Below are 288358 nucleotides of genomic sequence, written 5' to 3' on the forward strand. Positions count from 1 at the left end.
ACTTAGGACTGCAAGTCATGTGCACAGCCAAACTAGTTTAATTGTACATGTAGTCATGGTGAGTGACCCCTTGGGAATGATCTGCTGGCAGTACAAGTGACCTTTAAAAATGAGGTCTTTTTTCTCAACTTGTATCACCTAACAGCTACAAGTATATGAGGCATTAGAACAACGTAGATATGTGGTACTTTTATAGATGATGGTGTTTGTGTGGAAATTTAAAAAAAAAAAAGTCTGTAATATGTAATTAAACACCATGTCATTATATACAGGATAAAAGAGGTCAAATTAACATTGGATAAGAAATCAACCTTAAGGATGGTCACAGAATTATTCCTAACTCCCACTGGTATCCTGTTCAGCCTCAGGTCCACCTCGCATCTCCTTTCTGCTGTCTAATGATACCTAAGTCTGTTTTCTGGATCAGCTGTAGTGAGAGGCTGCTCACAGACCTTATCCCTCCTGCTTTGACTTCCATTATCCCTGCTTGTTCTCTTCCATGCACTTCTGTGTATATCAGGTTTATTTTGTTTCAGGGTCATGTACTTACAGACGTCATTCTTCCATAAGTAAGGACCTGTCCTACATGCTTGCTTGTCCAACAGATGATTGTAATGCGTCAGTTATGCATGTATCCTCTGTTATTAGAAAGCTGCATTCTCTGCAGTGTCAGTCTCCCTTTCTTGGTTTTGGCTTATTGGTTGTTATGAGACAGAATACACAGAGTAGATGTCCTGCTGAGAACTGTCTGGAATCATCTACTCTATCTTTTACTTAGTCTTTGAGTTTAATGTCAGTTTTTAATCTACTTTCCCTCCCATGGTAGATCTCAAGTCCTTACAGAATTAGAAAATACCATTGGGTTTTGGCATTGCATCCATTGCTAAGGACTCACTGACAAGCATCAAAGAGGAAAAGAAAATAATCTGGAAGCTCAGGTCTAACATGCTGCACTGTGGTGTTTCAGAATATCCTTGCTCTTCTACTAGTAGACACAGATCAACCCATGGATTAGTGGGGTTTATGGTGTTACGTAACCCTCCTTTTTGTTGCAGTCCATGGCGTGTGGTGAAGGACCCTTTACAAGGACTTCAAGTACAGAGGGACAGCCCTCTGCAGGAGGACAGCGCTGTATTCCTGGAGGAAAGTGCTCTTCAAGAGTCACTAGTAGTTACTGATGGCTAGAAAAGAATTCAAGGAAGGATCTGGGTATGATGACCTGATTTTATTTAAAAAAAAAGGGTAGGATTAAAACATGATTTTTAGGAGTAGCTCTGTAAATCTAAGGTGGAGAAGAGCTGAGTTTCACCTGGTGATTTTTTTTAGGACAAATAAATTGAGGGATCAAGATTCTCTTGCAACATCCTGTCTAAGTAAATGAACGTGGGACTGTACTTGATACCAATAATGTATTTCTCTCTAAAAGCTCTTTCACTATTAGCTTATTATAATATCAAAATAAACTATTTCTTCTAACAATGTGTTCAATTTCTCTTACATGAATATGGTTTATTAGACCATTTCAAAGAGTCTTAAATTCTGTAAGGTTGGGCATGGGAAAATCTGTTCACAGATTTTTTCCAAACTGTAAATACAAAGACCATGGCTTTTTTGGAGTATTTGCACTTCTCAACAGGAGGTACATATATTTCAGTAAAACAAAGAACTTACAAGTTTCAGAGGAACAGATCCTCCTCTTCCTGTGAAGAGCATTTATGCTCAGGGGATAGGACTGTACCAGTTACACAGTCCAGTGCAAAGTCACATACTTTCCTTCTACTAGTGGCTTGCTGCATTCTACTAGTGTCTTGTCTCACTGATTTCTGTTTGTGGCATAGTGTTGTAAAACAATGCTCGTCTTTTCTAGGTCCCACAGTTACGGATGCACTGTGAGGTTGAAAACAACTGGAACTGTCATCCAAGGGAAAACAAAGCTGAACATCAAAGTAAAGTCAAACAAAAGTGAAGAAAGAGAGGAAGAAACTGAGCACACAGAAGGCAGCTCTCTTTTAGAATTAATTATAATGGACTGGAACTCATTTCTTACAAGCCACTTGAAAGCTGTTTGATAATTATAAAAATATTTATAGGACAAGTTGACTTCCTTTGCTTATTCCTGGGAGGCTGTAGATGGTGTATTCTTTAAGCAGCTTTGCCTCCTTGCTAGAAACTTCATTATGTTTTGCATGTTTTCTAGTTTCTCTAGTAAAGGACCTAAACCTGATCAAGAGCCTGTTTCTGCAAGTACTACCAAGAAGTTGAAAGGGAGTAGTCGCAGTATTATATTGTTTCTGACTAAATTTCTCAGTAAGATGGAAGCATTGTAGATTATTATTTTTCTACTTGCAAGCAGAATTGCTAAGTGTTGCAGCAGGTGCTTGCATCAAATTCAGACGATGCTGTAAGTATCCTTTTACAGTACATGGTATTTGCTGTGTTGTTCATTCTGGATGCACAAAATTGCCACTGCATGAAATATTAAGTATATTTGCATACATTAAACGTATTCAGCTAAGCAAGTCAAGGTGGATAAAACTAGATTATGAAATCCACAATGTCTGCAGTCCTAAATCCTTGTCAGTCTTACTGACTTGGAGATTTGTGCGTGGTCTAGTCCTACTAAGAGCGCAGCATTTTATATCTCAGTCAGTTTTTCTGTTGATTTCAGCTGAACATGTTTTTATGGCACACTTTTAGTGGCCAGATTTATTCCACCTGTCTTTGGTCACTTAGCGGAGATACATCAGCAAGGAGCATAGATGTTTAAGGTCCCTGGGTAGTCAACAGGAAGGAATTGTTACCTCTGTATGGCAATTAATATCTTAGCTGTTGTAAAATTGCTCTGGGGAAGTAGTAACTCTGGTAACTACAGAGTGTGCTTATGGTGCATAAGCTTCTGACTTAGATGCTACGGTGAGATTTGAAAGATGGTATGAAATGCTTAAATATTCTTTTACTTGAAACATCTTGGTACGTGCATCTGCTTTGATTTAGGCATGAAATACTTGCCTCTTGATTTTTTTATATTTGAATAACTTGAAATATCACAGTCCTCTGTAAATGCCTCATGCTTTTAAGGTATTTAATTAAGAACTAAGAATTATGGCTACAACACCTGAAATTGCTGGAGGGAAGCTAATTCATTGCCAAAATTATTGCCCGTCTATCTGGCATTTTTACTAAATTTCTGCTTTTCTTCCATAATTATTTGGTTTCAGTTCCAAACCTCTTCCTACTTATTTAACTTTGCCTTATGAACAAAACATCATTAATATACTTCACATCAATTATACATGAGGCTAATGAAGCATGAGATACTACTTAGACTTTTGTTCAAGTTGTAACGTAGAGGCCAGGGTGAAAAGTTAATTTATTTTTTACAAGATGATTCCTTTCAGTAAGAGTTAACATGAAGTAAGAAAAGAGTATGTAGGTAGGAATTACAGAACCATTTCATAACTTTCTAGAGAAAAAAAATACATGTACCATCTGTGCAGTGAGAACCCCAGATGAAAGTACTTGAGAAAGGCAAATATTTTGTGCCAGACTTGTCATTGCCAGTCGTGATTCAGCATTTATTTCTAAAGTTCAGTGGTCATTGCTCCAGACGCAGGTGGTGTTCATCTTTGAGAAAGTAAGCAAGTACTAGTCACTCTTACCATGGAGGTTGTCACTGTCTAAGAAAACTGTCTTTCTACAGTGAAGTATCACACACAATCATTGCCACAAACCCTCCTCTGCAGCAGTATGTAGCAAGGCAATCAGTCAGCTGAGTCCCAAAGCCTTAACAGTCCCTTAAAGCATAGTCTGAAATATGCAACTGCTGCAGTCATCAAGATTTCTGTACACTTCATCCATACTTTTGAAGTACTGTAAGGATTAACTAGTTTTATTGTCTTTTACTGTAGGCTTATGGTTTTGTTAATCAAGGTTGTAATACAACAGCATGTATACTTAATGTGATTCAGAATTAAGTTTATTTTGTTCTCGACTGTACTTTTTGAAGAGAAACAGACAGTCTCATAAAGGCGAATGAAGTTCTTTGCAGCACTTTCTGTCTATACTTACCACTTCCAGTATTAGGAAATGTGTGTCTTCTTGCACAAAACAAAAGATGTCACAAAGGCCAGACATCAATATGTGGGAGTGATCTCATGAATCTTTCAGGAAAAACAGCTGGTTCATATTATTCCACAAGGATAAATCACTCTCAGACCATAAAAAGATTGAGCGCTCTACAAAAGGAAGCCCTAATTTTCTTCTTGGTGGATGAGAAAGCATTTATTCAGTAAATTCTAATTAGTTCATAGAGAGACTTGGAAGACCAATATCAAAATAATGAGTTATTAATAAACTGGATATGTTAAATGCATTGTAACAGCCAGTATTTAAAGTAAATGACTTATTTTATATATGGAACATGTTGTAACATCCTCCTCCTCCAGCTAACAAATCTATTAAACTCCTCAGTGTATAGTCAATTGGATCACTTCCTTACCAAGACATTCATATGTCTAATAAAGAACGACTGGCCAATGTAATAGGATAGAAATGTAAAAATATTTTTTCTTTTTATACCATCAAATTAATTTATTAAAATTATTTTACAGACATGCAATTTCTTAAAGCATTATTTAACTTTAAAAGCTTCGAGCATGCCTATAATTAAGTGATGAAAAGTTCTTTTGCAGCATCAAACTACAAAAGGACCCCTCAGCTACATCTGTAATGCAGCTGCTGTAATGAAAACAGGAAACAATGAGTGAAGTACTGGAGAGACAGGCTGAAAGCCACAATCAGTAAGGGCTTTGGGAATTAAAAAAAAAAAAAAAACAAAAAAACCCCCCAAACAACTTTGAAACCATTAGAACCAAGACCAAAAATAGTGTAGAAGTGAGAAGGAAAGTGGTCAAGAAGGACGGTGGGAACAGCGCAGACAGGGAGCCCACAAGCTTACTTTTGTGTTTTACATAAAGTAAAGCTGGTAATTTGGAACTGAATGATGACAGAACTTTTGCTTTAAGTAATCATCGTATGTCCTGAGGAGAGCCACAGGCTCAAAGGTCTGTGTTTATCTTTCCGTATATAATGTCTACCTTAGCACAATACCTCATGTATTGTCAGTGCTTTATGAGACCTTGTGTGTAAATGGCAATTAAGATAAACAGATAAGGGATAATTATAAACAGATATGTGTCACATGGAGGTTTGCACCCACAGTGGTTTTCACAGGTCTAAATAAATTGATTTAAAACTGGTTTTAATTACACTGGTAGGACTGCTGTGTGCTGATAGGACATCAGTTAGGCCTCAGTTTCTGTGTTTTGACATAGCCAAGGGCCTTTTAGTGTGTATGATCTACTCATGTATTATGCAATGTATAGGTGTGTTAACATACATTATTGACTGAGTAAGGTAGTGAGGCAAGTCAAAAAAAGAAAACAAAATCATATAAAGAGCCAGATTCTCTTCCCATTTACACTTACATAACTGAAATTAATGTAATTTAGGACTCACACTGCTGTTGAAAAAATTTGGCCAACAAACCAGTTTTATGAGAAATACTATTTTTTTAACAACAGCACAGTATTAAGTAGAAATTATTCAGTAAAAAATCAGAGCATTGATATCAGATTATGTCTCATAATTACAGAAACTAGACTGTTAATTGTGCTGTCTTAAATAAAGTTAATTCTCTTGTGTCTCCATTTCTGTAACACAAATAGAGCTGTCTCTAGCTTTGATTTGTTTTAGGGTTTTTTTTGTTTTGTTTTAAGTTAGTGTTATAAGGATTTGTAGCAGGTATAGGTGAAGATAATGTAATTTTAAAGGTCTAAATGATATCTTTATTTGCATATCCACTCTTTCGTTTACCCTTCCAGTTTCTTAAGTCACAGTATGATCCGTATGAATTGTCTTGGATTCCACACCATAATTTAGAAAGAACAGAAACTTCTACTCAGCAGACTTCATATCAGGACCAGATGTAACACCAGTGAGTTCACCTTTTCTCTGAGGAAGAAATTTTCCAAATGTATACAAATCCTAAATGGTAATTTTGCTAATATTTGTTTATATTTTGTTCTACTCCATTGTGATGTGAAAAGGAGTTGTAATTTCAGCAACAGAAGCTGACTAACAAGCACTGCCTGTCTGAAAAAGCAAATGTCATCTGCTTTATAGTGGACCCTGCTGTTTACAAACACAAATGGCAATGTAATCCAGTTCTGCTCTAAATCACATTTGCAATAATTTCCCTGTTCAGAACGCATTTCTTCAGAGCACAGCATAAGGCTTCTGCACAGTCAATTGTTGAATTAATGCACAAACTTTATACTGAAAGCTTAAAAAGTTATTAAAAAGTGATACTTATTTTTAGCATTTATCACCTGGGATTTGGATCTTTAACTTGTCTTGAAAACATTTACTTAAATACCTTTTTCAGTCCATCTGTAAATTGTGCTTATTCTAGCTCTTGGTCCAAAGCCATTTGCTTTACTTCTGGCAGCTGACCAAGCTGACCAACCCAGGAGCCCTGCTCAGGAAAGGATGTTATAAGGGGATATTTTGATGCAGTCAGTGTCGCTTTGAGGGAAGATGGAGCCTAACCACAGGGCCTGTCTGAAACATTGGCTCTAAGCCCTGAGGAACCATGTAATTCACCTTAAATTTGGCTTAAATAAAATCTTTGTCGATACTGCTAAATAAGAAAGGGAGTAGGAAGTATGCTCAAGGGCCAAGGCTCAAGCAAGCTGGATCCCTGATTCTCCATGCTGCTTAATAATCTAATTTCTGAGCTCTGCTTTGGAGAGCACCAGTTGGCTCTTTCTGAGGAATACTTGGCTTTAGTTTGGCAGACAGTTCATTCCAGGAACAGGGGACAAAAGGGACAGTGGGTGCACACTGGCCCAACAGGCTTTATGTCCTCAAACGCTCCCAGGTACACTCACGTTATACCCCATTCATGCAACACAGGATTCAACATCATCCTAAAACAACTGCAGATTGGTCTGCAACAGAGCGGTATGTCAGGAGCTAACCAAATATCTCCTCCTAAGGCAATCAGTGTACATGGTACCCAAGAGGGCCCTAAATGGGGATCCGTCCTTGGACTTGGTCTGTGGGTGCAGTCAGATAGTCTGCTGGAAAAAGAAAACACAAACCAATATGAAGACAAGCAGAGTGAGAGACATGGATTAGGTTGGTTATTGCTTTAGTTTTTTAAGTCTTATTAATTGACTTAATTTAAAAATTTTAATTGAATAAGCTGATGTTACTTTCAAATTAAAGATTTGCATATAATGTGAGAGTTATTTCAGACACCTTGGCAAACTTCACAGAATGAAAATCTTAAAAGAGCAGTACTGGTCTAGCCCTGAAGTGCCAACCACTTGAACACGGGTCAGGAGCACTCCAAGAATCTCTTCTTCAGGAAAGAATTTGATTTGGAAACTGCCCATGGGAAGTACTCATTTGAGCAAAGACTCTCCTGTTGACAAGGGTTATCTACAACTTCCATGGCATGTTAGGGGACTGGAAGCAGGGCTGGAGACTTGAGAGCTGGAACTGTAACTCTCTATTTGAACAGTGACTGTGCTGATAAAATTTATGGTGTATGACCTTGCTGGTAGGAAGTCAAATTCCCTTAAAGAACAAGACAGTGGGGGTGGAGGGTATGCTGTGCAACATGCATACTGCAAGCTTCAGTTGTTGTACAACTATGTAATTTCAAACTGTCTTTGGCTGATGACTGTACCCACATTTAGTTGTTGATGGGCCAAAATCCAACAGTAGTGTTCAGTCAAAGGCAAGCTCAGGGGCACAATGACTGGAACGTTTCTGGAAATTCCAGGTAAGTCATGAGAGATGAAGTACAACTACCTTATAATTATTATTATTTTTTTTTACTCTAGTCTAAACTCTGTATGCAGCACTTCTGGATAGTTTCCAAAGCCATCATTCTCTCTTCAGTGGCTGTAGAGACCCAAGAAACATGTACAACTAAATGTGTTGTCTTCTAGAAATAAAATCTCTCCTTATGGGAAATCTGAAGAACTCTATCACAGGTGCAGGTAGTTTGGGGAAAGTATATGTGGAGGCAAAGCTGGTTTTCATATGGAAGTTTTAACACCTTTGGTGAGAATCTAACAGATCCTTATCTAGATGGAAAAAAGTCACATAAATGCAGGAATCTACTCGTTCTTTATTGAGGTTATATACTGTACAAAAATACTACAACCATTAATAAAAAGTGGGAAGCATAATGCTATGTGTTCCTGGGAGGGACTGGTGAGAACTGTAAAGATTAAAATTTCTTGGTGGAATTAGATTTTTTTTCAGATGGAAATATTTTATGTAGGTACTTCAATAAAATATATATGCTTATATAATGGATGTGGAAAAACTACTTAACCATCCCTTGTTAAATGGAGGATACCAAAATCACAACTGTAGACTTCACTCAGTATAAGGAACTGCCATTTTGGCACTAGGTGCTGACATCTCACACAGCATAAAGGAATTTTTCCAAATACTAAGAAATTAATCCTGCCCACGAGAAAAATCTACTTCATAATGTCGATCAAGGCATCACAGGCTGAAGAACTTTGTTCTATATATGTTCCTATAAAACAAGTTCTAGATGTGATGCAGAAGCGAAACTACATTTTAGGAAATGGCTTCATTCCTGCTATGCCATTTGTTTAATTTCCAGAACACAAAACTGCAAATCCATAAACTCAATTTCCTCTGCTTTTGTGAAAGCAAACATGGGGGGGGGGTGAGGGTGGTGCAAAACAGGGGCTTCGGGTGACCAGATGAAGATATGAAAAAATTCCTGCAGGACAAATACATGCTCCCTTTGTCAAGATTTTCCTGCACCTGTAGAACAGTACTCTGGGAACAGTGAGGTGACTTAGCCATAACTAGCATTGAAGATTATATTAAAGAAAATATTAAGAATGCTAGTTATAAGCCAGAGGCACAGTCAAACAGCACATGCCCTGTGAGTGGAGACTTGAAAACTACTTTGCAGTAGTTAGAAAAGCATGCAGTCTCTCTTCTTCTCTCCCTCCACCCCTTCCTTCTCACATTCTTGCATTCTTGAAGCGTGAGCATATTGAGGAGTATGCCCAGCACCATTTAAGCTCCATTTTAACTACAGAAAAAAAAAATGCTGCTCTGAAGAAAAATAGTACTTGGTCAAATTCTGCTAGTTAAAAGACAGCCTTCAAGAAGCAACCACAGCTGAGCATCTGCATTGTATCAGTGCTTCATGCTAGAAGCTGCAGGGAAGATTTGGTGCAACATAGCCAAGGAATTTTTAAGAGTGGAGGACTTATTCACAATCTGAGAAGTCCCTTCAGAAGGGGGTTCTTCTATATGTAGTTGCATTTTCTTATAATCCTTTCTGCTTTGCACCCACAATAAGTGGTATACAGCAACTGAAGCGACCAACTCAGCTCAAGTCTGTTTTATGTTGTGTGTTGTTTGGCAAAAGGGGTGTGGGGAGAAGAACAGCCAGCTAGGGATGCTGCAGCGGGAACTCTCCAGGGCAGGCAAGGGTGTAGTCACTTTGGACCACATTTTTGTCGACACGGGTAGTGAGGAAAAGAATGAGGGAGTGGGGAGAGCAGCTGTGTGTGCCCTTAACGATACTGCTGACATTATTCACTACGCAGCTCTGAAAGCTGAAGTACAGATGTGCTTACAGTGTTAATGCACAGGACGGATGACAGCACGCGTTACCTGAACACCACATTAGTCTTCTCATACAATCAGCATACAGGTAGGACTTTGAAATGTGGTGGGAAGAGAGCCTAAACCCTTCCTTGCACACTTCCCAGCTTTCTTGCTGTGGTTTCACTCTTCAACCTACCTGCTGAAATAAACGATTTTATTTAATGCTAATATTTAATGTCATCACTAAGTGCTAGGATGAGGTAATCTCTCCCTCAGAGCTGTTTCAGACTATCTACAGGTTCCCCGAGACAACACAACAGGGATGAAAGTAGCAGTAAAAACATATAGTGCCATCACTTACCAATCACACAACCAAATTCCCCAGGCAGATTTTGGAATCACCCGTTTACAAAGTTATCTTTATTGACCCTTTGTCACTGAGGCATTACCGCTTGTGCAGGTATGGAATAACAGTATTCACGAAGAGTTTAATTAGTAATAATGTATAGTAGAGTGCATTATCCCCTGAAGATATGAAGCCTAACATTTTAGTGCATTCAAAAACATTTAGTAGTAGCGAATACTTTTTATAAGCTCAAGAATTATTTAGTAACACAGAACAGTGACCCAAATAATTCATAGTTACTGAGAAAATTATTTTCAGGTGGTTTTATCTCTAAGAACAACAGAAGTTTTCATATCAGCACTCATGAAGACCGACATCCTTGTTTTACTCAAATTGGATGTACCTCACCAGGTGGCCTGTTTAATCTGATGCCTAGTCATGGAACAGAGTTCCTTGCTGATGGAAAAAGTTCAGTCAAGGTATACAATTCAAACTGGTTTACCTGCTAATACTTAACTTATTTAGTTTATACTCCTAATGTCATTTGTCCAACAGACATTTCACCGGAAACACCTAATTTCAAATAAATATGTTGCTGTTTAAAAACTCTTCTCCATCATACTAGATCACAAGCTCATTTTTCTTAGAAATTATCTTTTCTAAATGTAAATGTTTAAAATTACTAAGATGCATTCCAAGAAAAAAAATAATGCTAAAGAGGCACATTGACTGGCCTCACATATTACTAGCTTACTAATACAGTAAATATTGAGGCTCTCAAATACTACTCCATCTTCCCATCTAACGGCAGCATTTGTGACAAAACCATTGTTCAGAATTAAACAGCATTTCCATCCCGGTTTTATGTTTCTATTCTTACAAAAGGAAAATGTGTATCTATAGATGCCACATTTTTGTAAACTTTCTAATTTCGACTTTTAAATATTAAGGCATTACTGGAACAAAAAGAAAGCAGAGTCTGATGGTTACTATTTGGCTGCATGAGGCTTTTTACTGATGACAATTATCTCAGGAATATTAGATCAGTTGCACTGAGATCTCATAGTAACAGGATTGTGTCACATTGATTTTGGCAGTGTTTTGGAGATTAATGTTTGTTAATAATTCAAACTGGTTTCATGTTTGACAGGTAACGGGTGTTTCCGTGTTACAGGAGCTTACAAATAACGTAAGCAGGTTGCAATTATATTTACATGCATTTTTATTTGCGTTTCATTCAGCCTGAACGATGAAAATGTGTGGACATTCAAAATCTAGGCACTAAACACCAAATTAACAGCACTGCAGAGGAGTAATTAAATTATTTCCTCAGAAGTTAGACTTTCCTGACACAATTGTATTAATGTTAATGCTTCACTGTTTGCTGTAAGTAAAAAACCTAAACTGCAGCCCAGCATGGTGAAAATATTCAAGTGGTGCATCAGTAGGACACGAAGAAAGGACAGGATCTGCCAAGTGCTTTTATGCAACATTCATGTATATGATAGCTAGAGGTTTAGTATTAAATAACCCCCCAAATGCCTAAGGAACTTCCTCTATAAGAAGTATGAGAAAAATTTCCAGAAATACTACCAGATTTTTAAAAGTATGTGCTTAAAAATAGAAATTCTTTAAGTGCTTTGTTTAGTCCTTTCCTACCTGCCGTTCTGTAAGTGCTTGGTAGGACTTCTCTCCCTTCCTAAGTGTCATTTAAAACTCACATACAGAGTGTGTGCGCTGTCAGTTAAGTTTCATTTTCAGAGAACAAATCACAGTATACCTGGATGAGAGTTCTTCCCCACAGAAAAGGCAGGATGCACTTTTGGTTGCAATGATCAACAGAAATTTATGTCAGCTTCATGAAAAAATAATACAAAAGACTCATCTTGCCATGTTGACATTAACTTATAAAACAAAGCTAAAGTATAAAAATTGAGGGAAAACTGTACAAATAAAAATCAGTGAAATGATAATTAGAACAGAAATTCTTCATTTGTACTGCTGTAAAAATGCCTGAAGTGTAAACTAAGATAATGTGAAGAGTATGCCAAATTTTATTCATATTTTTAAATATGAAGATGGTTTGGGAAGATTTATTGAATATACCAGTGAGACTGTTATTTGAGTGAATTCTACTATTATCCATATTCATTAACTATCCAATTGCAGTAGGTCTTTTTACTTAAGAAGGAGCAATGTCTTCTGGAAAACTGCGCACAACCAGAATGAGATTTTTGTGCTCAAAATACAACTTCAATGTTTCCGACAGGTGTTTATTCCAGATACAGAATGACTCTGCTTCAGAGGCATATCTGGTATGCTAAGCTTCACTGTATAGTCAAGTCTATTTTATCAAGGAAGTCTGAGCTACAAAAGCTAAATGATTTTTATTGTTTTATACTATTATAGTAAAGTTATAATGATTTTTATTGTTTTATACTATCAAAATAATGGTATAAAAAAGACCAACATAAATTCATTTACAACAGGAAAAAAAGCAGTCATATTATACTTGGCTCAAACTTCATGTCTGTATAAAGAAGTGTCCATTTAACTAAACTAAAAAAACCAACCGCAAGAACCCTCAGTTCATTAAACATAAGGTTCTTTGTTTTCTTTTATATTCACTGTAGCATTAAAGTATAATCCCCCTTTTGAAAATGCACTTTAGCTAGTTATTTCATGACTTCTGGTTTTTAGATCATCCATTCTGGGTGGTCCTGTTACCATATGGAATTATTTTATGCAAGACTCCAGCTATTTAATATATAGACAAAAGTGATGAATGTCAGGCTTTAAGAATACAACACATCCAGTATGCCCAAGCAAAGTCCCTGCAGGTCACAAGGAACATCAAAGCACTGGCTAGTGTTTTATACTGTATGGTGAACATAAGTGGACAAAAAATGTTTTCTCGGTAACAGGTTATTGAAAAAAAAACCCCCATCACCAAATACTAATATATATAAGCTTTCATGGTTGCTCCTAATATAGATTTTAATTGTGAAATACCAATGTGAAATGTTAAGACACTTGCTGCATAAAAATAGGTTTCTTCTAAAAACGTGCTGGATCCTTCCAAGTCAGACCCAGGGTTTCCATCCAGGAAAGAGCCGGCTCAGATTTTTAGGGTCCATGGCCTGCTGTATGAGCAGGTTCACCTGCCCTCCCACGCTGAGCACTGTTCCCTCCTCAACGCCTTTCAGCTTCTCCTGAAGTCTCATCAGAACACGCTCAGCCACTTTGTTGAAACTCTGGTCATCGCTGCTGGCAGAATAAAAACACAGAAATATGGGTGCATTAGATACGGATTCTGAACAACAGGAGCAACGTTCAGTAAGAAAACCGTAAAGTAGGGCAACAGTGCAGTAGGCAGACAGCAAGAAAAAAATCTTGCACCTGGCTTTTCTTTTACATTCTTGTGGATCAGAAGTAAGCGTAGAGCTCATGTCAGTCTCATCCTCTGGTCTCTGCTGCAAATACAAAGCTTTCAAGGGGTTCATGGTCCAGTCGAAAAGAGGATCATAGAGCAGCACCTACACAGTAAATAAACCTCCATTTAATTTAAACTGTTAATTACAGCTAGTTCAGTGCCCTAACAGGAAGAGAAACACTCAGCTAGTAACGCTCACACTAACCACAGTATTTGGAGGGGTTTTGTTGGGTTTAAATCCAATAGAATTGGGCTAAATTGCTTAACAGACAATCCAACAGTAAAACTGCATCTGATCATTTGCAGATATTTGTGTTGCTCATACCTGACTCTGTTTTGCTACTCAGTCCCATCTCAGCAATGAGGAAGTAATTTTTTAATAAACTTCTAGGCACTAAATATCATAATTATTTTTTAATATATAGTATAAGCTGCTTTTAAAAGTCAGTTTCATTCTCATCTTTGTGACTTATGCAAAGCAGATTTAATTCGATCGGCACTACTCATGCTAGGAATGCTGCACTATGGCTAAAAGTGTTTAGATACTGAAGAGGGAAAACTGCACCTGCTTGAAATGAATAGTTCCCATACAAAATGCAAAGTGGTCTGGATTTTATTGAAGGTTACATGAATTAACAAATCTGACTAACAGTATGAATTAAAATTGAACAAAAAACCTCTGCACGTATATTTGGTATAGTAATGCATATGAAGACAAAGACAAGAAACTGAAGATATTCTGGCAGGTTACTATCAAAAAGAATGAAAAAAAGCTTACCTCTACAATAGTCAGCAAAGCTTCTTGAGAATTTCTCATAACAGCCATTGTTTTCTCACAGCATCTAGAAAATATTTTACTGTATTAGGTTCTTTTAGGTAAAATGGAATGGCATTTTCATCATTTAAATAATGGGCATTTGTACCCTTCTTAACGGTTAAAATCTAGCATATGAGTAACCTCTTTGGTATTTTCATTTTGGAAAAAAGAGAAATTTAGAAATGTAAGACCAGAAGGAGACTGGGTAGTTCACTGATTATATTCCCTATGGGAAAGAGATTACCTGATGCACCATCTGAGATGTTTCTATATGCAGAATTAAGCACTGAGTTAACACTGATTGTTAAGGTACACCATGATGGCAGAACTGCTTGGCTGGATGAAAAAGTGTGCGCCAGAGGAGCTCAGCAACACGTCGGAGACTCTTAGTAGGGTTCCTTTATGTGAAATGAGCAGATCCAGTAGCCAGACATGAAGCTATTTCTGAAATCTCTCCAGTGAGTTTAGACACAGAAGTGGTTACCTACATTCACTGCCAAGCAAACTAAGCTTGTGGAAGGAATATGAAACTTTCCTTATGGGACAGTGAAAAAGGGATCAGGCTTCCTGTCTACTTCAGGATGAGAACACAGTCAACAACGTTAACTGACGATGTTCACACCCAGCTTTGAGAAGACTTGTCTATGCACTTACACCTATACCATTAATTACAAGTCAGTCTGGCTGAGGCAAAACCAGTATCTGCACCAGTGCCTTTTATACTGTATTTCCTTTAGCTGGAGCCAAACAATTCATGTTTTTCTGTATCATGGGACAAAAGTTTCAGAAATAACATGAAACTGAATTTGACAGCATCATGTTTAGAAGTGGCTGTGACAGTTCCTTGACAGGTCAAAGGTATATTAAGAACTACTTATTAATGCTGATTCCTACCTTACAAAGACAACACCTACAACTATGTACTTTTTTAAGACTCAAAATTTGGGGTTTGCAAGCACTACATTCATGAACATCAAGAGAAATGTCCTGCTTTTTAGGGCTCTCTTGGGTCATTCACAAGGAGATGGGATGGAGTATGACAGAAACTCAGCCCTTTTGGGATTTTTCTGTTTTGCAGTTCAAACCTATTGTGGGATTTATATTTTGCACTTGCAAAGTGATATCAAATGTATGATCCAAAAGAGAGAAAAGACTGCAAATTACTTACACAAAACTGAACAGAAATAAGAGACAGAACAAAACAGTTCAAAAAAACTTAACAGCTCCACATATATAGTATAGGTCTGAAAGAAAGACATAGTTCTAAAGGCAAGAAAATCCAGCAGTCTAAATCAAGGGGTGAAATTTAGCTGTGGGTCCTTTGAAAGCACTGAGCCATCCTGGAATTCCACAGGAGGGTGACAATAACGCATTAGTTAGTAAAGAATACAAAAAGCTGAGCAACAATAATGAACTTGTAATTGGCTATATAAATAAGAGTGTATGAGTTAGAGGACAGCACTTAGGTTTGAATATTATCAGCAGAAATCTGAGTCCCTTCTCAAGCATCAGAACATTTAACATACAACAATCATAATGCTGCAAGTACTCTGCTGCCTCCATACCCCTATGCAATACAGGAGCACTTACCTTCTGAAGACTCCTTCCACGCCACTAATACCCATTCCATCCACAATGTCCCTGGTTAATCTAAATGGAACAGTCTCTGGTGTGGGAAGGATTTTACCTTGCTCAAAAGCAACCCCTAAATGAAAGGATAATAAATGTTTTAAAAAATGTTAAAGTAAAGAAAAATTAAAGTTCTCTTGCCTGTCCCACTTACCCAGATCTATATGCACTAGTTCTGCTGTTTGTTCATCTATCAAGATATTCTGAACGTGTCTGTCTCCAAGTCCAAGAATGTATCCAACTAAAACAAAAAGGTTAAGTGCTGAAACCATATTTACACGCCATAAAAACCAGGGAAAATTCAACAAATCAGAATTAGTGTAATGCGCAAACAAATTAAAAGTGAGAATATTTCTTCCCCCATGTATACATATTGCTCCAATAAAGAGAAAATGCCATTCCACAAATCCAAAAAGAAAAGGTTAACTGAATGCAAATGCAAAAAGGTTTTCATACAGAAGTGTATTGTTTTATCTACTCCACACACTTGCCATTTCTCTCTGTAGATAGCTTAAGCAAACAATTCCACAGCTTTAAAAAAAAAAAAAAAAAGATAAAAGCAAGTGCATAATAAAAGAAGGGTTTGTTCTTATTACTGTTTTTAAGAAAACCTTTTAACTCACAGTGTCATGAAATCCAGAAAATAGGACTTGACATAATTCAGTCCATAGTTCAGTTGGGCAGCTCAACTATACCTAAATAGCTCCTGAGTGATTCTTGTCTAAGTTCTAAAAACCTACAGTGATACAAATTATGAGACCTTTCACCTAAGCCTTTTTCAGGGCTCTGCTGTACTTGAATGTAGAAAACCTCCAAACTAGATCTCCCTTGCTGCTATTTACACCTGTTACTCTGTTCCTATTAGCTGACGGACATGGATAGCAGTAGTATTTCCTACAAAAAAATCTTTCATCTGAATTCTGGTAAACTGTAGATTTACTTCATTTTCTTTTTCAGAAAAAAAGGGGGGTTGTATAAACAACACGCTAACATCTAAAACAGGATCTACTGTAATGTCTTCCAGAGACTCAATACAGAACTGAGTCATCCGAAGGAAATCCACAATCCAAGTACATACATTTCCTTATGAAGACAAAAAATCAAAGGAAAAATGATAAAGCTTAAAAAAACATTTCAGCCATGGCTGATGATGTCAGTACAACGAAAGTAAAAGATCAAGCTTTTCAACTCAGTCAAAACATGTCAGGCTCCAGAGGAAATGAATAAATGTTAAATTGAAACAACAAAATTTTTCAGGTAGAAACTTTAAAAAAACCTATCAGAACCTAACAATAGAAACCACTATAGAAAACAAAGAAACACACACTTTCATTCTGTCTTTCTGCTCCAGAAAGGTGTGGGGACAGGGGGAATGAATCTGAAATCTTAATTACAAAAATAATGCTGGTGTTCTTGCTGGCATTTTTTGTCGCCTACTTACGCTTTTCTGATATGTGACAAAAGCACAATAGCCATTATCTCTGAAAGGGTATAAACTCTTTGTTTAATCTAAAAGGTCAATGTTAATAATCCAATATAATACCTATAGAAGATGTAGCCACACTGCGAGTGTATGCCAATCGTTTTTCAAACCACACAGCTGGATCCAGGAATTTTTCCATGCAGAAATAACGAAACACAGGCTGAAAGTTCTCGCAGACTTTCATGAAGATGTTGTATTTCTCTTCAGAATGTTTCTTTTGTGCATCCTTTAAACAAGTAAGAAATGTTTTCCCCATGACTGACTACTTTCTAGGAAATTACTTCTTCCTTTGAAAGAAATACATTCCTCCTTTCCACCCCTCTCCCCTCCATCAAATGCTGTTCTCACTCCTTTCTCTCTGAGTTATGTCTTTTTTACAGCAATCATTAATGCACCTATCTGTTTTACTAAACAATTATGTTTTCATACACAGCTCATGGGCTACATGTGAAAAACACACTCCCATTTCTCTGGCTCAGCAAATGCATCTACTTTATATGCACGTACATATACATGTATATGCATCTTGTTGGGAGATAACTTCCCCTTGCACTCTGTTCTGGTACCTTTGCCTATCTGATAGCTCATGTCACTGTGAGACAGTCATTCTCACTTATTCACATACAAAAGCTGCACAAAGCCAAAATTAAATATACTTTAATCCTGTTAATACTATACAGATTTAAAAGGAAGTAATTTCTTGCAAAATCATGGTGATATAAAGTAAAATCTGCAATTTTCTAAACATATGGTGAGGTGGTTTGTGGAACTAAACTAAACCAGCTGAATCCATCTACGAGCTACCTCCTCAGAAGAAAGAACCTTCCCCCACTCATGTCTACTGAACCAGGTATTTTTGTGCCCGTTTACATAAGGGTAGTCTTCTTTTGGCTTCGCTCTCTGAACTGACTCACTGTGGGGGGCAGAAGGTACATGGCTGTCATGGTGGAGGAGAAGCCAGACCTCTTCACACTGTCTAACAGCAATTAAGACATTAATCTCAGTTGCATTCTAAAACTGTATTTTTATTTTCATGGACTAGACTTAATTTTGGTTTATTCATGAAAATAAAATGATTTTTCAATGCAATGAGAAACATGATCAATATCAATAAAATCTGTAAGATAATTTTATATTGACACTGCTGGGTCTCTGTAATGATCATTTTGGAATTCCGGTAGATTTATATCCTAGAAAAAGAGTTCACAGGCTTCTTGGAGATTCGGCTGTATTCAAATCTTTCCTGCAACAGTCATTCATTTAGAAATTTTTGATTTTGTAAAAACTGTTCCCAGGCTGCATTCAGATTAGTCTGAAGAACAATGAATTCCATGCCACTGGTCATATTCATTATTATAAACTAGAAGCATAGTATCTAATTCTCCATAAACATGTAAAAAACCCCAACCCTCTGTGTAAAAGAATAAAAGCCAGATATTTTTCTTTAATTATTTTGACTCACCATCATTATTTTCTGACATTGATTACTGGAGTAATCTTTTGGCCTGTATCTCTTGTGAGCTCCCTCTTCGACATTCACAAGAAACTCCCCGATGGGAGTTGTTCCCGAGCACCACTCAAGAACTCCGCTTCTCTGAGAAAGGGGAACCACCTGGAAAAACAAAACTGCTGCTGCATGGGGGAGGGTTATACATAACTATGAATATGCATGCTTATTTGTGTTTGTTTAAAAAGACAAAAGACCAAACCATACCATACAGCTGACCACAACTTATGTTCTAAATACATGTGTATACATCTATAAAACACACACAAGGTTTTTCTATCAAATACTTGCAGTTTTCTACCTAGCCCAGAGAACCTTACATTAGGTACTTCAGTACAACTTAATTATTATACTCAATTTGCACATCCACATTAGTATTCTGGATGATCTGTGATTGCCAACAGCTTGCTATGCTTGAATGGGATAATGGAACACTCTGTAAATCACACATAAAAAGTAAAATCTGGAACAAACACATGGTAGCTGCGTGAACATATTAGGCTTGTCTTAGTCTGCTTACCATCCTAAGGAACAGTTTCTCTCTTCGTAACTGATTGTAAGTTACCTCAATTGCTGTAGCAGACAGAGCTGGCCAGAATGAACAATCTCCTGTGCTCAGATAAATAGCTACTGCCTGGTTTGTTCAATGTTCTTTTCTTATGAAAGTCTCTTTATCTCATAATGCATCCCCCATTCTCTCTTTCCCTGCTCTCATTCATTTTTACACACATAAAAACCTGAGTCTTCACTGAAAATTATTCAAAAATTGGCTCTTAACTCCACCTGTGAATCCTTAACACCATGCTACCAATTCAGGTAAGCTCCTTTAGAGATTCTGGAGTGCACATTTCTCATTTGCAAAGGCAAGAACTTTTACTTAGGGAGTACTTATTCAGAGGTCACCTTCACAGCTATTACTATAAACCCAAGCACATAAAAAGGAAGGAGGAAGGTAAAGTTCCTGTTCAAATACATTTTTTGCATTCACACAAAAAAATTTATTGCTGTATTCCCAATTCCAACAAGAACAGTTCTGTAATTCAAATTCTGCACAAACAGACTCTAGATGGTACTTCTGGATTCAGTTTTAAGGAATACTGCAAGACTAAAATTATTAATTAAGGAATATTGCAAGACTAAAATTAATGAGAATTTATAAACAAACTTGTATGCGCAAGTTTAATGACTAGCAACTCACAATTCAAGGACAATGCATGACTTAATTTCTTTTCATTTATAAATTCATATAACAAAAGCTTTAAAGAGTATTTGAATATATATTGGGCATCAGAATATGTTTTAAGGATTTGGAAAAAAATAAATTGTAATAATTGTTGTAATTGTAATAATTAAATTGTATTAATTGTTTATTCCATACCTTACAGAGCAGTGACTATTTTAATAACACATAAATAAATACACTTTCACATTGTCTTTGGGTTAAAAAGAGGAGAATGGGGAAATATGCTTTATCAGTAGGATCTATTCCTCTGCTGCAGCAGCTGTTGAGGGTTACCTTGTATCTTCGGATAGTTAATTTTCTCTTTCGTGTTTCAGTGTTTTGCTGGAGCAATGTATTGCACATCTGGAAAACCTGTTGCATAACAGCATCTTGTCTCAGGTCATCACGCCCCTTCAGCATGAACAGAAAAGCAGTTAAAGAAGATTTTTCAGCATCCAACTTCTTGTTCAGCAACTTAAAAAAATTATTTTAAAAAATTCCACAAAATGTTACCTTTCCACAATAATCACCTGTAATTAAATGTAACAAACAATTGTTTTTTCTATGTATTTGCTTTTCTAGTAGTACTCAGCTGCTTACGCAGAGCCGTCATTAACTTAAATCATCACCTTTTTCTTCTTTTTATTGACAAATGTTACTTGATTAAGGTTTCATTCAACCTACATGCCTTATGGTACCCTTTTTATAAACAGATGTTTCATTCACCATATTTAGCAATCCAGGACACAGCTGAAGCAGCATCAGTTGGTACTGCAGTTCTGATTACTGGATGCAGATCTAGTGATTCATGCTTCTCTTTAAAACTTTCAGAACTAACCCATACTCAACAACAAAACAGAATTCTCCCATCAGCTGCTGAATGTTTACATTCAAAGACAGAATGAAATCAACTGAGTTAAAATACAAATACTTTTTTTTTTTTAGAGATTTGTGTTTCAATGTGCATGTTTTTGATTGTCTCTGAACTGTAATTACTTTTATATGGGGAAGAAAGAAAAAATGAGGTATTTAACACAAAATGCTGATGGCTTTTATTTGCTGTACACTCCACTAGTTGAGACATGATCATGCAAATTGCAGGTCTGGTAGTTGTCAGGTAAGCTATTATATGTTACATGCATTGTTGAAAAATAATTACAAAAATTATTACTTATTAGATTATTAATTATATTAGTTATATTGTATTTTTTTAATATTACTTACTGTCACTTTGTAATTTCCTTTATTAAATTTCCTGAACTGAGAAAAGTCTGCTTGTGGTACAGAAGTGATATATAAGAAAATTGACAAGGGAACTTAAAAAAAATTCCAACATGCCAAGTCCCTGAGATGTCATTACAAGTGGCAGAACCTACCTTAACCAGCTGCCTCCTTTCTTTACCATCTGATCCTACACAATCTATTATTTTAGGCAGATTCAGACCTCCTGCTAAGCGAAATTCTGGCTTAAAAGACATTATTGTCACCAAATTTTCATAGCATCCTGTGGGATCCACCTGAAATTATAAATTAGTTTAATATAAATATTACTTCCATTTCACTTGGAGAAAGTGGTAGATTTGTTTGCAAAGCATGTTAGCAGATTATATGCTAAATATTAATATAAGTAATAGTGCTAACAGTGGCAGCGGCAAAGCCATCTTCATACAATAAGCCACAATAAGCCACTATCCAGGGAATAAAAGACTTGGGATCAAAGTCTTCTAAAGCCTAAGGAAACCATCTCACCCTGCATGTCCCATCTGACAGGAAAGTACCCCTGATAGACTGAACTGTAAAGTATATGGGCATTTGATGAAGAGATATATGCCAACTGCCATTATAAAAATTCAAAGTTGATTCTATGGTTTGATATTACAGTGTGTATTTATTTCAACTTCAGTCACCTTAACTTCCATGGTAGGAACAACAACATCCTTCAAATTCTTCAGTTTAATAATTGGCTGGTCAGCTGGAATACTTATTCCTTCTGTAATTAAAAGGAATTAATATTTTAAAAATCAGAACTATGAACATACATCAAAGTTCACAAAAAACAGCTTACATTGTGTTTGGGATCCAAAAACTCACTACATACTTCTGTCGAGCTGATGAAGAACACCACAGAACAACTGGAGTTTTCTACTCAGAAAATCTGAACCTTACAGTGCAAGTAATTACTACAATTTTTAATCCAGACTAAATTCTACATTTAGCAAAAACAGGACACAGTGCTAGCACAGTATCTCCTTTAACTAAATATCAATATTTAGAAAGATAATTTTTAATCCAAGAAAACAAATCTTTACTATTAAAGACAAAAAATCATTTTTTCAAGACTTACTACTTTGAGATTTCCATGGAGTAGCATCTACATTTGCTAATGTGATGTAAGCATCACAAAGTGCTTCAATGTCTCTAACCATATGTGCTCTCCTTTTCCTTACGACATTGATTATATTGCTAGCAGCCTCCATTCTGTCCTAAAAAACCCCAGCGGAAAACAAATATCAGACCTTGCAAACTACACCTTGTAAGATTAAAGATGCATCGTAACATACAGTCAAATAAGTACAATTAAGATACATTCTATGAAAATTGAGAAAATTGCAATAATGAACAGCCCTTTGTGATATGAACAGAAATAATTTGAAGAAAAGTTCTGTGTTATCATATCTGAGATAATGAGTAAAGTAAAATATTATTTGGTATGGAGAAGGCGCAAATCTGTACAGGCAAAGTGCAAAACACCTGCAAAAATTTTTTAGAAAAAGGGACAGGCAGTTTTGCATGTTCTTCCACCACCTTCTTGCTTCCATTATTCCCTCCCAACTGAAGAAAAAAAATGTATTCAAAAGGCAACAATCTGACCATTTGTCCCTTCTGTGCCTAACTCTGAGAGACTTAGTTGTGCTTAGCATAATCCTACTAAGGGTGGGGCCACAAAAGAAATCTGAGAGAAAGGCAGAAAAACACCACACAAAAATGTGCTAAAAAATTATATCAGTAAGGGGAGGAAGAGGGTAATGACAAAACAACCATGCTAGGCCTACAGTGATGGGGCAAAGAAGGGGCATTAATCTAGATAGGAGATGATTCCAAAGACAGGTTCCAACAAAAATTAAGCAATAACGACATTAATATGAAGCCACAGTTCAGTATTACCCACCATCGTGGCTTTTAACACATAAAGGTCATATAAAGGAACAAAAGATATACTGCATAAAGCTAAATACTTAGAACAGATGTTATCGTTCCAAGCAGAAAAAATACTCAATTCAGTATGTACTTTTTACAATAAACCCACTCAAGTCTTTGTCGACTCTAAAATGACTTTTACAGAATCACACATCAAGGACATTTATCACAAAACTCTTCACAATAATTGGGGCTATTTGTTGCAGGAATGTTAACCATGTTTTCTTGAAACCCTTAATTACTTCTTTCAATAATAATTACCAATGTATGCACAAAAGGAGGGTTTTTTTAATTATTAAAAACACTTTTTTCCTCTTACTCTTTCTTAACAAAAGTCAGCTGATGAGCTCTACACTAAAGTACCCCGTGACATTTTAAAAAAAATTTTTTAACAAAATGAAAGGACTGAATGTGATTAATAGAACAGAATTTTTTGTAGTTACCACATCAAGCTGGGAGATTTCTTTTGGTGCATTTTTAATTAACTTATTTCTTCTTATTGCATCTGGTTTTGTGAGAAGTTCATCTTTGTTAGCATTCACCAAAGCTAATATTATAAACAAAGTATGATGTGGATGATCCAGTGAAATTCTAGACATTAGCTGTGAAGAAAAACAAAAAGATCTCATCACTGAAAACTGTACAGAAGAAAAAAATTACTTAATTAACATCATTAATTCTTTTGAACTTCTAAGATTCCTAATAAGGAATAAAAAGTAATATTTAGATGGTATTTCCATAACTAAAATTTAGTTATTTAAAGTATACATTTAAACTATATTCCTATACCTGCATAAGACTATTCTTATACAACAAGAAAATCAATTAAGTAGCAAGGAAAAAAGTCCCCAGTCCTCTCCCCCTCTGCCCACACTGTACTGATTTTGCATCACACAAACTCACTTAGCTATAACTGCACAAAGGAAGATACATATTGTTTAGAAGTATGCACTACTAAGCCAATCAAGATATCTTTAGATACGAAAGGCATAAATTACATTATTCAGAACTTCATGAAATCCTAAACCACCCATCATCTTGGTTCCCATCCGAGCAGCCAACTGGTACATCAGAGGCAAAAACTTGTATGAAGGAATCTTCTCTGCGTTTTTCTGTAGTACAGAAAATTCAGTTAGAAAGCTGTACTAAACATAAAACCCCCCCCCAAACAATAAACCAATCATAAAATACCAGGTAAGGGCTAGAAATTTTGGGTTTGCATTTTTTTTAAACTAAGAGTAATCATTGCTGTGTGATCAAATGCCAATCCAATGAGTATCACGTCATCTTGGCCCATGTCTCCTAAATGCTACAAGTCCTTCACAAGAAAACTACTATTTACTATTCTATTAGAGCAGAGCTTAGATTTATTCATTCAAAATTCATTTCTAGATTCTTTGTGGTAAGAGACAATCCTAACTGGAAAAAACCCTACAATCTAGTTTAAGACAAGAAGCAATTGTGTGTTAAAAATATGAGTAAAGAAACGTCTATTTTTCAAGGTTGATTATAACACAAGGCAAAGAATTAAATCATACAGCTGTCTCTTATAAACAGATCATTCAGGTAAGAATTAACAGATTTCCTGCACAATTCTAGAAATGACAGAACCAGCCTGAGAATGAGAACTCTACTGGTTCCTAGGTACTGTGTTATACAATCTAAAAGAACATCCTTTCATTTAAAAGTATATATAATATGACTTAGAATAACGTACTAAAGGATGCTGAAGACAGGTAGTATCCAAGGTATGTAAAGAACAAGGTGACAACATTGAAAGATCACAAGATATGCTCAATCATACAGACTTGTCAAATTAAAATGCTAAATTAAATTAAATTAAAATGCATTGAGAATTACAGCTCTTGCTGATGTAAAACTAACTGATGAGCAATGATGACTGGAACAAACAAGTTCTGAGGGAAAAGTTATGGAGATACATAGGAAAGCATACTGCACAGCACTATAATTCATCTTCTAGAAACAGAAGGAAAAGAAAAATGGATAATTTAATGTCAAAGCATTAGGAAAAGCAACAGCAGACATATACCTTCATCATTTCATTAACTCTATTAACTCCAGAATTTTCAAGCCACAGGGAACAGAGTCGGAAGATCCACATATCATGTTCTTCTCCACTTAGTAAACAGTTGATATAGTTCTCCATTGCTTTACATAAGAAACGTTTACGATCCTCAGTTAGGGCACGTATGGCACATTCATCCAGTTCAAGTTCTCGCTGAACCTTCACTGTATATCTATGTGAACAGACATTATTTTTAAACAACAAATCATCTCTTAATGAACTTACAGCAAGGCTGCCCCTAGTTCTCTTACTTCTTAGTTTAACATTTTAAAAATTTGCTTTGTATGTACAAGCACAGTAAAATAAACAACCGAGAAACCAAATTGTGGGAGATATTCCTTTGGTGAATGTCCACACAGATCCACCACTCTAAGTAAACTTTTAGTCAGTGTCTTTTTTCTTTTTAATGATTTAATTTCAATACTGGTATAAATGTGAATATCCAATACAGATCATTTGTGTAAAGGCTCCAGTTTCCAACAGCTGAAGTTCAAATTTTTCTGCTCACTTGCAATTACTAATGCTCTTATTAAATCTTTAAGAATTCTGTATTAAGATGAATTCTACTCTTTCACCGATACATAATGAAGAAAAATCTCAAACTCATTTATTTTTACTCTGTAACATTTTTTCTGTCAAATAAAATGGAATTAATGTGAATTCTGGCCCATGAACATCCATACTGTTTAACTGTTGTAACACCCCTTGGCTTTGTTTTGGCCCATGCTATCTATCACTCTCCCAGACCATGTTCAGGCACAGTTCAGAAACTATTCACAACAAGCACGACAGACTTGGCCACTGTTTTGTGGAGAAGGAAAAATTCAGCTGTAGAGATGTGACCCATGCTGTAGCACTTGCCCAGAAGATTAGTAAAGATGAAGCCTTTGATAGCTCCACAGTGAGCACCTCTCCATTTGAATTCTCACCTATTTGTCTGAACTCTACGTTCCCTGAGAAGGCCGACCTCCTCCTTGGCCTTCTTCAGTAATGCCTGCTTATTTTCAAACTCTGAGGATTTCATGTAATTCTCAATTCGCTGGTACTGATTATCTGAGAAACGAGCCAAAGACAGGAAAGCCTTCATCTTTCCTTTTTTCAGCTCATCACTGCTGTCTCCACTGTGGCTTGCAGCGATTTCCACAGCCTAAAAGGGAAGTTAGAATAACGATAAGACCGATAATCAGATTAACAGTGCTGTATAATACTTGACTAAACTCTATTATCACAGAAAAACAGAATGGTTGAGGTTAGAAGGGACCTCTGGAGGTCATCTTGTCCAAACCCCCTGCTCAAGCAGGTTCATCTGCTCAAACAGTTATTTAATATTGCCTACGATGGAATACATATGCATACAAAATAACACCTATCAGGCTGAATATTCTTCTTCTAAGTGATTTAATCTATGAGGAGTATTTCAGTGCAAACAGTCAAAAATATTATCCTGTATGAAACAGCTTTAATAACCACATAGGAGTCTCCTATGCTATCTTTTAGAGTAACTAGGCATGAAGTTTTACAATGGTTTTACAACCTTGTGTCATAAGATAGTGAGAAAAAAATACAGTCCAAAAAGTGCAAAAAAGGAAAAGAAATTATATGTGAAAGTCACTGATTCAAATCATTAGAGTGAAGAATGCATGTAGAGAGTAAGAGGAAAGCAAGTATGTAGAGTTTCACAAATCATCATGAAATAAAGAAATGCAGACTGGACAATTATTAATAAAAATGTTTCTACTACTGACTAACAGTTAAAAAAAAATACAGTACTTTGAAACACTAGAACAAGACTTTCCAACACCTGGAAAGATAATGTTACAAATACAATGCCCATATGGAAAACATGGTAAGTGAATGATCTGTTCTGAGAAGGAAAGGGTGGGGATGGAGTGTAACAGGAAAGGGAAATGGGGCTAGTAGTTGTAATCACTGCACTTCTAAGCCAATATTACACAGAAATTTCACTGTGAATTCTATAAGGCCATAATCTTAATATTTTATAAGATTACAGTGTTATACAATACTATGTGAAACGATAATATTTTTATAAGAAACCGTATTTTCAATTCAAAAAAATAAAGGCTGCATTGAAAAATTTACTTGGCATTTTAACACCGTATTTTAGCACACCATTATCTCAAAGGCTGCACATTTCAAAGACTGGATGCACCTTTTCTAAGTATTTCTGCATGATGACTGTAGGGTTTTCCAAGCATGTTTCTGCTAACCAGGTTCCGCATAGCCTCAGACATTCTGTATACATCAATTTCAGATGAGGATCATTCTCAACCTTTGAGAAAGCAAGTTTTGAAAAAAAAAAAGAAAAAAGAGAGAGACATCAAATAAAAATACCTTTTACATATGAGGCAGGCAATTTATAAAGCTTTTAAACCTTGACTATAATTCAATCACTTGGGCCTATTACATGTAATGTATCTACAGTCATTTACCATCCACATCTACAGTATTCAATAACCTTAAATCACATTCACATTCTATGTTAGACTAAAGGAGAGCAGATTTTTAAATACCTGACAGTTTGAACAATGAAAAACCAGAATGAAACAATGACAAATGTAATAAATAAATTCACAACATGTTTCCAGAACTGTATTTTCTAATATCCCCATCTAGTCTGAAGTACCACAGTACACTGTAGGAAACATTCAGGAATTGCAATAACTATGTGTGATAACTGAATTTTTCAGGCAGACCTCTATATGGAAACTTGGTTAAAAGTACTGTGAGAAGATGATAGAGCATGTTTCCAAAGGACTTGCCTCCAGATTGGAATCTCAGCTTTAACTGCATAGTAGGACAAGTCTCCAAAATATTTTTAGTGTAGGGTACATATTAAAGACCACCTGATCAAGATAGCAACGCTTACTGTAAAATACTGGATGATATCATAGGCTGCAAGAACACAAAACCTCCGTATATGGACAGGGTAAACGTAACACCGTAAGGTGAGAGGAGGACTAAATTTTTGGAGGCCCTCATCAACTTATTAATGAAGTGACCATGAAAATCAAAAGCAGAGCAGCAACTCTTATTTTACCCTGATAGGTATGGAGAACTTGGCCCAAAATTCTCCAGCTTTTCTGAAGTGTGATATTCCTTAATAATGTAAGGATCAAAGCAAATGTTTATTACCCTCCAAAATATACTCAAAGAAAGCCATCATACCTAAACACAAAGGTAAGGATGATGAAGAAATTTCTATGACAATGGTTCACAAAATGAAGTTTTGTCCAAGTGAAAATGAAAATTTATTAAAGAATTCATAAAATATCCTGAAAAATGGAAAAAAAAAAAAAAAAGCACCATCAGGCTGTCCAAAAAACTTGAAGACTCAACAAATAATAAAAAAGCATTTTTAAAACATATTAGGAGCAGCTAGCCACCAGACAGCCTGATAAAAAGACAATAGAGTGATAAAACAAATAGTGCTCTGAGAAGATAAAGGAGAAAAAATTGTAAATTATTTGCATTTGTGTTCAATGTAGAGGAGCTTGAAGAGTCCCACTGCAAAGCCTTTCTTTATGAGGGATTCAAAGCTCTGCTACTTAAGTGTCAACAGCAAAGACTACTGAACAAACGGACAAAATGAAAACTATCAACTCACCAGGATCAGAATGTATTTTTCTGAAAGGTCTACAGCAATTCACAGATGAAATAATTGAACTACTAAAAGAGGTACAAAAGCTTTTGCTTAAAACTGCCTTAATACAAGAGTGGCAGATGGCAGACGTGACACTAATATTTTAACAAGTTCCAGGGAAGCACAGGTCACTAAGACTCTTATCAGAAGTGGACAAATTAGCAAAAAACCCCCATAAAGAGCACAGATGGATTATTATGAAAAATAGCCAGAATAGCTTTTGTAAAAGGACATCATAGAATGACAGAAAAGTTGAGGCTGGAAGGAACCTCTGGAGACCATCTGGCCCAAACTTCTGTTGAGAGCATACTTTAGATTAGATTTTCCAAGACTCTCCTAAACTGAGTCTTGACTATTCATTTCCATCAAGGGACATGCCATCACTTCTTTGGGCAAACTGTTCAGTGTTTAGTGGTATTTTCTTCCCGTATCCAGATGTCATTTTCCTTAAAACAACTCATGCTCTTGCCTCTTGCCCTTTCATTCTGCATCTTTGTGAGCAGAGTTAGCTCCATCTTCACTATAACTACCTTTCAGGTACTGAAGACTGTGACTAGATCCCCCTAAACCTTCGATTCTTAAGGCTGAAAAACCCCAGTCCCTAAAACCTTTATTCCTTTGCCAAGTTCTCCAACCCTCTAATCACTGTTGTGACCCTCTGATGGAATGTCTCCAATTTTTCAATGTCTCTCTTGGGACCAAAACCGGACACATTATTTCAGGTGGGGGCTAAGAAGTGTCAAATAGAGTAGAATAATCATGCTCCTTAATCTACTGTCTACACACTTGATGATGCAGCCCAGGACATGGCTCACCTTCATTGCTACAAAGGCACACTGCTGAATCATTTTAGCTTGCTGTTCAATGGGACCCCAAAGTCCTTTTTGATAAAGCTACACCCTAGCCAGTCAGACCCCTCCCTGTAATGCTGCTTGAGATTATTCTATCCCAGGTGAAGGGATTCCCACTGATCTCATGCAGTTCCTATCAGTACAATCTTCCAAACTATTGAGGTCTCTGTGACTGGTGGCTCTTCCTTCCAGAATATCTATCACTCAAAATTTCAAGATTGATGTTATCTGCAAATACGGTGAGAAAATTCAGTCCTGTCATAAGATCTCATTCATAAAAATAGTATCAGAGCCCATAACAAACTCTAAGGAACTCTACTTCTGACTGGCTACCAGGCTGCCTTTGAATCATCAACAATTACCCTTGGCAGTTTAGCCAGTTTTCCACCTATCTTGTGGTCTTATCTAATCAGTCTGTATCTTCAAGCTTGTCATAAAGGATATTGTGGGAAACTAAGTCAAATGCCTTGTTAAAATCAAGGTAGATGACATCCACAGCTCATCCTATGTCTACTGGGGAAACTGTTTAATCACAGAAGACAATCAGGTTGGTCAAGCACAATGGTGTATTTCTGCTGTTTTTTCCCAACCACCTTCTTTTTCTTCATATGCATGGCAATAGCCTCCCTAAAGACCCGTTCTGTAATTTTCCCAGGGACAGAAATGAGTCTGACTGTTTCTGATCTTGCTTTTGGGTGTGATTGTCCTCTTCCAGCCATCAGGACTTCCCCAATCTCCATGACCACTCAGAAATGATACGGAAGTGGTGTTGAAGTCAGCCAACTCTCTTAGCATCCTCAGATGTATCTCATTTCCCAACTCAACTGAACATCTTGAAGAACTCAACAAGCAAAGGAAGATCTGTATGATTCAGCCTATTCCAACAGATTCCAACAGTCATGTGACAGTTCTTCTACAAAAGGTTCCTGAAGAAACTAAGTTGCAAAAAATAAAATGCATGATTCTTGGAGGCATAAAGAACTAATACAACAGGAAGAGAAATAAATGGGCGGCTTTTTACAGTGGAGTTAGGTCACCAGTGAAAAGCCTCCAAAGATATAGTCATCTGGGATGTTCAGAAGATACTAATCTTGAGAAGGCAATGAACAGTGAACACAAAATCTGGTGATGATATCGCGTTGTTCAAGGTGATAAAAACAAGTACAGACTGAAGAACTTCAGACAAACAATACAGCACAAAAAATTAAACAAAACCTGATGAAATTACCAGGAAAAAAAAAAAAAAGTTAATTGATGCGTGAGAGGGGGAAAAAAAGTTCTTGTATACAATGATGGACTATTAAACAGTTACTCCTGTTTGGAAATAGAACTATAAAATGTTACCTCACTATGGAGAATGGAGACAGGGATCACGTGTTCAGTGTTTTCTCCAAGATCAGAACTAACATCAAATGAAGACAGGGGGTTCAAAATGAGCAAAAGGAAGTGGCTCTTAGAACAGGAATTAAGCTGTGAAACTCCTTGTTGCAGGGTTTTCTTGGATATTAAAAGCTTACACATACTCAAAAAGTGACTAGACAAATTTATGGTATAAAAAACATTGTAAGGAATTACCTACAAAGAAATTGCCTCTGGTTCAGGAAGTTCTTGTGCTACAAATCAGTCTGGGGGAGTACTCTGGCTATACAGCCCACCTATTCTTTAAACTTTTTCTTAGGAATTTCATATTGCCCATTACTGAGATAGTAGAGAAGGATTTTTGTTTCAGTTCTTGTATTCTGGATTGGAGATGGGAATATAGTATTTGCTTCACATCAAGTGACATAATTTTTCAGAAAGCTTACAAAAAGGTCTAAGATAACTAAGATTCAGAGGAATTTACTGAAGTCAAATTTGATGAGAAAACATTCCCCTGTTTTGGCAAGATTCCATTTTCAGAAGTACAACATAAAACTCACAGCTCAGTGTGCCTGTAAATGGGGGAGGATTCAAAGACATGAAACGGTACTCCATATATATGTTCCCTGATAATGGATTAGTTCCAGGGACAAATAAGTCTGAGGTACACAAATGAATGTTTATTAGTCAAAAACTTGCCTGGAATTTCTGTACACTTTATGATACAGCTTCAGCCTCACTAAAATAGAAGCCTCAACTCATACTCCCCTTTGCACAGATTCCCTACAGACATCAGGGAAATGCCTGCAACAGAGGTGTGCTTCTTCAGCATAAAATATATTATTAGTGTCTCCCTGTATTAGTCCTTCTTTAAACAGTAAGGACCAGAGATAAAATTTTTATTATTCTTCTAAAAAAACCATGTACACTATTACAGTTCCCAGCATAGTATGTACCAGAAACAGTGGGGCCAACATGAATAGTGAAGTCTCCCTGTACTCAGCACTGCTGAGGCCGTACCTCAATTCCTGTGTTCAGTTTTGGGCCCCTCACTACAAAAAGGACATTGAATGACTCGAGCGTGTCCAGAGAAGGGCAACGGAGCTGGTGCAGGGTCTGGAGCACAGGTCGTACGGGGAGCGGCTGAGGGAACTGGGGGTGTTTAGTCTGGAGAAGAGGAGGCTGAGGGGAGACCTCATCGCCCTCTACAGCTACCTGAAAGGAGGTTGTAGAGAGATGACTGTTGGTCTCTTTTGCCAAGTAACAAGCAATAGGACAAGAGGAAACGGCTCAAGTTGCTCCAGGGCAGGTCTAGATTGGATATCAGGAAAAATTTCTTCACCAAAAGACATTTATTAAGCATTGGAACAGGCTGCCCAGGGAAGTGGTTGAGTCACCATCCCCAGAGGTATTTAAAAGATGTGTAGATGTGGTGCTTAGGGACATGGTTTAGTGGTGGACTTTGCAGCTAGGTTAACCATTGGACTCAATGATCTAAAAGATCTTTTCCAACCTAAGTGATTCTGATTCTATGCCTAAACAATCCAGCTTGGCCATTAGTTTCTTTAACTATTGGCACAGACCAAGATGATTTACATCTAAGTAACACTTTTGCTTAAAACAAGTTAATTTTTTATCAAGGGAAATCATCTCTCATTTTAAAAAGTGATGTATTTCACAGTGGTGGCACTGGAGGCAAAATAATGAATAATGAATTCTAACATTTGCCACTCTTACAGACTGTCTTTAAAAACCCTGATAAGATTTGCTGAAACAGATTTTTTTCTTTCAGACATTTTGCGAGTACAAAACAGATTTAGTAATATTGCAAACAGCCTTTTAATTTTCTTCGAAGGGAAAACTTCAGAAAGTGGAAATAGGATCTTAAGTTATTTAATTCCCATGTTTATACATTATATAACACATACCTGTAACCAATCTGTGTCTAATTTTTTAATCATCCTTTTAAGAATATTCAGTGCAAGACTCTCTTCCTTTTTAGCCCAGAAAACCTGAGCTTCTTCTAGTTGCCATTCAGAAATATCACATCCCCTGGGATTGCACTGTTTGATCTGAAACATAGCTCTTTCTGGAATCTGAAATTGAAAAAACATTATAAACAATTCTTTAAATTAAATACATGTATCTCACAGCAAGTTTTGTTTTTAAACTCCATCTTCATTTGCTCTACTTGTACAGCATATTTTGCCTATCCAATGCTAAGAATTTATCTGCAGCAAAGAGATGAACTTATTTTTCTATATACTTGCAGAAAATCCTGATTTGCAACAAAAACAGACTATGGAATTAAACTTCACGAACCCCAAAATAAAGTATCAATGTTTAACATTTTAAATTACTTGCAGGTATAAAGTCTGGAAATTCTGCAATCAGTCGCTACTGAAAAAATGGGATTTATAATTTTAGCTTAGTGATTATTATTACATCCTAACAGACCACAGAAAAACAACGAAGAAAAATGGCACCACCATATACTAATTCTTTTGTATTCCTATCTCTTCACTTGTATCACTGGTGAAGTTACATCCTCATTATTTAGTAATGTAGTATCACTATGATAGTACAAAGAGCAAACTACTTTTTTAACAATATCAAAAATCGAGATTCAAGTGTATTTTCACAAGTCATCCAACCAATAACCAAGTCAATCGAACTTTAAAATAAGTAAGGTAAATAATAAGAATGTAAGAATGCCTGTAAATGACAATGTAAATCTAGGTACTTCAATTAGTGGTTGGTGTGATGATTCTGTAGGGCACTCTCTTTCTTCTCTTGATGGATGGTAGTGGCACCAAAGAGGAATAAAAGCCATTAGTTACAAAGAATGCTTCCTCAAAAACTTTCCTATATCCAGACACTTAGTGCTGCCAACCAGTAGTGTGTCAAAAGGAAACGGTTATCATCCCATGGTTTGAAAGACTGGTAAGCCCCAGAAGTATGCCCCAAAGGTTGCACATGACCTGCAACACTGAAGAGGCTGGAATGATAGTGTTTTCAGAAACACAGTGGCTCAATCTTTCAGAACCTTCTAATCCGACTAAAACATGGCACCCCAATTTTAATCTTCTTCTGTAGCTTAAAAATCAAAGTGGAAAAAAAAAATTAACTGCTGTTGAGGCTCTTACAGGACACTCATCACCACAGTGTTAGTAGCTGGGCAGGCAAGAGGTAAAAGAATTCCGAAGAAGTAATTTTCCAAAACAGTTCCAGAGGCACTGAGTAAAACTTGAAAATTTATGAAATCAAAGACAGCTGTTCTACTGATTTCATCATTATTCACAAAAAGAATTCTAACCTTCTTGAAATCAAAGTTTAATATAGTTTCACGTATGTGAAGTGCTAAACATCTTTCCAGGTTATATATTTTGGTGGAACTATATTCTGCAGAGGTTCTTGAAGGATATTGTTGCTGTATAAATTCTTGTTGAATTACTCCTGCAGATGCACTACTTAGAACAAGCCAAGGCTGACTCTGGATCTTAAATGCATTAGCAGCTGCAGAAACCTCTAATACTGCAAATCCCATTAAGTCATTCACATTGAGAGATTTACCACAGTGCAATGGTGCTTTCAGAGTACAAAACCTTGAAGACAACACTAAATACATGGAGCAATGGAGTTATTTCTGCAGCTTTACTCTGGAACACTACCACAGTATGATGCAAGTGAAAGTTGGATATATAAAACTGCACCAAAATAAAGTAACAGAGCTATAAGAGTATTCTTCACTAGAGGTTTCATTTTTATATTATCTACCTCATAGAGTAGCTTACATTTATGAATAAAATTCAGAAAACATGCCCATAAATACAATTTATGAGTAAGTTCTACATAGTTTAGTTTCCAGCTAATTGATTCATTGAATAAACTTAGAATACAGTTTATCTTTAGTAGTGTTAAAAAATTAAACTATTTTATAAACTAAAAAACTAAACATCTGTCATTGATCTTTCCTGGAATTTTTTACCTGTGTATTTTTAGCAGTTCTTGCCAGCCTAGAAAGCTCCACTAGATGTTTGGTCAGGATGTCTTTAATACATTCTCTTTTGGTATTTTCATTCTCCTTTTCAAGTAAGATCTCCAAAATTACAGTGCGCAGAGCCATGATAGGTTCCTGGAAACAGAAGTCACTGTCCTTGAGAAGTTGGGACTGTCTCTGCCATTTCAAATAAATATCATTCAGTTGTTGAGAAGTAACAGATCTGCGATTGTTACCAAAAGAAAAAAGACTTGTTATTAATTCTCGCTAAATATTAGTGGTATGCAAGGTAACAAAAGTAAACTACCGAGGTAGTCCACAATCTACAGTTCAAGACCAAGAAACTGTCCATAAAACCCTACGATGATTAATATTCAGAATAAACTGTCAGGCTTCCACCTTTAGCAAACATGAAGATCAAGAGACCAACATCAGTAAGGTGAACAACTCTACTGTAAACATTCTTGATTAAGCATCAAAAGCTGTTGTGTTAAAGGTCCATCAGCAAAGGTAATCACATTCAAACATAGGGCTACTTAAAAGATTAGAGACCAAGATTCCTATTCCTAGAGACCTATTTTATTATATAGGTCGTATATGGATTAATATAAGAATAAATTCCAAGCTGTAACATTGTAGCTATGTAGGTTGTCATTATATGTATTATTTTCTTAGGCAATTCATTAGCTGCACATAGCAATGGTTCATAAGGTCCTTGACATGCTAAACGACTGCAGGATGACTAAAAAGCTATCAAACAAATACGAACGACTATAGCTGAAAAAATTCAATGTTAATAGCACTACAGACATAAATACAGTCCTATGATTAAACAGTAATGTTAGAAATTCAGGTGGAATACGGACAGTAATAGTGGTCCGTGAAGAAAGTGATTCAAACTGAACAACTTTCAATAGATCTATGGGTATCATCAAGGTAATGGAAAACATTTTATAAAGAAAACTAGAAAAGGATGTTAGTTACTTTAGTAGACCAAAGGCTAGGAGATATGACAGCTACCTCGGAGTATACCAGGGAACTCAAAACATAGGAAAGAAACCAATTCTTTAAAATATGATATTGCCATAATATCAAATCATTAAATGTGGACTACAAATAAATCCAGCCTGGAAATAAAGAAAATCTAGATTTGTTTTCACACAGTAAAGCAAAAATCCATATAATTTTTGAGATGAAGTTTGCGATGTTAATGAATAAAATTTGTTGAGGTCATTTTATTTTTGTGCTAGACTTGATTACCAAAAATACTGAAAACTGAGAAGGGAGTATGTAACAAGCTTAAAAAAATACCTGGAGAACAGCAGACCTATATTTTCCAACTCTCCAATTAGCTGTAGTCTGCAAAGAGTTGGATATAATGAATAAACAGACTCAAGACTGCCTTTGCACAGCTCTTCTACTTCATTCACTCTATGGATTTAACAGAGAAAAAGTAAATATTTAAATATTCCAAAGAAGTAATTCCAAATATACATAACATGACTTCCATATAATGAACAGATTCTGAACAGCAAAACTACTCAGTTCAGAATTATTCTGTATCACCATTAATGGTCAAAAAATTAAGTTTGTCAATAAATGAAAACACGGAAAGCATATATAAAAAGCAAAGCGTATGCAACAGCTCAGCTAAAAAAGAGTAGTCAGCATTCAAGTCCACTTAAGAAGACCACAAAGTAAGGGATGTATACTACAGGAAATGGATCTTCAATTAGCACACAAATTGTATATGCACAAAAGACAAATTTAAGTCCAAAAACTTAGAAATGAAGTCACAGTCCAGAAGTATTATTTTTATTCTATACATGAATCTTGATTTAAGCCAATAAAACCCCACAGTAGTCTTTAATACATAACTTGTGACTACAAACACACACACACACACTCTCCATCTCTCTAACAGCAGAATATTTGCATACAGTTACCTGGCATCTTTAAGACTGTCATAGAAAGCTGAGAATTCCTTATCTCGTAAAGACTGAAGAGCATCATACAGTGATTCATGGTACCCTGGTCTTCCTGTCTCATCTCTTACAAATAAAAGTAACATAAAATAAAAGGAAAACTGTATTTCTCCACAATGAAGTCAATTTGATCTTTATGACAAATATTTTTAGTAGTAAATTTTCTGCATTTGGATGGATTGTTGTTTTGCATGATAAAAAATAATAATGCAACATTTAAAAATTTAAATTAACTATTTTATAAATTAAAGCTGTTCTTTTAAAACAAAGAAGAAACAGTAATTGTCAAAATGTTTGGAATACAGAGAATATGTTCCAGGTTGTATCAAAAATACAACACAAAACCAACTGCACAATAAAAATTTAATCATAACACATTTCTCAGTATTATGCTGAAAGATACATATTATGGTATGTATGCAACTTCAGTTCAGAATCAACAATTTTTTACACTTAACTTCAGAAATATTTTAAAAAGGAAAAAGTAAAGAAAATTGGAAGGCTAAAAAAGCCCATACTGTTCAATTAAATTTTCTCTTCTTTGCCCTTTTCACTTTTCTTTCTGTTTCTCCTTGACTGTTCTCTTTCTTGTCATCTCATTCTCTCTTTTTTCATCTTACACGTTGTTTTTCTGCTCCTGTATTAATGCTGAATATTCTATCTGCCTTCAACATTTATAGCCAAAAAGATTTATACAGACCCTAATCCAGGGACAAAAAGAGCCCACCTATATGAAGTTTGTTCTGACTGTGGCACAACATATGTCCTTCAACACAGTCTGTGAAGTCTTTCAGGTGCTTCTAAACAATGATCTTAACACAGTGCAGGAGAAGAGAATGAACACACCAAGAGTATGTCCCCCAGATCCATCTCTCTGTAAAACCCTTAGGAGAAAAATCCTCCATTCTCCCTACTACTAAAAGTTAATGTAGAAGGAGTTACTGAAGAACCCATCATGTAACTTCTGCTTTTGTCAAAATGCAGTGAATCTATTCTGTATTCCTCCTAAAACGTGCAATGATGTAGCTGTACTAGGAAGGGACAGAGTTTGCACTAGATCCTGGCCAGTCATATGAAATAACTGAAGCCATGCATCCAGAATTACACAAAGGAGGAGATTACTCCTTATGAGGCAGTAGCCATGAATCAACATTGGTGTTGGCTTATCCAGGGTCTTGGTAACGTCTTGTGCCTTACTGAGTAATATCTTCCCCATATGCTTATAAATTAAACATTCAAAACTATATATCCCTCATATGTACTTAAGACACATCTACTATGAGTCAAAAATGGAAAATTTCAGTATATAGTTATGAACAATCAAAAAGAATCAACTGTGTACAGTTTGTCAGGAAAATGAAAAGTGATGGGCATACAAATCAGACAGGTCTAAGTGAAAAAGACTGCTTTGCAATTAAATGATTAAAATAAATTAGGTGACCTTCTTCATAGAAATAATACTCCAATGTCACCTTTTTGCTTGGAACTGAAACCATTGCCTTTCATTTAAAAAAATAGCAAAAAAGTAAGCCTTTTAATACCTGATAGAAGAGATGTGGCCCCACTGCATATTCCTCCATGCTGCCTGGTAGCGTATTTCCTGTAATTCTGCACACCACTCAGTGTTTTCATGTTCCAGTCCTTTTAAATACATGGAAAGAGTGTGGCAAAGCCCAAAATTCTGCAGAGCCTGGAATTAACATTACTGAAAGTTCATTTTCTCCTTTAATAAGCTGTACTGTTTTTTTAAAAGGTTTTATTTTACCTTTGGAAACAAAGAAGTCTTTGCAGGCAAGGCAGAACCATAAGCATTTCTAGACTCAGCACTATATAGGATGAAAACTTTGAAATACACTATTAATACCTGCAACCCTGGAGAAACAGTTTCATTACTACTGTGGCTGGAATTCTTTGAAATAAATGTCCATGTTGTGTTTCATATGTACTATGTGCTTACATTTCTCCATTCTATCATTATTGAGTAGTAAGCCAAAACTGGTTTTACTTCTTAATGAACTGTTTTTCCTGGTAGAAATTTGAAAAAGTTTCTTACAACTCTTAAACTCCTATCTGTTTGAAAACCATAATGACTCTATAATTGTGACCACTTATCCCGGTTACGTGTGCAGCCACTATGAAGAAGACTAACAATGGAATTTTAACAATGATACTAAACAATTTGGGGTTAGGCAAGAAAAGTACCATAGGAAAATTAAATGAGAGGAAACAGATATACCTGTGCTATGACATTACAGAACTGGTGTAAACACTCTTAGGCTAAAAAAAGCAACATATTTTTAAGGGATCAAAATAAATGAACACTGATTCTATGTATTTATTTTACCAGAAATACCACAGTTTCAGTAAGTTAGTTGCCATAATGGAGGTATAAAGAATGAGATTACAAAAATAACCAATTACATTACTTCTTATATCCTGTCATTCTAGGAGCTGGCCAAATTCTGTATAAAATTAAATTTATTTATTTTGAAATATTTCACAAAATTTATTACCCAAGATACAGATTACTGGTGAGTGACAAGTGGACTAGGAGCCTTAGTGTTTTCAGGAGAAATACTGAGTTGTCTTATAATACACAGCTTGGCTGTCTCTGACAATGGGATGGACTTTTTGACCGAAGAGATCTCTTCTAGTCCTAAACCAATTTTGCATTTACTACAAATGACTCTCAGTATGATGGGTATCAATTCCTACATCCATTTCCTATTATAAAATTACCTCTATTATTCCTGCCTGTCGAGTAGATGGAGAGAGGCTTGTCTCAAGGTCATATGTTACAAGGGCTTTCTCCCATACTGCTTCATGCTCATATGTTCTTATCCTGTTGTAAGTTGACAAGAAATTGTCAATTTAAGTTCCTTACTAATAAATGAATGCAATGACTTTAAAGAACAAAAGAATGTTAATAAATTATACCGTGCTAATGGCTGTAACATTCTTCCTCCACCACAGCCATAGAGACTGTCAGGTTCTCCTATGCTTCTATATATGTCCATGAGAAGGTCCTAGAACATAAAATGAAGAATTATCTCTTTTGGAACCAGTTCAAGTGAGTTTTATATGTATTATGTAAATTTATAAATATAAGTCCTTCCATGTAACATGTTGTTATTATTGCTTTATTTTCCTTTATGTAGTATCTGAAACTGCTATTATGTCAGGGAGAAAATTTCTGTAGTCTAGCAAAACTCTTTAGGAGTACCTAGCTTCCCTAAGTTATTAAAAAAACAGTGCTGGGCCTTAGGTGGACTGGTTGAAAAGCAAAAGGCAGTAGTACTGAATGAGTATGAGACATACGAGCTAAACAATGCATTTTAAAGATATGCAAGCAAGTTCTAGAATAATGAACTATGGAAAAAAGCAACTTAGATTTCATATATATCAAATACGCTTGTAGGGGATAATACTACTGGGTTTGATTGTTACAACTTGCTACACCACTTGCTGATTTTTAATGAACTTATCTCTCTGACAAAACAATCTGAAAAATGCTTAGCTGGTTATCACCATGACGTCAGTTCTTTCAGGGAACAAAGTCTGCTTTGCTGCAACTGAAAATTTGCCAGTTAATTAGTGTTTCAGGTGAATGACTTAACTTCTTCAGCAAGGCCATGGAGTTCACTTTGAATTAGAGCACGAGAACTTTCAAATAAAGTTTTTGAAGTTCAACTAGATCTGCCTTCAGCTCAGATGAAACCTACTGTTAACTGTAATTATACGGGAAGGTTTGCTTTCAGATTATGAAGCACACACATGTACCTGTAAACTTATGCCAGTTTCTTCTTTACTTTTTTCATTCAAAATAGTAATAGTTGTTCTTTGACTTTCTTCTTCAAATGTCAAACTCTTAGCTGCTTTAAAAGATGACCTAAAAGAAATGTTTCAACCAGTAAAATTAAATGAAATTCCAAGCAAAGAACTAAGGAAATTTTGAAACAACCCGTAAGAAGTAAGGGGCACAAATACAAAACGCAAGATCAGGCCTGCCATATCCCCAGGTTATTCAAAATGGTTCTCCACCAGAATGACAAAGTGATCAGCTGAGCTGAGAATATCAACATCAAGGGATTTCAGCATCAAGATGTTTTTTCAGAGAAAAAAAACCCACCTCGTAGTATCTAATCTTTTATTAAATCAAATTGCTTTTGTGAACACCTGAAGCAAGAATGCTCTCTTCTGGGAAAGAATAAAAGCAACTACATAATATATATGCTTATACACCGTACTTCTGTTATACATTCACTGCCTTAGAATTATTTGTTGCCAAAATGAAGCTAGTAAACTAGTTCTGGTTTTTGATCTTGTTAGACTAGAAGACAAAGATAACTGTCCATTACAGAAGAAAACTTCTACAAGGACCTCTACCCACATAATTCTGGTCATCATTCCATGGTTTCTTTCTTCCCCTGATTCACTTCTGGCCGTAATTTAACCACTAGCACACTATTAATTATGAGAAATAGAATCTAAAATGTGTTCAATTTAGAAAGTGAGACTCATATTTTAGCACTCAGAAACATTAGGTTAAGTTTCTCCAGAACACACACTACTAAGAAAACTTTCTGGTTAGAAGTCAAAATGACACTATTTTGAGTGTGTAAGAGCTAATAGGAAGGTTGGGATCACATTCAAGGACTGGTAGAAATATTTTCCAGGTCAATACACACAAGTTTCCTTGACTTTGCATGTAATAAAACACTACTGAGACACACAAAACATGATCCATTTTACCCAAAATGTTAAGAAACCACATTCCCTAAGCCTTGTACCTTTCTTGCTGTTTGTCTCTATTAGTCTTGTCTGCGTAGATTTCTGCGTAGAGCAATGCTGTGAAGTGAGCAGCACAAGACTGTGCTGCTATAGCAACCTCAAGATAATTCAGATCTAGCCAGAAGCTGTCATCAAAAACTGTACCTGAAACAGATCTGATTAAATAAAGATTTTAATTCTGCTGTAACAGACCTTCTCCCTAACAATAAACAAAATAAATCCCATTAACTATAAAGGCTTCCAAAGGCTAATTTTATCTTAGCCCCCCAAAAAGCCACACCACAAAAAGTGTATCAGGCAAAGTTTTAAGGAAACTCCTCCAGCATAGTTAGAACCCTTTAAGGCTAGTCATATAATTTCTGTAACAAATGCAAGGTCACTACTATAACTTCATTCTTTTAACTGGCATGTTCTCTACCACATCCTTCTTCCTTAATCTTGAGTAACAACAGATCTTAGAACAGTCATAATGAAATGATAGCAACATTCTGGAAAGCTGTAATTCACCTCTTTTGTCTTCTTAAGTAATCAACAACAGCAAGCATGGTTCGTCGAGATACTTTATCCAAACTTCTAAAATTATGTGTTTCTTGTTCTAGGATGTATATTTAAAAAGAAAGAATATAAAGTCATATATTGCCAAAACATATCCACTTACAAAATAAAAAGGTGTATTTTGTACTCAAGAAAATAATTAAAAACTTCTTTGGGTGGCATTTCCAACATTAAATTAATAAGCTGTCACAAAATGTATTTCCCCTCATTATATGATGTTAGTGACATTACAGTAATTTATACTGCAATTTTCTTTAACAAATTATCTTTGCATTAATAATTTGTGGATTCTATTTCTTCTTATAGAATCAAAGATGATCCAACATCACTGTAGAAAGCTCCAACAGACCTCTTCCCTTAGGCTTGAGCCATATAAAGTTAATCCAAAGCCACAGAAATACTTACTATTAGCTTTACTGTAGATTTTATAGAGTATGTATGCTTATACAAAAACAACTATCTCTCCCCGCCACTTTTAAAGAATTTATATTTCCATACCTTGTTTCTGGATTTTAAAAAAACAGATGGCTACAGGTTTTGTTCTGGTTGTTGGGTTAATAATTTTGTATTTTTTCTGGATTTTTTAAATTTATAAATTACAAGAAGCAAGAAATAGGGAAAGCATAAGCAAAGATTTGACTGCTATTACACTACAGTAAGATGCAGAACTAGACATTTCCCCTAAGGAAAGCAAAAGCCACATAAAAAAAAAGTATCTGGGTATTTCATGTGCTCCAACAAACAGAAATTAAGAATGCTTACTTTCCACTGCTACCAAAGACCTTATAGAAGGAAAACCAAGTCCTTCTTTATCAGTCATCTCTCACATGCTTAACTTCCAAAAGACATATAGTGGCGACATCTGACTCCCAGTTTCTAATGCACCACGACATTTTGCTCTCCAGATCCATACCCATGTGCAGATGTAGGCATAACATCTCACAGGCAAAGTCCATTCTGTTAGCACTGTACAGTCAACGCCCTAAAGGGATCACCACCTCCTCTTTCAGAATTTGATCAGATAAATAATTAAAAATTTAAAATTATTTGGGTACCAGAAAGTATTAACAAGTCAGGGGAACGAAAAGGCACTGGCCAAGAAAACTCTAAAACAACAGACCAAATGACTGCAACAGTGACTATAAGCTGTCAGCAATGGTGTTCATACTCACTTGCTAACAAGAAGCTTACAGCCAGAAAACAAAAATGGTGTCTCTTTTTATCAGACAGAAGTTCTAAAGGGAAATAACTAAACATGTATTTTGAAAGATTAATTCAACAAAAAATTAAATCTCTTCTGCAAATCAACAGATCCAACTGACATATGATTCCGGCTAGACTGACATGCACTAAGTCCAAAATAGTCTTCATTTTTAGTTTGGTGGGTCTGACTCGTCAAGCATTTGGCTATTTACAATTAGGTTTGGCTTCTCAGGCAAAGCAGCGACTGGCATGATGTTCACACTATTTATGCTTTAAATTGGCAAGATTAAGAGCCAATTCCTAGAACCTGCATGTCAAAATACATCAACAGGAAGAATCTTGTTCATAAGCATTCAATACTCGCCTCTAACTGCTTGGTCTTTGCCACAATTTGCATCCTGAGGGATTGAAATGAAATTTATCTAGGTTTTCTAGGAAGATTTTTCTCATTGTTTTGAGAAGGTAAGAATTTCTCCTTGAAAAAACTAGTAGTCACCAGATGTTTAAAATTTTTGTTTTGAATGCTGCTGATGACCTAGCATTCCAACTCTTAAATTAACATGCCTTTGCTCTGTTGGCTAGTGCACCTCCAGCTTATCTGTAAACAACTACATAGATAATGAGCTGTGTGCTAATACATGTATTTTTTTTTGGCACCAGGGCAATTTTTCATCTGAAGAACTCCATTTAAAGCTTTTAAATGTCCTTCATTTGCTTTTATTGCTTCAGTAAGATCCCTTCCATAGAATCACAAAGTTTGAAGAGGCTGCTATCATTTGCTCACCGGTGTCACTGAACTAACTGAAAGTTTATAAAGCTTAGAAAAATCCCTTCATATTTTTCATAAAACATTTTGGGTTGCTCTGTACATCTGAGCATAAATTTGTGCAGTATCTTCTCTGGCTGCTTACAGGAAGGGAATAAGAAACAGTTAATCCTTTTCTATCTCACAAAGTGGGACATAATAAAAATATCTGGATTGTGGGAAAAGCTTGTTACCTGACTTCAAAAACGTGAAAGAACACAAATCTTTCTGGCCAGGCTAGCCAGCACCTATAAAAAGTACCTTAAAATACATATAGTATCATTAGGCTTATTTACACCACTCTTAGTACAAACTGCAATATTAAGGGTTCCTTTTCCTCTCTGGCAACCTGAAGCTTGCATGACTTGCCCATAAAGAGACTGCAAGACACCGTGCAGACTCATTCCTTTGGTAATTTGTCACTGAAGAAGGGAGTTGGAAGATATAGCAGAGTAGCTACTGCACAAAAAAATACTAACCTGAAGCTACTGTATTTTTGTTAAGTAAGGGACATACACAAATAAATACATTATTTCCTGAAAATAAGTGCATGTACCATTCCCACAGTCTAATAACAAAGGCCCCTCACTACAAAAAGGACATTGAATGACTCGAGCGTGTCCAGAGAAGGGCAACGGAGCTGGTGCAGGGTCGGGAGCACAGGTCGTATGGGGAGCGGCTGAGGGAACTGGGGGGGTTTAGTCTGGAGAAGAGGAGGCTGAGGGGAGACCTCTACATCTACCTGAAAGGAGGCTGCAGAGAACTGGGGATGAGTCTCTTTAACCAAACTGTAAGTGACAGGACAAGAGGGAATGGCCTCAAATCGTGCCAGGGAAGGTTTAGACTGGATATTAGGAAGCATTTCTTTCCAGAAGGGGTTGTCAGGCATTGGAATGGGCTGCCCAGGGAGGTGGTGGATTCCCCATCCCTGGAGGTGTTTAAGAGTTGGGTTGACATAGCGCTGAGGGATATGGTGTAGTTAGGAACTGTTAATGTTGGGTTGATGGTTGGACTGGATGATCTTCACGGTCTTTTCCAACCTAGACAATTCTGTGATTCTGTGATTTTTGACACAGATTTCTTCTTACTTCAACCACACCTATTTGGAAAGGACACCAGCCAATTTGTTTAAAAGGTGCTTTGTTTTCAGCGGAACTTACTGCATTACTGACACTCAGGTGCAGTTCTTTTGGTTACAACTTCCTTTCGTTCTGCCAGAATGGATCAAGCCTTTTGAACGTGTAGGGAGACCATTATCAACATCAGGTAGAAGCTAAAGCAAGGGTTAAGTCTTTTTTCCAAGGGGAAAATCCAGGTGAAAACTGCTTTTAATCACTCTTGTTTGAGTAAGAGAGGAATTTAACTGCCAGTTAGTCATTTTAAGAGACATCCAAGACTCAGTCTTGCAGCACACAACATTGCATCACACCTAAATTCAGCACGTAATAAACATTATCCAGTTATGGTTAAGGAAGGAAGTTACCCAGGAGAAACTACTTGGGTGCTGCCCACAAAGAGCTTCAAAACTACTGGTATCTCCACTGAAAAAGATCAAACAACTGGACAGAATTTTCTAAAATTCTGTCTGCCTACAAGTGTGCATCGTATATTTGATGTCAGAAGATAATTCTTCCAGAACCAGAATCCTTCTTTCAGCTGAAACAAAATTATTATGACATTACCTGAATCAGAATTTGGAGGTGTGGAAGATCTACTAGATGAGGCAAATCTGCAACAAGCTGTAAAAAACTTCTGGATATGAAGAGACAAAAGATTTCTCCAAGACTCATCTGTGTCATGAAGAAGGATATCGTGAATCAGGTACGGTAGCAAAGTTTGACACAAGTCTGTTTTCACCTGAAAAACAGTGATGCACAGCAGCTGCTAAGAAAAACAACCAAAAGCCTTTCTCAGGTTATAAACAAACTACTCAAACACATAATGCTTGAGAAACAACATGTAATATGAAAAATGTAAACCAAATAGGGCTATACTGGCATTTCATTAAAGGAGTCATATAAAGTTCATCTATGTTTACAGTTATCTCTCAAATCTTGTACTGCAAGAGTATGGGTATCTGCAATATCTGACTATGAAGGATCTTAATTACTGTTAAAAAAAGTAGTAACTTCATAGCAGAAATTACTATTTGCTATCAAGATAAGTAATCACATATTTTTGTGCATCACAGCGCACATACATACACATACATAATTTAGCTCACCTCACATAGTGGCTTCATTAACTGAAGAACTTCATTTTGCACACCTCCAGTGTCCAGTATGGAACTAGTTAGGCGCTTGATCCAGGTCTCATGAATCTCTCCCAGAGGGATCCACAGGTTTGTGTCATCCAAAGTTTCTAAAGGAGCCTCTGTATCATTAGCAGGTACTACAAAAAACTATGAGGAGAATACATATATTGGAAATATCAACAAACTCTATGACGGTTAAAAAAAATGCAATATGCACACTAAAACATACTAAATATCAACTGTGCTTTAATTGATTGAAAATATCAATCTTGTCCATGTAAATGTAAAGTTTTCCAAGGAAATCTGAAACTACTAAAAATAAAATTTTACTGGCAACATCAACAAGGTCACATTAGACATATTTAGGTTACAAATCAAAAATTTGAAAATCAGAAAATACCTAATTAATGGTTAATTATGCACCTTTTTTTCTGACCTATTTTTCCACTAAATTTTTGTATCAAATGATACTGGAATCCTGAGAAAGAATGTATTAGATTACCAAGTAGATAATCAAAAATTGTCTAATAATGGAAGTACACAGCTTTTTAATGTCAAATTGGTAATTTCCTATGTGAAGAAGCTGCAAATGCTGAAACAGAAAGGAGAAACAGATGCACAAAAGCAATCATATTTGCAATCAGACTGATGAGAAGTCGAAATTTTGCATTCATCAAAGTCTATCTCAAAAATATTATCAAATTTACTTTTATAAAAATAAATATTCTAATGTTTTCTCTACCCCCTATGCCATATAAATAAGGTATATCAGAAGAAGTACCTTTTTCCTAGACATTCTGAAAGGCTGTAGATAGATTAACATGGGATCAGCTTTATTTTTATAAACCTCCCAAAATTCACTGCCAGACTTGGTGGCTAATATGTTTTTCAAACAGGAAACAGCAGCAGCTCTAACATCAATACTGTAAGAATAACATACACAACAGCATTATTATTAATTTCATTCAGATATTTTATTTTCAAAATCACCTTTACAAACATACAAGACAAATAATTCCACAATCTAACAATGTCCACATCAAATCAGAAAATTTTGGACTAGGATATGCCAGTGCGTATTTTCTTATAAAGCAAAGCCTCAGTATTTACTCCACAGCACTGCTATCCTCTACAGCACAGAAGAGATTCTCCGGCTCGAGTCCAACTAGAGAATTTCTAGAAATCATCTAAACCTGACTGGATAAGTAATCTGAGCCTTGAAGAAGCACATGGTTGGACATTAACAGGTGTTCCTAACACTTCCACAGTGTTAATTTGAGGTGATTTAAACAAGGTACAACTTTATGATTCCTATTAAGCTTTAAACTAACTAAATAAAAAAGTGTACTCACCAATTATCTGTTAAAGCAATATTTATTTGAGTTAACATTATGAAGACCCACAGAAGTTTTCTATCACCAAGTAAGTCCACTGCTTTAGAATCCAGTGCATTTTCAGCACGCTGAAGAGCTATGGTGGAAAAATCCATGGGACCAATTTCTCCCAAGCAACTTCCAACAGCCTCTGCAAATGCAGGTAATTTTATAATCTTATGCACACTAAAACAAAGTCTCACCCTAAGAAGTTCCAATTAATATAAACTACTTTTAGAACTGAGCTTACTATGGGGTAAAAAGCTGCAAACATTTATAAATAATCACCTGAGGAGCTTTACGATTAAAATTACATGTACACAAATTTTGCAGCTTAAGACTCATAAATAATAGAGTTATCTTTCTAACTCAATTACCCAGGAGTGCCTGTGACTCTGGATTTTGCAGTTTAAATCAGATATGGATTTTGGTTTTGCTTGTGTCAGAAACAGGTAGTGCAAAAGGTCAGAATCACAGCCACTAAGACACTCTCATTTTCATTCCCTAAGGGCATGGTAAATAAAAACAGTATCCTGTAAACTCTATAAGAATTAACCTACATTTCACATAAAATGCTGTATCAATGTGTTCCTCAATTGCTTTCCAGACAAAATATTTTTTATAAAAACATGACTGCATACAAGAAAAAACAAAACAAAATTGACCTTGAAAACAGTTTTAAAAGAGAGATGTTAACATTTGTCTGAAAGAAACCAAAAACAATTTCCCCGCTCTTTCCTTCATACTCCACACGTCTTGAAAATATTTCTCTACAATATTGTTTTAACCACCAGAGCAAATAAAAAATGGGCTGAAGATATACAGGTTGTGTTCTGAACTAAATTTAACAAATCATCTAAGGAAAGAAAATGCAGAAAAGGCTGAAACTCACGGCTTGCATAGGTGCTGAAGAACGTATCATACTGAAGTCAGTGTGAGCTTCAATTGCTCAACATTTTTAATTATCAGTTATTAGTCTTTTAAACAAAAAATATATTAAAGCAAATGTTCTCATTACTTGTGTTTCCGCCTAGTTTATACATCTAATTTCAGTAATCACCACCTTCATGGAAGTACTCCCAACCCAAGGAAGAGGTGATTTGGATTTTAATTTTGGTGCTTTAATCAGGTGCTCAATGTAAACGGTGATAATAATTTTAATAATAAAGAGGAGGTTTTAAGACAAAGAACGATTATTTTAACTTCCACTAAGACATGTCTTTCAAATTTTCAGATAAGTTCTCTTCAATTTTTTTTTACTATTTTTCAACCTGATAAAGTGACCCATATAACAGCAGATGACTATTAGAAGAGACCAGGGTCTAAATTGATGACAAGTTATTAGTCAAAGCTGTAAAATACGGTGACTGAAAAGAAGGTGTATCACCCATTTTAACATTCCTGATGGCCACCTCTGGCAGCAAATGCAAAGTAACAGTGGGAAGTAACATTGAGAACGGTCACAGTTTCAACCTAGGGTTTGCAGTGACAGTCCAAGGGTGCCTGTGGGACTAATTAACTTACCCAGCACTGCTTTTTCACCTGTATGGTTAACTGCCATCTTGGACAGCTGCAGTAAGCTCACCACCAATTTCACTACTACAGAATCTTCTGGCTTTTCTATCATTCAAAAAGAAAAATAAACCCCAAAAATGTCATTGTGTATTTGTAATGTGAACATATTAGAAGAAAACACTGCTTTAATATCTTTTATCTACAAATGTCACCATGCATTATTAATGTTGAAGCAAGTTGGTTAAACAGTACGTAAAAAAATTATTCATTTTTCTTATTCATCATGTCTTGAAAAAATTCTATGCATTTGACTATGCCAAAACTAGAACAGACAAATGCTATTATTTTCAGTGTTTTGATGAAGAAATTATAATTAAATATATGAAAAACTAGCATAAATTAGTATGAGAATGTTATTTGAAACAGTGAAGTCATACTATCTGACTCCACTGACAGTACTTAAGCTAATATCACTGTTTGAAATCCAAGGATCTGGATAAGGCTTTCTGCCAGGAATTTCACAGAATCAGACTATCTTTCAGTTGCCTAATTAACTTTGCCAAACTATAAACTCTTGAGATGGATATTTCCTTACATATCTGCTGCCTGCCTGAGGTCTTATTTCAAAATAAACATTTAAAAAAAAGTAGTTTTGCAGTTTCCAGGAACAAGGTCTAGGAAAAAAAAAACTGATTTGCCAATGCAAAAAAATTAAAAGCATTATTTTCTTTAAAAAAAAAAAATCCTGCTACCCTGTTGATTGGAATGGAAACTTGGAATCAGGTTTTATGTTTGCTGACATTTCTGCAAAAATGAATACACATGTGGCCAAGCTGCAGTAGTTCTTTCTTAAATGTTATCTTTCAGCATACAGTTTTATAGCATTTATCAATAACTGTTTTTTTACTTCTTTAAGTAAAATAATAATAACAACAACAATAATAATAATAATATTTCTAAGTGCTTAATAGACTTTTAGTATAAGGCAAAATGAAGGCAACAAGCCCATCAAGTCTGCTAATCTGTCTCCAACAGAGCAAAGGTTATGTATGTCTCAGGTTTTGTTAGTCAGCAGACTGGGGTTTTCTGATCAGATCTTCATACCTAATTATCTCTGAGATATGTCTAACTCCTTTTAAGGTCCATTATGATTCTGATCTCCACAGAAAGTGGCAGTAAGTTCCATGCTGTATATATTTTGTTTGAAAAAACCCACATGGTTTCTCTTGTATAACTGCTGCCAGATAATTTGTTCTTGTTAAAAGTGATAGAAGTGTAAGTGCTCCCTACTCAGCTTCATCACACCATTCACCAGTCCATACACCTCTGTGTATTCCTATTCAATCTCTTTTCCAAGCTCACAAGGCTCTCCTTTTCAATCTCTTTTCCAAGTTCACAAGTCTCTCCTCTGATGAGGACACTAGCTTGTTGCCCTTTTACTAACTCTCTTTTCAAGCTGATTTTTGAGACTAAAATTGTAAATGATATTCAGGATGTGGAGACATAATGCCCCATGACATTACAACAGACTGTTACTTTGCACTTATTTACAATGAATTACATCAGCCCTTTTTATCTTCCCGTCATGCACACAAGCTGATGAAGACTTCACGTAGAGGAGAAAAAAAAAACGGTCTGGCACAAGCATCTGAAAACCAGAATAGGAACGAACTGGGTCTGGACTGAGGGCTGAAACAAAATGCTGGGATGTGGCAAGGTTCAACTAAACTAAATCCTACCATTTAAAAACTTTTGTAAGCTTTACCTTCTAACATACCATGCCTTAATAAAATCTAGCTTCATTACATTTAACTGAGTAGGGAGTTTTGTATAAAAGAAAACTCATTAAGCAGCCATAACGCAATATATTATATGTTATCCTGGTCATTCACAATCATAAATGTCCCATGCCAAGAGCTGGAAGGGCATTTTATCCTCTCTGCCATGTAACACCTCATATAATATTCATAATACACTCTGCTAAAAGTACTTCAGATTTTGCATGAATTATAAATGCCATTCTACTCTGCATGTCAAACTGTAATAAGGTTACATTATTAAAAATACAAAGCCCAAGACACAAAACATTCAATGTCAAAACAGAATAGAGTTACATTGCTACACTCCTACAACCAGACAAAAAAGAAATAAATACATAATTTGATGTCAGTACCCTGGAAATTTTTCAGCAGATCCTTCATCTGATCTTTGTATTGTTCCAATTGTTTGCGTAAATAATACAGTCCTTCCAGTCGTGTTAAGGGCAGTGAATCACAAACACCAACCGAGAGAAAGTGATTAATTTCCTGCAAAGCAACATTTGTATTAAGCACATACAGCATACAAATAAAGGCTTCTAGTAAAGAAGTGGCTCTCAGCAGACCACAATGTGGATATTAAGAGATGCAAAATAAGAATGGAGACCTAAAAGTATCTGTGTCTGAAACTGGCAATAAAAAGAATCCACATGTCTCATCTAAATCTTTCTCAACTATACCTACATCTAGAAAATTGTTTTTCTTTTGAAAGTTTGCATTACAAAAACACTATGCCATGAGATATATTTTAAAATGTAATTACCTCCAAAAGAGAATATGGTCCTTTACTGTACTTTATTTTCTGTTGAGTTGCTCGCAAATCTTTAAAAGCAGGATATTCAGGAAAAGGATCTAAGCATTTGATTGCTTGGTACAGATTTTCACTACCCTTATTATCTATCACCAGATACTTCAACAAGCCTAGGACCTGAACATAAAAAGCAAATGGAAAACAAAAAAGACAGAGAAACATTTTTGAGCCATATTTCTTATTCAGGTTATAAAGTTTGTATTTCTCCAAGTTCCATTAAACTGAGAACTCTTTAAAAAATTGTAAGATAATTTATTTACACTATTAAAAAATATAAAATATATAGAGGGTTGGGGAAATCACAGATATATTTTAAAATGGTGAGGCATTTTTGCTACTCCCCCTTCCAAACAGTAATCAAAGCTTTTATTATCACAGCCTGCAGTTTTATCCTGTCTTTTGTTGAAGCTGATTTCAAATACTGTCCAATACAACCATGATAATATTGGCAATGATTTAGCAACACGCTGCACCCAAGAAGTCCTTCTAATGGTATTAGGACTTTATTATTCTTACTAACTAAAGTGCCGGTATTTTGAAATCCAATGCCTAAGTATCATAATTTGTTGCCCAAATCAGAATTCAATTTATAACAGATCTACAACTTGAATAAATGCTTCTGAATGGGTACCATACTTTCTTTGCAAAACCACTGCTTTTATGCTTTACTTACAGATCAATGCAACTGGATATTCAATCCAGGCAGCTTGGAGGAGTGTACAGTCCTACAATATAAATGATGAAGTTTTTATTTGGAGACTTTTATTTACCTAAATAATTATTAACTAGCCTCCGCTCAATGCTAGAAAAAAAGAGAAGGAACTGAAAAGTGATCACTAGAGGAAGGACTTCCCTTGCGGGAGAATATGGAAAGGTTTCATATTTGGTATTGGTTCCAATTCAGAGAAATTTCTGCCCTCCTCACTTTGTTTCTGCCCAGGGATGCCTTGACACGTTGTCTTCGCAGTTGTGCATGTACAACTGTTTGCACAGGCATATTATAAATTATGATCATTAAGCCAGGAAACAAATCACCAGGTTATTTACAGCTGGATCAGCATAGTCCTCCAGCAGAACTGAAATACTAGGAGGAAGACAATATAGGGCTACTCTCCAGCCACAAAGGTGCATATGGTACCATGGGATCAGATTAAGCAGCAGACAGCCATGAGGACTGAAGTGCAACAGGCATATTCTTCTCAACTTCACTGACTAATTACAAGTCTCTGAATCTAAGTATAATTCCACCCCCCAGCACAATGTACATACATACCATCACCAGAAGGAAAACAAGGCTTGTCACACTACCTAAATTGCTTCATTTCCCTTTTAAGGACCACATGCTACATTTACTCTTAATGATAATTTGTTAAATAAGTAGCTGAACTACTGAAATCTGTTCTTTGCCCCTATTTCCTCTTGGTCCTTTAGACACCTTCTCCTTCCAAAGGTCTTCACTGTATTTCCTGTGAAATCATCCCCAGAGCTCTGCAGGTAACTGCTTGGCTATTCAATGTGCTTGCACCAGTTAGCTTGCCATCACCAGTAGTTTAGGAATGCCTATTTTCTCTCTATCTTTCCCACTGATTTGGTGTCTCTACTCAACTAAGGCAACAATTTTTCTGAAACTTACCCTGAAGGTTTTAAACCTCTTCAGATTTGGCTGAAAAAGGCATATAGATTCAAAGCAGACATAAAATACATTACAACAGCACTACAGCTCTTTAAGAAATTTGATTTTTTTATAGACTAAGTAAATAGAATTAGAAAGTGATACAGTAATCTCAGCAATTATGATACAAATACATCTCAATCACTGTTCAAAGCCATAGGAATTACATACAGAACACAATATTTGTAAAAATAGAAGTACCAAAAGTAAAGACACTGTTATTTAAAAAATTAAAGGAATAGTGTTATATCACAAATAAGATTTGTTATGTAAATCTACAAAGCACTAAAAAAAAGGAATTAAAATTGAACATGAGTACAGATAATGTTTTAATGACAGTAAATATGAACTGAAAAGCTAACAGATAAGGTATGAGCAGCAACCCAAAACTACCTGTTCCTGAATCTCAGGCTGGTCCGTGGCAAGAGGTATGAGGGTTCCTACAATAACATGAAGGTGGCTCCCTAGAGCATCATTGCAACACGTAACTGCTGTGTGGCAAACATGATGAAGAAGATCACAACAGAGTGAAAAGCTGCGCATGGATATTTCTCTGATAATAACAGGTCTGTCACAGAGACAAAAAATGGAAATTAAAGAAATACAAATTGTAATTTTTTCAAGTATTAACCTATTATACAACAGGAAAGAATAGGGGAAAAGGAGAAATATAAATAAATTTTATAGGAGGAACTGATTTTAAATTTTAAAACTTATCAACTCAATTAACTCTATGGATTTAGCCCAGGAAACAGAAGAGAACTAAAACACACAGAATTTGATTGGTCACTTTAAAAAATGGGAGTAAAAACTTGAAGAAAAATATATTCCAAAAAGGAAAAAAAATGAAACCAAACCCAAAAAGGCTTTTAGATTACAAAAATTGTTTGCCACAACAATGTTGACAGAAACAGAACAAAGTGGAAAACATGCTCTCTCAACCCTCCCCTCTCTCGCATAACTGGTAGTTTTGTTTTGTGGGTTTTTTGTTGTTGGTAGTTTTGTTTGTTTGTTTGTTTTTAAAAAATAAATCGGGTTACAAAGTACATTTGGGGATTATCTAGTCCAGCTTCCTGCCTGAAGCAAGGTCACTTTCAAAGTCAGATCAGGTTCTCAGGGTTTTGTTGAGCTGAATTCTGACACATTCTTTGGATGGAGAATCAATATCCTCTCCAAGCAACCTGGTCCAGTATTTGACTATTCTCACTGCAAAAATCTTTTCCCATATTTCAACTTGGTGGGTGCTACCTCTTGTCCTTTCACCATGCACTTACATGAAAAATCTGGCTCTACCTTCTCTATAATGTATCTTCCAGAAACTGGAGAACAGAAACTATATCAACCCCACTTACCCCTTGAGGGTCTTCCACTCAACCCATCCCAGTTTGTCATTATCTCTCATGTCCTGGCTGGACAAACTTCAATTACTTCTACAAATGAATTAACCTCGACTAGTGATACTGAAATGTAATGTTACAAGAACAAGGGAACACAGACAGGAAGATTAACATAAAATTACCATATTTACCTGCTATTGATGTGGTGAATCAGGGTGTAAATTACATCTCGGAGGACAAAAGCCCACGCTCCTCCTAAACCATCTTTTATCTCTTTAAGTAACAGACTAACAAACAAGTGATAAATTATAAGTACTCTGTGTTTCTTGTAAATGTTGTTTGTATCTGATGCATGCTTACAAAGGGCTAGAAGAATTTTCTGGAATGAATCCTAAAAATGAAAAACTATGAGTAAAAAAAATAATACATAATGCCAACACTGACATACTTTACATCAAGAAAAATCTTAAGAAATAGAGATTTATTTTTTTAAAGAACATGGACAAAAAGGCTTTATTATTTTTACTGCTTTAAACAAACAGAAGATCTACATAGAAACCAATTCTCCAAGCAGGACTATAAGCCCTATACCACCTAATTTTCCTTTTTCTTCCCCCCCCCCCCCCCCCCAAGGTTATGTACATTTTTCAGAAAACACAACAGTTATGGCAGTTTTCACCAACAGGAAAAACATCATATAAAAAATATTAAAACATTGGGTAGTGGTTCAATCTATATTCTTTGAAACATAAAGTTGGTAAGTACAAAATGTATTACTTCATACAATAGATCAATAGAGATCAAGTACAAGGCAGGCCGTGTTATATTTTAAAGAATTTATTCCACTGGATGGCAAAATTAACTTTTACACTCAAAAGATTTAGACAATCATGGTCCAAAAGAAGTTTTTTTCTTATTTTTAGATTGTTTATGGATAGGCAAAGGAAGTTGTTGATAACATATGCAATAAAATAGCATACATTTTGGAAATACACATTTCTAAGGAATGATATTACAAGACAGTAAAATGTTTATGATGCAAGGGCTGCATAATTTTATATGCCTTCATATTTGCATTTAACAACTGAATATCAAATGTCTAAAAATATCACTGACTATAAAATTTCACACTGTAAGGGAAACTAACTTTAATATCTTAACTGTTGATAGTATTTAGATAAAATTGTTCAAGTGTAATTATTTTAGAATGTTCTTCAGACACATGCCAAAGAAATAAATTGCATCTAAATTGTATCTGGTACAGACAGATTTCTCCAACCTTTCAAAATAATTCTCTCTATTTATATATTATTTTATATGTATTATATAATGCATGTAATAGTTCAATCCTGTTATCTTTGTAAGGTTATTGTCTCCCTGAACTTAGGATTTCTTCCATCTCAGAAGGCAAACACAAGAACAGAAAGGTTTCTAAGGTTGTATTTTTTCCTCATATATACATGATGAAAATGTCTAATTAAACCAAAATGTATCCATAAAAGAGATTTTATATTCTACAGAAAATCATCATTACATACTTACAGGGTTTTTAGAAAGAACTGCTACAAGACTCTTTAATTTGCTTTTATGACAGTTGCTAATATAGTTCAAGGTGGCCTTAATCACATAAGATGGAAAATGAGGAGGATTAGGAGCAGGATCCAGTTCCCTAAATGAATAAAGAAGATTCTTTTTTTTTCTTCCCAAAATCAAACCCCATGGATTAAATAAGGCTCACTGAATAAACACATAACTTCTAAGAAATCTTTTCTGCTTTCAGTAAAAAGCACCAAAAGCATCCAGCAGAGTGACACATTTTTAGCTGTCTGTTGTCCCTCTGTGGCAGCTTTCTATCTTGCACTTTCTTAACATTCTTTTATTATTTTTTGAAGGATCATATTGCTAAAACCCCACACATTTCTCTCATCTAAGGTACTTCATAGGAAAATCTGATTGTAAGTCATGGGTAAAGTTTCTGCATTTTGTAATTATAGGAATAATTTTGCTGAGAAAAAAGTAATCATGAATATCCCCATTATTAGAAAAAGAGTAATCAACTTTTCTGGGACCTCAGAAAGAAGTGCATAATGATAGTAACAAACCAGCAAGATCTAAGTTCCGTCAATCTTGTTCTTACCATTCCCTTCTTAGAACGAAAAACTGGTTACAAGCAGACACCACAGTCTGTTAATAAACTCACAGAAACCAATTTCTTTTATAAGGTTCTGAAATCCTCAGCCATTTAACTTTTGGCAGATTTTCACAGAAATGCTTTGGTTTCTTTCAACTTTATATTTCTACAATAAAAATATCTTCTTCAGAAAGTGTAATGCTTTTCCAAATAGTTTGCATCTAAACACAAAAATCTGAAAAATTATTTCCAGATATAACTATACAAATAGCGATATTTTTAGGACAACAACAAAGACTGAAAAGCTCATAAAAATGAATGTATTTATGGCATTAGAATATTTCTATTAATTAGGAATTCATTTATTTGACATTGCTTAAGCAATCTCCTTACCAAAGGCAAGAGTTGCCACTTCCAGAACCTGTTAAGAAATGGTTCACTTCTCTGTCACTTCTAAATATTTAAAGACCTTTAAAATAATCACTTTAATTTAGACATTAAAACCTGACCAATTTTCCAGAGAGGGCAGTCCATCTGAATTTGAATTAATCTAAACTGGCGTTGCCTTAGTCCAGCTCAGTAACATACAACAGTGTTCTCTCGCCCACCCATTCATTCTTTCCATCAAATGAAATATTATGAAGGTTCTCCTTACTGATACTGGTGAATAACTATGTGAGAAAGCTTGCCTATGAGACATCATTACTAATGACAATAAAATCCTTTAATTATAAATTTAAAGGCCACCTCTCCTTAAGCCTGAAGGGCACATTTTAATGCACTATGTTATATAAACACACTCATTGTTTAGAAAATCTACAATCACTTACCTTATATATTTACTTAGATGAGCTCCATCTTCTACCGTGATATCACGTGGTTCATGTAAAGTCATCAACAGTTCAACCACAATCTCTGGTAAGTTATTATGAGATAAATTGTCAATTTGCTAGAAGAAAAAAAAATGCGTTTTAATAAGAAAAAAAATATTTTAACTAGAATAATCTAACATTCCTTTTCATTCTGAGAAAACCTATTTTTTCCTATCTGGATTCTCTATTTGTTCAATTATCCATGACATAAAATTCATTCAGAAATTAAGCCTGGTTAAGTCTTATCTATGGCAGTCACAGGTAGAACAATTTGCTTTCCTACAGTATCTGGAAAAAAGAATTATGTTTCATTTTACTACTAGTTCTGAATACAGAGTCTGCCTCTGGAGAAGATGGCTCTTGTAAGTCATTAACAAAATATTTTAAGAGGAAAACATGACTTAAACAGATAAATGACAAGGAAACTCAGGGTTGTGTAACGAATGGTAAAAAAGATTTTATTACATTCTGAGAAAAATTATACTTAAAGTCAACTGTCTGCCTGACAGTTTCTATTGAACAGCTACTTGAAAACCTTGGCATAAAAATTTGGCTAATTTGGCTTTAATAAAATAATTATGTTTGTATCTACAAAGTTGTTCTATTTACAGTTTTACAGAATATATGGAAGTTTCTTTCAGGTCTGTTAAATGCCATAGAACTCAATTTAAAACAGATACCTGTTTTCCTAAGCAGTTTTCATCCTTAAGCATGTCGTAGACTTTAGAAGCCGTATCTCTTTGCTCTGCTACTTCATCTCTTCCATGGCTTTGATAGGCAAAATATGGGAGGATATTCACAAGTATCTTTGGAAAACAGTCGGCTAGAACCTGCCTCCAGTCTTTTTCAATCTTGTTGGAAAGTGATTTCACATCTTCAAACTGACTTCTAATCACCAGGTGTGGAACCAAAACTTTATAACAAGACCTATACATAATAAATACATTTCCACAATAGCCTTGAATTGGATTTTTTAAAAAAAATCTCAAGCATAATATAGCAAAAACTATTCCTCTACCACATAAGTAAAATAGTAATTATTGTTTAGATACTGCTATACAAAAATAATCTTTCCATCATAAATATAATATACAAGATACTTGGAAAACATTTTTAAAGCTCTCAATATGTTACCTTACAACAAAATCCTGATGCATTACTGGAAAACGTTTTAAAAGCTCTCCATATGTTATCTTACAACAAAATTCTGATGCATTACTAGATTTAGAAATTTGAAACCCTGTCGTAATTGCAAATAAATCTAAATAAATTGTTTTCATATAGCAAACTGACCTGTAGAATTCCTCAAGGCTAGTATAGTTCAGAAGAACATAAGGAAAAGCAGACAGGCTATATCCACTGTCATTTATTTTCAGCCACTCCATCACCAAATAGTCTAAATGTGATGTCATAAAGTCTTCTATACTTTTATAGCCGAAAATGTCAGATACTTTTTTCAAAACCTGTGCATGAAATAAGATTGCAGAAATAGCATGCAGAGTATATGACGCTATGGCAAACTGATGGTACTACATCTTCAAGAACTACAACTACCCCACGTGAGGTGGTATGCAAGAAAGGACAGCCAGTACACATTTCACGGGGTAGAAACTCTGTGTGAAAACAAGAAGCAATGAATAGAAAGAAAGGATAAAAAGAAGACACACACCAAAAAAAATGACTGGCATGAAAGGCTGCAGTATGCCCTTGTGAACTTTAAAGTAAGCATCCACAAGACACATACCATTTTCCAACACTCTGCATTTATTTCACGTATTTTCCACATTGGAAAACTCACTTCAACTGGGTAGGAAGATTATTTTAAATGAGATCTGCAGTCTTCAATGTATAAAAATCTATCTTTATTTCAGATCTGTGCTTTTAGCATCCAAGGTTTACCATGAAAATTGCCTTTTATGATGTTATTACTTCTATGTAGGTCATTATAAATTCATTCAGATATTTAAGTCCTATATTAGTCATGCTTTTACAACATTTAACAACTTTCAATACTGACAAAAGCATTTTGTACTGTTCCAATTTTAACCTAACCTTAATTTATAACCTTAATATAAAATGAGATTTTATACTTGCCTTTTTCACGAGGTGAGGTTCTAATCCATTCTCTTTCACAGACTGGCAAATAGCAAACAAAGCTTGCTTTTCACAGACTGGACTGCAGCACAGAACCATGGTTATAAGCATCAGCAAAACTGCTTTTCCATTACACTGTTTGTCCAAAAGATCTTCAGGACTTGCATCATCCCTGACCTTCAATAGGAAATAATGAAGAACTCACACAAATATTCTGTTAAAGCAATCTCCTAATTAATAAATGAACATAAATAACTTAAAATTAAGGGCATTGACATAAATACTGCTGAAAATCTTGCTTTGGTTGCTTAAAAACTATTGTCCCCAACTGTCTGCTCCACTCCTCAACCGGAGTTGTTTCCTCCAGCATGACAGCACACATGCCGGTACCTCATAAACTCCAGTTCACGTTATAGTATCAGCAGTTTAAACAGAGGCAATGCACTTAACAGAGAAATGATGGAGGCACTGACAAGAAAACTCTCTTTTTTGCTCCTTCCTGATACATACAGGAAAGATCTGCCTTGTAATTCACATGCAGTCCTTCCCCTATTAAGGCATGGTGTTGACAAGTGATGAATATTGAATAAAAGTAATAAGAAACTGCAATGAACAGGCAGAAGCTAATAGACAACAGCAAGCTGAGGTGACAGAACAGGGAGCCAAGGCAACAGAGAAATAAGATCAGACAACAAAGAGCTGGAGATAACAGTACAGAGAGATGAAATGAATGACAGAGAGATGAGGCCTCAGCAACAAGCGAAAGGTACAAGACAGGAGGTAAAGGGAACAGAGAGAAAATGCTGCAGAGAGATGACATGATGTTAGTGTGACAGGAAAAAAAAAAAAGGAAAATGTAGATGATGTACATGACTTAGTATGGTAGCAAGGAAAGAAGAAGTGAAAGATACTAATAGAAAAATTAATAGTTAAAGAAATTCCACAGTAATATACACCACTGCATTTCCAGTCACTGTACTGAAGTAAAACTCTTCCTTCACTTGAAGTTTCTACTGAGTAATTTAATGTTTTAAGCAAATTTTGGTTTTGTGAAAACCACTGCTCTAATACCACTGGAAACACAATCTTATTGAAATTTACAAATCTGGTTTTATACTATGTAAAAAAATAATTTGAATTTACATTGTATTTTATTCACTATTTATATGCTGTCTAGAATTGAGGCTCCATTTTTCTTTGATTCTTAAGTGTTACAGTACTGAAGCCTGCAAACAAATAGTATGATACAGAAGAGTGGTCTGAAACATACAGTGAAAAAGTTTACAAACTACTCATGTGGGCAAAAGAGTGACTGACTGGATGTATGAGGAATTTCCCAACTACCACCTTGTTCCACCACCTCAGATTATCATAAATCCAGAAGAATTAATGTTCTTGGAAAACTAAACATGATCATTAAAAAAGTTATCTTACTCATAAGATGAAAACTAAGAAAAAATAATGACTAGATGTTGGTACCAGATTTCTCATTCCTTCCTGAACTCTGAGATACGCATTCTCAAAAGCCTTTTGCTGGAGCTTCAAGGGAAGAGGTTTTGACATTCCAGAAGAATCTCTCTGTTTCACATCTTGAAACAAACTTCAAAAACAGAACAAGAATTATTTGCATAACATTTAATCTATAGAATTACTGCATATTGTGCCTATCAAACAGTAAGATTCTGATCTTCTGAGTATCATTATTTTCTTCTTAACTTTCTTGTACAACAGTCTTTCCTTACTCTCCCTCAAACATTATCAATAACACCAAGAGTATCTGTTGGGGCAAAATGGTGGAGAATAGCCTGCAAACATACAGAAGTTTCCCAATCTCTGCCAGTGCAGGAAGCCAAACTTCAGTTGTCCATCATAATGGAACGTTTCATGTCATTAACTACTCTGGGAATATATTTATTCAACAGATGTATATGTAAAAAGTTTCTCCAAGAATTTATTTTTTTGTAGATAAAGTCCCAGTTCACTTTGCTCTTTGTAACAAAAATGGGAACACCACAGTAGATGGGAGCAAATGTTACTCTAGCCATTTCAAAGTGACTATTAGGAGATACCTAAGAACGATCACCATGTGCTTGCCTTGTAGGAATAATAATTCCTTGAACATAACATTTGACCACAGGTGACCTAGAAAGACCATGAGTTAAAAGTGGTAACTGTATTTAGTATCCTTTGATGATTTCTTCTTTCATGAATTTGTTGCTTTTTGAACCCTTGTAAACATCTGGACAGCTGAAGGTAGTATAGGATAACACTCAGGATAACTTAATATTGTACAAAGAAGTAAACCATATTTTCTTAGAATCTTGAACCTGTTAGCTTCACTTGATGTCCCCTAGTCTTTAAACTGGAAAAACTGATAATCTCTAACTTGTTCCATTTCTGATTTTGTAGAGTTATGTATTATACCTCCTGCAATTTAATTTTTTGTGCTGAAGGGCTCCAGTTTGTGCAACCAACAGCTGTGCATGAAGTGTTTTATACTTTTGAACTTTTGAACATCTCTCTACTCCTGTTCCAGTTCGATTACATCCTCTTTGATGTATGGAGAAAGAACTATATACAGTACTCAAAATACAAGACCCTTGAAAAAGTTTTGATTGTACACAATGTACCTAATCTATTTCTAGAGGATAAACAACTATTTCCTATTCAAGTTTTGTATAATAAATTCAGTGCAAAATTTGTCATCATATATCATTTTTTTATATATATATTGTTTCTCTCTCTCACATCACAGTATAATTAAAATGTAGACAAAGTTTGAATACCTTATTGGTGGAGTTTTATACTCCATCAAGATTAAAGACCTGGAAGTACTGAAACGAGCATCTATATAGAGGCAGAAGTAACATCCAGTTAAGTGAAATTAAGCTTTATTCTTATAAACAGAAAAAATATCTACATTATCACCTGGTAATTGACTTTGCAGCAAAAATGCGAACTTGATGGTGACTATCCGCAAGAAAATGTGGGAAAGCATCACGCACAGGTAGATCTTCATTTATCACATTGAGGATTGCCCACTTGCAATAAGGATCAGCCTGAAGAAAATTAACATTGTGGTTGAAAATTTACAGAAGACCTACAGTGGAATATACATTGATGTATGCAAAAGATCTTTAGATACGGTTTTTAAGTACATGTGAAGTATATACTTAACATGCTAACGAATTTCAGAAAATCCAGGATTACCTCAAGCAGAGCTTTCATACAGTTTAAAAGAGCCACTCTTACGGGTGCAGTGCATTTCCCTCCTTGAGCTAAATGCCTAAAATAAAGAAGATTTGAATAAACTAGTAAGTTACCAACAGTTAGTTTCTGCTACTCATAGTTCATTCTTTTGTGCTCAACAGGCATGTTTGGGAGGATTTGACATTTGTAGTGATAATCTCCAATTGTAAAGAATTCATTTTTGGTTGTTGAGGCTATCACTTGTTATAATTACCAAAGCAATTCAGAGCACAATCAGTCTTTGTTAATATACAACAGTGTAGCATGTCATATAACATGACACAGAAAATCTGGAAAGTTAAATGCTGAATAAAGGTATCACAGAATACCAACAGCAAGACACACAACAGCACTGGTCTTCACACTGACAGCAAATTAAAAAATATTATGCCTAACAGACTTCTGCATTAAATAGATAAAACATACCAAAAGGCTCCAACAACTGTCAAAAATTGTCCTTGGGCATGTCCTGTCTCTTCAGCATTTGCATTGGACCGGGCCAATGCTACTGCTATAGGAAGCAAATTATTTAGAATGACTTTACAAACTTCTTGATCTCGACGGTACAAAGAACACACAGCACTGTGAAAGAAAGAAAGACAAAATATCTTGAACACTAAACAGCCCCCCAATACTCTAGCTTTTGAACTGAAATAGCTCTAATAAATACTGAATAGTTTCTCTCTTACGAAAGAGGCCTAAGAAGCATGAGAATGTCATCTTCAGGCAAGAGGTGTTCTTCAGTAGGGAGCTCCTTCAAAAGGACCAAGTACTGAGGAATAAAAAAAAAAGAACCAAAATGGAAAATAATACTTAAGAAGATAAGTAGACAAAAAGAAAACTTATAACATTTTCACTAACTATTACATGAAATCACTCAGCAAGAATACCTATTGTCAGCTCTCACATGTTAGACTCTTTTCATGAAAGGACTGTTACACAGTAATAGGGCTCATAAAATTTTTAGTTTTGGCAGTCAAAAATATTTCCTTTGTAAGCTAAAACACAGATACTATTCTACTACAGAGACCATTTACTAGCTATTTAACAAATAATTAACGATAAAGGCAAGATGTTTACACTTCCCAACTCTTTATTTTTTGGCTTACAACCTACAAATTCTAACTGCTCTTTCCCTGACCACAGAACACTAGAAGTACCCATTTTAACATCTTCTCAGGGGACTAATGACAAGAGAAAGACAAGAATATACAATTGACAAGGATACACAAATTTAACAATAGTACAAATACAGAGGCGGGTCTGCTGTAAAAAAAGCTCACACTCACCATGTGCAGATGTAGGGGCTTAGCACTATCAAAGACACTGCCATCAGTAAGCATTAACAGCTTCCTCCGTATATCAGAGGCTCGGAAGCTCACTGTCTGGATTTGGACTGTAGTTACACAAATACATAAGAACCTCAGAATTTCAAGGAGAAGTAAATCCTGCTTTGTCAACTGTTCCTCAGCTAATGGGCACAAAGCACCTGAAAATAAGATTTACATGTAAAAAATGTGTCTCCAAAGACAATAAAAAAGTTGATAACTTTTTAGGTCTTTACAAAACTCAGTTCTCAGAACAGATACGAGCGCTAGCAACTTTTAATTTTATTTGTTATTGAGCAGCTACTGCATGTTAGAGCTTCTTACATGTGTGTCTCACTTCTACAGAGGCCCTCTCTAAAACAGAAGTTTTTAATTTTATGTGCCTATACATACGGCTGATTTTTCCATCAAGGTTACAATGAACTCAGCAAAACCATCCGAAGCTGTGTTCTTTTGTGTTAACTATAACTTCAGATATGTTTTAAACTACGGATTCAAAGCTTCCCCAAAATAGAAATTATGACAATTACTACTATGTTAATATCCTCATTGAATTTTCAATTATGAACTAGATGAAATAGTTACAAATGCCGTTTTCCTGTCACATTTAGAACTCTTATAAGTTCTGCAATTGCAAACTTTACTTACTACAATTATTTATTGGATGGTTTGAGAAGACACTTCTACAGTTATTCAACATGATGGGGAAAACAGACCAGCTGCTGCTTGTAGCATTAATATAACACCCTGATTTCCTTCTCATTCAGTAATAAACAGAAGACATATTTCCGATTAAAAACCCAGATACACATCATTTTAAGAAAGAATTTAAAACAAAAGAGAACATCAGTATTTGTAGCTCCTACCTAACAGGTATAAACAGACAGATTAATGCTCCTGTCCCTCTACATGTCCAGAGATATAAGAAAGTTGACCTTGTCAAGAAATTACCAAGCAGGAAAAGGAGAAAAGTTAAATAGGGCTACTTTTAAGAAAATGAAGCACAGTCTAATGACAGAGACAGGTATCCTACAGACATACTTTCCAGTCTCTCCTTTGCCAAAACTTCTGCCTGACTATGAACAAGTTAGCTAGCTTCTGTGCTTGCATTTTACTATTTCTAAAATAAAAAGTAAAATTCACCTTTCCAAATGAGCTAGCACACTTCATTAATATCTTTAAAACACTAATGAAGTACAAAGGAATTATTATTGTTTAGGAAGTACCTGGTTCAACAATTACCTGCTTCAATTATTATTAAAGCAGCACAATTTTGTATCTCACCGTCTTTCAAATGAAGAGCAATCTGTAAAAACAAACTTTTGCAAATAGTTTTGAACACAGAGAAGACTTACCTGTTACATTTTGCATCTCACTGGATTCACTTGTATCACTGATGTCAGTCACTGAATGATCATCAAATAGATCATCAGATACCTGGTTATCTACTTCCGTTATACTCTCTTCAGGATCATTCCCCATTAGGTCTTCTTCTCCCAGTTCACTTGGTTTTCCAGTAAATGTCATCTGACAAAAACACCACATTCTTTTAAAGTTGGCTTTAACGGACAGGAGAAACACCAGGGGCATAACACAAGGAAAGCCATTACAGTTTTCCAGTGAACTAGAACGGGTGAAGACAATAAGAGCTACACTGAACTGATGAATTTCAACCTTCGTGATAAACCTGTCTTTTGTATACGTGAATTGTTTGATTTCTATTATTCTCTTTAGAACACAAGCTTCCTAAGACAGATAACCTGTAAACAATTATCTCTATAAGACTCAAACTCACTATACTTCATAATTACAGAGAAATTAAAGGAAGGCATATGACCTTTTAAAAGACACACTAATTATTACTTTCCCTAACAGATGACAATTTTATGGAAGGCAAGACTCTCAGCTTCTTCTCACCTGAAAAAAACAAAGGATTTTGCCTACCTAGACCTGACAATGTACCAAAAAGAGAAGTTTTAAGGAGTTGTGCCAAACACAGTGATATGTCACCCTACTACTTTTCCCAGTGAGTCATTTACATTAGAAGATTTAATACCCATACAATAAATGCCTTTAAAGTGTTTTAAGGCACATAAGTCGATCAAACTACAAAATAAAAAGAAGCTTTTAAAACTTTACAAGTGCATTAAAGTTAAATGTCATGCGTTACAGAAATTCCTTCTGTGGTATAAAATCTGTATATACTTTAATACAATACTAAAAAAATCCAAAAATAAGATAATTTGTTTTTTAATGTGAGCTGGCACACTGACTTTGATCAAATGTTATCCATTGCTCTCATTTTTCCCCTATGTCTGTGTTCAAATGCTGGACAGAAATGTTTCCAGTTCAGAATTCTCTATAAAACTCGATGTATTTTATTTTTTCAGCAATAAGTATCTCATTTGGTTTATCTCCAAATTATTATATGGTAAAAACAATCCTCTCATAGAAGAGCACTGCATTTAGAAACAGACAGAAAGTACTTGCCAGATTTTTGCAAATATCTACGAGTTCATTCATAAATTTTGATGTTAACAAACGCAGGAATATGTTAGACAGCATCTTATTAGCACTGTTCTGTAAGAAAGCAAGATGTACAGATAGGTTAATTATTTTTTGGGGTACCATGCGTATGATATTCAACTTTGTAATCTTATTAATGAAGAAGGAAATATAAATTCCTTTATAAAATTTACCTTGGTACAATTGCATAAACATTTCGTACACTGCATTATCAAAGTCCTCAGTGAGTTGATCTGCGCATCTTCATTTAGTTTGTTTTTAGACTGGGAAATGCTTTCTCCAGCATAATGAATGAGAGACTAGTAAAAATGCAACACAGTTAAAATACATCAGTTAAATTCCTTTATACACTGACACATACACAGCGCACGCACAGGGACTAAAGGACATGATTCTCATTCAAACTCATTTCACACATTCTCATTCACACAGCTCTGATATTTGTAGTGTGCATCAGTGAGTTTGGACTTTTTTTTCCTTGGATTTTTGTTTCACTCATTCTGCTTCAGAAGTAACAAAAAGATGGCCTAGACCTGCCTGAAACTTTGATATTTTTATCACAAAAGAAAAATACAGCATCTCTCTATAATATGTAAGTTTTGGGTTTCCATGTTTGAGCAAGAAACCACCTCAGATAGTAGTAGTAGTAGTAATAATAATAATAATAGCTGTCTTCATACTGGTTTAAACCACTGAGTGATCTTAAGAAATTCCTGCATAAAAGACCTATAAATGAAAGGACTTGTTATCCCCTAAGAAGTCCTTTGTCCACATGTCCACAATGATTTTATTTTATTTAAAAGGGGTGACTTGGAAATGTATCAATATTTAGAATACTCTCCACTGAAAAACTGATACATTGGTGTACTGACAGAATTTCAGTTACTCCTCTCTTTCAGCAGCAGCAGCAACATATTTAAACCTCTCTCAACTGACTTTTTTTAAGCAGAAACCAGTGGAAATATTCATGCTCTGAAAATGTGTCAATACGAATGGAATTTTACAAACTATTTTTTTATATTTAATGGTTTATTTAACTTTTAATAGCTCCCAAAAGCATTTCTGCTTACCCTAGCATTCTGGAACAACTCTGATTTACAGGCGTCCTCTTCTTTAAATATACCAGCATAGTAATAGCAACCAAGAACACCAATCAAGAGACTGACACATCGGACGAGGTGTTCTGCAGCAACAACCTTAAACTAAATCAAATACACAGTGTAAATACCAGTAGTATACCATTCAAATTTTTCACCAAAATAAAGAATTCTTTAGTCTTTTTAAACACTTCTATATATAGATTTCACCAAAATTAATGAAGATTTGCATCTCAGTGTTTTGCACTGTGGCTGCCTCAGCTCCCTAACGAGTCATTCTGGCTCTCCAAATTACAATATTCTTTGTATGTCCCATGGCCCTTACGCTTCCTTCCTTCACAATACTTTAAATTCTCCCTCTCCTTTAGATTCCATCACAGCAATACTTCCAGCTCTTTGCACGTGCTCTGTTTTACCTCCTGCCAAAACAAGAGACAGTATGAGCTAGTTAGGAACTATATCACATTCCTACTGTTGTCTCCTCCAATCTTAATAAATTCCTAAGTTGCTTCTTGGCAGCTACTATGTCAACAAACAAATGACACAGATGGTTGTAAATGCATGCAAGCTTACTGCAAGAGCATTTCAGAGATCCCTTTTTACCTGTCTAAATTATCTACATCAAACGAAGAGAAAGAGCAGACAAATAATTATTTGTCTTACTTTCTCAGGAAGGGAGACCGGAAAGGATTGTTATCACATTGTTGAAAAGCAGGTACTTAGAAGATGGGAAAACTTGCGAATACATGCCATTGGTACAGATGCAAAACCAGAGATAAGTTTTATAGCTGCTAATTGCCAGTACCTTGCTTCAAATTTTGGTACTGCCTCTTGTGGCTCACTAAATATTACAGGACGTTAGCAGTGAATTGCAAGGAAGGTACACCACTATATTAAAACCAAAGCTAGCCTGCCAAAGGAACTGGAAGTTTAAAAAGCCTGCTGCTTAGTTTTCTCATGAACTTTTTACCATTATGTGGTGACTCTTTCTCTACAACTCAAAATTTCTCTCCGAAGAAGAGATTCTGTGGTTCAACAAGGGGAAGACACAAATAGGATCACAGGATAGTTCAGGCTGGAAGAGACCTCAGCACGTCTCTGGTCCAACCTCGTGCTCACAGCAAGGTCACCTCTGAGGTCAGAACAGGCTACTCAGGGGTTGATCCAGTCAGGGCTTGGAAACCTCCAAGGATGAAGACAGCACAACCTCTCAGGCAGGGCAACTTGTGCCATTGCCTGACTGTCCTCATGTAGATAAAATTATTCTTGTATCCAGTGTGAACTTCCCTTGACTCTGCCTGCTGACTCTCATCTTCCTGCAATACACCACTGTGAATAGCATGGCTGTCTTCTAGACCATCTTACATGCACTGGCAGGTTCCCCCAAAGCCTGTTAGATCCCCCCAGATCCACCTTTGCTCCAGGCTGAACAAGCCCAGTTTCCTCTGCGTCTCCTCTCAGGTCAAGTGCTGGAGCCCCCACCATCTCAGTGGCCTCTACTGAACGGACGAAATGTCTGTCTTGTACTGGGAGGCCCAGAACTGGATGGAGTATTTCAGATGGTATCTAAAGGTACTGAGGCGGATAATCAGTTCCCTTGAGCACTGACTCTGCTCTTGTTAATATGGCCCATATTTGCAGCTTTCTTTACAATTAGTCCATTACACAGCTGCCTCTTTTCACAAAACCTAACTATTTGAGACCTCTGTGTCTCAGGCCATCTTGGCTGAAAGCTGGCAGGAGCTTAAAGCATTACAGCAGCACAGAAGTTGAAATAAACATCACAAAAAGCAGAGTAAGAGTGGTTTATGTGGCAGCTTTGCACACACTTCCACTTCTATGCAGCTTCTACGTATTCCCACATACTTATGAAAACCATGGATATTTTGCCAACGATGTAAAGAAATACAGACTTTCCATTTTGTATTATTGGATAGTTTTAAAAATACTTATAGTTCATTTTTAACAGCAAAAGGAATGAAAATCTATATACTTTGCCTTGAAAATATATTGTTTTGGAGCACAAATATAAGGATGTAACAGTAAATTTTAACCTACCTTAGGAGCATAGCTGCTTAAAAGCTTTTCTGACATTGCTGAAAGACGGTACTCCAGTGTTTCTCTAAGATTTTGGTTGATGGCAAGTCTTGAACCAGTCATATTTTTATCTGCAACATTTACTGCAAAGTTAGTGAAAATATCCATTTCATCAAATGTTGTCTGCAGATACAGCTCTTCAACATCAGAGAAATTTTCTTCTTTCCCTTGCAAGTGTTGCACACTTGAAGAAGAGACATCATTTTTACTTGAGCAGCCAGTATACAACTTACAAGTCTTTAAAACTATTATATAAATACAAGAAATAAACAAAAGCAAAATAAAATATTTTATCTTTTTGTGCTTCCAAACTCTGGTTGATCTTTAATTTCTAAACTGACTTTCATTGTGGAATGGATACCACCATTTTAGCTCTGTCTGAAGAAACTGCAAGGAAAAATGAAGCCTGCACATAGATCATACATTCTACTGTAATTCATATAGCAGCATCTATTTTGTGTTAAGATGGCTGATATCAACCTACTTTACACAACTGGAGCAGAAATACACAAAATCCCCGAAACTTCTAGTAGGAAAGTTTTATTTTCCATCAGAAGAAGTTATACACATTTTAGTTTCATTAAGAGGAAACTGGATATAATCCAAGAGCCTGAACATACGCATCAGTGAAAAATGCCACAGCATTCACAGAATGACTCCAACAGACCCAAGTAACATGTGGCTGAGGCCACAAATACAGGTGGAGTGGCATGAGGATATATGGACAGTAAGCATCTAGCCAACTTTCTACTTAACAACTATGTTCAAGAAAACTCTTAAGATATATGCTTCCTTTAGAATGAAAGGTAATGTTAAGAAGCATGAATATGCATTTGTATAAAGTTACAAATTATTTGAAAAGTGTAATTATGATGAGTTAAAATACCTAATGTACGTATGGATAAAGAGCCAAATATTTAGCTGTATAGCTGAAGAGAGATGATACACATATTCCTTGTAAGGTATTTCGTTCAGTACCTGAAGCTTTGACTCTGTCAGCAAGAGACTATTTTGAGAGCTGCTTAAAGCATCTTAACAAACTGCAAAAGTACTACAATTTTTATGGGGTCTGAAAGATGTTGCACAGAAAGATGCGAAAGAGTTTGAGGAATCATGCGTTTCATTATCTCTGCTTGCCAAAATAACAAATATAAGATTAAGTACCTATAACGATTGACTTTAAAACATACCATTCAGGATCATTTTGGAAAAAAATCATGGCAGCTCTACAGTTCTTCATTGTAAGGCTCACAAGAATTTTTTGCAATATAAGATGAGGAAAATCACTGTAAAGGAAGAAAATTGTTTTGTATTTTCTTGCAATCAGACAAGCTCTTAAGATTCCTGAAGTACACCCATACATTAACCAGATTAACAGTGTATCTTCAAAGAAACTTAAGCTTTCAGTTAAGATTTCTAACACATAGTTCCCGTATCTGCTATGTTATGGACAGATTACTAAAATATGTCCCCAGAATGACATTCTACATTAAGCTTAAAACCCCTATAAACTCTACCAAAGCATTAACATAATACAATTCAGCAAATCCACTTTTCCCTGCGCAGTTTTCTGTATTACAGGGTGAGCTTACATATAAAATTATGCCACAAAGACTACCTGCAGAGCACAGAAGGCAACTCTGCACATTCTTCCATGTCTTCCTCCAAACAGCATGACAGCAGCCATTTCATTATTGCCTCCTTTAACACATAATCCAGATTTCTTTCAGAATTATTCTGCTCCATTCCTATGTCCAAATTTTCTGGCACTGAATAGGCAGACATCACTAATGATAAACAACATACAGCAGAACTGTAACAAAAATGGAACACAAGGCATTTGTGAGGAACAACATGGTATTTGCTGATTAGCTCTTTAAAGCAAAATCAGTATTTCTGCATGCTCAGGAAGCATCAAGTACATAAGCAAGTATACAGGAAAAATACTTTATTAGAATCTTTGTATTTTCAAGAGCCACATTTTGGCTACTACTGACATCTCCTGTCTATTTTAAAGACTGTTTCAGAATACTCATTTCAGAATCAAAATATATTTCAAATAAAACATACTTTTAAATTTAAAAAAAAATCAACATCTCTTTCAGTTAGATTTTACACTTTTAGTCAATTTTAAATATGAAAATGCTTGCCTTTTCTCTTCTGCCTCTGCTTTCAGACTTATGTATGTATTTATGCCCATTTCAAATCCTTAAAACACAAACCTGGGCAGTTCTTAACTAGAAATACAGCCACAGCGACGTTATTTTGAATAATAGAGTGGGTTTGGTTGCACAGTAAAGAGCAGTGTGAATCAGACACAAAATATTATCCTTGTTTCCCATTTTACCTTGAAGGCTTGCATGCAGGTCCTGAAAATACCTTCCAGAGTTCTTTATCTGTTACAACAAGGTTTCCTTGAATCATAGCTCCAAGTAGCCCAAAGGTCTCCACTTCAATTTGCTGGAAACTTATGCTACGAATGGTAAGAGACCAAATCTTTGCCCAGGTTCTCTGGAGCTCCAACTTGTGCGTGCTTTTCAAATCAGTTTTCTGGTTTTGACACAAAGCTACCTCTCTAAGACACTTCAGCACATATGGAGTCCTTTCTCCTCGGCGCTGCTGAGGCAGTAACTGGTGAAGTACGTTGAGTAGGGGAGGTAGCTCACTGTTAGGAAGACTCATGGGATACTTTGATATTAATTGAGCTGTAATCTGTAACCTTGAAAACACAAAGCGAAACAATATCAAATATACATAAATTTGCATCTTCAGAAGTAAATGAACAAACAAAGAGTTCTGATTGTCATTTCACATTTATACTTTCCAGTATTGAGCTGATTTGTTTAAAGGTTAAAGATTCGGTATTTCTACTGGTTTTACTTGCAAAGTCTAGTCTCATTATCACTAATAATTTCTTACAAGCTGACTTCATTGATTTTTAATTTTTTACAAGCCAAGTTCACTGATTTCTGACCACGAGGGAAGAACATTTCAGGCAAAAAAATTATTTTTCTCCTTTTTCTGGACTAGCCTGTTATACACTCTGACCCAGGGAATGACCTCAAGGGTGACATTACATAAACAGGAAACATCGCAACAACATCTCTGCAGATAAGAAAAATAAAATTTATCAAATTAACAAAATGTTAAGTTGGGGATGGTAAATTGGAAGGGTTTTGCTCATAGCAATGGTTGCAACCTTACACAAATTAGTAAATTACAGTATTCACAGTATTTCTTGGAGAATGCCACCTCCACACAGAATGGCATGTAAACTTCTCAACTGGATCCTACACAGTCACTTTCCTCAACACTGCAAGCAATAAACACACACACATACACACACACAAACCTGCCAACCCAGCTCAGGACACAACTCACAAGCAGCTACACTGTTCTGGTATCCTGCACAGCAGTTTCCAGGAAAAGTCAGAAAGACAGAGAGGAACAGTAACAGCAAAAAACATCCAGTGTAATCCATTTTAGCTAAAAAGTCAACATTCTTGGGCTTAGGACTACAACTGGTAAGTTCCAGAAAAGTCTAACTGTGGTCCTTTAACAATGACTTGACTTCCTGCTACACTCTGCTACAGAGCCCTTCTCCTGTGGCAGTCAGTGGAAGAAGACATGTAGCTATACCTCTGGTTCAGAAGTCCCTCACGTCAAACAAAATACCCCTCAATCAAGGTCCAAGCCAAGATGCCTTGCACTTCCACAGTTTGCAGGCCAGGTATTAGTCCAAATACCTAATAATACCAGGTATTAGTCCAAAATGGCCAAACTGTTAATGGTTTGCTGTCCTATGACACAGCCAGTTTAAGACAGCATTAAATTTCACGTTAATTTCCTAATACTCATAAGCTGGATCACACACACACTTACATAAAGACAGGTAAAAAATTAGAGGCAGTAATATCTTACACACTACAACATAGTTTACCAGACCTCATTTATTTCTTGGGAAACCAAAGACACTAAGTTTTTAAAGCAGAAGTGCCAAGAACACTGCTCACTCCTTTCCAAATGCTGTGAGAATCTAAATAGTGCTTAGATATATAATTTACAGCATGTGCAGACACCTAAAGTACAACATATTCAGGAGAACACTTAAAAATAAAAAGATGTCTGTAGTGATATCTGTTTCATGTAAAGATGTTATTACCAAGGTATGACGTCAAAATCCTTCTGGGATCTTTGCAGGTTGTCTCGAATTACCTCCCAGCCTAGTTCAATTCTCCTGCGCTTGCTTGGTATTGTTTCATCACTGGACTCTCTTTGTGAAATGGCATATGACTGGGTAATTTCCAGAACTTTGGTATCCTCTGTAAAAACCTTTTTATAAAGAGAATTTTAAAAGTACACAAATAAAAACCAGTAGTATTTACAGGAAAACTGAAATGTCAGACTAAACCGGTCCACTTTTTACTCTGTATAAAGTCTCTTAAGAGGCAACCAGAATTATTATTTATTATTCTTTACTGTAACAAAACCTCTGCTTCTAGTCTAATAAGCAACACTAGTGAAACCTAGTGAAATTTAGGAGTCCACATTTCTAAACTGCACAAAAATTCATAACTAAACATAACAGAACACAGACAAAAGGTAGTAATACATCAGTAAACGATTCTGAGGCAATGTTAAAGCCGTATGAGTTTCAAAAGCAAAACATATAACTCAGTAAATGTATAGTTAACTTCATATGTAGTGGTAAGGCATTAGCTGTGTTTTTCTATCTGCTAAGCCACAGGAATGCGGCGTTCAGATCACAGCTAACCCTTGCAGGAGGTTAACCTCCGCGGGAAAGAAAGCACAAACGCCAATATGGTGGATGTTATCTGTTCGGTTTATTAACTGCGCAATTGCTTTATCTACCCCTTTCTGTACATCGCGAGATCTTTAGTTCCCTGTTCTTTCCGTGCATCGCGAGATCTTTTCATGTGCCTCTATTTTTCCCGTACATTGCGAGATCTTCCGAGCGCCTCCCCCTACATTCATATACAAATAAAAATGTTACCTGATGACAAATATCAGCCATTAACTCAATCAAAGTTTCCTTTACAGCAATATTACGTGAGCCTGAAGAATACTTTCCTCTACTACTGATGAGATTTATTTCATTCACCAGCAGATCATACAGGTTATGTAAGATGCTTTGCCATTTTGTTGAGTCATATGCACCTGTAAATGCAAAACCAATTAAAAGTCAACATGTACAACCCACTTGAGACACTATGTAAACCTGTCTAGAGAATGCAAAATAAAGCCAAAATCAGAGTAAAGCATACAAAGCTTAACAAATGCAGGCCTGCAAAACAAGTTTTATAATAGAGTATAAATACAGGAAACAAGTGAAAAAAGTTAAGAGATAATTTAATCAGAGTATACAAGTAATTGGGGTAGGAATGAAGTTTCTAATAATTCTTTATCTAACTGGAAAGACTACAATAAAATGCAATGGATAAACCTGGACTAATTATAAACTCTTTGCCATTTGTAGACAAAAGTAAAAAAAACCCCGAACTTTTAGAAAAGTGATTCTATGACTGAAATAGGCCATGACAGTCAAACACAATTACTGAGTGATGTTCTCTGACCAATTTTATACAGTAAGTCAGATTTAGACCATAGTAGTAATTTCTGGGTTTAAATAAACCTGGAAAAATATGAATACATGTGGCAACCTAAACTTAGTCTAAGCTATTATTTCCCTTCCCCAAAGACTCTGTGTTTTGATTTAGTACATAAAATCACTTTTTGATTAAAAAAAAAAAAATCAACCTTTACAGGACTTAATACAATTAATATTCTCCTAGTGCATACAATTTGAAAATTCATTTTCACTTTTGCTCAATATTAACCTATAGCATAAAACTAGTGACAAGTGATCATCATTTCTATTAATGTTTCCAGGACTCAGTATCAAAATTCAGAAAGTTGGCACAATAATTCAAACCATCACATACAGCTTTCTACTGTACCTTTTTCCTGAGTTTTTGCACCCTTTGGATGATGAATATGAACTTGGAGACGAAAGAACTCAATTATTGATTCCTTCAGGGAATCCTTTGGTCTATACTGAGTCCATATATAAAGCACTGTAGGTAAAATTTCTTCCCCTACTTTACAAATCCGTATGCGACAGTTAACAGCAAACTTATTGCAGAAGATATTCATTGCTCCAACAATATGATCCAGGCCTGCAGTACTCCTCTCCTGCCTGCAACATAAACCCAACACTCAAATTTCCAGAAGAAATAATCTTATTTCTTTTCACAGGAATTGTTTAAATGTAAATAGTAGCAAGTAACTATTTCAAAATATTCTTTTCCTAACAAAAGCAAAAGTTATTAATATGTCAAAGAATTTATTAATTCTGTGACAGAACAAAATATGTCTAAAGAAGTATTATCGGCTATTACTCAAGTCTAATCCCAAATACTTAAAATGAGTTATTTTCTAAGAGTAGGTATTAGCATACAAAAGGAACACCTGCAACCTACCTTGAACACTGCATTGCTTTTGAAAAGAAGATAAACATATCAGAACTCAAACCATCCGTTTGGAAGCAGTACCCTCTTGTAAGAGTGTGAATTATCCTAGCCACCAAGACTCTATTAATCTTCCCAGAAGGTTTGAGGTATAATTGGCCATACAGGATCAGTAACTCTGCAAATGTATTAAAAAAAAATATATATGATAGAGTGTGTATACATGTTGTAAATATACAAATATATATAAAAGCATACATATTACAGAGGATTACACAAGAAATGCTTGAGGCAAAATATTGCATTAAATATACAGACACCACCATTCTGAATTCAGCTGCACGTCATTATTCACAAAAGTTGACTGGGGAAAAAAAAAACACCACGTGGCCTTGTCTACACTGGAAAGTTGTATTCATTCTGAGTTGGGATACAATCTGCTTTGTGTTACACTGAGCAAAGTAGATATAGCCACATGATCAACTTTCACAACTACTTGCACACTCAACTTCTACTCTACATTTGATTACTCAGCATAGTGGGTTCCACTTGTGGCAGAATATTCAGAAACAATTTAGAGCCACACATACATTAACAAAAAATTTGGTGTAGCAGGAACAGGTAAACAGATCAGAACAGTTGGTACTGAGGTTCCCCATATTTCTACTACATGCAGTTTAGCTAGCTCACTCTAGCCTGCAGACCAACACATCCATGCTTTGCACTTATTCACAAGTTTTCTGAAGGAAAGACCCCTTCCTCAGATTTTTGCTTTCTTATCTCAAGGCCCATTTAGGAATCATCACACTGTCCTTTCATCAGCCTCATACAAATCATGGTAACACATTACTGATCCAACCATCACCATCAGTTTAACAGAACACATACAAAAGCCTTGCTGCTATTTCATTTATACCACCTACAAGTGACATGATACTGTCCCTCAGTCCACCAGTGGACAATATCCACTGCAAAGAACCAAAGCGGGACAAAATACTGATTCAGTCCTATGACCTCAGCAGGTATTCTGGGACAGCACTGGGACATCCACCTCTCAGGCCTCCTTTTCTCTAAGGAAAAATATAGGTAGAATGATCTTCTGGGAATCCCAGCTACTATGACTACTTTGTCCACAGTCAACCAGACATGAGCTCAGAGCAGCTGTAGTCCTTGGGATGCAGACTGACCCTGTACTGTACTTTTGCTCTGTAGAGTGACTATGACCTAGAAGAGCCTGACAGTCCTCAACTCTGCTGGTCAGCAGCTCATCAGTTTGGGGTGAGGAAGCTCTCCACAGTCAGGATCAAGGCCTCTACAGAACTCTCTCAGAATCTTTTCCTTTGAATATTCTGCATGGGTGATCTTGACGGCATTGCTCACGGCCCTGAGCTCTGGATTCCTGTATTGTGGAAAAGTCAGCTTGGGACAACTATAAATAATAATTCACAATGCTACCGTGTCAGGCATTTGACAGACCCATCGTGGTAGAGACGCTACTGCTTCACTGTTGTTCAGGCCTTCATAGATTCATGGACATCTTGGACTCCAGCAGGATGTCACCTTCATCAAGTCTTTCATAACTCTGGCTTCAGATTCAACACAGGTACCAGCACCTTCTTTCCAAGCAGGCACAGGGTCATTGGCAGAACTCAGATGACTCTCTGAATGACAGCAATCAGTTCATACACCTATATTACTGGGTCACAAAGCTTTAACCTTGTGACAACAGTGCCCAAGCCTGGTTTAACTGTGTTCCTTCTGCATAAAGGGTGGAAGTGGAATGTGCATCAGTGACCTCCCAACATCCTCAGAATACTGGGCCCTAGACAATTGCAAGTGCACCGCAGCCCAGGGTCCCACCAGCCCACAGCCAATGCCCCCGTCCATGAAGAGGATACTTATACTGGGACCTCAGGTTGGGAAACCACTTCTGCTCACACCTGCAGAGTGCTTACTGGATGAACTCTTTTCACATCTACTCTCCATGCTCTTGGCCAACCTCCTCTCAAAGAACACACATGCAATGAAAGCACACAGCTGTACACAAAGCCTAGAATCCGATTGGGAGCAAAACCTGCAGCAGAACAAGCACGTGAATGAAAAGCATTCAAAAAAAGAAGAAAACTTGATTCCACATCACCAGTTGATCTTTTCTCATAGCTGAGCCTGTTTCAAGCAGGGGACTGGACTAGAAATCTCCTGAGATTCCTTCCAGTGTGAATTATTGTTTAACTCCCTGAGAGCACCAATACAGCTATAATATATACAGGGAAAAAGGAAAATATTGCATATGATTTAAAAAAAAAACCCAACACATAGAAACATAGGAAAAAAGATTCCTGAACTTCTCCTGAAGGCCAACACGGTCATCTGGAAACTAAGAAAACCTGGTTGACCTGTCTGAACTAAAAGACCAGGCACAATGTTTCTTTTCTCCACGGAGAAACAGAGGCCAAAAGCCGTAACAGTCTCTAAATCTTGCTGTCATACCTTATCCTCCGTGATCCATTTAGACATCTGAGTAGAGACTTTGTGGACCAGGCCCCCACACAAGTTGCCAGAAGAGTTGAAAAACGCCTCCCTTGCTTGACTGAGCCTCCTCTTTTTTCTCCAAGTCCAAATGCCTGCACACCAGTCTACTTAAGAGCATAGTCTGGTGTATTTTCATGCTAGAATTGTTACTCCTGCCATCTCTCCAGTGCTTCATACTTCCAAGCCTCTGTCAAGCCTCATCTAAGTGAGCCAAGACCTGCTATCAGTCCTGCTTATAAAGCCTCATGATCCTCTCAAACACAGCTTTCATGCTGTCCTCCATCTCACCCCTTCAACTCTGTGGTGTTGCAGCACCCTCTCTGGGATGCCTGCAGCAACACTGGGACCAGATCAGGGGTGAAGATGTAAGGTAAAGAAGCTGCTGTAGCATCTCTTCAGAAAAATATGAAGAAAGAAAAGCAAGTCTGTTGGGCATTGAACATAGGTGACAATGCATGGTTCTGTTTATTGCCATCCTTCCCACAGTTCTTAAGGTATCAAGGACACAGTTTTCTGCAAGTTGCAGTAATACTGGGATAGATCCAGTTCTGCCTTAAGTCCTACAGCAGACAGGTGAAACCAAGCTCTGAAAACCCTAAGATGTGCTACCTCCAGTATCAGGGGGTGGCACAGCAAACAGAACATCTGGACATTTAGATTAAGGAAGACACAGTCTAATTTGCTGAACAGCGAGAGTGGAAAGAGGCTTCCTCAGCAGTATCAATTCCTCCTTGTTTTGGTGGCTGGTGTTTACTGGAAGATGGATCAAGAATCTTCTGCTGCTTTGAGTCCATGAGGGGGTACTGGATGAGGTCTTTGAGCACTAATGGACTATCTCATTCGTTTTTGCTGTGAATGTGCTCTGCACAATGCAACTACCTTCCTTGATTAAGGAACAGTTTAGGCTTGTTTCCTATGGAGATCACACAAACTACCCACATCAGCTACCTCTGCTGAGGCAAAAGTTTACTTACGTGTCTATCTCCTCTTGGATGATGATTTGACGTGCCATGAGTTCAGTGTGCCCTTTGAAACAACAGCATATCAGCAAGTGGAATGGAACAACCCTTTTAACCTGTTGGTGACCCCCTAGTTACAGACTACCCAACAAATAGGAGTGCTTCTAAACTCTACATGTTATATTCTTAGGAACTGCCAGTGCTATGAAATAAAAGTCACTGTTTAGCACCACATAGGGTCTCCGCACTGGAATATCCGAACGGCAGAGGTGTAAGGAGCAAGACTGCTTCCCCGTAGCTGACACAGGACAGCTAAACATGCAGCCTTGTCAGTATGTGTATGGGGGGGTGTGGCAAAGGGGGTGTCACTACAACTCGATAACAGACATGCTGAATTAATGGAAACCTTTCAACCTATTGTCATGGTTTAAGTCAGGACAGACTAAATTCATGCTTTACTGCACAGTAATTTGCGTATTTATTGCCTCAGAAACTAGAAACAGAACACAACAAAGTTGCAGAAAAACAGTTCTCTCTGCTTCCTGACAAAAGGAGTGGTTATCTGTGGTTAGGAGTAGCAGAATATTAAGCGTGTTGGCTCTGGCTATGTGAGCTTGGTCCCAGGCATTCCTGGAGGTCCTCCACAGAGTCTAAAGGTAGAATGTGCTGACACACCACCCTCACTCTGCCCCTTCAAGCTGAGGTAGATGAGTTTTATGAGGTGGAGAGAATCTTCCAGATTGTTTTGTGTTTACCAGTTACTAAAGTGCTCCGAGTTGTTTACTGACTGGTGTAGCAAGTCACTGGATCATTTAAGAAGGCTCAGCTATTATATCAGACCAGCTGGTATTGTCAGATCACTCATTCCTGTAACTGTTGGGTTCTTCTATTTCTGCCAGTTACATAATTTTTTCCCCACAACACCTGCCTGACTGTGCTTTATCTGACAAAAAGTTACATCTCTTAATGCCAGCACAACATACCAAAAGTCAAACTGTGCATGCTCTGACATTCGCCTCATTACTCAAGTTATGCCAGCTCAGTAGGCTGTGACACCTTCCACCCCTTGCTCTACACCTCCCTAACACTTGCTCATTTAATGGTACATAGTGGGAGGTTACTTGCATCATAAATCACATCCTTTGTGAGTGTCCAGACTCAAGGCTTGGAGGTAATAGAAGACATGGTATTCATGTCTTCTATTATCTCCTAGTCAATCCCATGTTCATCTGTCCATAATTTCATCCCTTTATTTTTGAAGTGAGATCCATTATCAGACTCAATTATTTCTGGTGTACTCTATTGACACAAAATTTCTTTTTTCAAGACACATTACAGTGCTTTTAGCAGTGGTATAAGCTACAGGGCAAGCCTCCAGCCAGCTCACAGTAATTTCTTTAAAATAGCTGGGACATATTGATTCCCCCTACTAGGTCTGCATAAAGGCCCAATGTAGTCTATTTACCACACATCGTCAATCTGATAGTTTAAATGACAGCTTTCACACTTCAATACCTTTCGTGGTTTAGCTTTTTTCACTAATTAACAAATTTCAAATACCTGTACTACTTGCAGAATGGCATCTATAGAGAAATCACCTCAGTCTCTTGCTCACAGATAGGTGGAATCTCATCTCAGATGTTTCATGAGTCCATCAAGTTACAAATAGATCCACTATTCTCAGTCCAGGATTGTTGATTGCAGCAACATGAGTAGTGCGGTCTGACTGATAGCTGTTGATTTGTTCTTTGGTGGCTCTTCATTGTGGGATGTAGCTAACAATGTGTCATACCCATACACTGATTTTTTTTTTTAAATCCCGTGTGATGTTTTTCCACAAAGTAGCTAAATAAATGGGCCTCCTTCCCGTCTGTCAACTCCTGTTTCCACTGTGTAAGCCAGTCCCAGAAGGCTATGACCACCATCCAAGAGTCAGGTAAAATCTGTTTCCTCTGTAATGCTGCATCAGTGGCCAGTCTTATGGCTTGGACTTCTGCATATTGACTTGGCTGTTTGTCACCTTCATCAACTTCCATCACTTGTTGGTCAGGATTCCAAGTAAGAGCTTTCCATCTTTACCAATGGCCAACAATTAGGCAAAAACCATTAGCAAACAGGGCATATTACTAATGTTTTGAAAGCCAGTCATATTCCAGGGCTTCTTGAGTATGTGGTAATACCTTGGTTGACACCCCAAAAGCCATGATGTTTGGATCAATCCATAAATACCTTGAGCAGGTCAGAGAATCCCTGTTTTCCCTTCTAAGTCCATTTATTTTAGGTCACACTTGTTGTGTGGAAAGTCAAAGGCATTTCTCCTTTCAGCAAACAGCGAAGGATCGGCAAGTGAGGAGCCAGTAGCATTTGGTTCCATTGTCATGACTTCAAATGCTGTAGAGAGTCACAGAACTGTCTAGGTTGGAAAAGACCTTGAAGATCATCCGGTCCTACCATTAACCTAACACTGACAGTTCCCAACTACACCAGATCCCTCAGCGCTATGTCGACCCGACCTGCAGGGATGGGGACTCCACCACCTCCTTGGGCAGCCCATTCCAACGCCTGACAACCCCTTCTGGAAAGAAATGCTTCCTAATATCCAGTCTAAACCTTCCCTGGTGCAACTTGAGGCCATTCCCTCTTGTCTTACCACTTACTACTTGGTTAAAGAGACTCATCGCCAGCTCTCTGCACCCTCCTTTCAGGGAGCTGTAGAGGGCGATGAGGTCTCCCCTCAGCCTCCTCTTCTCCAGACTAAACACCCCCAGTTCCCTCAGCCGCTCCCCGTACGACCTGTGCTCCAGACCCTGCACCAGCTCCGTTGCCCTTCTCTGGACACGCTCGAGTCATTCAATGTCCTTTTTGTAGTGAGGGGCCCAAAACTGAACACAGGAATCGAGGGGCGGCCTCACCAGTGCCGAGTACAGGGGTCAGATCCCTTCCCTGTCCCTGCTGGCCACGCTAGTGCTGACACAAGCCAGGATGCCATTGGCCTTCTTGGCCACCTGGGCACACTGCTGGCTCCTCTTCAGCCGGCTGTCAATCAACACCCCCAGGTCCCCCTCTGACTGGCAGCTCTCCAGCCACTCCTCCCCAAGCCTGTAGCGCTGCTGGGGGTTGTTGTGGCCCAAGGGCAGCCCCCGGCATTTGGCCTTATTGAAACTCCTCCAGTTGGCCTCAGCCCATGGCTCCAGCCTGTCCAGGTCTCTCTGCAGAGCTTCCCTACCCTCGAGCACATCAACACTCCCACCCAACTTGGGGTCATCTGCAAACTGACTGAGGGTGCACTCGATCCCCTCGTCTAGATCACCAATAAAGATGTTAAACAGGAGTGGCCCCAACACCGAGCCCTGGGCGACACCACTCGTGACCAGCCGTTAACTGGATTTAACTCCGTTCACCACAACTCTTTGGGCCCGGCCATCCAGCCAGTTTTTTACCCATCAAGGCGTGTGCCCTTCCAAACCATGAGCAGCCATTTTTGCCAGGAGAATGCTGTGGGAAATGGTGTCAAAGGCCTTACTAAAGTCAACGTAAACAACATCCACAGCTTTTCCCTCATCCAATAAGCGGGTCTTTCATAGATGGCCAATATTTCCTCTTCTGACACCGTAGCCTTGGTAGCCTATAGTTGGATCTTATTGTTGCTCAGGTCATCACTGAGATGAGCCCATCTTCCTGGAGAGTTGGTACAGTGGGTTTATGAGCAGACTGTATCCATGGACGTGCACTGTCCAAAATCTCACCATTCCAAGAAAAACTTGTGCTTTCTTTTTATTCACCAGCAGTGCCATTGCTGTGATGCTGTAAATCATGTCAGTAGGAATGCAAGAGCACCATCTTGTCATTTGACACCAAGAAACTATTTCTTGCACAGGTCTTTTCACCTCATCAATTTTAAGCACAGATCTGGCATTTAGTAAGTTCTAATTATCTCTTTGCTTTTGTTATATACCTCATGGGCAGTGTTTCCCCATATTACAATGTCATCAATGTACTGCAAGCGTTTTGGGGTACTTCCCCTCTTCCAAAACCTTTTGTACAAGGCCATGACAGATGGGCTAAGCTTCCATCCTTGTGGCAGAAAGTTCTAGGCACACTGTACTCCTCTCCAGGTAAAGATAAACTGTGGTTTACACTCAAGAGCCAGGGAAATGGAAAAAAATGCATCAGTTGTGTCAATGGTCATATACTAGGTAGCACTCTTCACTTTGAGTTCCTACTGTAGTTCTAGTACACCTGGTACTGCAGTGTTCAAGGGTTATGTTACCTCATTCAAATAACTATTAGCTCTGATTAATATCCAATCCCCACTGGATTTTCACACAAGCCTGATGGGATTGTCAAACAGTGAATGGATTTGAGCAACTACTGCTCAGATTTCTAGTCCTTTGATAAGACCATATACAGGACTCCATAAATCTCTGTTGGTCCAACACTGTCACCAGTGCTCTGAGTTGCAAACAGCACCAACTGAGGTGAAGTCTGTTGTAGCCCTGATTCCTCTTCCTTTTTAGACAGTCAGGCAGTGGAGCAAAGAGGTGTGTTCGTTCATTACTTACAGTGGCAACACCAACTGCCCACTGACATCCTCACAGGTCCCTAAAATATCTATTAATTAAAATGTCAGTGTCCAAGATGCAAGAGGTACATGGCCCCATCACCAGTTCACAGGACTTCCAGTTTCCTTTAGTAAGACTGAGTTCAGCTTCTACTGGCCTCACATGACTCCTCTGATATACTGATATACTCAGCCACTATATACCAATATCACAACTCCTCATAAATTAAAGAATACAGCTATCAACATTCAGAAGCTCGGAAGTTCCAGCAGAGTGCCTCATGAAGTTGGTATTTGCTTATCAAATCTAACTGCTCTGGGACAACAGCTGGAATCCATGTTCTTACTTTCAATGCCTGCACCAGAACACTGATTTTATAAACAGGAATCAGACTTCTTCATTGTAGTCCAAAAATTTCAAACAAGCATTAAGGTGGAATCAATAAAAAAGGTTATGATAACTTTTACAAAGCTCATATATCCCTCCTTTAATAAAAGCAACTTGCTTCATTTAATGAATTTAAGTCTGACTTCCTCTAGATCTATGGTCTTCAGTCCTGCCTCACTTCAGTAATTAAATTCCACTGTGACCCTTATGATATAATGTCAAAATTTCTTCTGTCACACTTAACAGCTTCTGTCCATACACAGGACAATAGACTCACCTAACTTTCATGTTTCTAAACTACTTAACCACCACACAGCAACTCCCAGAGACTCCTCATGCAACCTGTATGTACCTTTCTGGTAAAAGTCTCAGTTTCCCTTCTTTGCCTTAATCAATATGGGTCTTTGATATTCCTGGCTTCTTGTCCCATCCCCTACCCACTACCCCCAGCTCTACTCGAGTACCCAGTTCTTCAGATGCCTTTCCTGGTTATTGCTCTGAACTCCAGCTTTCAGCCTCCCTACCTGATAGGTTCCTGCCTTTGCATTCTGCTCCAACTTGCAGGCTAACAGCCCTTTGTCTTCTACTCCCTCCAGCGGCTTCTAGTCTCAGGCAGCTTCCCCACATGGCTCTAGCTTTCCCTTCAATCTCCCAGTTCTATGTCCGTGTCCAAATGCTACCAAGTTCTTTAACTTCTTTTACCCAACTTCATCTCCCATCCTGAATGGTTCCATTTCAGTCGCTCTGCTTTGCAAGCCTTCTACAGGTTTTTTTGCCTCCCCTTTCTATCCCCGTACCACCATGCCCCTCTTCCAAGTTCTTTGCAGGCTTATTTCCATTCTGTAGTTAGGCAAGTCTCCTCAAGCTACAGATCAGAGTACTTTCTCATAAAATGCTTTTCAGAGATCCAAACTCTGACTTCAAAGCACTGCACTATGCAAATAAAGATAGTATTTCTACACTTTCTTCAGAATTGCACATGCAATATTCAACAAGCTAGACTGTAAGACCTTTTTTTCCCCAAATTACTGTTCTATTACCTCAACAAATGAACACAGAATAGTGGAGAGCTTTGAACATGTCCGATGATTCAAAATACATAAACATTCTTCTGCATGTTAAATAAGTTAACTGTCTTGGAGTCAAATCCAATCCTCTGAAAAGTGAAAAATTATGTTTGCATTTCCACTCAGTTCAGCTTGCATGCTGTTATTTCCTAACTTTTTAATCTGTTTTTGTCTATTTAAATGTTGAGCTGTCCAGTTTTTTCTTTATATGCAGTATGTACATATAACAACAGTGACTCAATGTTTTTTTAGGGCCTTCATAAGCCAACAAAACTCAAATAATAAAATTTAATAGTAATACATTATCAAAACTATACCAGCCAACACCTAGTAACTTGCAAACAACTGCACACCAGCACCAGTTTTACTGAGGCTATTTCCAGCACACACATTCCATGGATTTACTATACATGTTAAGCTCTGTGAAGACCATGCATACATAACCTGATTGTATATAAGTACATATGTTTCAGTAAGCAATAGACAAACAGTATGCAGAAAGAAAAAAACCCAATTCCTAATCTTTGTTGCTTTGCTTATTTCAACTGTAAGCCTTCAAGTACCTCCCACAACAGGGCATTAAGCAACTTAAAACGCATCCGAACATGCTTCTATAACAGGAAAAGACATTTGTAAGTAGGCTTAAAAATGTTACCTGACCACTGCTGCTGGGATATCTCACACCAATACTTCCTTACTGAGAGGATATCTTTTAGGAGTATATTACTACAGTCAGACCCATAAGCAGCACAACTTGTTGGATCTCTTATAATTTCCATGACATAAATCAGAAGTTCCTGACATTTCAGTCTGGGTCCTCCTACATGAAGAAACAATGTGAGACTGCAATTAACCCAAATTGTGCCAAATAAATCTGTAATTCATTGTCTGTAAATGTTTACTTAAAAATAAAAAAAAACCCTACAGTTCAGAAACTTTTCTATTAGGAATCATCTTCTTAAACTGTTTATGAGAAAGAAATTACTTATGAGAGGATACATCAGGTATTGAGTAATTAGAAAAAGGCACTGTGAACACCAATAAGGACAAAGAAGGGACACAAAGGACTGGGTCACATGAAGATCTTTAAATTGTAAGCACCTGGAAGTGAGCAAGATGAACCCTAGCCTGGTAACTTACTTCATAGTAAAAATTCAAAGATGACAGCAAAGCATCAACACAAACCAGTAATTCTATATCAATATATATTACTGACTTTTATTAGCACATCTGATGAAATATTTGACCAAACTTCCAACTTCTTGCATCTTTTTCTGTCTGGTAGTTTGGGTTGAAGCAGATGCATTTGGTTTTGTCAGTTGCAGGTTTTTCATTTCTTTTTGGAAATACTTCTGCAAGACACTTCAAAAATAAAAGAGATATTAATTAAGGATCTGCATATTTATGACTAAAATAGGTAAATGTTGTTTTAGCCTAGAATGTGAGTGCTTATTCTTCTCATGAATCTAACTATCAAAGACTAGAACCAACCAAAATATATTACAGTTTAAGCACGATGGAAATAATCTCTAAAAGGAGCTGTAAATTTTAAAGATAACCCAGAAGCAGCTTGAATAGGAACTAAACTTTCCTTTAAACTCTGCAGAATGCTAAACATACTATTTATAATTAGGAAAAAATGAACTGTTAAGTCTTTTTATTTATGATGTAACATTATACAACAAGTAAGTACTCTCCATTGTTTCTGTTGGGGAAAACCTTCAAGTTCTATTTCTCCATCATTTAAAATTAACATATAGATTAGATTTTAGATCTAAGAATAGATTAAACATTTCACTGGCTTTGTCACTGTGGATTGTTACAACCCGACCTGGACTAGGAGCCCAGGGAGTCATAAAGGTTTTGTGATCCCATTGGGTTTAAATTAAGGTGAAACAACACCAAACGACCAGTCAAAATGTTTTACTTGCAGCAGAAACAACTTAAACTTGGAAAAGGATAGTAAACCATGTGGCCTCTTATTGGTATATCTGTAAGAAAGAGAAGAAAGGAAGTAAAAGAAAAGGAAGGGAGAGAAAGAGTTAAAGAATCCGGATGACCATCCCAGATTCCAGCTTGTCTCAGGTCTGGTAATCTTGGGTGGTGGGTGCACACCCAGCAAAGTTTTCTGTAGCCTCTTAAATTCATCTTATTGGCTGATTAGCACACTAGACAAAGAGAGGCAGGTATTCCACGAACTCATTTGCACGAGAGAAGAGGAAAAGGTGGAGGTGTGTTGAGGGGGAATGGGGTGCATTAACACTTTCATCCGATTGAGTCGGTGGCTGTCATCTGCCCCTACTATCTTACCTTTTCCCGTTTTTGCTTCTTGGGCAATTATCCAACCTTTGGCTACATCTGCTATGGAGTGTTTTTCTCTCTTAAGTCTTTTAGCTCTTCTTCAAGGGTAGCAAGGCCTGCATCATTTATCAAACTCATAAATTAAAGTGCAGGCATTAACCCAAACAAATGGTTTCACTCAGGTCTACATCTCCACCCTTCAAGGCTTATGTAGAGAATCTGAAAATACAACTGCAAGGGAGTGGAGCCATGCACCCTTCACAGCAATTCATTCCCTAAACTAACCACAAAGGCCACAACTTGTCCTTGAGGCTTTCCACACTGACGAATGTTTGAGGCATTAACTCCTTCAGTTCCTCACAGCAATTACTGTAGATTTTCCAGCCTACTATTTATATTCAGTTTAGTGAAAGGGCTCAAACCAATTAATTTCTGATTAAGACTAACCTGTGATGCATGAAAGTTTTGCTTGTGTTTGTTTCCCAAGGACTCTTAAACTGTTTTCCCTAGGCCTCTTTGTCTGTCTAGATAAAAAGCTCCCTACATAACTCACTGATAAGCAGACTCAAAGCCTTCAATGGGCACTCAGCGAACTAAGATAAGGGGAAGGGGAACAAAAGGACACAGAGATACCTCGAGGGAGGATGATCTCACCGATTTAGGAAAAAGACACCTGGACTATACCTCACAGCACATGCTCTGGAAAGAGCAGACACGATGAAGAAGACCATGTATTTCCCTTGACCATGGAAGACCCTCACCCTATTTCTACTACGCATGCTCAGACTGTGTAAATGAATTCTGGGAACTCATTATCATAACACACCCCTTTTCAGGAAATCTAATGAACATGTATGATTTGTGTGTATGTAAACTGACGTCCCTTGCTAGTTCGTGGGGGCCCTTGTGGTGGAGAATCCCCAGGACAACCCCAGCGCTGCTAAAAAAGAACCTGCTTAACAGTTATATTGGATTCTGACTGTTGAGTTCATTTCTTCATTTCATTATTATGAATAGACATAATTATGTCTATTTTTGTATTCCTAATACATTATTGGTCATCTCAAAAGCAACATACAAAATGTATTGAATACTTCTTATGGTATTTTGGTACGGCTATGAAACAAGAAGTACTCCAACGTATCCCATTAAAAAATGTAATGGAAAGCTGACCAGACCCAGCCTATGAAAACGAATACTCCAGGTGCATTTCTAACATGAAATTTAACACTGGTCCCAGCTGCTCTAGGAACTTATCACACTCATGCCCAGTCTGATCTTATAGTACACCTAAAGTAGCCCGCATCAAAAATGGGTTTCTACAAACCTCAGCACAGCTTCTTTAATTCACAAGCCACAGCATTGCTACTGTTTCTTGAAGAACTCAGTAACACAAAAAATTATAATGAGCTATCTATAATCTAAATATGAACTGTATGTTGAAAATCATGTGCAGAGAATTTTCAATAAAAGAAAGTAACTATTATTTTTGCAAGGACAAACGACCAGCCAATTAATGATCAGTTTCCTAGCAGTTAAGTTTTCTGTATGTGGTAAGTGTTGCATTTTTGGCTATTTTACATTTACTTCCTTTAGAGACTAACATAAGTCATTTTTTACACCATTGTTTACAAGCTGACAAGGATTCTAAACCAATCTGCAGAAAGATAAGCAATAAAATAGGCCCAATAAACAAAAGAATGATGTTCCACAAAACCAACACTTCACAAAGAAGAAACAACAACTACCTAAATACAGCATCCCAGTTGAGCTGTTTTCCTTGTTTAGAATCAGAATTTCGGTCCAGCTGGAGAACTGTTTCAGAATCACGGAGAAGTCGCTTGAAATTTTCAATTTCCTTCTGAAAGTGTATTTCAGGAAAAAGAATTATTAATGATTCTCTTCACTGCTAATTGAGGCACACACACCAAAATAAAAATTGTTACCCTTCGCTCCACAGCTTTCTCATTTTCAAGGCGACGACAACAAATGAGCAGATCATGCAATGCAAGACTCATGGTTCAGTTTAACAGAAGAATCATGTGTATCTGTAAAACAGAAGAAAAGGTTAAAATAGGCATTATTTTATTTAACACAGAGCCAAGTCAACCAGGCAAAAAATTGGGAAGGCAATATATTAAAAATCCAGTATCAAATACAACCACAGTGTTACTTCCCTGAAAAGCTCAGTCGTATCTGCTTTAGTCTTATTGGTCACAAGACTGAAGCAAAGACAAGAATATAATCTATTCCCACAGGCAACAGTCGTAAAGTGTAACAGCAGAGACCCTCTTCACATGACTGACCTGCTTTTCATGAGTGATAACAGAGTAGAGTTGGTCAGACAATATGGAGTGAAATTATAAGCCTAAAATGACACAGAGCTGAATACATTCAGGGAAACAGCACCAACTTTCGGTAGCTAGCTGTTAGTAGCAGTTGTCTTAACCTGATGCTACCAGAAGGTTGCAATTTGAAGACTCTCTTCCTCTCTCACATACTCCATTTTCATAGATATGCACTATCACATTGACAAATCCCTCTGGACTCAACATGTCAAAGGATGCTCAAGTATCAATCGTAAGAGGAAACAACTTTTTCCTTCTGTTACCACTTAAAATTATGCCTCATTTCCTTCAACGGAGGTTGGAATTAGCTGGACCTTGCATTTCTGGTCTACATGAAGTTATGCTGATGAAGATCATCACAACGACATTGTATACAACTTCCATGTTTCTCCTTTTACACCTCTAAAGTAGACCCGAGAGAAACGGTCTAAAAAAGACAGAGACAAGTTGCACGTAACTCCAGGCATATGCTGCTGAGGCTGCAATAAGCAATTGAGAACAGGCATTCATGATGCATAGCACTATATCTTTGTTACTTATTTTATTATCAACTGAAATTAAAGTGTGTTTAATTGTGTTTTGATTTTAATATAAGTATAGAGTTAAGAGATATTCTAGTAAAAATCATTTTACATTTATTGTATTTTGAACCTAACAACCAGCTGCTACTCTAAACGTTCCCTGTACAGCCCCGTACCAAGGCCGATGGGATTGGCCATAATTATCTAGTAGGAACAGTTAGAGCTAGGTAACCAAAACACAAGATGATTTGTAAGCTGATTTATAATGCACAGATAGGACTAGAAGAATGTAAGTAGTTGTCAAGGTCCAGGATTAATGGGAACTAAGGGAAGTAACCCTAACAGCTTGCAAGTACCTGCCAAGAAAACCGTGTCCTTAAGCAAAAGGTAATTCCGGCAGGGGGAGATCGTGACCTCCAACTCATGGACCACCTACTCACATTACACCCCAGACCCATTTCTAGACATTTCTAACCTTTACTGTGCAAAATCAGAAATAGGAGAAGATTATGTTAATGATTTCTTGGAAATTGTACGTTTATGTATGAATACTTAATGAATATGTACGAGTAACTTCTATATATAAGGTGTATGATTCTGGTGTCTGGTACGTGTTGTTGGTGAGAGCACTCCCCTACACGTCCGGCCGTCAATAAAGAAGTGTCTGCTTATCTACATCAAATTGGTGTCAATAAGTTTTTATTTCCAGCCTTTTGGTAACATTTTGAGCACTTGAGAATATAAAAATACCCATTCAGTCATGTAAAACTTTATATATCTACTTTGACTTAGAGTATACTTATTTCCTTGGGCTTCAATCAAGATCAGGCTGGGACTAAGTACCATCAGAGATACAATGACTGTTAGGTGTGTATGAAAAGGAAGATGTTGTAAGCAAGAAGGCTGAACTCGTTTAATGATGAAGTGTTTCTTTACTAACTTGTTGCTTTTGCTGAAAGAGAAGCAGAATGGAAGAAGTAACTTTTTTAATGCTAATGGCTTCTAAAATGCTGATGGGCTGAAAAATGTTCGACTGAGAACTGTAGCAACACGTGATGTTTGCAGGGGCTGGGTGTGAAAGGGGAAGTCAGTTCTCTCCTTTGTACCTAACGGCATTTCACAGTCATAATAACAACACGGAAAAATCCCTAAGACTGATTTCTTTTGTTAGTTACATAGTTCTCCAACTATCACATTATGACCGCGTTCATCCCCTGTACAAAAGTCACACAGGGTAAGGAAGGAACACCTCCAAAAAAATTGAATCACGGAGAGGTGTTTACTGAGCAGCTGCAGAGGTGCTCGGGCCCAGGCGTACAGGGCGGCACAACTACGGGCCGCCATCCCGCCGCTCCCCACGACGGGCTCTGGCTCTCCCCCGTCCCCGCGAGGCCGCCCCCCGCGCGAAGCCCCTCAGGGCCCGCAGCCCGCCCAACCGCCGCCGCCACAGCGGCACGACCGCCCCGCGCCGCCCCGCCGGGCCCGGGCCCCTCACCTCAGCCGCCCGCGGGGCTCAGGGCCGGGCTCACCGCCCCTCCGGGGACTCGAGCCCGGGCAAGCGGAGGCCGAGCGGCCCCTCAGGGCCGCGGAGCCTGGGTGCGGGCCGGAAGGGGAGGCCCGGGGCGGGCCGACCTCCGAGCGGCGGGGCGGGCGGCGGGAGCCGGCCGGGGCGGGCGGCAGCCCCCTCCCTCCTCCCGGCAGCGCGGCGCGGAGCGCGCGTGCGGCGGCAGCGGGCGCACCTGGAAGCGGATACGCGGCAGCGGCGGGTTCCGGCGGAAGGGGCCGGGCGCGGCTGTGCCTGGCGGAGTTTCCGCGCCTTCGCCTCGGTGGCGGGGCGGCCGCGGTACGCCTCCGGGAGCTGCGTCCCGCCGCCTCCCTCCCTCCCTCCCTCCTTCCCCGTTCCCCTCGCCGCTGCGGGCCATGCTGCTGCCGTCCGACGTGGCCCGGCTGGTGCTGGGTGAGTGAGCCAGTGAGGGCGGGGCGGGGACTCCCGGGGCGGGGGGCCGGCGGCGGCCGCGCCAGAGGGGCTCTGCTGGGGGATGTCAGCCGCCGGCAGCGCCCTCGGCGCGGCAGGAGAATGAACCGGCTGCGCCCTTGACCCTTGACCGCGTCGCGCCCGTCCCCCTCCCCCGGCTGGGGTTCTCACAGCCTCCGCCGCCGAGGCGTAGCCCCGGGCCCGGCGGTCTCCGGGCTCGCCCCCCGCGTCCCTCCGGCCCAGCCTCTAGTGGGAGACAAACGTAGCTCGGTCCTGGGGCACCTTCGGGCCCCTGGAGCCGCGGCGGGCGCAGAGGAGCCCTCCAGGCCGTGCGGGCCGGGCTGTGCTGCTCCCCGGCCGCGCCTTGAGCTTGGGGTCTGCGGCAGTTCGAGAAAATGCGGCGGCCTGTGGTGTTCACCTCCAGACAGATGCCTGGGGAGTGGGGTTCAATGAAGTAGGGGGAGTACAAGGGTGATCCAGAACACCAGAGGAGGCCAAGTTGAAGTTCAGCTGTTTTTTCTTCCCCTGTTTCTGTCACCTGTGAGGCTGCGTTGAGAATTTGGGTTTGCTCAGTGTCTGTGGAAAGTGCAGAGTTAACTGTGTTCAGGTTGTCGGCTGCAGACAGTGAATTTTTAAAATTACTTTATGCTTTTATTTGGATACTGCCAAATATAAGAACAAACGCATGGTAATAAAAAATGTGACCCGCATATTTCAGTCCCACGCATAAGCACCTGTTGGCACAGGTTGCCAAAACTTCTTGGCAGCTTGCATTGTGAGATTCTGTTGTCCACAATTTTTTTGAACCCGAAGCCACTAAGGCTGAATCTTTTTTTCAGTGTTCCTCCACCATAATTTATTTTTGAATACTACCTGAAATGTTTCTTGCTACTATCTTGAGAAACAAGGCTACTAAGAGCAATGTTTTTATTATTGTGAAGTTGTAGAGGATTTTTAGATACGTCATGCATTGTAAAAGATCACACAAGGGAGATCTTTCACTGTATTCTTCTATAAAATTTAGTTAAGTTACAAGTTTCTGGGTAGAAGGCTTATATCATGTGCTCACCAGAGACTTGCAGACATATAGTATACAATCTTGGCAATGTCATGTATACTAAGGATGACCCATCCTATCTTGTGTCTGTTGTGGCATGGTGCATGCATAATGTATAGAAAACTTCTGAGCAACCTAAGGTTGTAGAACAGGGTGTTCCTTGTAGCTATTTCTGTCTTCTAATAGGGATTCCTCTTCCATGAGGCATCTCTGAATTTGGGTGGATAAACAGGCTTCCCAGTGCAGCTGCGCTTCCATCTTTTTTTTCTCCTCTCTCTCAACATGTCAGTCTAGTGCTGTGAAGGTTGATTAATATTGGTTTAAGAAAGAAATATAACATTACAAGATGAACTCACTCATAGAAAAATATATAAGAAAATGTATCTTTTTCTAGTCAATGTAAGATTGAATGTGGGCTATGTGTTAGACATGTGTCTGCATTTCTTAAGATAGAACAAAATATTGAATCGTTCCTACTTCAGAAGGTACTGTACCTTTTGTACCTTTGATTTGGTTTTGGCAACATTAAAAATTGTGTACTGTTATGTTATTATACAGTGTGTGCAAAGTGGTTCAGTTCAGTTGCACTGAAGATCTTAATTCAGACATTTTTAAAATTTGAATTGCCTTATTTTAGAGGAAATTGGTGAATGTGCCTATATGCAAGCATTCAGTCATCCCTTACAATACTTTAGTAGTAGGTTCAAGATAGAAACATTGAATTTTTTACATAAATGTCCAGATGAGTTTGATTGTAAGAACAGCCATATCAGCACAGGTCAAAGCTCCACCTAGCCTAATACCCTATCTTCCATCCTGGCCAGCAGTGGATGATACAGTGGATAGGAACAAGACTGGCATATAATTGTGTTTCCCAAAAATACAGTCAGTTTCCAGCAAGTTCTATCTTGAGTGTTTTCTAGCAAAATGCATTTGAAAAATTAAATAGGACAGCCCTTTCTTTTCCACAGGTACCATTAATGTTTTCAGTTGGATAGGCCAGCTTGCACATTGTGATTAAACTCGCAGCGGTTATTCCCAAACTGTGTTTAACTTTCAAGTTTGGTTATTTGTTGAAGACCTGGACGAGCACTTATGTGTCTGAAATGTGATCTGTTTTTTCAGCTATACTCGGATCTGGTGAATGATATTTGTCTTCATGCAAACTTAAAAAGGACATGGTTTTCTATAGGCATGCCTGAACTGAGGTGGACCATTTTGGATGTCCGTTGAAATAGATACGCTAGTGTGTATATACCCTGCATTGTATAATTTGGCATATATTTTATTCTTTCTTTAAAACATTGCATGTTCAGTTCTGCTACAAGCAAGAAAGAAGAGGCGTTTTCTTTTGTGGTTCTTTGTTCTAGCATCCTTTATTCAGATTGGTCTTTATCTTTTTACGTTTAAAATATTTGAAGATTAAATCAGGGCTTAAAAAAATCGATTAAAGCAGAACATATTTGCTGAGGAATGGAATTTTGGAAAATAAAATTTTTTTCAGTATATTTCTTGTTAAGGTAACTACTGAGACTTGGAGTGTGTGCAGGGTACAGGTTGCGGTTAGTACATCTACTTGAAATTAAAATGACAGTGAGTGATGGGAAGGAACCTTTTCCTGTTTTGAATTTTTGTACAATGCCAGTTTTTTTAATAAATCTTATATACTGTTGTAACAGCTGCACAGGTTGTACCTGTTTTAAAACAGGAGGATGCGTGAAGAATTATTGTTATGTAACAATGCATTTTATTAACAAAGTGTTGTAGAATTCCATTTAATTATTAAGCTGGGTTGTTTGGTCCATGTGAGAGTTAATCAGCCTCTTGAGCCAAGAACTTTTTATTTTCTTGTCAGTACAGTACTATCTGTACTAAAGATCAATCAGAAATTGTTCATACAGCATTGCTTCCAGTCTTGAATAGTTTGTAAATACAGTGTAATATCAATAACATTTTGTGCTCTTTCTGGTTTTAACTATCAAAGAAATATTTTGCAAGATATATGTTCTTTCAAAATAACTTCCGTTTTCTTGTTTAACATATAAATCTTTACGTGATTATTTCAACACTGTACGCAGGGGGTTATGTTAATGCTTTGATACCTGTTGAGCAGAAGTAATGAATGAAATAGCAGAATTTTCCATTTAATTTGTTGCAGGGTATTTACAACAGGAAAAACTTCTAGCTACCTGCCGTGAATTTATTTTGGAAAGCTCAGATTTGAAAGAATATGCAGAGCACTGTACAGAGGATGGGTTTATTCCAGCCTGCTTGCTGGTGAGTTTGTATTTGAAAAGCAGAAAGTTAAATTGTTTTGCATACATGTAAAAGAAAATTGAGATTTCTCAATGTAACAATTACTTCTCAAATGCTGCTTAAAATGTTAGTTAGATCATCCCCTCTGGTTTTGAGGGTGTTTTTTGCATCCTGTGGTATTAGCAGTTATTTCATATCTAGTAATCTTACTAAGAAACATTTAAGTTTAAAATATGCAAATTGGTTTCACCATATTACCTTTAGTCTGTTTTATAGCTTTGAGGTTGATTTATGGAAGGGTGTTGCAAGGGTTTTATTGATTTCTGCTGCTCTTGTGATTTATTAGAGATCACTTTCCTATCCTAGACACAGCAGCTAGTAACGTTCCCTTTCAAGTACATATTAAATATTTAGGTAAAGTCCCTCAGCTTTATCTAAGGCTACCAAATTTTGCTGATAAAAACTCTGTTTCAGTTCAGCTTCCTCTTTGATCAGTATCATCTGCTTTGTCCCAGGTGAAATGTGGAACTTTGGGTATGCATAAATACCAGGTGTAGCTACATATGTAGATATGTGCATATAGCTACAGGATAATTAGATGCTTTGCCTTTTTAACATGTACAAAATGAAATTTTTAATACAGTATGCAAATAACAGCGTTTAGGTATTGCTATGTATCAGTCTTTTAATGTTTATATGTGCATCTTCTTCCTGTTTTCCATTTCATTCTTCTGTTATATCAGTTAATTATATGGTCTGGGATTTTGTCCACAGTATTCAAAATTTGTGGAAGTCTTTTCTGGAATCAAAGGTCTTGATGCACCTATTCAAAACAGGCCATTGAACTTATTTAATTTACATGTGTTTAGTCATTTGTACTTTGGAGGTAGGGAATTGAGAACCAAGCAAAAAAATAGACAAAAACCCGAATGTAAATAGATCATCTAGAGTCGTAAAACTTTTAATTATCTTCATTTTTTCAGGAGAAACATTATTCTGCTTTTTATAGAAAAGTGATGATATGATAGTGTCTAAGAAAAAAGTTTTCCCTGCAGCTCAAAATAAAGGGCTGTATTTGTCATACCCGGCAGAATTCCCACTAGCAAACAAGACAGGAAGGTACAACAAATGGGAGTGGTAACCTTAAAATTTTAATTCTCTTTGTTTCATACTCATTATTCTGTTACAGCTGTTAATCATCTTATTTTTGTGGGTTTATTCCATAATAACAAAGGTGAGTGGAGGTCATGCAGCTCTAACTGCTATACCAGTGTTGTGCGGTGAAGTCAAGCACTTCAGATTTTTTGTTCATAATGGCATTTTATTCCACAGATTACTCTCCTAGTTAGAGAAAACTTGGCACCAGCAGCATAAAGTACAGTTCCTTGTGCTGAGGGTCAGCATGGTGTAGTCTTTTAAAGAACTGCTTAAATATAATGTGATACAGCAGATGAAGTGTAAGTTATTAGTGCAGATTCTAAGATCAGTATTTTTTTTCCAGTCCCTGTGTGGAAAAAACTTGACAACTATTCTTAATGAATACGTAGCCATGAAAACAAAAGGTAAGCCTTCAGAATGAGGTTTTATTTTATTTTTATTTATCTGTTGTGAATTCCTTGAGGAGAAGGTAATTATCTCCATCTATATATGGACTTGGAGCAATCTCCCATCTATGCTAGAAGCTGAAGGTTCCCATATTATGCAGACAATGGCCAGTTAGATCAGCATCTTGTGAACATAATTAATTGACTATCCTAGTTTGGAGTTGCCGCATATACATTCACTTCAAATTTGCAGAACTTCTAATGTAATAAAACATAAAGATAAAAATTTATGGGTTTATGCTTGTAAAGTTATACTGTTTGTTGTTTATACTATAAATAGGAGGGGGAGGTGCTGATCTCCTCTCTCTGGTGACCCGCGATAGGACACACGGAAATGGAATGAAGCTGCATCAGGGGAAGTTCAGATTGGACATTAGGAAAAGGCTCTTCACTGAGAGGGTGATTAGTCACTGGAACAGGCTCCCTGGGGAAGTGGTCACGGCACCAAGCCTGTCAGAGTTCAAGGAGTGTCTGAATGACACTTTTAGTCATAGGGTTTAGTTTTAGTTAGTCCTGCGAGGAGCAGGGAGTTGGAGTCAATTATCCTTAGGGATCCCTTTCAACTTCAGGTATCTATGATTCTGTGAAATAGCAGGAAGTCTTATGTGTGAAATGTTTTTTGTCTTGTTTTTAAAGCTAATTAAAGCAGTTTCAAAATAACTTAATATTTTGTATGAATATTAGAGACAGAGTGTTTCTTTTTTTTAAAAGCAGTTACTGAGCTTCTGAATGTTGCCAAGTCTTACAATTTTTTGATACATGTACTGTGATCAGATTTTAGTGGTGTTTGCTTCTAAGACTTGACATTTAAGATGTACCATGTTTGGAACATTTCTGTTTTCTTCCTTTCACACTAGGTTTAATAGAAATCATAACTAAGACACAAACATACTTTCTTCAAGATACTTTGTGCTTGGCACCTTGAAAAACTTTATCAAATGATATGCTGACGTCTTTCCATATATACTTTAATGTTCTGTGCTTCAAGAATACCAAGTGTTTTTACCTGTTCAGGCAACATCTTAAAATAACTCATTATTTTTAAAGGCATGTCTGCCAGGTTACAATTTTCAAAAGCACCGAAGTGACGTGGGAATATGAACACTGTTTCCAGAAGTGAGTTAGGTTAGATTAGCATGTGTTTGCCTGGGAATCAATGCTACATGCAGATTCCATTAAGAATTATCATCACAGATGTCTTTGCCTTGGTTTCATTTAGGCTTCTAAAACTGAGAACTATATCCGTGATGAGTATGTGTTCATATCAATCAAAGTTCTTCAACTAGGACTTAGGGCTCTTTAATTATCAGAATATTACGAAGGCAACTAGACACTTAAACTTAGATGATGTCTGAAACACCCCATAATAATTATTTTGCTTGTGATTTTAGTTTTTTTCAACATGTATCTGTTTTAGGCATCTAAAATGTTTGGCTTGGTTGGGTTTTTTTGTTTATTTTAGAAACCACAAATGAAGTTCCAGCAATGATGTCATCTCTGTGGAAAAAATTAGACTACACACTTTCTCAGATCAGGTAATACAATTCTGAAATCAAGAAAGTAGAATTTCACTCTTATTAGTGAGTCCCTATGTTGATCAACTCCCCTTATCATTGTAGAGAATGGGTTTGCTCTATATTGGCTCTCAGAGATGGTGAAATAGATAGGTATGTGAGAGTTGGTAGCTGAGTAGACATTTCAAGATTTTAAGGCATGACTAGCAGATAAGGAGGGCATTAGTGTATGTTGCCTTCCTGTAATAAAATAATATACAATGACTCATTTAGAATCTGATACCGTTGTGGTTACTTGATCAAAAGTACAATGGTAGGCTTCGTTTGAAGGATCTGTGACCATTGTTTGAAAGTATAAAAATAGCAATCAGTAGATTGAAGCTTTCTGAAGTAATGTGTGGTTTGGACCAGACTGACATTAATCATATGATAGATGCTGTCACACTATGTAGCTGAGTGTTTCCATGGTGCTCTTTTTATTTATGTCACCTGTTTCATTTTTTAGGAGCATGCAGACTTCCACAGGATTTTCTGCTAATCAGAGGAGTAAGTAGCTGAACCAGTTCCATGGGATCAGTAGGCTTTATGTTCAAATTATCTGTTTGGGAAAAAAAATGTGGGAATGCTGCAGCAATCAGTAATGCTTCCCCACTCTTCAAATGTTGTCAAATCTCTTCTGCAGTGTTTTTTTTCAGCATGTCTGTTGTCTTTAGTGAAGTCTGCAGATTACTATAATGATCAAGAAAGGAAAATAAGAAAAGCTGACATTTTTGCAAGGGACTGAAATTCTCTATAGCATTTTCTTCTCTGCTGAAAACTTTTTAGAAGTTTACACAGTTAAAAGGTTTAAAAATGCTGTTCAGTCCTGAAGCTGTTGACTTAATTTGTGGTTCATAGAGGAACTGAAAAGATAACCAGTCTAATTATGATGCAGTTTCATTTCTGTAGAAGGAGAATATAAAAAGTGTTAGAATCTTAAAACAATTTATTTAATGTATACAAACATAGAACAAGAATATTTTCATATTTTTCTTAGATATATCTAGAAGTGTTTCTTTCATTGCAAAAACTACCAAATGAACTCTCAAAAAAGAGAAGTTATTTTACTTGAAAAGGAATTTTTCTCTCAGTAGTACTTCTACTGAGTAACCTGTGTAAGACAACAGAATGTGAAATATAGGTAGTGATTGTCCTTGGATCTGAGATTCACTGGATTGGGTGGTGTTCTGTTGTCTAAATTTGTCAGATTTAGTCTGATAAATAAATGCGAACTTACATTGGTTTAGCTATTTCAATTAAGGTCAATTATATGAGTGGTATATTGTGTAATGAAATACAATTTTGGTATGATTTATTCCTGCAAATATTTAAGCAGTGATACAAGCATGGTTACAATGTCTGTTTAAGTTGCTGTACTACTTGAATTACTTTTGCTCAAACCTGTGACAGAACACAGTGATGAATGTTGCTTACTGTTTGAGTTGTGAATGATTTAGTTGTTGAAGTATAATAAAGTTTCAATGGAGCATCCTTAATTAGGTCTTGGAAAATAAGCAACCTTTTTACATTCTTTTATCATATATTTTCAACTTGACTTTATTATCTCCAGCACGTACAAGAAGTGGAATTGTAGAAATGAAAAGACAAAGAATGCTTCAGCAATCAGCTCCTGCAAACACAGGATTGTTGGCAGTAGCCCATCAGTCAGGGCCCCAGAATTCCTCTTCTGTTGTATCTCCTCAAGTTCTTCACAGGCCAACAATAAATCAAAGCATGTCACAGACAAGACTGAATACATTGCTTGTGCACCAGTCACAAACCCAAGAAAACAAGATCAGCAGTAAGTTGCCCACTTTTTCAAACCTAATTTTCTGTGAAAAATACATGAATATAGATGGGTGTTTTCTATAATCAGGGCTAATCTTCCACCAAAAAAGTTTCTGGAAATTCATACTTTGTTCCCCTACCTCTCCAAACTGGTTCAGGTGATAAAAATAAAAGGCGTGCCCAAGAGAAATGGCTCTTGCATACTTGCTTGGTAATGTGAGTTCAGAGATCAGAAGTGCATCAATTTGTCATTATTCTATCCTGTGTTCTCACCCGAAACACTTGTTTTAGCAGATAGGATGATCCACCTCAAATGGATGTTTTTCTCAGGATATATTTAAAAGGAATGGTTCTCATTTTCCTGATAATACCAAATTATTTTGTGTGAATTCTCGGGAATTTATTGGAACATAATAAGTAATGTGTAGAATACTGTAGTGCTTTAACAATACCACTGGAAAAGGTACTGGCATCACAATCTTTGGGGTTTTTTTCCCTTATAAAGCAGGAGATTTCATACACATTCAAGTTCCAGCATCACAAGAACGAAAGCTTCATTCAAACTTGCTGTCTCCAGGAAGACGAAAAAGGTAAACATGGAGGGGTGGTGTTGTGGGATTTTTAAGATCGATTAGAGATTATGCAGTGTTCTAACCTCTAGTGTAAATTTTCTTAGATGGTGCAGTGTTTCCACTGAGAGCAGCCAGTCTCTGATGTTTCACAAAGGAAAGCAAAGTCACATAACTTTACGTTAGACTGATAGGAGGCTACTTGTGCTTTTTTATTGCATGTAGCCTGTCTTTACATTATTCCAGTAATAGACATAGACAAATAATCTTGGAGCCTGAGATTTAGTATTTCTTCCAAAATATCTTTACCAATTTTGAAAATTCTCAATATTGATAGAAATGTGCATTTTTTCTGTTTTTAACTTAGAATAACTATTGGTTTCAGTAAATTACGTCAGCAAAAATTTTCTTACACTAGAAGTGGTGTGAAAAACTTCTCATACTAAAGTTTGCTTTTTTTATTCTATGATTCCAATGTCCTTTTGTTTTTAATGAGTTGACTGGTCTATTTGTGTTCCATTTGTTGTTTTCATCCCTGACTAAATCCCAGTTGGTGGTTTTGCTTTTCTTTTTTCGAGATCCTTACTCATTTATACCTTTTCCAAGTCCCCTCTATTCCTGCATGATTTGTTTGCATATAAGTAATTTTAGTGCCACTGCTGATTGGTTTCAGAAGAGCCTATGCCATGTCTTCATATAAAAGCATTATATTTCCTCTTCATCTAAGAAGATGCATCTTATGCAACCTAACATCTGTTTGCTTCTTTGACAACAGCTGCTCCTTCAGAGAACTTTATTTTCAGTGGTGATGCCCAAATCTTTTTCTTGAGTGGCTGTCAATTAGAACCTGCACCACAAGTTAAATTAGTAAGATGTACTGGAGGAGGAAAAAATGCTGAATAGTGGTCATGGAATTCACTTTGCCATTGTGATGTTTACATGCATGTCTTCTATATATCTGTTTAATTTCTATGGTCAGACACAGTATATGTACATGACATAATGAAACAGGTACCAATGTGTTGGTTATTGTATTTCCAAGGTGTAGTTAATTTTTTGTTGATTAAAATCTTTCATTCGCTAAGAAGGGAGAGAAATACGTGATTTATTGACCATTAGGTCTATTGTTTACTATGTTCTCACAAAATACATTATAAATTTCCTGGACTGTTTCAGTGAATCTCAGAAGAGGAAAAGTATTGCAACATCTGGACCTCTTCCAGCAACCAGAAGTTCTCAAGACCCTGATGAAGTAATAACAGAAAAAGAAAGTGAGCCCCTTGAAGAATTCATAGATGGTAACTTCCCAGTGAGTATATACTTATGGAAGGTATTTACATTTAAGAAACAAATTCAGACTAAAGAGAACTAGTCTTGTTTGTCTTGGGTGTTATAGAAATGAACTTCAGAAGATACATTTATTCATTTGTATTTGAACTAGCTCTTCTGTGTACTAAACTAGTGAGGGTGGCATGGCTGTGTAGAGTGGTTTTTTCCTTGATTTATTGGCTTTGCTAAGATACCTGTAAGCTGTCAGAATACAGTAATTTTTTAGAGAATGGAAACCAGAAAGCACAATAGGCCTTACTGTACTTTAGGAGAGTAGAAGTACAGTAATGTTTTGGGATGACTTTCATATCAATGTCATGCAGTCACAGATTGGCTGTCTGTTTGTTATAAAGAGCGTTCTCTGTGTTGAATTGATTTTTTTTTTTTTTTTTTTAACCAGTAAATTGGAAATTCATACTCCTTTTCTAGTGGTGGTAAAAATAGAAACCTGACTACTTTAAAACTGTTTTCCAGCAACTGGTTATTGAAAATGCCAGAGAAAAAATCTTGAGTAACAAATCTCTGCAGGAGAAGCTTGCTGAGAACATTAACAAAATCCTGGGCAGGTAATAAAAAGAACCTCTAAACTCTGTATATATTCTTACTTGATTTATTTTTGAGTTCTGAACTAATGACTAATGTGTTCCAGTGATGGCAATGTCGCTCAGGCCCCTAAACAGACAGACAGTGGTCCCACAGAGCAGGAGACTTCAATTGATGAAATCCTTGGACTTCAGGTAGGTGTAGATTGCCCTAGCCACCTTCTTCTAAGACCAGGCACATGAGACTGATCAGTTATGGGAACTATACTAAACCTCTGTCTACCTTCTGCTACCTGAGATTGCTGTCCTCTTTCTCTTCTTTCTTTTTATTTCTTTGTTTTACAACATAGCTAATCCTGTCTAATGGCTAGCTTCTGCCCAGAGGCAGTTCAACACCTTCCCCTGCATAGGCATTAACTCTTCCCTTGTGTGGTTGTGGGCAGGTTCAAGGAGTTGAACTGACAGGATACTAGTATTTTGCAGGAATTAATTTTGAGCTGGTTTAGCATTCAGAATTGATTTGCAGTGCCTGTACAAGGCAGCGTAAGCATGCAGCAGGGTCAAAACCCAAGGGAGTGGGACTGCTGTCAGTGATTAGCTGTTAACATTACCCTCAGACTGAGATTTAAGCACACTGTCCCACAGTCACCAGCTGCCTGCTTGTCACCGAATCTTTGGTACCGCTAACTTGGTACCAGCTTCTGTCTGGGGATCTGATCAATAGTCCTGTAAAAGAAAAAGGAATACCAAATGTCTTGCAGGCTCCAAACATATTTAGTCTGATACGATTTTCTGATTTGCTGTAAGATAAGCATGGATCGTCAAGTATAGCAAGAGAAATTGTCTTTGGAGCCTAAATTGGGATGTTTTTTCTTCAAATTTAATATTTTCTTGCTTTTAGGGAAATGTATGTTCTGCTTCTACAAACTAAACTTCTAGTGTTCTCCATTCTCCTACAACCATCAAGCTGGCAATAACAGTTATAAGGGGCTCTTAATGAGGGAAATTATTATCTTTACAGCCCTCGTGAAAAGGGCAGGAGAGTAGAGGCCGTTGCCTGTTTATGGTAGAGGTGTCTGTTTTTTAAAAGCTATTATTCTGTCACTTGGTGATTTTACATCACTTTTTGTCAAAATACAGAGCTGAGAAGCTGTGTTCCATTTTTCTAAGCAGAACAAAATCAAAGAAGCTTCTTGGTTTAGAGTAGCTGAGACAAAATAATCACGCATATCACATGGGATAATCCACCTTCCAACCAACCACCATATCAAAGATTTTAGAGTGCTTAGAGGATCTCTGGGAAGTCAGAAGAGACTTTGTATTTGAACACTTGAATATGTACTGAGTGCCCTGCTGATTTTCTTCCTGGGCTGCTACCAAACAAGTCAGCTTGAAACAGGAAGCTTGGAGCAGTGTCCTCTGTAGCTGCACCTTCCAACTGCCTTCTACGGAAAAGTAGTTGGAAGTTATATTATGGAACATGTAATAGGCTGTCGTGGTTTCTGCTGGGATAGAGCTAATTGGAAGTTTTCTTCCTTCCTTCTTAGTAGCTAGAATAGTGCTGTGGTTTGGATTCAGTATGGGATTTGATATGAGAAGAATGTTGGTAATGTACTGACGTTTTTAGTTACTGCTAAGAGATTAGGAGTTTTCAGCTTCTCGTGTCCTGCTGGTGCGCAGGTGCACAAGAAGCCGGCGTGGGAGCATAGCCAGAACAACAGACCCAAACTGGTCAATGGAATATTCCATATCTCACTCAGGTTTTCAGGATGGTGTTTCAGGGTTCTCTCTTCTCTGGGATCACTAGCTGGGAATGGGCTGGGTTAGCGGGTGGTGAGCAATCACATTGTGCATTACCCATTTGTATTTTCTATTGTTACTATTATAATTATTATTATTTTAATTTTATTTCAATTATTAAATTGTTTTTATCTGAACCTATGAGTCTTCTTACCCTTAGCTGTTCAATTCTCTCCCTCCACATTCCCTGGGGGTCGGGGGAGAGTGAGTGAGCAGCTGTATGGTGTTTGGCTGCCAGCTGGGTTTGAACCATGACATGGGCAAATCAAATAAAACTTCCCTTTGCTTAGCACTGTCTTCTAGATATATATGCAAACACAAGAAATTAGGGTTAATTTGGTGATTTTTTTTTTTTTTTTTTTTTTTTTTACAGGTGGTTGACTAGTGCAGGCTTACGGCATTCATGCCATTCGCATAAGCTTCCAGCGTAGCACAAGATTTAATCGTTCTTAAACAATGCTGGTCGTTATGTGAATAATACTCCAATATGCATGTATAGGGTGTAATGTCTGACAAAAATAAATGTTTAGGTTTGGGGAGACTTTATTTCTTAAACTTCAATCAGTAATTCTTTTTAACAGACATTAAGTTTGTGGCAGAAATAGTTCCAGCATTAGTCTTTGTTTCTGTGCTGAGCAGAAGTAATAGAACTACAAACAATCTGAAAATAAAACAATTCTTGTCCATTTTTCTTTTAAGTTATGAAAGTAACTGTTCTAACAGTTCTGTATATCTTGTCTTTTCTCAGGGTGAAATTCATATGTCAGAAGAGGCTATACAGGACATTCTAGAACAGACAGAATCAGATCCAGCTTTTCAGGCCCTCTTTGACTTGTTTGATTATGGTAGGGTATATTGCACTCAATTGTACCATTACTATAAAGCATCCTGAATGATGACTTTTCCTAAGTATTGCTTGAAGACGCAAAGGTAATTCAACAGGCCTCTTTTGCAAGAGAAATGGACTGTATGGCATCTGTGTCACTCATTTCAAAATAAGATTTTTATATACATTTATACATGATATAAAGTACAGCATTTTCTTCTGGCTGAAATTCTGCTTTTGTCCTGACTCAGTGATTGTTTTATTGCTGTTATTTTAGACTCTTCTGGTCTAAAGGGTGATAGTTCATACTTGTCTTCTATGCTGTTGTAAAATTTTTCTATTTGTATGATCAGAGATATCCTTACATAAAATACAATAATGATTTTATGCTCTTTCTGGACTTGTAATGAATACAAATAGTTCTTTGAGTTTAAGATGGCATTTCTTGAAATTGAAATCTCCATGCTTCATTTAAAATACAATAATCACATTTGCATGTAGAATTACATATTTAATCATTTTTCATGCTTTATTTTGAAAATAGGAAAGAGCAAGGTAAACAAGAACTTACCAGCGGGTATTTCTGGTCAGAGTGGAGTAGAAAATACAATCCTGGTGGATGAGGATAACTTGGAAACACTTGAAAGTTCGTTAGGAACAGAAGAAACTAGTAGATGTAGGTTGTTTTTTTTCTTTACGATCTCTTCTAGTCTATTCACTTTTCGTTATGAAAATATTTTCAGGCAATTTGTACATTTCAAAATCTTTCTGTTTTCAATGGTAATATCCAATCTGATATGGACATTTCATGAACATATGGATACACCTGGTCTGTTAGAAATAGACTGTTTCAGTCTATTAAATTTAACACTGTCCATCAGTGTAGTTACAAATTTTAGTTAATAAGCTCCTAAATGAAACCAGAATATCTGCAAATCTGTTTTCTCCTTCAAAACAGAGATGCTTTGCAATATTCATTGTGGAACACATAAAGATAATATTTTTACATCTAACCATATTACTATTTTCTCTCTATTCTGTAAAATATTGGTTGATACACAAAAAGTCTTACTCTGGACAAAGGGTATGTTCAGTGTGTCTACCCCACTTTTAACAATAGTCTGTCAGTAGCAGATATTCAGTGAAAGTATGTGAGTAACAGAGCCAAGAGGTCTTTATCCTGAGATTACTTTTTTTGTTTCTGGAAATCTGATTTAGTACCTTGAGCCATTTGCTTTTTCTGTGTACACTTATTTATGTACAAAGTGATTTGCCAGATTGCCTAATGTCTATGACCATACATTTCATATACTTTTCGCTCAGCTTGAAGGTAAGGATAAGTAGCATTTGTCACACTTAGTTTCATATGAAACAGTTTTCCCTAGAACTGATAAGTTGCTTCTAACATACTGTAAAAGGATCACCTGTTCTAGGAATTATGGAACTAATTTATTCTGTTTTTTGCAGGTGATAATTCTAGAGACTCACTTTCCTGTAAAGGTTTTCAGTTAGGAGAGGAATCATGTGGCTTGAAGACCAGCATTAATGATGATGATATGGCTAAGAAAAATACAACGAACGAACAGTTGCATGGAAATTGTAAACCAAGGAAACAGACTGAAGTACTTAAAACTGTTACCCCTGAACATACTGGAGAGCTTGAAATTGCTTTTGACTCTGTGCCTGGTTTGACTGAACCTAACAAGAGACAGAGTTCTGATAGCGAATGTAATGAATGCTGCGGAGACTCTTATGATAAAAAAGAGTCATCTGCATTAGTATCTGGAAGTGAAAGAGCTATGGAAATTGAAAAAGGCTCACTAAGTCATAGTGCTCAAAGTAGTCCTAATTTAGAATATGTTCATTCTGGTAGTCCACAGATTTCTTTGATTTCCTTGACAGAGGGTACTACAGCCAGTGAAAACAAAACACATTCTGGAAGTAAATGTCACTTATCACCAGATACATCTGAAAAAACACTTACTGAAAGCCCTTCTGATGGGGGCCCTGGCCACAGTTTACTGCTGAGAAAAAACAGTGAGTCAATTTGTAGCCCATCAGCAGATGCAGGAAAAGAACAGGCTGTAACAAACGATACAGCTGCCTTACCGGGTATTTTACAGGAGAACTCGAGCCACCACTCAAACCATCAGGAACAGAGTACACAGTCAGACTGTGCTGCAAGATCTGCAGTGAAGGTTTCGGATCTTGCCAAAACAGAGTTGCAGCTTGAAGTTGTTGATACTTCTAACAAAACCTACTCAAGTGATCAGCATACACTTGATAAGCCTTGTAAGAAAGATTTTAACCTCCCTTCGGGGCTGTCAAACTCGGAGGGAACACAAGGGGAAGTGCAAGAACCTTCATCTTCTACAAAAGCAGATGCTGATAATATATATTTCTCTTCTGGCGATGTCGCATGTACAGAAATTTCTGTAGTATCCACTGAAAATAATCTTACTACATCTGAAATATGCCAGTCTCCTCTCCCGGAAACCACATCCTCGACAGATGAGTTGGGTACTGAGGCCAAAAGTGTAAGTGGTGTATCTTCTAGCAGTCAATCAATGGATGTTGATCCTTCTAACATAATGTCCCTCAAGATCATCATCAGTGATGATCCATTTATTTCATCAGACACAGAGTTAAATAATGCTGTTTCCAGCATCACAGGAGAAAATCTGCCAACTATAATATTGTCTTCTCCAGCCAAATCCCCAACGAAAACTGCAGGCCTGTCTAAATGTCTGACTTCAGAAGATACAGAAAAAAACGTGGATTCAGCTTTGGCAGAGCAGAACCTTCTTGTGCTTAGACCCAAGGATCCTGTGGTCACCTCAGTTAACACTCAGAATGAAGACTGCACTGTTTTTTCAGTTGCAGGTACAACTAATCTCTCCAAGGAAGGGGGATTTATACAGTTGATGCCAGCAACAAGCACAGCTTTTGGGAATTCAAACAACCTTTATATAGCCACCTGTGTGACTGACCCAGCTACCTTAGGCACAGCTGTAACACCATCAAATGTAGTTGTATTGCCCGGCAATTCTATGCCGCTCGCTGCCCAAGCTCCAGCTGTACAACAGTTACGGACTCCTCCTAGATCCAGCAATACGTTTGCAGCAAACCAGACTGTCTCTCCAAACTTCCCACAAGGTAATCTCATTATTAGAAAATGACTGAAAATGTGTTGTTCATATATTGATTTTCTTCTTTTTTTGTATGTGCGTTAAAAGTAAACAATTTTTAAACACTGCTCTATCTGCCCCTTTGAAACCAGCCGGAAGTTATGTGGTCTTTTGAGTATATTAGGTGCTGTTAGAAATGAAATAAAAACTATGACGAAAACTTAACTAAGGCTGCTTTGAAAAAAAATAGCCTCATATTTCAGAAGCTTAAACTGTATAATTTTCGCAGTAATAAATTTAGGAAGTGTCTTTTGGCTTACACTGGAAGAAATTTCATTCTCTTGGCTAAATCTGGGGTTTTTTTGCTTTTGTTTTAGTAAGATTCCGGTTATAAAGAGAATGCTATGTGTTATAGGTAACTGTATTTAGTTTAGATAACTGACTAGATCTATCTAGTCCTTCCAAAATTGCTCCCTTGGTTTGTTTCATTTTCTAAAAACGTATTTTACACTAGAAAGTACATTTAGACAAATATAAACGTTTATTATTTCTTTCCATAATATAAAATCTCTCCTTGTTCAAGCATTTTTATAACTACAGCAATAAGAAAAAGTGCTTTAAAATGTTAAACCTAACTGTAAACCATCTGTAATCAAAACATTTAGATTTCTTCCAAAACTAAAAACTTGTTGCAGTTATCCTTGAATTTCTGTGTGTACTCGTTTTGTTGTGGTCAGAGACCAGTGCAACAGGATGTACAAGATCTTGGAGTGCTGGTCTTTTCTGTCATTAGGATTTCTTTATGCAGCTCTTACCTTCTTTTTTTTCACAGAGAAATAGAAGTTTGCCCATTCTTCTGCATTTGGTATTTTTCCTGGTAGTGCTCACGTAACTGAAGAACTGTGGAATAAATTTTTCTTTCGCTTTTGAAATTTTTCTTACACTTTTCAATTAATGTGCTATAATAGTTCCCCTGTTTTATAATTCCCGTATGTCTGGCAGCCAGACACTTTTACCTGTGCAAATAACCTCTAAAGCAACTGTTTTTCCAACGATTTAAATAGTTAAATAGGAGACTTTGGCTCAAATATTCCAAATTAGTTTTATTGTGCTTTATTTTATTTTAAAATAATTAATCTCTAACCCACTAATTAAGTAGAATCTGCAAGTGCTGCGTTTAAAACTTCCTACCAGCCAGGAATATACATTCAATATGGACACACAACGCTAGCCTTTCCCAGCTGCTTGTGTGCTTGTAAGGGTGTCACCGGTGCACTGAGAGGAAAAAAATTAATTCTGCTAATGAGTTTTGAGCATGCTAATTGTAGGGAATAGGATGCAAATAATTGTTTTTACTAAGTAGCAAAATGAGCTATTTGATGTTACTTTTACTGGTTTTTTATAAATCATGTTCAAAGTTCAAGCCTTAAGATAGGTTTGTCATACTTGAGCTTAATTTTGAACTATTTCTTAGAAAGGAAAACAGTCTTTAAAGAACTCAATAACAAGTAAAAGTAACACTGGTACTTACCCTGTTTTCTAGTGATGTATAGTAAAGACAGTGAAGTTTTTCTGAAAAGCCAGAGCTTTTCTTGCCATGGGTTTGGCCACGCATAATTTTAAGAAATCCTGTCTTGAAGCTTTTCTTTTCACTGAAGTATTTTTAGTTTCTGTACAATTTTAACACTTTGATGTTTTTTAGGTTCTGCCATTATAATTGCATCTCCAGTGCAACCTGTTTTGCAAGGAATGGTGGGAATGATACCTCTCTCAGTAGTAGGACAAAATGGAAATACGTTCTCAGCACCTGCCCGCCAGGTAGCACATCACAAATAAAGCTTTTCAAAATTAAAGCTGAAGTGATGTGGAGTCTTCTGGTAAATCGTAATGGAATATTTTGATTCTTTCAAGGTTCTACATATGCCTGTGGCTAATCCAGTGTGCAACAGAAGTGTCCCAAAACTTCCTATCCCTCCCAAATCACAAAAGATTCCTGGAGCAAGAAACAAGACTAATACAGGTATCCACCTTGCATCTTGAGAAGGGCTGAAGGAAAGTGGGGGGTTCTAAAGACATGTCAGATCTGAGTAATAAAGTTTTATAAATACCAGTGCTCGTCTGGTAGGTGACTGCTAGGATGGCTTTGAGAGAGGCCTGTACCTGCAGTTAGTAACTGTATTTGCTTGGTTTACAAAGAAGAATTCTCAGCATATAAAATAATTCCAGGTTTCAGATCAAACTTATTGCCAAAATTTAAGTTTGCTTTTCTTTATATTTCTGATTATTTTTCATCTCATTGGCCGTAAGTACAGTTTACTGCTGCCATTGAAACCAAGCTACATGGTAACAAAGAAGTTATTAGAGTCAGCAATTTTAAACATCTATTAAGGAAAATATTCATAGAAATGTTGCATATTTATACAAAAAAATGCACTCTGCTAGCTGTTTTCTCTTTGCCATTTCAGGTATATACTTCTGTATATTCATTTCATTGAGACCTTGCTTCTTTAAATAGTAAATTGAAACAACTGGCGTTATATTAATTTCTGTGTTGGGAAGGGGTAAATAAAAATAATTGAAAATAGAAAATAATTGAGTTATAAGGACAACTTGTGCTTTAGCTTATCTACCTTTTTTTTAAAAGGGGTTTTACACATAAAAATGAAAATAGAATGAACTTGCAAATTTCTAGGATTGTATAGTTAGCGTGCATCCTGGTTTGCTGATGGATAACTTGAGATTTCTAGTAACTGTGGTTATTTCTCTTCTACTTGGAAATCCCTGCTGTGCGTTTGGAAGTGCAGCATAGTTAGTTTTGTCTTGCCAGGCCCACGTAGGCAGCAAGCTGCTTGTTTGCATTTAGCTAGCAACCTTTGCTGATCAATTAATATGTAAACTTTAAAACTAAAAAAAAATTGCAGAGTTTTGTTGCTGAGTTTTTCTTTACCAATTCCCTGATAGGTGAAATAGGTGAAATGTCATTGTACTAACTGTGAGATGATTTACTTGGAATATTGTAGTTTATCAATACTTCCTCTGTTGTTCCAGGAAAACTCGTACCAAGTGTATCCGAGCCTTTGAACCATACAAATTCTCGAACACAAAGGTCAGTAGTGCTAGGTATTAAAACCTGCTTTCTTTTTCCTGCCATGAATATCTTTGTGTAGTATCGGTGGAGAGGAGAGCAGCTTTTTTTAACAATGACATAAGCAGTACTCCATTTATTTCCTCCTATTCGTCTGCTAGGAGTATTGATACAGATGTGTGTTAGTACTGGTGCCAGAATATTGCAGTTACTGTTCCTATGTTAATTTTGCACAGCTTTGTGTTTTTTCCTGTCTCAATTATCACAAATGATTTGAGTGGAGTCCAAGCTAGGAGAAATTACCTGTTTACTGGGCAATTTTAATGACTACAACAGGGTTTTTTTTTCCTTCTCAAATGAGTGGTACCCCTGTTTTTGTAGTGTAGCCTCATTGTCTTTACTACTCTCTGGCCCAAATCCAGTAGAGTTTGTTAGATTGGGTTTTGCATCTGTGTCAGCTGTGCAGATTAGAACACTGCTTGGTCATTTGTAAAGTGTGAAAAGTCAAAGGAAAGATGGCAGGGAGAACAGCATGATAACTTTATACTGATGAGTATAATTCAGTTGCTAATTGGGATAGGTATTAGCTTTCTGTTGGGCAAGTGAGATAGAGGAAAGCAAGGCTTCAGTAGTAACCCTGTTAGTGGACTTGAGAAATAAAAGGATGTTGTGGTGAGCAGAAGAGTGTAGGAGGAGATAAGTACTTCAGTTTAAATATTAGAGGTGAAACATTTTTTATTGTAAAAATAAAACATACTTTAAAAAAATAATCTGCCTATTTGAACTCAGTTAAAATGTGGGACAGTGGCGTAAAATAGGAACAATAAAGTCAACTTAAAAACCCCACCATGTACCAAGGTATACAGTCTACATGCATGCAAAATTAGTGATTTTTAAAAAAAGCACAGAAGCAAGATTTTGGATAATACCACTTTTTGATAATTCAGTTTTCTGTTAATTTTAATCTATCTCCAGACCTATATTTTGCATAGCAGAGAGCAAAATGTTCCCTGTAAAGAGATGTAACTTCTCATTTCTATTCTCTACCTTCTGTCTCATCTCAAATTTCATAGAAATAAAACAAACTGCTACCACCCATACCTTCTTTACTATGCCAAAGTTAATTTGACTTTTCCTCTTACAAACCATAAAGGCTTATCTGCATGGGGAGAGTCTTACTAGCATAGATGAATATGCAGAAGCTTCTCTTGGAAATGCAGCATCAGCCAGGAGGAGGGCACAGACATAACACTGGTATGAGCTGACAGCAGAAACTTTTTTTTTTTTGACATGGCTACAGTGCAGTGCTGGCTGGTTGTCAGGTGGAGACTAAGCCCTAGGGAGTGTGTATGTTCTTGCCCAGATGCCCACTGAAAGCTTTTTGTCTTGCTCTGTATCCCGTCACCTACAGCACATGTGCAGGGGAGACTACAAGGCACATGCATGATGATATTGCCCAGAATATTCCGCATGGAGTTTCAACTCCAAGGCCTTCGAGCTACAACCAGTATTCTGAGATGGTCTGTCCTGTCATGAAATGTGCTCAGTTTCTTTTTGAACTCCAGTAAACTACCAACATCCACAAAATATCCCAGGGTAAAAAAGTTCCCAGGCTTAATTACATGCAGTGTCCAAACCTCCTTGTTTTGTTTTGAACCTGATACTAGTTTTACTTGATTCCCCTAGTTCTTCTGCTGGAAGATAGAGCAAATAGCTTCCTTCTCGTGGGCTTTTTTCCCAGAGCCCTCTTGCATTTCCCCTCAGTCATCTCTCTTTCCAGGCTGAAGAGCTCCAGTCTACCTGATGGTTCTTTGCAGAGACTCTGTTTCATACCCTTTTGTCATCCTTCTTGGCCCTCTCTGAGCTTTCTGCAGTTGTCATCCCTTAACTCTTGGTCTTTGTGTGTCAGTAAAATACTTAACATTTAGAGAATGGAGAGAGCTTTAAACAAGTATTTTGAGGGGTGGGTAGAGACTTGCAGCCAGCTGCAATGACCTTGCCTGGTAAGAACAAGTATGTTGCTGAAACATTTTCATCTCATTTTCAGAACTGGAAATTCAGACAAGCTTGTCACTGCAGAACTAGGAAGGAAAGCGGAGGAGAACTTACCCGTTGCACCAGTAGAGAGCACAAGCTCACATTCAAGACAAAGTGAAAGTCACAGGAGAGTGCTCTGCTTTGATAATGTTCTACCCACTCCAGGAGGGAACACCCAAATTCAAACTACTAAGAGTTCATCCCAAAAAGAAAAAAATGAAAATACTTTATTTGCTGTTGACTCTGCATCATCCTCTGCTAAGGCGCAAGTAGCAAAGAGAGAGAAGGATAAAACGTTGCCTAGAATCCTGTGTAAGCCAGAAGTTGGTAGCAACAGAAGCTCATCTGCAAAGGAACCACAGCCCGAGCGGAAGGTGGCAACTGCAGGGCTTCCATTAGATCCCTTCCACAAGGCCACTGCAAATAAGGAAAATGAATTACGAAGGGATACTGACGAAAAACAGAAGAACCAGGACACTGCCAAACTCTCAAATGGCCAACAAAGCGTTAGCTTATGGAATGAGAAGACAGGTGCTTCAGTGCAAGAGCTGAACAAAAAGCAAGGGTCATTGTCGAATGGGAGTGGCAAATCTTCAGTGTCTGTTTCTTTGTCTTCGAAGGACCCAAAGCGAGAACCAGCTAAAGTTTCCAACCAGGGCCTTTGCCTGTCAAGTCCGTTCACTAAACAATGTGTGGAAATGTTGCAAGATGTTCAGTGGCATAGCCCGACTAGTAAAACAGTTGAAAATGGAGAATTGCCAGTACCCCGCACGCCATCTGGAGTTGGGGACCGGCATACAGATGATACTACAGATAGTGTACGGACACCAACCTGTCGGCGCTTCAACGAAGACAGCACAACCCCTAGAATAATGGTACCCCCTGCTACACCAGATCTGCCTGCCTGCAGCCCCGCTAGTGAAACAGGTAGCGAAAACAGCGTCAGCATGGCTGCCCACACGCTGATGATACTGTCACGGGCGGCTATTGCAAGGACTAGCACTGCAACCCCCCTGAAGGACAATACTCAACAGTTCAGGTCTTTAAGGAGCACAGTTAAGAAAAGGAAACTAGAGGACTTGAATGAGGGCGAGAGAAATTCTCGTTCTGCAAATAGAAAAGACCTTCAAAGCTCTCCAACACCATCAAAAAAGAAGAAAATAAAGGCAAGTACAGACATTTACTTTTATATTTTAAAATTCTAAATATATATTGGACATCTACATATTTATTATTTATAACGGGATGGTACAGAGATGATACTCCAAATCCTCAACATCCTATATATATTTGTCAGAATCACTAACTTTGCCTCTTGAGCCTACTCTGAACTAACAGTTTTCTTAAGGTCAGTATAGTCTTCAGATACATGCAAGTAACTCCTACTGACTCTCTGCATATACCTGTGAAAATGAAATTATTTATCTTAAAATGTGAATGGGTTTCTAAATTCTAACTTCAGACTAAGTTTCTAGGTGGAATGCAGGAATTAGGCCAAACTCAAACTAGGCCTCACTAGATATAATTCAGGCTCTTCTTGCATTCTTATTTAGCACCAGGACTACAACTTCTATGACAGGGTGACCTGCTTATTGGATGAGGAAAAGGCTGTGGATGTAATTTACCTTGACTTTAGCATGGCTTTTGACACTTTCCCGCAGCATTCTCCTGGCAAAAATGGCTGCTTGAGGCTTGGACAATCGCACACTTTGCTGGGTAAAAAACTGTCTGGACGACCGGGCCCAAAGAGTTGTGGTGAACGGAGTTAAATCCAGTTGGAAGCCGGTCACGGGTGGTGTCCCCCAGGGCTCGGTGTTGGGGCCACTCCTGTTTAACATCTTTATTGATGATCTAGACGAGGGGATCGAGTGCACCGTCAGTCAGTTTGCAGATGACACCCAGTTGGGTGGGAGTGTTGATCTGCTCGAGGGTAGGGAGGCTCTGCAGAGAGACCTGGACAGGCTGGAGCCATGGGCTGAGGCCAACTGGAGGAGTTTCAATAAGGCCAAATGCCGGGGGCTGCCCTTGGGCCACAACAACCCCCAGCAGCGCTACAGGCTTGGGGAGGAGTGGCTGGAGAGCTGCCAGTCAGAGAGGGACCTGGGGGGGTGATTGACAGCTGGCTGAACAGGAGCCAGCAGTGTGCCCAGGTGGCCAAGAGGGCCAATGGCATCCTGGCTTGTGTCAGCACTAGCGTGGCCAGCAGGGACAGGGAAGGGATCTGACCCCTGTCCTCGGCACTGGTGAGGCCGCCCCTCGATTCCTGTGTTCAGTTTTGGGCCCCTCACTACAAAAAGGACATTGAATGACTCGAGCGTGTCCAGAGAAGGGCAACGGAGCTGGTGCAGGGTCTGGAGCACAGGTCGTACGAGGAGCGGCTGAGGGAACTGGGGGCGTTTAGTCTGGAGAAGAGGAGGCTGAGGGGAGACCTCATCGCCCTCTACAGCTCCCTGAAAGGAGGGTGCAGAGAGCTGGCGATGAGTCTCTTTGGCCTAGTAGAAAGCGATAGGACAAGAGGGAATGGCCTCAAGTTGCGCCAGGGAAGGTTTAGACTAGATATCAGGAAGCATTTCTTTCCAGAAGGGGTTGTTAGGCGTTGGAATGGGCTGCCCAGGGAGGTGGTGGAGTCCCCATCCCTGGAGGTGTTCAAGAGTTGGGTCGACATAGTGTTGAAGGATATGGTGTGGTTGGGAACTGTCAGTTAATTGTTGGACTGGGTGATCTTCAAGGTCTTTTCCAACCTTGATGGTTCTGTTTTGTGTATTCCCAATCTCTGTAGCCTAGAGCACTGTGCCTCCCACTTAGGGATTTAATGGCAGATAGCAGATGTGTGAGACATGACAAGGTGATGTCTGTAAACAAAAAATAGAAGCAGTATAACTTTGTAATTCACCATCCTTAGAGCATACTCCTGAAATGCTGTGACTGAAGAATGCTCACTTGTACTGTGCATGTTTGAGATGAGAGCTAGGAGGCTGGCTGAAGCCTGGCTGGAGTACAAGTGGGCTACTGCAGCAGCCAAGAGCTCGGTGACTCCTGTCCCACCAGCACACTCCTTGTACCTGGGGCACACGGCACGGGATGTGCCTGGCAGGGCCTGATGTCTGGGTGAGCTTGGTGCAGTGGTGTCTGTGAGGTAGAGGGAAGGATGAGGAAGAAAGGAGTGCTTGCAGACTCCTCCCTCGTTCCAGGTTCTTAGCATTTAACACAATTATTCCTTTCCTCTCCTACAGAAAAAGAAGCTACCAAATTCCTTTCCAGCAGGAATGGATGTGGACAAGTTCTTGTTGTCTTTGCATTACGATGAATGAAGTTGAACTATGGCTGTCCAAAGCTCGGTGGTGTTATGCTGAGGTTTTGCATGGGAAAAGATGTTACTTCTGAAGGGTGGGTTGCACTTTCAGTGCACTGAAGTTTCACTTTATAGCAAAGTCATGCTGTTTCTGAAGCAGGTTGCTAAGTGTAAATATCATTGAGTTGGTATATGTTTATTTTTGAAAAAGCACTTGCATATAGAGCCATTTAATTTGCAAAATTGTAAATTTGTATAAAGGTAATGTAAGACAAGTTGTATGTTTCCTGTTACACCACGTTGTCTGTGTTCTGCTGCATTCTCTACTCACCCCTCTGAGTTGCTTGGCCAATTTGTGAAAAGGTTGTGAATTTGAAGGCGGTGTTTGTAGTTCACTGTTCTAAAATGCAGGCAGCTAACCTGGCCATTTCCCCTTGTCTCCTTGAATCCAAAAGGGACTTAATCCTCAGATATAACAGGCTTGGACTAACACTCTCTTCCCTTACAACTGTCAAGACACACATTGTAAGGCCTTGAATGAGTTAACAAAAATACTGGTAACTAAACATAAGGCCAATAAACACTCCAAAACTATTTCTCATTGATGAAGCTTTTCCCAGCCAGAACTTTAATTTGGATGGGCCTCACCTGTTTACACCATTTGCTGCATGGGATGTTGTTTGAATGCAAAAGCTGTGTTCAGACAATGGACGTAGTTGGGGGTTAACCTTTGTATTCATACACCTGTATGGATACTTAAACTGTAGCAACAGCTGGACAAGAATTTCAGCATGTTCTGATGCAAAAGTTAATTCTTGTAACTGTCATTTGTAGTTTGAGAAAGCATTTGTTAATATCACTTAAGCTTTTAGCCAGACATGGAAAAATTTGCATCTAATCTTTAACATAGAATTTGTCACAGCTGTTACACAAACTCTTTTCAAAACAGGAGAAGCTCAGGCTACATTTTAAGAATAATTAGCATGGGTGAAAATTACCACGCTAGGCCTTGCTCCAATACTGCAGCATTTTCTCTACTGGTATTTCCTTTGTTCTCAAATTGTTGAGCTCTTAAAAAAATGCAAGTTTTCTTCTAAGAGATCAGTACAGCAACAGGGCAATGTTTCAGATAGTATACAAGGATTCCTAAGGAACCAATATTATGCAGTAGATGTTTATATTAAACCCATCCAGTAACTAAATACTGCATAGCATTTACAGCTTGAATAAATATTTTTGTTTTATTAAAAAGTTGTGTGTGTCAATATTTTGTAAGCCAGTCCACTAAGCAGCTTTGTGAACAGTGTATGGAAAAGTCATGTTGGGTCATTTTTTAAGACAGAGTTCAGTACTAAAACAGCAGCAATTGTCAGAGTGGCAAAAACAATTGCACCTTTGCTACATGGTGGCATTTTATGCTTAATCGTGTTCTGACAGTTGATAAATGATGTTTATGTGAGACAGTGTAGCTCTGTCATGGGACAGCCAATATCCACCATAGTCTCTTTTTTTTCAATTCACCCTTTCTGGGTGAATTCACCATTTCAAAGCAAGAAGCATCTTATCGTATGGCAAATATTTTTAGAAGAACAGGTGTCAGAGCATGAATGAAGGTTAATTTTCTTCATATGTAGCATTTAAATGCCACTGGTCATTTGCTACTTCTACAAGTACATTTCTTCCCACAAAAAACAGATCCTACTACATCTTGAAGTATTTACTCCTGCTACTTTATGGAGGAAAATTTAAGGAGAGGCAATAGGTAAAGATGACTTCCTGTTGAAATTAATATCAAAATAAGGAAGCAGTTGTCCTAAATTCCAGCTAAGAAACTTTGTGTTTGATGCTCATCCCTTGTGAAAAGTGAGGTGGGAATAGGCTTTATACTGATGAAATAGCCAATTTCTGCCCTCTGGTAAAAAGCCTGCCAGAGAAACCCCACAAACTTCTCACTCAAGTCTTGAACAAAATTCATTCTTGGAGAGTACTTTCATGTCTCCCCATACTTGCATTAGGAATGTTCACCCCCATATTCCTGACAACTTCAGGTACGGGGCCGCTCCCAGTGAAGAAGCAGTAACAATAATTGTACTTTTTCAGTCCTGAATCTGCCTCCACTTAAAAGCATATTGACAAAACTGTACATTACAGGGGGTTAAATGAACAAAAAAGGAGCAGTAGCCACTAACACCACCATCTCTTTAGTTTGCTCAGCTACTACACCCCAAACCAGGCTGAGCAAGTGCTGGAGCAGGGCTCCTTTTCTGCATTTGACCCAGCTTCGAGGTACTCAACAGGAACCCAACCTTTGAGTAAAATTTTTTATATGAAAATCACTTAGTAGTTAGGAAAACTAAGCAACAAAACTGTAAGAAACCATCGGCTTTTGAGAAACCATACATCAGTGACAGGATCCACAGTTCACAAACATTCTTTATTGTCAGGTTGCAAGACATTACTATAATTTGACATTTTTTATATATGTGTAAAAACTCACACTGAGTCAAAATAATAGAAGCCCAGTTGTCTGTATCAATAATAAATGATGTTTTAAGAAATTTTAGAATAGCAGTTAAGGAATTCATCCACTTACTGATAAATAAGATGTAACAGGTACCAATCATCATTTTGATCAGAGTGTTTAAGGCTTCATTTACAACATCTACAACTTCTCTATCAATATTGCAGAAGCACCTCCTCCTCCGTTGCAAATTCCTGCAAGACCATACTGTCCTTGCTTCAACGCATGGGCCATGTGAACAACAATTCTTGCTCCAGACATTCTGAATAAAAGGAAAAAAAAATGAAGATAGCTTAAAGGAAACTCTTAATTTGACTCACACAGAATAGTTGGCAGAATACAGTACTGATTCACTGGAGGGGAAAAAAAAAACACCAACAAAAAGACCAAACTCTGTCATCAACATTTAGGTGCAGTACAGGTTATTTTTCTCTAGCTACAGTACTTAGAAAGATTCTTGAACAGAAACTCCATGTTTTCCTGAAGTTTCTTCTGGAAAAGGAAATCACCTCTAAGTCAGTGTGTATATTATGACATATCTCTACACATAGGAAAGTCTTTCAAAGAAAACAAACCTACTGCAAAAACCAAATCAATAGTAATGATTCATTTCAGTTTCTTATTTGCTTACAAGTTGATATACTGCGGTATGCTACGCTGATCCTCCTAATGTGCAAAAATCAGACATCTAAATTCTGTCGTTAGACTGTTGAAATTAAGACCAAAAAAAATCAAATTTCCTCATTGGAAGCAGCCAATATTGCAAAGGAGATGTCAGCATCTCTTACACGATTAGGCCTTGATTAAGCTTTCTATGAACTACGCAGTACTCCTACTTGTTCCTGATGTACAACATGGTTACTTCATATTTATGTGGACTTAAGAGATTTTGAAACAGGGCTTTCCTCACTACCCTGGACCATGCAGCTTGACTACTAGGGAGGATTAACAGGATATACTTACGTCATGAGTTGAAGAACACAGCAGGTGATCTGACTCCTCTAACCAGATGACAGAATTTCAAACAAAAAACCCACCCAACATCCCCCAGGCTGTCCCTGTCTGCTGCATTAGCTTCTGAAAGACTTTTGGATTCACTGCCAAAAATTTGACAAAAGACCTGGAATTTCACTTTGCTCATGTAAGAAAAATAAAAGTCCCTCTGCCTTATCCTTCGCTATTTTCACAAGTTTACCTGTAAATTTTATTAGCTTAACTACTGGATTAGTTTCTTCCGTCACATTAATAGCGATGTGGTTTTAATACTTCATAAATCAATTGAGCTATGGTAACAAGCAAGATCTTCATAGAAATAGGTGGTAACTAACTGTGACGAGAAAAATGGGACTGCGCTCTTTTCAAGGTACTCTGAAATTTAACACCTGAATTGTCACTGTGTACTTGACAGCAAATTTGTTACCCCTTCCTACTTCATAAAACTTGAGAATAAAGGTATTAGCAGTATGTCTAGAAAACAATGCCTCTGAGCAGAACAAAAAAAAAAGTGCTTATTTAACTTACCCTATTGGATGTCCAAGAGAGACAGCTCCTCCGTTAATATTTACTTTCTGTGGATCAATACCCAGCATTTTAATATTGGCCAGCACCACAACACTGAACGCTTCGTTGATTTCCCACATTGCAATATCTTCTTTCTTCAGGCCTGTCTCACTCAGAATCTAGAAGTAATAAAAATAATTAACACTGTGAAAAAATGACTAAGCTAATTATAGAAATAATTTTGAAGTTGGTGACTCAGGCTGCCCATAGATTCAAGTTCACATTCTGGAACCGCTTTGTCAGATGGGAAAAAGCAAAATTGAGGTACTGACGCACAAACTTGAGTTTTCACAACAGAAGCAATGGAAAGTACCCTACGCAGAGAATACGTTTTCATTGCACTGACTAAGACTGCAGCTACAGTAAGTACATTTAAACTGATACAGTATTGCCTCACACCATACGCTTGTCTTCAGTTCCTTTTGAACTAGTCTGTACTTGTATAACTATATTTATTTTGACTTTCAGCCATACAAGCTGCAGAGCTCCGAAAGTGTAAACAAGTCCAAAGTTGGTGAAAGCAGTGTAAAGCATCATGCTCTTTCAAAGTAGGTGTGAGAAATCTGTTACTCTGAAAATCTGTATTCTATCCTTGATCCTTTGAAAAACCTGTTCTTTGAATTTATGATGTAATTAGAATTTTGATCCTAATTACAGCAAGATCCACTGAGGGCTGAACCAATGATCCAGTGCTAGGGAAGTTTGTTGTTTTTCAAAAAACACTCAGTTTTATTCCTACCTTGGGAACAGCATGTGCAGGTGCAATTGGGAAGTCAATAGGATCAACAGCAGCATCTGCAAAAGCTGTAAAAATCGCAAAAGCTGTTCAAAGACCTTTTGTTTTTACCGTACATGATTTTTATTTGTGCAAGCAGCAAACCCAGCCAAGATAGAAAAATTCTGAATATACTGGTCCATGAAATAGATACTTCTGAAGTTTAGTGCCTTAAGTGAACCACATAATAACATTTTCATATTTTCAGTATTATTCCACACAGAAAACTCTATGATCAAAAACCTGCTGGTACAATGCTTGAAATTTCAAGAGCTGTATTGAGAAGATGCAGCCATAATGCCCAAGGGCCCAGCTTTTCTGTCCCATGAATGCCAGGCAACTGGCCAAACAGGACTCTCAGTCTGAGAGCACACTGTGGGAGTATTTTCCAGGACTGTACTCAAAGATAAGAAAAGAAAATCTTACCTACTATCCGTGCCAATGGTTTGACGTTCAGTCTCTTGGCTGCCTCTGTAGTCATCAGCACCAAAGCAGCTGCCCCATCATTCAGAGTACTGGCATTAGCAGCTGTAACTGTTCCTAGAAAAGGCAAAGTATTGTTTTAAACAAAGGGGAAAGTGTGATAGAACTCAGGTATATCCTGTTAATGATTTTTCTTTTACCTCTGGCCCTTGAACACAAGGCCTCAACAACATAATGGTATCTATTGCACTGAATTAAATAAAAATTAGTTATTTTTTTAAATTGGTTTGAATAAACAAGTACAGTTGTGTGTATTCCTATCTTTATCCAAGTGGCTGCTTAGATTATGCCTTCCATGTCAGCTGCACTGCTGGCATTAACACAGAATTCCAGCTCAAAAAGGGTTACGAATGAGTGGCAACTTCAGGATAGACACAAAGATTTATTCATTACAGATTCAAGGAAGTAAGAGTCAACTGTGTAAAGGCACTCCAGCTCCCACTGAAACAAGAGCTTAAACTTGATGGAGACCAAGGCAATAGCTAAACTGAAACCAATCCGTTTCAGTCTTTTTAAAGTAAATGTCCAAAGCAGAGGTTTTCATTGGGTTAAGGTTCTTGGACCATCTTTTAATCCAAGTTGTGAAGCACATTTTTTTATCTTAGCAGACATTTAAAAGTTAATGGACTACTGTTGGGCATTCAAGCTCTTGTAACAGCAACAGTACTCTTCACTATAACAAAGTATTCTTGCACTCGGTGGACAAGCAAGAAGTTAAATTTAACAGTATTTACCATTTTCTTTTTGGAAAACAGTTTTCAGCTTTGGAACTTTACTGAAATCAACACGCTTGTATTCTTCATCTTCTTTCACTTCTGTATCTGGCTTTCCTGAAATTCGGATTTGGTTTAGTATTTTATGGAACAGTCCATTCTTATGACATTCTAACACAGTACTTTGATTAAATGCTGCCTTATTTAAACAACTTCAGTAAAAAAAATGTAAGAACATGTAAAATGCATGTCAAGGAATGTGCTTATAAAAACTAAAAAAAATTATGCTTCAATCCAATGTATTCACAGCAAATCCATTTATACTTCCTGGTGGCTGAATGAAAGGGACAAAGAACATATCTTTAAGGTAATTAATAGGAAAATTAAAACACGGATGTCCTCGAGCCTTACTAGCTAGATTCAGTAGAGAAGTCTTCCACTTACATAAAAAGGAAGAAGATATGGTAAGTAACATTAAAAAAAGTTAAAAACCAAAACCAGATCACAGGTCACTGACTGCTGTTCACCAAAGTCTGCATAACAGAAAATTCTTGACTAATCTAAAATTAGTGTTTAAACAACACGGCCTGCACTGAACACAGGCAGTGTTAACAGCTTTCAATGAGAAACACAGTTCACTTTATCACACCTTTTTTCATAATACCTTTTTTTGAAATAGTGACAGGAACTATTTCATTTTTCAATATTCCTGAATCCCATGCTGTTTTGCTCTTAGTGTAAGAGCCTATGGCATAAGTGTCTTGTTCCTCTCGTGAAATAGTAAACTTCTTTGCAGTATTCTCAGCACAGTTGCCCTTGGGGAAAAACAGGAACATTAGGTTTGGTATTTCTGGAGATTTGAGGTAGAAATGTAGCTGAAAAATCTCAACCAGCAGATTTCTAGCATTAAATATGACTAATACTTGGTGTCCATTTCTTATTTACATAGTCATGATCAAACAGTAACTTTTGGGTTTGGAATATGATCTTCAGATTTAGCAAATGTTTTCTGGATTGAGATTATTAAAGTCATGAAGGAACTTTCCTTACAAGGCTTTTATTAAAGTTAAAAAACTGTGTGCAAAAGTTTTAAAGTGCTTAGAGCTGATGTCTACAGAGACTGAAGATCACTGTTCAGCCACAGAACAGTATGTTCACATCATCTTACTAATGTTTTCATTCCATTATTAGCTTGCCTGTTCCAAAGGTTCCAAGAACAGGTCAACACACAGGTCTGTCTTAGCCATGGGATCTGATACTCTAAAAACTGTACAAATAAAAGTAGGTATACCTTTTGTCTAGTAACTGGAATGACGTAAGTAGAATGAAATAAATAATTTTTTATATAGGTCAATCAATCATAATTATACAACCACAATTCATTACCAACACTGTCTAAATACCTGGTGACAAAAAAAAAAAGCATACTCATTAGTTAACCTGAAAGATTTGTTCTTAAACGGGTTTAGTTCCACCTTTCATTTCTGTACAAAACTCAGTGAATCAACACAAAACCCTCTAGATTCACATTCCTCCAGTTCTTCAAACAAGCATCTTCTGTGCAGTTAAAGAATTTAAAGTCTTAGTCTATTGCCAAAAGACAGACAAGAGTAAGTTCCAGAAGCCACCGGATGGGCCTTCCTGTGTATTCTCATAGTGTTAAGGTTTTCTGAGGGACCTACTGCTATAATGATGACAAAACATTCTGCTGCTATAATGATGACAAAACATTCTGGAATACTGTCCAAATCTGTTAAAACTTCGTGTATTATAACCAACTCCTAGTTTTTCCCCACATACAGGAACTAGCAAAGCCACTATTTACATTCCTGTAAGATTCCTCACAATCAAAATCCCTTTTAGCTGAAATGCGGGAGTGGATTTCAACCAATAGCCTAAGCAGAGTCCACTATACTACAAAAATAGATCACACACAGCAGCAGTGAGGTCTCTACGAAATATATGGATCACAGTAGACTATTCTTCATGACATGTTTTCCTGTACACCAGCAAGAACACTAACTGGTCTATCAGTAATACCCTATAATTGTAAATCACCAAAGACAAAGGTCAGATATATCTGTAAACTGAAAGTAGTCATTCTTTTCAAACTGTTCTTCCCTGATGCTTGTTCTTCACTATCTTCATATCAGTCGTTTTCCAAACCCATCCTAAGTTTGCAGTTGTTTATCTAATTTAAGCTGCCATGCTGATGAGTAAGTGTTATCAGCTGACTCAAATCTTCCAACAGAAGACATGAGATATCTACACTGGGGGAGGGAAAATGAACACGAGAGCCTGCTGAACTGTACAGAGTAGGTACCCTCAAAGACATCAAGTAATCTGACTGCTCTCTCCTACAGACAGCGTAACAGCAATCTATCAGAGGCAGACTGTTTTTTTTAAATCCCCGCTCTAGACTATTCAGATTTCAATCAGAGACAGATAACTACTAACACTTCTCTCTTGCTCCTCTGTTACACTTACTACAGGAAGCCTGGAAATGGAAGACTTTTTCCCCCTCCGTTAACATTATTCCTTTGCTAGGTGAAGCGGTTTCATAGTAATTATACGCAAGCTCTTCAAAGCTGCATCAGGTCTATGGTTGATACTTCAGTACTGTGCAGGAATATTTACCATATGGATATGGTTATAAGCATCTGTCAGCCCATCTTTTACTATCAGGTCTTCCAGCTTTACTCCTCCATAAGGTGTTGATCCTCTACTCATTGTATAGGGAACATTAGACATGCTCTCCATTCCACCAGCAACCATTACATCCTGCTCAAAGGAAACAAGTTAAAATTATTAGTAACGCAGTGTGTTCTCTGTGACTTCTTTAGGAACAAATAGTAGCAAAAGCATAACCATGGCTGCTTTATATTTCTGAGGAGTCTTAAAAGAGGAAAAAAAAAAATCTTTACACATTGAAAAAGCAGACAGCAGGAACAATAGCTGGAAACAGCTAACGCGCCCTTACAGAACAACTGGACTTTTGTATTGTATGCAGTTCTAGAAAGCTGCAACAGCCATGCCAGTCTCTTGCACTTTTATTTCAAAAGCTTCCAAGATCAAATTACAGGTCTAACTTTAAACAGTTTATTTTTCTGTAAATTTCTCATTGTTGTTCTTCAATTGCAGCTCCATATCCTTATGGAACAAACAACAGTCAGAATCTAAGAGATCAATACAAAGAGATGGAGATTTACAAGTACCTGCAGTTTTACATTATATTGTTTCATCCTACTGTGTAAAGATAGATGACTTAAAGTATGGTTTTATTGTCTGAAAAGGCCAGCAAAAGAGATGTTAGTAACTAATGATTACTGAACTTGAATTAAGCTGAATCATTATGGACATTTATCAATTAGTATACTTTTCAAGCTGAGACAAAGCAAACAGAAAAGCTACAACAGCAAAGCTACAAGGGCTGTAAGTATACCTACTGTTCAACAGGCTATCCTAATATGGATAAATGTAAGAAAAATACACACACAGCAGTATGAGTCTTTGAGAGTTCATCAGCGCTGTTAATAGAAATTCAAAAAGAATTCAAAAAGCATTAAGAAGATGAAAGCTTCTTTGGTTTCTTTAAATTAAAACTCAGAGGAATAATGGATTAGTCCAGAATAGATCATAAACTAGATCCAGGAACAATGACATGAATAAAGAAAAGAAACAAGGCTGGAGACAAACTGGAAAGACAGATAAACTGGAAAGGCAGCTGAGAGATGGAAGCAGCAGTAGATCAGAGGAACAAGAGTCCCTGGCATTTCAATCCCATAAAGTGAAATACTTGGAGACAGTTAATACAATTGTTTATATGAGGATGTACATTGCCTCAAGCCCCTGGGAACCATCACTGACTTTCATACCACAGATACCTCACAGTATGCAGCCAGAAAGATAAACAAATACCAAAAAACCCCATAACTTATACCTCTAAGAGACTAATAACTGGCTGAGTCTGGTTTTGCTGAGATGTAAATTACTAAAGCCAAACGTAGCTGTTTACACAGACATGCTGGGCCTCTGGTTTAAAGTCCAGTGACAAGACTTCCACCAACTTCAGTAGGCACTGGACGAAGTGCCGTTCTCTGCAGAGCAAGGCCAAAGCAATAAGCAGTTGCTTAACTCAGCTATACTGTTATCTTCACAGAAGGGGCAACAAGACTTAAATATTTTACATTTGTTCTAAAAAAAACCCCAAAGCAAGTAAGTACATTTCTCACTTATGATCCACTTACTTTGTAAACCAAAAATATGTATTGAACGGACAATATCATCACTTCAGAGAAGGGGAGACACTGCCAAAATGCTTTTGAGTATGGAATTAAAAACAAAATTGAAATGTCTTTCTTCATATTCACACTTCTCCCATATTCTTTGCTACACAGCATTTAACAGCTTGCTGAAGATGGTATATTCTCCCATCCTCCCATTAAGTGATATTGTTTTTCCCCATTGTATAAAGAATCTTAGAACACAGTTGACACAGATGAGAAAGTTACCTTCAATGAAAAAGTTAATTCATCAACAACAGATTCCACTTCTTCTAAAACAATAAAAAAACCCTGAAGCATCTTTAATGTACTTAGAAACAACATTGCTTTAATATATATAATTCATTTAAGTGTTTAAAGTGTCTGCACATCAAGATTAAATGTACTTCATGAAAAACTAAGTCTAAAAATGTCTCCATTTTTCAAACCAGAAAACTTGAAAATTCCCTTAATTATTTTTTGGGGGTGGGGTAGGAGGTGGGGTGGGGGGAGAGCAGTAGGAAAAGGATGTAAATACTAAAAAAAAAAAATTCACCTTATTTACTCAGCTCTAAAAATACATCTGACAATTTCCTAACTATAATACTTAGATTTTTTTTTCTGTTTTATATCACAACACACTTAAGTGGCTATAAAATTAAGGTTTCATAAGCAAAACAAAACCTTGTTAATTAGCTTTATTATCCCAAGTCAAAACACAGCCCCAAATCAAAGAGCACAGTCATTAGTAGGAAAGGATTTACAACATCAGTTGTGTGTTTTTTCCATAGCACAGCACTAAAATTCACATACCTGACTCCCACACATCAGGCTTTGTGCTGCCATCATAATTGATTTCATTCCTGAAGCACAGACTTTATTGACAGTTGTAGTAGGAGTGCGGATTGGTAGACCTGAGTCAAAGAAGTTTTACAAACAACTGTATTATTTAAAAGGTAGACTAACACTCTATGGGTGTCTCAGCAATATTTCATATGGGAACATTTTTTATCTAAAGCCCAGTGTATCCAGCTTGCACTATTTAGCCTTCCAGGGCAATTTATCCACCCTCACCCACAGTTGCTCTCCTTGCAGACTCTTGTTGTTTCTTCCCTTCCAACAACAGACTTGTGGCAAGGGAGCAAGCAAATGAAAAATCAGAGACAGACTCCAGAACTATTCCTCCTCCTGACACACGAATCCCTGCCTCTAAGAAGCATTCAAGGTTGAAAAGGCATAAACAGGGTGTAGAATTTAGCAAATGGCAACAAAACAGACCACAGAAGTATAGGGACTCTGAACACACACAATACTGAAAAAGGCCAAAAGTGGAACGTGTCAGTGTCATTCACATGGTTATTACTGAGTTGTTATTGTTTGCTACTGAGTGTTCATTACAACAGCTTTGGGCTCTGCTGCGTCCAGCTTGCCTCAAGACATTGCACCACGGCCTCTGCCCTAGGCTTGCTCTCTAGTATTACGGCTCTGCTACCAGCACATCACCTCTATACCAGCAGTGAGATGGGGAAACCAGCCAGGGGAAAAAGAGACGTATTCATCCTTTTGTCTCACATGGAAGAAGTTCCTTCTCTTTTAAAAAAGTACAGGGACAGAACCAAGAAAGTATCCTTCTCCCCTGACCCACAGACTTTCCTAGTGTCATGTTAAGGTACGGAATCCCATCTTTACAGCAAAAGGGAAAAGAAAATAATTCCTGCACCCCAATAACATTTGTGCTGCAGTTAATGTTTTAGAGTGAACCCTTCCAGCAACAGCTCCAGGCTCCACAGGAAGATGAGTGTAGTGATATATTTGCAGTCCACAGAAACTCACTGACCCCTTATTCAATAAGGCTTAAGAGTAATGATACACTGAAGAAAAGAAGTCTGCTTCATGAAAGATTCAAAGAGCAGCATCCATCGTTAGTGTAAACTGCTCTGGAAGTAGCAGCCTGGTCTTCAATATTGTCTTCTCCAGATTCGGCAAACACTGTAGGCAGTAGCATCCACTGTATGAAAGCTGATTCCCAAGGATGAGGCCCACATACACGAGCACCAATACACCCTTCACCCACCATGGGTTAGCAAATATACACAACATTGTCTTGACAAAAGGCTGGGCACCACTCTGCTTTAACTCACACCGTAATAATCTACAGTCTACATAAAGACAGGAAACCTTTAAGCCCAGTATGAAGAGAATGAATACCTGCACCCAAGACTGCTTGTCTTGCTGGAGCTTGTCCTTGTCCAGCCTGCAAGACATTACCCATATACGCTTCTTTCACTTCTTCTGCAGGGATACCTATAAAACAGAATTTTTTTAATTTTTGTTTGCACAGAAAATGTCACTCCCTTTTACAAACCTTCCCATTGAAGTTTTCTATCAAAGACTGATAAAACGTGCCACGTCCGACCTGTGTGCTAACAGCACGCAGGCCCCTGCTGCGTGCATCCCAGGTCTTTACCCTCATACTCATGGAGCACAGTGAACTGGTGACCCTCTCAAAGGGATTCCCTTGTTACCCTGCAGAACAAGCTACAGTTAGCTACCTCATAAACATTTCCAGGTCTCACTAGTCACCTTAATTTTCATGGATGGTTAAATGCACAAAACTTTCCACCTGCCACAACTATGTCTAAAGAAACAGGCTGGTTGGTTTGCTTAACAGGGATGAGGCAAGGCCACAACTAGCTGCCAACTGACCCAAGAGGCCTGTTCCTCTGCTGCATCTCTTGCAACTGCCTTGCTGTTCAAGTTCTCGTAATACGCTGTTTCAAGAAGCTAGATTTGTAGAAAATTAACCCTTCTCTCCCCCCAAAAGACTTTTTTTCTCATTTGAATCCATCAAGACTCACAAGGGTGTCCTACAAGCATAACTGCCCATGTGAAATATAGGCAGGGAAAGGAAGGGCCACTGGTTTCACCAACAAGTAGCCTTTGCATAACCCCACCCCAGAAAAACATTGGCATGTTCAATCAAATTTGGATTAGCAGAAATATCCCTAAGTAATATACTGCTTCTAGAAGCAGCACTTAATTCAGGTTGAAACAAAGCCCAACAGTCAGTCAGTCTTAAATACCATCTGTGGATAAAGACTTAGGAGTGCCACAGGAGCAAAACACTCAGGACCTTCTGTTTACCAACCAATTTAAAGACACAGACTGATACTGTTCTGAGCCACTTGAGATCTCTGTCACAGAAAAAATATTTACATATACCTGCTCTGTCAATTGCTCCCTTAATTGCAATGGAACCAAGTTTAGTGGCTGGCAGTGACGAAAGAGATCCTTGAAAAGATCCAATCGGTGTCCTTACAGCACTTGCTATCACCACCTCCTAAGAGGAGAAGCATGGAATAAAAGTCATAGTCTCTCTCACATAAGCACACATATATCAGTATTTTTTAAATTTATCCACTTTTACTCTTTCATTGATGTCCCATCTTCCCTTTTATCCTTCAAGTGCTTCAGAGCACTAAAATAATCTTAATGCATGCAGCATAGGGAATAAATATAAGGAGATCAGTGTGCAGGACTACACTCGTGGGATCATGGAGCTGTGGTGGTTCCCATGACTGGAATGCCATCACACAGGGATACAGGCTCTTTAGGAAGGACAGGCCAAGAAGACAAGGTGGGGATGTTGCCCTTTATGTGACAGAAAAGTTGGAGTGCACTGAACTCAGCCTTGGGGTGGATGATGCTTGCAAGAGTCTCAGAGGTCCTGGAGTGAAGGAGGGTCCAAGAAAGCTGGCTAATGTTCAAGGATTACCACTTCTGTGCTCAAGAGCAGTCCATTCCAACAAACATTAAGTCAGGTAAAAATGCCAGGAGGTCTGCATGGATGATCAAAACCCATGCACAAAAGGAAGCAGACAAAAGGTGGAAGCAGGGACAGGGAACCTGGCAGACACTGTCCAAGCATGCAGGGACAAGGTTACAAAAACAAAAGCCCAACAGGAATTGAATCTGGCAAGGGTTGTCAAAGGCAACAAAAAGGACTTCCATAAGCACCCAGGATGTAAAAGGAAGTCTAGGGCTTGCTGCTGAATGAGGCACTGGTGATGCAGGACATGGAAAAGGGTGAGGTACTGAATGCCTTCTTCACCTCAGTCTTCACTAGTAAGACCAGCCTTCAGGAATCCCAGGCTCCAGAGACCTGGGGGAAGGCTGCAGCAAGGAAGATGTACCCTTGGTGGAAAAGGATTGGGTCAGGAAATACTTAAGCTAATCGGAATACATAAATCCATGGGCCCTGCTCAGATGCACCCATGAATGCTGAGGGAGCTGACTGATGTCTTTGTAAGGTGAATCTCAATAATCTTGGAATGGTTACAGCCATTGTGAGAGGTACCCAAGGACTGGAGAAAAGCAAGCATCACCCCTATCTTCAAAGGGCAAGGAGGAGGACACAGGAACTACGGGCTGGTCAGCCTCACCTCGATTCCTGGGAAGATGATGAAACAACTAATCCTGGAAACCATTTCCAGAAACACGAACAAGAAGGAAATCATCAGGAGTCAGCATAGATTCACCAAGGGGACATCATGCTCAGACAACCCAATAACCTTCTACAGCGAAATGACTGGTTTGGTACATGAGGGGAGAGCAGTGGAGAGCACTGTCTGCCTAGACTACAGTAAGGCTTTCAACACTGCCTCCCATAAGCTCCTCATAAAAGCTAATGAAGTAGGGGCTTGGTAAGGAGACAGTGAGGTAGATTCCAGACCCAGGGGGTGGTGATCAGTGCCATGAAGTCTGGTTGAAGGCCAGTAACTAACGGTGTTCCCCAGAGGTCCATACTGGGTCCAGTCCCATTTAACATCTTTGCTAATGATCTGGATGATGGGACAGAGAGAATCCTCTTCAGGTTTACTGGGAGGAATGGCTGAGGGTCACACTGCCATCCAGAGGGACCTCAACAGGCTGGAGAAATGGGCTGACAGGAACCTCATGAAGGTCAGCAAGTAGGAGCGCAAAGTCCTGCACCTGGGGAGGAACAACCCCAGGCACCAGGACAGGCAGGTGACCGCCCAGCTGGAAAGCAGCAGAAAAGAACCTGGGAGTCCTGGTGGACACGAGGTTGAACAGGAGCCAGCAATGGGCCCTTGCAGCAAAGGCAGCTGATGGCATCCTGGGCTGCATTAGGCAAAGTACTGCCCCCTGGTCAAGGGAGGTGATCCTTGCCCCCTACTCAGCCCTGGTGAAACCACACCTGGAGCGTTGTATCCATTTCTGGGCTCCCCAGTACAAGAGAGACGTGAACATACTAGAGTGTCCAATAAAGGGCCATGAAGACGATTAAGGGACTGGAGCATCTGATTATACACAAGGAAAGGCTGAGAGAGCTGTGACTATTCATCCTGGAGAAGCCTCAGGGTCACCTGTAGTAAACTGGACAGGACCCACAATAGTCTTCTAAGTGTAACTGGCAAAAAAGGAAATCCAACTTTTATTCCAGATTTTGCAGTAAAGTGTGACTTGGGCGTAAGTCACATCATCTTCAATGCAGATTTTTGTGATAACTTTTTTTATAACTCCAGTGATTAAGAAACAAATTTAAAACAGTGATTTATTGCAGTCAGATAGTGCTTTATACTTACATTTAAAGTACGCTGTGATACATAGCCACGGCTTGTACACTTCAGAGCCTGAAAATAAGAAAGCCCTCTGAATGTCATATCAAGAAAGCCAATGCCATGACATTTCAATAATGTACCGTTCTCACAGAAGTAATTATTTTAAAATAATAGTATCTAAGAAACACTGGAAAATATTAAAAATCATAACATGCCTTTTAAAAACAAAATGTTGTCTAGTACACAGCCTCACCATGACATCTATGTTAAAATATTTTCTGAAGAATAAACAGATACTCTTTTAAACACAAAATCCAATTAATCTTGGCTATATCTGTTATGTATACATATAACATATATCTAAACCAGGGAATGGGTGGTTCTATCTTGAAAAAGTTTACTAGTCCCTCCATCTACTTCTCTGGACTTCATTGCTTTTTAAACTGTGGCAGTTTGTGTCTACAGCTTCATTCCATTAGCATTTTATGAACAAAAATAAGGATAATGAATTCAGAATGCTACAAAAAAGATGATAATAAAACAAAACCAAGGAAAAAAGAAAAGGTATCACCTGAGCAGGCTAATTCACTGGCTACTAGCTTCATCTAATTCAGCAGTGTAAAGATACAAAAATACATATGTAGATATTGTTTCAATATATTAACAGAATGATCTTTGAATTAGTGGTTTAAGCCACTTAGCCATTTCAGCACACTAGAAACTTCTGGTCATCACTGAATTACAGCTAAATAAATACTAACTAAAAATAAATACTTAAGGACACCACAAAAACCCCATCAATTTTAAAAATTAAACAATGCCTATTTTGTATCCACAACATGAAAATTCAGTCCGTTTCTCTCTTCATTTGACGACCTTCAGCTAACAAAAGACAGACACTTTCCCACTGTTTTTCAATTAGGGTTTTGTTTTGTTTTGTTTTCCAGCTCAGGTTGTAACAACCAGCAGAAAGCTTAACTTAAACATCCCCCTGAAAATGAATTATGTCCCTGCAGGGCTTTAATAACTGGGCTTCCAAGGGTTAGTGTCAAAAAAAAAAAAAAAACGAAACCCTAGAAAAGTAACCAACACCTGAAGTTTATCTTTGTAGTAAAATGGACAAAGCACACAATAGTCTTCCAAGTGTAACTAGCATCTGCTAGTAGTGTTCGTGCTCTGTGTCTATTACAGACTTTAAGAAGAACCAAAACACTTATACAGCTGGTAAAACACAACCTTCAGCTTTGCATATGGCAATACTGATACAATCCAGTGCAGTGCAGATGCTTCACCTGCCCTCTTCTCCCTCGTCCGGCTCTCCATACCCGGGACCGGATCCCCAGCGCCCCAGGCCGGCCAGGCGCCCCCGCCGGTGAAGCCAGCGGGGCCTCCAAAGAGCCATCCACAGAGGCTTTTCGGGCAGGAGCACTCGGTATCCCACCTCCCAGCTGTCCTTCCGATGAACCTACCTCCGGCACACCCAGGCAGCACACTTGCCTACCCCATCCCCCGATCCCCCTCCTGACCCTGGCTAGAACAGGCCGCGGACAGCCACTGCAGGTCCGTAGCGGGGAACAGACGGGTACTGGGGCTCTGCAGGGCAACAAAGTACGAAGGGACGCGCTGCAGAGCCGGGCGGGGGCCCCGGCCGGCCCGCGGCCCTCCCGGCGCGGTGAGGCCCTGGAAAAAGCCGCTCTCGGGATCGCGGCTAAAGGTCCCGCCGGGCTCCGCGCGGGGCTGCCGAGGCGGGGGCAGCCGCCCTTCACCCACACGGCGGCTCCGGGGCGGCGCGGCCTGCCCAGCCCCGCAGGCCGCGGCGGACACCGGCCCCGCTCCCGCGGTCGAGGGCCCCGCGGCTGGAGCCGGCCCAGGACCCGCTCCCGCCCCTCAGCTCCTTCCCGGGCCGGGGGCTCCCTCCCCACGCGAAGCACCGCAGGGGCGAGGTGAGGGGGGCGCCGCCTTCCCCGCCGCGGGTGTGACCTTGGCCAAGACTGCCCGGCCCCGCGGCGCGCCCGGCGCTGCACAGGGAGGGAGAGGGGAAGGGCCGGGGCCGGGGCCCGCGCCACCCGCCTCACCCGCAGCAGCTCCGCGGCCGGGCGCCGCCGGCCCAGCATCGCCCCCGCCGCCATGCTCCCGCCGCCTGCCCCCGACACCTTCGCCGCCGCCCCCACCGCGGCCTATGGCCGCCGCCGCCCCGCCCCCCGCCCCGCTCCCATTGGCCCCGGCGCCGCGGGCGGTGCCAAACGCGCCCCCGCCATTGGCCGGGCCGGGAGGCGGGCCGCGGCCTCACGGGGCGGAGCCGCCAGCGGGCGGTGCGCGGCCCTGGGCGGGGAGGGCGGGTGAGCGGGCGGCGCGGCTCCGCGGGGGGCGCCCGGTCGGCGCCCGGCAGCTCCTGCCGCCGCGCCTCCGCCCTCCCGGGGAACCCTGTCTGCAGCGAGAGGCGCGTTTCTTTCATCGCCAGCGCTGCTGCTTGGGGAGCGGGGCGGCGGCCTGAGGAAAGGGAGAGACTGCGGAGGGACAGCCCCCGGTGCGGGGCGGACAACCCGATTTTCGTGCCGAGAAGAAAAATAACTAATAACGAACGGTATGAAGACAGAACGGAAGAGCCTTGCGGGGCGAGAAGCAGCGCCCTGGGTTCTCTCCGCTCCCCAGGGAAGGGGAAACACTGAGGCTGCGCTCCGCCGGTCCCCGGGCCGGTCCCGCCCAACCCACGCTTCAGTGTTAACCTGAACTGAGCCACGGAAACTTATGCCCAGGCGGAACCCGTATGAGAAACATAGCTGCGTAGTTACAAGGTCTGGACGTGCTGGAATATTTCTGAGTCTGGGGCACTTCGTGTCTGGCATGCCCTTGTGCTGTAGCTGCATGCCGTTTTCAGAAAAGCCACCAAATTCATTCCCCTTGAACTCCTTCCTGTCTAGCCCTGGCATAAACATCTAATGGCGCTACCTCAGAATTCAAACCTGGCTGAGAACCATCTTAGCAGCTGCCTTTACCGAAAGGTTGGTACCTGCTCGACCTCAGCTCAATCTCAGGCTGCCCATACCACCAGAGTCTTCCCTGCACTTTGCTTTCCCCCCTCATACCCTCTGCCTCCAAATCTGGACTTCTAGATGAAGGCCAGCATTAAATCACTACAGCTGCCTGAGTACTTCTCTCCACTCCGTCTATCCAACATGCAGAGCTAGGCCAGGAAAAGCCTGGTCCTTCCTGGTCTTGAGTTTTTATCTCAAAAGAAGAGGCTCAAAAGACAAAATGACATTGTGATTTGTGCTGCTGCACACCATCTAGGACAAGCAGTCCTGTTTCTGATCAGTCTTGCTTACCTTCTCCTTAGCTACTTTTCTGATGCCCGAAGGAGTTACCAAACCATACAGTAACCCATGACTGACTGCTGTATTTCCTGTAGTTGACATCTACAACCCAAGAAAGGCAGCATTTACTTGCACCTTTCCTTCCCTTCAGTCCACACCCTGGAACAAATGCCAAGAAGCATGCTTTGGATATGGCATCTGGAAAGCAAGACTATCTCATCAACTTGTCACCATGCGCTTGCTATCTTGACCAATTTGTTATTTTCTTTTCACACTGTAAAACTAACATTCATCAGAACTGCTTCATTTTTTATTCTACATCTCATTCATTTCCTTTTGAGAGAGGATTTCACCTTCTCACTGCTCTCAAAAGTAAAATACTTTTTGCTTTCCATATATGTCTGAAGACTCTCCAGATATGTGGTGAGAGGCTGATAGGGACTGGCACAGACGAGGGAAGTATTTGTACTCTTTTGCTTCCTTGGCTGCTGGTAGCTGATGTTCTGAGAGTTTGACCGATCTAGTCTAGACCTTTGATTTAGAGCCAAAGTTTTCAAGTACAAACCAGAGATAACACAGGAACTGACAAATATTGACTCAGGAAGAACTGAAGATTTTACCCTGAAAATACGTATGTCTCATACAGGAAAGATGTTCAACTTAGACACTTGGGTGAGGATGCTTTTCAGAAATGAGTAATGACAAAAACATATAGGGGAAAAAAAAAAAGGGGGGAGAAATCTCTTACTTAACTTTGCCTTTACTCCTGAAGTATACGGCCCTTTATCAGGAATACAAGGTGCTAATGCACAAGGACTAACATTTGTATTAGCCAGAAAGGAACTTGGACACCCAGACATCTTAATAGCCCCTTTATTGGAGCTCATACAAGAATTAGAAAGAGGACAATAAAGACAATCTTACCTCCCTTTGGATGCTGGGAATCCCAAGCTCTGCAGCATCAGACACACCTCCAGTCAGGGAACAGCTCGTGATGCAGATCCCATCTGTGGAGAGATTCCCCAGTGTTTTGGTTTGTAGGATCTTCTGAGAAGAAAACCACCCTGGTCATCATTGCTGCTGTCAAACAAAAGGATGCTCACACAAAAACACACTGCTTCACTTTCAGATAAAGACAACATGCAGGTGCTGCGATTGCCAGTGCCAGGAGGGAGCTCCTACAGGTTACAATTACCTGGCCAAGTATTTTCTGTGGCCCGAAGGCCAAGCTGCACCTGCACCAGAGCACAGCATAGCCTGTACTGCAACATAACCTGCGCCTTCTCAGGTTAACTGCCATGTGGGTCACTAACTCCCTTATGTACAATGGTCTTCTGGTTACAACACTGCTGAAATAGGACTGTCATAGTGTACAGACCATCACATCCCTGGCCTAAAGGGTAACAAGGTTATTGGGTAATTTACCAGTTTTCAGCAATGTAAGTATTAGCTGTGTGGGAATTCATAAAATACAACAGAGCACTATAAAAAAATTATTTAATTGTTCTGCAACTTCAAGTCTTCAACAAGATGACAGATATCCTTGAAATAACATTAAAGTTAGTCTGAAGCTGCATAAGAACTCCAGTGCATACAGAAGCTAAATGAAGAGAAGTATCTCCTCCCAACAGTTAAATATATTTATTTCAGGATACAAATCCTTTAATGCAGTATAAAAAAAAAAATACAGAAAGAATGCCTTTAATAGGTGAAACAAAAATCCATTCCAGCCAGGATTTCCTGTGCGCATGGGAGTGCTCCAAGCCACACTATGGTGCAGTCCCTCTCCCAGCAGTTCGGGCTGCACTTTCCCCCACATCTGCTTATTTACACCCTCTCCGTCCTGCCCCTACACCGGTGGCAGGATGCCCTCGCCAGCTGCCTCCTAGCCCCGGCCAAACGGCCGTTCACACCACCAGCAGGAGGAAGCTGGCGGGGCAATAGGAAAAATCATTTTATCTGTGGGATCTGCGTTCCTCCCCCGAAGCAGTGGACAGGGGCTGCTTGCACACCTCCAGATGGTGAGCACTGACAAGGGTGCTCCCGTTTTACATATTTGGCCCTGGTCCAGCGATGTTCATACATATTCCTCCTCTGCCCCTGCACCTGTTGCTGCCTCTGGTCAATTACCTCCCACCCCCCCGGCCCCCTCCCCTCCATCTTTAGCCCCTTTCCTCTGTGAGGGTTTTAAGATTTTTCAGTATAATTCACATGCAGAATTCAAGAGCTCAGTAGGGATTAGGAGAAGAGGAGCACATCCTACAGCCACTGCTCGAGGCTGAGCAGAAGAGCCAGGGCACTTTCTCTGGGACTTCCCCAGCATCCACCTTCACTGTTCAGTGATGTTACATAGTATAGGCTTGGCTTTATTACCTGTTACCCATGAAGTTGTCCAACCCTTTTTGAACCTGTTGATACCTGTGATCTGCATCCCCAGCATCTCCTGCAAACAAGTCCTCTTTTAGGGTTTTAAACCAATCTTCTGCTGATTTTATCAAGTAGCCCTAATGCTGATGTTCTAAGATTTTATGAAAACAGTTCTGCCCAACTCTGCCTGCTTTTGTAAAGCTCAGTCACATCCACATTTGTAGTCTCCTCCTCCCGCTGGAGCCCTACCTTCCCCAGCTCCATGGCAATTTGGTTTCCTTCATACCATTTGGTGTGGAACCTAGTCAAAAGATGCTGGCAACTCACCAGTCCCCTGGCACCGAAGCTGGTTCTAGCACTAGGTGACACACCTTGGCCTGCAGCTCTGTTTCACACCTCCATTCCTTTAGAAGTGCTGGCTGACTGAATTTCATCTGGGCCGGGGGGCGTTACTGAGCATACCTGTTTGGTGCAATAAATCCTGCATATGTACCGTAGCTTGAGATAAATTCTAACTGCCTGCCACAAAAAATGCAGGAGGTGTTGTAATTTCCTTTATGTTTTCAGCAGTAGAAATCAGTGACTACAACAGATGGCAAATCCCAAGCTGTATGTACCCGGTCTTAAAACCGGAAAGAAAACAATATCGCATTCACTTATTTAATTCTTTCAGCATTTCTTCTCACCATGAACAGCTATAATGGACTAACTTCATTGCTAACTTTCAGTCTTTTGGGTTATTAAAACCAACCACACTGTGCTGCTCTTCCTTAGCTCAGGAGATGAGATTCGCTTTGACCATGCCCCAGATCAGCAGATCAAAGCAGCAGCCTACACGCCCCCAACCATTCTCTCTTACAGGTGTTTCAGATAGCTCACAAGAGTTGGAGCGCAGGATCCAACTGAAGGTACATATTGGGTCTCCTTCACTAGAATAAATGAGGATGAAATGCAGGCACCATGCCTACACCTAGAGAGAGATGTTGAGATTGTCTAGAGAGAGGGTCTAGAGCACACATCTTATGAGGAGCAGCTGAGGGAGCTGGGGTTGTTTAGCCTGGAGAAAAGACGGATGAGGGGAGACCTTATCACTCTCTACAACTACCTGAAAGGTGGTTGTAGCAAGGTGGGTCTCATTCTCTTCTCCCAAGTAGCAAGAATTGGACAAGAGGAAATGCCCTCAAGTTGTGCCAGGGCAGGTTTAGATTCGATATTAGGAAAAATTTCTTCACCAAAAAGGTGAAGCATTGGAACAGGTTGCCCAGGGAAGTGTTTGTCACCATCCCTGGAGGTATTTAAAAGATGTGTAGATGTGGTGCTTAGGGACGTGGTTTAGTGGTGGACTTGGCAGTGTAAGGTTTATGGTTGGACTCAATGATCTTAAAGGTCTTTTCCAACCTAAACAATTTTATGATTCTCTGATTGTATGTTGACACGTAAAGCAAACAAAGTAAAAAATAAAGCCAGAAGAATGCAGCAGGTTTGGAGCCATTTAGGTCAATGATTCTACCTAAACTGCAATCAATTTTCACTGGTATAAGTTCATTCAGCTAAGTAACTCCTGTGATAACTGGCTTATTTCTAGAGAACAACTGCATCTGGAAAACCACGGCTGTGGAAGATTACACTTTGCCCTAACAGAGGAAAAAAATTGGAAATAATTCCGATTCTTGTAAATTCTGCCTGCAAGAGCTGCCAGTCTGCAAATTGCCGTGCACACTGAATAGTCACTCAAAAATTTATTTATTCCATACAAATAGTTCTAACCTTCGCATGTATCAGAAAGCACAACACTGGCTGGGGCACTTAAGGAAAAAAACGAGTTGAAATGTAAAAAGCAATTCACATTAAAAGGCAAGGACAAGCAGAGAAGAAAAGCCATTACAGTAAAAGCACTCCTTCACGCAGTCGACCGTTCCCACAACACTGTTTACTGCAGGATCAAGTACCTGAAGGTCCCAACAATCTGGTGTCACCAGTAATTTTCAGTGACACTCATTTATAAGTAATTTCAGAGACAAATCAACCAAAACCCTCAGCAATTCAAGTACATCCCAGTAATTACAGAGACACAAAACCCTTTTTAAAAAACGCTATGAACGAAGTCAGGCACCTTCAGCCATTTTTGGCACAACAGGCTTTGATACATTTAAACTGAAAGACTACAGCTCACCTTCAAATAGAGTTTGAAAGGTGAAACAGTTCTACATATAACCTTAAGTACCTGAAAAATCATAACAAGTAAAAAACTGGAAGTCTTTACCTTTTTGAAGTATTCTGATCATAACAGACTTTGGGACTCGGAATCCGGCAAATTTCATACAGCAGCATTTTCAAGGAGCAGCACCTGAATTCAACTTAAAAATTTTGCAGGGGAAGACGCCAAAATACCTTGCTAAATGAATAGTTTTTTATATTACATTTTTATTTTGCAAGAAAATAAATTATACAACTTAAAAAATAAAATTCAAAAATTAAGCAGTACATCAAAATAGTTCAGCTGGACTGCCATACAGAAACTACCACCATTCAAAATTGTACAGCATTATTATCTTGGTAGTGGCACACATTCAAAATTGTAAATACCATACGTAGATAAGATAGTACAACTCAGGAACTCAAGTTTGCTCAACACTCCAGACTACATATAGTGTATATGACAGGAAAGCTTTCATGTATTGTTTATTTCACAAATATGACCTCAAAGAATTACAAAGATAGCATCCCAGTCATTTAGATGAAAATAGAAAACAGTTTGAGTTTAAGATAGCAAATCTTTCTGTAAAACTATCAAATCTTTTTGCCAATTGTATTTTTAAAATTTGCACTTTACAGGACAATGGCATCCCAATGCAAATAAATGCAATGTGAATATTCAAAACATTTATATTAACTTTAAAAAGGTGAAAATGAGGAAGTCACATTGTCATTTGGAAATGTAATTGCATTACAGTCATAACAAATGAAAGATAGATGAGTAAAAATAGAAGCTAGGGACACCAACTATGGAAACAGGAAAATGGAAGACTTCAGAATTGAAACTGAGATCCTCATCAAGTTGTTGGGACAGAGAAAGGTTTAACAGTATGTCTTAATTAAACCCATTAAGAGTGATTTCCCCCCCCCCCCTCTTCTACACCAGATTTCATTTCAGAGCTATTCACCGTGGCAGTGTGTGTGGCAACATGTTTTTCAGATGCAGCACCTCTTTAAGCTAGGTCTTTGGACATACATATTCATAGCTAAAAATTGCAGCCTTAAAAGTGCGTTGTTGCCATATTGCAAGTGAAGAATAGTTCATTTTCATTTAGATATGAACTCTACCCTCCCCAAAAGAACAGTTCACCCCAGATATTTCCCTGTGCCCCAGGTGATACTAGTTTTAAGTGCATACTGGTGAAAATGACCTGATGAAGGACGCTAAACGTGATTCTGCATCTTTAACAGATTTGCTGGTGTGAGTCTCAGATTTAATAAAAAACCCAACATCCATTTCCGGTACATATTTAAAGAAAAATGACCATGTCTTAGGCACATTACCAATTCTATTTCTGCATCCCAGGCATTGAGAAATATATAGGTAACATTTAGGTTGTATTATTTTATATTTATTAGCTGAGGGAACGTGTAGCTCCTTAGCTTTGAGCAACCTGCTTCCTGCATACACAACTGTTTAGGAAGCCAGAGTATCTGAGATGCATTCTCTTAAACTTCTCCCTCAAATCTAAATCAATGGCTTCAAAAATCAGCATTACCCCCTTTGCAGCTCCTTCTGCAAGACAATTTCACACCTGCTTTTCTATGGTTACGGGCTGGAATTTTTTAATGTTGACGAGTGCGCTCAGACTGTCATGTTTCCCTCTAATTACCCCAAGTGAGCACTTACTACTTTTAAGTTACAAAGACTGAACGTCTTGCAGTACAAATTTTATTAGAATTTGGGTTTTAATGTTCAAATAGTTTTACTGGTTAATTACACGGAGCATCACTTGCTTTTGGTTCTGAACTGCAACACCACAGGGCCAACAGAAAAGATTACTTTTCAACAGCATCCACTTTTGGGTATCAACAAAAGCATGTAACATAAGCTGTGGGATTTCAATCAATTGTAACCAGCCAGGTCTCAATTTCCCTCCATCTCTTGGTCATGAAACCCTCACTACCAAAAATTTCCTACTCAAATGTCCAAGTACACACTGTTCTCAGGCAGCCACATTGGCATTTACACGAGTAACAGCATGCAGCCTTGTTTAAGGGTGCAAACAGCCATTCTTGTAGTTTGCTTTTAAACCACTCTTACTGTAAACTTTACTGCAACCATGTGAAAGCAAAACTCCTCCTCTTACTTACTGGAAGGTTTTCTTTTTTGATTAACGTTAATTGCATCCTCTTCGCCCTTTCAATCATCAAGGACAGTCAGACCTTTAGAAGTTGTACTTGAACTGGTTAATTAACAATATTCGCGCAGTTGCGATTTATAGAAGAATATACAGAACTGAGTAAAGTGCAACTTACCTTTTGTCCCAAGAGAGGCACTCTGCTCCAGTGATTCATGTTATCAGTCCAGTACATGCTAGGACCTTTCAGAATAGCAGAGAGGCAGGCAGTGCCAAACAACTACTTCAGATGATTGAAAACAGAAGAGGTAACATTAAAAAGTTGAAATTCCTGATGTGTATTTGGCACTCTCTCTGCATACACTAAACAAGGTATTTTTCCTTAGCTTTTTACCATTTCATTAGAAATGTATTTTCTACCCTGCCAGTTTCAAAATAAAAAGCAGAGGGTTTTTCATAGAAAGATGATTCTAAGGAATAAACCAGTCAAATTGGATTAGCCTTGCATGTATCTGTAAATTTACCAATAAGGAATTAGTACAGGGATCTTCAAGTGTTATTTTCTTTTGGGGGGAATTGTGCATCAATTATTTTTAATGCATTCAGATATATATATAGTCATACTTAAATATTTGGAATACAAATATTAAATGTACAAGGAAATACACTTAATATTTCTGTTTAGTATAACAGGCCCACCCACGAAAACTGCCTTTGAAGTGAAGTATCATTCAAGAAAGCTTTACCTTCTCAAAAAGGATTGTAGCAAATCGGCTGTCCAAATAAGGTAACAAATAATGTATATCCACTTGTTTACAGCAAACAATTTAAAAACAATGATCTCCTGCTTAAGGAAAAATATCACCCATGACTTGGAATTATTTTTGTCACTTATTTGTCAATTATTAACATCCAGTTACTAGATTGAAGCACTGCTCTAGCCAACAGGTTTTAGCTGTAACAAATGCGTATCAGTTGTGATGCGTTTGTGTCTCTCAAATGTTATTACATATAAAGGATCAAAAGGTGGACAGTACATTACTCCGTTGATCCAAAACACAAAAGTGAAAGTGCTACTTCTAGTCCTAATTGCATTAAAAAAAGAGAAACAAACAAACCAAAAAAACCCCCAAACCGAAAACAAAACTAATAGCAGTTCCTCAGTGCATGAATATTTGAATATTTTCTCCTTGTGCAAGTACTGGTCATCTAAAAACCCAAACCTGTATTCTTCCTGGTGTGTGTAAATCAAATCTACTTTAAAAAGTTCACAATGGGCTCTTCATGAATGCAAGTTTCCCACAAAACAGCATGCTGTTAAAAGTGTGCAACATGAAGGGAATGCCATCATGCTAGCTGAAAGAGATTGGCAAAATAGAGTCCTCTGTAAGGTAAGGCAGGGATTTTAATACGTAACGAAAGTCAAAACAAGTCCTTCTGCAGCACAAACTGTTGCAGCTGTCTGTCCAAGCACCCCTCCATTTATGTTCTCAACATCCTGCAAAGTCCTCAAATTATGCCATATATATGAAGGTGTTGATATCCGACTCATCTCTTCTGATATATTTGTGCTCTATAAGCCACTCAATTTGCTCTTTTATCATTTTCTTTTGTGGCAAGAACATGTTTTTCAATATTTCTACCAGTTCAGTCTGAAGCTGGGCATTAGTAATTTTCTTCCGCATCTTCATTATTTGGATGATAGCCTCCTGGTAGGGGACAAGACAAAAAAAAAAAAAAAAAAATTAAATGCCTGGGTGAAGGGAGAAAGTGAAAACAGCATTAATACAGGGCTCCTAGTATGGCAAGATAGCAACAAGTCTGTATTTTCTCCTTAAAAATCAGATACATGCTGCATTTCTTAGACTAAGTAGATACTAGACTGCTTTTACAAAGAAGTTGATAAAGGAAAAAAATGAAGCACTGGCAAGATGCGAGAGATAAGACAAGTCCAGCCAAAGGAGAATCTGCAGTTAAATACCTAGAGTGTTAATTACTCACTAAAATCTAATGTTCATTCACTCTCTGAGCAGAAGTCGTCCTTTTCCAGGGTGACTTGTGATATACCTTGTGAATACCTCATGAAATGCAAGCTTAATGTCAAACTGGAAATCACAAGGAGCTCTCCTTTCATAAATACAACCAGGCATTAATCTGTCTGCTGGAAGCATGGCCAAGATATTAAATCAGGTGGTACAATTAACAATGCACATGGCCTGGAATCTAATCTGACTGATAGAACAGACCTGCAGTTTTAAGGTAAGATGGGATTTTTGAGACTCCATGGTAGGTAATGATCTCCGATGCCCAAAAAAAATTAGGTTGGGTTTTTTTTTTTTGAGCTGTCAGCTCAAAAGATCTGACATGAGTATCTGCCTGAAGGACAACCAACCATAACGCAGGAAGCTACAGTTCGTGCATTTAAGATGTACTTACAAACTTTCCCTCTAAAGAGAAGGCTTCTCAAAAACTCATACTGCTACTACTAAAGCACGATCACATCTCTAAGATTACTATCTTCATACAGGGCAGTCAGAGAGATCTCAAGATCAACAATACTGTCTATTGATGTTTGTGGCTCGTCAGTCAACTTTACTATCTGCTGCTGCCACCCACCACTACACTGTTATGCCTTCATCGCTTAATATCTGCTTTGTCCTCTTTAAAAATGATGACCTGATACATCAGAACAGGAGGCTGATAACTGCAAGTGCACAAAAAACATACAGGCAAAATCCAGTATTCACAAAGGATCTACACCAAATAGCCAAAGTCAGTTCTAGTGGGATTCAAAAGCATTCATTGCATACATCAATATCTACATGCGGACAGCATGCCTCAGTAGTAATACAACAGGGTACAAGAGAAATAGGAAGTTTTGTAATTCCTCTGGCAGTGTACTTGCCTGGGTTCGCAATATTCTTAGCTGGACTATTCCTTCATTTTCCTCTTCCCGCATTCTCTCTGTAGTAAGTTGTAATCGACCAATCAAATTTATCTTGCCCCTTTTCTGAACTTTAGCGTTTTTTCTGAAAAAGTTGTATTGTATGAAGATAAGCAAAAAAATACATTTTCAATTAAGGAATTCCTGTTAAACTTAAATTACAGCAGCAAGAAGTACCATCACATATCAGATATTTATAGGCTACTCGCATTGCAGCACTAAGATAGCTGGCTAACAAACCAAAACTAATTATCCGTATCTCCACACAATAAAACCTGAATACACTGGCATTACAGAAAATCCATCAGCTGGAACTGACAGCATCCAAAGTTTAAAATAGCACTAAGTTTTCAAGAATAAAATTTCAGAGAAATACATTTCAGTTTAGTTATATAAAACTAGAGTTCTTTGGAGGAAGTTTTTACAACAAAGTTCAGGAAATTGGACTAGTTAATATTCCATCAAAAGAACTGTCTGTCTAGCAGAAATAAGGGACAAACACCAGCTACTGTAACAAAGAAAGCTGATGGCATTCTCCAGCGGTCACCCACACTTTCTGTACAGCCTGTCCCTTCTGTCAGGACCTCTCATAATTTCCTGCAGATCACAGTCCTGATGACAGGATGAAACATCATGGCCCAATGTTTGCAAGAACAAAAGCCCCAGGAAAGCAGATTCATCACCTCTCTCCCTCTCCACAGATCCAGATGTCCAGCTGCTACTAAGAATGAGGCCTAGAATCTGAGGTTGCTATAAAGGAGACAGTTCTAATCATAGTCATAGAGAGAGGCAAAACCCAAAATAAAACATGCTGAATGTTACAGACCATTTAGATATTCTCTCTTTATACTATCTTATGTTCTTAAGGATTTCAAAGCACCAGTAAAAGAGCAACGCAATTCTCACTGAAATTAAGACACTCCTCTCCGGTGAGAGCCACACCAAAATGTCCAACTTTTGACAGCATACCACATTATTAAGCAGTATCACTTCCTTTTTTAACTTAGCACTTCGGTGTTGAAACTCTGTGTGTGTAATCAATACAGCACTAGTGCTCTGCTTACGTGGCAATCTTCCTATATGAAATTTTATGGGCTCATTAATAACAGGAAGATAGCAAAACATCTGATTTTGCACCTCATCCTATGGTGTTTAAGAAATTTAATTTCTCAGAAAACAGCATCATAGAAACATTGGTCTGAAGTGGCTGCTGGAGGTCATCTAGTCCAACCACCAACTTGAAGCATGACTATCACCAAAACTAAGTGAGAATTAAGGGCAACAAAGCATATGTCTAGCTGAATCTTGAAAACTTTCAAGGATGGAGGTTAACTTAAAGTGAATTCCTTTAATTATAGATTAGTACATTATTATTTTACTTTTCAAACATCATCTTACATTAAACTGAACTCCTGGTTCACCGAGAAGAGGGTTCCTTCTGTAAAGTCTTTGGGTGAATTGACTTGAGGTTCATACAATAAAACCTGACGTTTCAGCTTTGGAAATGCTACAAGAGACTACAGAGAAAAGGGGGGGGAAAGAATGAAAATAAAACACCAGACTTTCTAAATGGAAACAATTACTTTTTAAGAACATAGCTCACTGCTGTGCAGACTGTAGTGAGGGAACCACGCAGCTGCTTTTGAAGCTGCTGAAGGGCAACGCAAAGATACTAGTAAAACCAGAGAGGGGACACAGTTTACCAAATCTCCTTCTGAAATGGCTTAGCGTAAGTAAAATGCACAAACTCACAGCTACAGAAGTGGTGTTAAGTCTGATTTACATGATTTCTCTCTTTATTCTTGAGCTCAATAATTAAAAGTCTAATAGAGCAAACACTGACGTTATTTTTAAGGAACATGTATTTATCAGGTGCCACTGATTTCCTAGAATTAGACCTGTCCCACACCACAAATCACAATCATAACTGTGTGCTTTAGGCAGCATATGGTCAAAAAGATCTTGCCGTTTCCAAAAACTTAAGTTCAATAATACTGGTAGAGAGAATGTGTTAATGTAACAGCTGTGTCTGCTCAGCAGTAGTGTAAGGAGCCAGCATTACAACTGGTTAATTAGCAAGAAAGGCATTCACATTTCAATTTCAAAGTGTTAACTGACAGTGCTTTAAAAATACTAATCCAGTATTTCAGAGTACAATTATCAAGAAGAAATCTGTTTCAAGAGAAAGGAAATACCCATAAAGTCCTCCTAAGTTCTGCATCAGGGAGTTCAGTTGCCAGTTTAAGATTTTCAAAGCTGATCTTCTCTCTGGGTCTTTGGTTCCATGCAAACAGCACAGCTAGCTGAAATGTTGTTACCTCCAAGTCATACTGGCCAACCTCATTCTTAAATGTTATCTGTGAACAGAATGACAATTTTACTTGTAAGCCTTGCTGGATCACAAGCTTTCTTACTATTATAAATACACAGAAACTACAGTCATTGAGGGTGATACACCAAAAACTATATACTTACAATTCCATTAGACATGAGGTGGTGCCAATGCAGTTTCCTACCACTGTGATTCTTTTTATAAAATTCTTCAACTTCTGGGATGAGATCTTCTAATTCCGTGGGCAGCGAGACAAACACTTTTTCAGAACTTCGGGACCAGGCACCAGCATTTAAAATTTTAATATTCACAGAGTCAGCTGTAGAGACAATACTGAACTCTATGAATCTCCAGGTATAAAAGACAAACAAAATGCTTTTTTTTTTACTGTAAACACAATTACGGGGACTGAATTTTCAGAAAGTAGCAGGGTGTCTACCTACTTAAACATTAAGGTACTCTATTTATGCACCACTGGCTTTCTGTCAGCAACACTGACTGAAATCTGTGGGGTTTTTGGCTCTCCTCTGCAGAGCTCCTTAAGCCCTGATGCAACTTTATAGTTGATGCCTGTAAGCACTACTCAAGGATTTTCAGCAGTAGCAGGTCCAAATCTGAATGTTCCTCAGCCTCTCTCATCAGTGAAATTTAACCTCAGAAATGTGATTTAAGCTCTACATAGCACGCACCCAGCTCTTCTGCTGGCAGATGAAGGAGCACAGCACGAAGCACTCATGAAAAATAATGAAGGCATAAAAGAACGTAGTAGTTCAGAATTCACCTGGTTGATACTGATTCAAGCCCCTGCTTGGAATTCATCTACCAGAGCAGGGAGTCTGTATCTACAAGACTGCTTATAATGAAAACTCACAATAACTTACAGAATTGTATAGCTCCAGTGGCAACTGTAAGAGAAAGCAGAGTCTACAGACACTTCCAGTCTAGGGGTAACAAAGCCGTGAAGACTATGTTCAACCTGCAGTTGATGTAATTTTTAACTCAAGATTCAACAGAATTATTTTTCACTAAGAGAAATGAAAAACAGCAAATAATTTGACAACAATACCTGGTAAAGCAAGTTTATTATTTTTATGCATTTCTTTGAAGGCCTGGTTCAAGTCTTCAGACACTTTGATATCCTGGAACATTCTAGCCAGCTTGTTTACATAGTCTGCTGGCATTCCTACTTCCTGTATAAACAAACACAACACTAAACTATGACAGAGACAACTATGAACAAAAAGCTTTATTTTTAAAATAATCTTCAAAAAATGAAGAGCATTAAAGTACACAGGTATCATCACTTTACTGTAACAGTTAATATGCAATGCAAAATAAAGTTTTTTTGCACGGATCATAAGCAGTTACCCCTTAAGGGCATAAGATGATTCTTTTAAAGAAATTCAAGTGCTGAAGAGCATATGCATGTATTAAAGAATCAATAAATTCTGAGATTTGAAGGAATGTTTAAAGGCATGCAAATAATATTCTAATCTACATTAAATTTCACAATTAGAACACAGCTCAACATACCTAAACAACAAGTACACTGCATTTTTCTCATTTGTATATGGAATATATGAAGCCTTCAGGTAATTATACACAAAATACTTTAAAAATCTATCACTACCACTATTAGGATCAACATTTCTCTTAGAAAAGAGCTAAACTGTTTTACTTACAAGTATTGCAATAAAATTTAAGATAGGATATCTAAGTTCAAGAGTGGGCATTAATATCACAAGCAAGTGGCACAACCAAACAAAGAAAGATGTCAGACTACTTACTCTGAGCCATTCCACCATATTCTCTTCAATTTCACTATCAGCTGATATATCTAATATCAGGCGTCTTGTTAAGTGAGCTTTGTGGTATCGCATGAAAACATCTTTATTCTGTACATATTTAAGTACCAAAAGCTGTCAAAAAAGTAATTTTAATGTATTTATATGCATTGTCAATCAGACAAATCTGTGAATGCTGATCTAATGCCACTGTAGACTATGAAGAAGAAAAAGGCTACTTGACATTGCCTTAAGAGCAACTGTGTTAATACTATCACAGGTACCAGCTATGAATTTTTCATAATATCACACCTCCAACTTCTTCATTTGTCCACCATCAAGACCCTTCTCTTAAATCAGAAAAGACATTAACACCATTATGTAAGAGTCTCCTGTATTTTTTCCTAGACTAACACTAGTTAATGTGATACACTACAGTCTGATACAGGCATTAATTTAGCATACTAATTTTGTGAACTGACACAAGAGGCATAAAACATGGCATGATTTATAAGACAAACACACACTTGATGACATAATAAACTCTTTTCCCTATTATTACGCATTGTATAACTGTTTTTGAAGATCAAGGCCTCCACCCACATAAGGAAATAAAACAAATTCAATCGTCAGAATAATTGAGAAGTAGAAAGCAAAAACATACCACTTCTTTAAGCTTCGCTTCAATTTCTTCAGAGGTTAGTTTTTTGCTTAGTGGTGTTTTTCTTAGCAACATGTCACAGTAATTAGCAAGAAGCTCAGGGCATTTGGATTCAGGCTGTGTTTTCAATCCAACACTAAATAAAAGAACAACAATGTATCTTCAAACTGTATAGAATCTTGCTATTCTGGAGTAGCCACACTGTTAAGGAGACTGAGCCCTCTTTCCTGGTGGTGAATTCATATCCTCATTAAACTAACCAAAAATTAGGGATAACTCCCTTTTCTTCTTGAAAAAATAAATACTACCAAACACTTTCAAACAGCTTCTACAGCTTGATCATTCCAACTGCTTTTAATTTGAAAACTCTAAGAATGAAGGATTACGTTGAAACAACCAAATATGGCATTTCAGTAAGTATTCCAGTAAAGAATTAACAAGTGCTGCAGTGAAATGCTTCTCTGCTCTTGTCAATATCTCTGAAGTCTCAAGAACAACCTCCTGCACTGCATTTCACAGACTGCAAAACCCAACACATCACATAGTAACAGGATAAGATTATTTTATAGCAGGTATAAACTAACATTTTAGAGATTAAAAACAGATTAAGGCTGAACAAGAAAATGCTACAGCAGACAGACTGTGGTTCTTCAAAATGCATGCAGGCACAAGGTTGCTTTCTGAGCCTGTGTCTAGATTGGTGACTAGAACAGTGCCAAGGACCAACCCCTCTTTCTACAGTCAGATGGCACCAAGTGTCAATTGACATGTGACTTGTTTGCAAGTCTCAAAGGATCAAAACAAAGGCAGTAGGTAAGACAGCAGGTAAGAAGCTGTGGGGATGCTCAGGAATCCAGTGTTGTTCTCATTCCCTCACCCTCTCATCAACTAGTGCAGACAGTACTAAAACTCTCAGACAACTTGTTTGTCCTTTTTAATTCATAAAGAGCTTGCAGGCTAGTGTCTTCTGCCCTCCTAAAAACCATTTGGCATAAAAGCAGATCACTAGTCTTCTGGTTATTACAAGACAGAACCCTTATCTATTTAACCAATGCATTCCCAGGTATCTCTGAACAGGAGTCTTCAAGATCCAGACAGTGATGAAAAATTAACAAATTCCATATTCTTAGGCTGAACTTAATGGCACAAATTAAGCAGGATGAAGTTTCATTTTACTTAAACCAGACTGCATATGTAGACAGCTTGAAAGAGCTTGGAAAGAAGAATGCTGAACAGACGATTGTTGCCATCGTGGTCCTTTTTAAGAAACCACTAGGCAGGTTTAGCTTTAGGAGTGAAACACAGTTTGAATGAGGTATTGATATGGATGCTGCCAGAGGAAATTAAAATATCAGCAGAGACCTAAAACACTCCTCTACCTTGCCCATATCTATACCAAGTATCAAAGCAGGGGCCCAATCTTTTGTAAAGGTCTTCCTCCAGTAACATAAAAACAGCAAGACTATTCCCTGTCCAGATTTACCATCAGTCCAAAATCAAATGCAGAATAAGAACCAGAATGCTGAACAGGTATTTATATGAATTCACCCCTAATGCATCACCCCTAGAAGTAATTGGAAAGAGAAGCTGGAAGCCCACCTACATAAACTTTGTTTCCATAGTAAATCAGACTACAAACTATATATAAGCAATCCCAACCACTTTACAGATTCCTACTCAAGTGGCCCTCCCATGTTAAATGATAACAATCAACTAACTGACTGCTACCTTCTCTTGGCTGAGTTAGCAGTGTGGCTGCTAGAAGCATGGTCTTTCTTCTTGAGTCACACAGGTCTGCTTAATCTACTGGAAACTGTTTAAACTAACCTCGTTAATCCTGCACCAAAACAAAAATGTAACACCCAGGCAGGTTGCACTCACAGCTGACACAAGAGTAAGTGATAAACAGCTTGCAGATGGTTACATCTGAATCAGCTGCAATTATTCCCATAAAGATTACTGCCTCAGTGTCCCTCAGGACTTTTACTGATGTTGCAGCAGAGTTGTACAGCTCAGGTGTTCGGAATTAATAACCCAGGAATCTATTATTAAATTCAGCTAACAAACTGACTCATTACTCTACTACAAAATAAGAGATTCCCCATTTACTACAAATACATTTTTTAAATAGGCTGCTATTCACTGATCCACTGCCATGTGAAGAGTGTTTTACCAGAAGCTGATAAGCCATCTGAAATTCCATAATGCAAACACCACAAAGAAACTACTCTTAAATAGTGTTACTTTTTGAAGAGGTATTTTAAAAGAGAAACACAATCTTTTAATAATGTAAAAACCTTGATTCACATAAATTTTATATGGCTTACCCTTTTTGCTTCAATGGCAATTCAAGTTTAAATATTGTAGCATCATTCACGACCGCTTTGTATGCCTGAAAAATAATTAGATTATTAGTACTTCACTCAATTTCTCTCTAACATGAACCACACAGGTTTTATCTCTTTTTAGGTTTTTGTAACAGGAAATTGATCCTATTTTTTTTATTAGTCCAAAATTTTTGGAATTAATCCTATTTTTTTAGCTCAAAGTTTTTGGATTTGATTTTCAGTATGAGCATTCAAATCCTATGACCCAATTTCCCAATAACTGATGTTTTGTGTTTTCCTCTTTTCCCATTAATATACTACTTTCCTTTAAATGAAAACTTAGGAAGGGATTGCATGGACCAGATTGCGTATCTGAAGTCATGAGACTACATCCAAATATGTAGTAAATGCTAAACATAAATATATTGCTGAATCAGACATTAAGGCGCTCAGTACAAAGAACATCACCTGATGTGCTCTACAACATCACAAAGCTGAACAGAAATGCAACTCTATGCATGACTACAACACAAATTGAAAGCTAATCAGTCAGTAGAAAGTTTCACCAACATTTTAGTCTGCATATTGAAACAGCTTCTATGGTATCCTGGCTTGTGTCAGCAATACCGTGGCCAGCAGGGACAGGGAAGGGATCTGACCCCTGTCCTCGGCACTGGTGAGGCCGCCCCTCGATTCCTGGGTTCAGTTTTGGGCCCCTCACTACAAAAAGGACATTGAATGACTCGAGCGTGTCCAGAGAAGGGCAACGGAGCTGGTGCAGGGTCTGGAGCACAGGTCATACAGGGAGCGGCTGAGGGAACTGGGGGGGGTTTAGTCTGGAGAAGAGGAGGCTGAGGGGAGACCTCATCGCCCTCTACAGCTCCCTGAAAGGAGGGTGCAGAGAGCTGGGGATGAGTCTCTTTAACCAAGTAATAAGTGATAGGACAAGAGGGAATGGCCTCAAGTTTCACCAGGGAAGGTTTAGACTGGATATTAGGAAGCATTTCTTTCCAGAAGGGGTTGTTAGGCGTTGGAATGGGCTGCCCAGGGAGGTGGTGGAGTCCCCATCCCTGGAGGTGTTTAAGAGTCGGGTCGACATAGCGCTGAGGGATCTGGTGTAGTTGGGAACTGTCAGTGTTAGGTTAATGGTTGGACTGGATGATCTTCAAGGTCCTTTCCAATCTAGATGATTCTGTGATTTAACAGTGAATGGGTGGAAGAATTTCAGCGATATCATAATATGAATTACAACAATTCTTCAACAGAAAAGGAATGATCAGCAGAAACACATACCTTATCTCTTGCAGTAAGAAATCTTGGATCATCTTGAAAAGCTTCTTTAACCAACTTACTAAATCGATTAAATAATGTGAGCAATTGCTCTACGTATTTCTCAGAATCCTAAAGAGGCAAAAATCAAATAAAAACCCAAGGCTCCATAGAATTCCATGTGAGTTTATGTGTAATTGCCTAATCTGTAATAACATAGTATCCTCAAATCTACATACTATTAATGAACATTTTATCTTTATTCTCTGTACCAAAAACCTCTAGAGCATGTAAGCCTCAACACAGACTTTCAGGGTAGTATTTCCAATATACAAACATACGTAGAAAAAAATTTGTAATTTTCAAATATTGTACAACAACTTCTAAAATAAAAAATTTTTCAAGGACCAATAAAAGGCACATGCTAATTGCTGCAGATACTCAGGCCTCCTAGACCTAGAGAAAAAGCTGAAAGAGACAGTGGGCAAAAAAATCTCTTAATTTCCACTCGTAGCAATCTTCAATTGTAACAGGAAATTGATCCTATTTTTTTTATTAGTCCAAAATTTTTGGAATTAATCCTATTTTTTTAGCTCAAAGTTTTTGGATTTGATTTTCAGTATGAGCATTCAAATCCTATGACCCAATTTCCCAATAACAATTGAAAGTTACAATTGAAAGCAATCTTCAAATTTCATCAGAAAGTTAGAATTGAAAAAACTGATTACACCTTTTTAATTTAGATGCTAACACAATCCTACTGTATAAGTATTCCATGCATTTAACTTATATCCTTTACTGCAAACTGGATTCATGTCTTAAAGCTACAGCTAAAACATAAGGAATAAAATATTATTCTAAAGACATTTAAAACTTTCAGCAGATGAAAATTTCATGTTTTAACAAAATCTTCAAAAAATTATTTCCATTTACATGTATGTCCTATAAATAGAGAATAGTTTACTTCCGCAAACTTGTTTTTTCATTGTTATTTTATTAAAAAACAATACACTTACAGTAGTAATTGTTTCAGCAGCTGCTACCATATCTGCAAGTCCAGCACTAACAATATGTTCTTCCAAGTCTTTTAGCATGGGCTCTATGCCATTCGGAACTTTATCCATCAATGAAAACATTAAATGCAACTCTGAAAGATACAAATACTGATAAAGCAACCAGTCAAAGACCCATATAAAACCCAGATATACTGCATTTCTGCTAGAGATATCTTGAGTGCAATACTGAATATGTGAAGAACTGATAAACCAATTCATCCCTTGTTTTGAATAATGTTCTAATTCTGGTACCACAAGGAGAATCTGCTGAAGGCAAAGAGAAATACTTATTGCAATGTAATACTTGCTTATGCAGATAATATCACAAGCTTGAATAAAAGTGCCTAAAAGTCAATAGCAATTTGGATTAAGTCAAGGTTCTCAGTGTAACTGCCTTAAAATCCCTAGCAAAAATAGGTCTCTTTCAGTTGGAAGCCTACAGGAGTTCATGCAGGAAATTGTATGGATTCAACATAATTTTTTAAAAAAATTAAAGCCAAACAGAGCTGTCTCTGTGTATCTTTCAATACCATCTAAAATGTTTTGGTTTAATTAAAAGCATGCCAAATTCTAAAGTAACCAAAACCAACTAAGATAAACAGCATTTTTTTCCTTTCTGTTTTCAAAAAGTTTATTGAGTTTTTCTAAAAGTTACCAGTTCAAAAACTTTAAAAACTTATATGGCTTATTTGTCTATTTTTTATGAAGGTATATCAACACAGCTTAAAAAAACAGTACAGAAACAGCAATAATCATCTTGACAAAGCAAAGGAACACCTGGATTAAGGCCACCAGATTGTTTTAGAGAGACCACAGAGATCTGAACTAAACACAAAGGACTCAGCTTAATTAAGCAGACATACTGATCATGGACTCTGATTCTTTTTTTGATAGAAAATAAATTGATAGATTCGCTTCATTCCTCAGTGCTGTATCTACTGTGAAAAGGGACAAAAGCCAGAGGCCCTGTCTTTGTTTTCTCCTCTGCAATACTTTTGTCGGGGACATCAAGATCCTGCCACCACTGAGGATGAAATATATGTTATCAAATTCTGTATCCCAACAACTGCTGCAGAATGAAATAGAAAAGCAATGCAGAGAGACGAAAAAAAATCCTTTTAGAACATAACAACACAAATCAAAGAATGAAAACTACAAACTACCTTCAGTAAAAACTTGCAATGCTACTAGAGACAACTCACAACTGACAGAATTTCAAAAACCAGAAAAAATGGAGTCAGAGGTATTCTCAGTGCAGTTTAGATGTGCTGTAAATGACAGCAGCACTGTTTTACATAGGCTAAGTCCAAAAAGCTCACTCAACTTCTACTGGAACTTTTAATCTGTACTTTAAAAAAGGGTGAGAGGGAGGAAGAGATGGCAGGGAAAAAAAAAAAAAAAAACCAAACAAAAAGCTATATTAACGGTTTCCTACGTGTTTCTGTAAACTAGTGATGGCATGAATAACGCAAGAAAAAAATTCAGTGGTTTCTCCTAAAAAAACAGTGGCAAATGAAAACTTCAGGTGCATCCCTAAAACTGCAGGAATCCAAAAAAACCCAGATTCTTCAAAGACGGATTTTGAAGTAACAAAACCAAAAGGAACATCCCACTGGAATTTCTCTCAGAATACATGATGACACTGAAATGTAAAGAAATCCATACCGTAGTTGTCGGGGCACTTAAACAGGTTCTCTTTTCATTTTGTATCCATAAAAGCCAAGTGTACTTTTTATTTGTGTTATTAAATACTGCAAGAATAAAATTTAGGCCTCCCATCTCCAATTCTATAAGCAAACAAAAATGCACTAAGCCAATTCTGCAGAGTGTATGCAAGTTATGACATCTTTGATAGTTCTTCGCTGGAAAACATTACGCCTTACTTCCTTTGCACAGCATGTAAATATTTTCTTAATGTAACAAAGTATTTTACAGTAGTGCCCACCTACTAGCCAAAAAACACAGTCCTTTTTTGTCGGATGCTGTTTAAATCATTAAATTCTTTGGGGCAAATAATATCAGAAAGACACATATATAAGCAAAGTATAGCAGATGATACTATCAGAGAGAGAGAGAGAGATATATACATATAGCTCCAGTCTTTAAATAAATTTTCAGTCAACTGCACCTGCATTCTTCATCAAAATATTTTAAACAAAATAGATACATTTAGGAAAAGAGTATTTGAAAGATGCTTGAATTCTTATATACTAAACAGAAGTATTTTGCGACCAATCAGTATCATGGGGCAGAATAGCAACATGGGAAGAGAGGACTGTGAATACTTCAAGTTTCTAAAGAAAGATACTCTGGATGCTACAGATGAACCCTTCTGAAGCTGTGCATTTAAATAAGCCTCCTGTATTCACTCAAAGGCTGTAACATATACTCATAAGAAGTTTGGTGGCTTTCTAGATTTAGCACTGGATTACTGCCAGAAATCATGCTGGTAGATGAACAGATCAGTACGACATAGTTTTGAGGTCAAATATTTTCTGAAATGCTAGCTTTAGAAGTATTCGCTAAACTGTTTGAAGTCATGAAAGTTTTCACACCTGCAAAGAAACGAAAACTTCCGAGAGACATTAGTAAATATTCCCTGGCTGCAGGATACCAAGACTTCAAAACAAAAAAATTTAACCTGCAATTTCAGCTTTTATTTTTGTCCAATTTCCCTACTTGAATTATGACATTTTAATGACTTATCTAATTTGGTTTATCATACAGGACCAACACAAGAATTCTGAATCACACTAACCTCTCAATTTCTGGCAGAGTTAAAAACTTGAAAACTTTATGAAAGTCATGCAGAGCTAACTTTCAGAACTCAGTGACATACTGGCTATAAAACCAGAGGAAAAACTTGAAGAGATTTTGTTCATTGACCTATTGGTCCTACACCAACAATCAGAATAAGAAAAATTTCTCCCTGCTTTTCAGAAAAACAGCTTTGTAAAGAGATGCTTCACCTTTTTTCCAGGCGGAAGGTGGTACTGATAGTGGAATGAAGGTGCAGTGTTTGTATATGAACTAAACAAATAGAAAATAAGAAACATGCAACATTTACCAGAGTTGGTCAGCACGATGAAAATAAGTTGTAGGAAAAATAAAGAAAACAGAACACAAAATATTCTTTTCTTTCTGGTAAGATGAGAGCTATCCAGTCATTCAAATTACGATATTGTATATACATATTTCAGAAGCAATATAAAAAAAATACTAACCAACGATGGTCATTTTTTGTGGGGTAAAATTGCCCACGTGCAGTAATATTTTGTCTACGAAACAGTGACCCCATCTATTAAAAACAGTAATTTGATATGTCTACAAACAAATCTATTTTTAGGCAGTTGATGCTGAGTTCATCCTGCACTGTTCTTGAAGCTTCACTTACTTTCTGTTTCATTTCGTTTGATCATGCCTTGGCATTCAGCTAAAATAGTCTCTTTAAAAGATGTCACCAGGGCATTGACGCAGCACTCCATTAGCTGAAATATATTAAACACAGAATTAGCTCATGTAGCCATCTGAACATCAAAGTCTGATCTGTCTCAAGTCTGCCATGACAAAATCTAGCCTGCTAACAATTATGCTCTATAAAATAATCAGTTTACTCACTGATTCATAAAATTATGTGTAGTTTGAATAAAATCTATACAGGAACAGTATTTCTTCAGCACATGTAGGTTACTAAATATAGTAAACTCTTCCAAACTAGCAATGAACCTAATATTTGTCACCTCTTTTCTCTCAAGGGAGCCACCACTTTTGGAACACCAACTACCCTACTTATTTTCCAAGTATGCATCCAAGAGCTAAGAATAGTTCTCATTCCAGCATACCCCATTTGGACCAGGCTGGTGGGCTTGAACAAGACGTTATGGCTAGATCTAGAACAGAAACTGCTTGTACATGTCAGGACCACCTCTCTTCTGTCAGCCTCTTTATATGAGTTACAATTTATAGCTGTGCAAAATTAATGATTTACAGCTTAACAGAAGACATACAACTCATTATGATCCACTAAAAAAAAAAAAAAGTCAGATTTAAAGGGTATTTATTTAAAAATAACCTGTTTCCCAAACTAAGTTCAACATAGACAATTATGAACTATTTATTGCAGTTAAATCTTCCTTCAGGATCTGAAATGTATAAAAGATTGCTCAAGGGGGAAAAGAGGAAGTAAAAAAAAGAAAAAACATCCTTTATAATGAAATGGCCATATTTCAGCCTAAGAGGAAATCTAGAACATTTTTTAAATGAGCACTGAGAAACCCTTTACTAACAGATTGGCCAAACATACCTGACTCTAAATGATAAAATAAAAATCAACCTGCATAAGAACTTGCCCCTCAATCCGAACTTATGATCTACATTTACTATTAAAACATCTGTAGAATTTGAAAATTGCCAGATTTGAAAGTAATACAGATTTTTTTCAAGAAATAAATGTCATGGATGATTAACAAACATAAAATCAACAGTTTCATATCAATCTACTGCTACCAAATAACACTGTAACATACAAATAAAAACTGCAATGTAATAATATTATACAAATATAAAATACATCCGTTTTTCTATACATTATACTTACTGCTTCTACAGAGTTACATTCACGTCTTGTTTCTAAATATCGTAGTGCTCTTTTCTCTTCTTCTTTTAGTTTAGCATCTGCCTGTGCAAAAGTAGAACAGCAATCATTTTAAGTACTAACACTTTCAAAACAAAGTTACAACAGAATTTTTACTTACATATTTCATATAGTTCTGTACACCATTTTGTTGTAAATAAGAAGGAGCTTGTGTTCTATAAAATCTCTCTGTTGAATCCAAATATGCCTTTTCAAAGTTATCCCGATATATCTGAAGTTTATCTTCAGGATTAGAACAAAGGTTAACTGCAAAGAGAAAGTCCAAACTTACTCTCAAGTCTTGGAAACTTAGGTGGCTAATAATAAGCAAATCTCTCTCATTAAAGCGAGTCTTGTATTAAAAGGTTGCATTGAACAATTTGAAGTATCCTATAAATGCACTCTGATCCCTAAATGTAACCAAAATTGTCCAGTCTTTGCTCCAAAAACATTTAGATTAACTATAGGGAACTGGAAAGAACTGCATACTTATCACCAACATTTGACACATTCAAACACGGTAACCAGAAATACACATAAAACTGTGAAATTGCAAAGAAAAAAAAGCAGCTCAGCATAATGCCCAGGAAAGTGAAAACTACTCCACCTGAGCAAACAGTTTTTCTTACACACTGTTCTTAGAATCCAAATGTATTCATTTTAGACTTTTTTCTTTTGCATTGGGTTTTTTCTGTTCTACAAAAATGGAGACAGTGAGCTTAGTGCAAAGCACTGCAGTATTTAGAATAAAGTTTCTAAATTCCTCTCAACTGTTAACAGAGAAATTAGAAAAATGAAGTCCTTAAACGGAATACGCTTTAAAAAAAAAAAATTAGAATTGGACATATATAAAGCCATCGAAGAGAGTATTATCCACAAGTTTAATTCAACAGGCTGCAAAGCTTTGAAGCAGCAGGCAATGGTGAAATGTCATAGAAGTTTCAGATACACAGATCTGTTTTGCAAAGAAGACTGAAACTCTTAGATGCAGCTTGTTTATCGTTTCTTCTCCAAACTGCCTGAAGAATCAGAAACAGTACAAAAAGGAGCACAGTTATATCTGCAACCCTAAAAGGTCAAAAAGTAGTTTGGTCTTTGAAGACATTGATTTTGCAGTAACTGATACATAGCCAAATCACTTAGAAGTTAAAGATTTTAAGCAGAATTTAATTGGTATTCCAAATTAACAACAAAAAAATCAATACAAAATGCTGAGATAATCATTCCAACCCTATTGCCACAACTGTCAACTCTGTATGATGAAAATTCATTTACTAAAATGAGGAGGCAACAGAGATCAGTCTGTGTGAGACATACCATATGATTCTCGAACTCCAATAACAAGCTGAGAGTCAAAAGCTTCTCCTAGTCTTTCAGCATGAACTAGCTTCATTGCACTGTCCTGAAGTCTATTTTTTATATTTGAAAATATGGATTCATTCCACGTATCTAGCATGAGCTGCGTATCAGGAAGAAAAAAAAAAATCAGAAAGGTACACACAGACCTAAGTTTGTGCAAAAGAAACAAGACACCAGAAACAGAAATCAAGGAATTTATAATATATTTTTCAGGTTATATACAGTTCAGCTACCTTAGAACTTGATCTTGCTCTGAACTTGTTACAGAATTAACATTGAGCTTACATTCTAACCTTACTTTATGTAACTGGTCAGCTAGGGGTATCAGTCTTTGATTCATGTATTAATTCCATAATTCTGTATTATTTCTACAGTTCTCAGTAATCAGTCAAGTAACTTCTCCAGCAATGCAATGTGTCAGGAGTTGCAATATCAGGGGGCACCTTTGAGCCAAACATCCAAATATAATTGGCTATTTAGCAGGTTCAGCCTTAACCAAAACCAAAACCTCAGTTAACACCACAGTTATGTAAAGAAAGACACTGATGGTTCTGGACTGCATCTAAAAAACTCCAAACCTCATCTAAGCACTGCAAAGTTTTAAAATTAGTTATGGAGGCCTCTAACAAAATCCTCATCACTCAAAGGGTCCCTTCGTAAACCATTGTGTGATTTTTTTAAAAATTGTTTTTTGGTCATTGCTACTGACAATGCTGCGAATGTATTGAATTACATCTGATCACCAGACCCAACATGCTGCAGCTGAGCAACACGAAAAGCTCACTAGCAGGCCATACTTATGTCCAACTAAGCTCCCCCAGTTGTTCAGGAGTAAATACTCAAAGCATGCTACATGTTTGTTAAAAATCCTCATTTGCTTTAGAATTCAAGTTACTGTGGTATTTCTTTTTTCCCTTAAGACACTGGATCTGGCTCTTTCTATATGCCATTGAATACCTACCGAAATTATGCCACAGCTTAAAAACTAATTTTTATTTTTTCTATCCAACTCATGCCATTTCATTGCTTTAGAAGGAAGTTCAAATTTACAGTATCTTCAAACTTGACAGTAACTGCTATGAATGTAAACATGCCAATTGTCAGTGGAAAGCAGGTTGGAATCATACAATTTACCAGTTCAAACTTTAACTCATGACTGTGAATAAGCTTACTAAAGACAAGTTTAGGGTGAGTTGACACAGTTGTACGACAAAGTTAATAGTAAAGATTAGATGGTCTCGTTCCATTCTTGCTTTGTGCGTTTTAGATTTTAACACAGCAAGCACCAAATAAAAGTCAGATATCCTTTCAAGAGAATTAAGTTTACCATCCTTTATTCTTAGCTTCTCCATAAGGGAGAGTCCATGGGATTTTCTTTATGTGTTTGATACGAAATAGTAAAAAGATCATATTCACAAGATTCTAGATGTCCAAGCTTTTCACTGATAAGACCACCAGTTTGGGGGAAAAAGGCAAAAATAGGAGATCAATAGCCATATTTAACTTGAGATGACAGTATTTAACTGGTCATTTATAAAATGCAGCGATGTGCCCCAGTTAAGATCTTGGCCTAGGGAGATAAACTAAGAGTAAGAAAACTACTCACTTGTGAGTAGCAAGTGTACTTGTATATACAAGTATCGAAACAGCAGATGAATTTACAACTGTCTCCGACCCCAGGATTCAAGCCATAATTAAAAAAAAACCAACCAACCAACCAACACCAAACAAACCCAAAGCCCAACAAAAAAAGTACTTTAATCACCTGAACAAAACTGTTAATAGCCAAAGCAAAACTGAATAAAGAGTAAAATTATGGTGGAGAGAAAAAAAAGTTGCAGGGTTGTTCTGACCCTCACACTGAAGTGATGCATCATATTACACAATTGGTGCAATTTCAACTTCAGTTACAGAATCCCTTCTGTGCTATTACTGTAGGCAGAAGGGTGCAACAAAACTCTTAATACCTATCACTTACCTTTCGAACAATACTGTCTTCTACATTAGACTTCTTGTTGCTGCCCTGCTTGCCCATTAAAGTAATCTCTAATTGACAAAATGGCTTGGGCAAAATATCACACTGTGTGAAAAACTTTCGCCACTCCACTATATATGCTTTTAGTAAAGCTGTATCATCTTGATGACTCAGCACTCTCTGGAGGAGGAGGGGAGAAGACATAATTTATAAACAATTTTCTGCACAAAAAACAGACTGACTTTACTTACACTGAAAATAACTCCCCATATAATATTAAAATATACAGATATATCACAGTAAGAAAGTCTACATATTTAAGTGCCATTTAGTTAAGTACTTACCAACCCATAGCATATGGAGTATTTCTAAAGGGTAAAGAAAGGTTAACAGCAAACAAGCAGTCAGTACGTTTAAGGTTTCCAAATGCACTTTTTTTTTTTTTCTTTTAAGCTATCTGCAAGCCCAAAAGATCAAAACCTTTGGTCCAGACACATGTACTGGTACAACCCTACCTAAAAATAAATCAATCTGTAAGGACCATGTTATATTCTATACAGTGAAAAGTTTAATTCAATGGCATCTACTAACCTTTCATTAGACCCAGACAGCTAGTTAACATGTCTATTTTATTAATGCCTGGAAACTACAACTACACTGTACAACAGCTATCATAGTGCCTAAAAAGAGGCCCTTTAAACACCAGCCAATGCAGACCATATCGAAGGCCTCAGTTTAGCAAAGCACTTATGCATGTAAGGAAGCTAGCTGGTGGAACTTAAAACCCAACATTTATATGTCTGGTTATACAAAGACCTATATAAAAAACTATTTTCCTTTAGGCAAAGCCTTAGTGGTGTAAATCTCTTCACTAAAGAAATGTTTTATAGACTTTCATTTTTTCCTTTCCAGACCACTGTTAGGGGATTTTTTTTTTTTTTTAATCCCACAAGCACCCCGTCTTTTAAATCCCTTATTACAGAAAACACCTTTTGCTGTGCATTTTACAAATACAAAAATTTCCTTTGAATCTACTGATGATTTCAGTTGTTTGGGGGAAAGGCCACAAAACTGTACAGCTAAGCTTGCTGAGTCCATAGGATGGATATTTCTAGTATGCCATACATATGGCTTATTTTAAAGCCATTCATGAATGCATCAGCATAGTGCTGAAGCTAGAGAAACATTTTTTTTTCCCCAGACATTTTTTCTTACAGAAAATTTTGCCTCAATAAGTTTTCAAGTGGAAGAAGATTCCATAAGTACTGTTGGATACACGAAAATAATGCTCTGTTTTGGTTTTTTTAATATAACACAAAAATCACTGCCCACCCCAGTTTCAGGACTGTGAAAAAACAATGAGCCAAGGCAAATGCTCAAGGCTTCTTTCTGTCAACAGAACTTCACATGGCAATTATGATCTCCAGAACATCACAGAATTTGACACAAAAAAACTGCAATGCATTTAGATCTAATGAAAGTCAGAAATACTTGGTTATTCTTCTAACAGTACAAATAGAAGTTATAAAACATTAAGAACTTACTGCTTGTGCCTGTTTAATAAAATCAAGGATGTCTTCCTTCAGAGCCTGATGGATTTTTGCTGGACCTTTATCATCCCACAAACAAACTGCGTGTACATCTCTAGAAAACAATTTATCCAGCTTTTAGTAACAGCTACTCAAAAGTTTAATGGTGTAATGTATGAGGCTAAAATGGTCATAATTTAAGTACATCTAAGAAATTAATACACTTATCTATCACTGTCAAACAATACATGGTTAGATCCCAGGGACAGATGCAAGAAAACATGTTTGGAGAAGAGACTGAAGCTGTAAGAAAGTCTTGGAAGCAAGTAACAGCAACCTATCTAGGAAAAGGCTATGGTCAGGAAGGAGATGTAGAAGCCAATTCTGCTTTCCGTATCTATTCAATAATCCTTATGGCATTAAGGACAATTTTTGAAGCTTTTCTTTGGCAAAGACAGACATCACTTGCCAACAGAAGCATTACTATGCAGCCCATATTCTAAAATATTCTTACTAACATGCAGCCTTCACTCAGAGTTTCACAAATCCAAGCATGACCTTGTGCTACAAAGGAAAGAGACCTTCGTTGTGGGAATCTGAGCTCAGGGGCATCAGGTAATTTAAAATACATTTTAATTAGTTTAGTAAGATCACTTAAACGTTTCATGACAGTGGTAGCGTACTGCATCGCAAAGCAAAATTCTACTAATGAGTTTTAATCAACATTCAAATAAATTCCCATTTTTCCTGACAGCCCAGCAAGTGTAACTTAATTCCTATTTTCTTTCCATACTATAGACTAAATAAAGCAAGTTACACACCCACTATACATCATATATAACGTGGCCTAGCAAGTCTTTTTCTGACTCATTACCTTCCTCTGGTTCTCCTTCCTCTTTCCAATAAGGCCACATCTTTGCAGGAAAGCAACTATATAATCTAAAGGTATGACTTTGTTCCTATTAAACCAATGCAGTTATTTCAATACAAATGCATCTTTTTTTAGTTTAACTGAAAAGCCAAACCTTTCAAAGTATAAGTTCCTCTGACACAGATCAAAGATGCTGGCCCAGGATTTACAGAGGTCTGCCTAACTTGTGAAGCTTATGGCAACTTTCACATGCAGAAAAGGTGTTACTGTATTGAAAAGGCAACTGTTTCCTGACAGCAGTGAAAAAAGCAATACTGGATAATTACACTCAAAGGGCAGGTAGAGCAAAAATATGAACCTAGAAGAGCAGGATCCCTTACTTCAACATCCTTAATTTAGCCATAAAGTTACTTAAGTTTTAGTCAATAATTCGGCTACAATAATAAATAGAAAATTTCAATACCAATGCAGAATTACTGAAGTAGTTATTAAAAATGAAAGCAATGACTCAGCACTCAATTTGTGTCTTAATTATACCATGCTTCTGGCAACTACTATAACCATGACATCATAAGATATTAAAACTCATTACACGATAAACTACCTTTCCTTTTGGTTGGCAGAAAAGAGTGACAGGTGCAGTAAGATGGGTGTAAAAAGAATCACCGCACCATTCTCATAAAAAAGAGCAATAAAGATACAGACTGTAACGACTGCTTTTGAATAAAAAACACTTTTGTGACAGTTTTTAAAAAGCAGAAAGAGAGACTGCAGAATTAAGCTACAACTATATTTGAGGGAAAATAACTACGTTGAGACAAAGATTATTTTAGATATGCTTTGTTTTAACTCACTTCCATATTATGTTGGCAAAGGTCACACGGTGTATTTTAAGAAAAAAATCATCACCTAACAGGAACCAACTTCTGGCTTTTTGGAAGGAAGAAAAATGGCAGGGTTTTTAGAAAGTACAATAATGTAAACGCTGTCTGAAAAATATTATATATATTATTCTTAATACAATATTCAAATTATACCAGTTAAACTGCAATATCCCGTTATTTCAGTAGCATTCTTAAGTTATATTAGAAGGCATTCAAACCACAATAATGTAACACTCAGCAAACCGCCTTTAAACGAACTCACTGCAAAGCAGTCAACTACATTTTCTCTCTAATTCTAGTGAAAGTTTTGTGTCCAGGTGCAAAACTTATTTACTATGATCAGCTGAAGTCAAAAGCTATGCTGTTCTTGCTCCATCCTATTTGCAAAGATCTGAATCTCAGCAAAACTCTACTTTTATAGTGATGAAGGCACCTACCACTTAATAAAACTTAAAACTGGTATTGTTTTTCTGTGTGTTCCCACACAGTCCATGTTGTATGTGACTTCTGTATCAGAAATAGCACCGTAACTCTACTCCCCTTATGCAAAAGGATGTAAGATACTAAAAAATTACTTACGAAAACAGATCAAACCATTGCTGTTTTGTGACAGACTCCTGACGAAGAAGTTTCAGAACGATAGGGCGCATGAAATCCCATTTGTCTTCAAACTGAAGTGAACCTTTATTCTAAAAGGAACAAAAAAATTATTGTTAATAAATCCATTTCTTAAAGTTCTCTTTAATGATTGCAGTTTCTATGGTTAATGTAAAAATCATAGTAAAAATACTTCCTTCTCAGAGGTGTCTCTTACAAGCTAGCATTAGAGCTACAACACCCCAGTAAACATTATTTTAAAAAGTGTCAGAGCTATTAGTTGTTTCTTAGAGAAGTAGATTGCCAACTTCTTCCTTTATTCACTGTATCAGCTACAACACAAGTTCTAGCAAGTGTTCTTTACCTGTTAATGGAGTTATACATGGACAACATGAACGGTACTTGGTCCACTTCGTTGCCCCAACCCAGATATATGCAATGAAAGTCACGAGGCAGAGTTGCAAACCCATGTTGAATAAATTACCGCTACCAAAATGGCAGACAGGAACCAGGAGTAGTACCTGTGTGATGCTGCCATGTACCTTTTTTTTCTCCACTGTGCACTTGGCATCAGCAGCAAAGAGGGAGGAAGGAAGTAGAGTAATGTAGGAGCTGTTGTATCACAGACTCCCTTCCTGTGGGTTAACTGGCCATAGGCAGTTTGACAGCCAAGACTAAAGTTGGTGCAGATAAAAATGATTTACACTGTGCTGAAAAAAATCTAATCCCATGTGAATTTTTTTCAAACTTGTGATACAAATTAAGAGGAAAGCTAAAGAAACAAAGTGCTCCCATATCACTCTGATTAGTCTGAAAAAAATCTCACTATAGTATACAGGCTGACTTCCATTACTAAAAAAACCAAACAAAACTTTAAGAGAAAAACAACAGTTCTATTGGATATGTTGCATTCTCATTTGGTTATGGTTCCATATTTTAAAAATAAAAACCTGCAATTAAAATTAACTGACTGAGAGTTCTGTGGCAAAAAGACTACTGGGTTATCTGCAGTGTTATGTCCCAATGCACTGCTCACTTTTGAACAGATCACTGCCTTGTCTACTAATACTACATTTGACACAATTCACTTCAAATACAGCAAATAATACAATCTAACTACTTGAAATTCTGACAAGTGCACTGTTCCGCCACTAAAATCTCCCCAGATAAACAAGCACAAGCAGCACACCACATTCTCTCAATCATCTCCTCCTGATTAATTTCTACGTGGAAATTTACAATTAAATCTGTTATTTAGTATTCAGAATAAGCAGAGTTTGGAAACGATATCCCCTGCTCCTCTTAAGTAAGTGCAAAGACATCTCATCTTCAAGTTATAAAGATGCAACAGGCATTACATTAACTATTTTTACAGCAAGAGCACTTGGAGGCCTCACAGCGTTTCAGACCAATAGGTACTGAACATGGGTCTCATGGAAGCCTCTCCTGTCCAATGGAGTTTAGAATTTTTTCAGCATTAAAAAAAAAAGGAAGAGAAATTGTTTTCCAATTCAGAAAGACAGCTTTGCCTGTTCTCTTTCACTGTAAAGAAAAAAAAAAACCTGAATGCATCACCTCTGAAAAATCATCAACTACGTTTCCCCTACATAGAGCTAGCTTTACAACTATTCCCTAAACTTTGATGAGATGTTCTAATCTTTCCTAAACCTGTGAAAACAATTAGTTTCTACTTTCAGATATTTTTGTTCCCAGTCCCTCTTTGCAGGATAATGAACTTGAAAGACCAGCTGCTGAAAATTAGAAGTTCCAGAAAAGGCATTATAAAATTATAAACCCAACTCCCTCAACATTTTCCTTTGGAGTGAAACTTCAGAGCAGAGCTCCTAAGTTTTCTGGAAGAGGTAAAAAGCCTGTTCTGCAATTCTGCAGACATGCAGTTCAGCCCTTTGATGAAAACAGCTGAAGATAAAAACTGAACACTCTTGTTGCGAATAAAACTAATTTAACTGTAAAACATGTCAGGAGGGGAACTGCAAACCCTAGTGTTTTATGATTTAGATTGTGATTGCCTAGTTCATGCTAAGAAGCACACAAAAAACTCCATTTCAGCTGTAAAAACTGCACATCCATTTGTAACAAACATGCACCTACTTAAAAATAATTTGCCAAAGAAAGCTTAGTAGAAAATGGTATTATGGAAGTTTAGAACTTTGCTATACATAGGAGTGAAATGGTTGTGGTTTTTTCTAACACCTCCTCCTTTATTCCTAAATTAAGTAGAAGAAGAAATAAAATTAATAGATTAAAAATCCCGCTCAACTAAACTATTCTTTAATTTCAATAAACAATTCAACATCTTATAGGTAGATTCAGACTTCTATGACAATTAATCTTACGCTCTTGAACTGAAATTACGAGAAAGGGTGCATAATACCACCACTGTGCATCATTCACATTCATTAATTCTACCCATATTAGTGCATGAGAAAAACGAATTTTATAGAAGGAGATCAAACAGTGGCAATTCTTAGTTGTTACCAAAGTCACACATATACCAGTGACTCAGACAACATGAGGAACCCATTTCCCACTTAGTTGAGCCACCCACAAACCTATGCAATTTCTGAGCAACATTTCCTGGGTAACTTTCCTTAGCTTGTTGCCTCAAACCACCATTCCCAAGGGAAGGTAAGCAGGAAGGTAAGTCATGTCTTTGACAAAATAAAGTTACTCCACTTATCGAGTCTTCTCTGAAAACATGGATTACAATTGATACCCACACCCTGGCTAAGCAACCATTCCAGCTGTTTAAAATTCAAGGCTTTGAAAAATAACTCCACTTACAAAATATTTCATGTTTCAAAAGTCACTTCACTAAAATTGCTCACAGAGATTTACAGTTCCATTTTAACACTAAACTTCACTTGAAATATAAACTACTTCACACATTATACTAAAATATATACAACTTTACTCTTCAAACTTACTTTTTTCCTGTTCTTCACTTCTATGCATAAGCACCTAAACACAGTATTTTAGGAAGCAGGTAAAAAACCTCCCAGACTATGTTGGTAGATATTATGTAGAATTAGTACAATGATGCAAGTGGGATTGTTCCACTAACCAGTTTTTCTGATCTGGGTGTAACACAAAATTCCTCTCCTTAACTGTAAATTTAAGAGGAGTGCAGCAGAAGTGGGAACAGAGTATATGAGCCTAAATAAACGTGGAATATAAAAAGGTAAGGCAATAACAAGACCTCTCTGCTACTGTCCCTGAGAGCATTGACATGGTTGTTTGGACGTTCAGCTTTCTTTACTATTACTCTATATGTATCAGGCCACATACAAATTCAGCCCTCATCTCTGCCAGCTTCTCTAACCAGTACTATAAAAAAGCAGTATCCTCTACATCTTATTGTACATCTCATTTACATATGAGTAACATCCTCACCTTTACTACTTCACCGTTTTCATATATAAATTAAGGCTAGTTCAGAGAGGCGTGAAGTAGGAAATACAAGGTCCTGGACTGAAATAAGCACTGTGTTTTATGGTGAAACTAATCTTAAATCACAAAGATAGAGCATTCTTTCTTTTTATCTATAGCTGTTTTCAGCAAAGGACTGTTCTCCAGAATTGCAGAACAAGCTTTTTACCTTTTCCAGAAAATTTACGAGCTCCACTCTGAAGTTTCACTCCAAAGGAAAACTTTCAGGAACTCGGGTTTACTTATTTTTGAAATTTTAAAAATTCATGTCTCCGATTAATCTCTGCTACCAGCAGCTCTAAAAATCATTGTAATGACTGTAGCGAAGTTACTACACAAAGCAGAAAAGTATCCACAGGGAAAGCTTTGCTATGTTACTAACTAGGGTTCAACATTCCAGATATTCTTAAGGATATCCTAAGAAATAGACAGGAAGAAACAGACAAACTTAAAGTGCATATTTCCAGATCTGTAAGTTGAAGAATTCAAAAACTTCAGATATGTTTCCAGTTGTCAGTGGCAGAGGCATGAGATTACAAAAAAAAAAGTTGAAAGCAGTGCAAAGGTAAAAAATGTTACTCATTTCACTTAAGTATGGAAAATCTGCTGCTTTCTTTGCTTCTTCTCTCCTAACACCAGGCTCAAGCTGCAGTTCATCCTGCAAGGACAGACTCTTGCATTTGCTGACGGCTCCATTAAAGCTTTACAGAAGCATCAAGATCTGCTTGCATGAATACAACTCCAGGTTTCCTTTGTGCTGCAGTAAAATGAGGTGCTTTCTGTTCCAGAAACTGCAGGAACCCTCATGTAGCTTCACATCACATGAGTGAATTGTTTTAGACTATCTTGTCACTGCAAAGGGAGCAGGTTGCAAGTCCAACACAGCCCCTGAAATAAAGCACCCCACGTTAAAAGTGCCAGAGTCACATGTACGTGGAGAGAAAAAACTCTAGGGAACTCACATAGTAATGGTTCAGTCACCTACAGGAAAGCCACGGTCTCAGTGTGGGAGAGCAGCTCTCCTACAGGTAGGGTATGTGCTAGCTTACCACGTAAAGGCTAGCTCCTATGAAGTACTTCAGTATTTTCATCACACTACAATTTGTTGTATCTCAACAGGATTCAACATATGATTGGTCATTCTGATTTTGCATTTAAAGAAGACTCTCTGAAATTATGCTTCTCACTAAAAAAAATAATTTACAATTAGGAAAGTTACGCACTACTGGAGTTTAAAAGATGCCTTTTAAAATTATGACAGCCAGTCAGATTTGGATTCAGCTAGTATCCATTCCTAGAACAAAAAAAGAATATTTCACTTCATTTTCTCAACTATGTAGAAAGCCAAACAAAGATGGGGGAAAACCAAAGAAAACACTTAGTTCTTGTTTATCCTAGCAAAAACAAGACCTGTCTAAACCAAACTTACATTTGCTTATGCAGGCTTATTTAGAAAAGATATGGAAAAACCTTACAGAATTTTATACCTCTCCTTTCTTACCCAGGGTTTTTTTTACTGTGCTGAGAAACTAGGTTTTTCTTCCCTAAACATTAAAGCAGAAGTACATTTCACAGCCTCAAACAGCATGAGGCACTGCCAATCAACACTAACCTGGAATCAAGTTTGTTTCTCTGAGAGCACTCTGATGAGCAGAGCTGGGGAACAAAAAAACCTTATCTACTTCCAATTCTTACATTGGTTTATTGTGTCATTATAAACAAAGTCAAATCACTGTATAATCTTTCCCTTTGTAATGCCAGACTCACACTTTATAGTCTTTAGAAAACTCACTAAGTTGTAGTGCTTAAAAACACTTCAAGTGAGCAGAAAGGCCTATTTTAGAATAGGTGTCTCTAGCATTTTTCCTAAAACACACTGTGCATATAAATCTTGTTGTCAATGTAAAATAATGATTCAAAGGACAGTTGCAAAAACTTAACTAGTCAACTCAAAGGCTTCAGTTCAGCGAGAGTCATCTTGCAGAATCAAGGCTTCTGACTCTATTTTCACTTACTGTACACCTATTCTTCTTTCAAAACAGCTGAAGTAGAATGCTGACAAATCTCACAGGCCTACGTTTCTTTTTTCTACTATACAATTGAATGTCTTGTCAAAAAACGCATCGGCCCTTCCAGAAATCCTTAAACATACAGAAAAGAGATGGACTACAACATTAACAAGTAGATAAAACTGTCTGAGCCCTGCTCTAAAACCACGCTCTTCCACAAAAAACACATTTCTTCTTATGGGATATTATTTTTGTCACCAGTGTTCTTAGATTCTTCAATTTTCGATTTTTATTTAAGTCTTATCTGCTAAAAAAAATCTAACTACCCACTTTGGCATAAAAAAATACAGAGACATGAATTAAAATTCATTTCAACTACATTTCAAGAAAGATTTAAAAAAAAATCTTTTTAGTACTAAAACCTTTTTTTGGATACCAAGAAGCAACAAGGCTATCAATTATTTCTCATTTCTTCACACTGAATGTCTCAGAGTAATACAACCAGCCATTTCAGGCCAAATCTATGCATCCAAAATAGGTCAGACCGCTAAAATGTTAAGTGGCACTTCTTCAGAACCCCATTTAACTATAACAGAGTGCTAAACACACATATACTTCTATATTTATATATATTATAAGTTGCTAACTGATAAAGTTAAGCAGACAGCCTTCCCAAGGCCTTTCACCCGAACTAAGATGTTCACCATACACTGATGTTCTAGAAGCACTTACTGGAGCAATCAGTAACAGTTGTGTAAAGTAGGCCCGTCTTCCATGTGCTGGCACGGCCTCAAAGGCCAGAGAGAGTCCTTCTCCACACATGCCACAAATATCAGGACAGGCAGTCCTGAGCTCAAATACTGGGCTGTCATACTGAAAACTTCTGTTCAAATCTGCAGCAGCTTCGGGTGGCTGACATCTGTCATCAAACGCCGGGAAAGTGCTTGAAAACATCTGACTACAAAAGCAAAGCTGCTTAATGTAAGCGAAAGGCCTCCAGGAGTTCTTCTTTGCAGAAAAACTGTGCTTAGCAAAAAAGCTGGAATACGGTGGCAACTCAAGTAACGACACCTGCCCACCGCAAAAACATTTTTCAACTCTTTGTTTAACTTAAAACTCATTTTCCGTACACCTCGGTCTTCTTAAATAAACAAAGGGACGACACCGTGCCCTGTCTAACAGCACGACGCAACGCAGTTTCCCAACGACGCGTGTTTGGGAAGGGAGAGCCGGGGGGGAGGGGGGTGCTGGCAGCCCAGGGGCCGCCGGCCGGGCCGGGCCGAGGCCGACAGTCCCGCACCGAGCGCGGGTGCGGCACCGAGGCCGTTCACCTGAGAGAGGGCGGGAGGGCCGCCGGCCCCCCCCCGCGCCTGCAGAGCGGCAACTTCGGGGAGCGGAGCCCGCGGCCTGTCCCCGCCAGCCGCCCGGCCCGGCCCGGCCGCCCCAGCCACCCGCAGGGCCCAGCCGGCGGCGGGGCAGGCCCGGCCGCCGCCGCCTCCCGCCGGGCCCGGCCAGGCCCCGCTCTCACCTTTAAGAGATTAGACGTCGCCATGATCCCCCCCGCGGGGCCTCCCCGGCCGGCGGCGGCGGCGGCGGCAGCGGCTCCTCTCCCCGAGCTCGGCTCGGCTGCCCCCGGCCGCTGCCGCTTTACATGGCCTCGGGCCGCCCGCACGCCCGGCCGGACCCGCGGCGGCGGCAGTAGCAGCGGCCGCAGCGCTGGGCTCCCCTGCCCGGGGGCGAGGCCGGCGCCAGGCTCGGGGCGCTCCGCAGCGCGACCGGCTGGGTCCTCCGCACGCAGCCGCCCCTCAGAGCCTCATGGCGGCGTCCGCCCAGGAGGCGCTCGGCAGCAGCCCCGGCTCCATGGAAGGGGCCGGCCCACATGATGCGGCGCCCAGGAGCCGGCCCCGCCGCCAAGCGCGGGCGCTCGAGCTGCGGGCTCCGCCGGCAGCGCCCCCTGGCGGCCCGCCGCTGCGCCGCGCGGGGCAAGCCCCGCCCCGCCGCGGGGAGGCCTTCGCCCCCCGGCCCCGCGGGGAGCGGCCTGGCGCGGAGCCCGGCCGAGGGGGGCCGGCGGCCGGGCCGCGCCCGGGGCCAGCTGCTGCCCTTCGAGGCCCCGCGGCCCTCCCCGCCCCAGAGGCACCGCCCTGCCAAAGCCCCTCACCAAACCGCACCTTCCTGGTCCCCCACGCCTTCGCCCGGCAAACCCCGCTGAACCTGAGCCATATAAGCATACGGCAACGTGGCTGAATAACGTGGTTTATAAGCAGAGAAATACATTTATTTCTTACTCGGTGGAGGTTGGCGAGCGTGGGGCTCCACCCCAGCTTGCCGTCCCTGCGAGGCCGCAGGTGATGCCCCACTGGCCTCCCGCACCGGCCTCCCGCACCGGCCTCCCACACCCGCCTCCTGCACCGGCCTCCTGCGTGCCTTATGGGGGAAAGCACCGCTTGGTTACCAGCACAAACCCGTCATTTGCAAAGCCAAGTCCCTTCCATGTGTCCAAATCTCTGGCTAAGCCGTCAGTCTTCCTTCCAGTCTTCACAAGTTTTCTATTGAGTAAGAAGTGTTTGGGTTTACATACCTTTTAGGAGGGATTTGGAAACTTTCAGGTTTTATTTACAGAAAACAAAATTTTAAAGCGTTTAGCCTTCATCGAAAACATGTCTTGAAGAAATTTTCAATGAGCTTTTCATACAGGAAACCTGAGCGGTGATGCCATCCACTCAGCCTGGAGGGCTGCACCACCCGCCACTTGGGGACAAGTGTTCCCTGCGTCTTTCCTGGGGTGTAGGGTGAGAGACGTGATTTGGAGATGAATTGGTATTATAGGGACCTTGAAGTGTTTGAAAAGCTGCAATAAGATATTCAACAAATCTGTACACTATAGAAGTTTTGATAATGTTGACTAAATGTGGCCTGCAGTCTTATTAACATAATAAATTAAGATAGCCATATTAAGGCCTTCTCTTAATTGAGAAGTAAAAGGAAGTATTGAATAATTATCTGTTTTGACAAAGTTTCCAGCTCCTGAATGCCTCAATTAGTCTGTATTTTTTTTCTTTGCTTTTACTATGTGTGGTGTATTCTATGCTATATTTGAGTATACAATATTCATTGCACATATAATGCATGCAGTTAGACAGTTGTATGTATAGTATATAGTTATGCAATATAAATCTAACTGTATTATATACTGTCCATTGCATGTATATTCTATAACAGTGCTGAAGTTACAAAGCCTCCAGCAGGGTCAGTGTGTTTGTGCATCAGCCACTCCACTCTGCGTATTATGTTACAGGTATGTAAGCACCAGAGAAGCTGAGATACAGGCAAATGTTCTACAGAGTGTGATATGAAGGCAGTTATTTCTGGGAGCCACTATGCCATGAATTGATTTATCCTCTTTTCCCCCAACACTTTTAAAATGTGATCATTTCCAATTATTTGAGATTTTTTTGTTCTTTTCAATTTCTGTTGCATCTTTTATTTTTTAAATATATGTTTGCTATTAAAGCTACAATTCAGTGACGTTTTTAAACTGCTTCTGAGAAATAATTTAGACACCATTCAGCCGGAAAACAAAATAACTATAGAGAACTTAATCTCAGTTCCCTTTGATGCAAAGCTTAGAATCACAATGCAAATCATTAGAATATTATAACTGCAAATTTTGCTTAACCAGCATTTAAGCTAAATGAAGTTGGGCTGTGTTTTAAAATGCTGTTTTGAAATGGTGGATATCTCTGTATTTGCACTTTTCATGCAAACCTACCAAACATTGCCACAAAAATTTAAGAGTACACAGGACGCAGCAGTATCTGAATATCTTTCATGGTCTTGTATGTTCTAAGTATCCTTAGGTACCTAGTGGCCATTGCTGTTATATTTACGCAGTTGGCCTAGAAGGGTCAGCAATGAAAGTACTGAGTATAGGAGTTATTGCATCCTGCCCAAATGTGCTCTTGTGCAATAGTTGTGACTATGCTAACCAAGGAATAAAGAGAACTTGAACATCTGAGAAGCAGTGAAACAAGGAAACAGTAGTACTTTTTACTGATATTAAAAATAATGAGCATCTTATTTTGCATGGCTTACATAATGACTAATTTTTTTTGTGAAGATCCGTGCATTAATTTACTGGGAAGTAAAGATATCCAGGAGCCTCAAGGTTTTGCGGTATTTCAGTACCACTTCAGGGTGCTTTGCAAGTACACAGTGTTACATAATCTTGTTTTATTTGTTTTAATTCTATTGCAAATTCTGATGTTAATGAAGATATTAATTATTGATTAGTATATGGTACTACATTGGCCTACAGTTTTATATGCTTTGCATGGATTTTAAAAGAGTGAAAGACACTTAATCCCAGAGCTGTCCGTGGGTTCAAAGTGATTTGCAAGCAACAGCTCATTAAGATTTGGATGATCAGTGAAATTAATACCATGCATAATATCTGAGACGTCTCGGAGTGAATTGATTCCAGGCACAAATCTCTTTGCTTTGAATGAGTTGAATCAGAGAGAAATATGTGCTGCTGTGTTCTCTTCTAATGCCCTGAAACACATGGTGCAAAGAAGACGTACATAGTTTCTTCTGATCGTCACTTAGTCCATGATGCAAAAAAGTATTTGATGGTTGTTTAGTCAGTTTTAGACTCCTCTCCAATCAAACTAGATATATTCAGTAGGGATACTAAAACATGTCTTTTTCTTCCATGGGAAAGTCTTGTTTATCACTGCTGTGGACAGTCACAATGACCCTATGCACAAACCATGCCATGGGAGTCTCTGAAGAGAATCCTTTTAAAAGGGCAAGGACACATGGGCACTTACCTGTAGCTGAAAAAAGAAGTATCACCACTTACCACACTTTTCACATGAAACAACTTCTTCTGTGTTTGCTTCTATTTCAACAAGAAAGCAAACACTTTTATTTCAGGTGTTTGCTATCTGGGCTTCACGTCACCCTTTCAGTTAATAACCATAGCATTCCGGAGAAATTGCCTGCATGTGGGAGTAAAGGTTACTGTTGTTTTAAGTTGTTTAAGATTTTGGTATCTTAGCATCACCAGAACCACCTACCCTGGGCATCTCAGGATGGCCTGTTTGTTCTTACGACAACATTGTCCTTTAGCTTAAGTGACTTTTCTCTCTCTGAAGTTTATTCTTCTCTGATGTATTTTTAGACAACAGTGCTATTCCATCACAGTTTCCTTGATGGAAAACTTTGCACTTTTTGCCCTGAGTTACACTGAGGATGACATGGCATGGTGCAGTGACTGTTTGCAGGCAGAACCTGCAGGAGGGTTTTTGTTGAGGCTGAATTCCTCCCGGGACATGGAGAAGCACGTGGCATGCGTTAGGCAAAATGTGGCCATTGTTCCATGCCCAGGCGCAGAGTTGCAGAGAACCGCTGCAGGGAGTTACATCTGATCTAATTTTTCCCCTCCTAGCCTTTTTCAGACAGCTAGAAATTTACTGTTCCGTTCACTCTGTGTAGTCCAGGGAATTATACAGTTGGTCTGTGAAGCATGGTAGAGTGAAAGAGGATACAACATGAAAAATTACAATTAAATGTTCTGCTTTTCTGACACTTGTTCACATATGCAGCTCTTTTTCAGTGCTCAGTAAGCTTTGTCTCTCTTTTGTTTTAAAAGTTTCTCTGAGAATCAGGCTCCCTTTTCCTCAGAGAACTGGGCAGAGAAAAATCCCAGTAAAATTCACAGTGTTACTGTGAATTTCAATGGTCTGACTGATTGGAATTGAGACTTAACATCTTCTAAACTTATGTCCTGGCATAGCTTGCTCTTTTAATGTGTATAACACCAGCTATATGGCAGGGAAATTAGAAAAATTTTCTGCACAGAGGAGGCTTTTTCCTTTGAACAATAAGCAGTAATTGTTTTAAGATATCAAATTAATATAAATTATGACTAAATAGCTAAACTATTTGCTTGGCATTGAAAACTTAACCAAAACGGACAGTTCTCAAAAGTGCTGCAGAGCAGTGCCAGCCCTGCAAGGTTTTTATTACTAAGATTATAAATGAAATATTTTCCATAATTCCTCTCCTCAGTGTTAATACCTTAATAGCGACTACCACTAACATTTTAAACTATTGCCCTGCTCCCTGTCAGACCTTAGTGCCAAATATGGCTTCTGGCAGTCCTTTCCTGCAAAGAAACCAAGAAAGGGAGAAGGTAGAAGCGGAAGAAGCCTGCAACATAGATGTAGTGCCAGCATCGAGTTATACCCAACCATTCTTCTCGAGTGCCTGTCCCACAGGGTTAACCCCTGTTAATCTTTATGGAGCCACTGGAGTTGGGGAGTCAGTAGCCCGTATCTCTGTGCTGACTCTGGGTCCTTGGTGCTTTCATTCATCCTGCAAGTCCCATAACAGTGATGGAAATTTCTTTAGGGTCCTTGAGGGCTTTGGCAGTGGTTAGTCTCACTTCTCCTCCAGCTCTGTGCAGGGATGGAAGAAATGATCTGTGTTTTCCTTTCCATCCCTATCTTGTGCATTAATTTCCCTGGTGATTGAGTTTATTGCTACAGGAGGCTCAGTTTGTCCCTCCACAATTTTCAAAGAGCAGGAAAAGTCAGTTGGCACATAAGCATATTTGAGCCTGCGGCAATGAGGAATCACAGTAACTGAACTATAGCTGAAACTTCAGCTCATTTAACTAAGCATTGATTTTATTTACAATGCATAGAATTTCTTCTTGTTGCTTCTACCCTTACATTTCTGTAGAAGCTCTTTAGCTGCAAGGTGGGCCTTTAGCAGCCTGCAAAGGTAATTAGGATTATCCTTAGTTCAAGCTGCCCTTGTAGCCTGTGAGGCTGCTGAAGGTTGCTGTCAGCTGGTTTACAACACTGCTCCCGTGGAGTAGTAGTCTCTCAGCAGATTACACACTTGAGTGTCCATCCCACAGTAGCTCAGGCCTAGCCTCAAATGTGACTTTCTCTGAGAAATAAGTGAATGAAATACTTTCAAAGATGGTGATCCATTCTATCAGCTTGGCATTGGGATTTTGGATTCCTCAGTTTAAGTGTAAATGAAGATTTACCTACCCCTACATAAAGAGCCTGCTCCTCCCCATTCCTGTCTGGCCTCTGTGGGTGAGGGGCAGTTGCGGGAGGAGATGCCATGCTGTGGTAGTGTTAGCTGCTGAACAACTGTTCCCTGTCTCCTCAGGGCTAAAAAGCCCAGTGTGTATATTATATTTTTGGGTTTTCTGCCATCAAGTTCTTTTCCTGGATGGATTTTACCCATGTGTTTGCTGCTTCAGTGGTTGCTTGTGGGAGCAGCAACTCCATAAAGAAAAACAATTGCTCTGTGGAGTCCTGGGCCTCAGAGCTGACTATTCCATGTCAAAAGTGCTGCTTGGCAAAGTATTTTTGGGTTTGCAGAACCAACTTAGTCTTCTTCACAGGTATGCTACACTCCCACTAATGAAGTATTATGCAAGGCAAATTGTCTTCAGGAACCTGTACAACTTCATAGTCTTTATATTATGCTCAATTGGCATATCTTCCATTGCATTACTGTCATCAGATTTGCACATTCATTGAAATGTGATAAACAATTCTCTGTGCTCAGAAGTAAAATTCAGCTTTTCCACAGCTGTATTCACTTCACAGAGGAAGAAATATTGCTGAGTAAAATGACAACATGTATAGGTAGTGGGTTTTCAGAGCAGAGCCTCACAGAACATAGCACTAAACCCAGACATTGAACTACTACTAGAAATGAGCTGGGAAGTAAGTCCACATGCATTCATGAGATACAGTCATTTTTATTCTCTGAGGATCAGGCAGATGATTTTTTGGTTGAATTCTTCTAGCTTTAAATACACTCAATAATACCTTTATTATCCTTAAGAAACCTAAGCGTCATAGGTGCTACCTCATACAATTAAGTACTAGAGCAAAGGATCATTACACAAATGCTTGGACTTTTTCTTTTTTTAGAAGCTGTTCTGCAGTCCTATCCATTAGGCTTTTTAGAGAGATTTATATTTTACAGATTCCTCCTTAAGAATTTTCATTTCACTCACTTATTTAAAAGATTGTCTTTGGACTCAGAAATGAGCAATGCAAATGTTTGCTATTGACAATTGTGTTTTGATATGTAGTGATTTCTTAAATAGTCCACCATGTTTGTGGTAAGGTTCTGTGCCCATGTAGAGGATAAACCCTCAGCCCTCCTTCTTTCTCTCCAAGGCTGAATAAAGGCTGCTGAGATTGCTGTACCAGCTTCAGGCAAAAGGCAAAGGTGGAGACTTGCAGGAGCTGATGTCATGTGGTGGGGTCTACAGCTGGGGGAAAAGTGCTCTCCCTGGGTGTTAATTATGTAAAAAGAAGGCAATGAACCATGTATTCTATAAAGGAGCTGAAACACAGACTGATGTATCTGAGCATGATGTATCCACTTATCTTTGCTTTAAATTAGGCAACTTGGGTACCCGTAACAGTTTGACTGTGGCAGAAAGGGTCTCAGCACAGAGCAACTGCAGTGTACTCGGGTGCTCAGTCAAGCCTGTATTATTTGCTGTGAGCACATGACAGTCCCTAGCTTGAAGTTAGATTCATAAGTCTATTCCATACCAAAGGCATAAATTAATAATATGAACATACGCTACCTCAAAATTTTTTCGTTGGTTGATTCCTAGGGTGTGTGGCTAGGTTCTGCTTCTTAAATGAGACAGACGCAAGCTAAAGTATCTGAAGAATTAATGTGTAAAATATTTAAATGAGTAGAGGAATATATTTATTCCTGTTTATCAAACTTAAAATAAAAGCAATGAAAGTTTCAACATTTTAGGAGTCCAAAACAATACTTTATATCCATTCATTTGCCAGGCCTGTGAATCCAAATACAAACAGTTTACTGTTTCAAACATTTTTTTCCTTTTCCTAACTGGGATTTACCAAACTTTAATTTACAAAGTTGTTTTCTTAATAAATAATTTCTACATATTAATTTGGCTGCCAAATGAGATTTTTCAAATTTCTGTAATTTCTGTAAATTTAATTCTGGTATCAATATTTGCCCTTCCTGGGGGGAAAAAAAGAAGATACATGCACTGAACTATAATTCATTCTACAGCCTATTCAAGCTGTTACTTATATACTGTACTGCAAAGCATCTGAAAACAAAACAATGTATTCAGCAAATCTATTTATCAGACATTTCTATTAACTGCGAGTGTATAGTTAGAAGGTACAGTAGTGGTTTAATATATCAAGATAGACAATGTTTGAATTTACATGTTAATCTACATTTTTAGGAATTACAAATAAGACAACTATGAGCACAGTACTTCAAAATGCAGTGAACTTCTCTTCTAGTTGCATTGACAATACCAGTTCCTTACACAAGTGAATCTGGTTAAAAGCTCTACTCCCAGTGTAATAAATGTGACACTACAGGTACAACATTGACAGCAGACATCATTAAGGCTCTGTTCTGATGATTGTTTATTTCTCTGTGCATACCTCCCCTCCACTCCCCTCTTCTCCCAGTCCCTTCCCCCCCAACACACCCAATTTTTTTCATACAGAATGAAAAGCTCATTGGCTCCAGAGTATTCAGGAGGAAGAGTTTAAGATAAATGATTTTAACCTGAAAGCAATGAAAGGTTTAATGAAATGTAGATTCATAGTAATAGCAATACCTGGTACTTATAAAGCTGTTTTAATATTTTAATTTTTTTTTTTTTTTTGGTATGGCAGAAGAAACCAGTATCCACATCCCATGGTGCTAAATACTCTGCAACAGATAGCACACAGAGAAGAGACTCCACACTGAAGATCATACAGTCAGACTGGGTCTCAGCAGTCCTTGTGAATTCGAGGAAGAACAATCATCTCTATTTTTGAAATACAGAAGGTGAGGCACAGAAAACGTAAATGCCTTGCTCATAAACACACAGTGAAGCAATGGTAGACTTTGGGTCTGTTGACTCCCCAGCCACCGATGTATTTGTTGGCCCATTCCATCCTCTTAAACAACTAAGAGAAGGTCTTCTGAGATACACAATATGGGCCTATATCATAGGGGAATCAGTGTCAAACATACACAACCTGATTCTGCACTACCTTTTGGCATCTGTAGTTACATTTAATTTTCAAAGAGGGCCTAAAATGCCCTCAAATCAAAATTGATTTGGTGTAAACAACCAGTATACATAATTCGATAGAGAATCAGGCTCAGCAATTACTTTGTTATATGCTGAGACTAGAATTAACTGTTTTAATTGCTAATGAATTAAGGCTGATTCCTGTTTATATTAAGGCCTCTGTATCCTTCCATGACAGTATAACTGTGTCTCAGTGCAAGTGAGACTCATGCTATTGAAAAAATTAACCTTTCAGTTCCATTTGAAGTCAATAATTTTAGTGGCCCTGAATGAATAAAATAACTGGAACTAACCAACCTGTCTCTATACTACAAATTATTTACAAAAAGATTGTAAAAGGACCTAAAACTAACCTGAGGGAAAAACAGTTACATGTTTCTTGAAGAAAAAAGTTAGATTAGATAGACTTGTTGCCTGGTCTTGAAAATGGAGAATTCTAACACGATAACACACCTTTATATGAAGGTTACTGGCTTGATGTTCGGTGGTTATGAGTATGCCCACATAAATTGTAGATGCTTATCAACTCTAGAGATCAAGTCACCTTGTTATACTACTACAATGAAATAGACTTATTTGGTATTTAAGTGCTAGACATATAGGGCATAGTTTGCATAAAGCTAGTGTGTGTTATATTCAGAGGAGTAGGAAGATGACCTCAAGCTCAGTAAAATGCTACATGATCATAGATTTCTTCTATTATTATTGTTATTAAAAGCTATTATGTGTGGCTTTCTTAGAACAGGGGTTCTCCAACTTTGCTCTCTGTAGCCAAGCATTGTTTTAGAAATGCTCTCCTCTCCAAACACTCTAACAGTTTTGGTTTTAAAACCTTCATTTTTTAGACAACAGTTCAACATTTCCTGGCTGAGAATAAAACAATCCTTGCTCTATTCAAATTTAAGGCCTGGGTCCCCATAGGTTGCAGCACTTTTTAACTTATTTTTACTTCTAGTTAGAAGTAGATTTATTTTTTAAAGCTAACATGGAATTTGTTTGTGTAAATTAACATAATTCCCTAGGCATCAGTGTGGCTATGATAATTAGCCAGCCAAGGATCCAACCACCGAAATGTAACTTCAGGGGTTGGGACAGCTGGATCATATGTGGTGTTACATTTAGTTTCACTGGCAATTCAGAAAATATTTAATAATAAATTTCATTGCTTCTATTCCCCATTTTCATATACAAATAAATCATCTTTTCTAAAACATTCTTTTTCTTTAGTAAGGCTAGTATTCATAGTCGTATCAAAAATGTTTGCTGTTGGAGCAATCTTTCATCTTGCGTTCGTTTTTTTTTAATTATGAAATTCTATAGCATTCTAAACTTTAATGGTCATTAGCAACCCTGCACTTGAGTAAAGAATCACATTAAAAAAAAGTATAAGGTATAATATTTTCTTGTCCAAAACTAAGGCAGGATGAACAAAAGTAATGAGCTCATCTAATCCTCACCTAGCATGCCTTGATTTTAAACAGTATTCAAAATACAAAGCCCAAGAGAGGATGTTGTCACTATTATTGCACTTTCTCAGTGTCTTGCTATAGGATTAGTTTTTCCTTTAGCAGTATATAATTTCTTTTCCTGAAGACCACACAAAGTTATTGTACTCTGAAAAGAAAAAAAGCACTTAAAGTTTTATGAAGTTATGACCTAGACAGAAGGATACAAAAACAAATTACCATTCTATGATTCAGCTATGTCATGATCTAATATTGTTTCAAAATTATTATTCTGTTATTTAGGTTGGCATCATCTTCTGAACACCCGATGTGCTCTTTGGCATGCTACAAATTCAGCAGACACACTGTCTTCTGGGCTTTACAGCTTCTTCTGACGAATGTACAACATTTGGAACAAAGCCACTCTTGACACCTTCCCATCCATCTTGTATTGAGATTTCTCCTTTTTTTACAAGTTCATAGATGTCTCGTGTAAGAATTGTAAAAGACTCTTCAACATTCGTGGCATCTTTTGCTGATGTTTCTATATATTTCATTCCACAGTCAGATGACAGTTTTTCAGCTTCTTCTCTTGTAACCTCACGCTGTGACACTAAGTCACATTTATGTCCTACTAACAGGAACACAATCTGAAAGGGCTGCACATGCATTTTTGCTTCTTCTAGCCAGTCTTTCACATGTTCAAAAGATCGTCGATTTGTGATGTCAAACACTAGTAAGCCACCCACAGAATTGCGATAGTAAGAGCGTGTTATTGATCTGTGAAGGAAAAAAAAAAGGAAAAATTAAAATACATTTTCATTTTATTCGTAAATAGATTACTTTTCCATGTGGCAATGTGTTTTTATCTACTGTAAGTTTTATGAAGTATCTTTGCTTTTTTAAAACTAATTGGAATTTATTAATTTACCTTCTACACAGAAATGTTCATTTTTCATTTTTTTCTTACATTCAGAAGTCACTTTCTAGACATTCTTGAAGCCTACATCTCTAGTGCAATTTTTGAATGCTGAATTATGCTGCAAAGTACTCTTTATTAGCAAACTGTGGCACATGTTCACAGAATAAAATATATATATTGTCTTGTCAAATACTTGTTGGTGTTAAAGTCTGAGTCCTTCAATGTTATACAAACATGCACTTCACTTTTTTCTAATTGATTATTTCAAACTGAAATATGCAGGCAGATGTCAAAAAAACCTGGAGCCTAAGCTTGCCAATGTATAAGCGTATCTTTCTGTATTCCTTGCAGAAGAATTCTTTGATAGAAAAGTTTGTACAGATAACCATAATTGTTTGTGCTTGCAGAAGTCAACAGGTAACAGACTAAGAAAGGAAACTCCCTAAACAAAACTGTGCAAAAGTAACCAAGCTGGGCAAACACACACTTGTTACAGAATTGGCAAGGATCACTTCTACCTCCAGCATATCTCTCACACAGAAATTCAAAAGACTTCTAGGACTGGCAACAGGTATTTTCTACTTTTGAACCCTCTATGTTCCAGAGCATTCACTAGAAGGAGTTTTGGAAGAAGGAAACCCTTCCTCTGGTTGAAAATATTTTTATTATGCTCTAGCAGAAGAAGAAGTGCTTGTTAGAATGTAGAGAAAGATACAGAGACAAAAAAAAATATTCTAAGAAATCTCTAATCATAGGAAATACAGGAGGATGGAGAAGGTGAGGAAAAGACATTTTAAAGGAGTGGAGACAAACACTCATTACTAGCACAAATATATAGCTAGTGTATATATAAGTATTCTCCAACTGAAATGAGATGCACAATCTCTATTCAGTCATTAATTGAAATTATACTTTAGCCAAAAAATCCATTTTATTTTATGATTATGAAGAGGATACAGCCTCAAAACTTTTGGAATCGGGATGAACTGTACACAGTAACGTATCTTTCTGTAACAGTAGCTCCCTCTGATTTTCAGTTCACCACATTTCATATAGTGTTTTATAACTGTTTGAACATAGAGGTATAATTAGCAGCTGTAGTCATACTACAGATAGGTAAGTGCACAGCTAGATAAAGCTTAAGTTTCTTGGCATATCTAAACTCATTTAGCGACAGCAAACAGCATTTGAAATGGTTTTATTTAGATAACAGGTAGGGATTCCTTGTTGTAATGTTTAGAAAGATCTTTTTTCCTACGTTCCCAGCAAGATAGTCCATGGAGTGTCTCTCTGAACAGTTTAAATGTGAAAACAGCAGCATCTTACCCTCAGATTAAATCAAGTAGCCTGGATATGAAAAATGACACATGGATTTGCAAAATTATTTAAGACCAGAAATGAAGGGTGTCACATTTTGTGAAGTATTAAATAAAGGTGCCATAAAGATCTATTTCAGGTTTTCTTAAGCATTTTTTTGCTATAGAGTAGTTGCAAACACAAGTGAGTACATAAAAATCATTCAGGTGGTCCTACAAAGAACGGAAGTGGGTGATCAACATGGGATCTGATTTGGAGAAGTGGAAGTTAATACAACCTATTTTAATTTTTTTAAAAAATCTTGAAAACAGTTATGCCAAAGAAATGCATTAGCCAGGGAAGAAAGTAGGTTAGTATTGAAAATGCAGTGCATCATTTACCAAGCACTTCTACGTAGAATGATGTTACATCGTGTATCTGTGATCTGCAGTACTGAAAAACAGCCCTCCATGCGTTACTGGGTGCTTACACACAGCAGTCAGAACCCTCATCTGTTATAACTCACTTCTGCAGAGATATGCTAATTTACGCTACCTGATGATCTAAGCAATTACACTTAATTATGTGTATGTATTGCCTGTAACGGAGATGATTAAAAAGTATCTGTAACTTTGGGCTGCACCTCACAAAAACTGGGTGAATATATGGGAGAGACAGCAGTCGTTTCTTCTATATTTTTGGGATGTATAATTTGAAATTAGTTTTCTCATTACCCAAAAAAAGTTTGATATACTAGAGAGGCTTTAGAAAACAGTAACAAAAGATAAAAGTAACACAAAAATTTTTAAAGATACCTATGATACATATGCTATTGTGTTACGTGATTGTCTAACATCTCAGAAAAGGATGTTGTTTGTTAAAATATGGTCTACAAATATTTGGATAGTTTTACTATTAAGGTGAGTTATTATTTGCAGTTATATTTTAAAATAAATCCTGACAAATAAGACAAAATTTGGAAGAAAGTTTAGATCATCAAATGGGAAAAATATCTGGGCACATGAATGTGGCAGTCATTCAACAGTATCTGAAACATCTCACATACGCAAAATATTTGAATTAAATATGACAATAAGAATAGATTGAGCGTAGACATATATTTTTAGTGGGCTGCTTAGAGTTATTTGGAAAATGAACTGTGTGAAGTGGATGTACTTCTGCTCACTTATGCTCTGTATCACATCTAGAAAAAGTGAAAGAGCATTGCCTTAGATGGTCTAGTAGGTCTTTCTGCTTTTGTTTTATTTTTTTTTCTCTATAAAACTAAGTGCAAAGGCAATTTTTGCCTTTTATTAATATCATCACTAAAGATTATAGGACTTTTAAGTGCCTTCAGCATGACTTTGGCAGAACTATAAACACCAACATCTAAAATTGTGTTCCACTCAGCTGCATATCTAACAGAAACACAGAATCACACAATCAGCTAGGTTGGAAAAGACCTTGAAGATCATCCAGTCCAACCATTAACCTAACACTGACCATTCCCAACTACACCAGATCCCTCAGTGCTATGTCGACCCGACTCTTAAACACCTCCAGGGATGGGGACTCCACCACCTCCCTGGGCAGCCCATTCCAACGCCTGACAACCCCTTCTGGAAAGAAATGCTTCCTGACATCTAGTCTAAACCTCCCCTGGTGCAACTTGAGGCTGTTACCTCTTGTCCTGCTACTTATTATTAGGTTAAAGAGGCTCATCCCCAGCTCTCTGCACCCTCCTTTCAGGGAGCTGTAGAGGGCGATGAGGTCTCCCCTCAGCCTCCTCTTCTCCAGACTAAACACCCCCAGTTCCCTCAGCCGCTCCCCGTACGACCTGTGCTCCAGACCCTGCACCAGCTCCGTTGCCCTTCTCTGGACACGCTCGAGTCATTCAATGTCCTTTTTGGAGTGAGGGGCCCAAAACTGAACACAGGAATCGAGGGGCGGCCTCACCAGTGCCGAGTACAGGGGTCAGATCCCTTCCCTGTCCCTGCTGGCCACACTATTGCTGACACAAGCCAGGATGCCATTGGCCTTCTTGGCCCCCTGGGCACACTGCTGGCTCCTGTTCAGCTGGCTGTCAATCAACACCCCCAGGTCCCTCTCTGACTGGCAGCTCTCCAGCCACTCCTCCCCAAGCCTGTAGCGCTGCTGGGGGTTGTTGTGGCCCAAGGGCAGCCCCCGGCATTTGGCCTTATTGAAACTCCTCCAGTTGGGCTTAGCCCATGGCTCCAGCCTGTCCAGGTCTCTCTGCAGAGCCTCCCTACCCTCGAGCAGATCAACACTCCCACCCAACGTGGTGTCATCAAACTGTGGTGCCTGAACAAGTTCCCTGGGGACCCAAGCGCTCTGCCCCTGCCCAGGCTGCAAGGCGCTCAGCAGGGACAGCCCTGCCTTCCCTCTTAGCTCCGATCCGAGCTGAAAACAAACCATTGCTCCAGGTGAGTGCCTGGAAGTGTTCTGCTTGGGAGGGCTTCCCAAGAGCACGCCAACACCCTCAGATGGGTTCAAGCTCCTCACAAAATGCAGAGGAAGTTTCTTTTAGCACAGTGGTTGTACCCATCTTTCATACATATTCCTCACACACTACTTCACAAGGCACAGGTCTGTGTTCACAGAGCCTGTGGTACAGAGGCTGCTCAAGGGGTTTTGCTCAGAAGATGTACAGCTTTATAGACTTCACAGGCCATGTCAATGTGCTGCATATGTCTTCACAGAAAAACTTGATGATGAGAGTGCATGGTAGCCAACAAAAGATAAGGAGAGCCGACAGTAAAAGGCTCTTCATGCAACAGCTGGTAGACTTGTAGATCTCCTTGGGAAGGATGTTATGAAGGCAAAGAGTTTGCCTGTATTCCATGGAAGACTGAACAAGTCCTGAACAACAGACTGAGTGAGCTTTAGTAAACAGAGAAACTGCATCAGTCTCTAGAGTTCCTCAAGATGAAAGTAGAGGATAGCAGAATGCTCAGGAGAATTCAAAGACTCTATCAGAGACAAGATATCCAAGTATGGACTGCAGACAAAATCAGACTGGCCTTTCTTGTGTTCTTTCACAAGCAGAGAATACAATTACATGATTATACACTCTTTGGCAAGTGCTGCAAGATCAGACTCTAAAAGCAAAATGAAGTTTTTAACTCCCTTATTGTTGTCACATTTTGAGCAGAAGGAAAAAACCCGAGGCTCCTGCAAGTTTGAGTCAGGATGATGAACTGGTGACAGGTCAGCTTTGACATAGTCCAACTTTATTCATAAAAGATGTTCAAATTTCCGTTTCCCAAATTATTCCCATGCAGATCCTAAATTCTTGATGAAATGATGGCTTCTCGTGTAAAATTTGGTTCAGCTAATTAATGTCATTAAGCAAGCATCATAGAAGGGAATGTGTTACTTGCAGCACCATGATCAATCTTCTGTGGGAAGGAGGAAGAGGGGAGTACTACCTTTAGTAGAGAAAAGCCTTAAATTAGGAACAGGGTGGGATCAGGGTGAAAAAGTAATGGTCAAAGAGCAGCGTTCTGTCTAATATTGGGGAGACAGCAATGAAGCCTGCCATCTCCTTCCAGAAGACTGTTCAGAGGAGATGCTTGTTAGAAGTGGGAAACAGAACTTTGTTCAGATTTAGAATCTGGCAAATTTGCCCATGACTTTGAATGAAAGGAGGACTGAACTCTTAAATCCATCCCATCTTTATTCATGTGGCTTATCTCTCTGCCTAAACCACTTTGTTTGACTGCTATCCCTTTGTGCCCAGTACTTCCTTGCTGCCTTCTCTCTCAGCTTCTCTTCCACAGAAGACCCTGAACCCTTCTCTAAGCAATAGCTAATGGAAGCACCCAAACCCACATGTCTGCCTGGGCCTTTGTTCAAGGTGCAAGCTGGTATTTCAGGAGGGAGTTTGCCTGCTTCCCATGGCTACACCAAATGAAAGGAAACAACCCTTCTACTTAACAGAGGTGACTGTAACCCCTTGGTGACCGGAGGCCTAGGTGGCTTGGCAGCTCCTCCTCTTTCAGTCTGGAGATTCATGTTGCACCAACCACTGATGATGGGTGTGCTACAGAGTCCAGTCAGTCCCCACTAAATATGTGAACTATTATACCATCTTTGCCTGAGAGTTACAAAAATTGATGTAAGCACTACTGAAAAGGTAATTCTTATTTTCTCCCCCAATTCATATAAATAGAGATTACAGAGCTCCTTATCGATGCTGTTGTTAAATACGGACTCTCCTAGCATCCTCAAGACCATCCTAAGTTTTTATTTTCAGCAAGAATACTAGTAAGAATAATATTTTTGCTCATTTTGTATAATGCTTGGTATTTGTATTATAATAAATGAAAAGTAAATACAGATAAAGGGTTGGAGAGAATCAGCTTTTCCCTACTATAACATACTAAAAAGGTAAGACTGAATTAAGTATTAAAAGGGAGCCGTGACACTTTTATATTAAATACTGTAAGGTATGTCCAGATGGTTCTGTATTTGAAATTGCAGGAGGTGAGACTGCTCCTCAAGAAGTTATATGTTGTGATGTACAATAATGATACATTAGAATGTTTTTCCAAAGGATAACTTTGAAGTCTTTAGTCTTAATTGGGAATATTTGTTAAATGCAGATGCTAAGTTCTTTGTAAATTATGACTTCCCATGTAGAGTATGTGCTGTTTTCACTAATTAATTCTGCCTAAATTACCATTATGGAAGAGGAAAATACTGTCTAGAACAGAAGTCATTCTCTTAGCTTAATCTAAATATTAGGTTCAAGATGTAAGACCCTAATTAATACTCTCAAGAAAAGCCTCGGTAAGATGATGGCCACTGAACAGTTGTTTCTGAAAATGAATGAGAAGATGCATTAATCACATCAGACTATGGCTTTAGGGTGACTTTAAATCAGTCACAGTGTTTCTTTCTCATGATCTTACTGATCTTTTCCAGATGAACCAAATTTTCACGAAAGGCTTTATCTAATTTTGAAGACTTATTTTTATGGTATGACTAAAGACTCCATTGTAATGGTATTAATTTTGAAAATACATATTGCTTACTCAAAAAGAATAAGGATAGTGGTTTATTTTTGAAGCCATGTGTTAGAAATGGAATGTATCTACTATCACAGTCTGCTAAAAAGTGGGTTAATATAATTGAGGCATCACCACAGTATTTTGCCCCTACGTTCTTGAACTGAACCCTCAATCTTAGCACCACTAACAAGCACTTTATAATCTTGGAAGTTTCATGATTTAAATATATTGTTGGATTTAAATAAACAAAAATTAAACAAACAAACAAGCAAAGTCACAGTGAGACAGCTAAAGCAGCAGATTGCTTTAAATGACAACTAGTCTCAAGGCAGAATGAAACCTAAGGTGTACCCCTTCTATAACTTTGTCTGCATTACGGACCTGAGTCTATACAGACCTACCAGTCTGTAAGTTCTTGTTCTAGTAAGGTGTTAGAAGTTACTGACGATGTTGTTGTAATGGTGTATGGCACCTAGGACGATGGGAGATTCTGCTTAGTGATGCCTTACTGATATCAAAGTAAATACAGTCAGTAACTGCCCTGTCTGAGCTCAAAATAAGTAAACTGTATGGCACCCGTGTTTGCAGCTTGCTCACCCTTCTTGTGGGAGTGGTAAGAATTACTTTTATTTGAGAAGTAATGCAAACAGCACATGTTAGAGATGATTTCTGAGACAATGCAACAAATACAGTTCAAATACTGCAGCATCAGTGAACTAGACACATTTAAGAATTTTTCCAAAACAATTTCTCCAAGAAACAAAGTGCTCTCTCAGGAGAGTGTGATGGCAGGTGTTGCACACCTTACTTTTTTCCTGGGAGTGTCCCCAATGCCTGGGACCAAAAGAAGGGAGTCATTATGCAGCCAGGAGTTTGCCCTGCACACAGGGAACTCCCAGGAGCTTTAAGGCAGGCTTTACCTCCTCTGAAGTCCCAATGCAAGTGAACCAAAACAGAATTGGGAATCAGAACTGCAAATTGCTTTGTGTTCCACAAAATTAGATTACTCCTTGCAATAATTAGTTCTTCCCCGAGATGCTTGTGATCTGTAGTCTCCTCCATTAGCAGAGAACAGAATGTGCAAGATTTTAACCTGTGGTGTATAACTTAGTAAAATACTTATAATTTACTTGAGTAAGTGTAAAACAGACCACACAATAAATGCTATGATATTTAGTACACAAACTGACAAGAAATTCTTAGCAGAAAAATACACAAATGTTTAAAACTACTTCCTTCAGTTTGTACCTTCTGGGTATTAGAAAAAACACAGATGTATACTAATGGTAAATTTAAAAGCAACTGACTGCATGACTCATCACTGTATATCCCTTGAGCATTCCCAGGTTAAAGGATGGCTATCATTTGATTTAAAATATATGCAAAACTCTCCGCGTTTGCATTCCTTTCAGTCGAGTGCCTTGTCACTGGCCATCCTGGCTATTTGTCAGCAAATTCAAAATAAAAATATTATACATTCTTAGCCACTGGTTTACAAGTATTTTACATTCTTTGCTAGAAAGCACAAGAAGGGTGAAAAATGTGAAGAGCTTGCTATTACCACTGTTAATTTCTCTGCTAAACTTTCAGATGCCTGCTAGCAAAAATACATATAAAGTTGGAACTCATGCAAGCCCAGGAGTTGTTTGTTGTTTCACTGTAATGCTTGTATTGAAAAAAAAAAAGGTTGGTCTCCCCTGGTGATAGTGAAATCCCACCTCTTCAGCTGAGTGTGAGAATCTGCACAACTGTTGCAGCAGAACACAGGGAACATAAAAGAATCGATTCTGGATGGTGAAGAGACCAATTTCAACACTTCCGCTAGCGCTGCAGTAACAACAAGTGTGGGGGTCAGGTACCACACAGATAGGCTATGTGTTAGCCTCCCACCTGAGTTCGTACCTACTGAGCCCCAAGTCCAAACTAAAATCCACACACAACTTGCCTGAAGTGGCAAGCACTACAGATAGAACAGTGTTGCAGGAGTGAGTGAACGATAGTATTGATACGTTGGTGAATGTTGACTCTCTTGGGGCAGGAAGAGAGGGTAGTTTTGCTACCTGTTTGTGACAGAGAGGAGAAAGGAAAGGATTTAGTATGTGGTGCAGCATTTGAGCTAGTTGAGCTACACTATAAATGACAGAGGTATTAGCGAAGGCTCCTGGCAACCACCAGTGCAGAGCAGGTGCAGAAGGCAGATAAAACACTAATAAGGGACTGTAGCTGGCTGCCCAGTAGCTTCCACACTGCCAAGGCTGCACTGGTGCTCGCAGTGCTGCTGTGCTGGAAGGAGGAAGACCAGGGAGGTGGCCTGGTCTTGCCAGATTGCATGGGAGGGAGAGTTATGGCAGAGGGAAATACCGCAGGGGAGGATGAGTGTGGAGGTGATGACAAAGTAAGAAATGCGGAGTGAAGCAGGGGCCTCCTGCCGCAAAGAAGGAAAAAACTGCGGAGGAGGGATTGCTACCCTAGGTCCAGGACTTCAGGGCAAAGATGGGGGAGGGAAGGAGAAACAGGACAAGGCCACTTGTTACCCCCTAGTGTGAGCTGCGAGGGGATGAGGATCCGTTCCCTGGTGGGTGTGAAGGGAAAGCGGGGGGAAGGAGAGAGCTTTCTGGGGGGGACTGATGGGCAGCGGGGCAAGAGGGCTGGGGGTCACCGGCAGGCAGTGGGGTGGTGAGGCTGGATGGCAGTGGGGTGGAGGGCTGTTCGGGGCACAGCAGCCAGGTGAGCGCAGCGAGATGTGCTGGGGGGCAAGGCAAAGTCCTTGGGGCGGGAGATGTGTCGGGTGACGAGGGTGCGGTGCCGGGAGGGCGGCGGGGTCGGGGCTGCGGGGCAGGCTGTGCCCGGGGGCTGGCAGGTTTGGGGGGCGGACTGGAGGGGGTGGGGAGGAAGATCCTGGGTCCTGTACCTGAACCGCTCCTGCCCCGCCGTGTCCCAGAGCTGCAGCTTGACCCTCTTGCCGGGCTCGATCTCCACCAGCCGGGAGAAGAAGTCCACCCCCACGGTGGGGTCGGAGTGCAGCGGCCCCGGGAAGCGGCCCTCGGTGAAGCGGTGCAGCAGGCACGACTTGCCCACGGTGGAGTCGCCCAGCACGATCAGCCGGAACTGGTAGATCCAAATCGCCGCGTCCATGGCGGCCCCGGCCTGGCCCGGCTCCGCCTTGGGGCTCTTCCTGGGGCTCCTGCGCGGCCGGTGCCTGCACCGCGCTCCGATCGCCCCAACGCCCGGCATCGGCGCAGCGGGCGGGCGGCGGCGGCGTGTGCGCGGGGCCCGGGGAGCCGCTCCCGCGGGTGCAGGACGGGGTTTCCGTGCCGGCCGCGCCGGGCAGGGCAGGGCAGGGGGGCGGCGGGCGGAGGCCGGGTCCCCCCGCCCCGCTCCCGGGGCGCCGCGCCGGGTTCCCGGTGCCTGCCCGGGCGGGGCGGGGCGGGGCGGGGTGGGCGGCGCCCGCGGGCGCTGTCCCTTCAGCACCGCGCGGCCCCGCTCCCGCTCCCGCTCCCGCTCCCGCCGGCCCCCGGGCCCCGGCGCCGCGCCCCCGCCCGGCTGCCCCCGGCCCTCCCGCCGCGGGGTGCGCGCTGGGGCCCGCCTCTCCTCCGCTCCGCTCCGCCGTGGCGCGGCCGGGCCGCCCACCGGGGCCTCCCACCGTGCCGTCATGGGCGCGGCCAGGCGGGCCCTCCCCCGCGGCGCTGCTGCGGGGCGGGCGGGCAGCGGAGCGGCCCTCGGGCTCCGCGGGGGGGACCGCCCGCCGCCGGGCTGCGGCGAGGACGCTGCCGTGCGGCTCCGGCCCCTGCCCAGGGCCCAGCTCGCCCGGCAGAGCTGGCTCCTCCCGTGGGCAACAAGTGCGGGGGGGGCAGGAGAAGGGGGATGCTGGCCGCGGGGCTGGGGTGGGGCGACCAGGCCGGCCTGGAAAATCAGGTGAGAGAGAACCGGGCTGTTACAGCGTGAGACTTGCATGGAAAAGCGGGAGCAGAAAGCAGGTCCCGGGTAAAGGAGTAGAGGAACCAGATCGGCAGGTGGAAAGGGGGCAGGGAGCTGAAAGGAAGGCGTCTGGGGAGGTGGGAGCTGGTCAGGGGCTGCCCCCAGGAGTGCGAGCTGGAAAAGAACAGACCAGCAGGCGGACGAACAAGTGCCAAGTGGTGAAGATGGTCTGGGCCAGCGGTGAAAGGGAAGAGGAGAGCTAGCCATCTAGATATGCCCAGAGAGAACCCTGCAGACCGTCTTGAGAAAAGGCACAATAGTGCAAATGACAGGGACACACACTCTTCATTTCCCAGTGGAACAAACGGCATGTATTGGGCCCTTGTGAAAGTACTGGTAAGAGTCTCTACGGTAAGAGACCAATTCTGTCAGTAGACACGCCTGATGGAGAAATTTCTTTGCCCCCCCCCCCCCCCCCCCCCCCCGTCCCCCAGCATCTTCACCTAAGTATCATGTTACGATAAATCTGCTGAGCAATAGATTCCTCAGATTTCTTTTAAAGTCTCAGAACCACATGGGATAACAAACACTAGCAATCCTCGGATGGCTGATAAGGGCATCGGAGCCAAAGAAGCAGAAATCCTAGGACTTCTGGTAAATAGCACTGCAGCAGCTGCTTCTGCAGATGGGGCTGGCGTGAGGGAGCTGGGTTCAGAGAGCCTGAGAACTGAGCAGAGTAGGCTGGGTGAGCTGGGAAGTAGGTTGTTGCTGGCAGGAGGTCAGCAGCAAGTGGATACTCACATGAATGGGCACTTTGATAGTGAAAAGGACAAGGAGAGGAGATGGGTGACATTTTTTTTCACACAGCTTGCTGTTTTCCTCTGTTAATGTCAGGCACTGATGCAGCTAAAACTGTAACCGCCTGTGGCTGGTGAGGGGAGTATCTGGAACCACATTTCTTTTGTAACTCAGTGGGGCAGTTTGTTATGACAAGTATGCTCATTGCCTGAGTCTGGTTTTGTTATTCCAATGTGTTCCATGGTCACCAGTGTGAGCATGTTTGCCCCTGCAGGCTTGGGTAGACCTTGCAGCTCCAGAGCGTGGATGTGTGAGCCCAAGGGCACCTTGGCCCTTCGCCTGACCAAGGGCAGGCTGAAGTCAGAAGAGGGGTTTGGATGCACCGCTCAGAGGATCACGTCCTCCAGCCCCAAAATGAGCCTGGCTGGGAGGTGCAAGCATGGCTGGCCCTGGGAGACTTGGCCAGGTGACCCCAGAAGCTTCCAGCAGAGACTTGGCCTGGCAGCCCAGAATCTATAAAAGGCACAGCCAGGAGCTGCCAGAGGAATTTATCTTGCTGTGTATGCTGAGCTAAAGCTGCAAGATGCTGCCTGCTCCAAGAATCTGGACTCTCCAGGGGCCTTTTGGGCTGGCCAGTCAGTCCCCAGGACTTAGTGATTGTGTGGGTCTCTGAGTGTGTTTGCTCCTGAACCCGGCACATTTCTCCCCTCTACTATCCCTAGCTATTCTTGTGAAAAATAAAGTGAACATAGCTTATACTTGTCTACTTGCTCCTTTGAGTAACAATTAACATAAAACCATATTAACTCAGATAAATGAACCTTCAGAAGGGTAAAATCTTGCAGTTCTGCATGGGACATGACTATGGGTGATTCCTAGGATCTTTTCTAAGTGTTCTGACAAAAGTGGCAATTAGATACAAGAAATATTTGCATGTGAAACAGAAATGTGAGGAATGTGGTATCAGTAGCTCTGATACTTGCTGAATGTGAACAGGACAAAATTTTAAGTGGACTTTGCTCATTATATGATACCCAGATCCTGCATGGATCACCACCTTGGCTAACACCCATAGGTGTTCAAAGCCTCAAGAATGTGCTCTCTAGCTTAGATGCAGAGCAGAATGGTGTCCTTTGCACATCTGGGCTGGAAGAACCTCACACTAATGAGTTACACAGCTCATTTCCTTCCCAACAGGTGAACAAAGTCAGTTTGCCACTGGCATTGACAGTCGAGCTAAATATGTTTGCAAATATTCTCAGGCTCCCAGAGTCTGGTCTGTCTAGCTAAGCTTGTCATTGTAGAAAGACAGCTGTATATAGATTCACATATATCCAAAGCACAGCCTTATACCTTCATTTGGGACCTTCTGAGTGTTTTATGTTAAATTCTACCTAGGGAACCTGCATTTGTCATGTCTGCTGTGGAGTGGACAAGGTGGGTGAATTTTATATCGAAGTCATTAATTTTTTGTTAGTTTACCAGTGAGTACAGAGGCCCTGACAGCATGCAGTCCATCACAAAAATCTCTGACCAGCAGTCAGGAGAAGTGATCAAAAATGGGTATGCTTTGAGGAGGTGGAATTGTTAAAGCAGAGAGCTTAAAGGAGCAACATGAACCTGACTTGACTTCAGACACTTTCCACCACCTGGGCAGTGGCAGCTTGAATCTGCTCTTCCCAGGAAGGGTGAATCAAACCTAAATTCTGGGAAATAATAAAAAAGCCAAACAAATCCAAACTTCCAAATCTACTACATGATTATCTAGATGACTGCACTAAGCCACAAATTCAAGACCTTTCAAACTAAAAATTCCTCATTTCACATTTTTGACCTGGCATGGATTTTTCTCAACCTTTGGTAAGTATAATAGGTAGGTCACTGGGGATTACACAGATCACAGTGCTCCTGAAGAATGTGCACACATGATTACATGGAATTTTAGAGAAGCATGGACAAAGGTAAGTGATTCTCAACCCCAGACAAGCTGAGACTGAGAATGTGATTTCTGCTGCCACCCAAGAACCTAAGAGAACTGAGGGACCAGTCTGGAAGAAAGAGCCCATCCATGCCTCTTTTAATTGCCTCAGCTATTGGTCCGGAGGGTGATCTATCTGCTCACTGTACCACAGAGAAAGTTTCAATAGATGTAAGCTGTAGGGAGATGCTGCCAGCTATCCTTTTTTTTTTTTTTTTTTTTTTTGATAGAGTAGTACAGGAGATGGAATACTCCCTACTAATGAGCAATGACTTTCCTTCCTTTATGATGCCATCAAGCCAGGTAGGTTTCACCTGATGGTGGAAAGGATATTTCTTAAACCACAATGTTCTGGTAATGTTTCTTCCACAGACTTCTTTGATGCACACATACAAATTTAGTATCTGAGTAGCAGAACAGCACTGTGTTGAAATGATCGGTCTGCCCTAAAATCTCATAAATGTTATGAGAACAAATCTACTGCCCTTCTTACTGTTTGCTGTTCATAGTATTTGATGGGTTTCACACTTCCTCCTGTGGTGTTAATCAGCAAGTCATTCCATCTCTTGTTGAAGGTAATGTTCCTGCTGCCAGCTTTTAACGCCACTCTTGGTGTAAGCCTTCCCTTCCCAAAGTTTCCAAGAGTGCTCACATCTCCTCAGATACTGAAGGCAATTGGGTAGGACAGGAAACCTACAGGACGGCATGCTTGCTAACCCCACGGTCCACAGAAATCCTTGCCAATACCGACAGAAGCGATGAAATGTTTCAGCTGTCCAGGTTCAGCTTCTTGATGTCATGCCCAGGTGCCAGGGTTCACCTCTGAGTTTGTGGTGGGACTGTTGGCTACAGCTCCACGTTATGCTGGGGCTCATCTCACTATGCCAGTTTTACAGTGGTAAGAAGTGATGTGATAGCAAAGAAGTGCAGAGAGAATATTCACCTGACAAGATGGTGAAAAAACCCCTGAGTAAAGGGAAATGTGTTGGAAAGTACTATGGTTTTTGCTTAGCTTTATCTTATTGCATTTGATATTTGTTGTTGGAAGTTTATTTCTGGTACTATGTCTGGAATACCTGGAGCTCTTCACAGGTGAAGGAGAAATGAATATTCTAGGAAAACATGGTAGGAGTTATAAGCTTCTTTCAGTTTATGGTATTGTAATGATTTCTTGTACAGATTTCAACAAATAAATGGTTGGTGAGGATCTTTTTATAGTGTCCTAAGTCTCTGGTAACGTGGTCATGCATTGAAAGGTACATTCTTAGAAGATGTCCTTGTTTGGTGAGGGTGTTCCTTATGTTGTTGAGAAAGGTATGTGTGTGGTAAAACATCAGTATAAACATTGGGGGGAAAATAGCTGCTCAACTGAGTCATCAGAATATATGGATGGTTATATAGATAAATAAATATATAAATAAATATGTACATACATACATACAGATCCATTTTGTTCATGAGGCATTAAAATGGCTCTATGAAGATCATCCAAGTGAAACTCTTCCACAGCAGATTGAACTCACAGAGGCAGTCCGTGAAGAACAGAAACACCCAGCTGGAACAGGGAAAACTTCTCCTAACTCCTCAGACCTGATATTCCAGAAGAATCTACAACATAACTTCAAAGACAAGCCAGGGAACGAAAAGTCATAACTTTTCAGAATATTAAAAAACAAGGACTGAGTATTTATCCAATAAATGTTTTATAACCATTAAATATTTTCATACTTTTCCTCAAATCTCACCAACTGATAAGCCATCTCTATTCCACACATGTAAACAACCTCTATCTGATCTATAGGCCATCATTGTCTCACCCCTCTTTGACAACTATATCCTCCCTCAAAATGCTAGTGATGTTACGTTATACTCAGAGCAATCACTTCCAGCTTGATTTTTGCTGTGTCTAGATCAGATGTACAACAAGAATTGTATTTCCCTCCCAAACATCCATTTACTCCAAGTGTAATAGATGGTATTTATCTCTGCAATTCTTGCCATGTTAGACACCTAAGATGGCATCTTAGATAGCCACAGTTACAGAACCACATCTAACTCAGTAAAGTGTCAGGAAAATACAGGAACATACAACCTGCTCCACTAAAACACTGAACTGAATTAATGCACACTGATATTTCAGAGTTAATGCCTAAACTGCGTAAGAATCTGCCTTTAGGCATGTGCTGAGTTTATGTGGCAGTGGAGGGGGCTCCAGCGATGGCCAGCTTATATCAATGATCTACTATAAAATAAATAGTTAAGATGATAGCTCTTTGGGAGTGACCACCACACAGTCATCTGACACCACGTAGAAGCTGAAGCCCAAGAACTGCAACACACAGAAGCTAAGGTGTCATCCACAGACCCAGCACGTCAACCAACTCAAGAATGAGTGACCTATTCCTCTGGGATTACTGGTATAGGACTCATCTAAACTAGACTGGTGGGGCTGAAGCTCCAATCTGTGCGTGATGTGTTTGCAGAACGGGAATCATTATCCACTTACCCATCCTCTCAGGCAAATAAGTATTAGATTGTGTTTCACTGAGTACACTATCACACCACCCAATCTCCCTGTGACCACGGGATGCACAGTATAGAGACAACTTTCCTTCCAAAAAAGTGACGGTTGCCCTGCACCCCTACTTCGGGTGCAAAGGCTTGTCTTAGGCTTTGTAACTGCAGGCAGGTCCCATGGTCTTTCCCCCTGCACGCCATCCCCTATGTTTCCAGTCGGAGCCCCACCTTGTTTACACCAGAGGTAGAGAGTGCCTTTAAGGCAGGAAGTCTTCGCTCCACCCATGAGAATTTAAAGCCATTTAAAAGTGAATAAAGTTTTTTAAAGATGTAAGAGACTATGCCTCTGCTCAAAAAGCACGTGTCACATGAGGATATTTAGAAAAAATAAGGGTATTAGCAGACAAATCATCAGAGGGGGTTAGTTATCCTTCCCTTGCACTGCTTAAACTACTGTCACTGAGCTAGCTATTCAGGGACCTTTTACCCCAAAGAACTTCAAGAAGTGAATCGAAATGAGGACAGAGTTTACAGACTGTTAGGTTATGTATGTGACTGAAGGCTCATGCCTGGAAACACAAGGGAGCAAGAGGCACCATAACAGGCAGGAAAACCCCAGTAAGCACACCAGAGCCAGCTGAGCCCCTGGCAGGGCTGCTCCAAGGGCTGGCCTTGGGGAGCCACCAGTGCCAGGTGTTGGGGGGACACCCCCAGCTGAGTCAATGGAAGACACTCCCCATCAGTCCCATTACAGACTCAGAGAGAACTACTGCCTACAGGAGGGTGGGACTCACTATGGGAAGTTGGAAAGAACATTCTGGGGTTGTGCAAGACTGTGGGATGTTTAGGGGAAGGACCAAAGACAGGGGAAGGGAGAGAACAAACTGGACTGGGGAGGAACAAGTGTGGAAAAATACAGAAGAAAGGGATAAGAGAAGCTGGACGTACACAAACAGGTCAGTATGCTTGTGTCAAAGTGCAGCAAGGGCTGGGGCCTTTGCCAGCCAGGGCTCCATCTCTGGCTGGGGATGGTTTTGGTGTGCTCAAGGACACAGATAGTCAAGCTGTGCCAATGACCTGTTGATCATCAAGAACTGAAAAAGCATCCAGAAATAATTGAAGTGAGAATCAGAAAACAGCAACAAATCAGAAAACAAATGGTGTAATCATCAGTGAGGTATTCTCTAACCAGTCCTATAATTAAGGACACGGAAAGGTACTGGGATAACTGGAGGTGGCTGAAAAAAGACCCTTGGGAGGGAGAACCTATGACCTTGCTCCAGTATGCAGGACCATCCCTCCAACCTCTGAGGAACTTAGGGAGAGGAAAAGAGTCCTGGGAAACCCAAGACCCACCCATGACCCTGTGCTAGGATGACACAGCATGGCAGGAACCACCACACTGACCCACCCAGCCTCCCTGCAGGATTGCACCATCTCTCCTGCAGAACAAGGAGCTCGTGGAAGAAACCACAACGCCAGCCTGCCCAGCTTCTCTCCCTCACTACACCATCTCTCCCATGGCACAGGGAAGTAATGTAATTTGTAAAATTTCATATATCAGTCTACTAAGCACAATTGGAGGGTTGGGGAGGGGGCTGTAGGGGTAAGCTCTGAAGGAAGGCCACAGCCATGCCAGACACAGCTGGTTCCAGACAGCTCCATCTGACCCACTGCAGGTCACAGCTGAGCATATCAGCCAAGGTGGTGGTGCCTCAAGCAGATGGGTCTGTAACACCTATCAAAAAGACACATTTAAGGAAGGGCAGAAAGCACCAGCACAAAAGAAAAAATGACCAGGTCGGAGGAGGAGGATAATCATGCCTGAGCAGGGGCCAGAGCCACAGAGCGGTCCGAGCAGGGCCCATAAGGCATGTCTGTAAAGGAACTGCTACTGATGGAGGAACCACCATGCACTGACCCCAATGTCCTGTGCTGCCCATTGCCTCACCAAAGGGATGGAGTGCAATGTGCAGTGGCAGGACGAGAGAACAGAAAGAGAGCAGACAGGTGTGCAGAGGGAAGAAGGGGTGGTTTGTATGAGGCTTTGTTTGCACTCCATTAAAGAATAAGCTCTCTGAACTCCCTCCCAAGAAAGTTTCACTTCCACTACCCCTTCTGAGTCACTCGGTATTACTGTCCCTCCAAACTAGACTGTTCTGGTTTAGAAAGAAGTATGGACAAGCCTTCCACCAGTGAAATTCTGCTCCTGATCCCTGCTAAAACATACTGTGAATTGAAACAGAACTCAGCAGATCTTCTGACCCCAGGAATTAAAACAAAAACTATTATCAACAGGTCAAACCCTCACCCTAACACCTGTCTGAGATTTCTTAAAAGACCATTTGAGCATCTTTGCTCTCAGCTGTTTCAGTTCTTATGCCCCAGAATGTGTCTGGGTTCAAAAGGAAAGCCGCTGGCTTTGCAGGAATCAAAGATATTTAGGAATTCTCAGTGTTCAAATCTTGGAATGCTGCTACTCACATGCACGTTGTTCTCTTTTTATGTGCTGAAGGACACGACATTGAAGCAAAGGGACCTCCTTAAAGCTGCCTTACGTGCTGTGACAAAGTGGACAAGCCAATGAGTGTCTCTCACAACATAGAAAGAAGCTCCAGCATTTGCAGATGAGTGACTCTGCACAAAGTCCACCATTCTGACGCTAGAAGTGGATGCACCTGAGACTCTATTCAGATGAGTATTTGTCTGTATTGCATGTGCAATAGACATTTAATCCACCAACAAAAGATCACTAGGAATGTCTGCAGCAGAATAGTGCTGAAACTTCAACTCACAAAATTTATTTATAGTGTGGAAGTGCAGGGACAGAATTTTTAGCTAACTTGAGAAATTAAAGAAAGATGTCTGGAATATGTCCAGCATCCTCACAGTTCTTAAAATATACCTACTCCATAAAACAAAGGTGTAACATCTGTGTATCTGTAATGTTTCCATGTGTGCCCTCTCAGTGTGTGTATTATTGATTTGGCAGAATTCACATTTTAACATTCAGAGTATGACAATGAATATTAAAAGATCTTCCTGGATAACAGTGAAAATAATTTTATTCTCCCAAAGCATACATTATGGTCTGACATGTTGAATAAGTGTGATATATACTGAGGAAATTGTCTTTACTCTTTTAAAAAGAACATTAACAAAGAAATAGTTACTATTTATCATTATTTACTCAGAATATCAGAGAGCCCTTTATAACAGAACAGCATTTGCTTTTTTTTTTTCCCCACAGTGATTGTTACAGGAACTTTTGAATAAACTAAAATAAACAATTTCTGTTGGAAGAGACCTACAAGGATCATCCAGTCCAACTGTCTGACCAACTCAGGGCTGACCAAAAGTTAGAGCATGTCCAAAAAAAAGTTAGGGCATTGTCCAAATGCCTCTTAAAAACTGACAGGCCTGGGGGCATTGATCACCTCTCTAGGAAGTGTGCTCCAGTTTCTGACCACCCTCTTGGTTAAGAAATGCTTCCTAATATCCAGTCTAAATCTCCCCTGGTGCAACTTTGCACCATTCCTATGAGTCCTGTCCCTAGATACCAGGGAGATCAGCACCTTCCTCTCCACTTCCTTCCTCAGGCAGCTGTAGGGGGCAATGAGATCACCCCTCAGCCTCCTTTTCTCCAAACTAGACAAGCCCAGAGTCCTTAGCCACTCCTCACAGGACATGCATTCCAGCCCTTTCACCAGCTTTGTTGCCCTCCTCTGGACACATGCAAGGACCTTCAGATACTTCTTAAACTGTGGGGCCCAGAACTGTGCACAGTATCCAAGGTGAGGCCGTGCCAATGCTGAATACAGGGGGCTAATCACCTCTAAACTTGTTAAATTTCATCCCATTAGTTGTAGCCTAATGCTCCAATGTATCTGGAGCCCCCTGCAAGGCCTCCTGTCCCTCAAGAGAGTCAACAGTACCTCCCAGTTTGGTATTATCAGCAAATTTGCTAATGGTGTATTCAATTCCTGCATCCAGATCATTGATAAATATATTGAACAGACCAGCCTCTAGAATTGAGCCCCGAGGAACACCAGTGCTGACTGGTCACCAGCCAGACATAGCCCCATTCACTACAACCCTTTGAGCTCTGCTGTTCAGTCAGCTCTGCACCATAAAGCCACTCATTCCACAGTTGGACAACTTGTCCAGAAGGGTGTCATGAAGGACAGTATCAAAAACCTTACTAAAACCCAGAAAAACTACACCTACCACCTTGCCTTCATCCACTAGGCAGGTGACCCTAACATGGAAGGATAACAAATTAGTTAAGCAGGACTGTCCTTTTGTGAACCTATGCTGACTGTGCCTGATGACTGCATTACTCTTTAAAAGCCTTTCAATGCTACTCACTATAATCTTCTCCATAATTTTTCCAGGAACTGAGGTCTGGCTAACAGGTCTGTAGTTCCCTGCTTTTCCCTCACACCCTTTTCGTAGATTGGAATAACAGCCAGCTTCCAGCCAGCAGGGACCTCCCCATACTCCCAAGACCTTTGGTAGATGATCAAGTGGGGTCCTGCCTTAACACCCGCTACTCCTTCAGTACTCTGAGATAAATCCCATCAGGCCCTATGGATTTGTGAACAGTTAGATGATACAGCTGGTCCCTTACAATTTCAGTGTCCACAAATGGAAAGTCACTGTTCCCACACTTGTCCGCTGACTCAGGGGACCAGGCCTCCCAAGGTCTATCAGTAGTATTAAAGACTGAGGTAAAAAATGCATTGAATGCTGCTGCTTTTTTCTTCACCCCTGTTAGTCAGATGACCATCTTCAACAAGTATCAGTCCAATGTTTTCTTTAAACTTCATCTTGCTATTAACATTGAAAAGCCCTTCTTGTTATCTGAAACCACACTGACCAGTTTCAAAGCTAGTTGAGCTTTGGCCTTTCGTGTCTTGTCCCTGCATAAACAAACCACAGCTCTGGGATTTCTTCTTCTTAATTATCACTTAGATTACCATGCATATCATCTTTCTTGCTCAGAAGGAAAGATGGTTTCTCTGAAATTGTTAAGGACCTTTGCAATTTCATAGCCTGGTCAGTGCTTATTTCACTGCTGCCTCAAAGTTTTCTTATTGCCAGACAAGAATTCAAAACACAAGCAGTTAAAATATCCACCTAACAATGTTTTTCCTTTTCCTTTCTCCCTTTGAATCTGAGTGGCCCTTCTCTACACAGACCATAGTCCAGCAGGGCTGCTAGTGTAGTCAAAGCAGAGAAAAGTAGCACTGCTAGAAATTCAATTCAATTCCTCAAGTACAAGATTCCAAATTTGCTGGGAGGTGAAAAGATGAAGTACACTTTGGCTTCAGCATTTCTCATCAGAGAGCTCTTGAACCTAATCTCTTCCACCTTTGTGACTAAGACCATCAATTACTGTGGTTATCAGTGCTTTCAATACAACATTAGTTTCAGAATATTGTATACTGGTACCTAATTTTGGATCTACTGCTGAGACTATTTTGACAGTTTAGTGATAATAATCAATAGCAACAAATTATTACTGTGGGATGTGTTAACAAATATTAACTGAAGTTTAAAACTGAACTATCAATTTTCTAAACACTCTTAGTGAATCATGGCACACACAAATGTGCATATAAACATATACACACATTCAGCTGCAAGCGATGATGGCTTTGTATTTTCAGTATTAGAATTTCAGTCACCATAGGCAGTACTTCCCCCAAAGCAGCCCACCAACCCTTGTGCATGTATGTACGTGTAATGACAAACTGGTGAGGAAAGCATTCTGCATCATACCTAGGGGTGCACTGGCACAGCCAGACACTTGGTTTGAACAGGCATCTCCTGCATGAGTCTGACTTCGCTCCGAAAACTACTTTAATCTCCTCGCTACGCAGCACAGCCTCCTCCGAATCTGCAGGAGGACACACTGCACGACTCCAGTGCAGGGCCCGGGTGCGGGCACTGCTTCTGCATCCCACCACACAAACCCGGAGGCTGTGAAAAACAAGGCCAGCCACGGCCATGCAGGGCTACCCCGCGCCCTAGGGCAGCGCCCCAGGGCAGTGCCCCAGGCTGCCCGCTGAACCAAGCCCTCCTCAGACAGCGAGGCGGGGAGAGAGAGCCCAGCGAAGGTAGGGCCGGGGCTGCAGTGGGGCACCTCCTTCCCTCAGGCCGGCAGAGGCAGGCACCCCACCCCTACCCCTGACCCCCACCCCTGACCCCCACCCCTACCCCTGACCCCTACCCCTGACCCCCACCCCTGACCCCCACCCCTACCCCTGACCCCCACCCCTGACCCCTATCCCTGACCCCCACCCCTACCCCTGACCGCCACCCCTGACCCCTAACCCCTACCCCTGACCCAGAGGCAGGCACCCCACCCCTACCCCTGACCCCCACCCCTGACCCCCACCCCTACCCCTGACCCCTGAACCCTACCCCTGACCCCCACCCCTGACCCCTAACCCCTACCCCTGACCCCCACCCCTACCCCTGACCCCTACCCCTGACCCCCGACCCCTGACCCCCGACCCCTGACCCCTAACCCCTACCCCTGACCCCCACCCCTACCCCTGACCCCCACTCCTACCCCTAACCCCTACCCCTGACCCCCACTCCTACCCCTGACCCCCACCCCTGACCCCCACCCCCGCACCCCCGCCCCTCGCTCCCGCCGCCGCTTCCGAGGCTCATCCCAGGCGGGGCAGGGCCGCCAGGCGGCGCCACGAGCCCAGCGCCGCGAGGGCGCGCGCACGCGCTCACCTCCTGTGGGCAGCCGCGCGGTCCCGCCCCGCCCCGCCCCGCCCCATCCGTTGCGCGGCCGGCGGCGGCGCCATTTTAGCGCGAGGGGGCGCCCGCTGCCGCGGTCAGGGAGCCCTCGGCTGTCGGCGCCGAGAGCGGGCAGGGGCGGTGGGCGGTTACGAGCCGGAGTTCTGAAAACTACGTAATAAAGTCCAAGTAGAACTTTTAAAAATCAGACATTTTAACAGAATTATAGAAAAAGACCTTATTTTACCTGCCGAAATCTATACCTTGCCTTAAAAGCATGTTATGTTTAGCCCACTGTGTCTTACCAAACACAGCAGGCAAGAAGTTGTGCTGGTGTGTTGTGCTAGTGATGTGCTATGCCAGAGGTGTGATCAATGGCATCTTAAGATGGTAAAAACGCTTTGACAAAATTATTTTTTGCTGAAGCCAAAGCAAAAACCTTTGGTGCTGAGGAGATTCTCAGTGGTTTTCTGGATCAGGCCCACAGACAGGTTCATAGATGGATCATTTTTATAAAAAACACTTTTTTCTGGAAATAAATTCCAATTGCTGTGGTCAAGATGCATTTCCCCCACTGTCTTCTCTGAAGTCTACAGAAATGACAGCACCATGTTCACAGAATCACCATGATGAATGTGACTTAGTACAAGCCTTTGTCCATACGAGACTATCAAAACAGTTTGGAAGACAATTACCCAGCTGCTTTTAAGAGGGTCATTTTATGAACACAGGCCCCCTTTCTGGGAAGTGCTAAGCATGCACAGCTCTCCTCTGGGCATTACAGGTCAATCACCAGCTTCTCTTTGAGCTAGACCTGAAGATAAAAACTAGCTCACCTTGGTCAACACTTACTAAGCCTCATTAGTCTTATCAAACATTCTGGTTTTCATATTTCATTCAAATAGATGCACTTATGTCAAACATTTGTAGAGACATTTTTTGTTATATCTTTTTTTGCCTACATCCAGTAGTTACAACTAGCCAAAGCCAGCTGGCAGCTCAGCTACCTGGTCCTTTGATTTAGGTAATTTCTCTATGCAAGTCTTCCTGATGATCCTGAAGTGTGGCTAGATCAAAGTTCAAGTTCAGATGTATATGTACAATCATGGCAGTCACTCTGAATTTATTCCAGCCTAACTAAAATCAGAATCTGACTTGTGATTTCCAAATAGCAGAATGTCTTGTTCTTTCTTTTGGTAAAGTTCTGACTTGTAAGGAAATGGGAAAAGGTCTGACAGTTCCAGTTGTACATACAAGTAAGTACATATTTGACTACATATTTATAAAGTTCTTTTTCTTAAGTATGCATTGTTTAAGATACTGTACTGTTCACAACTCCAGCAAACACAACGATCTTTTCATAATGCAAAAGTAATCAGAGCTATTCGAAAAAGTTTTAACTCCGTTAAAGCAGTGTAGATAACAGGAGAGCATACCTTATCATGCTGAGAGAATTGAAAAAACATTGATTTGTACATACTGGTTATAGAATCAGAAGGTGTCTTGGAAGTTAACAGTGTAATCTGAGGTGTCGTGATATGACTGCTGAAGTTATGGCTGATATCACTGTCTGGTTTCGTAGGCTGGGTAATGGTGGCAAGGGGTTTAGTGGTATAAGTGACCTGAGTGGTACAGTGGAGTAAAGGATATTGGTGGATCAAGTGGTTGTTGGAGGGATACTGGAAAAAATTGTATGCCAGAGACATTACAGAGAATAAAAATGTAAACAAAAGAAACAGGACACACAACAAAAATTACAGTTTTCATAAAATAGTGACTTTGTAATAAAATCATGCAAGTGATTCCTGTAAATCAGTCTAGCCATTCTTTTTCTCCTTTCACAGACGTAATAGTAAGTAATTTTCTTGCATGGTATATTACAGTTATCATACTCAAACAGAATGACAAGGCAATAATCACAGTACTCTGTTACATGGTTATTCAGTCTTGGATACCAACTCTTTGCCTGTGTATTTCCTGTGGAAAGACCTAACTTGTAATTTCTAGGACCCAAATAAAATTCTGGTCAATTATAAGTTGCAAATCTTTGGATAAGACTAGCAAATTTCATAGACTTATTGCTACCTTACACTGTTACAAATGAGATAAAATTCTGAAACACAGAGAAAACTTTACCGTGAAACAGCTAAGCTTTCAGATAAGAACATATTTTATTTTTGTAAACCCTGCCCCAACAAAACTCCAAGAATAATTCCTCTATCATTAACTTACTTTTCAACATAACATTGATTTTACTAAGACTGCATGTATATTAAGACTGTCCAAGAGAATTCTGTGATCAATCTCAGTCCTAATGGAATCATAATAGGAATAGGAATGGCTAAAACTGTTGCCAAAAACGGTATAGAGAATTTATCAACATCAATGTGATGTAGATAAGCAGACACTCCTTTATTAGCAGTGCTGGGTGCGTAGGGGAATCATCTCACCAACAACGCACACTTAATTCATATAACACGCCGATTATATAGAGTACATTAATGCATATTAATCAAGTGCTCATACATAAACATGTTAGTTCCTATAAATCATTTTAATATCCACGCCTCTTTCCGGTTATGTGCACTGAAGTCCTGAAATGAGTCTGGGGTGTAATAAGAGTCGGTGGTCCATGGGTCGGTGGTCGCTATCTCCCCCTATCAGAATTACCTTTTACCTAGTTTCTTCATCACTTGGCAGACATAGGCAGGTTGTTACAGTATTTTCTCTAATTTCTATTAATCTTACCTAAGCTTCTACTTCTTGACATGCAAAACAATAAAGTATTATTTCAAGATTAATAATTATTGAACTATGTGGCCCAGGTGGTCTTGGTCTGAGATTTTACAGATGAGCTGATAGCAGCATAGTTGGTTACATGGTTACACAGTGTTCTATAGTTACTTAAAACAATATACAATTATTCGCTGAGTTTTATAAAACTAATGTTCTATTATTTAATCATGATTATTTCTCATCATAAGGTCCAAAATAATCCACTTAATAACAAATCAGTGACAATTTGTAACATAACTGTCTGGTTACATTTCTTAGTAAAAATGTTTAGGAAAGCAACACATGAAGTGAAGTTGGTAAACATTTTCCTAACCTGGCAACTAAGCTCTGCAAGTGTCTGGAAGACTAATATTTTCTGACATTCATAATGACCAAAAAAAAAAAAAAAAAGAAAAAAAAAGTGAATGAACATTGCTTATTTTGTGTTAATTTATGAGAACATCTAAACAATTTCCCTCTGAATGTATATTAAACTGTAGGTTCAAAATATCTCCCACATGGTGTAAGTTCAACTAAAGTAATGCTATGCTAAAGGTACAGCTTACATCATTTACTCATTAGGGGAATGTCTTGCCAAGATTAAAACAGAGTGGAATGCTGTTCCACAGGTCTGGTTGACACCTAACCTCTTTAACTTTTGTTCTACTTTTACAAGACATTTCTCTATCTCTCCTCACTTAAAGGAATTGTTAAGGAACTCTTCAGAATAAACATACTGAGACTAAACTCCAACATGGATAAAAGAACAGAAATATTTAAAAAATACATCTTTAAATACTTAATGCTGAAATAGAAAATTCTTGAGAAAAGGTAATTATCTTTCTAAGAAGGAATTAATATGAAACAGGAACGTGTTATATAACTAAAATTTCTTCAAGCAGCAAATTTTAATAAAATGGCTTTTGTATATGTAGGAATTTTAGAAAAATAATTTAAAGCTGTTTACCTCTGCATTATTTGTATAACCTTATAGTATCTGTTTTCTACAGCATCTTTTTATATGTAGAATAGTTTTATTTTACACCATTCAAATGCCTGGTATTACTCATGTTTTGTTGATATTGACAAAAGCTAAAACGAAGAAAAAACAATTTGATCTTAGTTCCTCACTGAAGTTGATACTCCATTTCTGCTTTTTCTTGTGTAATACCTAATATGGTTCTATAGAATACTCTTCCTCCCAGTATGGTTTAAAATGTCAGAAGGCATGTTTTGATTTTAAGAATAATATCTTCCCTAAGAATAAATAACACTTCTTTCAATATAGATATGAACAGTAAAAAGAATGAAAAAACAATAGATAACTAAGCGTGTAAGCCTTCAGAAAGGAACTTACAGGAAACATGCTTTGGAGACACTACTGAAATCACCCTGCATGATCACCTTAATAAGCATTACTGTGGTCAGATTTGGGCTCTCCAGTATCAGAAAGAAAACGGCATATAGGAGGGTGTCCAGCGGAGGCCGCCAAGATGGTCAGGGGTCTGCAGCACATGTCATCCAAGGAGAAGCCGAGGGAACCCGGAGAAGGAAAGGCTAAGGGGGATCTTGCAGTCTTCACCTTATTGACTGGAATATGTAGAAAAGACAGAGCCTGACTTTTCTTGGAGGCACACAGCTAAAGGACAATGTCTAGCAATCACAATTTGCAATAAGGGAATTTCTGACTAGACATAAGGACTTTTTTTTTTTTTTTTTTTTTCCTCAAGGGTACTTAAACACTGGAACAGGGACCCAGAGAGTTGTGGAAACTTCAACCTTGGAGATACTTAAGCTTAACAGGATGTGGCCCTGAACAACCTGCTCTAGCTGACCCTGCTTCCTCCAGAGATCCCTTCCAACTGAAATTATTCTGCAGTTCTATGATTATTTTTTGATAAACCCTAAGAAACACTTCAAAAGGAACATTCATTAGGGTGGAACAGTTGGAAAACTACATCCATGTGCTTACCTTATAACAATTAAGACATTCATATGAAAAATAAATAAAATTCAGAGCATATTTTAATATTTGTAGTATTGGTAGTGTTAATACTGGAGACTACAGAGACTCACAGTGTGATTACTGGAAATTTAATCATTTAACTGGGTTCTTATGAACAATAGAAACCCCACAAATACTATACAGAGCATTTCAGGGTAGGCAGATTCTTTAAAGGAAACCTGTCATGCCTTAAATACATGCAACATAGAGATGCTGTATTTGATACTTGAAAACAAGAATATGGCAAAAAGGGACAGCTTATTTTCACTTCTCTCAGATATGAGCATTTATCTGTGCATCAGACTGTACAGCTGCATGATATACTTACTAACTGACATCCAGTCTTTCGCTGATGAGGTAAAATACGCTTGGAGCAAGTTCTTTCAGAAAACCACTTTCCAGTTCCCTGTCTTAATATCACATTCACACAGCCCAAGTCTGCAACATTGCAAATCCAGTTGGATGGACTGCTTGTATGTCAGGCTAAACTGTCTTCAAATTATACTAGTTGATCTAACAAAACAATTTCTTCTGCCTGGAAACAACTTTTTGTTTGTGGTGGACCATCACAATGCTGCCTTAGACGTCCTTATCTACAACTCTTTCCAAGGTGTGAAGGAGAAGTGATAGTGCCAGTAAGGTGTAAAAGCAACCTTTGAAAGACTGTCCCAACTCTTCTGCTACGCTGGGACTGGAGACAGGGGTCTCATCTGCCTGTATAATACTGTCCTACCTTTAAGCCTGTTTCTGGCAGAGCCTGATTAGTCTCTTCTCAGCCTTAGTCTGTATACAAGTGGTAAGATTTAAAGATAAACTACACAGTGCAAAGTCTGGCATACACACACATTCAAGGCAGATCAGTTGTGGATTCTGGCCTTCGCCACACCACGGTGAGTTCAGTCTCGATTATTATAACAGTATCCCATCACAGATGAGTAATCTGAAATTAATACTACATAAACAATGCAGTCATAGTTAAGAAAGATCTCAGAATGGCAAGTTTTGCAATTAAATACACACTGATTGTATTTTTCCTGTGATATCAAGGCTGAGTGCAGTGTCACAGGGTAAATTGAAAAAAAAAAAAAGGGATCAATGTATTAAACAGACTACTTCATTAGTGATTTTCTTTTAAAGACTAAAATTCCTAATCTGGTTATATTAATAATAGGGTGGGAGCACAGCTAAAATGCCTGTCCCCAAGAAGAACCCAATCCTGACAAAATGGTTCTACATCAGAGCTGCTCTTGTAAGCCCAACCCCTTACCCGGCATGCCTCTGCCTTTGCACTGCAACTGGAGATCCTCCCCTTGACAGGAATCTGGTTCAGAGTGCTGAGTCAACAAGACACTGATTTTATTCAAGGAAAAAAAAGAAAAACAAAACCCAAACAAAACCCCAAGATTTTATCTGGTGGCTCAACACGCTGCATGGCTGCCCTGCAGGATTAGGTGAATACCAGTGAAGGGGCAGGACCACGCAGCCAGAGGCGGAAGGCTCAGCATAGTGGTTCACCCTAGAAAAGGAAAGGCAGCCAGTCCCCCATTAGGGTACGACTGTCAACACCCCATACCAGAGCAGGGCAAGGGCATGCTGAAGGTGTCAACTGAATGGGCGTCTCAACACACACCGGATTATCAGATCCCAGGCCTATAGTGCAGGCCAGAATAACTGTTCTGTGTGCTTTACCCAATCTGACAGAACTGTACCCACATGATCCACACCAAATTTGTATTGCCAGGAGTTTCTCCCTGGAAAACAAAATGCAAAGTCTTCCCAAACTTCGGGAATATTCATTGGGCTATAATTCCTAATGTGGAATATGGAAAGCTTTCAGATAGGGTTGTACCCCAGTCTGTATAGATCAATCTCTAGGCAATTTCCTGGGTCTTTTCAAATAGTATTTTCATAGTCATCAGAATGATCAACTACAAAAAAATCAGAACTATTCTGTTTAGTCCAAAGAACGGAAGATGCCTGTTGAAGAGGTCTTACTGTAGGCTGCGGCTGCACAGTCAGAGGTGTTAAATGCTATTCCATGAAACCTCTGGGAGAACATGAGTCTCTTAAGAGAAAGAAATCCATCAGAGGGTTGAAGACTGGTTTCCTTCAATTCAGGGACAGAGAGTTTGGAAAAAAAAATCATGCTATCAACATGTGCTAAGTAGATTTAAACTTTGATGGTCCTTGCACCTTATTATGTCTGCCTTTCTGAGACACAGTTCACGGTTTGAAGCTGTAATCTCCAGTTTTCCCATTAACTCTTTCAATATCGTTTATGTTGATGTCAGTGCTGGGAAAATAAAGATTTGAGAGAGCTGTGTTTGGACTGGGTGCGAAGCTAGTGTCCTTTGAGATTTTATGAGTTATTACTGAAATTACCACTCACATCAGTTTAGGCCTCAGGAGCACTATGTTTGCAACAACCCCCCCCCTTTTTTTTTTTTGCCTGGGTACAGTTCCAAGCAGGGGTACGCATCTCAGATGAATGGAAAGCAAGGGTGATGTGCAAGACCAGAATCACTGATGCATAAAGTCGTGTGTGACCTCATATTGATTGCCCCAAAATGCCACCCTCTCCCTTACTATTTCCACTGGCTCTGATGATTTTCAATGACAATGAAGTACCTAAATTCCATTCTTGATCTTTTCTTATAAACAAAAATCCACATACTGAAATTCACACCCCTCCTTATTCAGTTGCTTTTGTTTAGTTAATACCTTCTTCGATGTTGTGATGTGGAAACACATTCTGCTCCATACTTCCTTCTTGGTAGAGACAGCAGCCCCACCCCTGTGCTGCAGGATATGTTGGTGCACCCATAAGGCGTGTTTTTGCACTGAGTAGCTTACTATGATGTTTCTCAGATTCACTTTTTTTTAGAGAATATTAGAATATTTTAATTTTAAAATTGTGATTTCCTTCATCTGCAAATAATTTTTTTCTATAAATACAGGACGGGAAGGAATCTTTTGGCTATCTGGGCTAATGCCCTGCTGTCAAGTAGTTATTTTCTTGTTTCTGCTACTCCTATGGAAAATCTGTTCCAGGCCCTGATGGTCCTAATCAACACCACTGTATTGCAAATATTAGTAAGGAACTGTCTTCTCATTTTCAGCTTAAACCTAGTAACATTTCATATATACCTGTTTGTTCCTGTGCTAACACTGTCTTTTATTTAAAGATGTTTCTTTCTTTTTCTAGGGTTCTCTCAGTGCATTTTTGATGGCAGTCCTGTCCCATCTCACTGTCCTTTGCTAGACTAACGAGCCAAGCTCCTGTGATCTCCTATAGATCCTTTTGCATCTTTCTGCACATTTTTCTTGAATTCAAGTAACAAGCACATATACCATATTTCAGAAAAAGTCTGCCTGGGATTTTGTATAGTCCAACACATCTGTCTTGATTCCAGTTGATCCATCCTAGGATTACATTTGCCCTTTGTGCAGCTATTAGGCCTTTTCAGCTCATGGCCATCCTGGGAACAGCAATTATTTCTTTGCCTTAGTTCCTAATCATTTCCAAATGATAAGCTTATGCCACAAATATTTGTTACTAGTTTCCTGATAAATGACATTGTGTTCTGTAGTGATAAATTTAATCTCAGTCGTATCATTCAAGTTCCCAAGGCTGCACAGTTCTTCCAAGTAGTTTTCAAACATTTTTCACCAGTTTCTAACTAGGAAAATAGGGAATAATGAAGCAGCAGAGAAAAACTACCTTACATATTGTTTTATTGTTCCAGTTGTTTATCCTTATTTCGCTCGTTAGTTTTACCTTTGTTTCCTTCCTTTATTTTTCTAAGAGAAAAGTGGTTTTGTTGGAAAGGTGGTGTAAGATGCTGAAAGACTGGAATTGTGAAACGTGCAACTGTTGAATTAAAAAATAAATAACATTCATAATAAAACAGGCGCTTTTATTAAAGAAATTCTATTTGAAAAATCCTTATATTGATATTTTCCCAGAAAAAGCTTAATCAAGGAAAAATCACTCTATTATTCTGAGAATGTATTACATTAAACAAAACAATTTTATTTAGAGAGTAATTCTTGCATGTAGTATGGAAAAAGAAACAGGAAAAAATATGTGGAGGAAATCATAATCTGACCATGAAGGACCTCTAGTGGCCTAAATACCTCAAATTAAAAAAACCCTGAAGTGCTTGCTCATCATTTTACAAGGAATCACTTCTACAGTTTTGGATTTTAAATTTAATTTGTGTGATTTTGCTTTTCCTTTTGTCGATAAGGTAATTGCAGAAAATATAGTAATATTGTTATAGTAATGTACAGTGAAGCGGCTAGGTGTACAATGGCATTACACTTAAAATTCCCTGAAACTGAAAGCAGATGCTGTCAACTTAAAAATTATGTTCTGCGTTTTTACTTGTTATCATTGATACCTATTTTTACCACCCACTCAAACACAATTTTCTTAGCAGGACTGATAGGACACACTGAAATAAAACTGTTTAACAAAAAGGAGTTGAAAGCAGCTGAGGATGTGAGAGCTATGTCTGTGTCTCATGTGTTATGGCTGTGCTGATTCTTTTATTCTCAGCTCAAAAGTAATTTTTTTTTTTTTTTTAAAGTAGTAAAAAAAGCTATGCTGTTACTTTTAGGTTGTCCTTCAACCATTCTAGAAGAACTATAAGAAATATTTAGATTCTTAGTTCCTTTCAATCACATTTCAAAATAGTTTGATATTTTAGATACAAGTTTTGAATAGAAAGTAATAATTTTTAAAGAATTCTACAATTGTATTGCTAATAGCTCTTTGTCAACCGTTTTTCTAAGACAAAAAACAGGTATATGCCTACTAGTCTAGGGGCTCATTAAGCATCCAAATACATCCTGAATGCAGGTAAACTCTAGCTGCTCCCAGGGATTTCACTTATCCTAGAAAAGACACAGTGAACCACGTTACAGTGGAACTAGTTACTTTTGTAGAGCACCAGGAACAGAGTTTCTGTATCTGAAGGAGGATGCACAGTCTCAGATGCACACACTCCCAGGATTCCACCGGTGAGGCAGCACAGGGGAGGATAATAGCAGTTCTGGGCTGAATGGGGGGCATCTCCGGAGGCAGACAGCTGTGTCACTTCACTGCGGCATGAGGCAAACTCAGGGGCTGACAAAAATCCAGAAGCACACAGCCACAGTCATGCTTGAGGTGAACTCTCAATCGTAGTAAAAGCAGGAGCCTGGAGCAGGGGTAGCCGAACGCAAAGTTATGTTTAGACATCTCAAATATCACTGCGCTCATGGTCATGTTGTCCACAAGCCACAAAGATTTCCTGAGGTATGAAGTTTGTCATACTCTGAACTGAACTTAGTCCCCAAAGTCTAACAAAGGGCACTTAAAAATTTTTTTGATGTTGTTTTTTTTTTTTAAATCACCTTTTTTGTTTGTTTTTTGTTAAAGAAAATAAATTAAAAAGAAGTCCCTGCCTGTTTGTTCCATATTTTCATAGTAGAGAGATACCCCACTGGGACTGCAATCCTGGAGCTGAGCAGCTCTGGTGTAAAGGCCCAGCCTGGCAGTGGCTTTCTGGTGTGAGGCTGCTGCTGCAGCCTACCTGTAGCAAGAAATTCTGAGAGCTGAGCTTAAACAGAGACAAAAAGAACCAAGAACATTATTTTTCATCTTTGGAGAATCAGCTGGAGATTGCAGCTTTAGGATTTGCATTAAAGGTGAAGATATTACTATCACAGTTGTGGAGCTCAGATGTGATGAAATATGCAGGATCTGATAGTTCTGCTTCTTTTAAACTTACTGCTATTTTAGGTTATAAAGAAATGAGACCAGTGTGACCTGACTTACAACTATCACAACACTGAAACTAATCTGACAGATTTTTTGTGGGAGTCACAGTGCATTTTTTTTTTAATTAGGTGTTCAAAATTAAAAAAATTATAAACTATTCTGTTACACAAGTGAAGGAAAAATACATAAAATCTCAATATAATATAGAAATGGGTATGTATATTATAAATGTAGAAGTATATTTATGAATGCTCTTTTAAGACATAAATTATACAGCTTTAGTATTACATGATCACAGAGTGAAAAAAAGGAATTTAGGGACCCATCTTCTCCCAGGTAGCCAATACCTTAGAGGTTAGGGCCTGGCTCTTGGCAAGTGGGAGATTAAAATTCACCTTTCTGCTGAAGAGGGACTGGAAGGCACGTGAAGTTATAAAGATGACCTGAAAATGGCAGACTAATGCCTCTTCTACACTCCTAAATCAAGTCCTATGAGCATAAATTGGGTAATTGCAAAAGGAAATAAACACAGTTTGAGTGAGGGAACGGAAGTAGAGCAAAACGTCTGAAAATAGTGTGTATGTGTGGATACTAAACCATGGTGCTCTGCAGGGAACATGTGTACAGAGCAGCAGTGTCTTGTGGCAGAAAGGATGCTGGCATAGCCAGGACAGTGACAAATATTTGCACCAATGAAGGCAGAGGATTCCTCTTCCTGGAAGCACCTCTGGGGTTTAATTCCATCATCAGTGATACATATATAGTGTTATTGAAAGTGAGTAATTAAAAACCCACCAGGGTAAGCAAAATGCTACCAGGTTCTCCAAGTGAGTTTGGCTGGGGTGTGGGTGAGGACAAACAGGACGAGGTAAATCCTTAGGCATGGGATTCGTCAGCGAAAACGTGGGAGATGAAGCCCTAGAAGTAGAGGAGCTCAAGGCTTCACACAAAGCTGGGAGAAGTTAAAATTCAAGGGTTTAGAGTAACTTTGGCTCGGTAACGGTAGGAAAGGTGAGCCTGAGCTGCCTGCACCCCAAGGCCGCTGCAGCCAGGCCTCCACATGTCCCGGGGGCTGGACCGCGGCGGGGCTGGGTCCTTGCCGGGGCTCAGCCGCGGAAGGAAACCTGCGGGGCAGGGCCTCGCTGAGGGGAAGGAACACGACGAGCATCCCAGGGCAGGCGGCAGAGTTCAACCCCCCGCCCCAGAACGAGCCATGCCCCTCCCGGGGGCGGCCCCTCGGCGGGCACAAAGCTCGGCCCGGCCGCAGCCTGCGGAGCTCTGTTCCGCCGGGCCCAGACGCCGCTCCTCCCTGCCGTCCTCCGTGCCTGCTCCCTCGCTCCCGCCGGGCGCAGCGCCGCGGCATGGAGGCGGCCGCTGTGCCCGGGGCCGCGGCGGCCGCTGTGCCCGCGGCCGAGGCGCCGCCCGGGGCCGCTATCGCCGCCCCTCCGCGCCGGCTGCTGTGTCTGCTCGGGGCCAAGCTCTGCACCTGGTGAGTCCCCGGGCACAGCGGCCCCGCCGGCCTCCACGTGGGGCGGGCAGCGCCGGGCTCCCTGCCCGCCTCCGCCGCGGCGGCGGCCGTGTCCCGGGCAGGGGCCGCTGCCCGCGGGCCGCGCCAAGGAGGGAGGGAAGGGCGAACGATCTTCTGTGCCCTCGGCGTGTCAGGATGCGATGCTCATTTGTGCCCGGGAGAAGCTGCAGGGTGTCCGGCCCGGAGTCAGCGCGGCCGTGGGGCACCCGGGGCGGGCCGGGGGTTCCTGCTGGGAGGGGGGCGCGGGGCCGGCGAAGCCCTGATCCCGCGGGCCCGCCGGTAAGGCCGTCGCCTGGCAGCGGTGAGACCGGCGGGGTGCGGGCGGAGCCGGGGGAGTGTTGGCCTCTGGGGCTGGGGGGCTGCGTGTGCCGGGCCCGGGCAGCTGGGGAAGCCCAGCTGCAGCCTGTGACCGCTGCTGGTGCGAGGCTGATGAGCCCCTTCGGCTACGGTAAGTGTAGAATTAGCGAGTGATGTTGTTAAACTAAGAGTGTGTTCTCACATAGGCACACATGCACTTGATTTTTTTAGTAATTCTGGCTCAGTATTTTTCTGTTTTCCCATTTTTTTTCTGTACTTTTACCTGTTCTGTACTCTTTTATCAACACTGTTGTGAAGAACAGGTCGTGGGGGATAGAGAAGATAACAGAACAAAATAGCTGAAATGAGATGTAGAGCCCGGAAGGACCGGTACCCCTTTTGCCTCCTTCTTTGAATCAGTTTAGGATGGAGACCCCTGCATGTATATCACTTAACATGAGCTGGTTAAGCATGCAAAACTTGAGGAAAAACGTGTGCCAAGTTGTGTAGGCATCGCATGGGTCTCAAAGCGAAGCTCTGCCTTTTGTGAGAGCAGAGCTACCTCCTCCTCCTTAAACCCTGCAAGAGCTATGGTTCACTTACAGCTCCAGTTTCCATCTGGAAAAAAAAAAAAAAGTCCCTGTTTAAAGGCTTATTTTAGGGGCTCTAGATGTGGTCTCTAATAACTGTTGCATCAGATCTCCTTGGCTGTCAAGCAGGAGGTGCTGGCTCTCCTGCCAGCCTCCCACTCATCAGCTGGAGGCTGGCGGCTGGGCTCTGTGGTGGGTGCTGGCCAAGCAGAGTCTTATTCCAGAAGAAAAAGCCTGCCTCCTTTTGGTTGTAAATTTTTCTCTTTTCATTCTTCCTGCCTGACAGGAATGCCCCAAAAGACAAGATAGGAACTTGTTGAACTGTTCCGTAACCTCACCCGTGCTAGTTTTGCCAAAATGTTTTGCTGGAGGGCTACCCTAAGTGGATTTATTGATGGTACTTGAAAGAGCTCTCTCTGACTTTTGCAAAGTGTTTGAGATACTGAATTGATTTTTTTTTTTTCCTATGTGTCTGGAGGCTCAGCCACTTCAGTTTTCTTAGAGGCCTTTGAGTCATAGGAAGGTTATGTAATAAGCTAGATTTTGTTTTTTAGTAAAACCTGTAGAAAGTATGCTTTCTGGTTCTTGAAACAGAGCAAGTCTTTCTTTTGTGTTTCTTATCTTTTACAAATTAAAATGACCTCAGTGTCAAGGCAGAACACTGAAACACTAACTTCTGAAAATGTTAGTTAAAAATATTTTCCTGTCCTGAGCTATCTACTAATCATGTTGAAATATGGCTTCAGTCTGAGCTTGCATTTGCCTTTAACTACTCACATGAAAATGTGAGATTATTCAAATGAGATTGTGTCCTGTATTGTGCCCCCTTGTCCCCTTCAGGAAGGGTTCAGTAGTTAAAACTGAAGTGCAAGTAAACTGTGTGAAGACTGTTGCCAGGCTTTGCCTGTTAGTGTTTAACTAGTGGCATAAATAAATTTACTTTTTGAAAAGTAGAATTTATTTACATGAAAAAAATCACATTAAAATTATAGGATTTATTAAACTAATAGCCAATAAAATTGTTAACTGTGGGCTTGCTAGATTTTCTTTAGCTTCCTTCAGGTATAGATTCTAATCGTATCTTAGTATTTTAGGGTCTCTTCTGCATTTCATATGGAGCCAAAGAAAGCCAGCCTGACTTTCTCATTATGTCAGGAGCTGCACATAGTCGAAAGCTAATGCTGAACACATTTGTGGCAGACTTTCATGATCTAAAAATTCCCCAAATAACTGCTAGTTTTGCTCATAGACATAGATACAACTAGCTAAGATATGGTGGCTGGAGGAGGAATAATTACTTAGTAGCCAACTACCAAGTGGTAAAAAACACCAAAAAAACCCCTCCAAACTATAAAACTAAAAGGCCATTTCAGACCAGTTACGTTACGTCATCTGAGAGTTCAAAGTGATTTAGTTCTTACTGATGCATTAAAAAGAGCAGAGAGGTTTAAGTTCTGGCATGGAAGAGTTAATAATTAATATATTTTTAGAAAATATGATAAATTATTAATAAAATAAAATCATGGTCATCGATACTCATGTCAATGCCAGAATGAATGGAAATTCGTGTCTTTGAAGCATTTTTCTCATAAGAAATTGTCTTGCAAAATGAAACCCATAGGATTTAGTTTGCTCCCAGGTTTTACAGAAGGTCAAACACTTTTTTAATGGGAATTTAGTGGGCATTGAAATAATAAGGCTCCTGAGCCCACATTTAATGAGGGTCATTTTACTCTCTTCAAACGGCTGTCTTGCTGCCTTGAGCCCAGTGCATCCTGCCGGGAACACAGCTCACCTTCGCAGTGTGAAGAAATTCATTTTGACACCTTGGTAAATTGCTGCTTCTGCTGAGGCTTGTGCCTGGTGTTGGTGGTTGTGGGTCAGGGCAAGAGACTGTTGTTTTACATGCTGCTGAGAAAGTTGCCATAAATTTAGTGTTTTGGGATTCACAGAGGACATTTGTTGAGGACAACTCAACTGACGGTGAACAATGTGTTTATGTGGCTCTTTTGATGTTAACATTTTTAATCTCTTCATGGAAGAAAAAAAAATCCTGAATTAAAATAGAGAAAATACAGAAGGGAATGAGGCAGGATGAAGCCTGCTTGCCTTGTCATATGCCTTTGGTACCATGTAAGTAAACTCTCTAGGACAGCTGAGACATACATTAACTAAACATCAGGGATTGCTGGTGCAGTAACCACTAAAACAGTTCTGTAGATTTTGGACCTCTGTCTCTTCCCATATGCAGAGGCAAGGAGATAATTCCCTAGGTACTTTAAACTGGAGAAACTTAGAAAAGCTGAGGATTGGCTCAGTGGAGTTGTTCCATTGCAAGAGGGCAGGTAGATCTTTCTTGGTTTTAATGATGGTTGAAGCTGATCAGTCATTAGCAAATTTGAATGGCAGCAGATTTTTCCCCCTTTTACCCTCTTGCTGGAACATTGCCACTATCCAGTTTGCTGAAATACTGTGCATGTAGAGTCCAGGCCTCTGCCATAGGGAGGGTGCCATAATTCACAAGAAGCAAAGCTACTCCCTGCATATCAGATCCCAGAGGAAAATGTTTAAAACCTCACCCCACAGAAGTCCTTGTTAAACAAGCAGGATGCTTGTGGAGTCGTCATACCTGTGCTTCTGCCCATCTCTGTGGCACCATGTAGGAGAGGGGTGAAGGGGAGTTTGCATCCAGGAGAGCGGGGCTTCTACCGGCCAAGACAGCTTTAACCTCTCCTGGTAATGTATTGATGAGCGCAATTCATTTTGTGGACTATGCAGGCTTCACAGCTTTGATCCAGTAAAATTGCAGCAGTTTTGTCCGGTCACACCTCTACTCAGGTTTGATCTCTTCCTCCACACATTTGTCCCAGCTAGTCCAAGTGCAGGGTGAGTCTAGTCTAATAATTTGCTAAAGGCTTGCTCTGTGCCTCCTGCACCGAGGATAAAGAAGAAATATTTCCTGCTAGTTTGGAGTAATAAACTCTTTATTTGAATAATAAAAAGTATATATGTATTTTTTAAAATATCTGAAATCACGTTTTTCATGTGTTGTTCACCATGTTATTTCTTCCTTGAAACTTCAATGGGTCTTCTGTCATCTTACCTCCTGCAAAGGAGCCAGAGTTCACCGGGCTGGCAAAGGGTGAGCTGGAACCACTGTCCGTGCCTGCTTGAAAGAAGTAGTCTCATCCCTGAAATTTTAGCTAACCTATGTTACATTCTTAATGGCACCTGTTTAAATTAATTCTTTAGATAAAAAGACATTGCATCAGTCAGAATAGTTAGCCAGAATGTGTCATGATTATTGCTGATTTGTTCACCAAATAACACAATCAGATCTTTGACCAGAATAAAAAGAAATTCAATATAACACAAGTGAGGTAGCATCAAAGGGTTTTTTTGCATACAAATATATATGTAAAATATATCTATGTATGTGTAGCACTGTTTACAGTTAATGCTGTGCTACAGAATAGCCACGATAAATTTGTAGCTGAAACATTAGTCTCTGTTGCTTACCTCAGCATGCAAAATGCTAGAAATGAGAATGTTTGTTCTTTTGTGCGCCAGAAAGAGTTGCTCGCATGAGGCTGGACAGGACCTTACAAGATTGTCGCGGGGTATATGAGTACTTAAAATGTGGATGTGCACTGTTGCTGGGATTGGCAAGGCAAGCTGTAGCAAAATTGGGGCTTGAATCTCTTCGAAGTGCAGCATGGCTGGACTTTGCAGAGATTTGCTGTCTCATCAAAATGGACTTGGAGAGAAAAATGTGCCTAGCAGCATTTTTAGTCAGAAGAGCTTTGGTGTCAGGCTGAACTGAAAACGAGATTTATGCAGCTGAATTAGAATCTGCAAAGAAGATGTCTCCCTTCTAAAAGGAGGGATTGACTATATGTAGTCGACTTTAACACCCCTGAACACACCCTTCTCATTGCCTGACAGCTGGATTGCACAGCATAGCTGGGTGAGCTGGCATTTAAAGTCACCTATCTTGGGAAAACAACTGGTGTTACTGTCAGGTGTGCCTGGCATGTGGGTGCCCTGTCAGAAGGGAGAGACACGGGCACAGACTAGGTGCAGAGTCCTAGTGGGATGCTTTTTTCCCTTGCTCACTTCCTTTGAGTAGGAACAAATGAATCAGTTGTGCAGACAGTTAAATTTGCATTGGTAGTCTTCAGAGTAAACAAATTAGATATGAATTTTGCAGACCTATAGAGACTGCAGAGCACTGAGCACATCTCACTGTGTATTGTGAGAATCTAACAGAGACTGGGGTGATACAAATCTGCACAGCTCCCCTGGCAGGAAAAACAGCAAGCTGAAAGATAGACAGTGATCTGTGCATACTCCTGTTTGTTTGGGAGCATCTGGATTAGTTCACTATATTAAGTGAAGAATTGCTACTAAAAGAGCACAAGCTTTTTTTTTTTCCCCCCCTAGCTGTGGGTTGGACTTCTAAATTGAGTTGTAAATGCTGATATGGCCAAAATGTGTTCTTAATTCCATCCTCAATTACAGCAGGACATCATAGAATATAGCAGAAAAAAATGCACTATAAGGATTAATTATAACAATTCTTATTATAGCAAAGAATTTTTTTTACAGTGAGAACAGTCACTGGAGCCAGGGGTGTGGTGAGTCCCCATCGCTGGGTGTTTTCAAGACATGGCTGGACAGAGTGCTAGATAATGTCATCTAGGCTCCTTTCCCATGAGAGGTTGGACCAGGTGATCTTTCAAGGCCCTTCTGACCTGGGCTGTTCTATGATTCTATGGTTAATGCTTTTTATTTCCTTAGCACTACTCAGCTTAGGGTCTCGGCTTGCTTTCAGAGACTCAGGTCTCGGAAGAGCCTGAAGGCAGTTGTGCCTTATTTCCATGTTGCAGACTTCTGTTGGCCAAACTCAGAACAGGATTCAGTGGAGGACAATGGATTTAACTCTGGATGTGTGTATCAAAATATCTCTTTGTGAGGTTAGATCCTGTTCTGAGCCTGTCCAGATGAACTGCTTGAAGGTCCTTTCAGACTATTGCAGTCTCCATCACTGGTGGTTTGAACTGGCCTCACATCTTAGCATGGCTGTCATGAAGTCAGACTAGATCTTCTGTGTAGACAAAGCCCTGCTTACTGCTAAATCAGAATGAGATTGATAGGGAGTAGGAATAAAGTGTCAGTCTAAGAAATTACATTTTCCCTGTACAACTAAAAAAAACCTTGAATGTTTAATTCTAAGCTTACTGTGTTGTCTTTTGTATTCACAGGCATATTTTGAAAATGATAATTCTGGGCCAGATGCTCTCCTTGTTTATCTGTGGGACTGCTGTTACAAGCCAGTACCTAGCAGAACTGTACCAAGTGAATACTCCAATGTTTCAAAGTTTTATCAACTATTCTTTACTGCTTCTAGTTTATACAACAATGCTGGCATTTAGGACTGGTATGTGAAATATGGAATGGGAGATTCTGGTTGATAATTTTCTTCTCTTCTACATTTTCCTTTCAGATTTTGAAACTAAATAACTCAATACTCATCCTAGTTTTTTTAAGTTCCTGCTGAAATTCCTGCTCTGTAATAACATATGGAAATGAATTTCACAGGTTAAATGTGCATTTAATTTGATTGCATTTTGTGTTTTAAAATTATGTGCTTTTTGTTTTCAAGTCCTATATTAGGGAAAATAGGCTTTGTTGTAAGAAGCTGCTTTGCCAGAAGCTATTTAATATTAATCCTATTCCTATTAATTTACTTTTTAAACAACTCTTGTGGCTTTTCTTCCTCATGTGGAAGAATTTCTGTGCTTTTCACCATTTGCATTGTCTCCTCCCAGGCTGCATTTTGCTGTTACTGTATCTTTCTTAAAGCAGGGGCAACCAAAATCAAACATCTCAGTATTATTTATGCTTCTAAAAGCAAGATTCCTGTGCAACATTTGGTTCGAAAGAACCACATATTGATTTCTGCTTTCTTCTAAACAGGTAGTGACAGCCTTTGGCAAATTTTGAAACAGAGGTGGTGGAAGTATTTATTTTTGGGACTGGCTGATGTTGAAGCCAATTACATGATTGTAAAAGCCTACCAATACACAACGCTCACAAGTGTGCAGGTAAGGACCCATTTCTCTTTTTGAACTGTTGCTTTTATTACCGTTTTGGACCAATTTATGAAATGAGATTCATAGGACAGACTTGGAAGCTATTTAAGTCTGAAAAAACTTTCCAATATCTATTTTCTCTCTGCAGTACAGGGAAAAGCATCCTGCATCATGAATAACGTTTCCAGGAAGCAGAGAAAATTGGCTGGTATTAACCAGTGCCAGCTCTTGAGTTGAACTCTAATTATTTTGATAGAAAGCACTTCTAAGAGTTTGCTGACAGCCACTCAGTTTTTTCTCCTGACACAAAGATTTATGACTGGATAATACTCGCTCAGCACAGGTTCTTGCTAATGAGAGTGAGACAGGTCTCTTGCCTAGTCCTAGAAGCTGTGGAAGGCATTGTGAGATATATCCCCACATGTGAGGACATACTGATAGTTAGCTGGTGTTGCTGACCATGCGGTGAGGGACCAGCCCTGTGGCTTTTAGATGTGGCAGTTCAGTTCAGGCCCCTCTGTGGAAGAGATAGAAGGGAAGTCAGCGTGCCAGGCTCCTGAAGTGACAGTCAACATCCTCTGCAATGCCAGTGCTTGGTGCTGTGTCACTACACTAGGAAAAATCTTGTGTTCTGAAATAACTCTACAAGCAGGAGGGCTGAGGCTGGGGTTTCTTTGTTACCCTGCACAGACATAAGCTGCTGGAAGAGTTAGTGCCTTCCTCCTGCCTCCAGCTGCATGCTCCTGAACTTGCACAGCCAAATCCCCTGGGCAGACAGGCTCAGGGTGCTGAGCAAAGTCGGAATAAACGCTGTCTTTTGCTGAACTATTGTTGAGCCATGTCAGGCCCAAGTTAGCTCCATGTATGGCTCCACAGCTGCTGCTGGAGCAAGGGAGGGGAAGGTGCAGAAGCCAGGAAGCAGTGTGTCCAGGGCTGTGCCAGCCTATGCCTGCTCTTAGCAATGGTGGATCTGTGGCTGGGGTCATGGCCCCACTTACCTGAATAAAAAAAAATAATGTACCATACAGAATTGGCTGTTAGTTGGAAAGGAGTGTTTAGGTGTCAGTGTTCTACAGTGTTGAAGTAACAAGGGTTAATATTTAAAAGAGTTACCTGTAAAACAAACTTCTGTGGTCTGGGCTCCTTTTAGAGAGCTGCAGTAACTTTTATTTGTGCTACTGAAGACCAGTAACATGTGCCTGTTATACTATTATTGTCACTTTTCCACTTCATACTTACATGTTATGACTCATTAGGCCTTTAATTTCCTTAAAAATAATGCCTAAGAAACCAGAGGTTTATGAGTGACAGATTTCAGTCTCAAGGTCAAGCTGATGATTGAGACACTGTTGGATTGTATACTTTACAGCTGAAGAAGCCAGGACTTTGATCCAAGTTCTCAGAAGTAGTAAAGCTATTCCCATGATTTCTTCATAGAAGTTGAGGAAGAATAGAGCAGGTTGTCCTGTCCGGTTGCCAGCCTCAAGCATTTTCTGAACCTTTTTCCATTGTGGTAACCTTCAGACCGATGCTGCTTTGTGTCAGTTCAGTAATTGTGAATTTCTTGTCATTGCAATAAGGTTTCTTGCACATTCTCTGAAGTCACCAGTTTCTCACCACTATAAAAAATGAGATACAGGACAAAAAACAAGCCTGTGATTTTTCTGTAGCATGACACATTTGCTAACTGTCAGTAGCAAGCAGTTCTGCAGCTACATCAGAACCTGTGTTTCAGAGTTTCTAGCCTCATGGCCTGTCTGCAGTACTGGCTCCGAGTGGATGCCCAGGGAGCAAAAATGCCATGCAGGAGTATGTGGCATCTTCCTGAGTACAGAGTAATCACTGTTAAAATGCTGGCTGGCTGGAGCTTCAGCTCAGCCCTATGAAACTTATCTTCAAAGATGGGATTTGTCAGCTCAGCAAGGAACTTCCATGAATTTTCTCACACATGCACACAAAAGCAGAACTGATTTTCCTTTACTTATCAGAATTGCACGGAAGTGGTTGGGAGATTTTGGAGGAAATAACATTAGGATGGCAGCTCTCATTTCTTTGTAAATAAAAGAAAAGACTCTGGTCTAGAACTGAACTCTTTGTTTGGCTGTGGCTGACGCGCCAGGGAGACTTCTTGCTGCCGGTATCCTGTCTTGTGGCAGAATTTGACTGTTCTGCTGTTTGACCACTTATTTAGCAGCAAAAATGAAGCAGCATAGCTGTAGTTTCATGTTTTTAGCATGTTATTTGGTGCAATTAGCATTTGCTCTGTAGATAATTTGAGTGGAGGCATTTTATAGGCAGCTATTGACAATATCTGCTGATAGAAGATTTTTAACTCCAACAAATACAGGAAAATACAGGATGAGCCCCTGGGACTCAGCTGGAGGCTGCCCTAAGGCAGCCTTGTGGGGAAGTGAGCAGGATGAGGTGTTGAGCTTTCTTGCTCACAGAGCTGTCTGGAGCTGGCAATTATAAGCACACCAATGACCTCCAACAGCCTATGATAATTTATTAGCCATGTATTAAAACATCTATTAATATTTTACTCGTCCTACATTTAAACCCCTATAAACAGTGTGACCAGAGCCTGGCTTGAGTCAAAACATTTGTAAATCAAATCACCAGGCTATCTGTTTTTTCCCTTGTTAAAATACAGACTAGAATTGAATGAGAGTTTGCTGAGGCTCTACTGGCAATAGTAATCAGTACTACAGTACTGCTGTAAATGTCATCAAACCTGAATAAATAAACTGTATTCTTTTAAATGGTTCCATTGACACAATTTATTGTGATATTACATCTGCTTTGCACCTCTTTGATCTTGAGCATTTTTCACCAAAGAGCTCTAATGTAGTAGTTGAAGGGAAGGCAAGGTCCAGTAGTTGGAAATCAGATTTATTCTATCTGTAGTTGAGGGTAATTGTCCCCTGGAACAGATTACCAGCGTGTGTTCTTCATCATTTGGTGCCTGTGTGTCCTGGCTGCCTGTCCTCTAACCAGGATGCTGTACCTCTACACTATGTTCTTGGTCTCGATGCAGCAATTTCCCATCCAACATTACTGAAAGAGCTTCTGGCTCATTATGTACTACTCCCTTACATCCTAATTAAGAATTTTTTTTAAAGGTTTTTTCTTATGCTCTTTCTGGTTGGGTTGAAAAATTGCTTGGAGGTTGTACATGGAAAAATCTCAATTAATGGGGAAGGGAAAACTTACTTATTAGTAGAAGAGTTGTCTACTACCAACTAAGGGGGTAAAAATTTTGCTTTCTAATGTTTGTAATACTTCTTGTTGTTTGATACTAGTCAAAACAGTCAAATTTGGAGGAAATATTAGAAGGTCTTTCTTGATCCTAGACTAAATGTAAGATAGAGAAAATGGCTTGTGACTAAATAGCAACTTACAGCATGGTATTTTTCAGTAGAGCAAAACTATTAAAATACATGGTGTCACATATTAGGGGGTGTGTGTAATATCTCATCATACAACCCATGCAAGTGCTTTTGCACTTTACAAACAGACTTTACAAACTGGACAAGCTGGACGCAATCCAAGGAGTGAGTACAAATAGATGGAAAGATTAGAGGCATTGTTAGGATTTAATCTGTACTAACTCCCCTCAATGCTATACTTGTTAGACTTTAATACGCGTAGTTATGAACAAGTTAAACTAGATGTATTGTGAAAGTCTTGCAAGTTTGGTTAAAACCCTTGGGGATGATGACTGAACTAATGGAAGCCAGCACAGAAGAAGACTGCAGTGGTGCACTTAGGCAGGCAGAGGTTGGCAATGAACATTAAGGACTAAGGGCTCTTATTTTGATTGTAATGATTATGCCCCAGTCCTATTGACCTGGACCTAATACTTTGTAGGGACTTCAAGACATCAAGTTTTAAGAGCTGGCATTTGAGAGTAATTTGTGAGCAGTTTTTGGAAGGCTGACTGTATGTTCTGCTGTAGACGGTACCCTTACATAGTTTCGTGGCATTCTACTGAGGCAGGACAGAAAAGACACCTTTTTTTTTTTTTTTTTTTTTTTTCTCCAGACAAATTCAGAAAGTCTATTTTGTTGAATTAAATATTAAACCAATTATGATTAGCTCAATGTTCTTGGTACTATTTGGTTATTGTAGAACATTATGCCCATCTTATGCTGCAGTGTATTTTTCTGTATTAAGTACACAGTGATCTCTTAATATTTTCTGTAATAAAGGAGAATGGGTAAAATAGGTGGGTCTAACAGCAAGGCAAAGATCGTAGGATTTTAGGAACGGAGAGGGGATAATAAAGAAAGCAAAGAGAAGTCAGTGTCACAGCTTGTCATGGAGTGCAGACATCCTTGAACCATAGCTGTTCAGCCTGCTTGGAACAGTATCTGCAAACACATCTGAAGTGCTCTGCAACTCCAGCTGCCATGTGTGTGTCTGCTGCTGGGGCATGGGTGATTTAGAGTGGGTTACTTGCTTCTGACTAACTGAGAGACACCTCTGACAGAGTAATGAAAGCACAGTGGTGACTTGTACATGCTTTTGTGGAAAGCTGGAAGATTGGGAAGGTGACTTTAGGAAAGCTCTTCTTCCCTTCTTATCTTCCTTCTACCAGTTTTGCACATGGCTTCCAGCACATGTACCAATTGAGTTTTTTTATTAGGATCCAGTTGCAGGAAATAAAAATCTAAATGAAAACTGTAGGGCCAGATTGTTGTCCTAGTCACTTCAGTGTAAAATCAAATCACTTGTATCCTTCGATACTTCCAGATTTTTGTGTACATGGAGCCCTGAATTCTAATTACAGATAGAGAAGGAGTGAAAAGACAAGCTAGACAAAACCTGCTATGGAGGAAAGGAAATGATGGTGAACCACCTCCTTATATTGGTGTCATGGAGAACAACATGGTTTCAGAGCAACATCCTAGCATTCATTTGTGAAGCTGTGAACATTACTTAGATCCATCATTAGAAGAGGTTCTAGATCAGTGCCTTTCTACCAGGAGAGAGTGGACCCCTGCCCCAGCTCCTCCTTTGCAAAGCTTGCAAAATGTTTTTAATGGTAAAATGTAGGTCTGACCCTTCTTTTAAATTAATCCACTGGCGTTGCTTTGCAGCTTTCATTAACATCTGATAGTGAGAGAAAGTAAGATCCTGTACATTTGCTTTCAGGATAGTGCAATCCAGATTTGGGGTGAGTTTCTAATTCAAACCATTTCTCTGTATACACAGCTGCTGGACTGTTTTGGGATTCCTGTACTGATGGCTTTGTCGTGGTTCATTCTCCGTGCAAGATACAGGCTGATCCATTTTCTTGCTGTTGCCGTCTGTTTGCTGGGTGTAGGAACAATGGTGGGTGCAGACATTTTGGCAGGGAGGCAGGAGAGTGAAGGTAAGGAGCCCTTTATTGTCGGGGGGTAAGAGCAGAGAGGTGGTTCCCATGGTGGGCTAACTTGTAAAGGAGAAAGAGGAGCAAATGCAGGGGGAGTGGATATAGTTTTATTTTAAAGAAAAGAAGAGAAGGCATGCTGCTATTTGTATTTCTTGTCCAAGAAGATGGTGGCTGAGGAGATGCTGATTTTTGTAGGGAGCCGTGGAATTTCTTTGCTTATAGTCTTGGATTATTTCTTCCACCTTAAAAAAGAAATACTTGTGTTAAGCTTAAATTTTGCTACTGGTCATCAGATCTGATGAAAGGCCTCATTCTTGAAAGCTTGTTCATTTTTACTAGTGTGAGATGGTCTAATAAAAGATGCTGTCTCTCCCTGCAAACCTTATCTTGCTTACACACTGTCAGCCTGCGGGCAGCCAGACTTCTCTGATTTGGAGTTTTGTATGAGCACAAATAGGAAATAAAAAGTTACTCAACAGCAGCTGAGTTCTCTGAGTTATCTTTGGCAGACCTGATAGAAATGGTCCACATATCCCTGTGGCCCACGGGTCACAGCCTGGAAAGCAGGGGTTTACTATGGAAGAGCAAGAGGAGATGTGGGCAGGATGCCAGGATTCCTGGGACCTCCCGGAGGGAGGCTGGGCTCTGGGGACCAGGATCCAGCTGGGTGCAGATAAGGGCAGGTCTCATCTTCTCTATGACAGATCCTTAAGTCAACTCATATCGTAGTGATCTTATTTTGTATAAGAATTTTGAGTTTTCAGAGCCAGAGGGTATGAGGCAAGGTAAATTGCAGGGCATTGCCTTTATCTGGCAGCACAGACATAAGCCTGTTTGGCATTATTTTGGGGCCTTACTGTAGGTAAGACATAAAGACAAACTGAGGTTTAGCGTTAATGCTATGTGATACAAGTATCTCAGTCCTGAGGGAGAAAAATCTTCTTTCCCTGAGACTTTAAGACAGTTGTGCTTTATTCGCTGACATGGGTATCCTTACCACTGCTTAACCTCTTACTTCAGACATATTTTCTTAGTAATTGCCAGCTGGCTCAGGGAAGAAAATTTTAAATCAATTCAAGGATTTAAACAACAGCAATCCTCTTGCTATTTAGCTGATGCATAATGGCTTTTACTTGATGAGTGGCTGTATCATGGGGAGTCCCATTTACCCAGTATAAATAAATTGCAGCAGGACACATGATACCACCCATCTTCAGTGCCCACTTAAGACCTGTCATAAACCTGAAGCTGAGTTCAGGTCTCGCTGAAATCAATAGACTGATTTTAGCAAGACTTGAATCAGGCCTTACTGCAAAAGCAACAGCAGTATTCAAAGGTGGAGAGCATCTGTAACTGGGAATTTTCTCAAGTCCCTACAGTGCCAAAGGTCAGCAGAAGTAGAGTTGGACCAGACTATACAGCAGTGTCTTGGGCAGGATGAGATTTAAATGCTGGGTTTAGCTCATTCCAGACTCTGCAGGGTGAGGTGAGTGGGTAGCAGAGTCAGTGGTCAGACACCAAGCCACTCATCTTTACACACAGGAGATATTTCCTTTCCCCTTACCCTGGAAGGCACTAGGAAGATAGAGGTGTTAGAGATAACTTTGTTTGTCTTTTTAAGGAAAGTTTAAAAGTGTTTGCAGCATTACCCTTATTGTGGATTAATATTTCTGTACAGGTAGTGACGTGGTGATTGGAGATGTCTTAGTGCTTCTTGGTGCTTCTTTGTATGCCATTTCTAATGTGAGTGAGGAATACATTGTGAAAAATCTGAGCAGAGTGGAGTTTCTAGGAATGGTGGGCTTGTTTGGGACTATTATCAGCGGTCTACAGCTGTAAGGATCTAATATTTATTTTAAAACTAATTAAGAATATTCTACAGATGATTGCTTGTCTACTATGAAATGATGTTGTTATTAAATTAATTCTTTGTTATGCCTGCATTTGGCCTATATGGGAGTCCTTCCACTTGTATTTTATTTTTGTTGTTGATCAGCATCTGCTGTTTTATATCATTTTAATTTGCACTACTCTTATTACAGCAATTCTAAAGCTGAAATCCTGCAATTGAGCATGTACGATACTTGACTATCTTTGATTTTGTTGATCTTCATGAGGACACTCAGTATGCTAGGACTGTTCACAGGATTGTATTTCTCAATGGATTTTCTCTGTGGAAAAGTTTAGGAGATAATCATTAGCAGGTCTTCCATATTAAACTTCAGTTTAAAATGAAGCCATGTATACTCTTATAAATAACCATGTTAGAGTAACAGACCACATGCACTTAAGTCTATCTAATGAATTTTATGTTCCTCATTTCTCATCATTATAGTTAATAATTTCCTCAAATGGTATATCAAATAAAACTGAATCTCTGAAGGATGGAAAACCCTGGGAAGAAGGCACAAGGACTAAATAAAAATGCTCTTGACTTTAATTTTCAAGTCTGCTTTCATGCTTGTTAGATGTTGGAGTTAGTGTCATTCAATCAGATTTCAAACAAAAAATAACGGGATTATAAATCAAAATGTTTCTTATATATTCTCGTAATTAAATTCTGTATTTGAATATGACTTTTTTCTTTTTTACTGTATTATATCTTCTCTCTAACTCTAGAGCCATTGTGGAACATAGAGAGTTAATGAGAATTCAGTGGAACTGGAAAATTGGTATGTGTATGACAAAATGATGTGCATTTTTACAGAACACTTAATTTTTTTTTTTTATATTAAGCAGCATTCTTATATTGTCACAAATTTATTTTATGTAAACTTTGGAGCTCAGCAAAGAGATAAGGTTTGTGGGATTGAACATTAAAACTTTGAGCTCAGGTTTTTAATTTCACATATAACATGAAATAATTCTTCAAAACAAATTGAAATAAGTAAAAATTAAGCCTGTTTCATTGCAGATGTGTTTGGTGTTGGAACATCACAAGAATGTTTTTCTGTTGTCCTTCCTAAATGAAATAATGGAAAAAATGGATTTTATGACACATTTTGACCTCAGTAGAACTCTATGTTAAGAAACATGGCTCTGAATTTCTTCAGTCAGCTCTTACAAGAACTTTCTTGTGTAGATACAGTAATTTTTGCAATACAGGGTAGTCTTGGAAAAGAAGTATTTCTTCCATGTTTTTCATAAATTTACTTATCCTAAAAGATAAAATGTACAGTTTTAAAGCATCTGAAGAGTATTGGTGTTCTTTAAAATCATTATTCTGTGCCTTAGGAGTAAATTATTGTCTGTTTTACAGCATTACTGTTCACAGCCTTTGCCCTGTGTATGTTTGGGCTGTATAGCTTCATGCCAGTAGTGATTAAAGTTACCAGCGCAACCTCGGTCAACCTGGGTATTCTGACTGCAGATCTCTACAGTCTGTTCTTTGGACTTTTCCTCTTTTTCTGTAAGGTAAAGTACCTTAATTCTTTCACTATAATTTAGTTACATTTTTACTCAAAAATTATAAATAAAGCATTGTGTTCTTAAAAGACCCTGAACAGTCGTTTGTACTTGTACATTTCTACAGCTTGTATCGTTCAGTGTTGGCAAATACCAATCAGGAGAGGTCATACTTGGCTAATTATATAGCATTGCACTAATAGGCAGATAGTGATTTTCTAACAGTTTCACACTTGATGGAATACATTAGAGTTAAGAGATAGTAAATAATATCCTGAGGTGCTCAAAGGTGGAGTTCTTGCCGTAAGCCCTATGTGGAACTGTGTGTTAGATTTGGTTCATCTCTCCAAGAGTCCAAAGAGAGAGGGTTTGAATCTCCCTATCCTGAAAGGCATTTGGTGTCTGAGGGGAGCAGTTCATCTTGATTTCCAGAAAGAAATATTTTCTTTTAGAAATTTAATCTGTTCATTACCAGCATCCTGGGATAACAACTAAGCACTCTTAGTGCTACTGCTAAGGAGAGACTAAAGAAACTGAAAAAAATGCAGAGAAATATATTATTCTCTATGCTCTCCAAAGGGCAGTTACTTTTATTGTGCTCTAAAATATTTTTGGTAGCGTCTATTCAAGCTGAATGACAGTGCTAAAAAGATTTCATTCCACCCTACACTTTTCATCCAGGATCATTTGTGGGAACCAGGCTTGTTACAGCAATTGAAGCACTTGAGTCAGTCGCTCAGTGACTGGAAAGGCTTAGTGAGAAGCTTGTGAACTTTGCTGAACAACTTAATTTGTATTATTCCATGTGGTTGCTTTCTCTTCAGCATTATGGAGAGCCAGCAGCTCTTTAGTCAGATTTGTTTCTGAAAATGAAGACCAATTTATTTTACAGTATGGAGGTAATAATTATGGCTGGTAATGGTAGGGTCTGACAGCAGCTAGATTTTCCTTTTCAAGAGTCTCTTAGATCAGCTTTCCTCCCTGTTTTGGGTTCCAAAATTTGCTCCAAGCTACAAAGCATCCATTAGAAATGAATGCAGGAAGTGAACCATGCTTACATTTTAACAATTAAAAAAAATCCTAAGTCACTTTCAAACATGTATTTTGGCACCCAGATAGTTTAACTCAAGAGGTGATTATAAATTTATGTCATAACAGTAAGGAGGAAGAAGTAAGAGCTTTGGAAGGGATATAATGAACTTCTATTCTTCAGGATTTTTAGCTTATTTTGGGGAAAGGTTTTTTTGGGAGCAGATCATCTCATAATTACTAACTGCGAGGTATACTGGTAGTAAAAATGAAAAATGAATTAGAAAAGACTTTGGGGTTGTATTATGAGAGAATTTCAGATATTTATTAAAATAAGAACTTGCATCTGTGGTTAGAACAGTGAAGTAGCAAAAAGGGGAGCAATAGTAATGCCACATCTTCAGTAATCAGAGGATCTGAGATAGCTTAGGAACTGAGAGCCTGATTTTGACATGGCTTTTAACATAATACATATCAGTAGAAAATCTTAGTGCCAAGCTAACCATATAGTTTCTTTTGCCTATGGGGTAAAGAAACCAGACAGGACATTTCCTAGATTAAGAAGCACTGTGGACACAGGAGTTTACAAACAAAAATGCAAGGAATTGTTCTGTATTCCCCATTATCAGATGGTATTTCACAGGCTGCTGAAGGGTTGGCTGTGCTGCCGCGTGGAGTGAGCCACAGAGACCTCTGAATGGTGGTGGCCTGCGACTGAAACAGAAGCAGCACAAACATACAGTGCCTGTGGCAGAGATTGGGCCCAGAAATTTATGAGGTTTTGACTTGTGTATGGTGTTTTGCTAATGTACTCAACTTTTCAGCCCCAACAGTGTCTGTTTAAAGTAAAATGTGAATTTTGCATACCTGTTTAGATAAGCTCTTTCTTTTTCTTTTACTCCATGATGAATCTTTGCTGTGCTTGTTGCTGATGAGCTCATGTAGATACCTGTAATCCCTCAAGAGATATTAAAAAAGGTCTCCAAATGCTTTTGTTGTATAAACTCCTGTGGAAGGGAGTATACTGCAAATACAGACACTAGATGGAGTTACAGTCCTCCAGTCCTCCAGTAACTTTTAAAGTAGTCTTTAGGCTTGGTAGTGAGGATGAAGATATAAACTGGACAGGTATGACTGAAATCAGTTTCTGAAGCAATGAAGTTGCTACAGTATTTGAAATGAAAAAAACAAAAACAAACCCAAAAAACCCACCACCACCTCAGGACAAGACCACTGAGCTCTCCCCAAAAATGGAAGGGGTGGGGGTGGGGGGAAGAAGAGCATAGGCCTGTTGGAGCAGCATGATCAAGGTTCAGCTCAGTCAACAGCTGCAAACAGGTAGGCAGGGCTTGAATCACAGCTACATTGCAACAGCTTTAGCACCCCAGTGTGGCAACTGTGTACCCACTCGCAGAGGAATCGATTCTGAGCGGGATCCGTGATATTTATGCCTTGGGGATGGGTCAGTCAGGGGTGCGACACGGGCGCTGCTGCTGCCGCCTCCATCAGGACATCTTCAGAGCCTGGCGCTTCTTCCTGTGCGGTGTGAACGCTTGAGTCCAAGCTAAAGGGAGGAGAGAGGGTGTGTATCGTAAGGCCCTGTGTTTTGGTCTGCTTTTCCTTTTGCGTAGTGCCATCCAAGGGTTTCTGAGCCAAGCGACTGCCAGCTAGGGATTGCAGTGCCCTAACTGTAAATCCTCAGACCTTTTTGGAGTCCGCTGCCCAGGTCCTAACATTCATTTCTGCTGTTTGATAAACTGGAACATATTTTTCAATCTAAGGAAGCTAAGTAGGTTAGGGAATATTGACAGCAGGATGTAGAATGTGCTATGTCCTTCATCCTACTGTTTAATCAGTGTGGTTTGGCAAAGGCAATATGGAGGATTTTAACAAATTTGTTGAAAAAGTGTTCCTGGCTGTGGTTAACTTGAACACTTTGTGTCAAATCTGGTCTTAGAAGTAAGCATTAATTTTTCTCTTAAGGTGAATGAATCTTGGCAATTGTTGGTCTTTTAACAGGCAAATGAACAACAGTGATTCAAATGCGGAATGTACCTCAGCAGTTCATACTCTCACCTCACACCACTCTTAACAGAGCACAAAAGCTGATCTTGTAAAAGGAGCCCCAGTTTCCCTCTCTTCAAGACTTGTTGGGTGTAGAGAGCAAACCAGCTTTGGTCCAGTAATAGTAATTATGTAGTCCTGCAGATGGTTAAGAGAGCTGTGCAAAGAACCAGCTGTTCTTGGTGACTTGCAGTAGCACGGAGAGATTCATCTCTTGCCAAGACCTGAAATACTAGGCTGTGCTGAAACAAAATTCTTTTAGGGGTACTGTGTTTCAGTACTCACGTGCAAACATCTCTCCTTCAGTATCACCATGTCTACAGCCATTTGTTCTCTCTGTTAATATTCTTGTATGTAGACCTATGGAAGCTCCCGGTCCAACAGTGTTGAGGATGAGATGCAGTGAAAACCAGCCAGCGGCTTGAGTCTGTCAGTGAATGGAGCTGTTAAGTTTTGATTTTCAGACCTGAATACAGGTCGTGGTGATAATCCTCATGAAAATAATTTTTAAAAGGAAGGATAGCTTTCACATTCTTAAAACAAGGCAGCAGTGACATGTTTTTACATCAGACAAGACTTAATGTGTCTCTTTCTTTTGTCTGCCAGTTTTCAGGTCTTTATATCCTGTCCTTCATTATCATCATGGTGGGCTTCATCTTGTATTGCTCCACTCCAACTCGGACAGCAGAACCCACCGCCTTGCCACAGCCTGGCAGCACTGGCTTGGACAACGCAGCACTAAAGCTCGAGGAGAATGACGGTGAAACTCCAGCCATAACTGTACAGTTCACAAGAGGAGAAACTGTGGTGGTCAGCACTGATTAAAGAAATGGCAGCATTTCAAAATAGAGGTTGTTGGGTTTTTTTTCTGCCAAATTTCTCTCAAATACTAATCTGGAGAGCTGTTCTACTGCCAAGGCATATGTCATGCTGCGCCAGTTTTAATGCACTGGATAGACTTCTAAGGCCAGATCCTCAATCAGTGGAACTGTATTGATTTACCCTTGCAGAAAAATCTGTCTGTTAGAAGAAGACAGAGTTGTATTTATGTGGAGTCTCTGCAAAGTGAGAGACTCTTATTTTTAAATGCTTAATTAACTTAACAGCAAATGCTTGGAGGGAAAACTAAGCCAAAGCAAGCTCCCAGGTCACTAAGTAGAGCAAATACGTTTTATATTGCATTAGGGACCTAAATCTGCAAGCTGATATCTGAGGGCTTTGTGTTCCCACGCCTCAGTGCCAGGTACCCTCAGGTAGCATCTTCTAAGAGTCACTCAGCTTCTTGCAGGATCTAGTTCTGCAAGCTGTATTACATGCATACACCTTCCATGTGCTGGTGGACTTCTTTCCTCCACTGGAGGATTTGCTTCTTACATTCCACCCAGATGTTCATCTCTTCATATTGCTGCACTCCCTGTCACAGCTGGGGATATTGCAAGTATTTTATTTTTAACTTTGCTAGTAAGGGAAGTTTGAATATATGTTTTTATAATCCTTTCTCTCCGAGACCTGTTATTTGGTGTATTCCCACTAGGTGGAGGAGGCAAAGTCAGGCCTGAATGTTTTGGGTTTTTTTCTGGATGAGACAGCAAAAGGGCTTGAACTGAAATTAACTTCTCAGTGAATTTCTCCCTGAAATGGGACACATTTCTGCAGAAAGATTTGAGTAAAATCGGCATTTCTTAAAAAACATTGAAGCATCTTAGGCAATCCTCATTGCAACAGTAATGACATAATCTCTAAAAGGTTAGGTACTTTCAGTAGATTCATTGACAGTTTTCCTCCCCCTCTTCGTATTTACAGTAAATGATTAAAAAACACAAGGCTGCAGTTTTAACACCAGTAAAACCATACCAGGATTTTATTTTATTTTTTGTACAAACTTTCATAGCTCAGATGTATGAAGTAACAAAAGAATAAAGTTTTCAGCAGCTGAAGAGTTGGCACTTGGTTTATTTTCTTAAGCTAGAATTTCTTTATTTCTCAAAATTATATTAACTTTACTGACCAAATAATTATTTTAATGGCTGAATTTTGCCATAAGAAGTAAATATGATGTTTTCTGAAGATACTGGTGATCAAATGACACAGACTGGTTTTGTGTACTTCTGGTGTAGTTTATTCAAACAAAATTATTCAGCAAAAATCTTACCTGATTTTATTTAGCAGTAGCAAAACAAACATTCAGCAGATATTGCAGCAACAAATGTTGCCTTTTCACTGAATAGTTCATTCATGGAAAGGTAAAGAGGTGCTGATGTTTTATGAAAAGCATTTGGGCCCGGTTATCTTTTGCTTTACCACTGGAGTAGGATACAGTCATGGATTAAGACACCTAAGTGCATCTCTAAACATCTATAATCTAAAGCTGAACAAGCAGCTGGAGACCAGGTGGGGTAAGGAAGTCTGATGGCAATAGATAATCTAAGAGAGGCTATTTGGATGATGTTGTAGTTCTCCATACCAAATTTTAGTTGTGTATAACCTGGAGCTAAGTCCCACCCATTGTTACTTGTGTGATTTAGTTAACTACATGCAGTAACAAAGCAAACAGCAAACCTATAGGTCTATAGGTGAATGTTCCAGAACTCTGCACCTGTTGGTACATGATGGGATTCAACTCCTAAATGTAGCTAGTTATGTACTTTGTGCAAAAAAAGTTGCTGAGGTCCTGTCTGAAGTGCCTCTCTGAGGGGCACGATTCAGTTGCCTCAGTATCTGAGACAGCCTATGGAGTCTGTGGCATCTCTAGGGGCTGGCACATAGGACCCAGGATCTAGAGGAGACCTGTAACCTGGAGCAGATTGTGGAGGCCACATGAGATGCCTTAGGGTCTCTGAAATGGCACTGCAGGCTATGGTTGAGACACTCAACACTTCCTTGATGACTGTGTGGGGCCATATGTTATTACTTTAGATGCTGAACCTTTGCACGGCTAAAACTGGGTGAGATGAATCCCAGATGAAGCAGCATGTTCTTTCTGTGGTCGCTGGGTGGCGTTTCAGCATCTCTGTGGTGTTTGCTAAAACAGCTATGTGTGTCCAGTGGTTGAGAGAGGGCTTTGGTGTGCCTGCAAGTCCCATATGCAGTGTGGCATGAAAATTGGTCTCATTTTATTCCCCCCAGGAAAAAAACAGGGCCCTTTGCACAGATAATGACTGTGAATTGCTGTGCAATGAAAAGAGAACACAAGGCAGCAGCTGGAGTTACAATAGAAGCACAATGAAAAATGTGGTCAATCCAAGGCTGGTGTCAGTGGGTGAAAGCATTACCTTGGCAAATGGAAAAAATAGAGAAGTTAGCTCCTGTGTTCACAGCATCCCTTCTGATAGTTCCCACTGAGAAAAAAAAAGGTGAGGTTTTTCCTTTGTGCCAAAACAAGGAATAAAAGGGGACACTTGGCCTACCAGCTTGCTAATGTTGTAGCAACTCCACCAGAGGATGATGCTTGGCTGGTGTCCCTTAGTGCTGCCACGAACAGGAGGGGACATGGCAGCTTCCCCAGGGACAATGCTGGAGGTTTGCCATTAGCACCAAGTAACACAAGCTCTTACACCACATTTGGGGTGGACCAGGTGCGGTGAGGTGTCTGCAGTGGTGTGGTTCTAGGGTGACCTGTGCCTGGACAAGGGAAGAGGTGACAGCTTGAAAGGCATTTGGAAGGGGCAGAACAAAGGCTGAAGGCAGGGACCCGAGTCAGCGAGCAACTGAAAGAAACAGCTAAAAAGAGAAGCCAACCCATGGCTTCCAGCCATGAGTTGAGCTGTTTTGAGGAGAAACTGCTGATGTGAGTAGGAAGTTTGGGGGAAATCCTGCTTATTGATGAAGAAGGCACTGAGTCCTGGTGTCCTGAAAACGGTGGATCTTTTGCTTCCTGCCAGGGACCCTCTAGCTGCCATGCTTGCCTGGCAGGTCCCGCTGTGGGGCTGTGCCTCCCTGCCTATACCTGCTCTCCTGTGGACCTGAGCATCACTCCCCATCGTTGAGTGGAGCACACAAACCCAGCATGCTGCCCCTGCCCCCCTCACAGGGAGTACAGGGGTGTTTTTGCAGTTATCTTTGGAGATATTACCTAACTCAAGAACACTTTTTAGTGAGATTTCCATATGAGAGTTAGAAATCATGTTTGCCTGTTTGGGATGTTTTTGACCCCACTTGCTGGTCTTTTTCTCATTGCTGAGTTGTGGTGGGGTTGCTTCACTCATTTCAAATGAGCCATGAATTAAATGGTAGAGCACATATTGGAAAACATGAGGAGAACTTATAAGCTTTACTGTGCTAAAAAATAAAAGCGCATCTGGTTGAAATGCTAATCTACAATATTGCTTTGATTGGGCAATAATCTTGCTAAATTAGATAACCACTAGCTGTTGCCTATTTGTCTGGGGGCAGAAAATGCTATGGCTGTCCAGACTTGAGGAATGGCAGTTATCCCACCTTACAAATCTGAATTAAAATAAGGATTAGATCTTTATGTGTTAAGAAATAGTGTATCCTTGGCAATGTTTTCTGGGAATTTGTAGATATTTTATTTAGGGGTTACATTTTTGAGGGACTGTGAAAAGAAATTGATTGCCCCTTGGATCTTGTAGGTGATTATTGCATGAACAGTTTGCTGAAGGTTTTGTGCTCTTTAAACCCATCAGCATCAACAGGCTATGTTTGAAGTATAGTAACTCTTCATTGCCGCAGAATCAAGGGGGAAACACCTGCATTTGGTTATTGAAATCTGTATGTCATTAAATTTGTAGTGCAAACACAAAAATGTTTTAATTAGGTGGTTATCCCATACTGTCACTATGATAGCATAAAGATCATACTTGTGGAAGTGTACTGTGTTAAATTTCTAAATATGGTGTTATAACCAGGCTTGTATACATTTTAATTTTAATTTGGATACTCAGTCCCCTCCCATGTAAAGTGCTCCCTTTGAGGGGGGATGGTTTATATTTTATTCTCTATAATTAGTGGCATCATCAGTGGTAACATAATGTAGGTTTTATCTGGAAGTACACAGAGGTGTGTATTGACTCAGACTTTGGCTGGTCTTCAAGACACAGGACCATCTTGTGGTGTGGTGTGAGTGTGCCGACAATAGCTAATCTTCTCAATATATAGACCACTGGAATCAAAATTGTGTAAAATGTATGAGATTACAAGCACAACCCATTAACAATGAATTTGTTCTTCCAAGGCTTTTAAGCTATGACAATAATAGTAGATTGTAACCTGATTTGAGCAAGCTGGGCTGGACAGGACTTCTGCTGAGCTGCAAGGAGAGGGGAGCAGTGTGGGGCAGCATGCCATCTCAGATTGCCCATCACTTAGGCTTATCACACATAAGTAATTTGGCAAACTTACATTCCAGACTGAAAACTTTAAAACTGTTTCACAGATACAGGTGTGATTTAACTTCATACAATGTGGTTTAACTCCATACACTGTGGTTTAACTTCATACAAAAGATTTTCATGCCACACTGTGTGTAGCTAATGTTAAAATGTGTATTAATGCCACGAGGAAGGTCTGGAAGGTTCTTCAAGCTTTCCGCAAGGACAAGGTTGACATTTTTTGTCAGTCTTTCTGTTAGTGACCCCATGCCCTTGCCATCTCTGTGATGCAAAGCTCTCCTTTCTCTCCTTGTGACCCTGCTGGATGCGGGGGGCTCCTCTGGCAGCCTGGGAGAGTGGCCAGCCACGGGCTGATGGTTGTGCGCACCTGGTGTCCTGCCCTTCTTCACCCTAAATTCCTACTCCTCTTCTTGTGGAGCAGCTACCTGGGTGAAGAGGAGGCAAAGCTGACTTGCGGAAGAGCTCTGCATCACAAACTGGTCTAGGCTCTAGACAGAAGAGGTACTGGAAGCCTGGCCTCGTGAAGTCCGAAGCACAGGGTACTGGTCCTCTGAACCTGCTCTGTGTGGGATGGGGGCCAGATATACCACCCCTACTCACGGTCTGTCCTCTGAACCGGAAGGAAGTAGGTGCAGGTTCTTCAAGAAAAATGCATTGCTTCAGAGCACAAGTGACACATGTATTGCTCCCAGGGAAACAAATGTTCAGTTAATGAATTGCATATGGCAGATCATCTGGTACCTCTGAGACAAGGTGCACGGATAAGTCTTTAACATACATCTTTTTAACATTGGAATAAGCTGGAGAAAAAAATCTAGCTGTCACTTGCATTAAACCCAAGTATCCAAATAAAAATGTGTGACATCCAGCCTCCCTCCCAAAGTTCGATTACAAGGCATCAGAATGTCATGGTGTGTTGGAAAAAGAAAAAGTGCAGCAATAAATGAGTGGTGACATTATCTGTGGTAGTTTGAGGGAGAGGATGAACTTTTGGACATCAGCTATTTTAAGATTTTTGACCTTTCCTAAGTCACACATACTCAGTTCTATATGATGTCATGTCTGGGACAAGCGTATCAGCTCTTGTCAGCACCATTCATTCACATTTTATGTATCGTGGGATATTTAATTGTGTTATACATATCTGTCTTGTAAATGTCTCTTTCAATCAATTTAGGAAGTTTGGCAGAGAGGCGCTGCACAAGCTACATAATCAATCATGAACAATTTTGAGCAAACAGAGATTCCTGAAGATGCAAAGTGAAGGATCCTGGGACTCTCAGTCTTTCACCAAAACACAGCCTATTGGCCATTTAAGTCTTAGACTTGATGAGAAGCTGGTGAGCTCTCATGTTACAGCATTTAGTTTTTAAGTTGAGGCTACACCTAAGCCTACACTCATCAGACAAACAGTATCTGAGGTGTTAGAGTCTTACCCTCCTGAGCTCTCTGCAGTCCTTGGAGGGACCAATTCAGCTCTCCCTTGGAGATGCCAGTATTTGTTTACTGAGATTTCTGGTTTTGGATGCCTAGTTTTAGTTGGAACCAAGCCAAGTCTAGAGACCACCAACCAAGTGCAGTGCCGCATTTTTATGGACATTGGTGTCTGTAGTAGGGAGCTATCCAAGCTGGAAGTTTTACAATCTCTGTGAGAAATGAAAGAGGCACATAGAGATTTGCTTAGCAGCTATGGGAAGCCCATGGCTGATTCAACAAGATGTGTGTGCAGTGGTATCCAAAGTATGTATCCATCACTCCTGTTCAGATACAATTTAATTTTTCTCTTGTATAAGAGCATTCAAGACAAAAAGTTTCAGATTTTATAGAAGACAGCCAGAAGGAAAAATTTCATTTCTTGTATGACACAGGTCAACACGTTGCATCTGATTGCTCAGAATCAAATGTGTTGGTTTAGTTGTAGCATCTCTTTAAAATCTTGATATTAATATGGAATTAATCTCTTCTGGAAGTAGGAGAATTGATTTTTTCTTCATGAGCTGGGTCTTGGATATAAAAACAGTGAAGACAGAAAGTTAAGTTCTCAGAGCCTCCAAGAACAGTTTCCCATGCCCTTCAAGACTGATGTATTTTTGTTAAGCTACCAGCTGGGAGCAGTTGGGATATTTTAATCTTAAATATATGGCCTGGGTCACCAAATTCAAGCCCATGACATCACCCTATTAAAAATAAACCTATTTCACCAGTTCATCTCTAGCTGGTCTCCCTAGCTGCCAATATCATGAGCAGAGCTTGCACAGAAAGGCAGACATCACTGGGACTACAGGTAAAAGGTGTGTTTTGCCCTCATAAATCGTGTTAGAGCGTCCAGAGTACTCCAAAAGAACAGACAATGTATACTGAAACTATGTTACAGAAAGCTTCCAAAGAAGGCATTAAAGAAGAGGGGTAAAAAAATTACAGAGACATATTATTAATCTACAAAATTAAATTTTCTTGTTTATTTAAGAATGTTAAGATGTTTACAGAAATACCAAAGTTTATTATGTACTGATGACTGGAAACAGTGCGGTATTTCCAGAAGTACAGGTCACTGAAAGTTTATGTAAACGGCAGCTAGCGACAGCCGTTGCAATTCTTTAGGAATATTCTTGATGCTACAGCAGTCCAGAGTCTACTAGATCTAATTATTTTAATTATGAACAGTACTCTGATACGCAACAGTGTACTTTCCACAACACAACAATGTAACTCAGTAAATGCCTGACCAAGGGGGTGACTGAAAATAAGGTAAATGTGTCAGGAAGAGGACATCACAAGAATATGGCTGCTTGCCAGTAGTCCAGAAAAGATTAGTTTTGCTTGAACTCATTATTATTCTTTAATAAACCAGATAGCTCATCCATACACAGATCTTTGTAACAAAGTGGGGAATGTTTTAGGTTTTAGCTTCAAACTATTGAGCCAATAAAACACCCCCTGCTTGAAAAATTAACCAAAACCATGACAAAAATTCAAACTGACTGAAAAAGCCTGCTCAGGTTGGAAAGATGTGACCAACCTCAAAGAAGCCCCTGCTTCATGTTCTGATGATAATATGTGTGTGTGTGCACAATATTTGCGTCCTTGAAAAATCAGTAAGTACTTAAAAACCCATGCAGGTACAAGATACTACTGGTGTTCTTGCTTTGTTGTATTGTTTGCAGCAGAGCTCCTTCAAAGCAGTTGCAAGGAGACTGCGATGTTCCTTGAAGCTCAAAAATCTTTGTAATTTGCCTCTCTCTGCCATTAGTGTAAGTGCCTGTTGGACTTCCCTGAAGAAATTACTTTCATTTAATAAAGTTTATACATTACATGTGTTAAAAAAAAAAAAAATCCTGCTGGGTAATCCTATCTCTTGTAACATCAGTAAATTAATTTGTTTCTTGAGAGCAAGAATGATTTACAACTCACAGCAAAGCTAAAGTAGCATGACTAAATTAGGAGGAGCATTCAGGCAGCTGGAATGCAATTACAGCATAGATGCACATGCCGTGTTAATGCGATATTAAGGTTATGAATTTAGTGAAATAGGAATCAGTGTGCACAAAGATATGGTTTCTTCCTTCCTACAGTGTTTGTCTAGTCGTGCTGACATGAGAAATGTCTGCATTAGCCAGATACAATCTGAGGACTACCTGTGGGTTTCATGCATGCAGACAGGACATGCCATCTTATCTCTGCATTGCACCAGCTCGTGGATGGCAACACATGCTGTGCTCTGTCAGAGAGATTTTGCTCTTATTCTGGTTGTTTTTCTTAGTCTAAGGGAGAGGTTTGTCAGGAAGCTCGTGGATGTACTGTTTGCACAGAAGCACGGAGAGACAGGGCAGGGTGCTGGGTACCTCTTGCCCACCCCTAACCCTTGCAGGAGCTGGTGTGGGGCTTCCTCTGGGGCAGTGGGGGGGACCTGTGGGAGCTTGGCCCTCTGCTGGGATGTGTTGCAGCTGGGGTGGTTTTCTCTTAGTTTTCAGTGGAGCATCATTTGCCAAAGGTGAGTGTCCCTTGGCGTCTGCAAAGAGTGTCTGTCCGTGTGGCAGTAGAGCTGTCATGGGTCCTCCAGCAGCATTGGAATGTGCTTGCGAGGACAGGGTGAAGGTATGGGGCCCCAAATCATCTTAATTGCACTGAAACCTGGATTCAGCCTCACTTTCTGAGGTCTGGTTTGAAATACACAAGTGATGAATTTTCCTGGAAGGGATTTGCAGCATGAGGTGAGGAACATGTGCAGGAGTTGGAGCCACCTCAGCCCTCCATCCTGGTGAGGACCTCATACAGATGCAAGGTGCAAGGTTGCTACATCAATCTGGGAGACATCAACTCAGGATGCAAAACACTGTATGAGACATGTTCTTACAGAGCCGGATCACTGGCACAACCTTATTGCTGCATTCATACTGGTAAATAAAAGAGGCTGTTTTCTGGCCCCTAAGCCAAGGCTGCAGGTTCAACCACAGCTGATGTCTTGCTTCTGCAAAGAGGAAGGCATTCCCAGCTTCACTGCAACTAATATGTAAAGGGCTCTGAGAAACAGAACAACACCAAATTTAACATACATAATATATTTTTCTTTTGTTTTGCTTGCTATTAATAAATTTCTCTGCTTTTCTTGCCCAAATAATGTAAAAATCAGCTTCTTTGGCAGGTTGGCGTAGCAGAAAGGAGAAGGGAGCAGGAACAAAAGGAACCCTCCACTGAGGTGGCCTTCCTCACACACAGACTTGCAGTAAGTAACTTTTTCTGAGAAACCATGAAACATCATGTAATGTGGCCAACATTCACTCTCTGGTCTCCGGGACTGGTGTGGAGGGCAGCCTACCCAAGGGACGGTACTGGGGGTGGGGGTGGGGGTGTGGTGGCAGTACGTCCCTGGGTGTTCACCAAAGCTTGAGAAAAACAGCTCCCTGGATGGGAATGGCAGCAGTTAGAGGAGACACTGCATTGGGTGAGACCTTCGGCCATTTCAGCACAGCACGTGTCATCCATGGCCACACTGCTGTGCCTATAGCTCATGTCCCTACAACTACACTCCCTTCCTTAAAACTGGGGCTTCATGGATGTGCCTTCCAGGGTGAGCTGCTGATCTGTGCTGGTCTTCACTGAATTTGTCTAGGGAAGTCCAGCCAACACAGACCACAATTTGCCAGCCTTTATTTTATTTTCTATGTTTCATCTAGTGGAAGGTGTGGCAGAAGTTAGCTGCACCATCGGGTAGCTCAGATGATGTCTGTGGGGGAGGACCCAGCAATTCTTCCATGTCCTCAGACCTGGATGTGCAACATGATCCTGTTGTGACACTGTTTCAGGAGACTGAAAAGGGATAAACGTACCAGGCCCACCTACCTCACTCATGCTCCACGTTCCTTTTATAATGTCCTTTGCCCCCCTCTGCTGTGTGCTTTCTGCAACAGATTGTTTGGATGCCAGGAATCTGCACGTACTTCATCCAGGAACAACCAGTGACAAGCGTTAATGCAAACTTCATTAATGCGGGTGTGATGACAGTCTCTTAAATGTCAAGCCCATGCACATGCCTGGGCCCTGCTTTCTTTCAGTGAGGTCTATTTTTGTTAGAGGGCAGCCTGTGAATTTGCAGAGCACACATTCTTCATCCCTTAATGCTGCTCTGCAAAGTCAGTATTGTCCACTGCAATGGGTTGCAGCGTTTGGGATGAGGGAGAAACAAGTCACCCAGAGGAGTGAGTGAGGCATTTCAGAGGCTCCAGTGAGCTACTAGGACTTGCTAATAAAACATAAAATGTTGCATCAAACACCCATCTCAGTTTTCTGTAGGTGTTTTCAAAACTCCTTGAAATTTTGAGGTATCTGTTGTCTCTCATCTACAGTTCCTCCACAGATGTTTTGATCGCTTTTGAATGACTGCTGGGAAAAAAAAAAGATACTGCATCGAGGGAAGGGAATGATTTATCCAAGCATGAAAGACATTTCAAAAGACAAATGCCCCAACCCAGACTGTTAACCTTAAGACTCCAACATGAGGATTATGGTCCACTGAGAGCTAGAAACTTTTTTGTAAAGAAAAAGACCTTTAATCTCAGTGTTCAACAAGGAGAATTGAAGAACTGCTACCCTTTTTTTTTTTCTGTGAAAGAGTACAAATGTCTTTTAGTAACATTACCACGTTACTGACAGAACTCGTCAGGTTTGTAACAAAGAGAGTCAAGACTGTTTTAAAGAAGACCTGTGTTTTGCTTTTTAATTTGCTGATAGTGTTACGAAGTTTTCCATAGGGACTTTCTCAGTTTGCCCCATGTCATTTAACTGCCATTCAGTTAGTGGTAGTGATGGATCTGGGAAATTTCATTAAAATGATCCAATATTTGGTTTTGATTATGATTTGGGGATAGTGTGTTGAATTACTTGTTATTGGATCAACCTTTAGCCTCAAGGAAGAGCTCCTCTGAGGACTGTCCCCACATCCTCCAGACAAAGCTGATGGATTCATATCCACGAGGTACCAACCACAGACTGAAACCAAGGCTGGTTGTGGCCTTAAAGGCCAGTGCAGGACAGGTGCTGACTTGTGACCAAATCTTTCACAGTCTTCCCTTAAAAAAGAGAAGAGAGACCAGATGACAGCTGCCAGTCTAATTGCTCCCAGTAATGGATTGTCCCATGAATGCGTTTGCTGGATGACTTTTGGTCACATTCCACATTTGATTGACTAAAGCTGCCTAAAACGAACATGTATGCATTGGTCTCCCCTTTCTGTGATCAACCATAGCAAGGTTAGTCCTGCCCAACTATGGACGTGCCTCTGCAGTGGCTCCTGGCAGCATGGTCTGGCAGGTGGGATGCTGTCCTGAGTGGCCCTGTGGGCCCCAGGATAAGGGTCATGGGCACTGTGCCCACCCCCACCACCTTCCCCCTCTGCTGCTGAAGGCCACACAGACAAGGGTTGTTTGCAAGGACACCATGGTGTGATGGGGCAATTTGGAGTCGCCTGAGCAAGAGCTACAGCATCCAGCCCTGGGAATGTGCCCTGCATAGGCAAACCTGAGGCTCGCTGACATCCCAGCATGGACATGGTGCTGTTGAACCCCTGACCATCCTGTCACTGAGATGTAATCCTGCCTGCTTTGAGGATGCAAAGCTGATTAAAAATCCTCTTTGTTAGGAATGATACGCACTCCTGTGCATGCTCCGATGCTTGTAATGAGAGCCTCACTGCCAGCAAAGCTTTGCAACTGTGTTTGCACAAGCTCACATGGTTTCAGCTCTGCCCAGCCCATGGCAGCCTTCGATCCAGCATAGCATCAAGATGCAGCAAAGTTGTGTCCTTTTGGGACTTCTTCCCATCCAATTAAGCTTCTGTATGCTGTGATCTCTATCTCAGTAGTAAGCTGATCCTCTGGCAGGGTATTCAGTCAGAAATTAATTAGTGGGAGTAAAATGCTGTGAATACATACAGTGTTAAGTTTTTTAGTCTAATAACCTAGTTAATAGTTTTGCTTCTTCAAGCAAAGAGGGAAAGTAGTGCAAATTCTAGCGCTTTGATCAGGCAGTGACATTTTGATGCTAAATTGCTAAGATAAGAATCTAGACCAATAGTGGTATACAAAAGAAATTCAAAAGTACTTTGGTAGTTTTGAAAGTGCCCTTTTTGGAAGATGATCCCAGAACTCAGTAAAAGGTCTGTGCTCCAGCATGACACCACCAAAGGCTGGTGCTGTATGAGGTGGGGAGGAAGCTCTGCACATCCTTCTTTACAGAGCTAAATAGAGCTGTGAAGCACTTGAGATGTTGATTATTCTGCTTAGGCTCTGTCATGAGTGGAGGCTCTTGGGAATCTCAGTGGTGCAGGTAGGACCATCATTCAGGGCAGGCTGCCGGAGAACACCCCCTCTGATGCCACTGCTCCTTGCTCTGCTATTCCTGCCCAACCAAGGCAGAACGTGACCCAGAAAACTGCATTTCTGTCACAAGGTCTAGCAACATTTCAGTTTTATCTGCTTATTCTTTTAATTCATGTTCCCCCCAAATGTATGTAGATTTTATCTACTTAGTACAGATCTTCACCATCTGCCAGTGACATTCAATATTCTCTTCTTATTTTGAAATGGCCTAATTGACTCGAGGTTGCATTGCAATGACAGGTCTGCAGGCAAACCTTGCTCTGGGTGTCTGATGAAGTCACAGGAGTCAACAGAAGCATGTCCTCTTTTTGAAATGGAGAGAGCACATTCTTAGGAAGGAATAATGAATATGACCATTTACACTGGTACTTATGTGAACCCATTTAACATAAACACCAGAGCAGCTGAGCTCCAGCATACCAATGCCCTGCAGTTGTTTGCAGCTCTGGAATCTGTGCTCATCAGATAATAACACAACAATAGTTTCCTGCATTCAGTACAACAGATTAGTAATGCTCATCTGCAGGTTTACTGCAGCAACAGGAGGTGATTTAATGTTGACATTTTGAAAGTGGTTATTTTACTGTGGTGGCACAAAGGCAAGGATGTGGGGGGTCCTTTTCCACATCTGGGACTCTACTTAAAAGCTAGCAGAAGATTTTTTGAATCTGTACTTAATTTTCTCTGTTTCCTTTAATATAAATCTCTTCTTGTCATGAAATCCCTAGTGTTCAGTGCAAGTCACTGGAAAGCTTTCCCTTACCAGGCTGCCATCATCAACAAACAGCACAGAAATATTAGCAATTGGAGCTGTTGGGAGCAGAGTGCATGTAGCTCACAATAAAAGTTGCTCATGGCCAAGTGGGATCATTCTTAGAAGAGTGAGCTTAGTTAGGTATTTAGCTCATAAAGCTGGCACCAGGGCTGTGGCATTTGTACCCTCTACTTGAAGGATGGTCGAGACTGGAATACTCCAGGTTCCTCTCTGCACCCCCTCATCAGCTGATTGGAAACCTTGAATCTTTCCAATCAGAAAAATAATTGGAAAATCTTTGTCACATTTCTCCTATTTTAAAAATGCAGTACTAATTACCTGAAACATCATGACTGGCTCCAGAAACTGGGATAGTACTCATTTGTTAGGTACCATCTGCCTTGATACCCATAAGCTCTTCCTAAATGGAGGGGAGCTATAATAAGGAAAGTGATGTACTACAGTCTGTTATCTGATTCCTCAGCACTGATGTGCCTGGAATAACCACTTTTGGTATTAGTTTGGAAATAATGTCAATTATTGCTTCAGACCATCTCTATCTAGACTAAAATATTTCTGGAAGTGGCCTTATGGAGTCAAACTTCTGTCATTTGTAAGTGGCTGATATTAGTTGGTCAAACACCAAATAGATTTGTTTGCAGTGACTTTACTGTGCTCTGTTTTGATCTTTCGAGCTTTCTCCTTAGGAGTGCTGCCTTGCAGGCAGCACACTTCAGTTAAAAGTCCCTGTCTGGAGAAAGACTTTCAACTGCAAAGGTATTAGACTAGTTTCAAAGACTTTTTTCATCAGAGATAAGATCTATACTTGCCTACAGTCAACACCTTTGAAACACCATAAGCAAAACAGAAGCCGTCAGCAAATGGCATTAATAGTTTAGAAAGATATTTAATTATTTATGGTGAAGCTTCAACATATTCTTGATATAAAACTTCAGTGTAAAGGAGTTGCCTTGAAATATACTTCTCCCTGATCAGTAGTGTACTACTGGGAACAGTTTATAGGGCTTTTATTTATCAGAGAACATCAGCAACATTTAGTTAACTTAGAAGAAGTGTGATAAAGGCATTTTGTGTACTGGGGTTATGGTATTGTTTGGTTGCTGTTTGGGTATGCAGGAGTCAGCTCAGGCTTATTGGGTTTCTGCCTGCAATACCAGCACAATGGGTGTGTATGAAGTACAGGTTACTTAGAAAGCATGGAAATAAGCTATTTTATTACAGCTTCTCAGATAACACAATGAAACTGCCATTGTCTGAGCAGCTGTACCGATAGCTGGGACCCCAGGAGCTGTGCCAGGGAGACTCAGTCTGCCACAGGACTGTTAGGTGGCTGGGGAAAGTAATTTGATCTTCCAAACTCAAGTTTCTCAGGTATGAGATGGGGACAGGAAGACACCAGCTTCCTTTGTAAATGCTTCTGGAGTTAGAGATGAGAAGTAGCTTATGAGTTGTCTAGTCCTCAACAGTCTTAAAGGACTGTGAGATAGAGACATGCTAAGAATGTAGTTAATTTCCAGAAGTTAATTTATCTGGCCAGACAAGAATGACATTTCCTTTCTGATGTCCATTAAAGGACCCTTTAATGTGCGATATTGATTTTATGTAGTAGCACCAATGAATCTGGCATTATAATTCGCCCTACCAGAGCAGGCGGTGGTGTGTTGCTCTCTGCATTCCTGGCTTTCCTGGGGAAGCTCGAGGTGGCATCAGAGAGTCAGGGACACAGACCTGAGGTAGACCTTTTCTCCTTAGCTTGCCCCAGGTTTAGAGTGAGAACCAACATGGTCAGCATGAGGGCAAATGAGGAATATGGGTTGAAGTGGTAATACAGATTTGCAAGAGATAAAAGCAGCTTTCTCAGAAACATTCATCTCACCACCAACATCTCTCCCGGCACCTGGTCTGGATGCTGCCTTTCCAGGTTAATTTTCCCCCTTCTGCAAAAGGATCTTAGCATTCCCTGCATTCACAGCATTGCATCCAAATGTATAATTCCACAGAATATCAATTAACTTTCCTAGAATCCCAGGTTTACCAAGGCAGAAGATGTTAAGTTCTCAGTGATATATCAGAAGGCCATTGCTGAATCTGGAAGTTGAAAATTGCCTTCCTGAGGTCCAAGCTGGTGCCTGCTCCCACAGCCCTGGGGTGTGCTCCACCGACTGCAGAGGCACCCACGTGTGTCACCTCTTGATGGAGCTTGGGTCACTGCATGAAATGCTTGGTGGTCTAAGTCCTGTTCTCAGGGAAAACATCATAAACAGTAGGATAATTGGGCCAGAAAGGCAGATTCACAGGTAGATTTATTGCACATTTATTGGTACAGCCAGTGAATAGGGAAAAAAAAATTAGGAATAGATAATGGTGTAGGCTAATACAGTAGCAGAACTAGAGGGAGTGAATTTCACAGCTTCTGCTGGGAGTTCATCTTTTCTTTGACTACTGCTAGCCTATACCTGCTGGGCATCACTTTTATCTTTGACTCAAAGGACAATTCTGAAGAAATTTCCTTCCCTGGCAATTTTTAAACTTGAAAATATGTCATAATCTAAGGTATTTCAAAGGGGAAAAAGAGACTCTGGACCTACTTGCAAGGATGTTATCATACTACCCTCTGAAAAAGCACTGTTTTTTTCTCTTGCATGTGCAACAAAGAAAAGAGAAGAAAAGAAGCCCAATGCTTACCCAGGTGCCAAGTCAATGCACTTGGAAACCAAAGCAGCACTGGGAGACAGGCTTGTTTAGCACCATGCCTGTGATTTTTTTGGTCATGTTGGAAACTTTAAGATTTGTGTGTCCTGGAGATCTGAGATGAGATGAGATGAGGGTCTTGCCTTTTACAAAAAGTAAGTTCCTTGCTCTTGGGCTTGCAGAGAAAATGTGATCCAAAGGAATAATAATGGCTTAAGTCAAGAGAGCTCCTTAGTTGCTGCTATTTAAAGAAAATTGTTTGTTTGGATTTAGGGTAATCTGACCCATGATATTTAAATATTTAAAGCTGGCATTAGTAACCCAACTCTTTTTTTCTCCACTTAAAACTTCCACAGGCTCTTCACAAAGTAATCATGGTACTGACAACACACAGGTACCTGAGTCTTCCCTATTTGTGCAAGAATTCACATGACCTTTGACCTTTGGTATTTTGAAACCAGATCAAGAGGAAAAATAAAGCCAAGCTCCAAATCCAATTGCACATTGATTTAACTGGCTTGGAGCCCTTCTCTGAGTAAAATCCTGCAAGAGCAGAGAGCTGGACTTCATGATCTGAAGGTTTTATTCGCATTGTGGATTGAGATCCCAATCTTCTAGCCACAAATCTACATTTTAGGTAGGAAATGGGAAGTTTCTCACATTGTTTTCAGCCCAAGAGAGTACAAGGAAGGAGAATCACTTGTCATTTTGCAGGTATCTTATTTTGGTGCTACCAGAAATGTGTGCCTTCAAAATTATTACTGCATAAAAAATCACTGAAGTATCATATTGAGGCATGGCAAGATCCAAGCTTGTTAAGCAGGCTTTTGTTTCTGATATGGAAAGCCCATAGGCAGAATGGCATTGTTATGGAAGTCCTTCCTTTAGGTAGAGCATGTGAGCTCTTGGATGCTTTTGTCTTACCTGATATATCAACTATCACTACAACTGTGAGAGACGAGAAACCAGGCCTGTGAGAAACTAAGACAAACAACCTGGGAAAGCAAAAGTTGAGGCTGGTTGAAGAAATGCCTCAAACACTCGCAAGACAAAACTCTGAGTCACAGGGTGCATGCTGTGGAGGCCGAAGCTGATAACGCTGCCTGATGTAGCTGGGGGAGAGAGAGCCCTGTGGAGACAGGACGGCTCTGCCCTGGGGCACCTGGGCAAATTTCAAGGGCCATGTGTCCGGTGAATGAACTTTGCTTCATTATCCACAAAATGCATGTTAAAGTTGACACCCCTCAATATGCTAACGAGGGCTGTCATGATCATGCTAATGACATCATCCCATGAAACACGTTACCCCTCCCTGTACATGGGATACGTAGCTATGTGGGTCGACCTAGGGGACGGACCCAAGGAAAGTGGGTATAAATCAAAGGGGGGAAGAAAGGGCTCGCTCTCTCTCTCTGCCCCTCTTCCTTCCCCCCCCCCCGACCGTCTGGAGAAAAGCAGTGAAGCGAAGAAGACGAATGCCAGCGAAGAAGATGGCCGCCTCCTGGAACCCTCGCCGGCGGGATCAGCGCAGGAACCCAGACTGGTGATCTGTATTTCCCCATTCCCTCTATCTCCCTCTTTTCCTTTTTCTATTAAGAAATGCAAAGCATATTACATTGCTCACCACAACTTGCTCTGTACTTAGCCAATTATCATGTGTTCAATTAGTGCATTGTAGGTAGTTAATAAATGCTTGAACTTGGAGACTTGTTGTCCGCTCCAATTGGGGATTTGCGAATCTGAGTCACTTGTCCCCCTCGTCGGAGCGAGACGTGACAACAACCTATCTAGGCAAATAGTCTATTCCACAACAACACTCTGTGTCATCTCGGTATTCCCAAGCAAAAATCACCTTTCCCATATGGACAAGTACAGAAAAGGTCAACTCTCTTTCTGTTCACTGTGCTCCCTGCGCACATGCACAACAATTTTACCTGTGTGAATTTGCTCCAAAGGGGGAACAAGTTTTTAGACCAGTACTGCTACTGTGAACACAGTAGAAGTCCATGCATAGCCACTTCAATTCCTAGGGCTTCCCTCAATTCCTTACTTGTCATCTTGTGGTGAGAGATAACCTACTTAAAAAGGGAGCAAGAGCATTAGCAGAACATACTTCAGCACTCCTGCAAGAATCTGTTGCCTCTCTCAATGTCGTTAAACTGGGGCAGAGGAGGGGGGTGATGTCTGTGGCTCAGCTGACCTGCTGCAGAACATGGTGCAGATTTTGAGGTTGTAAATGAGCTTTAATCTACGCTGACAATTGCGTGCATCCCTGCCTTTCCTCTAAACTGCAGAAGCAAGAACAATTAGTCTGATTAAGAACATGACTGTAGAGCAGGCAATATGGGTTCTAATAAACCAAGCATGCTTTTCCATTAAAACAATTTGCATAATGTAATTCTATGAGGCATTTTCTTCATTTTTTAATCTTATTTTCATTCACTGAGCTTCATATTAATTGCTAATAAAAAGCAGAGCAAGAGTTTTCATTTTAACGGCTTCCTCTGCCTTTTTGAAGTAAGAAGCTCAAAACAAAGCACAATTTGGTAGCTTAGATTCAGATATACCTCAGTGCAGACCTCCTTTCTATCAGAGACGTTTGATAGCTCAGAGGACACTATCCCTGTAGAGTGGACATAGGGGGTATGCAGTCTGTGGGATAGTCCTCTGATTACCGTGCTATTAAGTGTTTATCTAAAGCCTGATGACCAGGTTATCCATTCCCTCACCCTGACTTGGCTCTGTTTTTTTCTGGGACCAAAGTAGCTTCCACCAGGTCAAAACTGATGTGGCAGAAGTAGTAAAGATAATGTTAATTTTTTTGGTCTCCCACACATTCTGTGTTGAGGGGCCAATGCCCTAAGCAAGGCCTGGACATGTGCCTCCTCTGTGTGTTTTGACTTCATGCATTCCATCACCACCAAACAGAAGGAGAATGAATGAATTCTTGGTGTTCTAAGGGTTGAGCAGCCATATCAACATGCAGAAGATTTTGGCTGTGGCACCTGACTTCACTTTTGGGGAACAAGGTAAGACTGAATGCCCCCCTTGGTTAGACATAATGGATAACTACTGCATGTGTGCAAGGTGATGAGGGTGGTGGGACGCTGGAACAGGTTGCCAAAAGAAGTTATGGATGCCCCAACACTGATGTGTTCAAAGGCAGGTTGGACAAGGCTTTGAGCAATCTGATCTAGTAAAAGATGTTCCTACCCATGGTCGGGGTCTTGGACTAGATCTTTGAAGGTTCTTTCTAACCCAAAACATTCTATGTTTCTACAATTCTATGGCTCTATGATTCTATCATAAAGTGAGTTTGGACCCTGGGGTTGAAGATGTTTCCTAATCCTCTGATGGAAAAAATCTCAGGAGGAAAAGTGTAGTAGCTGCCGTGTATTTGTGAGAGAAAGAGGGAAATCACTAAGGTTCAGCTCTCTAGATAAGCAGAGACATGTTTTCTGTGAAACCATGAGAAAAAAACTCACAAAGCATGAAACTTTGGGTGGAAGGGGTTATGGCCAGAGACAATATCTCTTACTATGCTCAGGGAAAAAAAATGCTTTACATACTTGGAAAATAACATACCCCGCAATTTTCTTCCTTGTAGAAACAGTTTGCAACTTTGTTCAATTCCCTGAGTCAAACGAAGCAACTGTCTAGACAATTTAGACCAGGCTATAGCCCACAGCCCTGTTTTTCTTGTGTATCACTGCAGCAGGGTGATGAGTGTTCTGGTGCTGGGGTGAGATGAAGCAGGTTGTCCTGAAGATGAGGACTGGCTAAATAGAGCAAAACAAAAACAACATGGAGAAGATTATTACCAATACATGTAAAGGGAGTCACAATTTTCCAGGCATTTGAATGTGGAAGTTTTCTCTGATAGATAATTTGAATGAAGCACATTATATTTGTTTGTGTCAGTGGAAATGTTTTCTCCCCCAGTAGCATTTTTAGTTTCTTTGTGTTTCCTCATGCTTTTATTCACATTAAATGAAAATAAAATCTATATGTTTAGCTACCCCTTTTTATACTGTTGTGCACAGATAAAAGTTCTGTAAGGTAGGGATATTATTGTTATTTAACTGCTCGGTTCTGGTCATGTTCTGATCTTTAGATGCTGCTATTGTAGAAATAAAATATAATGATGATAATAATGTCTTTGGGAGGGAACTTGCTGAAATTGTTTTTTGGGTGTTGTGAAGAAGTTTTATTTACAAAATGGTTAAGAAACTATAAATTATAGGTAGTCATTAAAAATTTGAACTTATCTGCATGTACTTCTTGAGGAGATAAGGGATCTCCTGTTCATAAAATCTGCAGTGCTCTGTCTGGAAGATGACAATCATGTGTGATTCAAGTGATCTATGATATCCAAAAGCAGCAAATCATGAAGCCATGACAGTTAGTAACAGCAATCAGGTGACAAAGAATGATGAATAAAAAACATATTTCTGCAAAACATGTCCATTATGAGTGACAAGTATTAATAAATATCACTGGTTTCATACAAATAAATATTATGTTAATAAACATCATATCCCACTGAGGAGGAGTTCATATTTTAAATACAGTCTGTATTTCTTGCCGTTGTCTCAAAGGATGAAAGTATATAGATCTTAAATCATTTCAGTTTCATCCTCTTGGTCAGGATCAGTTTTTGGCCATGGCCTACGAGGCCATTTCCTTGGCCACACATAGTCTCCACCAACAGCAGCAGAAGCAAGAAAAAAAAAGTAGTGGAGCACTGTGCTCCAGCTCCTGCCTTCAGGAGACGTCTACATGGAGTCAGATAAATCCTATTCTCAGTCTCCAAAGGTTTGGATAATGGAGAGGTTGGTGTAAACCCTTGCATGGCAGGGTAGTGGTTTGAGTGGCCAGGAGGGAAAGAGCTTGGTGTGCATCTCAGTGGCTGCAGGGGAGAAGATGCCTCAGAGCCACGCTCCATGGTGAAAAAGCTGGCCAATGGTGATCAAAACAAGATTTGGCTAGCTGGGGGCCCAGGCTTGCCCCCATGAAAGTCCTTCTTGGTCCTGTACTTGAAAAGGGAAATATAATATTTCACAGCAAACTGAAAAGCAAACCTGTAGGAAGCAGTGATCCCATAGCTGGGGAGGGAGACATCCCTGGCACAGAGCTGACAGGGGAAGAGGCTCTGTCTGCACTGAGCAGGGAGGAGAGCTCTCCTCTCCCACACAGGGCTGCCCACGGGATGTCAGTCACTTTTCCCTTTGCTCAGCTTGGCCTTCACCACTCATGACAGCACTGGGATCTGTGGACTCTGGTATAATGCACCATGAAGCATTTTTCTTGGGATGGAAGCACAGGTATCCATGCAGTGAAGACCCCATTGGGGATACCTCTACGACTCCTCTTGTTACTCCCCAGCACTCCCTAAGGAAAGACACCATTCAGGTCTTCAATAGCAGCACTGAAGCGCTCATTTTCTCCCCAAGGCCTGTCAGCTGCTCTCAGTGGGGAGGAATGTGCAACATAATTAGCACTCCATCCAAGAAGAACCAAAGGGCAACCCTTGGTGGCTTCAGCACTAGGTGGGATGCTGTGACCCACTGAGACAGTCCTGCACGCAACCAGGGAGCTGCTGCCACTTACTACTGCATCCCTCATGCCCGGTCTTGCTCTCACTGGGGCTTGTAGCCCTGCTGCAAATGGCTGCAGCTTAGCACTTGCGCATGGGCTGTCTGCACCTTGCAAACCTCGGTGATAAATCCTCTGGGGGATTAGTCTCCAGCAGCCCTGGCTGCTGTGGCTCCTGCTCAGCTCCCTGTACAGAGCTGGCCTGGTGTTGTGTGGGGAGAGCCCCGGTGCCCATGGGGTCCGTGGTGCCATGGGGAGGACACACTGGGGCCAGGCAACTCAGCGAGAGCCCAACCAGCCATGCAGCCTAAAGGCTGCAGCCATGGCACAAGGCAGGGCAGTGCCGCAGCCTGCCCAGCACGGCAGGGCACAGAGCCAGGGGCACGCCAGCTGCTGCATTTTGGTCTCCCTTGCACCCCCTGGGAAATACATCGAGAGAGTTGCACGGACTTCACTGCCCTTCAGCTGAGAAGGAGCTGAGGTTCCTCTTTTGTTTTCTTTAAAATAAGAACTCAAGCCTTATTCTGCATTGTCTACCTCCCGTGCAGCTCCTAATACTTTCAATCAGTATTATTTCATTCCCATTTTTTGTAAAACACAAGTGTTTCTCAAGCAGACAAATCTGACAGCTCTTACCTAGAAGGTGCTGTATAATCCCAAAAGTATGAAAAATTAAATGTAGAAATAAAAGAAAAAAAATCAAGGATATTTAGTTGTCACCAGAACCCCCTGAGTGTACTTGATACCTGAAAAAACTATGTTAGATTGAACTGGAAAACCCAGAAAAAGGTAATTTAAAGACAGGCATAAAATTAGGGCCTGATGCAGCCTGTGGTGAACCAGCAAAAGCTGAATCCTGAGCACCAGAAAATGGTGGGCTGAGAGTGGCTGAGTGGTGCTGCAGGGAGACGGCAGGCAGCTTTTTGCAAGATTCTTTTTAGGTCACAATTACTTTGAAATTAGTAATTTTTTTTTCATCAATAAGTGAAACCTAAAAAAGGCAAAAGGTATCTTGTAGATCTCCTTAAGTGGAAAACACCCTTTAAAGTATGTCTGATAGTGATCTCAGAAACAGCTGCCAGTCCTGGCAGGCAGCGGCAGGCCGAACATGCTATTCTTAGACCAAGAAAGTGTAAGTAGGTCGAGTTACAATTGGTTCTTGTAAACACCTTCCCCACTAAAATCAGAAATCAATACAAGGTTACAAATTTGTAGGATGCTGAATCAGAGAGATTAAAACAGATGGGATTGATTTAGCCTCCAAATACCTGTTCTTTTGGTTCATCTCCATTTTTACCAAATGTGTTTCTCTCCATTTGCTGTCAGTGGTCAGAGACTTCTCTCTAGTGGGGGGAGGTACCATGAGACCTCCTGAAGGCCTGGCAGAAATAAGACAGCGGTACAGTTTAGGGATGCCTTTTTATTTACACATCCTGAGGTAAAGCTAAATAGTTTATGAGACTAAAAAGGAAGTTGCAACTTGATAAGTACTTAGCGCTTGCTAATAAAACACACTATGTGTGAGTGGAGTGACTCCAGTCACTGTGCCACTGTCTTGTTTGCCAAAGCTGACATGGATGCATCGGTTGTGCCAGTCCACTCCAGTATCTGACTCCTGGAAACAGAGTTCTTCAGCTCACGCCTGTCCCCAGCCAGCACTGGCCACCTGCAGGCCCTGGAAGCAGGTTGGGGTGACCACCTCCAGGACACGCTGGCTGAACATGAATTTCAGGTCACACCCTTCACTGGCTGCACCAAGGGCTTCCCAGGACTGGGGCATCAACGGCGACTGGAGGCGCAGTGAGAAGCAGAGGTCCCTGGAGCACCCCAAGGTGCTCTAGAGGAATCACCATTCCTGCTCTCCTCTGAACTCCTGTGTGCGTTTTGGAACTACCCACATCTGGTCAAGACTACACCAAGCAGCAGTGGGCTGCTTTCGTAGTGCAGCTGCCTGTGAAGGAGGGATGAGGAGCAGCAGAGGTGGATGGGGCTGGGCAGCCAAGGTGGCCCTGTGGGGCACTGCCTCTCCGAGAGGGCTGTACAACACTCCTGCCTCCTCCCAAGGGTGGCTTGCCTCCACCAGTGTCTGCGGGGCTGCAGGATGTCTCAGCAGGACCCCAGCTTTCCAAAAGCCACTGGTCTCTCCTGTCTGTGCTCTCGCCTCTCTCCCTTTCTGGTCTGGAAACATTTAGACATGGAGGGAGTTAATCTGTAAGTTAAAAAGAAGGTTTAGGATAAAATGTGGGTAGTAAATCAGGGCAGATTTTAATCCTAATTTATTTTTTTTAACTGCCCAGTTTTATTCTGTATTTTGTCTACTTTTTTGGGGCTGGCATATTTTTTTCTGCTCTATTCCACACATGTATTACATTACAGCTCAGGGACCTCCTCCACATCCAGTTGAGCACTGACTAATTATAGCTTGAGTTGGCCTTTTAAATAGGCATAACATTTACAAAATAACGTTCCTCTCTGTCTTTTTCATAATGAAGGCAGACCTGCTGCAGCCACCTTGATGGAGGAATCAAGACCAAAACGTCTTTAGCAGCATTGAGCTCATTCTGACCACAAGAAAAACTTCAGTGCTTGATTGCAGAGGATGAGAAGGAAAGAGTACACCAAAAGGAGGTTTCCAAATAATCCAAGCTAAATAAGGCAGGGCAACATGAGGCGACTGATCTGTGAGATCTCAGCATAAAAGACTGAGGCTTAGCTGAACCTGAAATAAAAGAGGGTTGTCTTAATTGTGAGTCTGAGCCCTTTTCTTGAAACTGCAACTAAGTCAGTGAACTGATTTAATTCCTTTCCCTTGTTAAAACAGATAAAAAAATTCTCACATGGTTGGGATCCTATTATCAGTCAAAAGGTAGGTTAAGTCTTAAGAACTTTAAGAACCTGGGTTTTTAACTGGGACTGATTTGCCAAGGCTTGTAATTTATATTGGTTTCCACAGTATCTTTGAATTCTTCATTGCAGCTCCAGTACCTGGAAGCATCTTGGCAAACAAGAATACTCCACTTTAACTGAAAAGCAAATGTGCATCTAGTGTAGTTAGAAGAACTTGAAAATAGGACTCCTGAGGTGCAAAACCATCAGGCATATGACCTCTTGCCCCAGCAATTTGTGTTTTGCCATTCAGGTGAATGTTCGGCTTTCCAAATCCTGAATCAAAGGGCAGCAATAATATCACTGTTAAATTCATAAGTAGCCATTGGCTATACTGCAGCTTTTAATGTGGGAATAAAATGGTGTTTATATATAGCTGACACAAGGTGCAGTTGCAGCTTGAGTAGGTCCTGCCTATGTAACTGAATATATCTTTCGTTATATCAGCTAGACTATTAGAGACCATTGATGGGAATGTTTAGAAGACTTGCAAATCCTACCAACTTTAAACCCTAAAACTAAATTGTCTGCTAAATTCATTCATTAGCAACTCACTTGCTAATGGATAATTCTTACAAAATATTAAGTATTGTCACTACATAGAGAAACCTCTTAGTCCCTAAAAGTCATACCCTGAATTATCTGTGAGTGCATGATATCATGGAGCTAATAGTTTGCACTTCTGGCTGCTGTCTTGGTTGTTCATAATCACCAAGGTCCAGGTCATCAGACCTAAGAGCTCATTGGTAAGAGAACTCAGAGCTCAAATGGTTCTTCTCGGATTTTCCTTGTTTATGCATAATGTTGTCATGTTACTGCCTGCCTACAAAAAGGAGCAGAAGGTATCCTCTGTTCCTGATACCACTTATCTTAATTTCTTTCGTCTTGCCATCAGTCCTCCTTGTCCCATCTACTCCTGGGAACTTGCTTGTCTCTCATCCTCTCTCTGGCAACTTTTGTTACGTGGATGTCTTTGATGTGCAACTACAGATGTCTCTTTCCCTTTGGTGATAACTTGCTTACATACTTTTGAAAAATTGTGCCTAGCTATGCCATCACTGTGTTACAAAATATTTGCATGCTGTTGTTAATTACAGTAGTCTAGTGTCCAGGCTGAAGGCAAGTTAATATCGATGAAATCCTGATTAGTGTACTTCTACAGGTGTCAAGCCACTGTTTTGGCTAGACTGTACTGAGACAGAATAACACAACCAATACTTCATCTGCAAGAACATGCAATTCTATAAGTGAGGTGTTAAAGAACGTGACATTGAAGTAGACATCACAGTAATTGAAAAAATGCCAGAATCCAAAGAACCAAATGAGCAAAAAAATTACCAGGGGTTAAATCAATTAGCAACTGTGATCACACTTTCTTGGTAGCACGTTCAACCTCCTGCTTCTGTTAATGTCAGCATGGCTGCAGGACTTTTGAGTCTCAGTGAGGACTCCTGGAAGCCTTTTCTCTATATGCCTTTCTGGAGCACTTTGCCCCCAGAGATAGCCCTTTGGTTGACTTCTGACATCCTCCTGGAGGTTTCCAGCAGGTACCAATGCTACCATAGGCAAAGCAGTGATACAAATGGCAACAGCTTTCTTTAGTGATCCGCTGCCAGAACAAGACTCTCTGAACAAAGAATGACGTTGAAGGCCTGTGGGAAAATGGTCAGTGGTCCCAGAAGTAAACCTGGCAGCCTACCTGTGGTAATGATCATTGGGATCTGAAGAGGGACTGAGACAGAACCGAGTCACCACGGACCCAACCTGTCCCTCCAGATGATCCAAGCCATGCAACAGTAAGTCCCTACACGTTGCCCACACTCACCATGCACCACCATGTTTGGCCCCAGGTTCTGAATGGGGAGCATGGGTTGGTCCCACGTCTCACTCAGAAGTCTCCACAGGTCCCACCTGGTTCCCTTGGGGCCCATACATTTGTCTCTGTACCTGTGTCCCACACCTCCGGGAGCAGGGTCCTCACTAAATTCTCTTGTGGCACCGGTGACTGCTGTGCAACTATCTGCCTCAAGTGTAATGAGAGATGACTACAGCATTTCCCTGGGAAGTGAAAGACCTGGATTCAGTTCCTTCAGCCTAGGAAAGACCAGGCTTTCATGTCCCAGCACTGCTTGTTGGGGACATTTTTCACCCAGCACTGTAAAACAAGGCATTCAAGGCTCATGGGACAATAGGAACTAGAGGGAGGTCAGGACAGTAACTGAGTAGTGACATGTCCTTAACCTGGCTTGGCTAAATAGCTGACAGAGCATGTGACCAGACTGCTGGGACAGCAGGGTCATGCTCCCTCCCTCTGGCTCTGGGGACCATGCTGCATGATACTGCTCTGCTATACACAGAGCAAGAGTTATGTACTCATCATTACCATTTCAGTTATCACCTACACATTCAGCTTCTGGCTAATAAAGTGGAAAGAACTTTTAAAATGTTGACACTGGTTGCACTTTAGCTGTATTTGCATTTCCCTGATATTTCTTGGACTACAGAGAGCCCCTCTATTGGTCAGTGGCAAAATCTCAAATGCCTAGAATGAGACTAGAGCCATCTTTTCATTATGAAGGTCACTATTTGAATATAACACATTTGCATGACAATTTGCCTGCACCCTGATATAGCAAAGCTCCTCAAGTGCATTCAGGTCTAAGTGAGAAGAGCTATTCTGAAATCAGCAGCTGGTTCTTGTACAGCTAACATGCATTTAAACACCTAATGGGATGCTGCAGCATGACTCCTCACCTCTGGGTAGGTTGACACCCAGCCAGGCTATGGGTGCAGGGAACAGCCACCCCCCAAGTTATGAATTTATCTTATTCTTAATTTTTTGCCACTAGGGAGAAAAGAGGTTGGGTTCTAAAAGCCCTGGTGAGCTCTCTTTCTCTTGTTCCAGCTCCTCCAATTTCAAATAGGTGCGCAGCTCTCAGAAGATACTCAAGCGAAAGCTCCTTCCTGTGGGATATTTAAATGCCATCGTTAGTGTCTGCCTGGCTGCAAGCATCCAGCAAGTTGCATATCCACATTCCTTTCACTGAATAATTAAAGCACTTTTAAATTTCTTAAGACACTTGCTTCTATGTGAAGAGATATTTTTTCAGGCATAGATCACTTACAGGGTTACTTTTTATTGTTTAGTCCAATTTCATCAGTTGTGTCCATTTTGGGATTGCCTCTTGGTAGCCAGACAAGGGCTTTCTTCACCTGAACGTGACCACGGATTATTTAACCAGTCCCCTCAGTGAAGAGTCATCTAATCCTCTTAATCCTTCTCGACGTGTTCTCTTGCTTTCCATGCCTGGAAGAGTAAGGACACTAAACTTTAGCTGAAACATTATACTGCAGGATCCTCACTGTAGAAATAATTCATCCAGACAAGTCCTTCTGGGATCAGATAATGCCCATCCAGTCCTTAATGACATTTTGAAGCAAGAGCTGACAGGTGTCCTGCGGATGCACGTGCCAGGGCTGGCTACATGGAGAACTTCAGAGCCGCAGACCCCATGGCAGCGGTGGCAGGATGCTGCCCTAGCTGCGTTGTCATCAGCAGGCTCAGGCTGTGTGTTGTACCTCGGTTGTTTGAGACTGCACAACTACTATCCGGGAAACCTGCCAAGCCTCAAGCCTATATTGGAACAGAGCTGGTGTGAATAGATATATAACTGCAAGCTGTAAAGAATACTTTAGATGCTGTTAAGGACTAATGATCAAAAAGCCAAACTCTCCCTGGAATTCTGCATCTGTGAAGATTAGCTTTCAGCCCTCTATAAATTATCAGAATTTGTCTTTACCTCTCTGAAAACACTAAGGGCTTTGGATTATCTACCCACAGCCTATGACAAATTCCAAAGCTTTGGTAAAAGACCCATATTCACAATCATAAAAGAGTCATAGTAGCAATAGGGAAATCAAAGTTGCTACTTAGAGCAAGGACAGGAAATTTGTGCATGGCATATTTCTTTTTAAAAAAATAATTTTTGAGATAGACTTTTTAAAAAGCTTTATTAGATGGTTATGGAAGATATTTACAGTACATAAGTATATGCACAATACAAATATTTTGTAACATACAACTTTGACAAGAGACTGATCCCTGGTGGCTTTGGATTGCAATTTTTACGCAAGTTTATTTCAGTCACAACAAAGGGGCTAGTGATGAATCCTGCATGAACTGACAGGCTTCATACCTAGACTTCCTTTCCTCCTTGCTGAGAGCATGTCGCTCCATAACTGTGGTCTTTTTGTGCTCAGGGAACAAGTTTGTATTGGAATAAAATTCTTATAACAGGCAGCTGAGGGCTTTTTTGGTGTTCTTAATGGTGTCCAGTTATGAAAATATACCTTCTGGTTCTTCTCCACCTCTAAGAATAGCAAGAGAAGCTACTTGTCTACTTTTTTGGACTATGACAGCCAGAAATGTAAATGTCTTTGGCTCGTACATACCCACACAGCTGCCCTTTTTCTGTTTAACTCCACCTGAGATAGTCTGAAAGTTGGACAATTCAAGCTGTATTTAGGAAAAGCTGCCCCAGCCCTTTGGTATTGTCAGGAATTTCTTCCTGGGTTTTCTGGCCTCTTCAGACTTCACCAAATCTTTCCCAGCCCTGCCTAGAGCCGAACTGCAGCAACTCTTCCTTCCTTGAAAGTGCTTGCTGTGCAGGGAGCCTCATGCCCCTGTGAAGGGCTTGAGCAGGCACCAGATCTGATGAGGTGCACTTGAGAAACCCCATCCCCATTCCTGAGGTGCTGCAAGTTAGACCCTCCCAACAAGGGGTGGTTGGGACCAAGGCATCCACCTGCCCTACCACCACCCCTTTGCCCACCACCTCCCTGTCCACATGGCCTGCACCGGCAGAGACACCATGGAGGGGTCTCCAGACAGGCTGAGCTAGACATCTCTCTCCACTGACTGATGGAGGATCTTGGAAATATTGGCCTTGTTAGGCTGAAGGCACACTTTGGCTGTATACCCCTAAGTCTTAATCATACAGACAGGTGAGCAAAGAAAACATAATGATGGTTTTCTGTGGACATGTCTCTCATCTTTCCCCTCCCCACCTCCTCTGGAATTATCAAGGAATAAAAAGAGCCAATGCAACAGTTTCATTGTCCCTGAACTATTTATAGCAAACAGCTTCCAGGTATGCCATTTATCATATGGAAAAAATATAGCTTGGTCTTTAGTAATACTCAGAAGCTTTGAAATTCAAAGGAAAGGACTTGCTGTATATAAACAAATAACAGGCTTTTGAATGGGGAAAAAAATATCCTTTTTTTTTTTGAAGTGATTGTTCCAGGCTTTCCTCTTTCTGTCTCTTTACAATAAAACACCCAACACTCTATTTCAGAGATGATTTTGTCCAAATGAAATAAGTAGACCTGAAAATGTTTTCCATTTTTTGCGATGTCTTGGCCTGCAGGTCCATCCAATTTTTACAAGAGTGTAAGAGGTCCAAGAGATGGACAGCATAAATATTGCTTGAACTAAAAAGCATGGAAGACACTCTCTGGCTTTCCTGGGGTTTTAATCAGGCCCTAGAGGGAGATTATTTTGCCAGCTGTGCTGTTTCTTCCTGAGCATGCTGCAGCTACAATTTGCAGTAAAGATTAACCACTTCTCTACTGAGATTTTCCCATTTGCCCATGAATATAGTATAGGAAAACTAAGAAATGGTGCAGTACTTCCAGATCAGGTGAATTTATGTAAATGTTCATCACCTCAGTGGACAGTTCTCATGAAAGATAGTGAGAAATAAACTGTGAATAATTCCTCCCCAGTAATACCAAGGGGGAGATGGGAGAAGAGACACTTTAAAATCTCACTCAAGTTGTTAGTGATTTTCTCTAGGGCTTTCTTAGCTCAAATGGTTTTTAGCAAAATAAAACAATGTTTTAAAAAAATAGTCCTTACCAAAAGTTTGGAGACAATGTTCCTAATGGAAAAGAGTGTATCCAAACCCCAGTGCAGCCAGTTTATTACCCCTGACATTTTCTGGTACCTGGAAATCTGGGATGCAGCATAATCAGGAGAAAGCCATGCAAGAACATGGACCTACCTCCTCTTACCGTCTTCCTTCCACCAAGATGGTTTTAGGTTGCAATGTACTAGCTAGGCTGAATGGCTGGAGGGAATTGGTTTTTTGGTTCACAAAGTAGGGGTGTCACTCTGCTTGCATTAGCTTTCTGCGGCAGAAGCCAGGATATTCCTGTGGTGCAGTATCTGTGTGCCTCCTAGCACAAATTTCCACCTGTATAACACACTATCCTTTACAAACACTTGAAATTAGGTATTAATGATTTGCCCCCCTTGGATATATATTGATTAGTGAATCTACATTGAAGGCAGGAAAATGCCGTAAGATAGTCATAGTTTGGCTGCCTGAACTTGTCTAGCTAGGTTTTGACTTTTACATCACCATGAAATCATCTACTCCTTGGGTACGGGGCAGTTCCCCAGGGTCTAGTTTGCAATGCAATGACATTTGAAATACTGAACACCTTCCTCTACTCGGGTGGTGTGTTGGTAGCATGAGTGCTGGCATCAGTGTGGTGCTCCTCTGTCTGTGCTCAGCTGTTTGCCTCCCATGCACTGCAGCAGCACCAGCTGTGGGGATGCCGGAGTTGTGACATGCTCCACCTTGTGCTGCTCCAGCTGCCCCAGCTGTAAGTCTCTTCCTGCCCGGGGAAGTGAATATTAAACATCAACAAGGGAGGCTGGACAAATCCACAGCCTGTCTTAGGAAGAGGGAATGCTCTTGTAGCCTGCATGGGTGTACAAAACCCAGAGCATTCAAGCCCCTAATGATGTGCCCAGTGAGGACAAAGCCTCTATCTGTCCTGAGTGAGTGGTGAGATGTGGTTGGGTTCAGCACCAATTTCCCCAGGTCTGCACATGTGGTTGTTGCTAATCCTGTCTCAGTGGTGCTTGGCACAGAGGGCTTCTTGACTACATGTCTATGTACTACAAATCAAAGCAACAGACGAGAGCGGTGGCTTTCCTTCAGAGCCTCTCTGTGCTCCAGGACTGTGATCTTACAGTTCCTCTAGTGCTTCATTAATCCCAGAATGCATCCTTATCACGTTCCTGAAGTTTGTTTTGTTAATATTTCATGGACCCTAAGTGGAACAGCTGTTCCCTCGTGGCACTGTTAATAGCACGGATCCCCTCTGCCTGGGAGTCCTGTCCTCTGCTGTGCTGCCGTGGCTGCCTCAATCTTGACCCTCTCCTGCATCGCCAAAGCACAGAGCTGCTGCTGCTGCTGCTCTCCCAGGCACAGTTTAACACTTTGCTCTGTATCTCAGCCCAAAACTACCCAAATAAATGTCCAACAAGGTCAACCAGAGGAGGAGGCCTGGGGAGCTGGGCAGGGAACAGGAGTGAGGACAGGTCAGGCTATGCCAAGGCTGACCAGCCTGGCATGGTGTTAGTCCTGCGTGGCTGTGTCTGTGCTACTAAATAAAACAGGCTGGGGCAGTCCTTTGCCCTGAGAGCAGGAGGCATGGCCCAGCTGTCATGCACATGGCTAAGCTCTCTTCCCTCTTAAAATGGAAAAATCATATCCAAACTGCCTCTGGTAAAGGGTCCCAGTGTCACACTGTCTGGGCCATGCATGGGCAAGTGCATCCGTAGGGCTCAGTCAAATGTGTGTCCTGGGTGTGTTTTGTTTACTAGTACAGATGGGACCTTTGGCACTAGTGGGGAGCACAGAGGCAGGGGCCATCTTTATGGCAGTGGGAAAATCTCCAGGGTTTTGGCAGGCAACAGAGCTGTCCACTCCTCCCTGTGTGCATGGAGGCTTTGTTGAAAAGAGGAGAAGCAGAAGAGATACAGTCCTGGCAAATTTAGGAGTAGGTGAATCCTGTCCCACTTATTTTTTTGTTAAACTAGGGCTTAGCTAAAGTTTAAGTGAGCCAGTAAACAAGGATTTGCACCTAGCCATGTGGGAAGATAAAGGGCAGGTGTGACAAACTGTGCTTTGTCCTAAAAATGATGCTAAAACTGAGCTGATATTGCCAACCTATACTATGGGATTACAACCTCCTGCCAAAGAAATAGGTGTAACAGTTGGACTGTCGCATCAGTCCAAAATGCTTGGATCATGATACAGTCAAAGACCTTGCTTACTTCAGGAGATAGTTCTGGTTTTATGGTAAGCCTGGTGGGACTGAAATTGAATAACACAACACATCTTTCCCCTCACTCATTGTATCATGTGCAACCTGGTAACCTGGGGTGGGAATCTGAAATTTCTGAATCAAACACAACAGAAAAGGGAATAAAAAATATAGAGTGGTGAATCTGGCAGAAGTGGAGACCTGGTGGGCATTGAGTCTTTAAAAAAACTTATTGATTTCTGAAGGACAAATTTCCTTCCTCCATAGAGACAGAACTTGGTGGGTACCAGGTACTCCACAGAGACACTCAGGGTGGGCACTGGGGATGCTGCAGACAGATGACTGCAACTGTGCACTCAGAAGGCCTGTCAGAAAATTCATCACCTTCTGCATGGCTTCTGTGATGTGTTCTGGACAAGACATGCAGTACTAAGATTGCAACCCAAATCCAAGGTTAGATTTGTAGGTGGGATCAGCAATATTTTTTGCTGAGATTACAGTTGTTTTATAGGCATGGGTCTGCTAAAGTGCCAAAAGCATTTATGAAATTAAGAGATTGAACAATTAATATTATGTGGATCTCAGCTGAGTGTTTATGGATTAGAAGAACAGATAAGTGTTGTGAGGGAAGGAAAGCAGCCCAAGTAACCATGATTTTAGAAAGATTCTCTGCAGACTGAAACGGGTGTGGGCTTTTTGTGCTCTCGCCTACTGCATTTTTGAATCTGTAATAGTCTGAATTTATACTGAAGAAGAGATTTTGAGAGTAGTTGGTAAAAACCAGTGATTCATACAATCACGTTTTTATTTGCAGTTTTCTGCCCAATATGGCTTATATTTCCCTGACATTTACAAACTGGCTCTGTTTTGCTGGTTAGTGCAATACAGACAGAAGCACTAGCCTTGGCCAGACATAATGGTAAATCCTGTTTAAGCTACCACTGCTGACCAAGTGAAAATTGACAGTGGGGTCAATCGTGTTCAAAAATATTTGTGTCTGGATGCAGAAAGCTCTGTCCCCTACATCTGTCTCCAGATATATTCACCCCTGTTCTCACTGGACATGGTCCCTGAGTCCTACAGACCTCTTTGTAAGCACTTTGGACCCAACAGCATTTTCCAAGACACTGTGGTTGTCTGTCACCAGTTTCCCTGAATTTGAATAGGCCCCTGGCCACTTTTCCTTGATTAATGCACTCTCTTTCTTAGGGCACTTCCAGGGTAAGGCCTTCTTTTTTTCAAAGTCAAATGCCTTGGGAGAGAGTAGGCAGGCAAGGCTATGTGTGATCATGCCTCTGCGGGGAAGAAGCAAACTCCTTGGCTCAAAGTACACACACATACCACACACACACACGCACACACACGCACACACACTTACTGTTGCTCCTTGGCTGACATTTCCCCAGCACCTCCCCTTCTCTCAGGCTAGTCATACCCAAGCCACGTGCTGGCAAACCTCAGAAAATAATTGGCACAGAACCAGTAATTTCTTGTTACGAGGAGGACCACACATAAAAACCAACATGAGCTAGCAAGGTTTGTGTGCCCTTATTGCCCGGGTAATCATCAACAACATCAACCCCTGCCAGTGTGCGAGGGTGAAAAGACTGAACTTTAGCCCAAGATAATGAAACAACACACCTCTAATGTTTCCTGGGATAATGAATTTCTTGTCTGACCTGTCACAGATTGCCACTTCTCTCCAAGAGCATAGCGAACTCCGCAGGAGCTCTGCAGAGGATCAGAGCATGGTTCCTTGGCTGTTCCTGCTGGATTAAGAAATACTTTCATTAGCCAGGGTTGACATGGGTCAATGTCATGTCATTCAGCCTGAGTGGTCTATTAGGTGTCAGATGGTTGCTAGCTCCTATGGGCAAAGTACTGATTTTGTTAATATTATCAAGCCAAGTCAAAGAGTGTACTGACCTGCATCCCTGACCTTCTCTTGCAGGGAAGAATTCCAATGAGCAGGAATTCATGCTTGCTGCTGGTTTAGCCAGACCTCCTCTCTGGAAAGTGTCTCCTGTGATCTACAAAAGTCTGGAAGATGGAAGATAACACCTCTGCCAGTTATGAAGAACTGGAAGAGCCTTCAGAGGGACAGATGCCAGAGGTGCATTCAGCCAATACGTTCAACACAGCACTTTCAAGCAGAGCATCTTGTAACCACCTGTGCAAATGTTTGCATCATGCAAAATGGCCAGCACTGAGCAGCGCACCCAAGGGTGGAGGGAAAGTGGGGTGCCTGGCTCCAGCTGCCATAAACACCAACTGCATGCAGCAGGTCAGCTGTTCACTGCTGCAGGATTATGTCTGTGGCCTGATCCTGAGAATGTCATGCTGACAGCTGGTTTGGTAGTGTCCAGGTTTGATATCAGTGGTTGCCTAATCAAGCCCCGGGAGAGTAAACCAAGTAGTTTTCTGTTTCAGAGACTGGAATGAATGATAATGTGTTCGTAGAGGGCATGATTCTCCCAAGGAAAGGTATGATAGCTGATCAGGAGTGGATGTCATCATTTTTTTTCCCTTAGCCATATCACACTTAAATCTGTAGGCATAAACGTAGGTGTCTGTGTACTGCTCACTTGCTGCTATCTGTCTGCTGTTGTAGACCCTCAGGTAACGAAGTCTCCATCTGCTCATGCCGAGATGTGTTAATTCATTTTGTAGAAAGCAAAAAGTGGATTTAACTGTTCATCAGTGATGCATAAAGTGTGATTACTAAGACAAGAGAGGGCAAGGAATATTTATCACAAACAAAAGAACTTAACCTTAGTGTTGTAGCTATCTAGTATTAAAAGACTTTGCTCCCAATACGCTACTGGCTAGTAGTCCTGTTTAAAGTTGTTCACTCTTAACACTTGTCTTGCAAAGAGTCCAGACAAAAATACATCTAGCAAAACAGTTTGGGAGAGCAACCTACAAATGGCTAATAATAACAGATGTGGATTTTAATCAAGCAAGAGGAAAGAAATGCTGGGGAGCCCAGACTCAGGCTGCTGGTTTGGGCTGTCCCACAATTTGAATGTTCAAATTATTTTTTTCTGGGCTAGATCCTGACAGTCCCTAAAGCTCAGCTGCATTTTGTATGCTGGAGCAAGCATTAGGGTTCTGGTGAGGGAGGGCATTGCTGGATTTTTGAGAGTTTCTATGTCTGACTCCTCATTTATTCCATAATAATACAGTACATTGAGAAAGAATAACTATTTGTTTTCATTAGTTAGAAACAAAACTTCACTCTGCATTGTCTTGAGCCAAGGTTCATTTCAGATTTTATTCCACTCACCCAGGGTCAATGACTGATGTGTTTAGAAAGTTATTAGAGATCTCTTGACTCTCTTTGGCTGTGTATAAACACCTTAAAGATGAATGGTGAATCAGCACTGAGTGGGGATCTGCTCCTGCCTTCCCCTTGTGTCACTCCAGCCCTTATTAGCTCTTTTTGTCCTAATGAACACAAAGCAATGCCACCATGTTCTTAGGGCTCAGCCTGGCCTCAGTTAAAACCCACATCAAGATTCCTCTTTAATTCAATGAGAGAAGGATGAGATCCTTCATGGTCTGGCTAGCACCACACAAACCTGGGTAGGAAGGAAAGTTGATTAGAACATGGCTACTTAAATTAAGATCGTGTTTGCTATTGTAGTTCATATTATTCTCAGGAATCAATGACTTGTTTGGGTTGCTAAGGTACTTGGTACTGTTATGCAAACCCAGCTCAGCCTGTCGTTGGAATGCTGGATGTGGGCAATTTGAAAAATAACACTACAAATGCTGCATTAATCACACCAGAACTCCTCTGACTGACTCAAACCCATAAAAACAATACTGCTTGTGCTGAGGGTTGTGTCTTACTTGGTTTTGGTTCATGGAATAAAATGTTTTAATATGAGGATTGTGGCTTTTCTTACCAGAGCAGGGCTAATTAATACTGGCCTTGTATTTGGCTCAGTAAATAGAAATGTGAGTGTCAGCATCTCTCTGCAGACGGTCTTTGTAGGTGTGGTGGGCAGGCAGAGACATATTTTAGGCACTGTTTAGTGACAGTTCATCTATTAATTGCACCCATTTACATTTGTAAAGCACACCTAAATCTTGCAAAAGCATTAGGTCTTCCAGTCCTGTTGGCTCCGCCCCTGTCTCCTGAGTAACTATCCCCCCCTTACCCTAACTGAGGATTCTTTTCTACAGAATCCAGAAACTCAAACTACTGTAAAACCCAGTATGTAACTGATGACTGCTAAACTACACTCATACCAGGGCTCATGTTATGAACCAGTTATAGAGATAAGATCTTTTTTTTTGTTTAAATTCCACAATATTCCTGGTTCTGATCCAGATACCCAGCTTAGTGTAGGTTCCCCCCTACCAGTTATGGGCTGGACCCAGAGCTCACCCCCACACATCCTGTTTGCAGACCCCCGTGCTTCCTTTTGGTGGTCTCTGTCTGGAAGTATGCTGCTCCCTATCTACCTCTGAGCTTCTTAATTCCAGAAGTAGGACAGGTGCTTTCTATCTGTTGTTTTTTTTTTTTTTTCTTTTTTTTTTTTTTCTCCAGACACATTCCAGGCTATGGCTTCAGCTTGCCGGTTCTGTTCACATGCTGCTCTGAGTGTCCCGAGGGAAGAACACCAATTCCTTTCCATGTTCCCAGGGATGGGCTCTCTGTCTTCTCACGGTGGATGCTGGACTATATAAACTGCCCACTGCTGGTAGTTACTTCCTGGTGATCTTTTAGCTGAGGGGGTGATGGCCCACCATGGTGTTTAGTAGTGTTCTGGTTTTTGTTTGTTTGTTTTTTTTTTTGTTTGGTTGGGGTTTTTTTTAATGAACCAAGCTGGACCATTTTGTCAAAGAGTTTGATGCTGGCATTTGTAAAATGGTGAGAATGGGAAGGAATGAAAGCTTGCCCTAACAGATAGAGTATTACCCAGAATTTGTGGCTTGTTTGTCTTCCCAAAGGTATTTGAGGGCCCAGTTTGGCTAAGGTTTAGCCGGAATTTCAGAGTTTTTCCTTTGTGGGACTCAGATGGGACCACCAAAGGATTTGTTTCCCAGGCTCATACAGAGAGACTGCCCCTGCTCCACCCCTTTCATATGATGTATGCACAGGCTGCTCCACTGCAGCTCTCTCTTCAATAGACCCTATCCTTCAGGACAGTCCCCATCACCCCACTGGGACATAGCCTCTCCAGGTCTTTATAGCCAGCCAGGAATCATTAACTCTGTGGCTGCCACAGTTTTGTCATGATGATTTGGGCAGGATATTATCTGTCTGAGGAGAAACAGTGCTGCTTTCTTGAAATGCAGCACCTGCTCCATGGCATTTGTGTTTGTTGTTGAGGTCAATATGAAGCATCTTCTCCACAGAGGAGGGACCACAATGCCACACCTGGGGTAAGGGCATCCACACAGGTGAGTAGCCATGAATCTTGCACTTTGCAGCAGAGCTGGGATGCAAGCTTTCAGAAACAGGTTCATCCACCCATAGCCCTGTAAAACCACACAAACACTGTTGACTGGAAGTACCAGGGTGTGTTGGCACAACAACTGGTGACTACCTAGTAACTAAAGGCAAACCTTCCTTGCAGGGAGTATTTACAGGCTGCCTTATACATGACTCCAGAGATTTAAGAACTCACACAACAGCTGTATGAGTTAGAGCTGAAAGCTTCTCACATAGCAGTAGTGCTGATGTGGTTGTTCACAGAGATAAAAATTGTATTTCTACATGGTGCCAGGACATAGTTTATTAAAGACTCACTTCTTTTCATGTAAGAGAAGTAAGCCAGGCTGTGAGTACACAGACACCTCACTCTGGGAAGAGTAAGGGGAGAACCTGCCTGACATCAGTAGCAGCTCATAGCCAAACTCCTACTCAGAAATAACTTTACAGTAACTCACCCCTTTCTCACAGTGATAAGCACCTTGTCTTTGCTTATACAACCAGTTACCAGACTGCAACCAACAGGCTGTAAGTTCACAGCCACCCTTGTTGCTTTGTGTCCATTCCTGTTCTAGGATGGCTAGACCCTTTGCTAGAGACTTTTGACATGTTGATAGCTATCAAGGGCATCAGTCAGTCTTGATGCAAGAGCACTGAACATTAGGGCCTGAGTACAGAAAGCTACACTTCTCTGCCTATGCCTCTGACCTTGCTGCACCAAAGTCTTGTATCCATCATCCATAGAAATTTCCTCCACCATTCTGAAGTGAGTTAAAATAAGATTGTGTTTCTGATATGAATGTGTTCTTCTTCCATTGCAGCTTCTACCATCAATCCCTCTCATGTATTTCTCTACTAGCTTGCAGTTTGGTTTTCCTTTGAACAAATGCTGACTAGCTTTTTTCTCTTTTCCCTTAACACCTTGTATCTGTGGGCAGAAGTCTGCTCGTTCAAACATAAACCCCACAACTAGCTTCCATCGCAACAAAAACCTTTTACTGTTGTGGTAAATGTCATGACTGCTCTACTCCTGAAGACGTTGACAGTGCAGGGGCCTGTAGTTGCAGGGATTTATCATGCACCTGCCTACTCTGTCTGCTCAAACTGCAGCTCCATCCAGAAGCACATTTTAAGCTCTGTGTGGAAGAGTGTGACCACATTAATCTGTGTCTCTGGGACCCTGACCCTGATTGCTGAAATTAGCTTTACAGACAGTTAAACTCAAAAGCCTCTCCATAGTTTCCTCCAATACTGGCTGGATAAGGGAGCACATATATTAGCCTATAGCCATGAATCCCCTGCTAGCTTTTAGTTATCTTCCAGGAGAAGCTCAGTAACTGCAAGGCCTGATGTTTAGCATCACTGGAAGAAGTTGCCTTTTAACGCCTTTCCTTAAAGTCCAGTGAAAGATGAAGGCTGTGTCCCAGAATTCAGCTCTATTCAGAACAAGTGGGAGCACATATGATCTGAGATATAAAATACATCCATTTTGGCTAACCTTCTACAGCATTTCTGCATTATTTCACCTCTGATATTTAATCTCCTAAATTCACTGACCCGATTGTCTCTGGGGTGACTGGATCACTGCTGTTATAGGTAAATCCATGTTTTCTTCACCCTTGACCTGACATTTAAAGTAGTTTGGAGACAGCCAGCTATAAAAGACTAAAATTGAGGCCTCCCTCTCTTAATCCTTCTTGTCTTACCTCTCATTTGTGGTGCCATAGTAGTAATTTCAAGTTGTCTTTTTTCTCCATTACGTTCAGGACTGCATGTGATCCTTTATTCATCTAACTGCATTACCATGTGGGTTTGTAGTTTGGCTCATAGTACTGCAGCTTTTGTCTAGTTGATTATGCTGTATAGAAATAAGAATAGTATCTTCTGACTCTAGGCTTGCTGTGAAAAGAAGTCTAAAAATTAATAAAACTGAAGCCAAAACCAATAAAATAAGCCTAATAAAAATATGACAAGAACAAGTCTAAAAATCTGACAGAGAACAAGGGATTATGACCTGGCAACAACTGTAAATGTTTGTGTGACTTGTGGCCCATACTTTGGTTACTATAATCCTTGTTATCCTGGATTTTTCATATTCATCTTGCATAACTGTAGAGATAAAAAAGCTAAATACCTTACTGAGAACTGTAAATGCCTATTTTATGTCAAATAAATTGCCAGTTGGAGGACTCTTTCTCCCCACCAACTGTAGTGTGATACTGATATTGGACGAGACTATTAATCCCATCCATCAGACAGGGAAAAATAATGATGAGTCCCTGCCTGTTATCCCTTCTTTATTGTATTCCTTTTAAGGATCAGCTTTGTTAATGAATCAGTGTGAAGATAAGCTAAACATGAATGAAAGATTGTAAGAGAGAATGCTGTGATCATTAAAATTTGGAAGTCTTATTCATCAGTATTTTCAGTGATTTCTAGAAGGATGAGATTGGTGAGCAGGAAACATCAACAATATGGGGCAAGATGTTCTACTCCTGCTCTCCACATCCAGAATGTAAGTCCTTAAGATCCTCACTGTGCTGATATCTCATCCTGGAGACACTATCCATAGGTGCTTACATTTTTTTAATGACTGTAGCTGCCTAAAACATAAAACACCAGCAGTGACAGGCAGTTTGCTCTCTCCCTTGTGCCTCTGTTACTGTGCAGTCCTTTTCCCATCTGCCCCAAGGGAGAACAGAACTACATCCAGATCTGCACATCCCATGTGTGTCTATCACAGTGGTCCTGCCAGGGAAGTGGATGTATAGTTTGCTGTGGTTTGAAGAAACGATGCTGTGGCTTTATTCACAGATTTATTGAATAAATCTGAGGATTTATTCAAAGCATCTAGTTTGCTGTAGATGGTGAGATGCATGCAAATGCAGTTAGTAACTACTTCTGTGACTGGGCACTCTGAATATCTAATGATATCTCCTTTGCTTCTTCTGATCTGATGTCCCTGCCCACTTGGGGACCCTCAGTTTTGTTTTACTCTTCAGTAAGCCCCAAAGGACGTACTGATGCTATTGTAAATGTAGTACAATCTGTCTGTCAGACTCTGATGATCTGCTGGATAGACAGTTTTACATAGGAATAATACATGGCATCTCTAGGCAAGGACACTGTACTGTTGGCTTTGAAGGATGAAGAGTCTTTACATTGAGGAAGGAACTCAACAGTGCCAACCCTTTCAGCTTTCAAAATAAAAGGCTAAAAGACTTAACTTAGAGAGAAGACTAAAATCACTTGTGTCTAAGTAGACTGGTGTCTTTCTGCAGCCCCAGGAAAGGTACCTGTCTCTGAAATGATGACGGCATTTGAGACTTGCTTTGATCTGTAGTATCCTCTATCAGCTAACTCCATCAGCTGCCTACTCACCATGTGGCTGGTATGAATCCTGTTCTTGGGAACTCAGGTAGGTTCATCTGCTATAAATATAGACCTCTACTATCTGGCTGGGTCCAGCCTTCCTAGCACCCCAAAACTTCCTTTGGAGGTAGTCAGTAAGATCTGTGGAGTTTAGAGAGGCTGACCCTACAGCAGACATCTATAATAAGCTGGCTTGCATGTATTAAGTGCCTGGTTTTCCTTCACTAAGTCTTTTAAGGGAGCCTATGCCGACTGATTCTGCAAGAGGCTCTGTGCTGTAGTCACACAGACATTGCGCTGAGACCCACAGGTCTCACATCTTCCTGCCAGGTAGGATCCTTTGTACATCTTCAGCTTTTCGTGGAGTGGTGGTGTCTGTTTAGAAGTCCTGTAAATAATCGGATTTAAGATCAATTGAGCAGTATTAAATGATGTTTGTCTTCAGTTCCCATAGAGAGATGTGTTAGTTATGTGTGAAATACTGTGATTACAAGTACAGTATGTTGCTGCAAACTTGAGAACATACAGATAAGACATCAGTGCTTCAGGTAAGTCTGCTAAGAAAGATACTTGTGATTACACTAGAGCATAGCTGCCAGCTTAAAAATGAACCAATTATTAGCAGATTTAAAAAAATATATACTGCACTTACTGAGAAAGGTAATAATGAGAGCAAAAATGAATGCAATCATCTGCTCTATGTAAGAATGGCTTTGAAATATTATGTGCTACTTGATTAGCAGGCTGGGAAGAACTTGAGATAGTCACAGCAACTTTAAATATAGACTAGAGCCTTAAGTTTGAGTATGTGAGGCATGAAGAGGGAGCTTTGGCATGGGCCACGTGAAAGCTGAGAACATCCAGATCTGTCAGAAAAAGGAGAAAAAATAAAAGTGCCAACAAGAAAATTATTCCGCATGGTATCTAATCCTTTAGGTTAGCATTTAAAGTAAAATCATTTAGTTCATTCTCATATTTCTCTTCCTTCTACTTTCCTAATCAGTATTATATCACTTGGTTAAATAAACCATCCTTTTAAAGATATGGCCTTTAAGGTCTTTGGGCTTTTTGTTCATAAACAGCAGGAGTATGGTTTGTTGGGGTGGGACAGAGGTTTCAGCCTCTGGCAACTGCAGATTCTGATCTATGGCATATTGAAGTCAGATATTCAGACACTGGTTGGATTTACAGTTAACGTCCAGGCACATTCCACAGCTCAGGCGTGTTTATTGGACTCCCTGCTCAGTGTTAAGTCCTTTTTTTTTCACAAGTCACTCTCTCCGTGTGTATATGTGTGTGTGTGTGTATATCTGTATATATATGTAAAAATATATATAGGAACATTCTGTCAGATGACATTAAAAGTAAATGTAACATACTTTGGCTCTTCTAAAGTTACTAGGGACTCACTCTGTCAATCAAATAGTGTTTCTTAGCTAGTTGGTCTCAGTTCTAGCAAATGAGCTGCCTTCAAATTGCTGATGGGTTGATGAAAGTTACTTTCTCTGCTATATGGAATACTTGATTTTGCTATTTCACTTTTGTAATGCTGAAAGTATGTAGGATATTGTATAGAGAAGCTCAGCCATGACCAAATTGCCTGGTCTAGAACTGTTCATGGCATGAGCCGTCACAGCTGCAGAACAGACCTTTGTGTTGAAGGGACACCCTGACAGTACGAGCAAGAGGGAATCATAAACCCAATCCTGTTTGTAGGCTCAATTTTGCAATCCCAATAGGCTAAATCCCAGAAGTTTGAGGATATTCAGCAAAGATCATGTTACATTTGCTGTGTTTCTGTATGCTTTCCCCAGATTTCCCTACCAGTCAGTATGTTGGGTTAGATGAACCTTTGTTCTGGTCCACTAATGAATTCTTGTGATCCATGGTCTCCTGTAAGGTCCTCAGCACAAAAAATGAGGGAAGCATTTGTGCCTGTAGAGAGGAGTTAGGGTGTTCATCATGTGTGGGGATTAATGACATTTATATTATGGTTTTCCTACTTTGAAGAAGGGAAGTTTTCCAGCTATCATGGACAAAATCCAAGAAGGAGGTGAACAGGGACAGAGCATGAAGGGGCTCCCTGCCAGTGTGGAAGCGCAGATACAGGCCTGGGGACCAGACCTGAGGGGTTCTAGTTCAAGAAAGTATTTTTTTGAGTCTTCTGTTGGCAGAGAGTAAAATAAACCCCAAGATCTCTAAGATGCATAGCCCAGGGGGTATATTTGGGCACTGATGTGCAACATTTAATAATGAGAATCAATGGTACTCAAATGTTTCACCCTTTTCCTGGTGGATATTTATGTGATCCATAGCCATTGCATGAGAAATCCAGAGATTCCTGCTTCAGAACATGACTGGGAAAGGAATGTCTTAGGGCAGGTTCATGGCAGACACACACCCTCCTTCCCTCGGCCTAAGGGGGAGCATTTTCAATCTGGATTTCCCAAATCCCCTAGCATCCCAATCCCCCCTACCATCCCAAGCATGGTACAGGTTTGCCCAAGTTTTCCTTGTGAGGACAAGCTTTGGTGGCACAACCCAGCAGAGCATGCATTGCAATAGGACCCTGCAAGCCTACTTAGCCACCTAACCCCTGAATGAGGCATCAGTTAAGCCTTTGCTCTTTCATCTGTATATTTTAGCACAGGACTCCCACGCAGCATGTTGGCTTTTGTGAACATGCTGCCTGGGTTTCTAGGAGGGCAGTGGCAAGGCAGTGAAGCTAATGAAGGGGAAGATTTCAACAGTTCTGGTCCCCCTCCTACCTTCAGTGATTTTGTCGGAAGACTATTTAGAGAGATTATCTAGCAGAACCCAAGGAGCCCTCCCCTCCCCACCCCTGGTTACCCACAGCTTTTTGTTTTGTTGTGTTTTTCATTGGTTTGGTTTCCAGCCAGCTGGACACCCTCACCGGGGGCATTGCACTGTGATGTGAGTGCCAGCACTGGTGCAAAGGGAGAAACCTGGGAGCTGATGGAAGGGAACTGTCACAGCAACCTTGGATACTCTGAGCTACAGTACCTCCCAGCATGCTCGAATATAAATATACAAAAGGCATCAGAATCAATAAATAATCTGCATGCTATATATCATGTGGTGTTTGGCAGTGGGAATAAGGCCAGCGTTGTGGATAACTTTACACACTTAAACCTGATCAGGATCCTCATGCTCATCTGGCAGCACCGTTGCAGAAGTGACCCCTCTGACTTCAGTGGAAATACTCATATCATTCATCTGAAGCAAAGGCTCTGAGCGGGGGGAAACCCGCAGCAGTGCAGGGCTGGAAGAGTCTGCTCCAAGTTCAGTCCAGCCCACTCTGCTCAGACTCTCTTTCAGCTATATTGATTTGAAGGAAACAAATAGCCATATGTTTTTGTTCACATACATAGGAAATTCTAGCAGTGCCTTGGGCAAAGATAAGGTGATGTGGGAATCACAGCTATCTAGGCCATAGAGCAGTGTGCTTTCTGGGAAGAAATGCTGCAGGATGGCAGAAATACTTCTCTGTATGTTCAGGCAGATGAAGCGTTAACATCAGCGTTGAAAATGAATGAGGGAAGCGCATGCAGGTGAATTAGTGGCTCTTTAAAGCAATGGACTGTGCTTTTCAGACCTCCTAGTCACAAACTTTTCTATCCAGCAAATGATCCTGGATTTCAGTAGTTTGTGTTTAAATGAAAAGAGTATTTTGCTCTTGCTCACTTTCTTTTAAATGCATATGAACTTGAGAAGCTGTGGAGACTATAGGTATATAGGACAGCAGCAGGTGTACTGTACTTGAGAAGGTAAATATGTAGACATGTCTCCATATCCTGGAAATGATCTTGAGAGATCCTGAATTCTTCACAGAAACTTCAGCAAGTGGATCTTTCTTTCCTTTTCTTTTTCCCACATCAGGGAAGACACCAATGAGCCAAAAGAAATTCTCTGTCAAATCTCATTGACTCTCAAGGGCTGTGCACAGCTCTGCTCTTAGCACAGCACCACGTCAGAAGAACTAAAAGAAGCAAATCTGCCCACAGAGCCCACTGCATAAACAACCCAAACCAAATCCCACAGCCCAGCTTAGCCCTTTTAAAATATTTTGGGGGTGATGTCAGCACTTGGGTTGCCAATGCACTTGTTGCTCTCCTCCCTCAGCCTACTTCAGTTCCTACACACTGACGGGGCACCCAGACCGAGCGGGAGATAGGCAGAAGCTTGGAGGGAAACAGTATCTGCAGTGACCCAAAGTTCAGACACAGAACCACTGGACTCCATTTACCTCCTCAAGGTAAAAAAACTTGGCTTACTTATTGTCAGATTTTCTCTTGTCCAAGAATATAGCAGGCTGGCAAAACAACTTAGGAATGTAGGAATTTTTTAACTACATGCATGGGGCTTTTAATATTTAATCTGCAAACTAAAACAGCCTCTATTTAAACTCTCTGTCTTCATGATGGTATGGTCCCAGGGCTTCTCTTGTTTGCACCATAGATGTTACAGCCTGATCTGGTTTATCTGCTGAGATTTTGGTTGTGTGGCTGAAATTATTTGTCTAGAGTTTATGCCTCATTTGTTTAAAGATTTTTATTTTATTTACGTGACATACAGATGGGATTAGTGCATGATATTCCTGATAAAGTATTTTCATTTCTCTGCATGAGCTCCAAAACCATGTAAAATTCAAAACTTGCTGTAATAAAATAAATAAAACCAATAATCAACAGAAAAGTTTTTGAATACAACTTGAATGGGATTTTTGAAGAGATGTATAGCAGCCTGAAAGTGCAGGAAGGTCAGAAGGTTCTTGAGAGAATACTATTTCATCCATAGGATTAACTCACAAAATTTATGAGGTTCTTCAGATGAAAACATCTAATCTTAGGTTCTCTTGTACTTTTAGTGGGAACATAATTAATTCAGATTTATTAGTCTGTCTTTATAAAAGAATAGTTTGCACCTAGTTTCTTAAAAAATGAAAATATTCAAACAACTATAGGGATTTAAAGAACTCTAACCAGTTGTATATTTACAATGTATGTCTGTTGAAAGTAGTAAATGGGGCTTGGGCACTATTTGAAAATGCTTATACAAGGCAGCACTAATTTCCATGGACTGCTCACCCCTGTGCAGTATGTTTTGGGGTGACACTGAGAATGCACCTTGTCAAATACTGGAAATCAAAGAAGGTGATAAGCTGCCAGAGATAGCTTTTATTTTTTAGCGTTCCCAGTGCTTATTAACTTCTAGCCACTGAAACAACATTTATTTACACTCATATAAATAGCTCTGTTGAACCTGCCACCTTCATGCATCTGTTCTTCACATATTTTTCTTTTTCCTTAAGAGTCCGTGACCTGAAGTTGAGCTCAAAGACGCTCCCAGGCAAGTCACTGAAGTTTTCCCTTTGCTCTACCTGCTGACTGCTGCTCTCCCTTGATTAGTCCTGAAAAATGGAGCGATCCACACAAGAACTTTTCCTCAACTTCATGATTGTCCTGATTACTGTATTGCTCATGTGGCTCCTTGTGAAGTCTTATCAGGATTAAAAGACAATCAGAAACTCTGGGAGGTGATTTAAGTGTGTGTCTCAGCAGACATAAGTAGCACTGACAGCACACCTCTGTGATTAGCTTTCAGTCAGTTGAGGATGTCATGAATCTTTTTTTACTCTCTCATATCTGTTGTCTGTGCTAATGTTTGTGATGGGTCTGTGATGGTCTATTCTGCAGTGATCCAGCTGTAAAATGTAAAATGCAAGGTCCTTAGGAACTGTTCAATGTGGCTGTCTCCTTTGGTAGTTACTGTGAATGCTGTAGCCCCCGTCCACCGTGCCAGCTTGTTTGGGGGCAGTGTTAGGTTCTCGAGGGTATAAAACTGCAGTATGCAATGTAACCATCTGTATTAACCAGTGTAAGAGGCACAAACTCACTTAGCAGAAAGGAATGTGAAACCTCTACTTCCACTTGATCGGTTCACTTAAATAAAGAACATGTAAAACCATTTCTTGTAGCATTCCTTATCCGTCTCCTGGCCTGATTGCTGTTCGAGACCTGCTGATAACGGTGGTACAGTGTGCTGTGCCAGTCTGGTGGTTTGCTTATTCCTCCCACCTGCATTTTTGTTTGGTTTTTGTTTT

At 39.8% G+C, this 288358-nt stretch overlaps 7 protein-coding genes across 9 annotated transcripts; 3 read left to right on the top strand and 4 right to left on the bottom strand.

The window, feature by feature from the left end:
• Window positions 1-10126: 10126 nt before the first annotated feature.
• ATM (ATM serine/threonine kinase) lies at window positions 10127-93672 on the bottom strand. 2 transcript variants are annotated; one of them, XM_074916046.1, is made up of 63 exons: window positions 93446-93672; window positions 91028-91129; window positions 90830-90942; window positions 87997-88142; window positions 87436-87600; window positions 77286-77451; window positions 76764-77002; window positions 75800-75963; window positions 74948-75117; window positions 73133-73504; window positions 72404-72598; window positions 71976-72071; window positions 70747-70969; window positions 68662-68793; window positions 67765-67890; window positions 67556-67645; window positions 66421-66592; window positions 65027-65226; window positions 64427-64509; window positions 64164-64319; window positions 63699-63774; window positions 63417-63547; window positions 61968-62088; window positions 60489-60665; window positions 59688-59857; window positions 59075-59321; window positions 58353-58471; window positions 56934-57060; window positions 55583-55782; window positions 54448-54622; window positions 52335-52499; window positions 51928-52060; window positions 49764-49859; window positions 48219-48390; window positions 47648-47789; window positions 46837-47013; window positions 46295-46469; window positions 42557-42644; window positions 42049-42204; window positions 41039-41147; window positions 40196-40284; window positions 39998-40100; window positions 38800-38948; window positions 37220-37324; window positions 36585-36704; window positions 35262-35496; window positions 33202-33369; window positions 27573-27692; window positions 26332-26549; window positions 25367-25574; window positions 24315-24428; window positions 23760-23918; window positions 22463-22601; window positions 22026-22108; window positions 21495-21635; window positions 20413-20529; window positions 18852-19001; window positions 17450-17615; window positions 16061-16147; window positions 15868-15982; window positions 14239-14302; window positions 13427-13563; window positions 10127-13291 (listed from the first exon to the last, which is right to left on the bottom strand). In XM_074916046.1, exons 2-63 carry the CDS (start codon window positions 91097-91099, stop codon window positions 13111-13113), a joined length of 9204 nt encoding a protein of 3067 aa, XP_074772147.1. In that variant the 5' UTR covers window positions 91100-91129; window positions 93446-93672; the 3' UTR covers window positions 10127-13110. The 2 variants fall into 2 exon arrangements, with proteins under 2 accessions (XP_074772147.1, XP_074772136.1); XM_074916035.1 differs by having other exon boundaries at window positions 10127-13294.
• Window positions 93673-93736: 64 nt separating this feature from the next.
• Window positions 93737-120664, top strand: NPAT (nuclear protein, coactivator of histone transcription). 2 transcript variants are annotated; one of them, XM_074916058.1, is made up of 18 exons: window positions 93737-93907; window positions 97141-97259; window positions 98740-98800; window positions 100305-100377; window positions 100862-100902; window positions 101966-102196; window positions 102689-102773; window positions 103929-104061; window positions 104556-104647; window positions 104731-104818; window positions 107172-107268; window positions 107794-107925; window positions 108717-110405; window positions 112080-112195; window positions 112289-112397; window positions 113426-113483; window positions 115510-116665; window positions 118733-120664. In XM_074916058.1, exons 1-18 carry the CDS (start codon window positions 93871-93873, stop codon window positions 118808-118810), a joined length of 4395 nt encoding a protein of 1464 aa, XP_074772159.1. In that variant the 5' UTR covers window positions 93737-93870; the 3' UTR covers window positions 118811-120664. The 2 variants fall into 2 exon arrangements, with proteins under 2 accessions (XP_074772159.1, XP_074772169.1); XM_074916068.1 differs by having other exon boundaries at window positions 102692-102773.
• A 542-nt stretch (window positions 120665-121206) lies between these two features.
• ACAT1 (acetyl-CoA acetyltransferase 1) lies at window positions 121207-136876 on the bottom strand. Its single transcript, XM_074916082.1, has 12 exons — window positions 136763-136876; window positions 134712-134759; window positions 132328-132445; window positions 131314-131409; window positions 129919-130019; window positions 127481-127624; window positions 125508-125658; window positions 124865-124960; window positions 124074-124187; window positions 123612-123676; window positions 122834-122991; window positions 121207-121574 (listed from the first exon to the last, which is right to left on the bottom strand). Exons 1-12 carry the CDS (start codon window positions 136814-136816, stop codon window positions 121454-121456), a joined length of 1266 nt encoding a protein of 421 aa, XP_074772183.1. The 5' UTR covers window positions 136817-136876; the 3' UTR covers window positions 121207-121453.
• A 5896-nt stretch (window positions 136877-142772) lies between these two features.
• CUL5 (cullin 5) lies at window positions 142773-176284 on the bottom strand. The gene is made up of 19 exons (XM_074916096.1): window positions 175913-176284; window positions 168908-169017; window positions 166589-166688; window positions 165048-165224; window positions 163028-163169; window positions 161832-161977; window positions 161675-161755; window positions 160472-160565; window positions 157039-157169; window positions 156047-156154; window positions 154754-154818; window positions 152430-152562; window positions 151769-151900; window positions 151048-151171; window positions 150125-150300; window positions 149845-150006; window positions 149048-149166; window positions 147611-147734; window positions 142773-146414 (listed from the first exon to the last, which is right to left on the bottom strand). The coding sequence occupies exons 1-19, from the start codon at window positions 175934-175936 to the stop codon at window positions 146220-146222; spliced, it is 2343 nt and encodes a 780-aa protein (XP_074772197.1). The 5' UTR covers window positions 175937-176284; the 3' UTR covers window positions 142773-146219.
• A 9933-nt stretch (window positions 176285-186217) lies between these two features.
• Window positions 186218-196641, bottom strand: RAB39A (RAB39A, member RAS oncogene family). Its single transcript, XM_074932227.1, has 2 exons — window positions 196130-196641; window positions 186218-186747 (listed from the first exon to the last, which is right to left on the bottom strand). The coding sequence occupies exons 1-2, from the start codon at window positions 196450-196452 to the stop codon at window positions 186321-186323; spliced, it is 750 nt and encodes a 249-aa protein (XP_074788328.1). The 5' UTR covers window positions 196453-196641; the 3' UTR covers window positions 186218-186320.
• Window positions 196642-221096: 24455 nt separating this feature from the next.
• SLC35F2 (solute carrier family 35 member F2) lies at window positions 221097-241249 on the top strand. The gene is made up of 8 exons (XM_074901453.1): window positions 221097-221224; window positions 227415-227590; window positions 228130-228257; window positions 233463-233622; window positions 235301-235457; window positions 236242-236294; window positions 236882-237036; window positions 240727-241249. The coding sequence occupies exons 1-8, from the start codon at window positions 221097-221099 to the stop codon at window positions 240943-240945; spliced, it is 1176 nt and encodes a 391-aa protein (XP_074757554.1). The 3' UTR covers window positions 240946-241249.
• Window positions 241250-286399: 45150 nt separating this feature from the next.
• On the top strand, window positions 286400-288212 carry SLN (sarcolipin). The gene is made up of 2 exons (XM_074932241.1): window positions 286400-286510; window positions 287567-288212. Exon 2 carries the CDS (start codon window positions 287673-287675, stop codon window positions 287766-287768), a length of 96 nt encoding a protein of 31 aa, XP_074788342.1. The 5' UTR covers window positions 286400-286510; window positions 287567-287672; the 3' UTR covers window positions 287769-288212.
• Window positions 288213-288358: the final 146 nt, after the last annotated feature.

The sequence above is a fragment of the Athene noctua genome, chromosome 1 (genome assembly GCF_965140245.1).
Source record: "Athene noctua chromosome 1, bAthNoc1.hap1.1, whole genome shotgun sequence".
Lineage (NCBI taxonomy): Eukaryota > Metazoa > Chordata > Aves > Strigiformes > Strigidae > Athene > Athene noctua.

Coding starts and splice junctions, on each gene's coding strand:
- SLN (XM_074932241.1), top strand. CDS start 287,673: ATGGAGCGATCCACACAAGAACTTTTCCTCAACTTCATGATTGTCCTG.
- NPAT (XM_074916058.1), top strand. CDS start 93,871: ATGCTGCTGCCGTCCGACGTGGCCCGGCTGGTGCTGG. Junction 93,908..97,140: donor CGTGGCCCGGCTGGTGCTGG/GTGAGTGAGCCA, acceptor AATTTGTTGCAG/GGTATTTACAACAGGAAAAA. Junction 98,801..100,304: donor CGTAGCCATGAAAACAAAAG/GTAAGCCTTCAG, acceptor TGTTTATTTTAG/AAACCACAAATGAAGTTCCA.
- CUL5 (XM_074916096.1), bottom strand. CDS start 175,936: ATGGCGACGTCTAATCTCTTAAAG. Junction 150,007..150,124: donor ACCTCATGTCTAATGGAATT/GTAAGTATATAG, acceptor TTCTGTTCACAG/ATAACATTTAAGAATGAGGT. Junction 149,167..149,844: donor AACTTAGGAGGACTTTATGG/GTATTTCCTTTC, acceptor TTTTCTCTGTAG/TCTCTTGTAGCATTTCCAAA.
- ACAT1 (XM_074916082.1), bottom strand. CDS start 136,816: ATGGCGGCGGGGGCGATGCTGGGCCGGCGGCGCCCGGCCGCGGAGCTG. Junction 132,446..134,711: donor TATCACAGCGTACTTTAAAT/GTAAGTATAAAG, acceptor TTCTCCTCTTAG/GAGGTGGTGATAGCAAGTGC. Junction 124,188..124,864: donor TGTTTTCCAAAAAGAAAATG/GTAAATACTGTT, acceptor TGCCTTTTCTAG/GAACAGTTACAGCTGCTAAT.
- ATM (XM_074916035.1), bottom strand. CDS start 91,099: ATGAGTCTTGCATTGCATGATCTGCTCATTTGTTGTCGTCGCCTTGAA. Junction 52,500..54,447: donor AGCCTGAGATTCAGGAACAG/GTAGTTTTGGGT, acceptor TTTTATGTTCAG/GTCCTAGGCTTGTTGAAGTA. Junction 41,148..42,048: donor AGAGACAAACAGCAAGAAAG/GTACAAGGCTTA, acceptor CATTTCTTTTAG/GTCATCTTTTAAAGCAGCTA.
- SLC35F2 (XM_074901453.1), top strand. CDS start 221,097: ATGGAGGCGGCCGCTGTGCCCGGGGCCGCGGCGGCCGCTGTGCCCGCG. Junction 233,623..235,300: donor AGGGAGGCAGGAGAGTGAAG/GTAAGGAGCCCT, acceptor ATTTCTGTACAG/GTAGTGACGTGGTGATTGGA. Junction 236,295..236,881: donor TCAGTGGAACTGGAAAATTG/GTATGTGTATGA, acceptor TCTGTTTTACAG/CATTACTGTTCACAGCCTTT.
- RAB39A (XM_074932227.1), bottom strand. CDS start 196,452: ATGCCGGGCGTTGGGGCGATCGGAGCGCGGTGCAGGCACCGGCCGCGC. Junction 186,748..196,129: donor GCGGGGCAGGAGCGGTTCAG/GTACAGGACCCA, acceptor TTTCCTTCACAG/ATCAATAACACGCTCTTACT.